The 288,358-nt window shown below is 38.0% G+C and overlaps 12 protein-coding genes across 14 annotated transcripts in view; 5 read left to right on the top strand and 7 right to left on the bottom strand.

Moving 5' to 3' along the window:
* Positions 1-87,508, top strand: part of LOC134661163 (epithelial discoidin domain-containing receptor 1-like) — a 165,902-nt gene extending 78,394 nt beyond the window's left edge. Inside the window, exons 3-19 of the mRNA XM_063517119.1 lie at positions 7,421-7,690; positions 27,596-27,707; positions 32,880-33,111; positions 34,096-34,243; positions 34,471-34,659; positions 34,846-34,979; positions 35,072-35,279; positions 39,004-39,322; positions 39,824-39,927; positions 43,078-43,172; positions 67,199-67,366; positions 83,538-83,656; positions 84,388-84,546; positions 85,614-85,706; positions 85,851-85,992; positions 86,508-86,612; positions 86,929-87,508. Of these exons, the coding sequence (XP_063373189.1) occupies positions 7,426-7,690; positions 27,596-27,707; positions 32,880-33,111; positions 34,096-34,243; positions 34,471-34,659; positions 34,846-34,979; positions 35,072-35,279; positions 39,004-39,322; positions 39,824-39,927; positions 43,078-43,172; positions 67,199-67,366; positions 83,538-83,656; positions 84,388-84,546; positions 85,614-85,706; positions 85,851-85,992; positions 86,508-86,612; positions 86,929-87,138 (2,802 nt within the window). The 5' untranslated portion in view covers positions 7,421-7,425 and the 3' untranslated portion in view covers positions 87,139-87,508. The remainder of the gene's footprint in view (positions 1-7,420; positions 7,691-27,595; positions 27,708-32,879; positions 33,112-34,095; positions 34,244-34,470; positions 34,660-34,845; positions 34,980-35,071; positions 35,280-39,003; positions 39,323-39,823; positions 39,928-43,077; positions 43,173-67,198; positions 67,367-83,537; positions 83,657-84,387; positions 84,547-85,613; positions 85,707-85,850; positions 85,993-86,507; positions 86,613-86,928) is intronic.
* Positions 87,509-104,458: 16,950 nt separating this feature from the next.
* Positions 104,459-121,501, bottom strand: LOC134661166 (polypeptide N-acetylgalactosaminyltransferase 35A). Its single transcript, XM_063517121.1, has 11 exons — positions 121,282-121,501; positions 113,278-113,550; positions 113,052-113,187; positions 112,419-112,839; positions 111,210-111,450; positions 110,304-110,449; positions 108,724-108,876; positions 107,938-108,155; positions 106,619-106,748; positions 105,862-105,996; positions 104,459-104,722 (listed from the first exon to the last, which is right to left on the bottom strand). The coding sequence occupies exons 1-11, from the start codon at positions 121,406-121,408 to the stop codon at positions 104,591-104,593; spliced, it is 2,112 nt and encodes a 703-aa protein (XP_063373191.1). The 5' UTR covers positions 121,409-121,501; the 3' UTR covers positions 104,459-104,590.
* A 2,059-nt stretch (positions 121,502-123,560) lies between these two features.
* Positions 123,561-124,565, bottom strand: LOC134660738 (cytochrome b-c1 complex subunit Rieske, mitochondrial-like). Its single transcript, XM_063516522.1, has one exon. It carries the CDS (start codon positions 124,466-124,468, stop codon positions 123,632-123,634), a length of 837 nt encoding a protein of 278 aa, XP_063372592.1. The 5' UTR covers positions 124,469-124,565; the 3' UTR covers positions 123,561-123,631.
* A 1,868-nt stretch (positions 124,566-126,433) lies between these two features.
* Positions 126,434-130,926, bottom strand: LOC134661610 (uncharacterized). Its single transcript, XM_063517750.1, has 2 exons — positions 130,714-130,926; positions 126,434-130,633 (listed from the first exon to the last, which is right to left on the bottom strand). Exons 1-2 carry the CDS (start codon positions 130,747-130,749, stop codon positions 126,434-126,436), a joined length of 4,236 nt encoding a protein of 1,411 aa, XP_063373820.1. The 5' UTR covers positions 130,750-130,926.
* A 7,929-nt stretch (positions 130,927-138,855) lies between these two features.
* LOC134661186 (uncharacterized) lies at positions 138,856-146,411 on the top strand. The gene is made up of 5 exons (XM_063517152.1): positions 138,856-138,931; positions 143,153-143,441; positions 144,249-144,392; positions 145,506-145,637; positions 146,249-146,411. Exons 2-5 carry the CDS (start codon positions 143,154-143,156, stop codon positions 146,330-146,332), a joined length of 648 nt encoding a protein of 215 aa, XP_063373222.1. The 5' UTR covers positions 138,856-138,931; position 143,153; the 3' UTR covers positions 146,333-146,411.
* Positions 146,412-154,341: 7,930 nt separating this feature from the next.
* LOC134661200 (ubiquitin carboxyl-terminal hydrolase 35) lies at positions 154,342-172,376 on the bottom strand. Its single transcript, XM_063517168.1, has 12 exons — positions 171,905-172,376; positions 168,534-168,694; positions 167,878-168,030; positions 164,146-164,369; positions 163,115-163,273; positions 162,476-162,646; positions 161,279-161,466; positions 158,518-158,697; positions 158,009-158,134; positions 156,370-156,440; positions 155,393-155,786; positions 154,342-155,192 (listed from the first exon to the last, which is right to left on the bottom strand). The coding sequence occupies exons 2-12, from the start codon at positions 168,685-168,687 to the stop codon at positions 154,781-154,783; spliced, it is 2,232 nt and encodes a 743-aa protein (XP_063373238.1). The 5' UTR covers positions 168,688-168,694; positions 171,905-172,376; the 3' UTR covers positions 154,342-154,780.
* A 1,038-nt stretch (positions 172,377-173,414) lies between these two features.
* On the top strand, positions 173,415-184,208 carry LOC134661029 (uncharacterized). Its single transcript, XM_063516929.1, has 10 exons — positions 173,415-173,641; positions 173,777-173,953; positions 175,565-175,666; positions 175,749-175,844; positions 176,009-176,167; positions 177,672-178,912; positions 179,191-180,412; positions 181,031-181,140; positions 181,478-181,865; positions 183,757-184,208. Exons 1-10 carry the CDS (start codon positions 173,482-173,484, stop codon positions 184,011-184,013), a joined length of 3,912 nt encoding a protein of 1,303 aa, XP_063372999.1. The 5' UTR covers positions 173,415-173,481; the 3' UTR covers positions 184,014-184,208.
* A 3,094-nt stretch (positions 184,209-187,302) lies between these two features.
* Positions 187,303-215,681, bottom strand: LOC134661171 (SPARC-related modular calcium-binding protein 1). Of its 2 annotated transcripts, none has more exons than XM_063517130.1 (12): positions 215,186-215,681; positions 209,795-209,963; positions 207,623-207,847; positions 197,454-197,507; positions 195,799-195,998; positions 194,246-194,372; positions 192,713-192,814; positions 191,120-191,235; positions 188,994-189,186; positions 188,378-188,471; positions 188,030-188,286; positions 187,303-187,537 (listed from the first exon to the last, which is right to left on the bottom strand). In XM_063517130.1, the coding sequence occupies exons 1-12, from the start codon at positions 215,270-215,272 to the stop codon at positions 187,461-187,463; spliced, it is 1,701 nt and encodes a 566-aa protein (XP_063373200.1). In that variant the 5' UTR covers positions 215,273-215,681; the 3' UTR covers positions 187,303-187,460. The 2 variants fall into 2 exon arrangements, with proteins under 2 accessions (XP_063373200.1, XP_063373201.1); XM_063517131.1 differs by having other exon boundaries at positions 192,713-192,781; positions 215,186-215,675.
* Positions 215,682-229,934: 14,253 nt separating this feature from the next.
* Positions 229,935-264,097, top strand: LOC134661167 (peptide transporter family 1-like). Of its 2 annotated transcripts, none has more exons than XM_063517122.1 (13): positions 229,935-230,105; positions 250,877-250,955; positions 254,080-254,221; positions 255,133-255,219; positions 256,772-257,046; positions 257,355-257,437; positions 258,040-258,204; positions 258,341-258,466; positions 258,547-258,669; positions 258,760-259,097; positions 261,734-261,953; positions 263,365-263,601; positions 263,892-264,097. In XM_063517122.1, exons 1-13 carry the CDS (start codon positions 230,049-230,051, stop codon positions 264,063-264,065), a joined length of 2,106 nt encoding a protein of 701 aa, XP_063373192.1. In that variant the 5' UTR covers positions 229,935-230,048; the 3' UTR covers positions 264,066-264,097. The 2 variants fall into 2 exon arrangements, with proteins under 2 accessions (XP_063373192.1, XP_063373193.1); XM_063517123.1 differs by lacking the exon at positions 229,935-230,105 and adding an exon at positions 236,894-237,107.
* Positions 259,153-261,101, bottom strand: LOC134661170 (juvenile hormone esterase-like). Its single transcript, XM_063517129.1, has one exon. The coding sequence runs from the start codon at positions 260,918-260,920 to the stop codon at positions 259,202-259,204; it is 1,719 nt and encodes a 572-aa protein (XP_063373199.1). The 5' UTR covers positions 260,921-261,101; the 3' UTR covers positions 259,153-259,201.
* A 5,656-nt stretch (positions 264,098-269,753) lies between the features above and the next one.
* Positions 269,754-274,719, top strand: LOC134661203 (pancreas transcription factor 1 subunit alpha). Its single transcript, XM_063517172.1, has 6 exons — positions 269,754-270,176; positions 271,512-271,684; positions 272,218-272,338; positions 273,632-273,752; positions 274,263-274,353; positions 274,601-274,719. Exons 1-6 carry the CDS (start codon positions 270,124-270,126, stop codon positions 274,717-274,719), a joined length of 678 nt encoding a protein of 225 aa, XP_063373242.1. The 5' UTR covers positions 269,754-270,123.
* A 3,552-nt stretch (positions 274,720-278,271) lies between these two features.
* Positions 278,272-281,821, bottom strand: LOC134661606 (palmitoyltransferase ZDHHC16). Its single transcript, XM_063517746.1, has 5 exons — positions 281,758-281,821; positions 281,366-281,513; positions 280,770-280,961; positions 279,500-279,755; positions 278,272-279,053 (listed from the first exon to the last, which is right to left on the bottom strand). The coding sequence occupies exons 1-5, from the start codon at positions 281,808-281,810 to the stop codon at positions 278,551-278,553; spliced, it is 1,152 nt and encodes a 383-aa protein (XP_063373816.1). The 5' UTR covers positions 281,811-281,821; the 3' UTR covers positions 278,272-278,550.
* Between the last annotated feature and the right edge of the window lie 6,537 nt (positions 281,822-288,358).

Genomic DNA, 288,358 nt, shown 5'->3' with positions numbered 1-288,358 from the left:
GGAAAAATACATTTTGTGAAGTTTAAGTAATTAATTATAAATAGCCATGAACATATTTTTAACGGCAACCCTTTTGGTATACATTACAATACTATATATTGCACGTCTCACACAATTTACAATACATGTACTGATATTGATAGAGGATATGACAATTGAATAGAGGTAACAACAGGCAGTCTTATCGTATCTTGTATTCGAAGCCCACATAGCCAAATATTCCGATTTACGCAAGATTGAGTACATTATTTAATAAAAATTTGTCTTATACTTATATGTAGTTATATATATAGCAGAAGCCTTACGAATGTCAGATGCAGTAAATGTCGTGACATCGCCGACCCCCGCGACCTCAGTATCGCTAGGCTAGGTCTCACCCACACAACCGCACGCGCCGCCGCATCTGAACGTCACCATTTGCATTTTATTGCCAAAGTTTCTGGCCACAGAACGCCTATTTTTATGGTAAACTTATTCAAATGCACGGCGACGTCATAAATCCGGTGAAGGGGTATTCTGGCCTGGAAGCGGAAAACTTTTCGAGTGGCGTATAACGTGATCCGATGTACCTTAGACATATTGTTTGTTTCGGCTGTAACTCTACTCAAGTCTTTTTCTTGATGATATTGAGCTTATATGTATGTAGGTAGGTACAATGAAGTAATCAACAAAGCAACCAGTCGTCCATCAGGAACTCGGCCGAGTCTCACGTCAAGAGGTAATAAAAGGAATAAAGCGCTGTCGATTTTTCTTAGTGAAGAAAATCAATATCCTTCTACTGGAAATTCATTTATCGACCACCTGCTCGCCGTGCTCGATCAAGCGGAGACCAATACAATAGAGCCCGCTCTAATATTTTACAAGACACTTTAAGATTAATTCAATACAAAATATACGTACCCAACGTACCTATATATTCTTTGACGAGTTCTACGTTATTATCCGTGCTTTTAATTATCCTTACTCGTGCACATAAATACCTTACCTACCTTTTCGTGAAAGATACCTTTGAGCTATTATTACATTCCTGTGTATGGCGCTTTACTACGAATCTGCCCGCCCGCGCAGATTGCGAATATTGCGATGTCGTTTATATTTATTTGTATTCAAATGCGTTTCGTGGACAGATATTTAATCTACATAATATACTAAGTACTTACATCGATGATTGCTTACTCCTATGTAATCTTAATATTTATCTTATCATCCCTATAGGTATTATATTTACGTAGGTACTTACATACTTTGATTTTTAGAATAAAGTGCCAAACTTTATTAGATTTTTTTACATGTTAGGTACCGTTATACATAAATACATTTACACCTAGGTACTGCAATTTAAAGATTAATGATAGAATTGGTGATTTTACCATTGTAGTTACCTACATTCTCGTACCACCTATCCCACAGGGGCTCATTCGTCTACGCATTGAGCTCAATGAAGAATGATGCTTGCCCATGAGATACGAAACGATACTCGTGTAAAAAAAACCTACTATTCTGGTGTTAATTAAACTGAATGTGGTCGAAAGAAAAGTGCTATAATAATACATATGACATAATATGGTTTACGGCGTAGTTCGTGACTGGTACCTACTCAGTTAGTCATGCCCGTGTCATCTTCTTTTAAATTAGGATTACCTACTCGATTCACCGTGCTGCTCATTCTTAATGCGTGCTACGGGGAAGTATCTAATTGTAGGTATTTAATAACATAATAATATTTTAATTTATAATAACAAGTTTGAATGTAGGCAACGGCACATTCCTCCTCACACACGGTGGTTTGGATTCCATGTAGTATCCACGCTAGCTTTATTCGTCTTTAAGGTCTCCCTAGTTTAGTACCTACATTAAAATAAAACAAAGTAATTGTGTAAAATACATATCCTTACAGATTCTGATGTATCTAATCATTTCTAAACATGATGAATGATCCGAAACACGGCTACGCACTTTATTTATATCGTCTAAATACTCTAAATTGTTTTATTAAAATAAGATAGTTAAAAGTTGTTATTTAATCTCTGTTTTAATAAATTTCTTGCACAGTTATAAGATATTCGATTCCTATAGTTTGATGTAAAAATATTTAATACCTATACTTAATGCTGGTTCACCTGTTTATTAATTGAAGAATAAGTATAACAATGTGAATATAAAGTTGGATGGCGATGGCGTGCCGATCTCAAAAGCTTCAAAACAACCGATATAGATACCTAGCACAATAGCGAGAACCATCGATCCGGTAAGTTAAAATAATAATTCTCCCCGGCGGAAACAAGTCCGGAGCAAGCTTTTGTGTCGTTACCGATCAGATTCCGTTTAAAAGATCAATGTTCGACTAACTTTAATTAAATTCATTTCGTTATTGAATAAACTAAGTTTGAGCCCCTTGAACGTTTTGTAACGGAAGCACCGAGCAATAATAACTTTGACAGTTATAACACTTATAACCTCCACGTCGCTTAGTTTGACGCGAGTTCGCGGGAAACAAAACTTTGACATGGCATTTATAGTCCGCTGGTAAATCATTTATCACAGATGCATTAACTGCTTGTCTTGTTTCGCGGTTGGCAACTGGTATATATACTAAAAGGGTGGGGTGTTGACAAATATTGAATTATATTATTTTCATCACACTTGCGCTCGAAAAATCTTGTTTCATTCGCCAATATGGCGCAGACTACTTGGTTTGTCATGAGCGTATAATTTCTAGAGCCTCAAGCAAACAAACAAAACCAAGTATTTGGTCAAAAAAAGTAGTTTTCGTAGGGTGTTATGTTTTTATAAGAATTTCCGCAAGTTAGTAAAAAAGCCGGTTTTAATGATTTTTTTTAATTTCAATTTTATTTAAGTAAAGGTTACAGTTAATTTTGAAACAATGTCGAGTCATGCAGAAGAATTATAAAAATCTAAGTGAGTGAAACTGTTGTCGTCTAAACAGAAAGTTTAATTTCGATGATATTATATTGTAGACAATACAACTGTACCTGGCGATGTGTTATTATAGAAGACTGTAATATAATGTGAATCATTTCTCTGCAGGTAGGTACTTACCTACATGTCTGATGAACATTACTTTTATCTCATCATTCAAAGACTTAAAACGAAAAATAAAACAAAGGGAGACCGGGGAACATTATCGATGTGGATCGGAACTTTGTAGGCTTTCAGTACTGCCGTGGTCCGCCGGGAGTTTAGTAGGTAAATACATATATTCCAGCGGGCTGCTTTGCCGCCTACCATAGAAACGTAGTTTAGATTTTGACTAAATACTTAAAACTGTCTAAAACTTAATCGAAAGCAGTGGTTATAAAAATATTTTGTTACAGCGAACTTGTTCAACATTGTCTACCAAGGCAAACAATTTAATGTACTTGGATAAACTGTGATTAAATTCCTGATAACACGCATGTTTTAAGTGTGTTCGCAGTACATTGCGAATACATTCATAATGCACTGAAAAATTAAACTCACTTGACTAAAGGCCGCAAACCGTGACAGAAACCGTACAAAGTTAAAAAATATATGCGCACTATCAGAATTGTTGAAAGGTCGTCACCGCGAAGTCCCAGCCCCTGTCAGCGTCCGCCGTGATCGGGGTAACTACCTACCCAAGAAGTAATTGAGACATTTCACCCAAAAACCTTCAAATACAATAAAACAGAAAAAAGCTTTTACACATACCAAGAACGAGGGGAAGATTATGATAGACATACTGGTGCCCGTTTTAGGTTTGACGGCTCTCTTTACAGCGAAAGTCCATTTAGCTAGTCGGAAAGCAATTCCAGGCCTATGATGAATGTTACACTTTGGCCTGTCGGACATTTATTCTCAGTTCCATGAAAAGGTTTCGATTATGAAATATTTTACCTGACTATATTTCTTTGAAATATATGATTTTGATACCGGTATAAATTATGAATAGACCCCAACATGACTATAAAGTGACATATGGCTCAATTTCTTCTACACTTGCGTATCTACAAGATTCACTGCATAATATACATATTAATGGCGTTATTCATAAACGGCTGCTAACTTAAATCAGTTGATGATCGTCGTTTGTCCCTATCTGTCGTTATGCCATAGAGAGGGAGAAACGATGATCATCAGCTGATTAACTTAGCAGACGTTTATGAATATGGGGGTAAATATATTATAAGTATTTAGAAGAAAAGATATGCATATCATAATGTACAAAAACATGACAAAAACGATAAATAAAAACAACTTAAAATTACAATTAAACGAAATACAAACTCATCATCCTCCTCCTAGCGTTTGTCCCGTACTCCGCTCCGGTCCGCTTTCCTACTTTTCTCCTTCCACTTCGCTCTATCCCGGACATCGGTTTCTGCCAACCCACAGGAGTTTAAATCTTTGGCGATGACATTACGCCACCGCTGCCTTGGTTTGCCCCTCCTGTTCGGGCCTGGTAAGGCAAAGCTAAGGGCTCTGTTGCCTACGTATTCAGGCGGCCTTCTTCTGACATGCCCAAACCACCTCAGCCGACTTTCTTGGAGCTTATCGGCGACGTCTCTCACTCCTAGGCTATCACGGATGTGTTCGTTGCGAACCTTATCAATCCTGGAGACGCCGGACATCCACCTCAGCATCTTCATCTCTGCCACATGGATGGCTTGAACATGTCGCTGGGTCACTGGCCATATTTCGCTGCCATAAGTGAGGACCGGCCTTATGATGGTCTTGTACACGAGGCCTTTCATTTTTATCGGCATTTTACTGTCGCAGGTCACACCAGTCACCTCTCTTCACTTTACTTTTAAACGAAATACTTACAAACTATTGTAAAATAAAACTAAACTAAATCTATAAAGGCCCCTGCGGAAAAGGTCCCTAAGATGCTGGCTGCGTTACCTCGCTGAACTGCCAGACTGCTGCGTTGAGCGAGGCAACTGCCAGCTCTCGGGTCCCCAGTTGCGTCCCTGGGTCTTTGTTAAAGGTCTCCAAGATATGCATTATATTTAAAGAACTGAACTTAAACTGAATCCCACATGCATCAAACAAGTAGGTAATAAATAGGCCGAGTTGAATTATTATTATTAAGCAAAATTGTCCTTAATCTAACAAAGCAAAGACTATGTACAACCTACCTAACTAAGCCGATTCAAAGTACATGGGTATATTACTAAAAATTAAAAATAAATATTTCTCATAATTTCACCAGTTTAGTTTGATGCAACTGCAGGGTTGATATGCCTAATGTAACTAATATGCATTATATTTTGCACATCAGATAACAAGTAACTCGGAATGATCTAATATTATTGACCAAGGATGGTTGCCCAAGAGTCGATATGTACCGACCCCGGTTGCACTCGGCTAGGGTAACAATTACCTACACTACACTATCACCAAAGCTCTTAATTCGTGGGGCGCCACCCTCGCCCCTAACGTCTGTTTATGTAACCTGCCGCGAGACTCTAATAAAACAAAGTGCAGGTGAATTTTTGCCCCTGTACAATCAGCAACACTCTTAACTGTCTGTTGGTGGACCTTATGCCTTTTGTAATAAGGTCCACGGATGGACAGTTAACAGTGTGGGCGATGGTACTTGTGAAAATATGAAAGAACATTGTTCCTCTGATAGCTATGACGCTCTGAATTCTAGTCCCCTGGAATCTCACTGTTGTTGTGCGTATGGTATGCGGACTATTTCTTAATTTTCCACAATAAACAATTCTTCCGTATTACCTGGGCTAAAATAATAAATAAGTAGAGTCCGACCAAGATAATTCTGCAGCGATTTTTATAGCAAAGGTTCAAGTGTTCATAGAAGTTACTCGTTTAAAATAACACTTGCACGTCTGTGCTACAAAAATCACTGTTAGAGTTTTATGGTTTGTTCTGACTCTGGCTACAATGGTTTTACCTCTACTCGAGTTTTTTAAAGCAAGGATAACTTATCTTTGTCACTTTGTTATATTTTTTTTCTACTCCCGTACCTTTATTTGTCATTTAAAAGGTCGTACACACAACTTTAAACCCCTATGTTATAGTTGTCAAGACAAGTCTTTAGTCTATTCCCCAAAAAAGTATTTGTGCATACACGCAGTATCTTTTTGGTACTTTTACGATACTTCGTGTAATCACCACTTAAAAAATATTGTATGAAATACATTGTTGCCAACCTAATTTTAATTGTCATCTCTGACAGATGAGTACTAAGTGCATTGCTGCCAATTTACAATATATTCATTAGGTTCTATAGTAGAAACAATAAAATTGATTCAGAAGTCAGAAACGCGCATGTGACACCCGTAATATAGCAAGATCCATAGACTACGAACACCGCATAGGGATGCTTGTTAGTCTCCATAGGCTACTGTGGCCAAAATCGAGAAAAAAACTATCCAAAATTGTAATTTAACTAAGAGCAAGTACCAGGGCCTCATGAGTTACAAGAAGGTGTCGCTGACCAACCGGCCGTGGGGCGCGGGGCGCGGTTGGCCAAAATCGAGAAAAAAAAACTATCCAAAATTGTAATTTAACTAAGAGCAAGTACCAGGGCCTCATACAAGAGCAAGGGCAAGTGTCAGGGGGTACAAGAAGGTGTCGCTGACCAACCGGCCGTGGGGCGCGGGGCGCGGTGGCCGGGTTTGGTTTGTTTACCTACATATATGTCTAATATGATTCCACTTGTTTAAAATATTAGTATTGTTGAATGAAAACTATTTGTTAAATTTACATTTTATTTCAAAGTAAGTGCTTGGTCGTAGAAAAAGTATTGTATGCAACGTTGTTTAACTGAGTCAAAAAATACTCGTGGCGTCTTTATTAACAATTTTCGGCTTCGCTTCAAATTGTTACTCACGCCACTCGCCTTTTTTGACCCCTCTTAAACAACGGTTGCATAAAATATGTACTATTAACAAACTATCGCATAACTTTTTTACATCCCTTGCATTTGTTTGTCTAGAATTGTTTTCTTCTAAAAAACGCAAGCCCAAGAAGTGTAATATTGAAGTTCAAAGAGCGTTAACTGAAAAAGTTACAAGAGCTAGAGAGTTACCGATTTATTGTATTTTTGGAAGTTAAAAGTTGGGATGACTATAAGGTTAACCCAATTAGATACAAACATAATATACATACAAGCGCTTATTTTATTTACGTTTACGTATACGACCGGGGCGGGGGCTCTTTTAATAAAAACTTGTTACTTGTAATAGTTACATCCAGACCGTTCGAAGATATAAGATTAAATTATTAAAAAATGCGTGTTTTCCCAGAGATAAGACCTAGCTACCTACTTAGATCGATTATTCGTTTTGAAAACTCCCAAATAGCAAATTTAATCGAAATCGTTAGAGCCGTTTCCGAGATCCCCGAAATATATATACAAGAATTGCTTATTTTAACAGCGCGTTGTTAAAATATTTTTTTTTGTTGTCAGGCACGATGTGGCGATTAGCGCCACTAGTGACGCGACTCCTGGTCGTGTCACTGGTGGCGCTCGTGCTCGCGGACGGAGCCGGCAGCACCTCGGTGGCGACGCTGACGCGGGGCCCCGCCCCCCGCCCCACGGTGCCCCTGCCCCGCAAGCAGCGCCCGCGCAAGCGGCGCACCACCACCACCACCACCACCCTCGAGCCGGACGAGGACGAAGATGACGTCACTACGCATCCTACCACCACCACCGTTGATCCTAGGATGTTCGACCACAGTAAGTAGATTATTTAGTAGTAAAAATCATGCCGATACTAAATGCGCCGATTTTTGAAATTCGACCGCTCGATTTCGTGTATTTCGTTCAGTAATATCTCCACTACTACGCATGTAAATTCTACTAATAGAATTGAAAACGAGTGGTCAATACCACTAGATTCCCAATTTCTATCGCTCGTATTTCAAAAATCAGCATTTCGCCGTTTTACACCGATTTTCGAGTGACGAAATCGAGCGACCGAAATTCAAAAATCGGGCCCCTGGGCGCACTCTCCATAGTACGGAAAAAATAACGAAAACTTTATATTTCATGATTACGTCACAGGCCCCGCGCTTCTTGTATGGACCGTTTTTTCTAGTGGTATATGCCACATTTATTTTTGTTTTTTGGTAGTTTCTCGGATACAATAGAATAAATAACAGGTTTATTAGAAACATTTCAATTTCACGGGAAGTAGAATCGATTGACATCTTAAAAAAAAGATGCAAGAAGCTAATTATAACTATTTACTGAAATGTACAACCGCATTTCGGACGTTCCATTGTCGCGTTGTTTTTATTGCTAACCGAACTGAGATTGGGTCAATCTTGAGTCTAGGAGGGTTGGATAGTGACCATTATGTATGAAATATACTATTACCTACATAAGGTTTATTCGGGTAATTCAGGAAATCGGGTAATCCCGAAAATCATTGTAAAATCACTCATATTCCGTTGTAGTAAGAGTCAGCTTGCGGAATTATCCGCCACTATTCGTCATTCGGAAATACCTGAATACACCTTACCTATCTTATTCTGTGATCGCGGTTAATAAGAACATTCGTTTGAATTTAGAAATTATGTACTTTGTGTGCTGTAATCGAGTAACTAAACCTTTTTTTGGGTACCTCTAAATTTGTCCATGAGTATAGTTCTAACCATGGACTCTAATCCAATTAATAGCACAGGTATTTCGTAAAAAAGTGACTAGATTATTAAGCAATTTGAAAGAAGTAGGTACATCGGTTGAGTCCTTATTTGTTATATTTAATGTTACCTGCAAACCACAGGGAGGTTTTGCGCCATAAATCGTGGTATAATTAGGCGCTCGTTAACTCGTACGTGTCTGCCTCATTAACTGATTAATCCCCCAGCGGCCCCGCTCTGAGCAGAAAAATCTAATTATTTCCAACGATATCGGAAGATAATTAACTTGAACACATCCTTTATGATCTTTTCGAGGAAAATCGGTAAGATAATATTTTGTAAAGATTTTTTTAAGATATACACCGCAAACATCCATCCATTTTTGCACTGAAGAGTAAATTAAAAAAAATCGTTAGACTATATTATTTAAATCGCGGGTGGAAGGAACTTTTATATATAGGTAGTTATATAGAATAATAAATTACCTTCTAGCCTATACATGTTCCACCGCTGGGCATACGCCTCCCTCTAAACACGAAAAGGATTCGAATATAGTCTCCACGCTGGCCCAAACCGGATTGGGAACTTCACATACAATGCATCTTTGAATTTATTTCCGATTTTGCGAGTATTCAGATTTTCTCACGATTATTTTCCTTTGCCGAAAAGGTAGTATTAATATTGTGGCTATATAAAATGTTGATAAGAGTTTTATTTAGGTATTTATTTAAGTAATATTATAAATTCGCCCACTCATGCACACCAGTGGTTATTATTAAGAGTTTCCTGTTTCCTACGTGGATTAAGTTTCGGATTAAATTATAGATAAGTAGCACAAAATATACCTATACGTTGTGTATAGGTGTGTAGTAACTATGTACATATTAACATGATTTTCAGACAGAAATATAAAAATATGTTTTATAATTCTCTGAATGAAACAACAGGAGTTCGTAATTGAATTCGTTTCAAATGAAATTAATTAGGAGATGTTTTACTAAGTAATAATTACGTTTAACTTGTTTCTGAACGTGTTCATAATGTATCTCTTTTAGGGTTGTCAACCACATCATTAAATGCTTAAGCTGGCGTTCAAAAACCAACTTCCTGTAGTACAGTAATTTTTATGCACTGTTACCCTAGAAATGTTAATACCTATCATCATCAAAGTCTAAGGCATAATGATGAGTGATGAGTGGTTGATGATGATGAGCCATAGTGTTTTTTTTATTTGCAGCACTATTTCCTATAATCCAAACCTACATCTCAATTTCAACAGATGAGACTGACAACAGGCGTAACTTAACTATATCTAAAGGCCCCTACTTCATAACACCTAAATTAGGCACTTACAATAAAATGGATTAGTCGTATGTAAACCGCGTTTGAATGACTTATTATTCCAATAATGCTGACTACATAATTATTTAAGCTGTGTAGAGAAGATATACGAATGTGCATTTAAAGGAAAAAGTTGAAAAGTTCAAGCTGTCTTTAATCATTTCTTTAGATTTCTTTCCATGTGACTTCGACGGCGCTGGCACTTAACCGGGGGAATTTATATCATTTACAAACTTAAAGCTTCCCTGCTCTTCATTGGAAAGTTTAATTCAGTTTTACTGGAACGGTTTAGGTAATTAAAGACTGGTTTTTTTTGTCCTTTGGTCGTTTGGTACCCTGAAAAAGCTCGGACCGATCAAGATAATTATGTAACTTATTCAGAGTATATTTCACCACTCTTATTTAAAAAATCTACTTTAACACTTGCAATGACACTAAGTTAGCCAACGTTTTCATTTAATAAGACAATAAGTATCATTACGTTTTTTTTTCCTTAAAATACTTATTTAATAATCTGAAGAAAACAATTATTTTGTAATATAAAGAATTGAATTTCCAAATCTTATCAGTACAAGAATATAATTACATACGTGGCTTAATGTTCTATAACCAGAATTCCAGAGCTTGTACAGAGCTCTGGAATCTGTATAATAATAAGGATTTTACTGCCAAGTAAGTCAAATACTAGAGGTCTATCGGCACTGGTTCTTGCGCCTCCCTTCGGCTTGGGGAGAGGGCGTCATTTCACGCCTCTTGAGCGCGTATCGAACCAATATTAGGTTTATTAGATAGATGGGCCGGGCGTGAAAAGCGATTTTTCATTTTTTCCGACTTATCTTCTAAGGCTTGTTTTAAGCCTGGAGGTTATTAAAATAACATCGAAGCGTAAATAAAACTGTGATTCCCTTAAACATATCAGCTCGTCATACAGAGCATTAACACTTTCGACATAACGAGAAAGGTCTGAGGGCCTACCGCGAACCACGTTCGACGTGTTACCTCCCTGTCACACTTACGCACGAATTTACAAGTGCGACGGAGAGGCAACACGTCTAACGTGGTTCGCGGTAGGCCCTCTGAACCGGCACCAGCAATCGGCTGTAATCTAATAAAGCATTTTAATGACTGTATGTATGCTCGTGCACACCCACTTTGTCAGTAGAAAAAGGCGCGAAATTCAATTTTTCTATGGAAGTTCAATCCTTCGCGCATACATTTTTGACCGCCTTTTTGTCTACTGACAAAGTGGATGTGCCAGAGTACAGTTTTGTGCCATTATGCCAGTAACTGGAGCCTTAGACAATGTTTTTCTCCTTATATCGGAATGCGCTGAAAAGATATATATACATATAAGATTTAAATCAAATTTGCTCACTTGCGTTAGACATGCTTCACGCGAATGAACTGGATAGCGAATACTTTTTATGTGCTGGATAAAGTTGCTGATGATGGTTACAACTATTGAATTTGAGACTTATGTATTACCAACACGTTTATTATTAAATAAACAATATTAGGTACCTATACAGCTTTGAAGAAGTAAATGGTTGGAACCTTCCTATAAGGGACAGGCAGAAAAATTGGTCTCTCAAGTCCATTAATTTTATGATGTCTACAGGAAAGTAGCTGAACTCATCCAAAAAAATGTTTAACCCATTTAACAAGCTTTTGATTTCTGCACACATCAAAACAAATATCGCAAACATTAAGTCGAAGTTTTAAACATTATTTTAACAGGACCTTGGCATTGTGCCACTCGAACGTGGTTAAGTAGGACAAATGTTGTTTTCAAGTACCTACCAGTCAGATGATTCACATTTGGCAAACCCATCTAATATTAGAATAATAATTTTGTTCATTTAAAAGTACATACTAGTCAAATAAAATGTACCTACTATTTAACTTTTCTGTGTAGCATCGCCTTTACATAAAATAAATAGCTTTGAGCTAGATTCGGAGAAGCTGTGGTTTTTAAATGTTTATAGAGAAAACGTATAGTCTGCATCTGTTTGTGACCCTTATCGCTGAAAAACAATTTGAAATGTAAACTAAGTTCGACGCTCAATGGCGGCGCGGCCGGGTCGCAACTGGATTATTATTTCGTAAGTTAGCAGCCTTTGTCTCCAGGTCTCCACAGCAGGACTCGGGCTCGTTCAATGCAAAGTCACTCGCTCCATCCGATACTTGATTAAACCGCTACGAGTCTACGAGTTTCAACTGCTAATGCTAAATTACTTTTAATACTAAGTATAGAATTGTTATAATTATAAACGTTATAGGTACAAGATGTATACAAGAATCTTTATATTTATGGCGCTTAGAACTAAAGAAAAATGCTAATTGGTATTAGTGTAACAGAACAAGGTTCCTAAAGTAATGCTATTTAGGTGTAAATGTTTGTCCTATCCAAGAAATACTTCTTATCCATTTATATCGTTCATCTTTTGTAGCTACATACCTACCATGTTAAATGATAGTAATGTTAATCTCCTGCCTCTCTTAGGTAATACACGAGAACGTTTTGAGTAGACTACTCGTGTCGTCCATAATTAGATAAAGATGTTAGTGCAGTTGTTTGTAGGATCAAAGGCACAGGCAAAGGCAAACAGCCTCAACCGCGCCGAGCATCTATTTGGCCTATGATGCACACTAACGCATTGGATATGAGCGTCTCCAAGTGACAGCACAGATTGCTAGCAGTATCTCATTAGCTTCACATAAACTGGTATACATAAACATTTGAGAACAAGGAGTACAATTGAATGACTTTCATACATCACCTACGCATAATCGTTTTGTTTTGCACGGTGAATTTACTCTGAACTATAAAACTAATTTAGTTTAATTTGTGTAATTTAAGAGCAACAATTCGATCATTCATATTTGAACTCATTAAAAAAACATTTAGTCATATTAAAAATCAGAGATAAAACATCTAAACAACAAGTCTAAAACATCACGTTAAATGAAACTTCAAAAGGATATAAATTACAAGGAACAGAGAGAGGTCAGTTTAGTTCAGTAAATAACGTACTCTAAAATTCTGATTTACGAGAGAGGGATGAAAGATTTAGTGCTAGCCCAGAGCAATACTGCTCCTCTCGCACTCCAATAAAAATTGAACTAATTGCCTGGAATCTATTTAAACTTTCCAACAAAAATATCAATTGCTGAATGGAATGGGTTTACCCCGAACAAATCGATGTTTAATATGTAAATGAACACGGGCGTAATATTTGCCAAAAACATCTCTTGTAATTGCGCAATCATACATTAGCATATTGAAAAATACGTTCGTTAGCAATCGCTTAATGTTTCTTTATTTAGATTTAGTTTTGTTACACAACGATCAAAGTGGTCGCTGTGTATACTTTTCTATCGGAATGTTTGGTATCGTCGCCGACGGGACCTTAGGTAGCGAAATTTGTATTTAGATAATATTCGGTAGCATGTGCGTAACTTACTTTCGATGCATCTTAGTGCGAGCGAGAAGTATAGAACGTAAGTTACGCAGACCTTAGCGAATATGTCAGTTTGATACTGCTAAGGTGCCTAGTCGTGGTAAGGTACCAATGTCAATGCTGGTTTTTTTTAATAACTTCACTGGATCATCACATCTTAAATTGTATAGGTGCTGTTAAATGCGAAATATCTGATCTTAAGTAATTAACTTATACTATAGTTACCTACACCAATAATTAAAGTTATGTTTAGTTCGGATGAACAGCAGTGCGTGCCGCAAACATGAGCCGGAAACAACCGCTTCAAAACGATTCAACAAAAGCTCAAATTAAATTTACGTGGCGCAAAGAAAAAACTAGTTACAAGAGGAAATTGGCGGAGACAGTGACAAATTGGTCCCGCAAGAGGAGAATATTTTTCGCTCATTCTAACCGACGCGTGGACCTATCCTTTATTCCGCTCTGGCCGTGCGTGCATACGGGACCGTAAAACACAATGTACTCGAATAATTACTGTCGCTGAACATTATAATAAATGTGCTGTTTTTGGCTATTTTCATATTCTGCGCCGATTTAAGAGGGGCAAGCTAACATCCATACTAAATTTAGCAATGGGACGGCTATTTTTTGTTTTGATTGTTATTTACGTTTTCACGCATAAAAGCCGATTTAGATGAAAAGACGATTTATATGGTATGGAGATAGTTTAAGACCTAAAAAAGTACATACAATGCATTTTCAAGTGACTTAAAAAGTAAAAGTTTAGAATTTTACATGTTCCGATAGTAGAAGCCTATCGGCGTAGGTTTACAAACGAATAATTAAGCACATTCACATTAGCTGCCATTTTAGTGGGATTATATCGTAAGCAACTAGGCTGGTCATGACCCTGGAATATTCTTCAACTACTTACTCGGTTAAAGACGCCCTAGAGGTGCTTTAAATCTTACTTTAGTCAAAAAACACATGCCAAAGTTTATATAAGTACCTCTCTACCTTGTTGTGTATCAATAAAAATCTGAAGAATAAAGTAACGTATCAAATAGTCATGCAACGAAAACAACATTCAAAAGTATATGAAAAATAAATTTGAAGATCTTATTTAATCTAGCAATAGTCAGTTGAGCGCAAAAATCTAACTTTCTGAACGGTTCAACAAAGTTGCGTCGTTGTTTTTGGAGAAGCCACGACTCTATTTACGAGGGACGTCTGACGCAAAACTTTTATTTTGTAAATGACATTCCTTTACGATTTGTAATAATATAATAAAACTGCAATATTAAGGTGTCAAATGTAATTGTATTTATTTATAATTAACATAAATTATAAGTACTAAAATATGGGTGAAACCTTATATAAATTTAAATATTATAGGACTACGCAAATTGACTAAGGCATTATAAATAATAAAAGCATTATAAAAACAATGAAAATATAAGCATTTAAATTTAAATATATGTTAAATATGACCAGTATTTGTTTCATTTGCCTTCTTCTATTTATCTTTCTTCTTCACTCGATATCGGTCCTTATTGGAATGACGTTTCTCCGCGGAAGTAACTTTTGCGTTGTATTGCATATTTAAATTACTCAAGCGAACGCTTCAGCAAAACTACTAGTAAGTACCTTAAAATGTGAGCGTTCCAACTTAAAACGAAGTTCAGGCAAGCGAAACTAAGTTAATGGAGTAGAATATAACTTACGGCGACCACGACATGGGGAACTTAATATAGGCATTAATTACTAGCGATAACCTCACAGGTACTCGTCTGGGCAGGGTCGTGCATGCAGTTAGTTACACGAGAGTCGAGACGCAATTATCAAGAAACCTCGCCCCCACCAGCAATTCGAGCATGCCTGCGACTAATATCTTATCACTGCAATTATTCAATACAGTTCACATTGACACTTATAGTTTTGTAGTGTTTTAATTTCCTAACAAATAATGTTCGTATGGGCGTTTAGGTAAAGGCACCAGTAACCCGCGTATTAACGAAATTTCTAAGTTCAAGATCATTTAATTTATCCACGGAATAATTAATTCCGAATAATAATTAAATCAAGAATTTCATATAGGTATTTACTTTAATTTTATGTGATCTTTCCGCAAACTTTAAATACTTGTGAGTGCTTTTTAATAAATATACTTATCAAACATACAAAATCACCTATCAAAGTAGTAATTATTAGGTAAGTAATATAATAGATACATTAAACGACATAACCAATCCGATATCCCAATAACAGTCATAAAAAACCTTACCAACTTACTTATAGTATTTATCTACCTCTACAGAATAATTATTGAGAAGTGTGCAATAGCTTACGGTATCTATGAATAGATTACAGGAAACGGGGGCCCTCTTAAACGACAAGTGTTCGAATCCAGTGCCTCGCAAACAACTGCGAAACCGTTGTTGGTGCGCAACGGATTTCATTCCGATTCATTACCCGGCCGCGTAGACAACTCGCTAACGCTGCTACGTAGCGAACGAAACGCAACTGTCACTGTCGCACTGATATAGAAGAGTGATAGAGAGACACAAAGCGATTCGATGGCGAAGCTATAGCTAGGCTCTAGGCCGCCCGGGCGGCGGCGAACGTGCGCGCTGACATACTGTGTTGGGGCGCCAGAGTCGGGTATCACTAGTTACATTAACGATTACACTTCAGTTTAATTCACGACGTCAACTGAAATAATGCGGGCGGGAACCGTAAACAAAACATTTACAATCCTAAGAAGGGTAGTTACGATCCCCCTTCGCAAGTTTCTTGATTCGGTCCTCAAGTAATGTGACTCGTTGACGATAAATTACAGAGAACTTTGTGCATTTCAGACAGTAAAGTAACTACGTTAAGTACACGGTCTGAATATTTTTAGCCAACTCTCTATAATATCCATTATTAACAATTTCTACGCGTGTTTAACTAAGCGGATTGGTCGATTTATTTAACACATTATCCCAATTTTAATGGCAATTAATTATTGCGGAGCTCTATGTCATACCTCATTTAACTGTGGTTTTATATTAAAATTATATTTATTCAATCTAAACGATAAAGTATTATTTAATACTTACTTTGTGTCTCGGATCCTCAGTACTGTGTTTAGAACTGCATAGGAACTAATATAACATTAACGTATTAAATACAACGGCACTGGATTTATAGTTCGTTTTTTTTAGCATTAGAAAGAACTTGAAAGAAGGTAAGCGATCTTGACATGTCTTTTAATTGAAAAACGCTTTTTTAAAAATCAGTAACTATTACTTATGAAAGCAGAAGAATATGATCGTATTACATTTTTTCATAATTGTTATATATTTGCCGTAACTTATTTTTAAAATGTGTTTTTCAATTAAAAGACACATCAAGATTGTTTACCTTATTTCTAATGCTAAAAAAAACGAACTATAGGTTTTATGTGAGGTTAACCATGATGATTTCTGTCATCACAAATAACAATTATGGCGACGTAGCGGTGTCTATTGACGAAACGGTTCGAATACGTGCTACATTGCTACGTAGCAAGGCTACGACTGCTACAAGTTCGTCGTTTGCCGACGCGCATGATGCCATTGATGCCACAGCAAAAAAGAGATTAGGCCTTAGGCCTACTGTCCACGGAAGCGTAGCTGCATAGACGCGTATTCGTCATTGTACGCTTGGTGTACGCTTGCTTGCAGCCTACATACAAAACCGCACAACTCTGTCCACGGAGCGGCTGACGCGACGTTGCCGCTCCGTACTTAACGGTAATTAAATAACTATATAAATTCCATTAGTACTTTTTTTATAATGAATATCTGGGTGACCGAGCTTCGCTCGGAAAACATATAATAACTCGGAAATGCACGTTTTCCCAGAGATAAGACCTAGCTAGATCGATTATTCGCCCCCGAAAACCCCTATATACCAAATTTCATCGAAATCGTTAGAGCCGTTTCCGAGATCCCCGAAATATATATATATATATATATATATATATATATATATATATATATATATATATAAATAAATAAATAAATAAACAAGAATTGCTCGTTTAAAGGTATTAGATAAGGCATGAAGAATTCATATAGCTACGAGTATATAACTATTGTACATAAAGTACGAGTACACCATTCTTCTACTAGTTCTACTAGGTTTGTGTTGTGAACTACTAATTATAGTCGGTTTTCTTTATCATCAATTGGATTAATTATCTTGCCGATTACCATTTTGCCGCAGATATTGATTATGATTATTATTAAGAATAAACGTTAATGACTTTATTTTGAGCTACAAACAAAACAGTTTCCTTAAGGTGCCGTAGGTTCGGTCAGCAGTTTTGGAAAAATCGTAGCGCTTTTTTAGATAATAATTTTGTTGCATTAAACATGTGTAGCAATCTTGAGGCCTTTCTCTAGTAACTTTATCTATTCGAAACCTGATTAACCTGTCGAATCCCACGATATGACGTCACCATAAGCGTTCTGGCTCATATATGAGCCGTGGGAGCTGACAGATTAAACAACTTACGCTCGAGAAAAAAAAATTCACAAACATAAAAAAGGCACCATTCAGTAACAATGTTTGCACAATAATTAATAATTAAAAATTATAGTAATATAATAAGTAATTTTATTTTTGATCTAACTATGGATAACTTTTTAGATAATAAATACTAAATAATAAATACTAATAAATACTAATATAGTGTGTCAAAGGTCTGTTTGATTTCAAACATAGACAGAGAGAATCATACTATCTTTGTCTAACACTAGTACTAGCACCCAAAAGAAAAGGATGAGTATAGTTTTTTTTGTTCCTAATATTTACTGACAAGATTTGGTTGACCCAGTACCTATACAATGAAAACCGCGCGATCCCGGGCTCGCATGGCTGGCCGCTCAGTGCTTACTCAGTACATATAGGGGCCCACTGATTAACAGTCCGCCGGACGGTATCGGCCTGTCAGTTGTTCGGAACTGTCAACTTTTTGTTCTAACTGACAGGCCGATACCGTCTGGCGGACTGTTAATCAGTGGGCCTCTTAATAAGCTACTACATATATATAGCATATTATGAGTAGATAAGTTAAGGTTTGTTACAGTAAGAGCATTTTTCAAAGTCGTTGTTTAGCTTCAGAGAACCTTTATCTAGTTCATAGATAGATAGCTATAATAGTAGGTGAATTATGTATGTAATAGGATTGCAGCCGCGCCATGGCCACATCGGCGCATTCGGCAAGGCGGGGTAATGAACCCCTAGATGTCTGTCAGAGTCGCAGATCTCGGCGCCACGTCATTAATTTCTACCTAATGTCTGAAACGGGCGAGACGACGTTACCGACCGCATTTTGTGTTCACAGATACGCTAGTAAAATGTCTAGATGATTTCTAGATTTCACAACATTTATGTTTGTGTGACTTTCGTTTTCTCAGCTGCTTTTCCTATATATATAATTAAAACATCTCGTCCCAAGGGTTCCTAGTGCTTAAGTAAACGCGTCAGATATTAAGCGAAGTATAGAGGTACATGCAGTGACGAGATCGCACCTGCAACGCCCATCGCCCGCCGCGAGTGCACACTTCATCTATCATTGACACCCAGACCAGACTAGGCGACGATGATCTTGCTCTCATGGTCTGGGTAGTTCTTATTTCATACGGACAATGACTTCATCGGAATATTACTCCTTTTGAGTTTGTGTTTTTGTTTACTGGGTCTAAGCCTGATAGTTTATAGCTAAATAGCTATGTTTCTCATAAAATATGATGACCGAGGAGAAACCAAAATATAATTTTCTAAAACAAAACAAAAAATGTGCTATAGTATTTACTAATAAACCTCAAAAAAAAATTAAGTGAAGATTAAGTAAATGTTATATTAAGTGCATTATTTACAATGTAAAAACTAATTAATATTCCATCAAAAAAGGGTCCTTATGCTCCATGTGCATGCCATGTGTTTTCTGATGGAAAGGTCCTTCTCTGATCTGAGCATACATCTCTAAACACTCTATAACATTTTACAAGATTCATTCAATATTAGGTACGTTCAATATATCGTGTAGTAGTATCCCGTCATAATGGAACCCCACTTTGTCGGTCGGTTTTTTATTCATAGCAGAGAAACATGTTTGCTCATCATGTTTGCTGGAGGATACATGGAAAATGTTCATAAAGGAAACCGGAAACTACAGTCCAATTGAAAAGCGAAGTTAAATAAAACACAGACCTTTACAGACTATATTCAAGTAAATATTTAAATACAACAAGTTCGTTTTAAAAACTAGTTAGGAAATTAAAACGTTGCATGCGTACTTTGTATTTACCTCTTCTCGAATAAATAAGAGTATTTCAATCAAACAGTGATCAAGTTTTTACTCGGAAAACTGAAAACGTACGGACCAATTTGTGACAGCTCGGAGCCAGTGTACTGACGCTATGTTGGTTCGCGTTTTTGGCGTTTTGCACGAAAACGAAGTAGACTCGCTTGGATGGAAAATCGTTTAACAATTTTCATCAAAAATTGCTTTGGTATGCTGCAGAAATTGAAGTTGGCTTATACGTAATATCGATGTTGTCTGTCACAGCGTATATGGATTATTCAAGACGTAGAACATGTAAATGCTGATGATAGTTAGGTACGTATCATTGAAGTTAACTTATGAAGTGCGTCAGGCTTGTATACGTTTAGTTATGCTTTAGTGAAGACTTTGCATGGATCCAATTTTAAATACGTAATTAGTACATAATATTACGAGAATGCGATTGATCTAGAGATCTCTTTTGTAAGTTGATGTGGTCTGCAAGCACTTCCGTTGTCTCTAAATCCGAGAGACATAACCAGTTAACCCGTGTTTGCCTGACACGTTAAACACCGCTTCTCCGAATGTACCCGAGTTGCCTCGTGCTTATAATCTCAATTCGCAACTCGCACCTAACTCCTCTTATACATATTAACACGTTTATGTGACAACAGCAACTTCTCGTAAAGTGGAGTCTTGAGAATTAAACATGAAGATTTAATAGGTAGTGTTCAGTAATTTCAATGAATAGGGTAGCTATAATATTAACCATTGTTTAAAGTCAGCAGAAGATACCTTTAATTATATGATTCAAAGTAAGTAATCATAATCATTCTTATTTTATCTTTTCGTTTTGTTTTACTAATAGATCTTGTCTTAGTGGAAATGTAAAATGACAATTAAGTATATATCGCTCGTGTCAACGCTACAGCAGTAACATTGCAATAGTAATGCTGCTACAGTCGCCATCCAAATAACTGTTACTATTTTAGACGCTACTTCAGATTTTTTTAACAACGTAGGGTACGAGCAATTTAGTTAGGAGTACGAGCAGTCTTTTTTTTAATTGGTTTATCAGTAAATGTTACACTGATGCATAATTGCATACATAACATTATTAAATTCTTAATAACTAAGAGCCTAGTGTACAATAGAATAGAGGTAAACACTGCATTTCATCATATGGTCCTTGTCTGTAATCAAGTTCGGCTCGTTAAATTCGAAGACCCGAAAATTTTTAGGTAAGTACGATGAGATAAACATATTACTTCTTTTTCCGTATTTTTGAGAAGATACTTATACTAAAATAAGTAATCGAAGGAACCAGTATTATAGGTAGTATACCTAGTTTTATAATATTCACTCAACATTTTATTTGGCAGCGCAACACGTACGAACTACAGAGGTCGTTCTAGCTCCTGCGGTTCCGATGCGGTACCACCACAAAATTTATGTACCGCTGAGCGTGCAAGTCTAGTCCTGTACTAAGGCTCAGGACGTGAAAACTGAAACACATACCGGGTTCGCGTGGCACCCCGTCCACTGCCTCCTGCGTAGTATATCCCGCCCTCCACACGCGCTGTCCGCCCGGAATTGTAACGACAATTGCTACGAATACTCTACGTTTCCGGAGTGTTTTGGGTAGGCATAGATTCCTTAGGGGGGCACCCCGCTCAAATATTAAGTTTCGTAAGAATTTTAAATTAGAGCATTAGGCGCGGCGTCTCGGCTAAATTTAATATTAATAATGTTATCCGAGCGAACTCGGCGGAAGGCTGAAAACAATGAATTTTTAATAGTTATTCTCCTCCGCGACGAACAATTAATATAATGAGATAGGCAAGTTTAGCCTAGCTCAACCGGGGCAAGGCAAATTGCCGCTAATTCTCTAGTAGATTTATTCGGGATTGCGCTACCTACCTGAAATGGTGTTACCGTTTCCTTTAAATGTTATAATGAAAATTATTCCATCCATCTTCTTCAATTTGTGATGAAATCATATTCATGTATCGAAGAGTCGGAAAAGTTTAAATTACATGAAACCCTCGTGCACAGTACTTGATAGTACCTACTTAACTAACACATTCAAGTCTTCTCATTAATACAAAATCATTAAGAACATTGTTAAGAGTTATGAATTTATTATGAACGGGCTGTGGCTGTGTGCGTTTACTATGGATACCTATGTGTTTCGTGTACATATTTGAGTACTGTTAACATGGATACTCGCACTGAACAATAAGATTGAAAAAATATAAATATACCTATTTATCTCGTAGGTATTGTCTATCTAAGCATAGGTAAATATTAAAAACATATAACACAGGAACAATTCATGGTCATTCCATAAATACATTTCCTTTCCCGGAATTTTAACCCCAACCCACAGGCTTATTTGTACACTGGGTCACCACCGACCTGCCGAATGCTTTACATCGAACATAAATGCGAACATGCTATTTACGTCGCATGACATGTCATGACTACAATAGAATAGAAAAGAATTATTTTTATTCGTAAGCACACAAATTCCATCAATAAAAACAGAAAGGTTAAAATGCCACGAAATGGCCTCATCTCAGCATGTTGCTGGTGGTTTCCATCGCTGATCTTTCGATGAGACCATCAAGTGGGAAGAATCACGTAAAGTAACAGACAAGAGCTAGGTATAGGGCCCGATTCCGATTTTGAACTAGATATCTATTAAGTCAGTGTCAAACAAGTGTCAAAAGTGACGTGTTTGTTTGAAGAAACGTCACTATTGACACTTATTTGATACTGACATATCCAATCCATAGAAGGTAGGATCCTATACAAGTGGTATAAGTAATAGTCTCCGTGAGGGACAAAACATAGGCAATGCAACACTATGATTGGTCGAATTTATTTGTTGCCCACCATAACCCATACTAATTTATGGTGGGGAATAAAATAAATGTGAGACTGTGATAAGGACAAACAATAATAGTGCTTTCGCTGCTACTCCTACTGAAAGATACATAAGACTATTCCGTTCGCTCATTAAAATATCCAGTTAAAATACTAGATTCATGTTTCAATATCTCGTATTTGACGTTTTTTAAAGTTCGAATATTGGCTGTATGTTAATACCACAGACATACAATTCGCGCTCGCGCTTGACAGACAGCTTAAGTGTGCGAAAGGGAAGCCATCACGTATATGAACATCCCATGAGTGCGAAAAAGTCAGACTACCAATGAGAAAACGTAACCACTTTTAAGTTTGACGACGGCCGCGGACGGCCAAGAGCGTATCACGGTAATTTTCAAATTGAAAAATATACACGGATTAGGACGAAAAGTATTAAATAAAGTAATTCAGTGAAGATGGTGTCTTGTAGTGTGCCGGATTTCAGTGTTACAGTGCAAATACTCATTTCAGAGGATTTATGATATTCCGAGCGAAATTTTCATAACGATATTTTGTCAAATTAACAGCGTAAAAAGTGTAAGAAGCCGGTTTATAAAGTTCATTATAAGTTTTTCTTCCTTCGTGTGCTAATATTTTATCATATTAGTCTATAATTTAAAATATTTTGTGTAAAAACATAACCTGTTACTTTACGCTAGGGCTTGACAAAATGTTCATATGACAGTATCGATAACTTGTCGGTATATTAATAGCTATGTAATTATTTCTTCACAAGACATCATTAAGATATTAGCTTTTATAACCGATTTCAAATAATAACGATTGTTATACCTTTTTGAAGGTGCTCATGTTTAGCGGTAAATTTAAACTTCACTTTCCAACACAGTAAGAGTTACATTAAGATAAGTCTGCAATGATTTTGATAACACATGCAGTGCAAGTGTTATTTATACGTCATAATGTCGTAGAATTTTAACGTTTAAAATAACACATTTGAAAAAGTAGTCGATAAAGCAATCAAACATCGACAGATTATTAATATGTTGTAACATGACATCACTATTTTTGATCTCACATAGACAATTTACGCACACACTTGCATTTCATTTTTGGTCGCACTTTTGAAGATTGACAGTTGTTCTAGTCATATTAATTCTATGGTTAATACAACACTACGTATTTATTCATGTTAAAATTGGAGAATTAAATAATTAAAATCGCTTTATTGTTAAAACTACTAGAGCAAATAGGAGGAACCTGTCCTTTGCTCTAGGATGGATAGATTCTCGTCGGCGGTACCAAACTGTTTGCACTTGTTTAAATTTCACCTTCGTAGGTACGTACTCGACCCTGAATAACAGCACTTGAGTGCAGTGTAAGTAACTTGTATGTAGTGTAAGCCGATCGTGTAGGTATCGGTACAGGCAGTGGGATTATGATGTTATAATTAAAATCACATCGAAACAGGGATCTAGCCTCGTTTGTCTTCGTAATAAATTGTTTGTTTTTCTCACGCCCGTTTCACATCATTTGTTCATGTGTAATTTATCACGCTCTCCGCGACGTTGTGGATTAGACGGGCAATGCTCACATTACCGCACACATATTTTCAATTTAAGCTTTTACATAAAATATTACAACTAAGGTACCTGAGCCAAAGAAGGCCCATCGTAATTCTGATTTTTCTTGCAGTTTACTAGAAAATTTGAACCCTATCACATTTATGAAATTTTGACATTTTAAAATTAGGCAAGCTTAAGAACCGGGCCGTTTTTGACGCCTTACTCATCTATTTATTATAATTATTATGTTCTAGGGTGCGGTGATGGTTAATGTTTTAGCGCTAGTAGCTTGATAAGTTGTTAAAAATGTTTGATATTACAATGTTTTCCATTCAAATAAAGTTGAGAACGTAACAAAACTGGATATATCATTAGATAATTGGTATTTACTCAATTATACTGTGTTTGCACTTCCGATCAATATTAAGTAGGTAGGCTCTCCTTTTTTACTTAACTACATATGGAATAAAGCAACAAGGAAAAAATTACAGACCATCTTCCTTATTAATGAAATCATGTGAATAAATAACATTTTACCGTTACAAATCTCGAAAACGATTACGTAAAGAAAGGGAGAAGCAAGGAAAAAGAAAGGTTTGCCTACATATGTCAGGATAATACCGTCCACGAAACCGAATTTGAATTTTTCCTTTGTGCTTAACCGACATGTATTGTATTTTCGTTTTATTAAAAGCGGGAAAATAAACAAAAATTCGGGGCCCTCGGTCCCCCTCCCCTCACCTACGCACCGGCGCCGGGTACACACTCCGACCGCTACGCATATTTACTGAGTGGATGTACGCTCTTTGTAACTTCGCCCTGTGGCGTACATACCTACCCTATTCCACCTAATTGAGGGCCAGAGGAAAAAGTTTAATGAAATATAAGTTCCGCAGTATCACGCAAACAATAATTCTTGTGTTTTGTGGTATTTACAAACAATCGTAGCAATAATAAGATCCGGCATAATCACGTGCTTGTTAATACATTTAAGATCAAACAACCAACGTTGTTTTATTACCTAATAGGTACTACTCTAACGCCTTGACAATAAATATATGGTCAGGTAGTTCCGAAATATCTGATGGCGACTGTATACTGGAAAGTATAGTACGGCCCTTCTGAGGTGAACTTTTCGCTTCAAACCTTAATCTTTCAAACAAAGGCCATTGTCTCTATTATCGCAGCGCCGCTAGCTCCAGACTTAGCACGTGCCAGTACAACATTCATATTGAAAAACAACCGGTATCGTCATAGTATTAAGGTTCAAATTTAATGTCACTGATATTCTAGATATTACGTTTTGGTAGTGTAGGACGATAGACCGCCCCGAAGCGATACGGCACTCATATTATTTTGATACTTAGTGTGGTGTTAAAAATGAAACACGGTTATTTATAGCGTAGTATTTTTGTTATATAACAAAATCTAAGGTAACAATGTAAATTTAACATTAATAAGTTTAACATAGGTATAATCAACATTTTTCCGTGTAGGTATATAAACAGTTATACGTACTACTAGATAAAATCGTGTCATAAAAAATCAGATATAATCAATTTCTTTCTTATAATTATAAACCTTCAACAATCAAAAATAATTTATTACAAGTGAAAATGATTTTTGTTCCAAATAAAGTTGGGATAGCAAGAAAAAGACAGCTAATTAAATTAGTCGTTATTCAACTCTCTCTGTCGCACAAAAATCCAAACAGTATGCAATCATAATCCAGGGTCACGTAAGCAGGTCGTCAAGTTTTTAACAATATCGGGCAGAGTACTTATATAAATAACACGAAGCACACGGTTACGATATTAGAAACCGACTAAAGCCTGATTTAGGGTCGCTAAATGATAAAATAATGTGCCCCACTTCTCATGCACACGGATCTTGCACACCGCTCTTCTCGTAAACCTATTGTATTTAGGTATGCAAAACAATAGTGGTCAGGTCGCAAATCCTTATCAGTGTTTTTATTGTCACTATGCGTCGGCATCACATCAGAGCTGCTAATTTCACAGTATTTTAAAGATAAGAAAAAATAACAATGCTTGCAGCTGCATCTTTGTAAATTATTACATTTACCACCGCAAGCTAATAATTTAAATAAAACAATATAATAAATAACCACGTTTCATTTTTAACACCACACTAAGTATCAAAATAATATGAGTGCCGTATCGCTTCGGGGCGGTCTATCGTCCTACACTACCAAAACGTAATATCTAGAATATCAGTGACATTAAATTTGAACCTTAATACTATGACGATTTGTCTGAAAGATTAAGGTTTGAAGCGAAAAGTTCACCTCAGAAGGGCCTTACTATACGTGTAACAGTTATTAGTGTATATTTAATGGTTTTTATTATTTTTAAGGAATATTTGAATATTTACTTATGTATAGGTACTTATGTACCTATGTACCTTATGTACTAATAATAAATTACTTGTGTTGCTTATACATTAATTGCTGGATAATATTAAGTAAGTAAGTACCCCGCAGTATAGTGTTTTTTATTTTATTTTAGTATGTTTAAATTAAGTACATTTAAAATATTGAAGCACCTATAGGTACTTATGTACCTATAGGTGCTTCAATATTTTAAATGTACTTAATTTAAACATACTAAAATAAAATAAAAAACACTATACTGCGGGGTACTTACTTACTTAATATTATCCAGCAATTAATGTATAAGCAACACAAGTAATTTATTATTAGTACAATCGAAAAAAGGGTCACCATTAAACGCTAAATAACAGTCCATTGGTAATGGAATGTCTGCGATGTAGGTAGTTTTTGTGAGCCTCCCGACCGCCTGGGGAAACACACATTCGTTAATTAAAGAAAAACAAAGCATGGACTCTGAAAGCGCAAAACGGTAAGGTTCTGTAAGGAACTTCTTATTACATACTAAAAATAACTCTAGTGAATTAATTTTTGTGCAATTTTTACTTGTCAAACGAAGACGTTACAGTGTAATTGAGAAGGGTATAAAGGTAGGTATATGTTATAATAATCTTAATAAGTAATTGTTATTTACGTTAGATTAACAAGGTTCTTATATACATAAGTATATAAAGTCTAGCAAAATTTTGATATTTGAGATGACCATGATATGACTACTAGGTACGATATTGATTAGTAATCTGTTTTCGGACCAGGAAATAAGAAGGAAACATAAGATATGGGCGCCGCGCGAAACATGCGATAAAAAATATGTATACTATAATATGATACTGCTATAACTATGCGGTAATGATACATAATATACCTACAGCTTAAAACAAATGAAAATTTGTGATGTTTTTGTATTTTTTTTTCGATCAAGAGAACTATAACATTTTAACATTTTGGTTAGAATCTGCCCTTGCAAGATAATTGCTAAGTAACCAGTGAAGTTAAATAAAAGCTTGGAGTGATAAATGAATGTTTTGTTGCGTAGCGGAGCTGGGCACGTGCGAGGCGCCGCTGGGCATGGAGAGCGGCATGATATCCAACGAGTCGCTGTCGTCGAGTTCCAACTACGATCTCAGCGTGTCGCCACTTAGTTCCAGGTGAGTACCTACTAGACGCGCAAACATGTGCAACTAGAGGTGCCACTAATATTCGGTAATCGGCGTATTCAGCCAAGTGGCCGAACTCCCGCAGATATTCATTAAAAGGTAACATCCTATTTCTAACATTTCCAGTCCAGTCAGTCTCTTACAATAAAAAAAGCGACACTTAGGTATTGTATATATAAATAATAAATAAACAATAAATATTGGGGGACATCTTACACAGATCAACCTAGCCCCAAACTAAGCAAAGCTTGTACTATGGGTACTAGGCAACGATATACATACTTATATAGATAAATACATACTTATATACATAGAAAACATCCATGACTCCGGAACAAATATTAGTGTTCATCACACAAATAAATGCCCATACCGGCATTCGAACCCAGGACCATCGGCTTAGCAGGCAGGGTCACTACCCACTAGGCCAGACCGATCGTCAAACCGTATGACACCGTAAGATTGTAAACCCGTTAGTTTATAATCTAACGTAGGTTAGGTTAGGTTAGATTATAATCTCCCTACCGTCAGTTTATAATGTAACTAGCGAGATTATAATATGACGAGTGTTTACCATTTTACGGTGACATATACACTCATACATTCGTTTTACTAATTCAATGAACCACCCTTAAGCTGAATAGTACGTACTTTTTTAAAGATTTCTTCACAAAATGCGCATAAAAAACGGTTATTCCACTTATTACGTATTTAACTGGGCATTGTTACACAACAATAGAGCGTCATGATACGGCCAAGTTGTAACAATTATTGTGAATCCCGCTACCGCAGTCGAGTAAAACACTCACGATTAGCTCAAACAATTAACAGGGGTCTCACATTTGAGCCTCGAGCCCGCATAAGCCGGCGCCAGACAAAACAACGTGAACTCGGCGCTCGTTTGAGAAATTCACTAACACAAAATTAAATTTTCATATGAATTCAGAGTGAGCGAGATCCTAAAAAGCCTTTCGAAGCCCGGCTCCCGAAAGATAACAAGATATAAGTACGGCCGGATGCCGAAACGTTATCATCTGAAACATTTTACATAGGGTCAGAGGCGAGTTAGCAAATGGTACGTTAATTTAGCGTTTAGCTCGCTTTGTTCTCACTACTGATGAGATTGCACTCAAGATAGGTATTCAAATTAAACGGCCGGTGGACGGAACCCGGAGGCGTCACCCCTCTTGACAAACGAAACACTGCCGCATATTATTTGCTTAGGCCATATCACTAATTTTATTTGCTTATGCGCAAACGTGTCTTATGGGCTATTACTTCAACGGACACAGTTATGGTAATAAATAAATAAACTTTATCTACCGCTTTCTGTCTAGTAGACCGCGCTTCAGTGATAGGTAGCCGCGAGTAGTCCAGCCCTAGTAGCACGGTCGCATTTTTATCGTTTATCACCATGCCTGTCACGTTCTAACAAGTATGTAAGTGCAAAAGTGACGGGCATAGCGATAGTCGATAAAAATGGAACCGTGCTGAGCCCGCAGTTACATATTATTTATCCGCTAAATGAAACTCGATGACTTGGTGTTGACACGATCCATTCCTATCAACAAAGAGTTCTCGGGGTAACAATATCCCCTTCGCCGATGGAGCACACAGATCACGCAGCAGAATATGGGCTGACAACGGTAGGCCCAGAACGCTGGATAGCCACTCACATGATTCCGATTTTAACAAAAGGTGCCCTGAACTGCTCTGCCATTTCGCAGATACGACGGCACAGTGTCATGATATTTTCAAAAATCGATAACTTTACTTCTGCTAAAGCATTTGCAACGATTATTTTGGTTTTTTAATGATAAAGAAACAAAGAATTTATTTTACTACTATAGCATTGTGCTGTTATAATAAAAATAATTATTAAAAATTCACAAAGTTGACCCAATGAAATAATGTCCGCGTTATAGTAGAAAACTATTTTTAATTAAAAATCTAAATCGATAACGTATCTTTTTTTTGTATTCAATTTAAAGAAGACTTAATAAGCTTTTAATTGGTACTAAACATCTTGATAGCTCACCTATGAAATTGCCGAGTAAAACTAATTCAAATTCCGATAAGAAACTTTCGAACTGCTCAATCTGCTGTGAAACTATATATTATGTTCATGATTTTTTTGTGGCTAATTTAGACACTGAAGTACTAAAATATAGTAAAAAACAGTTTAAGACACTAATAATCTTGAAATAAAATGCATAACTTATGCAATTATAACGATGATAGTAGCTATATAACTTAAAATAACAAAAGAGTATCTACGTACCTACTAAATTTTGGTGTTTTTATAATTGCCGATCACCAACAACCGAACTAACTTATAACTACACTAACACGTTTAATACATCCACCATAACACACACTTCACAACATATTAAGCACAATAAACCAATAATAACTATTAACACATAAAATTATACTGATTACAAACGTAAATAAGCCGGTAAACTGACTTCTTCCATCTCAAAAATAAAGATGGCTACCCATTTAGGGTGGAGACACAACAGCGCGCGGTGCAGATGTTCAACAGAAATAGGAACTTTAAAATTGTAATACCTAATTAATTATTTATTTAATCGTATAATTATTTAGTTTATTCAATGTAAATAGCAAAGAAATATTAGTAAATACAAATTATAAGTAAGTAGTAAAAAAAATCCCAAAACGCGTATGCAACGCGTCTAGTACACCACATGCCTTACGATATGCAGAAATGCTTTAAGCAACCACAGTTGCCGGGTTTGTACTTACAATTTACCGTCACATGTTTTGATCGCTAATCCTGTGTAATACACAGTGATTTAATACATTCTATGGTTTATTAATGTAACTTAATAATCGAACTATTTAATGTCTATTGGTTGCTCAAGATATATTTAGTAATCTTAGAAATGTAGGGCATTCAAATAAGAAACACGTCAAGAATCTACAGAACTATTGTTTTGAAGTGATATTATTTGGTCATTAATATTAAGTAGGTCTAAAATATAGTTTTAAACTAATAGACCAATAAACGCGGAGTAGTTTAATATACATTACTAATAGAAATATCTAAATTTGAATACTTGAGGCATTTTAAAACACGCAGCAACTTTTTACACATCGCACTTCCTGAACAACTTGCAAAGTAAAATAGATAAGAAATACTGTGGTTGTGTCTATATGGTTGAAACATTTTTTAAATATTGTCACGTTGGTAGTCTGTGTTTTAAAAATTGTTTATACCGTATCTGTGCAGCCCTTCACAGATAATAAATAAAAAACCGCATACACTCCTTTTGCAACTCGAGTTGCGACGATCATTTTAGAGGTGCGCAATCTTGAAACTCTAGTTGCTGGAATCATGTGAGTGGATAGAAAGGCGACAGGGTATTCCCATAACATATTTGTCGGGCACATGCGGCAGGGAATATGTAGAAACATATCTCTTATTGTTAAATTTATTAGAGTCCGCTACTATACTAATACTTAATTAGGCTATTACCAAAATTCAAAACTGCTTTTACCGAAAACGACTAGGTACCTACTTAATTAATCTTCATTCTACTGGTTTCTTTTTGTGTTAAGTTTTCTTAAACTTTATTACTTAATTAATTCATGAAAACAAGTTCTATGGCTTGGTTAGTAGGTACCTAACAAGTTCAAAAGTACACTCGCCTTAAAAGAACACACAATTTTAAATAAATTGGTTCGATTTCTAATTCGATTCGAGTTCTAATACTGCATCCAATTAGAAAAACCGGCCAAGTGCGAGTCGGACTCGCGTTCCAAGGGTTCCGTACATTAAGTCCGACTCACGCTTGACTGCACAGTTCTAATAGGTTTTCCTGTCATCTAAAAAGTCTATTTTCTAATTCGGTAGACTGAAATGACAGTTAATAGTATGAAATGACATTTCATGTACATACTATTAACTGTCATTTCAGTCTACCGAATTAAAAAATAGACTTTATAGGTAAAGAACTATTCTGTGTAGTTTTTTTCAAAATTTTAGACCCAGTTTCGGAGATAAGGGGAGAATGATAATTTTTTGCCTATTTTCTTGAATAACTGCTAAACTATTGAATGAAACTGAAAACTTGAATAAATCCTAAAATTATAAAAATATATATATATATTAACTCACATTTATAGACGGGTCTAACGCGAAATTTATTCAATTACCTTTATATACCGACGTTTCGACACAGGTTTCACTGGTCATGGTCGCGGCCAACTAAAGTCTCAGCAAAATGTCAAAACAGAGATTTGTGCAACTACCCGACGAAAAGTGTATGAAAAAGTTTGGGGTAGACATCACATTTTCAAACCACCCACTACACATAATGTTAATTATTGTCAATAGTCCGACACGCAACACTCACAATATCCACGCACACGTCCGAAGATAGATCCTTTGGCTTTAACTTCTGTATCACTGGTTCCCAAGTTGGCGATAAGTTGAATCCATCCTCCCTATTAAAATTCCTGGGGTGTTTCTTGATTTCAATTGCTTCTCGCACAACTCCACCACCACCAGACCAGACCAGATGACCAGTGAAACCTGTGTCGAAACGTCGGTATATAAAGGTAATTGAATAAATTTCGCGTTAGACCCGTCTATAAATGTGAGTTAATATGTGTTCAAAACGCGAAGGTTTTAAATATTATAAATATATATATTTCAGATTCTTACAATGAGCTCTTTCATTTGATATGTAACACGATACAGTTTGAAAAGCTTTATTTTTTAAATTTGGGGGTAAATGAGAATTTACCCCCAAAAATGGCCTCCATATTTAAAATTCATTTATTTACGTTATACGTCCATCTTTGGGTCACAAACTTACATATGTATGCCAAATTTCAAGTTAATTCGTCCAGTAGTTTCGGAGAAAATAGGCTGTGACAGACGGACGGACAGACAGACACACGAGTGATCCTATTAGGGTTCCGTTTTTTCCTTTTGAGGTACGGAACCCTAAAAATATTACGTTATGTAAGTTACAGCCCCAATGAGCCTTCCCGAGGAGCTAGATCTAGCCACGCGAACATATCATCATTAAAAACTTTTATGACTCATATCCGTTAAACTATTTCTGTTTTCCCTACAGGGTTGGAATAACTTTGGTAACGTGTTTAGTGAGCTAATAATGCACGTGTATGCAGGATACGGAGCGAGCTGCGCGGCGGCGCGTGGTGCCCTAACGGGCTGATCTCGCCGCGCAGCCGCGAGTACCTCGAGATAGACCTCCAGGACGAGTACCTCATCACTGGCACGGAGTCCCAGGGCCGGTTCGCTAACTCGGTGGGAGTCGAGTTCGTGGAGAGCTACTCGGTCGAGTACTACCGTGCTGCTCTTAACCGCTGGGTCAAATACAAAGATTTTAACGGCAGCAGAGTGAGTATCTTAAACCATTTTTTATGTTATTAAACGACTTCACAATACAAAGGGTCTCCATTCGGTTGAAACCCTACGTTAAGAATATGTCTCCTGTATCGTATTTGTGCTCGGTGTAATAATATGAAGCGTATTTGATATCTTTGTGAATGTACGAGTATTATTAGGTACCAAATCCAAAATGCCAGTCTTGCCTTTGACATTCAGACAACCTTAGCATTACCGTCTTCTAACACAATTTTATGAGATTCCTAAATCTATATAATATACGAATGACAGTTCTTAACGTACATAGTTACCTTAATTACTCTTCTGTTTCGACAGGACAAAATGATTAAAATTGTTACATAAGCTAGTCAGTGAATGTTAAAGTTTTTAAGCTCGGTTTGCAAAGACACCGAGCTCAACTTACATGGAATTAGTCCCACTGCGGAAGAAACTTTACACTAGCTGTCGCTGCCTAATGATACACGTGTGCTGTGCTCTGTTCCTTCTCATATCATACGTGGCAACAGAATAATAATGTTATTAAATACCCACCCAATTAGATACTACCAATATCGACAAAAATATGTATGAATAATGGCGATGGCTTTATATAAGTACAGAGTTTTTAGCGTAGTTGAGCACGGCTCTTATTACTGGCAAGATTCGTTACTATTCCATTTTTTTTTTGACATCATTACTTACTGACATTAAATACGTATGTTCATAATGAGATGTTTAAGGAAACGTCTACTACTTAATAATGTTACCAACATACCAATACGCTGTATTTTTGTGACTGTTTCTGTTTTATCTCCTTCATAAATAAAATACTGTTCCTATTATTACTTCAGAAAATCAATCCTCGCATGCTTAATTAAGGGCCCATTTAGACGATGCGACAACTTGCATGCTAGTTTCATTACATTGCGGGTTTTGATCGGTTCACGCGCCGTCTAAATCAGCCCTAAGTATGTATATTGTAATGTCTTGTTATAGCTGATCCCTGGAAACGTCAACACGTACACCCCCCGGAAGACGATATTAGAGGCTCCATTCGTCGCATCCAAAGTCCGCTTCTTTCCTTACGCTGCCCACCCCAGGACGGCGTGTATGAGGGTCGAACTTTACGGGTGTCTGTGGAAACGTAGGTATAAGAGTATACGAGGTTTTAGTAGCTAGCGACGTCCCGGGACCCATTGCGAGGCGAACTAGCTCTAGCGAACGTGAATGTGTGACAAGTGCACTGTTAATCATATTTATTAATATAGGTACCTACTAAAATACTCTTGTAAACAACTTTTATTGCATTGCGAATTGTTACTGTCCGCCTTTAGGCGGCGTATTTAATTAACGACATATGTATTTCTGCAGAAAATCTAGTTGCCTATTCCGCGCCCAAGGGTGGAGACATGCAGGCCATGACAGGGGGGGCGCGATTTGAGGACCTGGCTTACGACGGGATGCAGCGCGACGGCAGACTTCTGGATGGGCTCGGTCAGATGACGGACTCGCTCTTGGGTCCCAACGACTTTGAACAACCTGACCCTTTAGATACACAAGGTAAACAATATTCATTAGCATAGCAACATCGCGGAAATGGCCAGTCGTTATGAAAGCGTACATAGTCTGCAAATATAGCCTACACCAATTCAACCCCTTGTCTAAGTGACTGCATAATTAAAGCGATAGATGACGCTTTTTATATATGAACAGTAATTCACAGTATAATTTGATTGACGCTTGCAGGTACTCGCTGGGTTGGCTGGAACAAATCAATGCAAGTCGATGACGAAGTTGAACTCACTTTTAATTTTAGCACGACACAACTGTTCTATCATGTTGATATCCATACAAACAACATGTTTACCAAGGATGTGCAGGTAAAGTAATAAATAAGAAAACTTTAATAATTAAGACAAATAATTAAATCCAACCATCACCATACATACTTAGATGTGGATGTTTGCATCAGTTGTTCAAAGAGGCGGAAGTGTACTTCTCCTTGGAAGGAGAGAGATGGCAAGAGGAGTTGATATCGCACGAGCCGAAGCAGGACCGCGTGTCGGAGCACGCGCGCATGGTGCACGTGCCGCTGCAGAACCGCACCGCCAAGCATCTCATGCTGCGTCTCAAGTTCCAGCACGAATGGATCCTCATCAGCGAGATCACCTTCAAATCAGGTCAGTAGTAAAACTACTGCCAGCCTATTATGGATAGCTTTATCCATCTTTATCCACGTGATAAAATAACTGTCACTGTTTAACATCGTGGGAAAGAAAGTGACGGACACCGTTTTATCACGCTGTCACGTAGACAAGAACGACCATCATATCCGTACTGTACCTAGAATGCCATAACAGACACCAAATTAAAATAAACATTTAAATATTACAATAATATTTACATGTTATTTATCTAATCTAATACCTTTAAACGAGCAATTCTTGTTTATTTATATATTTATTTATTTATATATATATATATATTTCGGGGATCTCGGAAACGGCTCTAACGATTTTGATGAAATTTACTATATGGGGGTTTTTGGGGGCGAAAAATCGATCTAGCTAGGTCTTATCTCTGGGAAAACGCGCATTTTCGAGGTTTTATATGTTTTCCGAGCGAAGCTCGGTCACCCAGATATTATCGTATTAAGCACCGTGGAATGCTAAGGAGTTCCCTTTACATCAATAAGCAAATCATTCCAAACGGCAGATAATTTATTTGCATTTGAGTCACGACTCATTTTACGACGTCCCAATCAACGCTCCATTCCCGAAATAAATATCATCTGGATCCAAAACAGTTTACTGAATCAAATGTTTTATACAAATAAATAAATCGGGCAAATAATTTGGGTGCGAAAAAGTGAGCAGGAAGATTCATAAGCACGATTGGGTGATTTTTCGCGCGAACAAAAAGAGGGCCGCCCCGGAGGGCACAGGACGCTCAGGCACGCTAATAGATCCATTACTCCTCATCGGGCTCCCTTATCTGTTCCGAGCACTCGCGAGCCTCCGGCTATTTCACAAATTTTATCTTTCTCTAATTAATCCACAGCTCTTTTGAGAGAATCGCCTCTTAAGTGATAAATCGCCGCGCGCTAAACGAAGAACTTGTAATTAAAGCAAATCTTTGATCTGAATTATTTTCTTCCCCTCAATTATAACTGGAACACCAACACATTTTTAATCAAGCTTAAATCATAGAGATATATTTATTCAATTGTTGCAATACCTATCTCCTTCTACATTAACTTTCCACTCGACGCGATATCGTTATTATTTACCGGTAGTCTCAACACTAAATGCTGAGGTTTTAATATCTATATAACTGACATCGAAACAATTTTATAAAAAACAAGACCCGTCAATTGCTCGACTATTTGAATTTTATCGCTTTTTAATTAAATACCTACCTTGTTATTGTTACTTTATAAAACTAGAGGGTTTAATTTACTATTTTTAGTTGTTATCCACGTGCGAGGCATTTTTTTCTGCCTACAAACTAACAATTACAGTTTACCGTAAAATGGGGTGAGTAGGGTAAAAACTAAAATTCAAACCTCGATGACATTCTATTTTTACATATGAAAACTGGATAAATAAGTGTTCCGGGCGTTTGTATTTTAGTTTTTATTTTATTTTGGGTAGTTCCATTTCATAACTTTGACGATAAAGAGGAAAACCCACCTCACCCCGTAGTGCCTCGTATTTGGGGTAAGAGGGGTTTTCATACAAAGGTGATTTTGAAGATTGTTGGATCGTTTTTTTTATTATGCGTAAAATCCCTTCTCACCCCCCTCTCAAATCTTCTCTCCCCATTCATAAGCCACCTCTCCCCGCGAAACCTACTCACTCCGTTTTACGGTATTTGATTTTTTAAATATTTATGCTATTTATTCAATAATTACCTAATAGGGGAGAGTCGGATGTATCGTACCTACCGCCAGTTAAATCGTACCACCTCTAGTTTTCCCACTAAACAACCTAATTGTTAATTTAATCCCAGAATGCTAATATTTATAATTAATGTAGCCAAATAACTACACAGTAAAACACATTTGTAAATATGTACCTACTTCAAAACATATATATTTGAAGTAAAAACTGGTACGGTATATCTTACTCTCCCTTAATTCCTAGAAATATACCTACTTGGCACTATGTAGATACAATTAGAAATTAGCACAGTATAAAACGACTCTTGGCACCTCTCTGCCGCTATTATATAGCACTGGCAGCCAGCCATTCCGTGCACCTCAGATCAAGTTTAGACCCAAGTTTGCTATAGTTTGCGGAACAATCCGTTAAAGATAGATAACTTGTAAATAAGTTTTTACTGGTGTTGCAACGAATAGTACAACAGATTTTTAATATTTTACGAATAAGAATAGTGGCTATGATTAAGGTAACAAAGTTAACCTTGCGGTCGTCTCCATACAACGACATGTGAACCAACTGTACCTAAATATAACTTTGTCATGACTAGAAATATGTAAATGTTAGTGTAAATCTACACTTTTCGGATTTTCCCCTTAACTTGTGCTAAAAGGTATTCCGTCTTATCTAATTTCATAAGCTTTATATTTAATTTGATCTCTTTAGAATTTAGCAAATTGGTTTCTACCTCTTTTTAATAGCAGTATCGATTCTAAACTTTGCAAGTACAGTGGAACCTCGATAGCACGAACGTAACCTCAAGGGAGACGCCAAAAACTTAGAGTTAATGAAGTTCCACTACGTAAGTCAGATATCTTTACAATAATTTGGTACCATAGAGCTGATCTGATGATCGAGCTAGAAGATGGATAGTGGAACTCTTCGTGGGCTACTTAGGTATTAGCTAACCCCTTCAAGTTTGGGCTCATGTAGGTACTTCGCTTGGACGAGTTCTTTGAGGGCGTTAAGTACAGTCGCCAATAAATGTAATATTAAAATGTTTTTTTTTTGCCAGAAACTTATTTTAACTTGATTTGAAAAAAACACTACACGTTCAACAGGTTTTGTTAATTATTTGAATTTATTCCATTTTACCCACGTAAACTAGCAGTGACAAGATCAGTTCTTCTTCCATGCTATCTGTTAGATTGGACTTTTTCATGTTGGGTTGGAATGAAAAAATACGGATACATTTGTAATATTCGACGTAAGTATACAAATATTCATAAAACGTTATATTTGCGGCGAATACGAATATTCGTATTCGTTGTAGGTACCTAGATATCTCTAGCTTTTACCCACGACAGAGACGAGACGGCGTATGCATTAAGGTTGAGAGGCAGTTTGTATGTTTTCGGGGTTGTATTGTTTGTTTGTTCCCAATTGAACGAATGAATGTTCCCAATTGTGAGAGACAACAGATCAACCGTTTATTTGCGGTTTTTGTATCGTTCTCATAGTTTGAACCCACCATGGCGCTGTTATAATTTTGTCGAGGAAGTGTTTAATAAATGTTTCTTAGTCGTATAGTAAGTTTCTCTTTTAAGCCAATTTTATAATTATATAAGATCTGTGATTTACCTTAACATAAACAGTCACCATAACTCCGAGTTAAAAACGCGCCTCACGGCGTTCGCAGCACAAATTCCGTCTGCACAAAACCGGCGCGGCCGCTCGGCTAAGCCCACACCATTGTAGCCCCACAATTAGTTCTGTTCTCGACACCTATTCATTTCCCCGCATTGTCTTAGCCTAAGACGGAGGCGGTGTTTTCCTTCTCGCAATACGTTTAGTTGTCACTAAAAATAAATATTAGTTAGTCAATTAAATGAATAAATATGAGTAAAATTAAACGTTAATTAATCTTATAATTTTATATTGATAAAATATATACTGTTAAATGAACGGAGGTATAAGTAATAAATGGTGACCGTTGCTTCATTATTGTTCTTTTTTTTAACAGTTCCCACCGTGATAAACGCTTCAGCGGAGTTTCTGGACGAATATTACCGCACCGATTTGCCGCCGTCGTCCCGTAAGAAGCGCAACTCGTCCTTGCGCGTGAGTGTGGGTCTGGCGTGCGGCGCGCTTGTCGGCGCCGGCGCCTTCATCGCCGCGACGGTGGTGCTCCTGGCCAAGAGGACCAGGCGAAGGATACCAAACATGCTTAAGAAGCCATTTTGCCCATCATTACGGAATGCCACCTCCAACTCCAGGAATAACCGCAGGGCCCCCAGGCTGGCGCTGGCTCTTGCTAATTGTCCACCAATACACATGCTAAGGTAATCTTCATTGGATTGGTATAGGTAGTAATAATATACCGCTTTTTACAGCCGTATCCTCTATAATTGTTATGGTTTGTAAAAAAAAACATCACTACAAGTATACCTACACCTTATAAAACAAAGTCCTCCTCCGCGTCTGTCTGTCTTTACGTCTGTTTGTTCACGATAAACCCAAACACTATTGAACGGAAATTATGCAGCTTTCACCTTATCAATGGGATTCATGAGGAAAGTTTGAGTGTAGTATTAAATTTGTAATGGTTTTGTACAAATTGGTTGCAATTATATAATATATCCGGGGCGGTCTAGTATCAATTAAAAGTCCTCTAAATATTAACCGCTTCAGCGTCAATAAATGTAGTGATAACCTTCATTAACAAATTCGGTAAATATTAATTCTAACCGATTAGTTTTTAATATCGATTAAAAACGGTTATTGATAGACGCATCGAAGCGTAAACCGACCGGGTCATGATGCTTGTTCTGTTTTGTACGCAGGCCTGCAGTCGTCGATGAGGATTATAGAGAGCCCTACAACATATGGAGGGAGACCCTCGGCCGGCGCGACAAGCACGACGCCCATGATCAAAACGAATACAACGGTGAGTTTTATCCGAGTTTATTTACCAACAAAGTTGATTAAATTTTCTACCTTTGTTTCGCCGTTTCGAAACTGTGCTTACCGCTAGCACCATACACACGACGGGACGGGGACGATATACGCATTTAGAGTGAAAGGTTGTTTTTTGCACGCGATTATTGCTGGATGTAATTGATCTTCAAAACGGACTACCTATTTTTGTAAAGTACCTATTTGTTTTTAATCTATAGGCATAGTACCTATCACAAATCTAAATGATCTATTACTGTTATGGTTCTTAGATAGGTCCTACTTATCAATATTCTTATTTTTGTGTATTTTTGATGTACCTTTCTTAATATTTCCATTGTCGACAATTCATAAAGCAAGTCACAGTTAGATTGTTCCATGATTAATACGATCCTGCTACACCAAACCAGGCGGTCTAACATGAGTTGCGTTTTCGCGCGCGACTCCATACTTAAAGTCGCGCCAGATGTATGGAGTCGCGCGCGAGAACGCAACTCATGCTAGACCGCCAGATCAACTGCTGACACGCGGGGGCTGACCCTTAGAGTAAACATTGGCTCTTAAAAATGAAAGACCCTACATTTATAATTACAAACAAGGGAAGTACCTATTCTCAGTGTTGAAGGTCTAATTTTCATGCTGAAGCGATTTGCTTTACGAATAAATACAGTAAAAATATAAGATCTATCAAACTTGTGAAAGGATATGCAACTGAGAGAAGAGGACTAACATAAGTACCTACTCAATCAACAGCAGTTTGGCCCTAAATTATAGCAATTATTCGCTTGCGATTTAGACCAATGTTTAGTTCAATGTTAGTATGTTTCACAACAGTTTAAATTCTACAATTATTCGCTCTTTAAAAAAAATTGCGGCTTATTGCAGGAAAACAGACATGTAACATAACAACATAAGTAAACGGAGATAATTCTACGCAGACCCTACAAAGTATTATTTACTAATATATAAGCATTAAAACTTTGAAAAATAAAACCCACTCGATGCTTACCCATAAACAAGCCTAGTTCAGTCGGCTAGTATAGGTAAAACTGGCCCATAATATTTATTTCGTGAAGTAATAAAGAGTAAAGAAAGCTTGGTTCGATGTGACTTGCCCCAGGTCATGTTCTGCGCTCCGCGCCTACCTTCCCGGCTGCCGCTAGTTAGCCCACGACACTCGCTCGCCCCTCGACTGCACTCGTGGCTTGTCGAGTGCACTTGCCCCTAGATCGTTACTTTTCCCAGCTACTCGCCGACCTCTTACCTTCGCGAGTTTGTTAATGGAAACGAAATGTCTTAATGAGCTTTGTAACGAGACCGTTATTTATTTTATTGACGCGTTTTACTTAGGTATATTGTCAATTCATATCATATGTCAACATAACATTTGGAGTTTACTATACGATAAGCGATATGTGGTAGGGTAATGTAGCTAAGGATTTTTTTACATATTGAACTAAGTAAGTGCTGTTCTAAGATATCACAAAAAGGGTTAAGGAAATTCTAATGTATAGTTAAGAACTGTTGTCACGTAATACTATATAGTTCGTAAACAACAATTCATTAATTATGTAGTGCATTGCAAGTAAAACCTAGAAGCAAATTCTTTAGGGCCCCTTATAAAGAAAACTAAGATAGAGGAGCGAGCTCGTTACGACGGGCGGACGTCCGGTCGGAAGGGCAGCCATTGTTCAGGCGCCATATTGAAAAGATGATGCGCCCTCAGAGCACGATAATGGGGCTAGCGGGTGCGGGCTAGCCTGCTATCACCGACGGACGGGTACATTGTTAGAGGAAATAGCCAACATGTTCAAATATCGACGGATCTGCCCCGTTCGCTCGCATAAGAATGCCGTAGAATAAAAATAAGCCACCTTTACCGTGTATAATACACCGCGCTCCGCTCGCATTCTGCTGGAATCTGGAATGGTTATTTTGAACCCTTCAGACTGGTGAATTTAATTTAACGGTAGATACCTAGTCAAGGTAAAATACGTAGCGAGATTTTTCTGAATGTTACAACACAATATTATGTATGGGGAATGTAGTAACAGTATGATACGCAAATGCATCTAACAAGAAAATTAAGAGCCAACAGGAGCTAAGATGTAAATATTTTAGGTAAATATACCCGTCTCGCTAACGGAAGCGGCTCCTAAAACTAGTGCGATAAGGACAAGGCGAAAAATACTGCGTAAAAATATCAAAAATCGAGGTTTCGTACTCGACTGTTTCCTCCTCCAAAACTTAACCAATCGTAACCAAATTTGGAAGTGTAAATGATTATGACATTATCTGTGTCGGACCGTTTTGCTTTTTTGACTAATTGATGTCAGTTTTGAATAGCACGCCTCTCACTGCGGCATAGTCAATTAGGCCATTTTGGCCATTTTTGAAGGGCTCTAGCGCCTTAAAAAACAAAAATATCAAAAAAAGCAAAACGGTCCGACACAGATATTGACAATATTAATCAGTTTTGAAAAAATCATTGCTATAGCTTCAAAACCCACGGAGGAAACAGTCGAGTACGTTTGTATGGAGAAATGACCACTCCTGTTGGCTCTTAAAGTTTTCTCTGTATGATAAAATCCTGAATATCACTCTATTTATTTTCCTTTACTTACCTAAGTATATAAATAACGCCATATACATAAGATAAGATAAGATAAAAGATAGTTTATTCAAGTAGGCATAATTACAATGCGCTTATGAACGTCAAATAAAGCTAGGTAGACCGGCTCACATTACGCTAAAATACCTCCCTACCACCACATGTACCTTCACCCGTGTTTATCACCCACCCACACTAGAAATCGTGATACTAATAACTCTTATATGTTAACACTGATATTGATTAACTTTAATCATCAGAATCATAAGTTGCCTTTATTTACTCCACTCGGCGCATTTACATCTCGATATATACGTTGCTCCAACCCTAGTCAATCTATGAGGCATAAGTGCAAGCACACTTAAGATTTTGTTCCAACGTGACAAACTATGTACTTGCTTAAACCCCATGGACAAACACTAATCGACCGATGTCGAAGCCCTACCTACCTGTTACACTATCACGGGAAAAAGCAGAATTTATTTTCCTTGCTTTTTACGCAAACTCTTAATATGATTTCTTTGCACGCAGAAATCTGTGAAGACCCAGAATTCCCGCGCCCCTACATGATGAAACGCCCCGACCCGCACGAGAGCTTCTACGCTGCCACCGACATCATACACCATGTGAGTTTTTATTCCTTTACTATTAAATATCATATAAAAAGTCTCAGAGCGGTGTACAATTTACTTACAGTCGTCCTTATATAATAGCAGTTAGTTGACAAACCAAGTGTACTAGTGTCAACCGTCATGGCGGAACCGTGTTCTAAATATGCGCTCAAGTGTTTTAAAATCTACACGCATTAAATATGTAATGCAATGCAAATCCTTTCATACTCATGTTTGAGACAGTCTCTCATGCATAGTGCTCTGAATATAATTGTTTGTTTATATTTTTTAAACTATCTTCAGTTGTGAGTAGTGATTTATATTTATTTATATATTAAATCATCACAATGTAGGTACACGAAAGGTCACGTGGATAAATAACAAGAGCTATCGCGGCAATTAGGCACAAATCAAGTTAAATAAAGCAGCGTCGTTACGTTGAAACACGATTTCGAATAGCGATATTCAAAATGCACGACTGTTGTAGCTGGGCCCCCGTGAGGACGTGCTGCCTGCCCAGATCTAATAACCGGCAAGGTCCTTGTTTTATTGGAAATGCAATTTGCATAATATTGAACCTTCAGATTCCGATATTTCACGTCGGAAGCATTTTTATTGAATCAAACAATCAGTGCAACAGGTCAGATTTTAGCTTAACTTAAATGATTATGTATTAATTTTCAAGTATTCCTTTGTGCCCGTTTAAATTCCATACTACCGTAATTTTTCACGCCTGATTGTAAAGTTTTATGATTTCCCTTCATTTGTTTACACCTGATGGTGATCATGACTAACATACGAGTGTACGTGTAAATTGCAACATCGCTCACATTGTAGTATACTAATTCACCGGTGGACCCTCCCGCCCGTGATTTCCCTAGAGAGTATCGTATTGTGACGCCGCGGGGAGTGGCAAACCTGCTCATCGTTCATTTGTAATGAGCACAGTTATTTAACACGTTATTTGTTTGTTTGTTTCCGTTCAAATTCCAGTGTTAACGGTTTAGGCATTTTCATAACTGTGTTACCTGTAAATGCTGTAAAGTTTGTGTCGAACGCCATATAGGTTCTTCGAATTTAAACTACGAGTAGGTACAAGTTAAATTGGTTAAAGTGTTCTATTACTCGTATGCTTATATTAGCTTCATTATTTTCCACTTTAACAACTTGTGGGCATTAGAATAATATGTAATCGGGACTCAATCAGATAGCTAGCATACGTTAGTCAATTGGATCGCGCATAGACCGTTGTATAATTATTGGTGAAATTGATTGGCATATATCGGTAGTAGGCACGGTACATATATAAATAAAAAATAAAAAAAAATAAAAATAAAAATCGTTTATTTCAGACTAAGTATGTCCATAGAGATGTTAGTTGTATTACAAACTTAAAAAAGGCTATGTTAGTTAAAAAACAGCAACAAAAAAAAAAAAAAAAAAAAAACAAAATTAATTTGAAAAAAAAAGGTTCCACTGACAGGAGCAGGTAGTAGATATTTTTATTCACTACCTGGTCCTGCCAATGACAACCTCCACCCAGTACTTGGTTAGCGGACAGTCCAGGCGTTCCGCCAACACCCTCAGCATACTGTTGCTGCTGCCACGCACCCGCCTTAGCATCGAGGCAATTCTTTTCCGCCTTATAGCGAAAAAGTCATCCGCCCGCGCCTCGGCAAACATGGCTGATGCACTGCAGTGCTTCGGCAGCCTCAGCAGCATCCTGAGGATGTTATTGTACTGCACCCTTAAGGTGTTATAGGACCTCTGCGTAAAGCTTACCCACAGGCTGCACGTGTAAAAAGTTTGACAATATGCTTTAAAGAGCGTCAACTTGACTTGATCGTTACAACGTGCAAACCTGCGGGCAAGCATATTCCCCCTCACTGCCATCGCCCTTCTTTCCCTCTCCAGGTCCAGATCGTCATTTAGTTCAGCAGTTAGCATGTGGCCCAAATACTTAAACTGGTTCACTATCTTAAGGGACTCGCCCCCCAGCATGATCTTAGGCGGGGTGTTTGGGTTATATTTTTTTGCCTTAAAAATAAGCACCTCACTTTTATTCGCATTATATTTAAGACCATGCTGTAGAGCGTAGCCCTCGCACACTCTAAGTAATCTCCTAATGGAGTCAACCGACGGTCCCAGCAGGACCATGTCGTCTGCATAACTTATGTTATTGAAACAGATATCACCTATATGACAGCCGACATGCGTCCTGCTGAGCCGTACTATCAGCTCATTCACATATAGGCTAAATAGGACGGGGGATGACAACCCCCCCTGCCGTACACCACATTTCAGCCTGTACACCTCAGAGTCTACCCCAGCCCATCTTACGCGATTGACCTGGCTGCTGTACCAATATTTTAATAAAGCCACGCACTCCCTAGGTAGATCGGTTTTCTGCAGCTTGTCCCACAATATGTCGTACACAACCAGATCAAAAGCTTTGGACAAGTCTAGAAAACACGCATAAATAGGCGTGTTTCTGTCCTTGTAGTACTTGACAGCCTGCTTAACGCACAAAATCGCACTTTCCGTCGACAGACCTGGCCTGAAGCCGAATTGAGCGTCGTGAATTTTAATATGTTTACAAAGCTGCGCGTTAATCAGGCTGTCAAGCACCTTCGCTAGTACAGTGGCCAGAGAAATAGGTCTGTAATTCCCCATGTCCGAAAGATCACCCGTCTTGTTTTTGACCAACGGAATTACCACTGTACTAGTAAGTTGCTGGGGCAGATAGGCGTGCCTCATACACAGCGTGAAGAACATTGCCAGCACCCGCGGCAAGTGTACCCCAGCGTACTTGAGGTGCTCGATGCTGAGCCCGTCATGTCCCGGTGATTTACCCCTTTGCATGCTTTTAATGATTTTATCAACCTCACTAGCTGTAAATCTCAGGGAGCATTCACCCGTGCCCGTCTCAGCATCTCTCACCTCCCCCACAGTTGAACACAGCAAGGGACTTACGGCAAATACCCTGCTGAAATTATCTGCGATAGCCTTTCTGTCACTCTCTCCCCCCACGCTCACAGGGACCCCTGGCTTCGTGTTAAGTTTATTTGTGTTTTTCCAGAAAGCTTTAAAGTCCTTAGCTGTCCGGTTAGAGGCAAGAATATCACACTTAATTTGTTCTTGCCTGTCCTGACACCATTTCAGCTTGGACTTAAAAAGCTTTCTGGCTTCACACATGTCCCGGTAGACTGGACCTATTTTAGGTCTGTTCGCAGACACCCACACTAGAAATTTCTCTCTGGCATCCCTGTGAGCATGAGCCACGTACCTGTTCCATCCGGCCACCTGTCTACAGTGTTTCCCCTGCTTTTTCTTGCTAGACTTTTTCGCTGCCTCCGTCAGGGTATTCACTATATAACTATGCATATTATCTAGTACTACTTTATGATTAGAGTCGCTACATAGCTTATCCGCGCATGACGTTAGCTCAGCAGGAAAGTCCAGCAATTTTAACTTCCTGTGACAGATTGCCTGGTAGAGCTCGACTTGAGCTGCTTCTCTTTCACCCCAAAATACGCCCTCATTCCGTGACGTAGAACTATCGCATACAATTTCAACTTTTTCCAGGTCACACTCTATTATAAGCGGCAGATGATCGGACCAATACACGTCGTATTCAACCCTGACATTTCGCACAGTTTTTCTCGCTGCCTCTGTGACAATGCAGTGATCCAACCATCTGTCACACCCATGGGCTTCACTCGTAAAAGTATACGTCTTAGAGTCAGTGCCCAACAGCTCAAGATCTATACAATGCCACCTTTGTGTTTCACAAAACTGCAATAGTTCATTGCAAAAAAGCTCATTGGGATGCGCATTAAAGTCACCTAAAATGTACACTGCCGCAATACCTGGATTATCCTGACTAATGGCACTAATTTCACTCATGCACTCCGTGAATAACGGTAAATTATCCGGGGCATTTACTGGCATATATACAGTAAAAATTAGCACCTCAGTATTTGCCCTTGCTATCTTAATGGCCGCTAGCCGCGCACTACCGCACTTCACCACCGATACGTCCTTAAACACCGTTTTCCTCCATAGTACAGCAACTCCTCCGTGCGGACGCCCAGTTAGCAAGCCGGCTCCGCAGTCGACCGCAGTAGTTCCTGTGTACGCGAAGTCGTTGTGTACCGTACCGAGCAGTGGCAAATCGTGCCCTAACAGCCATGTTTCTTGCAGCAATAGGACATCAGCTAATTCACATAACTCCCTTACTCCTTCTAACGACCTCTTTAGCGACTTACAGTTAAAACTTATCATCCTGCTTACACTACTACTCATTTCGCTTCTAAAGTTCCAAATCTCCACTCTCATCGTCTTGGCTCGACCGCCTATCCTGCCTATCTCTGACGATAAAGCGCCTGAAATAGACACCCTGGGGCCACAAAGATTCATCCATAAATATGTCTAATTTTGCACTCGAGACGAACAACTTATAAGAGTTATAATCCCTCTGTCTCCTTGTTCTCACTTTAACTAAGGACACTACTTCTTTAGTTTTATGCTTAATATATTCCTTGATGTCGTTCTCAGACACGTCCTTATGCACATTGTATATAAACAAAGGTATCTTATCCTCCGCCGCTTTAAACTTTAGATTAACGGCAGGTTCCGCATTACCTTTACACCCAATAAATCTGTTTCTATATTTTCTTCTTTGAACCTTTTGCCATTCCTCGTCCACTTTTTGCGGTTTCCATTGCTCCCCATTCTTCAACAAAGCCGCAAATGTTTGTTTATCATTGTTTTGCCCCGCTCCGCATACCTGTTCCTTTGCCGCTGACAGATGATTCACCTTATCTAAGTCCATATTTTGCTGCACCGGAATTTCAACCTTATTGCCAGTTAACTTGGTCGATAACGGCTCCACCTCATACCTCTGTCCCTCACTCGACCGGTTCGGCGCAGTACAATCGGGCGATAGCTCGTCTACGTCATCGTTCGCTTGCGGTAATGCCTCTGCGCCTCTAGTCGGCCAACTAATCTGCGCTGCCGCCTGACCTTGGCGCGGTGAATGCAACTCGGCCCGGTCGTTGCCCTCTGACTCGCGCGGTGATCTATCGCCTAGCGACAATATACCCATCGGGCCGCTGTTTAGCAAGTATGCACCGCGCTTTGTATTAACGTTCGCTTGCCCTCGCACTAGAGATGCATATTTACGTTCATTCCACTTGCTTTCTAGGTCTTCCAACTGTTTGTTAGTGGCATATGTGCATTTAATTTCCAGTACTTCCTGTTTTAGCCTAGCTATGTCTTTCAATAAAGCCGATGCGTCTAAAAAATCAAACGTAACGGCCGGTAACTTGCTTAAATCTCTGGCTACAAATGTAGGAAGTAGCTCACAGTCTACCTCTCTAAACACTAGCATTATATCTTCTAGGTCCCTCTCCGTTTTTCCCACATTTCGTCTTAATATTTTCTTCTTTCCTGTCTCATTTATGGCGTCAAAAAGCAATGTTTTCGCCTCACTTATTTCTGCCTGATTAAAAGCAGACAGGCAAATACGTTTCATGCTTTCATTGTCCATCAAACCCGTCTTGTTTTGCACATAAGTCAACAGTTCAGATACACATAGGTTACAATTAACGCACTTTAACGTCTTTGAAGCCATTTCGTCGCGCAACAAACACGCACTCACACACCCGTTCGCGATCGCGTGCGCGCGCAAACGAATAATATAGAATGCATTCAACGGCCATAATGAACTTCGGTGAAACGGACAGGTGGGATATTGGATTAGCTTCTAGGTAAGCTTGCCTTTCATGCGTAGTAATTACACTGATATTATACCAGCTCGGGCTTTTCCATGTAACACCACAACACAACAGAGCCCAATAATATTATTTTTGATTAAAATGCAGTAGAACCTTGATATGCTGAAATTCTAACTTGTTAACACGAAATAAGATACTTTCTCCTTCCCTTCATAATCATAAGACCTTAACTATCCAGTACAATTTTAACCTCCGTAACTCGAGAAATGAATTTCGGGTTGATTGATAGGTATATAAAACATTGACAAATAAACTCCACAACCTTTATCATAATATAGATTTAAATCAGAAGCATGCCGATAAGAAATGATCAACTTTGAAGTCATGGAAATTAATCCCACTAGTTTTGTTTTAAGTGGCCTCTTCAAAGACAGACCATGACTTTGAACATTGAGACCACAAAGGCTTGTCAACAGCTTTGCGGCGGTGACATCAATCAGATATAATCATATCTGACCCCAGGCGCAGGTTTCCTGAAGAGGTAGTTAGACAACAATGATTTGCATTGTTATTTGAATAGACACGCAAATGTTTTACGGATTTCTTAAGAGGAAAGGTTCTAAATATTTCTAGGGTTCCGTAGCCAAATAGCCAAAAATATAAGATTTAGATTAATTTGCTTGCCATAGATTCATGCCAATAAGAAAATTAAGTTGCTTTCGTAAACCTAGTGCCTACACCAATTCTTGGGATTAAGTTGCCGAGCCAACACCACGCTTCCTTAGCGAGACGTGACTAAAACCCGGAACAAACGCTAACTGTAAAGTAATCATTATTTATTTAAGTATTTGTTCGTCCGTCACAAATTAACAAGCAACTCTTCAGTTTGAACAACTCGCTTAATAACAATCTGTTACAATTCAACTGAAGTGAGCAAGACAAGCGCCGCAATCAAACCCTTAGCTAAGCGTTATTTCGGCATAATCTTGCAGACAGCAAACATAAACACGAATCCGCAAACAAGTGGAAACCACCCCACACTAACATTTGCCAAACATAACAGGAAGCCACAACTAGCGAATATCAACAATTACTTTGAGCAGAATCAGTGGTCCGAAAGTGAGCTGCGATACTTGACTAAAGCGTACTATTTGACTAAGCACCTAACTCAATACAATGAGCAGTCAGTCAGAGACAGACATATTGTTCCCTCACGGCTATGTAAATAAACAAGAGCATCTTCTTCAACTAATTAAAGGTCGACGATACATGGCCCACTGAGCAGTCAACGTTGACTGTCCACTCAACCATCTCGCCTGCGGTGACAACGAACATGGGAATCTAATATTAGTTAATAAATGACTATAGAATTCATTCATCTACGCATAACATTGTTGTACTGGTTGTACAAAGCGACTGCCTTGTTTAGCAAATATGTGCTCTTGATTGTTTCGATGCATAATGAGGAAGGCTACGTATTGGGTTATTGTAGATAAGTTAAATGCGGCCAAACCCGTCTGCGGAAAATTCCGTACACGAGCGCGTTCTTCAAACAATAGTTCCTATACCATTGTTAACTTCATCGACAAAGCACCGATTCCTTTTAGTTTCAGCAGTCAAATCAGATGTTCTCTAATTCTATAGTCGAGAAAAAGAAAACTACGCTAGCCGAATTCACTTATGCCTATTTATGCATGTAAGAAAAAAATATCCAACCCACACCATTAGGAAGCCTGAAGATTAATTTGTTTTTTATGAGCAGCAGAGTATATTAACCGAACTACTAAGTATTATACTTTTTTATTCAATGAGAATCCTCCCCATAGCTTCTCTGTATAAATAGATACTTAATTAATATTATTACTTCCTAGAACGGTCTCACTAACTATATGACGCAAAGGGTGTTATTATAATTACGCTACATATGGAGCTGATCTGACGATGCGGTCGCGACATGGTTGTAGGTCCCTACTCTGCAAGAAATAAACGTTAGCAATTTTAATTTTGCGCTCTTCGAGGAGAGAATTAATAAATATGTAAAATAAGTAATGTAGGTACTGGCGGCACTAAATGCGTTTATGATAAAAATATGTTTTTACAAGCTTTTATTTAGTTTCACCTGTCCCGTTGTCGATCTGTAATCAAATCTTGCAAGTTAAATTTGATCCACTTTCCGGTTTCCGATGAAGCTGAAAATTTGCATCATATGTAAGTCGGGTGACAATGCAATATTATGGTACCATCGAGCTGATCTGATGATGGAGACACGAGGTGGCCATAGGAACTCTGTGATAAAACAACGCAACCTAATTGTGTTTGGGGTTTTTAGAAATGTCTCGATGAGTATTAGTTGCCTGTGGAAAGAAAAGTACAGTCAGCGATAAAAGCTTGTACCAAAAATGAATTTTTTATCAAAAACTTATTTATTACAACTTTTTTTACATTATACTACCGTAAAAAAATAATTTTAACTCAAACTAATATTGGGAATCTAGTTTTTATTAGGGAGAAAGTTTCACTTAAAACGTGTTTTCTTTGTAACGTACCTATTGTTTTATTTTTTAGTACTTTTCTCAGTATCGTCTTAAAATCGTAGCAATAGGATAAGCCGCCGCCGGGGAAGGCTGTGGGCGAGGGCGAGAGTTAAATTTATAACCGTAGCTCCGTTCCGTTCATTACGCAGAACCCCACTCTTTAGCTACAATTACCTACAAAGCTATTCTAATGTACTTGCACCTCCCTAGAACCTCCGCAATAATACGCTCTAATACAATTTACTAGTCTACAGATGTCATTTGTTTCAATCTAGTACTCTATCTAGGTTTTCCATTTTTACATGTTATGATTAGATAAGGAAGCAAAGTTGTTGTTTACTCTTCGTGTTTCTTAATATTTAGACTATTTGACACCCTAGTAAGCGAAATAGGTAGTATTAGGTAGGTAGGTACACCAAAAGAGTGGAATCTTAAATGCAACTTTTCAAACTGACTTCAAAGAATAGAGACTTTTCTATCGGGTATGGTGAAAAGTAAAACATAATAATTAGTAAACTGCAATTCATTCCATTAGCTACTTAATCCTTTATAATCATATTTAACTTCATTTTTTGTCCTAATCGCGTTTAACTCTTAAATGGCCTCTTACTTATTTAAAAGAGATACAAATCGGGGCGATATATCGCAACAGATAGCTTATATGTATTACAGTCATCGCCCGCATAACTGCGGTGTCCATTCAAAATGTATATAAAAAAATGGTATGTAAAACGTGAACATGCATCCGGTTAGTGTGTGAACAAGAACTAAACACGCGACATGATTAAATTTCGACCGTGCCATAAAGTATTAATATGAGTCTTCCCGGCCATGGCCGTAAACTGCGCCCTCTAATTTGTTTACCGCGAGCAGGTGTCGCGGCGCTTCTTCGGCCCAATATTCCGCATTACTTACCTATGTTCACAAGAATTCTGTGTCAGCCTCTTGTTCCAAATATAAAAGTTTTTTTTTTAATCTCTGGAAACTAACACGCTCTTTTAATTCCATTTAAAGTCGATCCTCACGGTTTGAATTCATGGTTTTATCATGAATCAACGTTCATTGTTTTCAAAAATATCATACCCAGCTTCAGTAGATAATAAAGCGTGGTCGTGCCAGATAGCATCTAGTGATCTACCCAGCACGACCTCGACCAGGCGTGGCTTACTCCGCGATTTCGTCGCTTTGCTACAGGTAGCTAAAAGTACATCCGTTCCGCCCCAATTTTGGGGAAAGCCATAAGCCGCGCGTGGCGCTGTCGCCACCTAGCGGCCATATCTGTGCTGATCGTAACAGACGCGTTTTGTTAGAGAGTGAGTGTTCTGTACTTACTTAGTACTATTATTTATTCTGTGCTTCGACCCCAATGTCACCTTGCCTAAAACGTATGAGTACGTTTTGTTTATATACAAGCACGTAAGAGTAAATTTTATTTCGTGAATTTGCACCGCAAAAGAAATTACAAAATCTTAGTGCTGTGGGTATAGCATCACACCAATGGCAACGTGTGACAAGAAAATGTTGCTTCACCCAGATACGTAGGTATAGCCAGGATCTCCTTCACCGGTATTATAATAATCATTTGTCAATATTAGGTATTGTTGATCTTTTCTCCTTCTCCTTGGAAGGTTTCTAATGAACATTGACTAGAATATGTTTGCAGTTTTTACTGTACCATCTGCCTAATACTAGTTTATTATTGCAATGTCGCATCAATAATTAGTGATAAATAAATCCAAACCTACGAAGCACTGAAAATCTTAAAAACTTTGAAACAAGTAGGTAAACGTAAACAAATACAAAGTAAAACAGTCTCCAAACATATAATAAATTAAACCTTTAATACTTCTAATACATCGCACATAAATACATAGAAAGCTAATTACGACATCGTGTTACTTGAAAACACAAGCAAATAAAAGGAAAACATCGTACGTACGTACATAAAAGCTAGAGAGCGGGACTCAGGTGTTTTCAAGTCTGGCCTCCATTTCTCAAAGTGAATCCACGGTGCGGGCCGTATTTTATAATGACACGGGGAGTTTGTGTTGTGCTACAGCAACGAATACTGCCCACTCAAGGATTAAGGGACAGGATGTTACTATTTTTTTCCTAGTTTCAGCATGTCGAGATGTAACAGTATAATATCCTAAAAGTAAATATATTAATATTCAATAGTGGTTATTGGAAGTTGAAAATTTGCATACATATGTAAGTCGGATGACATTGAATTAAGTATTATGGTACCATTGAGCTGATCTGATTATGGAGACAGGAGGTGGACATAGGAAGTTTGTGATAAAACAACGCAGCTTAATTGTGTTTGGGGTTTTTAGAATCGTCTCGATGAGTATTAGTTGCCTATGGAAAGAAAAGTACAGTCAGCGATAAAAGCGCCGCCGCAGAGCGCAAAGTGGACGCGTTCAATTTACTTACAGGGTCGTGTTGTACGGTTGCGTTCGTGGCCCACAAATGGTCTCGCCGGAAGACCAGCGCTGACTTTCGGGTTAGCATTATGCTGAGGCGGGACCATTTCGTGGTAAACTATAATTTAAGTTTAAAATATACTTTTTGTAATACGTTTGTATGAAATGTAGTGTTAATTTATCGCCACTCGTTTCGAATTTCCTCTTTTCCGCACTTGTATAGTAAATACGAGGGGCGTTCAAAATATTCTCGGTATTGATATCTTACAACCTCTTCTAAAATTTCTTTCGTTACTGGCCGCTAAGGTTTATTCATTGACATTAAAAAAAAGTATAATTCGAACCGAGATGTTCTTTTGTTTTTCTGCAATTGCTGAACAAACATGAACATCATGTGGGAATTGACAATGTTAACTAAATTAGAACATCGATGCGTGATAAAATTCTTGACAAAACAGGGTAAAAATCAAAAAACCATAAAAGAGGAAATGGATTGTGTTTACCGTGAGTCTGCTCCTTCTTTATCTACCATTCAAAAGTGGTCAAGCGAGTTTAAACGTGGAAGGGAGAGTGTTGAAGACGACCCTAGACCTGGCCGGCCTGTAGTAGCTACTTCACAAGAAAATATTGATAAAGTGGAAAAACTTATATTGGAAGATGGTCGAGTGAAGGTAAAATCTATAGCACAAGTAACCAATCTCTCTATTGGTACCGTACATGATATTATCCATGACCATCTTAATATGTCAAAAGTAAGTGCAAGATGGGTTCCGCGAATGCTGACTCGGCTTCAAAAAGACATGCGTGTAGCTTGTTGTTCCGATTTTATTGACCTGTGCGGTGAAAATCCTGATGAGGTGCTGCAAAGAATAGTTACTGGAGATGAAACCTGGGTTCATCATTATGACCCAGAGAGTAAACAAGAGTCCATGCAGTGGCACATTAAGGATTCAGCTCATCCCAAGAAGTTCAAGGTCATCCCTTCAGCTGGCAAGGTCATGGCCACGATATTTTGGGATTTTGAAGGAGTATTACTGATCGATTATAAAGAAAAAGGTGTAAATATCACAGGACAGTACTACGCTAACATTCTACGTCAATTAAAGGATGCAATCAAAGAAAAGAGGCGAGGAAAGTTAACCAAAGGTGTTATGCTTCTGCATGACAACGCCCCCGTCCATACTGCTCATATTGCCAAGGCAGCTATTGTTGAATGTGGGTTTGAAACTGTTACTCACCCACCGTATAGTCCGGACTTAGCCCCCAGCGACTTCTTTTTGTTCCCCAATCTTAAAAAGGATCTGCGTGGAAATAAATTTTCCGATGATGAAGCATTGAAGGCGGCAGTGGAGGAGCATTTTTACACCCAAGATAAAAAATATTTTTATGCAGGATTAAAAAAAATAATTGATCGATCTTTTAAGTGTATGAACATAGGGGGGGTGTATATTGAAAAATAAAAATATCAAACTTTTCGTACTTGTTTGTTTTCATTCTCATACCGAGAATATTTTGAACACCCCTCGTAACTATATTAAGTCGAACTATAATTTTTACTATTTTTAGTCATAAAATACACTCTACAGAGAAGCTTGAACACTTAGTCAAAATATTAAAAAAACTACGTTATTACATTGTACCTACCAATAGAATATTTTGTTTTTCTACTCCAGCACTTAAATGTGTCAATTAAATGACTGACAGTGATATCTAAAGCAATGTCATTTGAATGCTTTGTCTATAGGCTCATAAGATGACTGCTAGCAGTCATCTTATGAGTATAATACAACTGCTTTATTTTTTTTAAAGATACAAGTTCCGATCATCTTGATTGAAAGAGGTATGTTTTCATTTACAATAATAACTCTTTTTTTTTTTTTTTGCTGCAGCTGTCATAGAAAAAGTAATGTATGCAACAGCTCATAATTGGTTCTTAAAATTCAAGGGTCTTTTATTACAAAACTCGACTACGTCTCGTTTTGTAACTTCGACCCTTGAATTTTAAGAACCCTTATTATATCACTGTTGCATAAACTACTATTATATATGTCCATGTGAACCAAAATGTGTTATTAATTTACGCATATTTTGTTCAGGATCTTTAGATCTCATTTGTATCTATGGTCTGCGCACGGACTCTGAGGGATCGTAGAGGATCCAATAACGACCAGTGTGAGGGCATTTGGTACGGCACACTGTCTCCCACTTACACCCAGGGGCCCAATGTAATTCGAAAAACTGTAAGAAACTGCAATAGCTATGCTAGCAAAGGTGACGATAGATGGTATGGGATACCCATACCATTCGTGCATTTTAAATTGTAAAATTTATATGTACTTAGTTTGACCTTACCAAAAATAAATGTATGGAAGCTAGGCTACGTCTAACCAACCTCACTTTTTGTCAGTAAGGGTAAGATTCCATTTCTGACCGCAGCTGCACTACTGGTACTGAACGCGTCGCTGTTACTGTCAATTTCCATAGTAAAATGAACAGTAGTGCAGCTGCGGTTGGAAATGGACTGTCACCTTAAGCAATAGTAATTACAGCCCGGAGTTATTTAACCTTAATCTTCTGAGCAAGAATGTGAAGTTGTCTGCTAGTCCTATATCAGCAGTGAGAGCACTTAGACGCCAAATGATGTAACGAAGCTAATTGCGAATACTACACGACTTGTTTAAAAATCCCGCGCGAACTTAATTAATGCTTTTTCACGAGAGCACCTGAGACCAGTGCTTAATTCATAATTACAGCCTAGTGTGCGGCGTAATAACGGGGGTGTTTGTTATCATATGTTGGCATTTTCAGACAATATATCGCCCGCGAGGTTCCGAGGAGAGAGCAGTAATGGGTGAAACTGTTACTTAAGAATACAATTATACAAATTGTGGTCTGTAACAGGAGATACTATTTTATCAGTAATAATAATATATACATATAACCAATAAAAAATAATACGAAGAGTGACTAGGTATTGTTTTTTTTTTCTATGGGTACCAGGGATCCCAAAGGGAAGGTTACCCAATAAATTAGCCCTTACAGTTCTTAGACAACTGAAAACCACATTTGCAGCTCTATGAGATACGATACGATCATTTATTGATAAAATATTTTTACATGTAAAGTCTTAATACTATATTCAATTCAATTCAATTCAATTCTTTATTGATAAAAACATAATTTTACACGTCAGGTAAGTACCTACTTAAAATATATCACAATATGCATTATTTGAAAGTAATTTGGTTAACTAACCAGTAAAGTTGCTATAAGTTATAAAAATCAATTTAATGTCACATATGTAGTCTGGTGCTCGAAAATAGGCGTTCAACGAGTAATAGGCCTCAGCCACTAGTTTTTTTTTTTTTTTAAGTTTATTTTTAAACGAGCTGTAGGTAGTGGTATTTCTAGACTCCTACAACTGTTGATTTCTACTGCCGTTAGCTCTTCTTCTCATAAGTTTGCCAACCCCTTGCTACTGGAAACGTAACAAATATATGTCAATAGTGCCAATATACACATACATACCTAAATGTTCCGTTCTTAAAATATAAGCAAGTTTTACACGAAGATATGTATTTACAATACTGAATAATAAATTGTACAGATGTAAATACCTGGTATTGTTAATGTAAGTGTAAGTTGGGCGCCATACATCTGCAGCTGCACACTGCAGCGATAACTTAACCGCTGGTTCACTCGCCGTATAAAATATTCAGTAGCAAATAGACGCAGTCCTATTATTACATACAAACCATTTCATGGCAATTTCCCTTTGTTTTCCTTTGGATATTATTGTTCATTTTTAGAGAACAGTTTTTTTTTGTGTGTTTGTTTTGACTACAATTTGTTTAGCTCCGAAATAGCCGTCTTTCTAAATACCATTTACTAAAAATATATTTTTAACAATAATATAATACTTCATCATACTTGTTGGGCACAGGCCTCCTCTTTTGCACGAGGGTGGGGCTATAGTCCTTGTTCATTAATAGGTACCTATGAATTTCTTCGCAGATGTATGCAGGATTCTTTACGGTGTTTTTCTGGTAAATATCAAGTGATATTTTGTACGTACCTAAGTTCCGAAAAATTCTTGAGTACGAGACCGTTCGAACCCGCGGGCTCCGCATTGAAAGTCGCACGGCCACCAACGCTTAGATATTACAGTAATCATTTGGATAGGTATTAAAAAACCTATATCATATAAAGCAACTTTTACATTAGCATTTTCATCCAAAATGGTAGCTGGGAAAGTCACAAAATGAAATACTTTAGCAACCATTGTTGGGGTCGAGCAAAATGAGAGTGCACTAAATGATACCCTTTGAGGCAAATACCAACTTAGATAATGAGAATTTTCACCGGGAGAACGGGATTTGTAATTTTAACTTGAAACCTAGCGAACCCTTAACTTTAACATTGAACTTTGTTTAAAATTAATGAGCCATAAGGAAATCAAATTGCTGCAGTATACGTACTGTTGTTTCAAGAGATTGGAGAAATATTTTAATTGAGCTGCATAACAATGTAGTACTTAACTTACATATTACATTAATTAAATACTCAAAGGCCTACAGTTACCTAAGTCTAATTGTTACTTAGTTTTCATTTTACAGTGGGTAATTAATGACGTTATTGCAACTTCAACTTCAACTTCTTCAACTTCAACATTTATTCAGCAAATAGGCCACAAGGGCACTTTTACACGTCAACATTGAATTTACATAAAAGCAAAATAATAATAATTATACATCAACAATTATTAAATACAACTACAACTACCAAATCAAACTAACGTAATACAATTACTTAGAGATGTATAAGGTCTCTTAATGTCGAATTACATAAAAAAACTATAATAATAATATTAAAATAAAAACAAAACAGATACATGGAAAAAAAATCTAAACTTATTTAGAGGTGTAAATGTCTCTAAGTGTCAGAACTAAAAAATAACATAGTTTATCAAATTATCCTTAGAGATGTATAGGGTCTCCAAGAGTCACAATCCTGTATGATTAACACATTACGAGAAAAAAAAACATACGAGAACCGAATGAGGCGTCTCACTGCAATTAAATTAAAAAATAAAGTTACTAAATATATTCGTGTTAGCTTAAACAGACCCGTCTCCACAAACAGCACCCGTTCACGAGTACGACGCGTATCTCAGCCATCGCCTCCCTCAACCTTCATTCGGGAAAGTGGCGACCCGATCAACGACGCCACCGTAAGCAAAGACTTTTAAGCGAGCATGACATGTTCAAGCTACCGGCCTATATTAATATTAAAATAGTGATAACACTTAGCTGTGAGACACAGCATTTTGTGCTCGCATGTTACATAAAAGACGGTATAGCTTCACATAATTACTAGCCTAAATTGACTTAGAGATGTAAAGGTCTCTAAGTGTCCGAATCATTAAAAATATAAGTATGTACAATAAAATAAAAATAATAAAATGAATAAATACTTAGGGATGTAAAGGTCTCCAAGTGTCAGAATCATTAAAAATAAAATAAATAATTACTTAGAGATGTATATGGTCTCCAAGTGTCCAAAACTAAAATTAAATTAAACAATATAATCAAGCGAGAACATGATTGTCTCATGTGTCAATTCTACTGGACACTAGCATATTTAATTTACAATGAAAAAACAATATTTATTGAACTCTTATCATACTATCGAAATCAAGCTACAGGCTTAAAGGCATCTCTATCGTGTATATGCACACCTAAGTAGTAGGATGGCAAATCAGATTTTAGGTTATTTTCCGTTCAAGTCATCTCGGATATGGGTACCTATAGTATAATTGTAGTATCAATGCATACAATATGATGTCCCGAATTCAAATATATGAGATGACAAACACGAAAATAGTGGAGCTAGTAACTGTGACGTCATAAAGTCGACGGTACATAGAAAACAATTTTTTTCTTTGAAACATACCATGTAGGATATCAAATGAATGGACTTTGTGAGCAACAGCAAAATGCAAAATGCAAAAAATGCAACAAAATGTTTTTTGACGTGATAACGTTTTATAAATCGATGAACACCGGTAGCATGCACGAAAAAGTGCCACGTTGTGTACAGATATCCATGGTAACGTTGTGGACATCTCCATGGTAATGTACAAAAGTATGCAATTTTTCATCAATGTTTTCTTATGACGTTATGACGCAAAATTTTCGTCCGTAAACCGACTTTAAAGAGAATCATATTTTTTTATGTTGGCATGCCCTTCTTTTTTATGTACCTACTATGTTGTGGCGTTAAATACCTAAATGTACTTTCATTCTTTCAAAATTAACTGTGTTTTTTAACACAGAAATAATTAATACCTATATACAAAAAAACATTAAAACTATCTATAAACTAAAAAAATTAAAACTAAACTAAAATTTAAAAAAAAACTACTTAAAAATTAAACAAATATAGAAAAAATACCCACCTATGGAAGGTCCCCCAAGTCTGTCCCCTGCGGTAGGGTGCCCATGAGGCTGGCTCCAAATTGTAAGTAAATTACAAATATATAACATATCTATGTACTATGATTACTATGTATAACATTTTCGCTACTCAGTCTAACAAATTATAAGAAAACGTTCAAAAATGTCACAATGCAGAGTTGTTTTTGAACTGCTCTAGATTGAAAACAACTGAATGGATTATTCCAAAATACATACCAAGTGACAATGAATATTTTGGTGAATATCCTCTATTATAACCATACCAAATATACCCATATCCAAGATGACATGAGCGAAAATCGATTTCTAGAAGACTTTTAGACAAAATGTCTAACGACTGACTAACCCACAATTTCTGAACATATTATTTTGGATTTACTTTTACAATTTAGATAGATATCATGTTTTTGATATTTGGAAATGTGTTACGTATTGTTATGTTTAAAAATGTATCTTTAACTCACTTGTCTACGTCACCGATGATCTTCTCAAAAGTCTTAGACTTCCAAGCATAAAATTGATTTAACGATAAAATACAGACCCAAGGAATGAGCTAGTATGAGTGAGCAAGGTATGAGAAGTATTTTTAGCATCTAAGAATAACACAATGTGTGCGTACTACTGCACGCCAAAACAAGACTATTTAATAAAAGAGCGCGGCTGAGTATTCGATTGATCGGATTAGATACATGCGAGTACACCTGGCATAGCGAAAAAGAATTTCATCGGCGCGGTGTTTATGTTTTATGCATCGCTTTAGCGCACTTATCCCACCCCCTCTCGCCCGGCTGCCAGGCTCGCGGCGCGGCGCGGCTCGGGCACTCCATTACAAGTAACACGCGGCAACGCGTAGCCGCAACGCTACCTGCTGTAAGTACCCCCTGGTGCCGCGTGAATATGTCACATGCCCAGCAACACCCCACTTTCCATCTGTAAGTAGGTATATTATATAAGTAGGGATGTGACACGCGGCCACTTTTATGTTGCACGTGTGTAAACAAACTTGTGTGAAGTTGATATCAACCCAAATATATCGCTATCAAGGATCCATAAACATCTTTAGGTCAGAATTAATTATGGACTACTTAATGACGCAAAAAATAGTCATACCAACTCACTCTTACAAAACTTTAGAATACTTACTTAGGTAAAATAAGACGCGTTCCCTTGAAAATACCGCAATACAAAAAAACATTCTTAGTACCTACCTATGTATACCTATATTAGTTTTCGTACATTATATTACTTACTAGAAAATAAAAATACAAAGTGAGAAACAATAAATAACAATAATAAAAAAAACTATTCTTAAGTGGGTTGCAATGTGGGCGAAAGCGAGGGAGAGAGGGTGAAAATGTATAATTAAATATCACTTTAACGTTTTAGAGAAAAGTTGATGCTTTATTGACATTCGTTATCATCGCATTGGAGAAATAATATATATACATATATATTTCTTTTTTTCTAGAACATCATATAATGGATCTACCTACTAAATGTCAAACAGACAGACACATAACATAACGTGTCCATCAAGCAATGAGTCTACTACTTACCCCAAACACACATTTACTTTGACTACTTATATATTATAGTAACTCACTACCAATCACTTTTATTCAGTGAAAATCTGTTTCGCAACACGCTCCTTAATCATTCGCCGTTACACATAAAAGTGGCATTGAAATCGCCAACCCATTCAATATTCAAACTATCCTGGAGCCGCGCGACTACAGAATTCAAGCAGAAAGGGGCCGGGGTTGTAATATTAATGGTACCTACCGCCTAAGGTATGCTCGGATTTTACTCATTAGGGGTATTATGTGGACGGTTTCAAAATGATAAATGAGTAAAGGACGCTAAAATGAGTAAGGCGACTTGTACCCGGTGTTTGTTAATGTTTTACAGCGGCTTCGTATGGCTTACACGCTCGCCCCGGGCTAATGGATCATTTCTATAATTATTAAAACCCTCACTATTTGCCCAAAGTGCCGGCTTTACTAACAAGAGGATTGTCGGCTGTATTGCTTTTCACTACCAAGGTAGCCGTGTGAAATATAGGTTAAGCTCTACTTATTTTATTCGTTTCATCGGCTAGCAAAACGTAACAAATAATATACGATAATTACGATATGCAGTGCGAACTATCTTTCTGTGAATTACTTATTTATTGTACCTACTCGTAAGAATTATCGTACCTATTCACAATCAACATTATTACTTTTTAAGTTTTGCGAAATGCAGAGTTTTGCTGAGTAGCTCAAACACCTAATTATAGCGTTTATGTACTTGACTTCCCTAAAAAGCGCTGGTGGCCTAGCGGTAAGAGCGTGCGACTTGCAATCCGGAGGTCGCGGGTTCAAACCCCGGCTCGTACCAATGTGTTTTTCGGAACTTATGTACGAAATATCATTTGATATTTAACAGTCGCTTTTCGGTGAAGGAAAACATCGTGAGGAATCTCAATAAGGGCCTAGTTTACCCTCTGGGTTGGAAGGTCAGATGGCAGTCGCTTTCGTAAAAACTAGTGCCCACGCCAATTCCTGGGATTAGTTGCCAAGCGGACCCCAGGCTCCCATGAGCCGTGGCAAAATGCCGGGACAACGCCAGGAAGATGATGATGTACTTGACTTCCCTCCGATACCTCACTCAAAAGCTTAGAAGCATGTATGCAACTAGTAGCATTATGTATACGAACTCACAAATGTGTCCACCGCCAGGGTGGTATTCTGATTCAACAATGTGTTAAAGGTATGTTTTACCATAGAGAAATATAGTAAGACAAGAGTGCTCACTCCATACATCAGTTAGACTATTAATTTCAGTGTCTACATCTAGCATCGAGTAGCGGAACTATCATTACTGCTACTTGACAATGACATAAGACTTTCCGGTCGGTGCTACATCTATTGTCAAGTAGCAGTACTGATAGTTTCGCTACTCGATGCTAGATGCTAATAGTCTTTTTGGTACTAAAACTGATGTATGGAGTGTACAATCTATGTATTTTTTTCTCTATGGTTTTACATATGATTACCTACATTGCATCTCGATGCCTAATGACACGACACCCGTGCACTTCGCGTGCATTAATCAGCGTGAGCAACGTTTGTCAAAGTCGTATCTTAAGATTAAAACTCTAATATTGAGCTAGTTTGAGACCCGGGAAAGGACATGGTAGTTTTTATAGATCATCATTATTATTCCACGCAGATAAAAGTCACGGGCAGAAGCTATATTAACAAATAAACGAAACGTTTTAGAGCACCCATTCATAATTAAGTATTGGAGTGTACCGGCTATTAGATTCACTGCCAGTATCAAAATTAAACGGCAATTTTAACATATGATAAATTACATGATATAATATATTATCGAAAGCCTGAACTGTAATTATTTTAATATGATGTCATGGTTTAGTTCAATATTGACCGCGCCCGACCAGCCCAGCCGGTAAACATTAATAACTAAGGGCGTTGCGCCACCAAGCATGCAATCTGCTATTTAATTAAAATAACTAACCGCTCAGACATGTCAAACCAACATTAATACCACGGAGCTAATGCGCGGTATTGGGAGAAGATTTATAGAATTTGTACTCAAAGGCTAGCGAATGAAAAGCCGACTCCTGGTGTGTTGTTCCAATCGCTGACCAAGCGTAAGCGAGTCGTATGCTCAGACTAAGTCAAGCACTCTTGGATTACGTAAGTAATTGCGAATTTTTAGGACACATTTGCTTTAGTCCGACATGTCGTGCGACTCGAATGCACTCAGTAACCGGTAGGAATAACGCCCCAGTGCCTTCTTTCGCATTCCGCTATTAGGGACCTTTTCAATCGGCTTCGTCTTGCAACTAAAAGGATATTTTCTCGATCAATTATGTAAAAACTAGGTATTTCTGAGGAACATCACAGTAAAATGTCACGTCATGGAAATTATATTATATCCCCCACGCTGCATCACTACCTCTTAAAAAAAAGTCCCCGCCGCGTCTATCTATCTGTATGTATGTATGTTCGCGATAAACTCAAAACTACTGAACTGAATTTCATGCCGTTTTCACCTTTCAATGATTCTTGAGGAAGGTTTAAGTGTATAATTTGTTAAGGTTTTATGTAACCCGTGCGAAACCAGGGCGGGCCGCTTGAATGTTGTACGAAATAAAGATTTAATAAAACTTTCGACGAAACGTTGCTAAAGGTAAATAATATTTTTATTCGAACTAAAATTTAAAAGTAATAAAATTGACCAAATTTTATGGATTAGGAGTAGTCCTATTCATAATATAGTGTAGATATGTTGTGCAACGTGCTCGCAACGCGAACACACCACGCCTAACTCGCTAAATCCCCTGGCAAACTACAGCGAGGTTCACTCTGTCGCAGCTATGTGAATAATACAAAGGGATGAAAGTTTACAAAGGGTTTTTAAATCTGCTTCTCTCGAGTCAAAGATCTTACGGATAAGGGACTTTTTTACAGGACGGGACAAAAATAACAGAGATATCATACTGTTTATTTTCGTAAAAGGAAATAATAGCTGAGACACGACGGTCTGATCATTTCACATTGTAGTAGCTGCATATTTATTTTGTGTCTATAGTATTGTAGTATAACTATGTTCATATTGAATCGAAATTAGATTTGGAAAATGTTACAAAAGTTTAGATCAACAAATTTTATGTAATAGTTTTGCTGACTGTACCTATACTTATTTGTTTTTGTTTTAATTAGAAATAATTCCGCAGAAGAAATTATGGGTACTTTTTGTAGCGTAATAAAGGCGTAATCTCACCTATCCCGATTAGATCTATAAATTTAACGTGAAAAGGTGTTGAAATAAATCCTTTCAGTTAATAATGTACCTATACTTGGCTTGGCAAGACCCCTAAATTAACAGATTCCAAAAAACACCCGTACTCGTAGGTACAAAAGTACATAAGACTTTTATTGCGTCGTACATTGCGATGACTTATTGTTATTATAATTGCAGCAAAGCCGTATATATTATAATGTAAATATCGCAATAATTCATGTGTAGTATAAATTATGCGCGCACAAGCTTGGGAGAGGGGAGTAGCAATTAAGTACGAAACCTGTGTTACTTACTGACTCAAAATGAACGTACAGTCGGGTATAATATATCGCAGCAGGTAAATTATCAAATAACGGTATCTGTTTCTACATTGGCTCAGTGAGCTGATCCCTATTTTAAGACAAGTCGTTTTTATTGAAAAACAAACTATATTTTACTTAATTCTGGTCTGATAATCCGGACTAAAGGTAGCGTAGAAGATCTAAGTAAAACAGAGATGATTGTGCATAAGAAAGTCAGTAATAAAAGCTAAGCAGTATTTAAATTCAACGAAAACTTTTAACTTATAAACAGTCAAAGTTTTATGACTAAAAAACTTATATACACTACGCCAAAAAAAATATTTCAAAGAATTTTGTCTAATCTGTTAAGAGTTTATAAATTTATAATAATATAAGAATTAATGTTGCATGTATGATTAAAGGATAAACGTTCAATCAGGGGTGAGGTAGTATACGCCTAGTTATTGAAAAAATCTGCTCATACTACTAAATCTTTTCCGCTTGGAGTACGTTGTAATTTACTGTACAGTCGGCATCAATAGTAGCGGATTATATTCAAAATAGAGATATATATATATCTCTACAGTTTGTGGTCTAAAGTATTTGCTGAGTTTAATTGTTCTACATACAGATACATTTTATTATACCGTTTTGTTAAGCTATTAGAGAACTTTTTATGGTGACTGTACTACCGGGGATTATTAACGGGTGTAATGGTGTAACAAAAACTGATCAATGTGGCGCTCGGCTGATAATAACTTGGGTTTCGTCGGACGCTAATTGACTGAAGCACAACAGATACGTTATAATACTAGTAATATACCGTCTACGGTTTTTGTTTAGGGAAAAACAGACGATAATTAATTACGAGAGAATATTTTTTGCCAAACTATATTGTTGTTTCTATATACCTACAAGTGCTAGTAGCTAACTGTAACTGTAACTAAAACGGCAATATAGTCAGGCAAACCATTTGTAAAATTAGTAAAGTAAATGAAAGAGTGGAAATAGAAGAAAATGCAGCATATTTTCTTGTATGAATAGTTTGCCCATGCTCGTAAAGAGTGGTAATAAATTATTTATAATAAAAAACTTAACTAAAGCCCCTTTTGCATGAAGTTGTGTTCGATTAGACGTTCTATATTTAAAACTAGCGACCCGCCCCGGCTTCGCACGGGTAAACAAATTGTACATAAACCTTCTTCTTGAATCACTATATCTAGTTAAAAACCCGCATCAAAATCCGTTTCGAAGTTTTAAAGATCTAAGCATACAAGGGACTGATAGGGACAGAAAGACAGCGAGAAGAGAGACTTTGTTTTATACTATGTAGTGATTAGTAACATACCGTACGGTTTGCAGACTCATTATTTAAGTTGCTAGACGTTTGATTAAACAATAAAAAAAACGAAACAATTGGTAGCGTACCTATATATTTTTCAACCCGTAGAGTTGATCCCCGTCTTACTTTCATCCTAATGTCTCTTGAATGTCTTTTGTCATGAAGATAACAGGACATTGTAAACATTAATTATTTCTTTTTTTGCGTCTATATTAATTGTACACAACATGCAAAGGAGTTATCTACACTGCACGCGCGCTACAACATCGTAGAGTCTGTGCGAAAAGAGAAGAGTCATGGAATGTATGTGGCCCAAAACATTCCACAACTCTTCTCTTTCCGAACAGACTACCCGATAATCCCTCGAATGGCGCAGTCGTGGCGCTTTTGCCAGATCTAGACACACCTAATAACTTTGTTTGTCCCCAGACGTATCCCGAGGAGCGTACCTGCCGGCGCGAGCGGCCAGCGCCAGGGCTCTTCACCTCCATAAAACTGCCGGAAGCGGAGCCCCCAAACGGAGTGGCGCCCCTGCTGGACTTCCCGCGGGGGCGCATGCGACCAGTCACCTTCCTCGGCGAGGGCCCGTATGGGAGTGTAAGTACCCTTTTTCTTTTATAAGTTCGGCTTCGAGCTTTGCGAATTCCATTGAGGTGTAGGAAACGGAATCTCTTGACATTTTGAACACAAAGAACTATAGAGTCATCTCGTGCCTAATTTTTATGACTGATTATATAATTTAAAACATAGGTATCTCATTGTTATTTTCGAGCTCGATTACAATTTATCGGTGAGACAAAATTAGATAACAGTAATGTTGTAAATAAATAAATGTAAAAAGCAAATATTCTGAACTTTAATTTACAGCCCAAGTGAACTAAAACTTGACACAGATAGATCTCAATTCTTTAGGGGGTTTATGTTTTTGCTGGGATACTTACTAAAACATCCCGTTTAGCCTAATCCGACAGATCGGTAAATACGAAACCCTAAATTGAGCATGACCCGACATGTTCATGGCCGATATTTATTTTCAATAAATAGCTCGTTTTAGTGAGAGATACACAGATTTCTTTTAAAAGTACAGTAAGTTAGTCGATTCATAAAATGGCCACGCAATTTTGCGGCTGGGTGTACAACTGTACACTGAGGTACAGTCAGCAAAGTTATTAGTTTAGCAACTCCGTATACAAATATAGGTGTTATGGTTTTGCTGACTATAATATTTCGTAATTATAGTTTATTTGATATTTCGCCAAACGATACGTGCTAGTCAAACGTAATATTTTATTAACATCCAAAAAGTACGCAAGTAAATATAACGGGTTAGCACAAGCACGTTGTATGTAGCGGAATAACAAATTATTGTAGTGTCTACCTGTATAATATCAAACTATTCTATAACACATCTTGCTCTGACTCAGGCAACTGCATATCTATGCCAAGTGAATTAATTCGCACGAGATGCGACTAGATGTGCTAGACGTGTTAGAGGCGGCGTATTTAAATGAATTAATATTAGAAATACTATAATATATTTTCGAATTTAAAATACAATATATTGTCAGACCTCATTCTGTAAGCCTTCATCTTGCTAAAAGTAATTATTTGATTTCAATCGTAGTATATAAAAATATCATCTTCTATAGGATTCGGGGCATCTGCCGGCTGCTCCTCTTCCTTCGTCTCGGCTGGAGCATATGATTTCATCAGGACGTTGAAGCTAGGTTTACTGGGAACCTTTTCAGTGTTTTCTTCCTGCTGATTCTGGACCTGGGAGACATCCTGCGAGGGGGTCTCTGGGCGGGTTGCAGAGGCCGTCATATTGTCTATATCTGGCATAGGAATTAAAGGAGGGTTTCTTTTTATCGTTTCATCTTTTTCTTCGCGGCCTGAAAATATTAATGTCTCATTTATATAGGTAGCAGCGTTTCCTTAGCACTTTGTTTTCGAGAATACCGACCGCGGTCAGGTTTCATCATCATGCAGAGTTGAATACCAATAAGGGCCACTTGCACCATCCTACTAACCCGAGGTTAAGCGCTTAAACCGTTAACCCAGTGTCAAATAGTACTGGTAACCATGGTAACTTAAGGTTTAACCGGTTAACCCTGGGTTAGTGGAATGGTGCAAGTGGCGCTAAGTCACACGAATCCGCCGCCAATAAGCTGCTTCCATACAATCGAATTTACGCTCATGTTCATTCGCATGAACATTTACGTAACTATGTCCGTCTGATATGTACTAAGTAGTTTTAGTTGCTAAAAATATAATTAAAACAAAGTAAATTGTATCAAAATTGTACTACAATGAAAACTAGGACCAGAAATATGCATATGTTACTTGAATGTTTATGTCATATTGCATGTTCTTTCAAAATCATCCGCTAGGATCGTGTGTTTCTAAAAATATACGCGTCGACTTGAGAACCTCCTCCATTTTTTTCGTCGGTTAAAAATGTAAACGGTTGACTAGTATTCTATTATATCACTGAAATCACAAACCTGGTCATACTACAGTAAAACCCGCTTAAGAAGATTTTGAAGGGACCTCGCCTAAAAGCGCACCTTAAGTGGGAAAGCGTACTAACCGTGAAAAATATGATGTTTCCTGGTTTACGTGAATTAAAAGGTCAACTTACCAGGAGGTAACATTATTTTGTTTTTTAAATTAGCGATGAAGTTATCCATTTTTATGGTTAAAAATAACAGAGAGTTCAAATACACTTTAAATTTTCAAATGCAATTTTTCTGTTTTTTAATTTCTGTGTAAGTACTTCGAAACGTGTGACATTGAAACGGATTATGACATTTAGGTGACAAAAAGAATTAACGTAAGGAAAATATTTTCCATTCCTGCCAGATACTATGCAAAGAGGTTGTGTCTGTACAATTTGTGTCAAACCCAAATAAAGTTTGTCAAAGGACTGTCTCATTTCAAACATAGACAGAGATAATCATACTATCTCTGTCTTACACTAGTAAGTGCTAGGCACCTTACTGGTCTACTATAGGTGCTAGACTCAAAAGAAAAGGGTGAGTATAGTTTTTTTGGTTCTTATTTACTGACAAATTGGTTTGACCAACTATACACTCCAAAACTGCCAAAGTCATTTAGTCATCTAGGGGCTCATTTAGAGTTTAGACGATCCGAGGTCCATTTATGTACTAATTGAGAATACGACATCATTTATTATATAGGTGAACCAGGATCTATTGAGGGTGCGCCATGTTGCGGAATTTCACTGGAACTAATTTTTTCATACTACACTGAATTGTCACCCTATACATGAGAATAACAGCGCCCTCTTGACAATTATCATATACTAGCTGAGGTACCCGGCTTCGCTCAGAGAGTAGACATGTGATTGTGTGGTAGTTGTAAAAATCAAATGGCGCCCTATATTCCAGAGTTCACAACATTCGAGAGTGTTCTGGAATATTCCATAATGATCTGGGATGTTCTCGAACATTCGACAACACTCCAGAATGTTCTAAAATGTTGTGGAATGCTCTCGAATACTCTCGAATGCTCTGGACTGTTCTAGAAATGTCTAGAGGGCGAAATTATCTACCCTTATATCTTCAAAAGCACCGCCCTTCAGGTAAAAACGGGAACCTTCTTAATGGAAATACAAAAAAGGCTATAAATTCCAGAATATTCTGAGATGTTCTCGAACATTCGAACCTCAACACGGATTTTGCTTTATATACCCCTACCTATTGGTAGCTCCGCTCGGACCCTATAAAAAAGGCTTCGAATGGTACAGAATATTCCAGAACATTCGAAAGTGTTCTGGAATGTTCCACAAATATCCCTAGATCATTGTGGAACATGTAATGTTCTCGAACATTTGAAAACATGCCAGAATTTTCTGAAATGCTGTGGCATGCTCTCGAATACTCTCGAATGTTCTGGGCTGTTCTAGAAATGTCTAGCCTCAGAGACCCGAGACACCACACCACGTACAAATTTTTGTAGGTATATATTTCACGATCTATTCCGAACTTTCGTTTATTAAGTTAAGGTTCAAAATTCAAAAACAAAATGACTGCTTCTGGGGTTCGGTCTGGGCGGAACTTTCAGCCCTTATATCTTCAAACCCACACGCTTCAGGTAAAAACGCGAAACTTCTTCATTGACGGGAGATAGAGGGCTACCACACCATATAACTTCCTTGATCGTATCTGGGCTCATTTCTGAGTTTTAGCGGCACGCACATTGTACACTTTCTTTTATAATATATATCATATATTACTGGTCAGGCTATACTTCTCAATTATTTTTATTAAAGTTAAGTAAGTTTTAGATTCGAGTACACAACTAAATTATGCTCAAGGATTTGAAAAGGATCTGTGACTGTTCAGACTATTTTAAGTAAAGCCCAATAAAATACGTATAATACACGTATAATAATTATGATCACATGCCCGCGATGTGGAGCGGTGACGTTAATACGACTGGCTTGCCGTTGTTAAGCGTCATTAATCAAAGTAAATTGACATTTATAATCAATCATAAACTAATACTAATCGTTCTGCGCAGAGCACGGCTTTTCTCATTAATCGGGCCGTTAGAGTAATCTCGGGCCAGCTGTGACGGCCGGCAGTCTCCAATCGATACTTAAATTAAAATTAAATACAACACTTGAACTTTGTTTATAAAAACACTCAGTGTGTCCGCCATTTTACCTATTCAATTTGAACGGTTTTATCCGCACTCCTTTTTAAGGTTCGGTTATATTATAACTTAGCCCGTTGTTGGTTAAGTACTGAGCAAGTGTTTTGGTCTGTTCTAACAGATAATGTGTGAAACTACTCATTAAGAAACGTAAAATATACCTGTCATTAAAAAAACAGCCACGTTAACACAATACATATCAGTAAAATAGAAATATATTTATGTATCTATTATTTTTACCATCATAATAAATAATAAAGTATAAAAAGCGGTTAAAGCTAAGCTTCTCAGGGATCAGCAACATTTTGAACACCGACATAAAATCACTAACACAGCATAACTAACAATAAGAATAAGAATACATTTATTGATAAAAAATAGGAATACAGTACATGCACAAGAGGTGTCCCAAGAGGTAAGCCCCAAACTAGGCTGAGCCTGTATAACTGTCTCGTGAGAACACAAAGGGCAAAACCTTATTACGCAGCACTGTACTTAGTAGCTTGTACAACCAACAAGTACTTAGGTAGCTTGGTGGAGAAACATATCGGAAGCCATAAATTTTACTTTCCCATGTATCGATCGAAAATTAAATGGCCTCCTGGAACGAGGTGAGCGATTAGGCCTCCGCGACCGTTGCCGCGCCGGCCACAACGATCCGTGTAATTGCTCCGCAACATCTCGCCAAAACTAAATCTACCTAAAAATATGCCCGCACTGATTTCATGTCGTGTCGTACTAGAGCCCAACAATGATTTCAATTCAACAAAAATGGCTTGTACAACATAGTACATGTATAGGTATTTATTGCGTATTCGTTTTCTTTAATAAATTAGTACACACAATAACTACCTTATATGTATATGTACCTTAGTGCCTAACACATGGACAACGAGCTTAGCTCGGCACTTCGGTTTACTTTATATGACATAAAATACCTAAAGCCGTTAATTGATTTGCTAGAACGCAATTAAAAATAAATATTATGCGAAATCGCAAATATTTATAAAAGTAAATATGGGTCGTTATCGAATAGGTAGAAACTTGTGCCATTATGTCTTGAATAAACTGAACACACTCATATCCTAATAGTGATGCCGGTAGTATGTATGTACACCGACGCATAATGGATAATCTGGTGCTCCGATAGAGATTGGATATATCGAACGCCGTATAGCCTGTCTAACTATACGGACTCTGTAACTCGTAATGCCCCGTTTCTGTTCTGTAAATACGTATATGCATTGTCACTTAGGCCACTTACACCATTCACTAACCCGGTGTTAACCGGTTAAACCGTGTGTGGAATTGGTGATTGGAACCATGGTTACTATACATATATATTGCCTCGTAATTTCCATTATATTACCTAACTTTTATACATAAAATCCATGCATGCAAATGCATATTTTTGGAACAACAAAAAAACATTCAGAGTTAAAAAAAACCTCTTAAAAAACAATTATTTATTAAGCATTCCGATTATATTTTTTCATGTCTGCCTTAAAATTATATGTTCATGTTAAGTTAATAACGAATTACGTACCTACGTTAAAAGGTATACGTTTTAACATACCTATGTTAAAAGGTATTTTTAATCAGTACCACTGTATATTCGTACCAAGGATTTCCCAATAAAAAGATAATCTGTTAGCCATTAACAGGGAAGTCATAAGCCGAGGGGGACTAAGTAAGTACAATAATCACTGCCGTGGTCGAGTGAAATGTCTCAGCCGGCCTAGCCAAGGTGACAATCGCTATCGCTACAACAACGAAACGCTTTGTGTCTCTCTATCACTCTTCCATATTAAGTGCAGCTGTGTGACGTTTCGATCGCTACGAAGCGTAAGCGATTGGCATGTTGGCTACGCGGCCAATTTTTTGGATTAGTCATAGGACTATCTATACATTCAATAATTATCTTTAAGCTAAGTCGGTGCTACAGGATTTTAATTAATAATATACATATATGTATCTCTTTAATTATTTTATTCGTAAGTACAAACAAACGAGACATTACATAATATAAAAAAAAACATAGATAAAGATTAAAGTGCCACGAAATGGCCTCATCTCAGCATTTTGTATTAGTCAGTTTAACACATTTAGGGGAAACTGGGGAGGGTTGATCACCCCTTTTGTTTTTAGCATACATTTTCTTAACTATTTGTAGTATTGAAAAACTTTATACACCATACGACTCAGAATTTATCTCTTCATTAATAGTTTGAATTAGAACAGATTTGTGCAATAAATTAGATCATTATTTAATGAAAACCCATACTGTTGACTTTTACCATGTGTCCCCTATGTAAGGGAGACTTGTTTACCCCTGGTCGGGAGCCTTGATCCTAGGGGGATCAAGTGACCCTGGTTCTTGGGACACATGGTAAACATATTTTTACCATGTCTCCCCATACCAGATTCTCATTGATTATATAACTCGGATCGCTATTAGCAATGCATCTATAATTTGTAAAATACACAGCAAACATATATATATTGCATCTTCCATGCTTTGAAGTTGTATTTCCGGTAATCAGATGTCTAAGCCGAAGGGATCAAGTCTTCCAGATTTGGGGACACTTGGTAAAAAGATTTTAAGTAGGAATGTCATATTTCGAGGGTAGTATCTACATTAATTTATTCACTTTATCTACAGAAAATTAATATATGAAGATATCAAACACATATTAATCCATAATCTTATACTTTTAAAAAACAATGTAATCGTATTATCCATAAAACAACATAAAATAGGGAATCAATTTTTGTACCAAAAAAAAAAACAAAAATCTAAGTTATTAACATACAATTTCTTGTAACAAGCTCATTTTTTTAAAGTTCTTATGAAGGTATTTTTAGCGTCAGATACCTACAGCAATTTTATTTTTTTTACCCATCACTGGTCGTTATTGTTTACTATAATAAATAAGTTTAGAAATTTACTGCTCACGTTTCGAGGACGGTGTTTGAGCTGCATAATCCTAAAATCCTTTCTATGGACCGTCGGTTCATAAGGTCGGAAAGCCATTGAAATAGCATTTCATCCATAAAAACAAATATCGCCGGTTGAAAACCAAATATCGTTATAAGTGTTTTTTGTCGACCGAGTAACATCCCCTGTGTGTAAAACGTTTAACTTGATAAAAAAGACCAAGTACGGGTAGTTCGTAAAATGTTGATGTCAACTTTAGTCAGTCTTTTCAAAGGCCACGGGGATAATTCCGTTTTCGGAGTCGGTTGTATAATTAAAAACTGAATTATACGCCATTAAATTCCGTTTTAATAAACAATAATGAGTCAAAAACCTTGAAAGTTAAAATCAGTGTTTCTCTGGTCGTACTTTCGCGGCATGATTTACTAAAGAAAAGAAAATATTTATGATAGCTCTATGAATCATTTCGTAAGTAAATTTATTACAATGTATACTTGATCGCTTTGGGGGTGACATGATCCCGGAATCATATCTCCCCTGAAGAAAAAGACAAAGTCTCCCCATATATAGTAAGATTATAAAACGTGCCGTACTGGAAACATGTGTTCGCGTATATCAATGTAATCCAAGTTAATCATCACTTCAATAAACAACAAATAAAATAAGCACACTCACTAACCTCATTTACATCTCATATTATAAAATAAATCCAGTTAAAGCTTACCGAAAATTGAATATAGTACGCAGAAAATCTTTCACCGTCCGCCATTTTTGAACCACTGACTTTTCCGATACAGTGTCATGACAGAACGTGAAGTTAGGAACGAACGAATGAGTGTTACCAGCGCAAAAAATTGTATCTCGTTTGGTTTGATTAAAAATGAAGTTTACCAAGTGTCCCCTAGGGATCGACCCTCCCCACCCTCACCATGCCAGTGAAATGTCAATGATTTATACCAATTAACTAATATCGGTAGCCTCGGTAGGTATGTCGGGCCTCCTCACTGGCAAATACCTCTAAACGCATCGAGCACATAAACGTTATAATTTAGAGCACAATGGCTAAGATAACCGAATCGTCTAAGATTAATTAGCATTTTGTATACTAGGATTAGGGACGTGAGCTTAATCAATACGAGTAAATGAATCCGCCTGGCTTGAGGCAGTGGCACATTTCCGCGTTAGTTACGCTGAACCTGAGAGCGCGCCGCCGCCGCGCGGAGGGCCGTGAACACCGCCGTCGGTCCACAAAAATGCTCATAAAAATTGATTACTGACCGTAGCAAGAAAATGCAATCTGCTCGTTCCAGCATTCAGGGGGGCTCTCTCGATGTTCGCGCGCCGCCCTCCTCACCTGCTACTGCTATACACCCCTCAACCAACGCTTTAATAGCTCGCGGCCCTTATTTTATTTTTACTATGTTACTTCGTTGCTGCGCTCTTTAAATTGAAAGCTAAATTGAAAACGTAATTAGGTTGAAAGTAATTAAGTCCTAATAATATTATTGTTCATACATTATTATTAGGCATAAGTATTTGTATAGAACGCTGACTGCAACTATAATGAACAAAACTGCGCCAGTTTTATTAAAAAAGTTTTGGAGAGTCGATCTACAGAGCAGCACTTTATTCCGACTGCTGCAATTAGCTTCCTTTCAATCATGGTTATTATAGTTTTTTTATCTGCCTACCTATTTTCTTTTTTTGAGTTTAACTTTGTCACATTCGTTTTCTTATCGATTATCGCAATTTAGAAGTGTCAAACTTTGTTAATTTGTATTATTATAAGTATTTATAATGTAATTTTCAATTAGAAATATCTTGATCTACCTGTTATGTACCCTACCTAATACTTTTAAAGGAACTTATAAAATTAGGTTTTAAGTTTACTAACATGTAGGTATAAAGTATTTTTGTCAAATTAGACGTTAATAAGTGATGTGATGGGTCATCGGGGAATTTGCCTTTGGCTGGTAATTTCACGGCGACGGGCTTGGTAAGATTCCCTGCTTAAGAGAATGTTCGGTAATATTGGTTTCTTTGAGTATATTATTCAGTGATTCTGATTACCGTAAAACGGGGTGAGTAGGTTTCGCGGGGAGAGGTGGGTTATGGTTATGAATGAGGAGAGAATGTTTGAGACGGGGTGAGAAGGGATTTTAAGGCAACCGCTACAAAAATAATCCAACAATCTTCCAAAATCACCTTTGTATGAAAACCCCTCTCACCCCAAATACGAGGCACTACGGGGTGAGGTGGGTTTTCCTCTTTATCGTCAAAGTTATGAAATGGAACTACCCAAAATAAAATAAAAACTAAAATACAAACACCCGGAACACTTATTATATACACCATTCAGTTTTCACATGTAAAAATAAAATGTTATCGAGGTTTGAATTTCAGTTTTGACCCTACTCACCCCATTTTAAGGTTTAGAAACCATTAGAAACCAAAAAGCCTGCATATTTTAAGCAATAAATAAACATTACTTACAGCATTAAATATTTTGCAAGAAATCACTATTTATTGTAATACAGTTTTCTTGCTTGAAAAGTTGATAGGAAAATCGTGTTCTTCAAGGTAATTGTACTTACAGCTGGTCAACCAAATCTTGTCAGTAAAAAAAGGCGCGAAATTCAAATTGTCTATGGGACGAAATCCTTTCGCGTCTAAATTTTTCAAATTTGCCGCCTTTTTTTACTGTCAAGATCGGGTTGACCAAGTATATTTGGAATATCTCCGGAAAAGGTATATTTTAAGAATGCTGTAATGACTTTCATTAGTTGTTGAGATAAAAACAATAGATTCCCTTATAATTAATGAGGGTACCTACACAAATTATAAACAGTACAAAGAAACGTATAATTGCTTCACAATTTATTCACAGGTTTAACGGGCCTGCTCTTTGTTCAAAGGAAAAAATAGAGAGAGCAATAGATCACTCCACTTTGCCCTTAATGGAGCTTTATAAATAAATAAATAATTAAAACGTAGATGGCTCTTAATGTTAGACTGAGAAAATACTCAATATCTACGTTTGTGAATAATGTAGCGTATGTCAAGTGACGCATGAGCCAAGTCCTGGGCATTCGTAATGGATAAAATGTCCACCTACAGGCAGCTTTTCTACCGCTACGTAATTAGCGAAAAGCAATGAGCGAGTTTGCCATCTATCGACACACGATTAAAACTCAACATGTGCGAGTTTTTTTCTTTGATTGTTCATAAATCATAATAAACCTGCCGGCACGATTAGTGATGTCAGCGTACAATGGGTGGATTACAGCAGTCCTAGGGGTTTTAACCACGTATAAAAGACGTCAAAGGAAGTAAAAAATAAATGCATTTAGACTAAGATTTTTAATGAAGTGACGTGAAGGCTTACACTATTTTTTAAACCGAAAACTCAGAATTCTTAAATATTAATATCTGGGAGACCGAGCTTTACTCGGAAAACATATAAAAACTCAAAAATGCGCGTTTTCCTAGAGATAAGACCTAGCTAGATCGATTTTTCAGCCCCGAAATGCCCCGTATACCAAATTTCATCGAAATCGTTAGAGCCGTTTCCGAGATCCCCGAAATATATATACATATAAATAAATAAACAAGAATTGCTCGTTTAAAGGTATAAGATAAGATAAGATATGCTACTACTTCTTAATTATACCTAATCTGCCAAGTCTAGTTCTATAAATTATATCTATACCTATCTACTATACCAGAAATAATAGGTTAAAATATAATTTTTATTAACCCATGAGCAGATTAAGTATAAAAATGTAACAATAAGTAACCTTACAGAAAGAGGGCGACATAACTTAGTTTGCACTACGCAAACTGGGGGAACAGGAGTTAAGCCGTTGAAAATCGAAACAAAAATGTCTGCCATGGTTCCTGGTTAATCTTATTAAGTCTGTTCCTAGCGGCGGGGCCCAGCCGAGCCGTTGAATACACAACACGTTTAGTCGTTTAGTCAACCTTGTGGAACTGCTAGTAACTACTACTTACCTACTTACACTTACCACGTAACTAATAAGAAGTAAGTGTTTAGAAATATTTATATTTCCAATACTTTGACGCCGTAAATGTCTCCTACCATCTAACTACCTACCTTATACGAGTACGCCGCCATAGTACCTACACCTGAACCATGAGCACCATGACCCTAATTTTATAGCACCTAAAGCTGATTAAAGGTTAAAGAGGGGTTTAAATACGTGTTATCTTTTGGGTTTTTTCTCTCACTTTACCTTTTTACATTATATTTACGTCTAATGGCTCCTCTACACGATGGGCCAATGCCGGCCACTCCAAGGGACGCATTTATGCGTTAGAGGGAGCAAGTGATATTGCTATCTCATTCTACCGCATGGCTGCGTCCCTTGGAGTGGCCGGCGTTGGCCCATCGTGTAGAGGAGCCATAAAATATTATAAGAACTAAGTATTAACGCAAACTACAGATTTACTTAAATAAAAACCTGTGACTGTGATTTTCCCTCGTGTCCCCGCCGCGTGCCGTAGCGGACGCCCGACTTGTTCTTTTTGTACCTATGCCCGTTGTTTAACGGCGAGCGTTTGTTCTACGCGATGTACACAGAACTGCGGGACACCTGAACAAACAATACTTTAATTCCATTAGTTTGAGACTCACTTTGTTTCCAACGTACTTTCGGTTACAACCCCAAGTTGTTTGCTGTCAGCTTCTACTACACGTTTCTTATTTAACCGATATCAGGGGATATCAAATGTTATTTTAACAGCTTGTGTACCTAACTATTAAATAGAAATTGAAAAACCCCAGCGTTATATCCCAAAAATATCCATCCTATGCCAAAAATGTCTGACATAATTTTAGAAAAGAGCTTATTTATTGGAGTAACTTTCCAAACTGCTAATCGATTTCTATCAAACATAATAGCTATGTAAAAACCAACTCAAGGAAACTAGCTTTCATGACAATTAACCACATCGAAAAAATCGTTCCATCCATTGGAGAGCTACGATGCCACAGACAGACAGACAGACATTGGCGTCAATCATATTACACCCCTCTTTTTGGGTCGGGGGTTTATATTTATAAAATAGATCAAATTAATCTGCATCTGAATAGTAAATATTATGTGCATCAATTGGTTTACATTAGTAATAAGTCGAATAAAATATTGTACTTACAATGTACGGCGTTAGTAAAATGACGAAACATGAAAAATATTAACGACACCTTCGGCCTTTTCCCAGGCCCTCTAAATCCGCTAGGCGCAAAGCCATTTTCTACGCTCGGTAAACTTAGAAACTGGGCCAAAGTAGGCTTCTGCGAAATATACGGGAAATTCTCTCCTTCGCTATATTACAAGAACTATTTCTTTGTAAACTTCTCACATACCATAAAATAAAAATGTAAATTTAACTCGATTAAAAGTGTGATGTACGATTGTACGCCCAGAATTATTTGTCCGTTTAGCGATGCAGGTTAATGATTTTAAGTGCATGTTTGAAACGGCTGAATGGAGTCTATCTTATGCTAAATCATATGAATATAAGTAATCAATGTTTATAACTTTTCACATTAGTAACTTGACGCTTCAAATAATATTTAAGATATGGATACCACCTATTTCTGTAATATCTTGGGTTATTTAGTCCAGAAAAATCAGTATTATTTGAAAATAATTACTTAATTAGCAAGCGTAGGTTGTACCTACGATATCGATGAACGACTAATGAACCGATGACCATAAGTCAATTAATTAATGTTTCTTAGTAGAAGATAATGCTTTTAAAAAGTTTTTCTACTCCAGCACTTAAATGTGTCAATTAAATGACTGACAGTGATATCTAAAGCAATGTCATTTGAATGCTTTGTCTATAGGCTCATAAGATGACTGCTAGCAGTCATCTTATGAGTATAATACAACTGCTTTATTTTTTTTAAAGATACAAGTTCCGATCATCTTGATTGAAAGAGGTATGTTTTCATTTACAATAATAACTCTTTTTTTTTTTAAATAATAACTCTTTTTTTTTTAATAATAACTCAATTTCTTTTAAATAATAACTCTTTTTTTTTAATAATAACTCTTTTTTTTTTTTTTTTTTTTTTTTTTTTTTTTTTTTTTTTTTTTTTTTTTTGCTGCAGCTGTCATAGAAAAAGTAATGTATGCAACAGCTCATAATTGGTTCTTAAAATTCTCGGGTCTTTTTTTACAAAACTCGACTACGTCTCGTTTTGTAACTTCGACCCTTGAATTTTAAGAACCCTTATTATATCACTGTTGCATAAACTACTATTTACTACCCAAATTACAACAAAAGGTCTCGTTTCGATCCCACATTATAAGTAAATATTGAAAGTACCTACTTTCATTGTTGTTCAGTTGACGGAAAAGATATAAGGTAAACGTACTGGTGCTCGACTCGGTCCCAGTCTCCCAGTACATGTCATCTTGAAACTTAAGTCATTGTCAATAGAGGTGACAGCGGGGTGTCATCTATTGGGCATTAGCATGTCGAGCACTAGTACGTTTACCTTAGTTGTTCAGATTTGGCGTATTCTTCAGCTTTCCGGATTTTAACCAAATAAATGATGCGCCGTTATGTTACGAGTATATTTGTGTCGTCAGCTGTTGGCAGTGACGTAGGTTATATGAAATGAAAATGAAAAAGGTTTAATGAAGCAAAAAAACATTACATCAAAACAAATTGACAGCGGTCCCCAAACTAGGCCGAGCCATAGAGACAAAAATGCCGAGCCTGTATCTTGGGAACCATAGAGAGTTCATAAGTATATAAATTTATGTTACACTTGCAGGCTCATTGCTTATTTTATTTATCAGTGGGGCTAAGATGGTCGCATTTTTATCATCTGTCATCATGCTTGTGACATTCTAACAAGTATGTAAGTGCGAAAGTGACGCAAGTGATAAAAATGCGACCATGATACCGCCGCACTCGCCGCAGGTATATTTCTTCTAAACGCAACTAAACAAGTAAACATTGCTGTGTCATGTAAATAGCCAGCTGCGGAAACTGCTATTAAATCGGTTCAACGGTTATTGATTTCCTACCTATACAATCTTCCACCCCCTTCAGGGATGATTTCTGAGATAAAAAAACTATCCTTTGTCCTTTCCCGGGTCTCAAACTCTTTCTATACCAACTTAATCGGTTTAGCGGTTTAAACGTGAAGAGGTAACAGACAGACAAACAGACACACGTTTTCATTTATAATATTAGTATGGATATAGTGATTTCTTCGCATTGTTTCGAGTATGCAACTCATGGAAATGCCATTATAGGCCAATGAAATTAGATCCATAACAAGCGTTTTGAGGAATTAATTCCCAGCAAGCTGGTGCTGGGAATCGTTTTACCTAATAACTTCATTTGGTCCTAAATGAGCGTAATCCGAGTTTGCGTAATACCAGGAAGAGTGCATACTTTTTGGCAGTCTTAGGAATCATTTTTTTCCTTGCATTGCCAAACCACTCGATGTAGAAGAAACCCACCACAATCAATTACCATATACCAACAAGGTTTGGTGGATCACATGCTGGCGAAGAAGAGTTTCGGATTTTAACATGATTAATTGATTATACTAAATATATATATAAAAAAATGGCGGCCATTTTTTGCAACTTGGACTACGAATTCATATTAAGGTACCTTTAGGTACCTTTTGGATCTTCATATATCAATTTTCACCATGATTAGAACAGATTTTCCATCGGACGTACCGTTTTTGATCTACAGACAAAAAACTGAAAAAGAGCAAAAATGTATGCACACCTCCTGGAACTGCGCAAACTCGGATTACACGCATTTAGGACCAAATGAAGGTGTTAAAACGATTTCCAGCTTGCTGGGAATTAATTCTTCGAAAAAATCTAATTTGATTGGCCTATTTTTTCCATTCTGCTTCACTTTACCTTAGATAATCACATTCCTATGTTGCGGCAGGGAATATGAACTCGTATGGAAAACCGAGCCGAGCGAAGCGCCCGATGCGGAGCTGCATTTGCATACCCATTTTTGGCATTCAATCGCCGAATCGTAATTGGTAACATAGGATTGAGGCGGATTTAAAAAATCTGCAATCCGCCCAAGTTTATCTGCCGAGTAGAATAGCTGGCGCATATTTTGTTATGTATGCATAAACAAAGTGTTTGATAGATATCTTGTGTGGGTAACATGTTTTGGACCAATGAATAATACTAACCAGGACCTCGTTATTTCTTTTACTTTTATGTATTTTCACATAACTCAAATAACATACAAAACTATTTTAACCATGCCTTTGCAACCTTGCAATGTGCATCCTCAAAGCCTTAGGGGATGATTTCCGGAATAAGTTATATCCCATAAATTATAACTGTAGGTATCGTAAATTGTAACCAAACTTATTAAAGTTTCGTGTGATAGAGTAAACATGCCAGCTCACGTTTATAAATTATAATACATATGTAATTCGTTGCCCGACAATATGTAGGCACTAAACATTTTATTTTATTGTCCTGTGCTATTCGATGCGCTGTTAGATTAGGTAGGTACCTGTAATTGACTAAATAGGTAGGGTTGCCATAATTAGTTGGAACTGATAAGGGACAGTGGTATTCTAGGGCCATATTGCGCCTCAGAAACTTTCGCGCGAGCCTCCGAGGGGGGGGGAGGGGTGTATCTGGTTTCTGCTGTTTGGAGCTGGGGTTTGGAGAGGCCTATTCTAGAGCGCTATTAATAAATAAATAAATAAATATTATAGGGCGTTTTTACACAAATTGACTAAGCCCCACGGTAAGCTCAAGAAGGCTTGTGTTATGGGTACTCGGACAACGATATATGTATATAATATATAAATAAATACTTAAATAAGTACATAGAAAACAACCATGACGCAGGAACAAATATCTGTATCACCATACAAATAAATGCCCTCACCAGGATTCGAACACGGGACCATCGGTTTCATACTCTTCATAGGCAGGGTCACTACCCACTAGGCCAGACCGGTCGACAAAATACGGGACAAAAACGGGACCAGTAAAAATACGGGACGTGATACTTAAATACGGTGACAGTCCCGTATATACGGGACGTATGGCAACCCTATAAATAGGAGGCAGGATAGTGAAGAGAAACTCTTTTTTTTTTCAGCTCCAGATATGCGAGACGGACGGCATCGAGGAGCTGAGCGACGAGGAATCTCCGAGCGGCACCCGCCGACGACTTGTAGTTGTCAAGACTCTCTGGCGAGGCTGCCATAACGATATCAAGTAACAACTTATATATTTGGCGTTCTACTTTACTACTACATACCTACTACATTTTCAATCTATATGTTGACTGGTTATATCCGAAACAACGCAGAACCCTTCAGTAGCGGATATCTACGCTTCACTGACTTTTATTAACCATCAGTTATAATAGCTCTAAAAATCGGCTATGCGTGGTACATAAAACAAAAAAATACGCATTTAGTACAATATTTTTATGCATACGAGTACTTCCAACGTCACGTATGACAGTCTATTATCTAAGCTTAATATTCGTTAATAATTATTTAAGTAAGTATCTATCTAATCTTGAATCACTGAGCCAGTCAGAGCTAAATAAATAAAGAGCTAAAAAAAATATACATAATATTTATGTAAAAAAATTAAGACATTTTAAAACGTACCTAATAAATAATACATGCAAATATAACATAGGTACTAAAATGGGTTACAATCCATTGAACTAGGTATAAGCTGTATAAATGGGTGCGAATTTGGGGCATTCATTACCCGCAAAAGAATACGCTCTTCGAATGCTCGGGAACGCAAAAAAGTAGTAGTATTAGCAGAAAAAGTCCGGGAATTACGAGACTCTTAATAAGTAGCAAGTACTTTCGTAGTACATATGTACGTTAGTAACGTTGTAAATTACGTAATATAACATACACATTCGGATCTTAAAAGAACCAATAAAGACGGATTGTTAACTACTTATGTGATTACGTTTCCAGGGCGGCGTTTGCCAGAGAGGCGACATGGGGCGCTGGCCTGAAACACCCACAGCTCGCCAGAGTGCTCGGCTTGAGTCTACTCGAACCCCCGTGCGCGGCGCTCGACCGAGGCAACGCTGCACCCTTGCCTACGATATTGAAACCGGACAACAAATTGAAGTACGTACCTATACTGTGAATGGTTCACACTGGGTAGCATGCAGTGGCATAACACATCACTACTTCCACACCATCAATGTATATCTGTTAGGTAAGGTCAATGTGGCTAATTCCGTCATAGGGACTATTCCGTTTACTAGCGTTTTTCACGAACAACGAACTAAATTGATAATTTCATCGACAAAGAAGCGATTACTTTTAGTTTCAGCAATCAAAAGCAGATTTGAGAAGCAACTTTGGACCACGACGACACACGCTCGTGAACGGAATAGTCCCTATGACGGAATTAGCCACATTAACCTTATAACAAAATGTAGAATATTCTGCCATATCATACAAATATTGTATATTTGTGTTAAGGACACCCTTAGCTTCTGGTTTCCTTAGACATTGTGTTTATCCGTTTTGATATCTTTGAACATAGATTAGTATTATGTTATTTTATTACTTCTTTGAATGCGTGATATTTGCATGTCCCTGAATGTAATTTTAATCATTCACACGCAGATCTTCAAGTTTATTGTATTAATAGCTGATTAATATGTATTCATTAGGCGATCATAATTCATACACAATCGTTTTTTTTAATATGCATTTATATTTCTTGACATTGGGGTAGGAAATAAAATGCTTAGTACCTATCAACACTAAACTGGTGTATTTAATATCAAAGCCATTCAAAGCCACATCATCAGTCATGCATCTTTGCCATCATGTTAGTTCGGTATGAGTTTAACTTGAACATCGCTTAGAGTAAATTAAACGTACGAATCCGCCACACTTTCTCCAACCTTTGCTAGGTTTACGGGATAAAGACAATTTTAAATGTAAGGCAGCAGATATGCTCTTGGCGTGAATATAAACAAACATTTTCAATATAACAACACGCTTTAAAGTATTGTTATATGTGTCTCGAGCAATGCCATGGCAATTTACACACTCGCTCAGCACGTATCTGGCCATAGTCATCCCGGTTAACCACTGTGTGTAAGATTAATTAATTCCTTATTGGAATACCTTCCAAGAGCAAAAGTTTTCGCGTAAACTTACTAAATTATTTTTTTCAGCTATTCGAGTTTGATTCACATATGCTGCCAGATCGCAGCAGGCATGAAGTACCTGGAGTCATTCGAATTAGTGCACCGGGATCTCTCCGCTCGGTAAGTCTTTTTTAGTAAATTTGGTAGGTTACCTTTTAGAAATGCCACCATGTCCAAAAAGTCAGGGAAAAGGCTATTAGTAACTAGTAAAATTCTTGCTATAGTACATTATTAATTTATCAGGTACAAATTCCAAATTTTCAGTAACGTAACAGTAAGTGAGGAGCTCAGCGTTAAGGTGTCGGACTACGCAATGTTTTGCGACGAGTTCGTGGGGGACTACCACGTCATGGCCGACGGCTCGCGCTTCCCCCTGCGTTGGATGGCCTGGGAGAGCCTACTGATGGTGACTATTACTTATTACATAGCTATTTTATACACCGACCTTTATAATAAATAAGCAACGTTCATGAGTCTCGGTAAAAGGTCCTTGATTTCACATTAAACTAAAACTTCCACTCGTATTAATTGAGGCAGACGCTGAGACGCGTCTGTAGTTGCTCCTGTAAATTCGCTCCCATCAGAAACGAATCGATATTGCATCGAATACCCGCCGCCAATTTGAGGAATGGCTTGACTTTGCCGACTTGTACTTTAATTAGGAAGTGCTCTCGGTACTGGTTTTCTGTACAAATACAGTACCGGAACCGGGAATTCCCGGTTCTCGCCATACAACCTTGGTACCGCGAGCATTCCCTAACTTTAATACAAATAAAACTAGGTCATTTTGTGGTACGAATGTTCCATCTACATTATTAACTGAACTAAAGTGCCAAGATACATATGTATAATGTCAATATCACTTGTAATTGGTTCGTTTTGTATATTTTTACAATTACTTAATATGTAATTCTACCGCAGGGTATGTATTCGCCTGCTAGCGACGTCTGGTCGTTCGGTGTCACTGTGTGGGAGGTGCTGACGTACTGTACGGCAAAACCTTTCGAAGAGATGGATGATGACCAGGTATATAATTATTTACATTATGTTTGTTTACATTAGAGAATATGTACCTACTATCTAAAAATACGTGACCGCAACGAATGATATGTACCTGGGTACATATCATTCGCTATTTTGCTCCAGTTATAGGTATAGAGCTTTAATATTCACTTACGAGTATATTCACTTTGTCAAATAAGATATTGCATTCTTTTCAGTTGTTGGTCTAAAACTTTTTTATAAACATTTCACCTCTACCAAACAATACCTAATGTAGAATGAAAAAACTTATAGAATTGCTGTCCAAAAATGATATTCAAATATCGGTGTTTCTAAATAGGTGGTGGCCAACGCGAGCGAGTGGCGGCGCGGCGGGCGCGGCGCTCGCGTGCCCGCGGCGCCGCCACCGCGCTGCCGCCGCGAGCTGTACGACCTCATGCACGAGTGCTGGCGCCGCGAGCCCGCGCAGCGCCCGCGCTTCCACGACCTGCATCGCTACCTGGAGCGCATGACGCACGGCTTCAAGCCGCCGCACGCCACCCTTCGCTAAATACACTCGACATCGACGAGCCTCGACGTCCGTCATCATTCGATCTCATTACATTAGATAGGTTTTAATATATTTCTCACTGAAACCCTGATCCAGCTAGTACTAATATATGTTTAGTTTATAAACGCAATGAATAATTTGACGGATTTTCAGTCATTTACTGTCGTAAATTCGTCGTGCTCACAGTATCCATTGGCGTCCATGTCAACGATCTATGTATTTGTAGATTTTCTAGTTTCGAATATTCAGTGACGCTCGGCCTAACCGATTGATTAGCTGCAACACTGAATAGATTTTTGGACTGCTCGATAGGTCCATCATTGGATTGCAAGCATCAGCGTTTTTATATCAGTCAAAATTATTAAATTGAGAAAAATATAATTAATTCATAAGAATAGTTCAAATGCCATGTCTTGGATATTTTGACGACAGACTGATAGGAAAAATCGAGCAGTATTAGGTTCAGTATTAAATATACAATATGATAGGTTGTAGGTTAGAGCGCGTTTTATGTAATACGCAGCTTTGCAATGAAACTGGGCACCGGCTGAGCGCGGGGCTCCGCAGCTCAGCCAGTACGCAGTCGCGCCAAAAGGCAATTTTAATAATGTTAAAAACCAGGGCACCACGATGTTACTGAACAACACATCGTGTGCCGAGGTTTATAAGCTAGACGTAGGTTTCTGAATTGCCTTCTGCTTCTACGTGAATGCATGCCCTTGTACATAAAGTTGATGATTAATGAATATTATCAAAGTGTTTTGGAAGCGATTCAGAAACCCACAAGTCCCTCGAGCGTTGATTCTCTAGTCGGTTTGGATACTTGTCTATCAGGAAATTGTTGCGGCCTACGAATCTACTTTTTATTGTACGTATGTATCCTGTTGATTAGGGAAACATCAATATTCTGAGAGACATACACACCTTTGTAGTCTATAGCGTAGGTAAGTGGAAAATAATTGAATGGATTTTCTGAATATCGAGATATGTAATTGCACAGATACTCGTAAGTTGGTTTCGACATACCAACCCGACAAGAGAATCAACATGTTTGAGTAAATGTTTCACACACTGTTTCAGCGCCCTTCGCCTAGCGCCCCACGATCTTCCACTCACCGCCTTTACGGCAACCCTACTCGGGGCTGCTCGAGTACTGGCTGCGGCTCGCCGCTGCTGTCGCCTTCTCTCAAAAACTAGGGCCTTCTAACGATTATTCATTTGACATACATATCTAAATATTTAAAACAAATAATAGTTTCGTGTGCGAAGAAGCGCGACAGCACAATTAATGTATGCAAGCGCAACACACAGCTATTCATAATGATTGAATATATATCAGATATTGAATTTGGTTCGAATACGGCCTCCGGTCACTGATTTGAAAGCGACTTTAGTCAGGAGCTTTATTTATATTTCATTCCTGTACTCAAGTAGCCCCTCCCTAGTATATCCAAATCTAATCCTATTTTTTTAACCTGTTTTAAATGTTAAGGTTATTATTATACTTCGGAGATGAGTCATCTCCAGGGCGATGTTCGCCCCCTGTGCTTCTTGTTTTCTTCAATAGGCACTTAAAGGTTGCGCTCACACTGCATCCGCAAATATCGATATTACCTACGACTAAGCGAATTTAATAAGAGAGATATGTATTTTAATAGTGAATCGAGACGATCGACATCGACCGTAGTAATGGGCCAATTTAAGTGAGGGAAAATGTTCTGCTTATAAATATCCATATTTCCGGAGGCCACGTGAGATCAGAATATCTAAATATTGGATGAAGCCGAATTATTCGTGTTACTCTAGAGCTGCCTAATATCGTAATAGTAATAAGGAATGATCCAAACATGATTAAATCTATTATGAATATTATGTGTCATCAATGTTCACGTTCAGTGTAAGGGTATTCTAAGATCCAGTTGTTTCCCTAACAAAACGGCAACATTTCATTGACAATTTATCCGAGACACTAAGCAGCACCAGGTTCAATGAATACTAATTCAAGCCCAAGAAGAAGATTGATATTCATTGAACTGGTGCATAATTTAACTTTTGAACTATAATGGTTCTTATAGACAAGCAGATTTTACGCTACCGAACTATGTAGGTACCTATATACCTAGTTATAGTTCCGGTGAAATATTGCCGTTCCACTAACATATAGGATACCTATGCCTAATATTCGTGAACGTCCCCTCCTGACACGCGAGCTAGCGGACCGACAGACGAGGTGTATAGCGAAAAACGAACCGGGATCAGTTGATTTTAAAATTACTGCTTTTAGGAGCACCCATATTAGTAGGTATGTAGTTCAACAATCCTTTTATCAACAAATTTCACGTGACTAATAATTTTTCTTTATTAATCTCTGGGCAACAATAATTTATAAATAAGTACCATAAATTTATTCGGTCTTCTGCCACTTTATAATTAATAATGTCAATATAATAAGTGGTAAGTATTTTGTGCAACTATTATTTATTACCTACGTACGATTTTTTCCTACTGATCCCGTTCAAGCGACATCCACCGCCACATATTTAAATTATAGACGCTTTATATGTGTTTAATAATAATTTATTCATTAGTTTAGTCATAATGGGATACGTGTAATTCTCTTAGCAAGCAATAATCTGAAATTAGTTGTGAATATGTGTGTTACTAATGATTTAACATTTTTAAGCATAATAATTAATGCAGTAATAACGCTAAATATCTTGCAGTCTTGCCTAATGATTTCAGCCTTCCTTTATGAGTCGAATAGTAAGTATGTAAGCATTTTTTTCAGTAAGCAAACTTCATAATAATTATTATTTATCTTATGTTGCCGGTTTTGTTTATCTGGAGGTCCCTTGAATACCCACCCCGTCCCGTCATCCCATCCAATAATACTCGGCAACCCATCCAAGATTAGAGACTGCAAAATATAAAGCAGACCCAATTGGACATTTGTAAATAAGGTTGCAGTTGAGAGAAATCCTGCAACGTCAAAATTTATATTACTGTATTGTTTACTGTGTTTATTTATAGCTGCACAGAATAAGATAAAACTAGTTCGTATTGACGTTAGACATACGGTCATTCATTATTCTTATTCACTGCTTACACATTTATGACTTGTTTCAAGAACGGATTTTGGGAAGATGTTGTTTAGGTACTTACCTAATTTATATTATGTTAATACCTAGTAGATGTAGTAAAGTCATCTTTATAATATTAGTACTATAGTCAGATTCCACGACAGCAAATAAAATTTGCATACATGTTTTAAAGATGGCTGCACGCATGTAAGTAGGTTCAATAAGTAAAGGTGTAGCCACACCGGCGTAGAGTAGACCACGACGCGTGGAAACGTATTTGTAAGACCACTGTCAATTTGTTACTTCTTCTAATTGAAACAATGTCATGATCAGCGTCCACTTTGTATACTAACGTGTGTACCTACCATAAAACTAACATTTCTTCTCATTTACTTTTCTACTGAAATAATAGGTATCTTAGATTACGAAAAATATTGTGTTATAATAAACACTGAAGTAAAATATTATTGTAAGGTAATTTAATTGTATACTGCATGCAAATGTTGATGTCGTCTTAAAGTGTAAGCTCGCGTATCGAAGACCCTGCATTAAATATGGTCCTAATACAATACCCTTATGCACCTCTCGTCACCACTAGCTCTCAACCACCCCCAACATTTAATCGTAAATTTAAAAGAAAACAGGTTAGCTAAGGAACTAGTAGTTTAAGGGAGTCCCTGCAAGAATATATTTCATTTAAAAGAGTAATTGTAATTAATATTAGTTATTGTATTAAACGTTCATGTAACAAGACAGTTTTTAGTTAAGCGTGGGTTTTGTACAACGAATGAAAACCTCTACGATACTTTAAAGTATCAGTGCTTATTCCGTAAACCGTATGCAAACTTAACTCGAAACTATGGTTTGTATACATTTACCTATACAAAGTTGTGTATCGAATTGGCCCCGCCGTGCGCGCCTCACCTACGTGCTCACTGCCGTGCCGCTCCTGCGAGAGCTAGTTCGAACGGTTTATTGTTAAACATCTCCTGCTTTCATCATTTTTCAATTAAGTATCAACGATTTCTTTTTGTTTGTCCAAAATAAACACTCGTATACTCCGTAAGGCAAAAACGGTTAATTGATACGAGTGAATATGAACAATTCCCGATTGTACCTACCTACTTGTTAATTCCCAATTTTATTTAGACTACATTTACCAATTTTTGCTCTATTTATAAATTAAAAACCCCACCCATGTTAACTGAGGCTCAATCAGTGCCGTAAACATAACGGCCTAACATGTGTCACTCTATTACTAGGTACCTACTCGATGTTACTTTTAGAATGCATCAACTAATTATTAAATATAGCCGTAACCTAGGATGTCCATATTGCTCACTCACATTGCACAGAAATAACTTGTTTTAAAAAGCTGAACTCCCAATTGTTTTCTGTCACCGAAATCAATGTTATACGGGACTTAATCGCGTATCTAAGTTTTAAGATTTACCTCCGACGTTTCGAGGACGGCGTTGTCCCCTTACACTTAAACTTAGATACGCGATTAAGTCCCGTCGTACAATTTAATAATGTGTAAAAATCGTGAAAGTTTAAATCAGTGAAATCAATGTTATTCGATTATAATTTAATGTTTATATATTTATAAGTATAATGATATGCCTAACGTTTAATATGTGGCTGGAAACCATCATACTTGCATGATCAAATTCAAAGTAACTGAAATAACCATTTACATTTGGCCGTCAGGCCGTGACGGAGACGCACGGCAACTTTCTGAGGACCAGAGGGCCTACCGCGAACCACGTTCGACGTGTTACCTCCCTGTCACACTTACTTACGAATTTACAAGTGCGACAGAGAGGCAACACGTCGAACGTGGTTCGCGGTAGGCGCTCTGAGCCCTACCGCGAAAAACGAATGTGCCTGCCATCGCTCGAATATGCAAGAGCGTAAGATAACGAAATTGTGATTTTCGTTCTCCGCGGTAGGCCCTCAGTTTTCTCTAACGCAATCTTTTCGGGAGGTAAATCCAGCCCTACGTATTCTTTACTCAAGCAAAAGTGATACTTTTTAATTAGGAATTAGGATATTATTAATTTTATCGTATTGTCATATCATTATTGATGTTTCGCATCGTGTCTACATCATCTAAACTTTTTTCCAACATAAAATGTTATTTACCTACTAATCTTACTAAAACAAGTATTCTATTCCTACTGTTGGCATGTTAGTAGATTAATAGGAGTCATTTTAGCGGGCATTTAAGATTTAAATAGTGTTACGTCTCACCTCAAGAAACTAATTTTAATAATAAGCATTAAGAAAGTACAGTATTACCAGTTTCTAGTTCCATCTAAACTGGCACGTTTGCCTTTTTATCCAGTGTCACCGATGAGTGGAAGAAAATACCTACTCGTATTTAACTTCGGTCACGCGTGAGCTCGCTGTAAGTGCCAACGTGTTTTTTGGCGGATTACCCAAAAACTTCAGTAGTAATACCAAATGTATAGTAGGTATTCGGGGCTTTATGACCAGCTATTATAGGGTTCATAAACGAAACAAATAAATCCAATATCAAGCACTAAACGTAAAAACAATAAAAAAAATTGAATAAGTTTCCGAATTTTATGGTAACATTATAGGTTGACTTTCAGATGTGTTTCACTATCACACTATGCTATCGCATCTCATATTAAAAAAACAGATGGCTCTGAAGGAATTGGTAGCACTGTATCAATTTTTTGCTGTAATTTTTATATCACTTAGAGGTTTAAGGCAAAATATACCTTAAATTATCAACGGATAAGGCGCCTGCGAAACGACTCCTTTAATAAGTGATGGGACCAATGATTTGTGCACTAGACCTCGGTGGCCTGGCACTGCTGCGGTGCGACCGGCGACACCCTTACGGAATGCCCGAAACCACCTAGGGCACTCAGTGCAACTCTAGCAAGTTCGTATTAAAGACAATATTCTCAATTTTATACAACCTACCTGTACTCATTTTGGTTGAGTAGATAGCATATAGTTGCTTAAATACCGATGTACAACCAAGGCTAAGAGAGCTCCTTTGTAAGTAATGGACACTACGCCTTTCTTAACTAACAAGAGAAACTCTCACCACGAACTCCCCTATTAGGCAGGAGATGATATTAGTGGTCATTTCAGTTTTATAACTTGAACTAGGCGTTTCTTAACACTTCTTACGCTGTTTCCAATGTGACTTAACTATCGATATTTTCATGTGTTATCACTGTATATCGTACTGATATCCCTGTTCTTGTTAGTATGTATATTGAGATTAAGTTGTAGTTAATTTTAACCAATGCTAAACCTATATATTTTTGCAGACCTTTACTCGTTTTTACAGAACGTACTTTTAACAGCTGTGGTAATTTGACGTCATAGTTCTATCCTATGGATGTAAATGGAACCTTTGATTAATTATAATTTGTTCTTTCAAGCAAAAAGTAATTTATTGTCGGTTGCAATTAAGACGAGATTTGAAATCGTACTTGTCAACTATTCGATGTTTTTTGCTTGAAAACGAGACATTGTCAAATAATTAATTGTGCCCTTTCGTGATTGAATTCCAACATATCATCTATGTTGATTTGAATCGAACGTTACCTATAATCCATCTAGTTTTAATATGCTATCTATCTATTGAACTTGATCATTACGTTTGTACCTATTGGAGCAACTCCAAGAGTAAATTTCCTTCGCGACTGTTAAGAGCGCTCCAACAAGAAAAGTCAAAATAATGCAAAATTGATGATATTCCTCGATGACATTCAGTACTTTAGGGTCATTATTAGAAACAATGAGTACTTGTTACGGTAAAAGCGTCTTCTTATCTTTAGGAATTACTTTTTAAATATTGGAAAAAGGGCTTATTAAATTAGTAATGATTTTTTTTTCTGATGGTTGTTTCCGAAAAACCACGTGATGCACTAAATTGTGAGCTCGTATTTGTAAATGTTGAGAAGTTTACTCTGGTAAAGCTGGCTATTTTGTATTACTAATACCCTGTACATTAGGAATTACTTTTGACATTTTTCCTAAATACCTTTGAGAAAGAGAAAATCGAAGAAAAACAAACTCAATTTTCTCTCCGAAACAAGTGTCAATTCCTACGAAATTCTACTTAATATCGAAGTCATTTTCATACTCAAGCAATCTCCAGCGTTTGCTTATACTGATGGTATACATTAGTGTTTATGAAATTCTACTATAATTTTTTGGCAATTTTTTGAAAACGACTCTAATATTACCGATGACGCGCGGTCGTGAGCTCAGTGCCGCGGCAGAGCTTGTAGAGGTAGGACGTGTGTCGGTCGGCTCCGCACGTTTTCAACGGCGACGACGAGGTTTTTTATCATTGTGTGCGGCAGGCGCCGTGTAAAATGCTATACTGTGTGCGTGACAGCGCGTGTAAACGGCGACTGAGAAACTTTGATCCTAGTACTGTGCATTTGGTTTTGTAGTATACTTAGTATGTAACTACCGGACAGCATTAAAGATATTTGAAATGATCTGATATTTTATAGGTACTAAATTAAAAAATGGCTGAATACAAATGCTTTTGATGACATGTCAGAATCAGAATATATAGGTCTGATGATGGAGCTGGGAGGTGGTCACCGGTACCAATCTAACATGCAACTAAACCACTTCGTGTTTCGGCTCGTTTGATTCGTCTCAACAAGATCTGTGACACAAGATAGGACTCAGGGTCTGATGATGGAGCTGGAAGGTGGTCACCGGTACCAGTCAACCACGCAACTAAACCACTTCGTGTTTGGGCTCGTTTTATTCCTCTCAACGAGATCTTTGACACAAGATAGAACTCAGGGTCTGATGATGAAGCTGGAAGGTGGTCACCAGTACCAGTCAACCATGCAACTAAACCAATTCGTGTTTGGGCTCGTTTGATTCCTCTCAACGAGATCTTTGACACAAGATAGAACTCAGGGTCTGATGATGAAGCTGGAAGGTGGTCAACGGTACCAGTCAACCATGCAACTAAACCACTTCGTGTTTCGGCTCGTTTGATTCGTCTCAACAAGATCTTTGACACAAGATAGTACTGAGGGTCTGATGATGGAGCTGGAAGGTTGGCACCGGTACCAGTCAACCACGGAACTAAACCACTTCGTGTTTGGGCTCGTTTGATTTGTCTCAACAAGATATTTGACACAAGATAGTACTGAGGGTCTGATGATGGAGCTGGAAGGTGGTCACCGATACCAATCAACCACGCAACTAAACCACTTCGTGTTTGGGCTCGTTTGATTCCTCTCAACGAGATCTTTGACACAAGATAGAACTCAGGGTCTGATGATGGAGCTGGAAGGTGGTCAACGGTACCAGTCAACCATGCAACTAAACCACTTCGTGTTTGAGCTCGTTTTATTCCTCTCAACGAGATCTTTGACACTAGGTGATACTCAGGGTCTGACGATGAAGCTGGAACGTGGTCAACGGTACCAGTCAACCATGCACCTAAGCCACTTCGTGTTTGGGCTCGTTTGATTCGTCTCAACAAGATCTTTGACACAAGATAGTACTGAGGGTCTGATGATGGAGCTGGACGGTGGTCACCAGTACCAGTCAACCATGCAACTAAACCACTTCATGTTTGGGCTCATTTGATTCCTCTCAACGAGATCTTTGACACAAGATAGTACTGAGGGTCTGATGATGGAGCTGGAAGGTGGTCACTGGTACCAGTCAATCATGCAACTAAACCACTTCGTGTTTGGGCTCGTTTGATTTGTCTCAACAAGATCTTTGACACAACATAGGGTCTGATGTGCAGCTGGAAGGTTGTCATCCCAGACACGAAGTGGTTTAGTTGCATGGTTGACTGGTACCGGTGACCACCATTCAGCTCCATCATCAGACCCTGAGTATCACCTAGTGTCCAAGATCTTGTTGAGACGAATCAAACGAGCACAAACTCGAAGTGGTTTAGTTGCATGGTTGACTGGTACCGGTGACCACCTTCCAGCTCCATCATCAGACCCTGAGTATCACCTAGTGTCAAAGATCTTGTTGAGACGAATCAAACGAGCTCAAACACGAAGTGGTTTAGTTGCATGGTTGACTGGTACCGGTGACCACCTTCCAGCTTCATCATCAGACCCTGAGTCCTATCTTGTGTCAAAGATCTTGTTGAAATGAATAAAACGAGCCCAAACACGAAGTGGTTTAGTTGCATGGTTGACTGGTACCGGTGACCACCTTCCAGCTTCATCATCAGACCCTGAGTCCTATCTTGTGTCAAAGATCTTGTTGAAATGAATAAAACGAGCCCAAACACGAAGTGGTTTAGTTGCATGGTTTACTGGTACCGGTGACCACCTTCCAGCTCCATCATCAGACCCTGAATATCACCTAGTGTCCAAGATCTTGTTGAGACGAATCAAACGAGCTCGAACACGAAGTGGTTTAGTTGCATGGTTGACTGGTACCGGTGACCACCTTCCAGCTCCATCATCAGACCCTGAGTATCACCTAGTGCCAAAGATCTTGTTGAGACGAACCAAACGAGCTCAAACACGAAGTGGTTTAATTGCATAGTTGACTGGTACCAGTGGCCACCTTCCAGCTCCATTATCAGACCCTGAGTGTCACCTAGTGCCAAAGATCTTGTTGAGACGAATCAAACGAGCCTAATCATGTTACTACATGGTTGATTGGTATCCGTGACCACCTTCATCATCATCATCAGGCTTCATCATCAGATGCTTAGTATCAGCTCGTTTCTAAACTTAAGATACAAATTAAAGGTTTTATTATATAGCTAAAATAGTTTCCGCGACCGCGACTCGGCAAACGTAGCGTAGGACGCCCTCCGACCAGGTGGGATGACGATCTGCGAAAGACTGCAGGCAGATGCTGGATGCGGCAAGCTGAGGACAGGGCGCTATGGCGCTCTTTAGGGGAGGGCTATGTCCAGCAGTGGACTACTATAGCTTGATGATGATGATGATGAAAATAGTTTCACTATACAACCTATACCATATGCAATGACGAAAAATGAAAATAAGCGAGTACCTAAGTACGTATAATTTCTTTTTAGTAATAATGATCTTCATAAGTATGTATATTTGCACTGGATTTAGTATTTTCGTACCAAATAACATTTTTAGGACTTTGATATTAAAGTACAGTTAGTGTTGTTATGATTGATTTCAATGTGCTTCACGATCGGATCAAGAATATTTAATCCATCATTGTAGTGCAACCGAGGGAAAATGCGGTGGAAGGGTTCGGCGACCTGAGATCGCGGGGCCTGCCGCAGCGCGTAAAATACCTAAACTCGCTCATCCCCGAAATGTAATAGCACTCTTAACTTAAGAGTAGATTACTGATGGAAATATTGCCAACATTGAATTGAAACTTGTTTGTTTTCGTATTGTCATTAAACGCGCAGGTACTATGGTAATATTTTATTTCCGAATTCACGTAGTTAGATAGCATATTTTCTGGATGTCGTTTCTATTTTACCTCACACTTATAAATGAAATTCATTCTGTAGGCACAGTATTTATAAATAATCAAAGACTTTTAAGGCAAACGCCTTCTTTTTATGTAATTTTAAATGTTAAAATAAATGTTGAATAACATATCAAAAGAGTTCTTTCATTTTTAGCGTTTAGTTACATCTAGGGTAAAAGCTCCTGTGTTCAGCCATGCACCAAACAATAATACATATTAATAAATATTATAATATACTTGTTATGCCTTACAGTTTTATTGAGGTGGTTCCAAACCCCATCATCTTTGCATAAATATGCATGAATATTTTTCTTTAAAACTGTTGGTGCCAATTTCTTAATTGAATATCGTTAGAAATTAAGTCAGTGTTCAAATATGAGGATAGTGGATAGCCGCTTCTCCATACAAACTTTATTCTCTAGCACATACGAAAGGTTAACGAAAAATGTATACACGTTTTGAGTAAATTGCTTTATTTCTGTTAATTAAGGTACAGGATCTAACAGTTTACGTAAATGATGGACAGCACATTCTATATTTTGATGTGCAACAACACATGTATTCCTTTTATAATCACATTTGCACTATACCCAGGTAGCATTTATACGTCATTATGACGTCCGTTTACGGTACTGCTCGACGTAAGAAAAAGGGGGTCCCAGCAGATGACGTCAATTTGTCACAGCCTCAAGACGTCAGTTTACAGACGTCATATACTGACTTCATAGGGACGTTACTGGGCCGTACATATTAGGGCAGCCACTGACGTTGGAGTGACGTCATATACTGGATTCATAGGGACGTTACTGGGCCGTACGTATTAGGGCAGCCAAGAAATTGGAGTAACGCGCTCTGCTGTCGAATCCTAGGACCGAATAGCCAACTATCCGGTTCGAAGGACCATGTACGAGGTTCAAAAATAACACTGTATAAAACTACCACTTCATTTACTATTTACACTACTGTACACTGTACAACACTCACTAATGCTTTTGAATTGACGACCTATGGTTCCTCGAACCTTATATATAAGCCCGGAAAAATCTTAACACCGCGTTGTAGAACAGACGCGTTGGGAACAAAGCGCCATCTCTTGAGTTATTTGGTAATAAATTTTCTATAACAACAAAATTTTACATTTGCTAAATTGTGAATTTTAATGCAAAATATTACAAACATGTTATTCCAAATAATTTTACAAATATTTTAGAGTTAATTGCCAACAAAAATAACCATAATCTATAAATGAATTATGTGAAAGGTACGTCCTGATAGTGACTCCAAATAGACGTCACTGAAACGTCATGTTTGTGACCAAAAATGTACATCCTGACAGTGACCCCAAATAGACGTCAGTGAAACGTCAACTTTAGACTAAAATGGTACGTCCTGATAGTGACCCCAAATAGACGTCAGTGAAACGTCATATTTGTGACCAAAAACGTACGTCCTGATAGTGACCCCAAATACACGTAAGTGAAACGTCAACTTTGTGACTAAAATAGTACATCCTGATAGTGACCCCAAATAGACGTCAGTGATACGTCGTATTTGTGAACAAAAAGGTACGTCCTGATAGTGACCCCAAATAGACGTCACTGAAACGTCTTGTTTGTGACCAAAAAGGTACGTCCTGATAGTGACCCCTAATAGACGTCAGTGAAACGTCAACTTTGTGACTAAAATAGTACGTCCTGATAGTGACCCTAAATAGACGTCATTAAAACGTCAATTTTGTGACAAAAAGGTACGTCCTGATAGTGACCCCAAATGGACGTCAGTAAAACGTCTATTCTCGACGAATAAATGACCGACCTTATTATGACCTATAAATGACGTCGCCTGTGCGTCGCTGACGTCAATTTGCTACCTGGGTATTTCATTCATTTCTTGTACCTCCTACTCAATCAACTACTCGTTTTTTAGCAATCTCATCAATCAAAAAATAAACATCTCAAAAATACTTTGATTTAGTACCTATGCATCAATGCCGGTGTGATTGCAAGTCAGACGACCAGCATTACAACAGTGACATAATCTTCATCCCTTAAAGTATGAATTTTGCCGTTTTGCTTCATTTTCTAATCAGAAGGTTACCACTGCATTTAGCAAATAGGCCGTATTCGTATAAATACAATTGAACCATTAATTATATTAAGCTCCATCCTTTTCTTACATAATCGAATAACCTCTATATCTCTCGCCTATCTCTTCTACGTTTTCCTCCAAAAAATAACGGACCTTCTTGCGCGAAATTGAAGCGGAACGATCCACATCAACCGGGTAGGGTCTGTAACAGGACAAAACACAGCATACTCGTATATGGAAAATACGTCACATGTATCTAAGAAGTCTGAATCAGGGATGTTGCGGATGCAGATTTTTTGACATCCGCGGATGCGGATGCGGATGCGGATGTCAAGATTAGGTACTTAGAAAACGTCAAATACTACATTTTTAGTTATTTTTTTATTAAAAAAGAACGAAATGTTTAGTATTTGAGCAATAATATAGGTGCGTTATATTTAATAAACAGTAACTTGGCCGACTTTTCTGGATCTAGACGATTTTGTTATAGGTAATGAGTGTAATGACGAAATTACCTAGCACTTACGCCGCCGCTAAATTGTTCCTGTACCGACTTGTTCGACATCCGCATCCGCATAAGCTCCGCATCGATTTTATGCGGATGCGGATGCAGATGCGGATGTTGAAAATAATGCGGAAGTTCCGCGGTTGCGGATGTTCGCAACATCCCTGGTCTGAATGAAGAATGGGTCGCCCGTGTTACAGGCCCCACGCCGTATAAAGCGTATGCTAAACATGTTATACTGCAAAACATGCCAACAATATTGCACTAACCAAGTAAAATAGTAGATACAAACAGACTTATTCGAATTACCATACCGTAAAATGAGTTGAGTAACCCGAACAGTCTATGTATATTCCGTATGTTTCACAACATTGAGTTTGATTAATGAGGTGTAAATCGATACATTATAATGATTGATTGGTAGGTTTTAAAGGGTAAATAAAATTCACTTGTTTTTTCAATATATTGATAGTTACTTTCCACACTCCACGCTACGCCTCCACACGTTTCACAAGTATTTTATGTCAAATATCAAATACTAATGTTGATAAGACGATTACTGTCCTCATTTTACGGTAAGTAATTTTAATACATCTTTACACTTAATAGAAAATTGTACTAGCAACAAGTTTCCGTGGCTAATAAAATATTGGAATGCAGGTTAGAAACTTAGATACAATAGACGGGCATAATATACTTCCTATCAACTCACAAGTCAAACTTAAATAACAACAGGACCGTTACAGCTATTATTGTCAAGTGAGATATATTCCAGACATTATTTGACACGTGTGGCATATTTAGGTGGTATATTTACCACACATCGCTGCCTATCGTGCGTTATAAGCAGAGCTCGGCGGGGGTGAGCTATTTTCCTTATAATATGACATCATCAAATTATAAGGTAAATAGCTCACCCCCGCCGAGCTTAGACCAGCTATCATGGTCGCATTTTTATCACCAGAACGTGACAGCCATGGCGACAAATGATAAAGAGCCGGCCATCTTAGCCTTTCTGGTTATAAGTTATAAGACATCCGTTATTCTCGCACTTACAAACTTGCGGTTAAGTGACAATTGTCTATGAATATCGCTAAGAAGCTCTATAGAGATGGAATCTTTTCTTGTGATTATTGAGTAATAAAGGCAACCATAGTTCACCTGCTATATTCCGTAAGAGATGAATATTAAACATAACAAACAGCTTATCCGCAACTTACCACACTTAATCAATAAAATTTCCACTACACGTACTTAATGTTGTGAATAACGCTCATTTCGAGGCTTAAAGACTCGAATCCTTAAGACTCTCGAGGCTTAACGCCTCAAAGGCGACAAAGACGATTTCTTACATCCAAATCCATAAATATAGTCGAGTCTCAAATATAGTCGATTCTTCAAGACTTACGAGTCTTGATGGCTCGAGTCTTTAAGCCTAAAAATAAGCGTTATTATACCTATATCTAATACCCAAAAAATAAAAACATGTTTAGGAATGTACATTTTTACAACAAGCGAGATTCAGATGAGTAAATTTTACAATATAACTTAGCAATTGCGCATAAATTCAACCTCGCGCATCGACTTGAAACATATTATTATTTTTACCTTCATACACATTACCTAGATTACCTAGAATGTTACCTTTACGTACCTATTCCTAACTAGAACGAATCGTTGGCTTCGTTCCTTGTACTAACGGCACCAGGCTTGGATGAACAACTAGAGCTCTAAACACTATCCTACTTTAATAAACCGCGTACAAAAACTACATTCTGATCTGATTATCTACAAATTACAATCTAATCAGAGCAATTAACCTAAAATAAGATGTAATTATGGACTGAAAACTTGGTGTTTTAGCCGCCATACTGTAATTCGTAACGAGTGGCGATAAATTGCAACACGACCGAAGGGAGTGCTTTAAATCGACACGAGATCCTACTTTTACGCACTTGTATCGTAATGTACTAATTCCCTAACATTACTGATACTTTTTAGAGCACCTAAGTTATAGCAGCCGTGATTTAATTATTGATTTATGTAGAAACTAAACCCACTATACGTGCATTAAAACAGGGTAAAATTAATGAGTAGCTACTTCAAAATAACTTCGGACGGTTTCGATTTCATAAGTTACAAAGTTCCTGTTGACATAATATATTAAACACTCTTAAACTCTGTGCGGCATACTGCGATAAAGCGTAAACAACTGTAAGCAAAAGGAAGAAGAAGTTAATTACTAGGAACTAAATATATCGATCCCGTGATTCCCGTGAATGGAGACGACAATGAGCTATGATTACCAAGGGTTGACAAGAAAAGATAGTTCGATTTAAAGCTGGTCAAGCAAATCTAGTCACTAGAAAAAGGCGCGAAATTAAAATTTTCTATGGGACGATATCCCTTTCGCGCCTACATTTTTCAAATTTGCCGCCTTTCATATAAATTATATCGATTCAGTCAACCGCAACTTATAGACTTTAAAATACATCTTATTTATTTATTCGTTAATACGATAAATATAAGAATATTGTCTCCTTTCAAAATATAGTTCCTACGCTGCTTTAGGACCTTTAGGTCATTCTCTTCTCCTATTGCTTACAATACAAAACAGATAAAATCTTGTGATATCAAAATCGAACTAAAAATAAAACTAAACAATTTCATATACCTACTAATATTACACAGCACATAATGCTATAAAAATAATACGCTACGCGGCTACGCAAAAATCTCTGTTCTACATATGTATCTACAAGTTACAACTATGTACTTACACATTAACTGCAGTTCAATAGTAAAGCTGTGTTTAAAGTATTCTAATTATTACGAATATATGTAAATAAAATGTGTAAATAAATCTGGGTATTCGAGATTCCTGGAAAAACAAACTAAATCTTATTACATAATGATACTCATCTTGAAAGATTTTTCGTCTTATATGTCTAATAATTTAGGTATTTTGTAAACGAACGAAATCCATAGAATGATTCAGGAAAACAGATTTTAAGTATGTATTATAGGTACGTACTTAGGATTACATTGAGAAAAAAAAGGCAAAAAAGCTATACATATATACATCACTAACTTGGCGACGACCGTTTTCTGGAGCTAGTCTTTTAAATAGGCCAGATATCGATTCCGACAAAAACTATGAGGGCTAATTAATACCAAAGAATCGCATACATTCACATTTCAATAATACATAGTAATATACCCTGTCGCGCGCCATTGATACATTAATTTTACTAACGAATTTGCTGTGCTTATGCGTACTAGGTCAATCAAATTTGATTTTATCTAAGAATTAATTTCCAGCCAGCTGGAAATCGTTATAATTACTCTTTTTCAGTTTTTGCTTGTAGCTCGAAAACGGTACGTCTGACGGAAAATTTGCTCCAATCATGATGAAAATTGATATCTGAGGATCCATAAGTTCTCCCAAGGCTCCCAAAATGTATGCATGCGCACCTCCTGGGATTGCGCAAACTCGGATTGACGCATTTAGGACCAAACGCATGCAGAATTAATTTCCATCTTGCTGGAAATTAATTCTTCAAAACGCTTTTTATGGATCTAATTTTATTGACCTAAGTAACTCGTTTTGAGGATTAGAAAAATAGCGGTCGACTTCGCCCAAGCTTATTAAAATTTAAGCCATCTCAGAGAAATAATGATATAAGTTTATTGGTTTCTATTATTAATTGTATGATTAAGAAAATAAGAGGCGTTTTTGCGAAGTATTAAGCAATTGTTTTTCTAAATACCGCCCGACGAATAACGCATGATATTTCTAATAGACCCTTTACGCCCGTCGCTCATGCAACGCATAAGACTATATCATACCTCATTATTAAAATTTTTTTTATATAAACATTTATCCTAATACAAGCGTTTTCGTAAAGGTACAATCGACCCATGAAAATGAGCCAACAAGGATACTTAGAACTAGTCCTCAATATTATCCTTGATAGTACAACTAGGTATTGACATATCTATAACAAACTACTTGAAGGGTACACGGAAAGAACACGTTTAGTCACTTTAGTAACATTTTGAGTTGTCGCGTTTTTAAAGTTGGAAACGACGTAATAACGTAAAAGTAAAAAAAAAATACAGTGATAAATTTTTTTTATATGATATTGATAATATATTATAAAATAATGATTACAGAAGATGTAAGTAATAGCTCATTAAGAGCTCTGCATTTTGGGATTAAAATAGTTTTTTTTTTCCGAAAAAAGTGCCAAGACATGTTTTTTCCGGGTACCCTTCACTTAGTAATTTTCAACAGTTAGTAGCCAGTTTAAGATCTCATGAAGTCCCATTGATTCGTCGGTTGGTTGTCACATATGACCATGACGAGAGGCTCCGATCTGTAAGCGCGTTCGACTCCGAGACACATACCTGCCGCCTCGTTGTATATAGGACTACCTGCCTGTAATAAGAATACTTCATTAATTTCTGGTGTTCATGTAAATGTATGTTCATTTTATCTAGAACAACATCCATAATAAACCATCATTGTGCTGATGAAAATTGGCAACAAAATTATAACGCAAGAAAGCTGAGCGGACTGTTAAGAAATTTGGAACTCAGATAGTCTGAATACTGGAATACGACATAGAATACTTTATATCCTAGAATTAAACCTCTAAGAGGTCAATATGATTGAAATAGTATCGTTCCACAAAACGGGGGTCGATCCTTTGGATAAGTTCCGAAAAACTCATTGCTACCAGCCGGGGTTCGAATTCGCGACCTCTGGATTTAAAGTCATACTACGCTTATACCGCTTGGCTACCACAGCTTCACATTAACATTTAAGGCATGTTTTCACATTGATTAGTATTTAGCGTGAGTTCATACATTTGCGACTTGCGTTTAGTGGCCAACGTATGTACTCGCACTAAACACTAATCATTGTGTAAGCAGGCCCTAAGGAAAAACACAGCACTAACTAAAAATACACATTACGGTACTTTTTCATCACACTTGCGCACTATTTAAATCTACAGCCTCGCGTTTGTAATATTTCAGTTACCCCTTCGTTACACAATGTACCACTGATATTGAAATATACAGGAATGCTAAGATAACCACCCAAGGCGCTATATTAGATTTATTAGCATTATTAATGCACACAAGCACAAGCGGTGGTGGCCGAGTGGATATGACGCCCGACTTTCAATCCGGAGGTCGCGGGTTCGAATCCTGGCTCGTACCAATGAGTTTTTCGGAACTTATGTACGAAATATGTATTTGATATTTACCACTAGCTTTTCGGTGAAGGAAAACATCGTGAGGAAACCTGCATACATCTGCGAAGAAATTCAAAGGTGTATGTGAAGTCCCCAATCCGCATTGGGCTAGCGTGGGGACTATAGACCGAGCCCTCTCGCGCATGAGAGGAGGCCTGTGCCCAGCAGTGGGACGTATAAAGGCTGAATTATTATTATTATTAATAAGTGTAGCATAGCTAGTGTTTGTGTTTCTTGATTTGATTTGTACCATATTTTATGCATAATAAAGATATTTGATATTTGAAGGCCGGTTAATACTGACAGTTGGACTCACCGAGGCCTTGTGTTTCCACGCCTGCGCGCCGCCGAGCTCGTGGCACTTGCCCAGCGTCGGCGCGACGTTCCCCGTCGCGTCGAGGCACAGAGTCCGCCCCAACACCAGCTCATTGCGACTCGTTTCGAACCACATCTGTAAATACATACAGGAATATATCGTCAGGTGACAAGCAAAAGTCACTAATTACTATAAAATATTTAAACAAAAATCAACCTTCTTTTCGTACTAATATGGTTCACTATGGCTATGAACTTGTGGAGGTACTTAGTGACTTTTGCTTGTCACCTGACGATATTTTCAATACAGTTGCTCAAAAAGTGCTACTTTACGTAGCAGTTTAGCGTTTGCAAAGTTGTTTTTTGGAAACTAGTGCTTTTTACCGAGCGCGCGTTACTCTCCAACTTTTTTTTCGTATTTAACTTTAACTAACCGAGCATAACACAAGTGACAATCGGTCAAACTTTCTATCAAACCACACTCAACCATAATAACGCCCGTAAAGTTTTACTAAAACCCACACCCTCAGCCATCACAAACGCGTGGTATACGAGTATGATGTTAGCGGCACAGTACATAGCCACACCTTTCAGCCTCATAGTCCCACTTGCACCATTACAGTAACCCGGGGTTAACCGGTTTAACCTGGAGTTACCATGGTCACCAGTACAATTTGACACTTGGTTAACGGTTAAATCGGTTAACCCCAGGTTAGTGGAATGGTGCAAGTAGGCCTTAGAGAAAGTGCGTCTCTCACTTGGTTAAGCGTCCGTATGCAGCTGGCGAGGATCAGGCCGCTGCCCTTGCTCTTGATGTCCTTGGCGCTCTGTATGCACAGCGACGTGTTTTTCAGACGTAATTGGAACGAGTCAGTGTAATTGCGCTGCCTGCAAGAAAATACAAGCTAGAGTCATTCTTCGCATAGGAATGTATACATGCAAGGTATTTTTATTTATTTCAAAACAAGTTAAACAGCATAACAGTAAAAATACCAAACCACTGTTAACTTAAACAGAATATTAAAAGAAAAAGAAAACAATATACAATTCAAACAAATTACAATATTAACATCTGAAAATAAATAATTGGTACATTTTCAAACTGTAGAAGGACGTGCATCCATCTTCTCACAAAACCTCAAATCTTCATCACGCACAACCACCTGTCTGCCTGCAAACAAATCACACTGAGACGCCGATGCAAGGAGCGCATTCAAAAGGAGCAAAGAGCGAACCAGAGGGGAATTCCTACGCGATACAGTACGCGAAGCCGAGGCTGCCAGGAGGCAACGGTCACGACGTCACAGAATAAGTAATAGTATTATCATACAGAACGGCCACGCGCCGCCCCGCCCCGACTCGGATTACCTCGCCCCGCGACTGGCCGCGACATGAATGTGTGCGTAAGTCGCTCTACTGAGAGCACGCCAGAAGTCCGTCAGATACACAATGACGCGTGTATAGTATTATCATACAGAACGGCCACGCACCGCCCCGCCCCGACTCGGATTACCTCGCCCCGCGACTGGCCGCGACATGAATGTGTGCGTAAGTCGCTCTACTGAGAGCATGCCAGAAGTCCGTCAGATACACAATGAGGCGTGTACAGACGTGCCGCGCACACATATAAACGCAAACCATTTTTAGAGTTCCGTACCCAAAGGGTAAAAACGGGACCCTATTACTAAGACTCTGCTGACCGTCCGTCCGTCCGTCCGTCTGTCACCAGGCTGTATCTCACGAACCGTGATAGCTAGACAGTTGAAATTTTCACAGATGATGTATTTCTGTTGCCGCTATAACAACAAATACTAAAAACAGAATAAAATAAAGATTTAAGTGGGGCTCCCATACAACAAACGAGATTTTTGCCTGAAGTTAAGCAACGTCGGGCGGGGTCAGTACTTGGATGGGTGACCGTTTTTTGCTTGTTTTTTGTCGATGGTGCGGAACCCTCCGTGCGCGAGTCCGACTCGCACTTGGCCGGTTTTTTTATGTATGGCGTGTCCGCCCTGTGACGACGTCTCAAATCGATTCTGGAAAGTATACCATTGAAGTGAAGTTGCACAGCACTGACCTGGAATGCCACGGCTGGAACTTGTTCTTGCCGGGGTCGTTGAGCGTCGCCATCCTCCTCTTGGCCGCCGAGTCGTCGCCCAACTCGAGCTCGGGGTACACGTTGTCGAGGTACCACTTGAAGGACTTGCACTGCAGCCGGTCTCGCAGCGCCTTGCGCTCGGATATATCGCCCACGGAGACGTGCGCCGCCGATGGGTTCTGATGTAACACTTTCTTCTGCAATATTTCATAGAAATGAGCTTCAAGAGGCCGGCGATTGTAAAATGTGCCGGTTACATGTGATTGTTTAAATATGTCGACAGTTTTCTATGAGCAGCAGGATCTGTGCCGGCTCGTCCTTAATCTTTGATCACAAGCTCTTTCTCAACTGCAAGTGTGACCATTAAAGTAGTTCAGAATATGCAAAACTATACCAGCACTATCTACTGTGGGTTCGTGTTCATCTATGAAATTTAATTTGATGTAAGTTTTAAAAAAGAAAAATGTAATCACAGAGTTCCCTCAAAAATAAAAATGCGCACGTTCATATTTTTAACTTTTGTGCATAAATTGTTACCAATTTTTAAAGTGCATTTTAGACCTACGTTCGTGATTTTTTTTTTCTATAGAGGGAAAGTCAAAAAACAGGATTCGAATCGCTGAAGTCCCTAAAGAAAATCCTTAATTAAATTTTTTGTTATAAGTATATAAAAGCGGTACTATTTTTCAAAACCTGAGTTCTTGAACCTACGGCACCTTCATTCACAAAAGAGAGTCTGATTGTCAATGCTCAAAGTGTACGTACAATGTAGTCATCCATCCACACGTGGGCCATCCGCATGGAGTTGTGCAGCATGTAGTCCTCCTTCTCGCCGAGCCCGTAGGGCCGCCGCTTGCGGAACACGTGCCCCACGCGGCTGCACGGCACCAACTCCAAGCTCCCGCCACACATCCATATCTGAAACGTGACGCTCACTTTTCTAAGGGCTGATTTAGACGGCGCGCGAACTCGCATACGATTTTAGTTACATTGTGGACCATTGAGGTTACATCAATTCGGCCGACCGATCAAACGACGCAATGGAATCAAACTCGCATACGAGTTCTCGCCCCGTCAAATGAGCCCTAAGACCGTTTTAAGCTAAAAACTGTCGGAGTCAGCTTACCGACTTTTCTGTATCGCATCCACGGAAAATGATATGGTAATACGGCTATTATGCCAAAAGTTATTTAACTCTCTTGCCCAATTCAAACATGAATGTTATCTAACCAACTTGATGTTGCCGTGATTCTGAAAATGAACCGGTTTGTGCCCGGCAATAGGCACCAACCATACATATATATATATATATATATTATTGCGAACCTATTTTCAAAATATTTATTGCGTATTGGTGTAAATGGTATCAGTAGATTTCAGGAACAAATAAAAAAAACACATATTCGCGCAGGGCGCATTGTAGCTATGCGTGACACTATTATTCAATTTACGAACCATTTGAGTATCGTTAACTCCCTGCGGTACGAATTGCTCTATCATTTGCATATATCTGTAGCACATGTATTCTAGCCTCGTAAGACTCACTACACGGTCCTATCCGCAGTACTAATTACATCAATATCATTAAAACCATTTTCAATTGGAACAGAGTTGCATTTCTTCTGTTTCGTTCGACTTCAAACCCAAAGAATCTATATATATAAATGTGAAAGACCTGACTGACTGACTTAAATCAACGCACAGCCCAAACCGCTGGGACTAGAAAGTCCAAATTTGGCAAGTAGGTTCCTTATGAGGTCTAGGGGTCCACTAAAAAAGGATTTTTCAAAATTCATAAAAAAAAATTAAAAAAACTCTCCTGCGCGTGCGAAGCTGCGGGCAAAAGCTAGTTTAACCATATTTCCTTCCACTTTTTGTAAGGTGGGGCGGGTGGGGTTAGGAGGCTAGAGTTACATTTTATCATAGTTAAACGAAGCCAGCCGTCCACTAATCGTACTACATATTTACTGAACATAAGTCTTAAGTACTAACTGTAAGCGCGATATGTTTCAAATGCATCTTTAGAGGACTGCACTCAACACAAGGCCCCTGAAGATTTCTGCCCGATGCACCCGAATCATGAAGCGCTATAGTATCTACCAATACAAGAGTTAACCGTTACCACAGAATAAATAATAGTACTAGGTACAGAAGACTCACTCTCTAACAAAACGCGTCTGTTACGATCAGCACAGATATGGCCGTTAGGTGGCGACAGCGCCACGCGCGGCTTATGGCTAGCCACCAAAATTGGTGTGGAACGGATGTACTTTTAGCTACCTGTAGCAAAGCGACGAAATCGCAGAGTGAGCCACGCCTGTTCTAATTTTACTATTATTACTTACCCTAAATGAAATCTCCAGGTTTTCACCTCCCCATACATTCATGCCGGAGTCGTATTTGCCGATGTAGTTGAAGTACTGCCGGTATATCGCAAACAATCCGCCAGCCATTGTCGGGGACTTGATAGGTTGCACGAAATCTTCGTCGGCTTAAAACATTCAATTAAATTAACTAAAATTATCACGGAAAATGTAATAATTCTTGTCATTCAGAAATTCAGAACATAGATCGAATTTAAACTGTTGTGAGACATGCTAACATTGAATAATTTTACGGTTTAGACTCACTTGTTTTAAGTCACTCGCGCGACATGTTTCGAAGAGCCTAGGTCTCCTTTCTCAAGCACTAACAGTGCGAGCAGCGTTCACGACGGCCGTGTATCGCGTACACGGCCGTCGTGAGTCTAAACCGTAAAATTATTCAATGTTCAGAACATAGACTTTAATTTTATCAATTCTGAGTGATTTTACAAAGACTATCCTTTGTAAATCCATTCGGATAAAGATAAAATTCAAGTAGGCAATTAGGCTGACCGGTATTAAATTGAATTTAGAACGACTTGAGCCCATGATATATTTAGTACTTTATGGCTCCTCTACACGATGGGCCAGCGCCGGCCACTCCAAGGGACGCAGCCATGCGGTAGAATGAGATAGCAATATCACTTGCTCCCTCTAACGTATAAATGCGTCCCTTGGAGTGGCCAGCGCTGGCCCATCGTGTAGAGGAGCCATTAAAAAGGATCAATGGAAGAACCTTATGCATATCTGCTTTAATTGCCAAAGCCAACTTGTTGCGTAACCATGTAAGTTTGCTACGGATATAAGTATCCGTAGCAAACTTACATGGTTACGCAACAAGTGGGCTTTGGCAATTGAAGTCAAATGTTACGTATTAAAACAACATACTTTTCAATGTTCCTTTAGGCAAGTTGTCCCATTTAAAATGTAGTCCCCAGTTGAAGCCTCCTCGCACCAGCGGGCTGGCCGAATACTCGAAGGTGTCGGCGTTGATGACGTCGATGACGGGCGCGACCGCTCGGGTCGAGTGCAGCACGGTGGTGCCGTCCACCCCTTCGGACAGCCGCGCCAGCAGCGGCGGGAGCCACTCTGTGTTAACCTCTATATGAGAGTCTAGGAACACCAGTACCTGTGCACGAACACCCATACTTTAAAAAACCTTCAGAATTCGGTCGGTTCTTTGTATGAGCTGAGCGAGTGGAGCGGCTGCTCTAGGCACCAAATGGTAGCGGGGCGCCAAAATGGCAAATACTGTGAAAACAAACATCTAGAAAAAACGGACGGGTAACTACGGAACCTAATACTGAGCATGGAGCGCCAAAACTTAATCTCGCTCTACCCTGATCGAGTACTCGGGCCGGCGCTGCCTGTACCATATACATACAACCGTTTCAATACAAACCTTGGATAAACACGGACAGATACGTAAATAAATATTTACCGTTAATATTTCAACAATAAATATTTTTGACTTGCAGCCATTATATTGTACGTACGACACTTTAAGCTATTCAACAAAAAGAATATTATTTTCTCTGACTTCTCTTGAAGATGATTGGATCGGGATTTTCTTTATCTTTTGATAGTACGTAGACCTTTCAGTTGGTCTCATGATCGTTCATTCAAGATCTGATGATGAGATCTTGGACAAATCAAGAGAACTACAAATTATTATTGCCACACATTTGATGCAGTAGAACTTCTAGTTAATGTATAATCTGGGGTTTGTATGAGAGCTTAATCAAAGTTCCGGGCCGCGCATTAAACAACCTTAATAATAAAAATATAGAACGACGCAATTAAGTGTGTATTTAGACCAGCTATTGTAAAACCGCACGTAATCAAAAGTAACATTAACATCCTTAAAAGTTAATTAGGCATATTGAAAGGGTGAAGCTATCTAACTAATCATAATATCTGCGGAAATTAAGACCAAATATGTAATTTATTATAAAATTGCAAACTAGAGGCGACCTTCTGATACGATAGATAGGCTATTAAATTGAAAATATGGATAAAGCAATGAAATTAAAAGTTTTGAAGTTCTCACTTGTACGACATCAAGAGTCGTACACAACGGGATGGTAGTGTACTCACCTCACCGATGCTGTTGTCAGCCCCATACAGCCTCGCGCGTATGAGCCCCTCCCTCCGACTTGTCCGTAGAAGTCTTATGGTAAAACCATGTTTAGGATTCCTGTCAGTGGGCTTCTTTTCACCGTTGGGATCATCAATGATATAATCTACAACATTCTCTACATCTATGTTATTCGTTTCAAGCATTTCTTCATCCCTTCGCATTTTGTTGTTGAGATCATTAACAGCTTTCTGTATATCATCATGAAGACCCTCTATGTCACTATAATCATCAACTAAGATGATTTCTTTTAAATGTTTCTGATCTGTTCTGTCTAATATTGAATGCACGGAACGCATGAGAGTCTCAAAGTGTTCATTGTAGAAACATATAATTATGGATGCCTTTGGTAGTTTATTACTGTACTTCCGTATACGACATCTAGATGAATGGGAAAAGGTAAGTAAAAACAACATTTCAACAAGGAAGGGTTAAGCACAGGTTTAAAGTAGGCATAGAAATAAGCAACAATGGAAGTAACATTGGTAAGTTTTATATAAAATAATATTATAAAGCACTGGTGTTGACTGCCACTAGTGTATGGATCAAGCAAAGGAAGAATGAGGATTGTTGGAATATGAAGCAATACTTACAATTTATTTCTTGTATCGGGAACACCCCGGTGATTTCCTATTCGTTGTGATATAAGCGTGTTAAAGGCATGCAAATTGTACCCCCTGTCACGAGTTCTAACGTCTTCAGCATTGCGTATCAATCCAAATTGACTGTCTGGAACACACCAGTAAGAAATTAAATGTATTGGAGATCATGAGGAAGCAAAAACGCAATACTACCCCTACTATATACATAATAGTTTACCTAGACTTTTATCTGGCTTGGCTGACAGTTTAACTCCCATTTGTTTGGCATATTTTTCCTTCAACATCATTTTTCGCTGATATTCAGATGGATTTTTTTGGTACTTCCACATGTTTCCTGAATACTGATTTTTGACTCCAGGAGTGTCATACAGTAAATCTTTTCCCTCTAGGGCAGCAATAGATTTGTCGTTATTTTTTATTCGGTTCTTCTCTTCGGTATTCACTAAACGGTAATGTATTTTTTTCTCTCCATTGATCATAACAGTTTTACCTAAAATTAAAATCATAAATTCTGTTATATCTACAGGTAGAGCTGTGATGTTCTCGATAATGTTCTCCGTTTACTATGGGAAGTATTCTCAAGCTATACAAACCTCAAACAAGAACGAGATTAGTGAAACCCTACGTAGGAGACATGTATACCTCGCCATAGAGAAATACGAGGGGTGTTCAAAATATTCTCGGTATGAGAATGAAAACAAACAAGTACGAAAAGTTTGATATTTTTATTTTTCAATATACTCCCCCCCTATGTTCATACACTTAAAAGATCGATCAATTATTTTTTTTAATCCCTCGTAAAAATATTTTTTATCTTTCGTGTAAAAATGCTCCTCCACTGCCGCCTTCAATGCTTCATCGTCAGAAAATTTATTTCCACGCAGATCCTTTTTAAGATTGGGGAGCAAAAAGAAGTCGCTGGGGGCTAAGTCCGGACTATACGGTGGGTGAGTAACAGTTTTAAACCCACATTCAACAATAGCTGCCTTGGCAATATGAGCAGTATGGACGGGGGCGTTGTCATGCAGAAGCAGAATACCTTTGGTTAACTTTCCTCGCCTCTTTTCTTTAATTACATCCTTTAATTGACGTAGAATGTTAGCGTAGTACTGTCCAGTGATATTTACACCTTTTTCTTTATAATCGATTAGTAATACTCCTTCACAATCCCAAAATATCGTGGCCATGACCTTGCCAGCTGAAGGGATGACCTTGAACTTCTTGGGATGAGCTGAACCCTTAATGTGCCACTGCATGGACTCTTGTTTACTCTCTGGGTCATAATGATGAACCCAGGTTTCATCTCCAGTAACTATTCTTTGCAGCACCTCATCAGGATTTTCACCGCACAGGTCAATAAAATCGGAACAACAAGCTACACGCATGTCTTTTTGAAACCGAGTCAGCATTCGCGGAACCCATCTTGCACTTACTTTTGACATATTAAGATGGTCATGTATAATATCATGTACGGTACCAATAGAGAGATTGGTTACTTGTGCTATAGATTTTACCTTCACTCGACCATCTTCCAATATAAGTTTTTCCACTTTATCAATATTTTCTTGTGAAGTAGCTACTACAGGCCGGCCAGGTCTAGGGTCATCTTCAATACTCTCCCTTCCGCGTTTAAACTCGCTTGACCACTTTTGAATGGTAGATAAAGAAGGAGCAGACTCACGGTAAACACAATCCATTTCCTCTTTTATGGTTTTTTGATTTTTACCCTGTTTTGTCAAGAATTTTATCACGCATCGATGTTCTAATTTAGTTAACATTGTCAATTCGCACATGATGTTCATGTTTGTTCAGCAATTGCAGAAAAACAAAAGACTATCTCGGTTCGAATTATACTTTTTTTTAATGTCAATGAATAAACCTTAGCGGCCAGTAACGAAAGAAATTTTAGAAGAGGTCGTAAGATATCAATACCGAGAATATTTTGAACGCCCCTCGTATAATAAGACGAGTGCTCACACCATACATCAGTTAGACTATTAGGTAATTTCAGTGTCTACATCTAGGATCGAGTAGCGGAACTATCAGTACTGCTACTTGACAATAGATGTAGCACCGACCGGAAAGTCTTATCTCAACAGCATAAGACTTTCCGGTCGGTGCTACATCTATTGTCAAGTAGCAGTACTGATAGTTCCGCTACTCGATGCTAGATGCTAATAGTCTTTTTTTTCTTTTAATCTAATTTTTATTGAGGCTTTGAACACTCTAGGTGAACATGTCAGCCTCATGGGTGCTTACATAGTTCCCTACTCAAGGGAGAGATCAATAAAGTGGTATACACTGATTGCTTTGTCAGATAAAGGCTCTGCCAACCAACAATTGATCTGTCCATTGTGCATGGAGCCCAAACTACCAAAAAATCTTTTTCTCAAGTCCGTGTTCCGGGCGCACTCCAACAACACGTGAGACACGTCATCAGTCTTCTGGCAGTCTAGACACAGTGGTGACGGTTTAACACCCATCATACACAGAAACTTGTTTGTAGGAATGTGTCCGGACCGGACTCGGAAAGCCGAGACTAACACTTTTCTAGCAAGGTTGGCAGAATCAAACCAGGGTATCCACATTATCCACAAGGAGGAAGGAGCTTGGATTGTTCTGTACCAGATTCCTACACCCCTTGATAAAGCTTTTTCTCCGAAATGGTATTCCCATTTTTGTAAACATCTTTTTTTAATTCTGGGAATTACTTCACTCGAATATGGTATAGAATCTACTACAGAGCCATCCATTACAGCGGTTTTGGCAAGCTTATCTACTGCCTCGTTTCCTGCCAACCCTACGTGGGAAGGAACCCACTGTATTTTGACAACCTTTTCATCACAAATAAACTCATGAATCAACTGGAGAGCTTCATATGCGACAGGCATGCCTCTTTGTCCATAAACACAACTATTAAGGTGTTGAAGTGCACTCTTTGAGTCAGATAATATTACAACTGGAGCATTATCAGCTAGATTCTTTGCATAACACAAACATTGCATAACAAGTTCAGCTCGCATAACCCACGCGTCATCATGCAGCTTCCACATGAGTGAAACATTGCATTGAGGATCAAACAGAGCTGCTCCAACACCTTGTACACTCTTCGAACCATCGGTGTATAATTTATAAAATTGGATATACTGCTCAGTAAGCACTCTCAATGTAGAATTTCTCAACGCCTCATTCTGTTGATGCCGCTTAGGGACATCAATATATTCAATGCTATCCAATATACATGACCTGGTGTCGACTAAGGACACCCAAGTGTTCAAAGAGTACATATCCAATTTATCACAGTGATGCACAGGTAAATCTTTCCATTCATCATAAATGTTAGCTAACAAAGGAAAATTTTTATCAGAAAATAGATTACGCTTAGCCAAAATGCTCTGTAACGCGGAAACAATGGGGCTGTTTGATCTTGATCTTATTCTTAGTAAAAATCTACAACCCAACCAATAACGACGCACAACCAGAGGAGGAATGGAGAGTTCACTTGCCATAGCTATAACAGGAGTGCTGCGTATGAAGCCTCCGCACACACGCAGAGCTCTATTTTGTAAAATATCTAATTTCTTTAAATGAGAAATAGCACAACTTCCATAAATAAAACTACCATAGTCCAGGCGACTTCTTAAGAGAGATATATAGAGGCGCCTGAGATGTTTAGGATGAACTCCCCAAGACCTTCCCGCTAGAACCTTTAAAATATTAATATGTTTGTAATTTCTTTCACACAGCTCTTTTATATGGAGCCCCCATCTCAAGGATGAATCCAACCATAATCCTAAATACTTAACTCTACGAACCACCTCGAGAGACTTGCCACTAACAACTATATTAACATTAACATCTTTTCGTGATCTTTTAAAAACACATACTTTTGATTTATTCTCAGACAGATACATGCCAACTCTCTCTAGACATCCAATCAAACAGTCAATAGAGAGTTGAAGATCACTAACTGTATCTGAAGTGCGCCCTCTTTCCACAGTTTTATACAACACGAAATCATCGGCATATTGTGAGATACAAACATTATTAATACTATTACCTATTTCCAAGGTTGCGATATTAAATAAAAGAGGAGAAATGGGATCTCCTTGGGCTAATCCTCGGTGTGTATGTCTAATTAAAGGGTTACCTCCACCATTCAGAATAATTCTACAACGCCTATTAGAAAGGAAATTCCATAGATATTTACATATCTTATTACCTATGCTTATGTTTTGTAAAATGTTGATTAATGAGCTAATATTTATGTTATTATATGCATTATCGATGTCAATAAAACAAGCCACAGTAGGTTGTTTTTTACCAAATCCTTGCTGAATATCAGATGTAAGTAAAGCTAAATTATCCAAACAAGACTGACAACGTCTGAAGCCAGTCGATGAGCTGGGAAGGAGACCCCGACTTTCCACAAACCATTCAATTCTCTTCATAAGAATCAAGTGTAGAATTTTACATGGACAAGACATTAAAGAAATCGGACGTAAAGAAGATGGTAAGCCGGGGTCCCTCCCCGGCTTAAGTATAGGAACTATTTGGACATCTCTCCACTGATCCGGAACAACCCCGGTCTGAATTATGAGATTAAATATTTTTAACAGCATTAATTTACCATTGTTTGAAAGATTAAAAATCATAGAGTAAGATATATTATAAACTCCTGGAGAAGTATCCTTCTTTTTTAAACAATTAAGTAATTCAGGGAGAGTAATTGGGATTTCTAACACAGAAGATTGTACACTAGAAAAGGACGGGTCCGGTTCAGCAACACTATCCGGGGTCAACGAGTGAAGCAGACTCCTGGCGTTGTCGGGATCAACTCCAGCACGCCCTCCCGAGGTTCCCTTCATCCATCTCATTTTCCTCCACATGATAGTAGCTGATGACTCATGGTCAATACTCGTACAGAAATCTTTCCACGCTTTCGAGCTAGCCCTTTTTATTAGTTCATTTGCTTTTGACACCCTGGTTTGCCAGCAAGAAAGGTTTGATGGAGTAGGATTACGTCGCACCTTTGCCAGGGCTAGACGTCTTTCTGCTACAGCTTTGGATATTTCTGAATTCCAATAATGTTTAGGTCGAAATTTTGATGCAGGGTCTTCACTTGTTTTGATCCAGGGGATGTGTTTATCAGCTAATGATTGGATGTTTTTCATAAATATATCATAACTAGTTTGAACGTCCACGTCATCACTCACTGAAACATCAAACACTGTATCTGCTTCTTTATTGTACTCTGCCCAGTTAGCCTCTTTATAATTCCTCTTCTTGGTAAACATTTTAGATCGAATATAACCACAGTTCATTTTTACTATCACATGGTCACTACCTAAATTTTCATTACAAGTCTGCCAGCTAACATTGGTAGCAATGTCCGTTGAAGCGAATGAGATGTCAGGTGAAGATGTCTGCAGGCTGCCATTAACCCATTTAATGCGTGTGTGTGAACCATCGTTTAGACACACGAAATCATTTTCAAACATAGCCTTGTACACCGCCTCTCCTCTCCGACCGGATTTACATGACCATAGGGCGTGATGAGCATTCATATCACCTAATATTAGACACTCTAATTTAACAGAACTGAAGATTGAGTCCCAATCATGCTGATTAGTGGTTACGGAGGGAGGGCAATATATCGATATAATATGTTTAAGGCCAGGAATATTAAATATTTCTATAATCATAACTTGCATTTGAGAATTAGACACATTGTAAGGTCTATGTGAAAATTTTATTGATCTGTGTATGATGGCGCACAGGCCACCATAAGAATCGGACCTGTCTGCTCTTACTACGTTATATCCATTAAATTTAAGAGTAGTTTCAGTAGACAGCCAAGTCTCACTCACAAATGCCATATGGATTTTATCTTGTAGTAATAATAGTTCAAAGTTTCGAGCTTTAGGTTTTAAACTGTTTGCATTCCATTGGTAGATACTTATCAAATCCTTTTTTATTGTGTTACTGTCCATTATTGTAATTTCCAAATAGCTTTAACAACATCTCCATAGTAAAATATTTCTGACAAAATTCTTAACCTCACTCCAGATAAATTCCATAAATACCTTAATTTTATTTTCAAGATCTCCTTCGCATGACATTGCTTCCTTTATCTTGTCTAAAAACCTATCTATTAAGGACTTTCTTTCTTGACGAGTTCTTCGAGATTGCTGAGCAGGGACTACTTCAATTGGAGGACGGGTACTTTCTGTTTCGGATGATTCATCGGCACTCATATTATGTTTCTTTCTTCTCCTCGATTCTCGGCGCCTTTTGTCACTTTGCTTTTTATTTTTGCTTGCCATATTTTTAGTTTGAGGTTCACTTTCTTCTAATTCGCTTTCAGGATGCTGTTCTTGGGTATTAAAATTACTAACTGAAGCCCCAACACATATATCTCTATAAGCAGGCTTCGAGGTTTCCCCGGTTGACAATACTGGAGGATTCGGATTCAGTAGCAGAGTTTCTCTCGCCTGGAAGCCACTGCTTACATCAATATTCTGTTTTTTTTTCGTCATAAATTTTCTTTAAGGCTACTTTATATGTGCAATTATTTTGCCCCATGAATATGCTGGATCTCTCTTTTAGAAACGCGGGACATAAACTTTTCATCAAGGATAAATGGTTCCCTTTGCAGTTCACGCATTGGAATTTCTTTGTTTCACAATTTTCATGTTTTTCTCCGCATTTAGGACAGATTTGTACCTTGGATGGACAAAAATTACTGATATGGCCAAATCGCCAACATTTCGAACATTGCGTGACTGGGTACTTATACGATTCTACCGCCATACGACATCCATACGCCTTTACATAATTAGGCATGACTGACCCTCGAAAACAAATACGTACGGTTTTACACTTTACCCACTTACCCTGCTCATCTCTTTTGTTTAAACGTTTGACGGATAAAATCTCTGTATCTGTATCACACACAAAAATTTCTTTTAGGTCCTTTTCATCAACATCAAAATCTATATCTCTGACTACCCCGTAACAGAATGGCAACTCGTTAGTAGTTCTACAAATCCACTCATATTTCTTCACAACTTCACTGTCCACGAAACTGTTTGCGTTAGTATTGGTATTAAATCTGATCAGTAATTTGAAAGGACTCCTATATTTTACTCTTAAGACGCCCTGCACATTATGACTCAACAATATCTTTGCAAATCCCAATTGTTTTGGAAGAACGTTTTTGGAGCTAACTGAAACCTCATAGATAATTTCGTCAAAATCGTCAGACTTTGGTAGAGGACTAGTCGAAGGGGGGGAGGGACGTAGATCTCTACATTTATGCCTATTTACGACCGTAAACCCATCATCATCAACACCTTCCTCCCCCTCTAACCGTCGCTTATCGCCTCGTTGCTCGTCTAGCTCGGGCTCCGCGACGCGTTGGTTACCGACATTCATATCTCCGTCATCCCATTGCAAGTCCGTTGCACCTTCTTCTTGATGAGAGGAGCCCTCGGAGCCCATGATAACCTTCCTAATTGATTCTGGGGACATCTCGGGACCCGAGGCCGGCTGCGGGGCCCTCCTCACCCGAATCACTCATAATCACAAATTCAGGGTAGATCGACAAAACCACTTATTTGTGTTTACTCGAAGAAACTAATAATTAACTTAGTTTTCCACGTATTATCACTACTAAAGTCATTATAATCAGTTTGAACACACTCCAAATTATAATCCTCTCAGCAAAACACAAAAAATCGGTATTACAAAAATGTAAACAAAGGAATGCGTCTTAACGTAACCGTTGCGCTCATGCAATTGTAATAGTCTTTTTGGTACTAAAACGGATGTATGGAGTGAGCAATCTATGTATTCTCACTCAGCCTGATATAGAACATAATTACTCTAAATCTGCTTGACTACAAAATAAGATACATTTCAAATCTATTCACATACTTACAGTAATTATGGTATATAATTGTATGTAATGTGGAAAGCAATATAAACCACATGCAAATCTTATAGCTTAAATATTCAGTGTTCATTTATTCACCATGGGTTTTGCCTCAGTCCCTAACTTTAACTTAACAAACGACATACCAACTCGATTAAGAGCTAGATGCTCTTATGATTTGGGCAGGCTAGGCAGTAGCAGTAATATCTATATAAACAGCTGATATTTTTTTCTAAACAGTTTTAAACAAAAAATAATAATTACTAGACATTAAACAGAACTTACCGCTCATGTTCAGCAACCAATACAAATACAAAAAAACACTCCATGTCGCAGAAGCAAATATAATGCCCCAAAGGAAAAAGTGATTTATTTTTCCCATCCGTCTAAGACAATATCTTAACATCGACATATTAAAAGAGCATTGAAGGATATTCAATGCACAGAGTTCTTTTAAAATAAGGATATAAATTAAGTAACCCGGGTTTCTATAAACAGCGTTACACAATAACCACAGACATACGATTCCCGCTCGCGCTTGCTACAACTGAAGAAAAGAAAGCAACCTCAACTTTCAACTTGTCTTTCAAAAGACATTACATTAGCGTGCGTTCAGATATTTACATATTATCACTGACACCAGATAAATAATACGTGTTGTAGAAAGGTTGTAGACTATAATATATATAGTCCGTCAACCAAATCTTGTCAGTAGCAATGTAAAGCAAACTAAAGTAGGGCAACACTCAAAGAGCAGTATTGCGTTAGGAAAAGCAGCAATGTACATCGAACAACAGATTTTTTTTTCCGCTGAGCGCGCCCTGCGTACGTCAATTCAAATTGTCACTCGCGGTTTATTGAAAAAAATTGAAACATGGACGGGCAATTTAAAAGCGATGTTAAAACAATGTTAATTAAAATGATGAACAAATTTGAAGATATCAAAAACAACTGCTTATATTCTCTTTGTTCCCTATCTATGTCTTCTAAGTTTACTAAAATAAAATCATATCAAAATGCAGATAATTAGATAGTGCATATATTTGTTATTTACAATATAATATGCCACTTGTTAATGTAAATTAGTGTACTGTTCTGGATGAATATGACATACCTGTGTAATTTTTTTGATTGGTATATATTGTACAATATACATATTAAAAATAAAACAACTGATATTTAGGTGTTTATTTAATTTAAAGGTAAATAAGATAAGGGTCACTTTTCGACTTGGTTGCGTTGTACACGTACATAAACCGCCATAGGTAAGTATTGTCTGAAAAGATACTACCTACTACGAACGCCTTATATTGGGCAAGATTTAATCCTGCAACAAACATGTATAGATTAGGTAGATATTGCGAAAGAACGGCGATATAATAATGGCTCTTAATAATGTTTAAAAGGTTTACCTTTGTAAATAGTCAACTGATTGCTGAAAATATTTGACATGTGGGCCTATGGACGGTTTCCAATGCCAGCCTATTATGGATAGCTTTATCCATAGGACACAATTTATGGTCTTGTTGGATAGATTTAGGCATACGTTTTAATTTTATTTATGCCTTTTAACCCTAAAACAAAAAAACTGAACATAATCTTAAAAGTTCGAAAGAGTTCTTCCAATACATGTCATAACCTCAATTTTTAGTAATGTTTACCATCAACGAGCATGATTGTACATTGTAGGCCCCTTAGCTTTGCTTAATCTTATTTAATGTATTGGTATTTAATGGTGACAGCAGAAATATCTCTTGAAACAGAAACGATTCAGAATGAAAACCAAATGAAAACAAATAAGGTGACGGCTGTCATTCACGATCCACTTTCCACAGATAAAACACAGATGACACGCGTTTTGGAATTATTTGAACACAGTGTTGCTAACCCGCGATTTTTCAAATTTGCCGCCTTTTACTACTGACAAGATTTGGTTGACGGACTTTATATATTATACTACTCTTTATTGTAGACGTAGACATATTGTATTGTCGTGTGTCGTATATATATACTTCTCTTTGATAATATTTAGTTATAAGATACAATATATTATAAATATTACAGGTCCTAATTTTATTAATAGGCAACATAAATAACTGGGCCAAATCTTGTCAGTAGAAAAAGGCGCGAAATTCAAATTTTCTATGGGACGATATCCCTTCGCGCCTACATTTTTCAAATTTGCCGCCTTTTTCTACTGACAAGATCTGCTTGACCATCTATAACTGGTCAACCAAATCTTGTCAGTAAAAAAAGGCGCGAAATTCAAATTTTCTATGTTACGATATCCCTACACCCTACATTTTTCAAATTTGCCGCCTTTTTCTACTGTCAAGATCTGGTTGACCAAGTATAGATGGTCCTTAACAAAAAACATACTTATACTATACCAAGTCAACCAGATCTTGACAGTAGAAAAAGGCGGCAAATTTGAAAAATGTAGGCGCGAAAACTGGCGCGTCCCATAGAAAATTTGAATTTCGCGCTTTTTTCTACTGTCAAGATCTGATTGACCAGCTATAATTTAAGAATATTAAACGCGTAAGTATGAAAGGAAAAGGAAGTACGAAAAAATCCTTTAATGTATAAATGAACACTAAATATATAAATAACCATAATAAGTCCTATAAAGATGTCATCCAACTAAAATGAGTGTATCTGAGAGAAATTTATAAGGTGGTACTTCCAAATTAAGCGGCGCCGGTCCCTTCCGGGTTCTTCCAGCGTTGTCGTAATGGCTGCCATGACAGGGACAGTAAAAGCCTCCGACATAGTCTCCAGAGTTGGGGATCGGCACACAGCCCAGATGAGTACATATTCCTATGACAATTAGCCATTCCTGCCTTTGGGCGCGCTTGTCTGTAGGCTCCGGGTCTCTCAACGAAGAAAGCGGAGTTGCATTCTCCAGTTCAATTTCAGCAGCAGTTCGGTTCTTCACAAAAACTGGTTTGCCTCGCCACTTAAACGACATGCACACCCCCGGAGCAATTTTCGATATATCAATTTCCATTGAAGCCATCGCAAGGACATCAGCTGCGGCTCCCATATAGTGAATATAATGTGACGCATGTGATTTCACGCCGTACGCGCAAAATAATAAACCAAAAAACCCAATAACATACGTACCCCCCGGTTTAGCATCTCCGGAACCCCATGAAGTCTTTCTAGTGTCTACGTACGGACTTTTTCTGTAGTAATCAAAATTGGGATATTCAAGATCACGGTGGAAAGGGGGTTTTGGACATTCTTTCGCAAAACGTACTTGAGTCCATAGCGTAAGCACTGATGTTGGATGCTTTGTACAATGTTTGCTTTTGTATATTTCTGGGTGATATGCCTTGTCAAAGCTGTCCTTGCTGACAAAGTTTTCAGTAGATATAACGCTTATTGTTTTTATAATATCACGGCAGCATAATACATTCCGAAATATGGCACCGCCAGACCTAGTCAAGACACTGCTTAAAAAACTCATCACTTATTCGATCGAACACATGTATCGTCTTTACACAATTTAACCATATTTTCAAGCCAACTCGAAGACAACATTGACAGTTACCTAATCAAAATGATGTTCATTATTTAATACTTAACTTTAATAACCTTGCCAGTTATTATTTTCTGTACATATATTACACCTGCATATTGAACTGACAGGACAGTTCGCCATCAGATATATCGGAGCGGCCGAGGTGCTCACAAATATCTGAACATGCCTCTATTGTGAAGGCGTTAAATGCGTGTTCAGATATAAGGCGAATTTACCTATAATGTCTCCGGCTAAACGAAATTCTGTCCAATGACAATGATATTATACATAACCATAGATAGGTTATACTCATACTTGAGGAGCACAAAAAATGCTTCCATATTTATTTCTGTACCTACGAAGAAATCTGTTATTTTGGATTAATTTTCTCATTCCATCCATCTTTGTCACACTTGTTGTTAAACATAAGGTCGTCTTTTTCTCTTTCGGTGTGCGGGCGCTCGTTAGCACGTGCACATTTCTCGCTTGTCCAGCCGCGTGTAAAGGCAACTTGTCCAATTTGTCACAAGGTAAGCGCTTCAATTTTGGAACGCCTATAACCTATCTTGTGTTATAAATCATTGTCCAATGATAGGTACTTACTTACCTACACGAGTATTTTCCGCCAACACTTAACGATCATGTCTTTCTCTTCATCTGAGAAATGATTTGTTAATTCCCAGCTTAGGCACCTACCTGTAAATCCCTGCTCGGGCCCGTTCGTAAGTGTATATGCTATGTGGATGTAATAATCGCTAATGTTTTCAGGCAAACTCGTATTTTGTATGAGTCTAAACCGAGCGAGTAAACGGGATGTTATACCTAATTATAACTAACAGGTAGGATCAAACCGAACTTAAATCATACGTGTGCAGACAGCTATCTAAACGTTTATTCACGCAACCTAAGTCCTTCAACCGCTTCCATAACGAAATTATGCAATCCGTCCGAATGTAGTAACCGATACAACTAAGCCAAATCTATTAGACGCCTACACCAGACATATACCTATTGTCGCCCCTCCTGTACAATACATGCATGAAACACCAATTGCTGGGTTCACATATACATATGGACGGCATGAATATATATAAATTACACATTTATATCATTAGAATGGAAAGATGAGTCGACCAACGTTATTCCACTCTACTTAATTATGTGTATACAGATAAAATGAGGACTTGCCTCTCTCATGTGGTTGTATCACTCACATGAATGATTCAGTTTTACTTGGTGCCCTTCCATCTCGTTTAAGCTCTGTGTGGTTGCTAACCCACATACTACTTAATGGCTATGCACCTCCAGTTGGGCATCGGTCGACTTGCTCCGGTCTATACAGGGCCATATCCCTGGTGACTCTTTGCACATTTGTCACTTAGCCGGACGGGGGGGCTATGCCCCCCCGGAGACCTCCACCTTCCCCATAGTCTCGCCACGGTTGCTCCAACTCAGTCGACCGTGCCCGTGTGTTCCCGGACACACCTCAAATACATGTCCAATTTCCTTGACTACCAAGTGTGCAGTGCACTGCAAGATTGGACTACTACTAACGGAAAGAACGATATGCTATAACCGTCTCCTCATCTTTCCACCTTATGATGCACGTTTATGTCGACATAATAATATGGCAAAGCAAACACTCACCTGATGTGTTTCTGATGGGGCATTGGGCCTCCTAGAAGCTCGTGGCTCCTAACTGATCTTACTACCACGATCTCCGCTCATTACCTCGTGTACGCGGCACTCCTTTCCCGCCATCTTATCCACAGTACCATCAAGCAAAAGTTAGTCAGAACAAGTGGTGTTACCACACATCAAAATATAGACTGACATTACTAGTTTTGATACATACCGACTTTTATATGGCGAATCGCGCTGTGCGCGACACTCCACAGGCAAAAAGGAGTCTTATTGCAGTAGTGTGAGCAGGTGACGCGTCCACTCCAGGATTTTCTCTCTGGCTCGTATAGCAGCGTCCCTCTTAGTTCTAGTTCCCGGCAGGATACTGTCAGGGTTGGAAGTAACTTCCTCAGATCTTGATGTCTCAGTATCCATCATAGATTCTTGCACATTCATTACTTCCTCAGCAGCGACTACCTCGTCATGATTCTCAGGTACTGGATTGGTTTGTGGTGGCTGTATGCTATCGCTTGCGCTCGGGGCAGCATCCAGATCCAAATACTCAATTGGCGTGTCTAGAGGTGGTGCAGTTTGTTCCTCCTCAGTCGCTCCAGTTTGTGGAGAGTCATCTGTTTCAGTCTCTAGCGGGTAGAGATGACCTACAGACCGAGTCATTATGGAGTCTCCAACTTTAACTTTAGCGACCCTATGTTTACCATCTGCACTCCTTATGAGCTCTGCTATCTTCCCGACTTTCCATAACTCGCGGTTTTTTAGATCTGATTTTATTTGAACGATGTCCCCTAGTTTAGGTTCGCAATCAGAGACAGTTCTTGGTTGTTTAGGAGAGTTTTGGTATCTCTCCCTCAGACTCGTCAGGTACTGTGCCATGAATATTTTCTTAAATTCCTCTAGGATTATCAGACCCTTCTTCCAGCTTTCTATTAGATTAACTTGAAGTTTGGAACTGTCTACCGTACAAACACTGTTCATTGCTGGAGTCAAAGTTAAGCATTCCCCCAGGCTTAGGAAATCGGCTGGTCTTAATATGTGGATCACTTCGGTTCCAATTTTAGTAAGTGGTCTTGAGTTGACTACAGCTTCTACTTCTTTTAACACAGTTAACAGCTTGCTGTCTCCGAGAAGGTGCTTTTCGAGAGTGCGCTTTAGAGAATGCTTCACTACACCTATCAGTCGTTCATAGAATCCACCATGCCACGGAGCCAGCTGAGGTATAAACCTCCATTCAATTCCCTTTTCAATGCAATATGGCTTACTAACAACTTCAGATGTTAGTTTGAAACATGTGGCATTGTCTGAATACAGTCTTTGTGGTGTGTTTCTAGTAGCAGCAAATCTTCTGAGTGCCAGGAGACATTCTTCTGCAGTCAAGTTGTTAACAATCTCAAGATGAATGGCTCGAACAGCTAAACAAGTGAATAGGGCAACCCACCTTTTCTGTTTGCCAGTTGGGGTGTTCACATAAAGAGGTCCAAAATAATCTACTCCACAGTACGTGAATGGTGTGCTATAGTTCACTCTTTCAGTAGGTAGATCAGGCGCAGTTGGCAGACGATAAGGGCCACCGCCGTGTTTGACACACCGCTGACATCTCGAGATCACTCGTTCCACCTGACGTTTACCTTGTGGAATCCAGTACTTCTCTCTAATGAGACTAAGAGTATGTGTAGTGCCAACATGATAATTGCTTTCATGAGTTTCCTTGATTATCCTTTTTGTGAATTCACAGTCTCTGGGAAGCAATATAGGATGTTTCATATCATAATTCCATGTGGTGTTGACCATTCGTCCTTGACATCTCAGTACACCATCCACATCTAGAAACAGTCCAAGATTTCTAGTCAGATGTGTTACCTTTCCTGCAATCTCGTTGGCGAAATGAAGTTTTTGCAGTTTCTTTATTTCTGCTATAGTACTAGCTGCCGAGTTCAGTGAAGGTGGTGTGTCCTGTACTGAGTAAATCTCTGGAATGTCGTCACTTAAATTATTGTTTGTCAACTGGTCGATTTGGTCTTCAATTTCCATCTGTTGGTTATCATTTGCTTCAACAGTTCTTGGCTCATTTCCTGGACCATCATCAGTTTCCGGTATGCTACTGTGTCCACTCTGGTCCAGGCCCTCCGCAACAGAAAGGACTGTCATATGGTTCATATAGTATCTATCTGTAGGCCACATTGTCTCATCCTCTTTTAAGAATGTGGGACCATTAAACCAAAGTTCCTTGGATTGACTCCATCTGTCAGGCCTTGTGGCAACATCAGCTGGGTTCATTTTAGTGTTGATATAGTACAACTCTGCTCCCATTTGGTTTTTTCTGATCTCTTCTACTCTGTTTGATACAAAGGGCGGTAACAATTTATCTGACCGCATCCATCCATGTACGACCAAACTATCGGTCCACAACATTTCCTTGCTTATTGGAAGAGATAGGTTCTCTCTCACATATTTCAAGAGTCTACTTGCTATGAGCAAACCCAGTAGCTCTAATTTCGGGATATGAAGTTCACTTGTGTCTTCACCTTTGGCTATCCTAGACTTTCCCATTAAGAATGAGATTGATGTGCCTTGGTTGCTTCTTGTTGTTAGATAAATAACAGCAGCATATCCAGCCTTTGAGGCATCAGAAAACCCATGTAACTGGTATGTTGTCTCTAGCTCTGGATTGACATTTGTTACACATCTCGGCAATTCCAGATTTACTGCTGTTTTTATTACGTTCAATATTTCCTGCATGGACTGCACCAAGTCATCCGGTAGGTTGGTGTCCCATTTATGTTTTTGATCACAGGTGCTCCGAAACAACACCTTCAATGGTAAGGTTAATGGGCAAATGAAACCACATGGATCGTAGATCCGGGCTAAAGTACGAAGTACCTTCCTCTTAGTGTTGACTGGTGCATCTTTGTCAAAGTGTTGATCAGTAATTCTTAATTTCACGGTGTCCCTTTTCACGTTCCACGACAATCCAAGAATTTTTACTGTATTTTCATGTTTTGCTTGCTGCTCTGAAGGCACAAGATCAAGAAATTCCTTATTATTTGATAACCAATCTCTTATATTCATAGATATTTGCCCAAAGGTTTCTCTCGTCTTTTCATAAATTTCTTGCGCTTCTTTCACAGAGTTCGCTCCAGTTACTAGATTGTCTACATAACAATTGTTAGCTATATCCTTCAGTAAGTTTCCATCTGTCTGTGACATGTGATATCTAATAGTCGCTGTCAGGAGAAACGGACTTGAAATTATGCCAAACGGGACTCGGCAAAATCGAAGATATAACAGATTGTCTCCCGTTAGGTCCTTTGTGATGTCTTTAGCCCACAGAAATCTTGTCACATCACGGTCCTTCTCTTGAAGTCCTACCTGCAAGAATGCCTTTTCTACATCGGCGACGATTGCTATTTTCTTTGTCCTAAACTTCAGAAGAAGGGCTGTGAGATCCTCAAGCATGGAGGGCCCACTATACAGACATTCGTTCAGGCTTTTCTTGTCCATGCTTCTCATTGAAGCATCGTACACAATCCTCCCGCGTTTTCCTTCATTTTTTACAATGTGATGAGCAAGGTAGTGCACAGGGTGTTCGGTGTCATTCCTATGTGGTTCAACTATTTCAATGACATTTCCGTTTAGTTGCTCCTTCAGAATATCATCATATTCTTGCAGCGTTGCTGAATCCAATCTACTGACCAAGCTCTTTAGTCTTCCTAACGCCATGCCGAAATTTACAGGAAGCTGAGGTGGATATTCAATCCATGGCCACGTTACTTCATAACGTCCATTGTTGTATTGTATGGTGTCATTGAAATGTTTTACAGCTTCCTCTTGTCTAGTGGCTTTTGGAGAGTCATTTATGCCAATACACTCAAGAGACCATAGAAATTTAATATCAATGTTCCTGAGCGGTAAGTCCGGTTCGGTAAAATAAGGGCAGCTTGAACTATGACAGTGGCAGTAAGTAGTCACAGTTAGAATATTTTCTGGGGTATGGCGTTTACGGTTTTCATCTCCAGAATACAGCCAACCAAAGTCAGTATCGATCAAATACAGGTTATCCTTAAGTTGTATCTTCTCTTGACGTCTGAAACCTTCATAATAATCGTTCCCTATTAAGAGGTTCACATTTTCACCAATAGAATCGTCATCGGCCGCTAGATCAACCCTTGAGTGATCAAATTTAGCTATCGGTAACTTCTCAGTAATATGTGGAACGATATTTACTCTTACTTGTTTTTTGGTGCCACGCTTGGTTTCTAACACAATTTCCACTGAAGGGCTCGGCATTTCCTTTGGAATTGTTTCTCCAAACGTGAACACTAAGAGTCGGTCTTCATTATCCGGTAATAGCTGTAGTTTGGAAGCAGCCCGTACAGTTATGTAACTCCTCTGTGAGCCACAGTCCAATACAAGTCTGCACTTATGTTTGCTTGTTTTGTTGTTGTTGGGGTTGCTGATTTGTGCCACTGCTGTCTGTAAAAAATTGTATTTATTTATATTTGCTATATAGCACTTTACCATTGTTTGCCAACTGACAGGCAAATCTTCCTTACCTTTTGGCTTTGGACACAAAAGCTGGAGGTGTCCATCACCACATCGGTAGCATTTTATTTTTCTATGGCATTGATCTGTATTATGGTTCCGTTTCAGACACTTGTGACATCTACCAGACAGTTGCTTTTTTCTAGATTCATTGTCACTGTACCTCCTGCAATCCACACTATTATGATTTTGGAGCTTGCAGAAAATGCAAGGTAACCGGGTCTTCTTTTTTGGAGGAATGTTATCTTTAACGGGATTTTCTGCTTTCCTTTTTAAGTTTCTTCTTGGTCTGTATTTTGAGTCATTTTGTACTGGATCAGATCTAGTTTGGAGAACTTCAGTAGTGATGACTTGTTTCGTGTCCAGTCCTTTTGGAATTGGTTGGGTCTGGGCTTTCTCCATAGCCATAACAATGTCCAGTAAAACCCGTCTGACTGTCGAGGTTGAATTATCCGTTGAATGTTGAGGCATAAGGTGATATTGGTGTAAAACTTCTTCTGGAAATTTGGCAAGTATGTTTGCCCGTAGGTGGTTTCCTGCTGTGTCTTCACCTAACTTTTCCAGAACCCGCAGATGCCGCTCAATCTGGTCTAAAGTATGCCTACAACTGGAAGCCGAATATTCTGCTCGACCCAAGTTGGTAAGCGCAGTGTAGTGGACATCTATCAGAGCATCGTTCGACCCATACCTCGACTTGAGAGCCTCCACGGCAATGGCATAATTGTGATTTGTTATACTGATGCCCGCTACAGCTTCCATTGCCTTGCCCTCCAGACTACTTAACAAATAATTAAGTTTATCAGCCTCGGCCATGGGCTGGTTGTCTACATTGGACACAAACCGATCCCAAAATTCTGACCACCGTAGCTGATCACCATCAAACTTAGGTAGTTGCAGTTTTGGAAGTTTGATATTCATTTGTCGTTCCGTTGTTGTATTATGCTGATCAGCCACAACTGCCATGGATGTCTCTATATTCACGATTAAATCCTCCGCCTGGAGTTGAATCTCCATAGCCTGGTTAACTACAGTAGCTTCCGGGTTCGACGAGGTAGTCGTATAGTGCCGTATTTCATTTTGTAGTTTGCTAATTAGATTCTGTAACTGTCTTATCGTACCGGACCCACTTCCAATTATGAGATCACCGGCGTCGTTAGACTGAATGTTTTCGATGTACGTTTTCAATTTATTTTGTCGCATTTGGACCATGTTAGCCAAGATATCTTCCATTGTGAATAGGTACAATGTATCACTATCCTTCCCTTACGTATGCTTCACACGAAACCCCTGACTCCGTGTTTTATCCTCTACGAACTTGATCCGTGATATATTTCCCATTAAACGTTGTATCCTATCAACAACTATTCACTGTCACACCGAAATATACTCGCAAACACTAATCCAATTAGAATGGATAATTCTAATTAAAAGTTATTTTCCATTTAAAAATACTCGACCACCAGACAGCAAAATTTTCATGACAAGTTTGGCATTTGACAACAAACGAAAAGGCGGCAAACCGAGAAGAAAATTCCATAGTAGTGCTGTCACGCTGAGATTACATAATACCGATTTTGACTATTCGTTCAATTTGTAAAACCAAGAACAAATATTTATCGTTTACATATTTATGCAAACTAAAACAAGATTAAAACTTGTTTAATATTTACCTTTGTATTAATATCACCTAAAACATTATATTAGTTTCAAGTATCGCTCACTTCAAACGAATCGGTTAGAATCGATTACTTGGGACGCACTAGCACCATAGACAATCGGATGAAACGAATGAATGGTTTAAGTTATTATTTCATTTAAGTGCACTTTACACGATATTCTACTAAAATTAATCCTAGTTTAAGCTTTACATACACTTGTGCTATATATATTTTTTTTTTTTTTTTTTTTTTTTATTTGCAGTTGAAATTTTTTCAAACTTTCTACGCACTTCCAAACCACGCAATTATCCTTTTACTCTTGAACTGTGTGCCTTTCAGTTCTCCCCTTTTAGAGACTGACAATCACTCAGTATAAAAGGACTTATGAACTAGTATAATTTCAAAATACAAATATACATATTTTCCTTACTACTAAAATAAATGGTACTCAGATTAATTTCTTTATTATTAAACACTATATAACATGATTGCAACAGCAAATCATGATAAAATAAATAATTTTGATAAAAATAAGCCTCGCTTATCCGGCTCATTTATATAGTTATCCCAGCACCTCCACCAAAATGTCGCCCCTCCTGTACAATACATGCATGAAACACCAATTGCTGGGTTCACATATACATATGGACGGCATGAATATATATAAATTACACATTTATATCATTAGAATGGAAAGATGAGTCGACCAACGTTATTCCACTCTACTTAATTATGTGTATACAGATAAAATGAGGACTTGCCTCTCTCATGTGGTTGTATCACTCACATGAATGATTCAGTTTTACTTGGTGCCCTTCCATCTCGTTTAAGCTCTGTGTGGTTGCTAACCCACATACTACTTAATGGCTATGCACCTCCAGTTGGGCATCGGTCGACTTGCTCCGGTCTATACAGGGCCATATCCCTGGTGACTCTTTGCACATTTGTCACTTAGCCGGACGGGGGGGCTATGCCCCCCCGGAGACCTCCACCTTCCCCATAGTCTCGCCACGGTTGCTCCAACTCAGTCGACCGTGCCCGTGTGTTCCCGGACACACCTCAAATACATGTCCAATTTCCTTGACTACCAAGTGTGCAGTGCACTGCAAGATTGGACTACTACTAACGGAAAGAACGATATGCTATAACCGTCTCCTCATCTTTCCACCTTATGATGCACGTTTATGTCGACATAATAATATGGCAAAGCAAACACTCACCTGATGTGTTTCTGATGGGGCATTGGGCCTCCTAGAAGCTCGTGGCTCCTAACTGATCTTACTACCACGATCTCCGCTCATTACCTCGTGTACGCGGCACTCCTTTCCCGCCATCTTATCCACAGTACCATCAAGCAAAAGTTAGTCAGAACAAGTGGTGTTACCACACATCAAAATATAGACTGACATTACTAGTTTTGATACATACCGACTTTTATATGGCGAATCGCGCTGTGCGCGACACCTATTTAAATATCGAAATTGTTACCAGATGTTGATGTCGTAGCGTAGAAGCCCACTGTTACACACAACACTGAAGCACATTGTTATTAAATTGAAATCTAAAATTCTAATCATTATGGGTGATTTGCAAAGAATTTCGTGCATAGTTTAGTCTTAAATTTGTCCTTACTATAGTATGGCTCTTCTCAGGTGAACTTTTCGCTTCGAACGTTAATCTTTCAAACAAAGCCCATTGTCTCTATTATCGCAAAGCCTCTAGCTCGAGCGTTAGCACGTGCCAGCACAACATTCATATTGAAAAACAACCGGTATCGTCATAGTATTTAGGTTCAAATTTAATGTCACTGATATTCTAGATATTACGTTTTGGTAGTGTAGGACGATAGACCGCCCCGAAGCGATACGGCACTCATATTATTTTGATACTTAGTGTGGTGTTCAAAATGAAACGTGGTTACATATTTATTATATTGTTTTATTTAAATTATTAGCTTGCGGTGGTAAATGTAATAATTTACAAAGGTGCAGTTGCAAGCATTGTTATTTTTTCTTATCTTTAAAATAACGATACCTACTGTGAAATTAGCACCTCTGATGTGATGCCGACGCATAGTGACAATAAAAACACTGATAAGGATTTGCGACCTGACCACTATTGTTTTGCACAGGTAAATACAATAGGTTTATGAGAAGAGCGGTGTGCAAGATCCGTGTGCATGAGTAGTGGGGCACATTATTTTATCATTTAGCGACCCTAAATCAGGCTTTAGTCGGTTTCTAATATCGTAACCGTGTGCTTCATGTTATTTATATAAGTACTCTGCCCGATATTGTTAAAAACTTGACGACCTGCTTACGTGACCCCAGACGTGTGCGCCGCGCCGGCGCGCCGCCGCCGCCGGCCTTTTTTGCCACGCCGCCGCCGCCGATAAATGATCGGCGTGAAATCGGCGTGACCTTGAGTGTTGTTAACTAGCTATTCCGAGTTGGTATTTGGATTACAATATGGATTTTATGTATAATATATGTTACAGTTGTCAAATATATATCAATTATTAATTAAATGGAACAGAATAGCCAGTTGCACAAACTATTTGACACACACACACACACCAATTAAAGTAACTGATTAATGAAAGATGAGGGAGCGATCATTATGAAGTAGGATTTTTTCCTGTTAATTGTGAATTCACATTGCCTCACATACGAAGGCAGAATCCTCCATAATGAAAAGACTTACAATGAACTAGGCAACGAAAACAGGGCTCATGTAGTGGAGTCAAAAATCTGAGAAAATTGGTGTGCAAAAACTCGAGACCCTGAGTTTCCTAAAAATTGTCGTGTGCCAAAAATGTCTAGAAGAAAGAGACAGAGTGACAACATTATGTGTAGATTCACTGTCAACCTGGCGAACAGCAACAGAAATGCTTGCCCCACGGAAATGTGCAAGCTATAAGTTCTTGTAACAAACTGTACTACTATTGTCGCCTTCCTGAAGGGATTTACATCTAGACATACATCGAAATGGTGACTCTACTGAAGAAAATTGAAGATGAAAGTTCTAGAGAGGTCCTTAAGATCAACCATTCCAAGACCAAAGTAAGGCGATTACGTATAAGCGAGTTTAATCTTGGGTTGATAATCAGTACCGGAGGTTGCACCGCCGAGGTACGCCGCAAAGTTGGCATGGCTAAGAATGCTATGGCTAAGGCTAACCTCGACAAGATCTGGTTGACGTGCAACTAAAGTGCGCTTGGTACGAGCTCTCGTCTTTTCAATATTCCAGTATGGTGCCGAAACCTGGAGCCTCAAAAAGTGTGAAGTGGTTAAGGTTGGCGCTTTTGAGATGTAGTGTTAACGAAGATTGCTGCTTATACCTTCGACAGCTAGAAGAACAAACCCCTCATTATTTCTCAGAGAGCTCAATATCGCCACTCAGCTCTTTACAACATGCAATCGGTGAGCCCTTAGATTCTTCGGACATATTAACCAACGCATGATGTGGAGAAACACATGAATTTAGGAATTAATGGCAAAACGTGCTCGAGTTGGAGTATGTGTGAGATCGTAGACCGAAGAGGTCGGCTTGCGGCAGTCTGACCGCGCGAAATAGAGACAAAGTACATGTGGTCGTAATCCTCAGCAATGTTAAAACGAGAAAGAAGATACATCTCAGTGAGCCTGGTGCTTACTGCTTGTACGACAAGAAAACCAATAAATAGAAGCCATATTAGCATTCCACTATGTCTAGCAAAATTCAAGGATATTTGGAGTTTAGTTTTGTTAAAGTACGTCATTTTTAATACAATAACCCAATGAAATCACGAGAAAATTGAGAGTTACCGATCGGATCGAAGGTCATTGGGACCAGGTAACCCCTTAATGCAGGCCAGTTTAAGTAGAGTAATTTAAGTTATTATAGCTATGCTATATTCATTTACGAACCCTATTTTACTCACAGTCTATTCAAAACTATACGTAGTTAGTTCACTGAGCAGCAACCTAGATTGATCAAATTTTCAAGAAAAACAACTAATTAATGATTTTTCTTAAGAAACCTGAAAGTCAAGGTCACGCCGATTTCACGCCGAAAACACGCCGCCGCCGCCGATTTTTTGGCAAACGCCGCCGCCGATCATTTTTTTATCGGCGCACACGTCTACTATACAAGTACAAGTAGTAGATTGTGTTACCAATATTTTTATTTATTTTTCGTTAGCCTAGTTACCCATACCCGCTCAGCGCCGAGTAATATTTATATTTTTTAAGGGACGCCGCGTGCTCAGCAGCTGCTCCTGCCGACCGCATAACTATAACCATTCTTAGGGTAGGGGAGCCCAAGAGGGGCTTTTTGTAATTACTCGAGCGTGATGAGAGGAGTCTATATATGTCCGTTGGTTGTTGGAGGTTGGTAGGAATGGTAGGGGGTTAAAAATCGTTAAGCAGATTTTTGGTCCATTTTTATGCTAGGTAGGTATGTACTATTAGCGCCACTTTCAATTTCGAAACTCAATTTTCTCATTGTGACCCTTTGTGACCGTCAGATTAAGAAAATGTCTAGGTACAAATAATTGTCAGATTATATAAGTGCCAGTTGCACCATTCCACTAACCCCGGGTTAACCGATTAAACCTGGAGTTACCATGGTAAATGGTTACCAGTACAATTTGAGACTAAATTAAGGTTTTAACCGCTTAACCCTGGGTTAGTGGGATGGTGCAAGTGGCCCTTATATAATCTGACAATTATTTGTATCTAGACATTTTCTTAATCTGACGGTCACAAAGGGTCACAATGAGAAAATCGAGTTTCGAAATTGTAGGTAATGACCTCAAAAAAAAACCCGATTACAAAACGTGGTGCAAAATCGTCGATAGCGCTGTGATTGCTTTGGCGTTTGCGTGGTCTAACTAAAATATATCTGCGTATCTTCTATTCGGAGGTTATGTTTAGTAGCAACTAAACAATGGCTAACGATGTCCTGTTTGTGGGTCACGTATGCTCCCATGCGGTTCATGGTCTTTCTTTTCTCAATAATTGTTTTGATCACCATTGGACCATTGCGGTTTACAAGTTAGTTTCCAGACAATAAAATAAAAATTCCAGTAACTAAATCAAACAATGAAAGTCATAATAATATCTTATTCAGTCATTAACGCACATTAACGCACGCTAATGGTACCTATAGGTACCTATAGGTAATATTTTAGGGACAATATAATTACGATGTTTTTCGCTCCCAAGACCCACAGTCAAGTGTAATAAAAATATGGGTGCATATACTAACTCAAAAATATATGCCATAGTTCTTAATTCGCTGATAGCTGTGGGACATTTTTTTTTTATGATGTGTGCACCCACATTTTTACACTTGACTGTACCACTTGTATGTAAGTAATAAGTATGTAATGTACTTGTTTCATATAAATGTCTCTGCATGTATAAAAAGTGGTGAGCGATCTGTCACGGCATAATCCTTTTTAAGTTTTTATGAGGTTAAAATATATGTACGTATTTATATACATATGTAGATGTAGAGTGATTTAGTTATGTTATGTCCGACCATACGACTTCATACCTACGAGGTCATACCTACTGAACAAAATTTACTACGGGATCAAACACGATACAATGTCCTGTCTAATACCTACATTTCTGCGAATCATACTTAGGTAGGTAGGTACGTCAATGTTTTCTATGGAACAGCGGATTTTTTTTACAATATCGTGGTTGGCTTCACGTCCAGTAAAAGCCGTTGAGTATGAGCTACTGATATTGCGTCGGAAAGTTTCCAAAATTACGAAATTTCCTTTAAGTTGTTTATTGTTGTCACACATTTTCCTGAAACATGAGAAAACTTTTCCAACTTTTTGGTAACTTTCCGCAACTTGCATATTCTGTAAGTATACAGTATGACCTACATATTAACCCCTCACAGAATGGTGAGACATACAAGATCACTCTATATAATTCACGTTATCCATTTTTAAATGAACGACTCTATAAGTCGTTTTTTGATATAATAAAATAGGGATAACTTTTAGATTACCTGGAATTTATTATAAAGAATAACTAAAAAAATGGGAAAAACAAAAAAATCTTATAATTTTCCTCCAGGACTTATCATATTCTACCCGCCAACGGTACGAGTAAGCAAGTTTGTAAACATCCGAATAATGTCATATAAGTACAGTGTTGTATGTGGGGGATAGTCATCTTGAGCCTTGGAGGATACAACTAAACGGAGTAGCCATTAACAGGCTTTCCCCTCTGTCGAAAATAGGCGGCCAACGGTCATACACAATGTATGGACTGACGTTTATCTGACATGGCTATTTTTACGTTACGCATACATTTGACGTTCCCCTCCCCCGCAAAAATCGGCAGACGGTTTTGTACAGAAAATTACAGACATGGCGTCTCCGTTTGATTATATCCTCCAAGTCTTGAGCCCATGCGGTCCCGACAAGGCTGCGGCCCGCGAGTGACGTAAGGTGTGAAAGTGCGGTGCGCGCGCGCGTCGTTGCTGCAGTGCAGTTGTATCCCTGTCGGCTCTCGCGGCCAGCGCATCGCCAAACGCCACCGGAATCACCCGCAACGTGAGTACCGTACCGACAAAACTAACCGACTTTGAGTGCGGGCGCATATGCGATTTTATTGCAGATTTCGGATGCGAGTTTATTTCATCTGTTACTGTACCGCGTTTTGTAGGAGCGCTTACGTTTTTAAAATCTCTAATAAAGTAAAGGAATTATTTTATTTTTACAAATAGTTTAACTGAGTAGGTTTAAAACATATTATTTAATCAAGCTAGCTACCTAGTAGAGTTGGTAATAGGTTTGTGTATGGATGTGTCGTGTATACGGTGTATATACCTAAATGTATATAGATTGTCAATCATGCCTTGAAAACGCCACTAGGTACCGATTTCGATAACAACGAGATATCGATCTAAGGTTTTTCATTCTTAAAAATTCGTTTACCTAGTAATCGCAGGCCCCCGGATATTAAAAATAAATATGCTGTAACTAAACTATATACATAATATATATATATATAATAGTCAAGCTGTACAGGCTCATAAAAATTGTTTTATAATAAATTATACCAAATAGGTGTTTACTTACCTGAGTTACCTGTAATTAAGTATTTAATGTCGTATTAGTCCAAACTTGTAATCCCACGTCAAATTCTTGTTGATTAATGAGCTAGGTCTAATCCGGAAAATAATTATACTTACCTATACTATTTTACTTAAAGTAATTTTACCTACCTACACCTATAATCATTTACTTTTCAAAAATACGTTAACTTTCTGCAGTTTTTTTCCAATATATAATATGTAATTGCATTTTTTTATAGGTACAGTATAACCTAATTTACGCATATATTTATTATACTTAGGTACTTTAGATTTTAAAATATTGCGAAATACAAGGATGGTCGTGTGTCTTTCGAACTAGGTATGTATGTATTAAAAATATCACTGCGCTCTACCTAAAATCATAAAATCACTTTATTTGTTGCGTACCCAAAATGAGAAAAACAAAATCTGTATTCATACCGACCGTAGACGCAAACAGTCCATGGATCTACATCAGTGGTTCCTAACCTGGGGGTAATTACCCCCGTGGGGGTAAAACTGGTATTTTACGGGGGTAATAAGCTAACCTATTATAACAATACAACAAACGTACACGTTTTATTTTTTTATTACCATTGGGAGGAGGAGTAAAATCAGGTTCCCTAGTTAGTCATAGGGGTGACCGGACTGAAAAGTTTAGGAACCACTGATCTACATAAATTCAAAATTATAAGAGAAATAATTAAATTCAATTAATAAGTCAGGGCTCTCAATCCCAGGATAGCTTTTTAGGTGGGGCCATAGACTAGGAATCCTCTAGACGGAGTTTAGAGCAATTATTTCATGAAACCGATGCTGCCAAAAATACGGGGGTGCGGGGGGATGAGGTGAGGGAATCCCGTGCCGTGATTGGTCCGTTCAAAGACACGAACCAATCACGGCACGGGATTGACTCGAAGATGGAATAAAACTACCGTATAAGTGGCAGAGGGGGGAGCGTTTCTATGCTCAGTCTAGAGGATGTCTTGTCTTGTCTGTGGGTGGGGCCAATAACAGAACTCAGATTTTCTTTCATCACCTCACATCCTTGGGCGAGTCTTTACTTTTACCAGAGTCTATAGTAAACAAAGAAGACAGAGAATCGTCAATGTTGCTTACGTATTTATAATTTCAAAACGTTTATTGGACTTGACTGACCGCAGTTATAGTCAAAAATTAGTACATTACGATACAAGTGCGAAAAGTAGGAAATTCGTAATGAGTGGCGATAATTTGAAACACGACCGAAGGGAGTGTTTTAAATCGACACGAGTTGCGAATTACCTTTTCACACGTGTATTGTACAGCGTTTTACAGTACATAATATAGCCCTTTAAATTTTCGACATACGCATGTATAGTGCTAGTTACCGCACTAGGACTGTAAGTAGCACCGTAAAGTATATTTAAAAAGCATAAACAAATCATTTTGAGCTCCAAGAAAAGGTTTAAAAATCTTAAACCTAGATGGTACCAATAAATATGAATATGATTCTGTGCATATCACAGCGCCAAGGAAAGTCGTATTTTACGCTAAGAAGTAAGATGTCATATAAGCGGTATTATGTGACAGATTCTATGCCTGTGTACGAGTATAAAGCAATTGCTTGTGAAGGAGGTAGTTCGTCTTGAATATAAATTACTAGTATCTGATTTTACTGTGCTACATTGTAGATTAATAAGGCACGTACATCAATGAATCATTACTTTTAATTACGAGTCAAAATGCTCACATAATTCCCAATAGCTACTGCATAATAACACCAAGCACTAACAAATACAAAAACTATCAAACCAATCAACAGAACAATGTCCATAGAAAGTAAATCTTGCATGCATATCCTGGAGTCTAGCAAGTAAAACCATGAAAGCACACACGCCAGAGACGGTCCGATGAGTATAACAAGAATTATAAGACATTTGAACAACATAATGTAAAAGGCCACTTTCAGCAATGGAGCCTGACCTGATTTTAAGCAAGGTGCGATTAGCATCATAAAACCGCTTACTGTTAGAAGTGTACTAATGAAACCAAGGACACCGACTATTGGCCACTTGGCATCTTCTGGGAGTCTCCCTACATACTCAGCAAACTCGTCTTCAAACACCGCCAGGAACACGACAACTGTCAGACCGCAGCCTCCGGTGGCCAAGGCTATTAACGCTATACAACACTGGGCAACTTTCAGTGGGATACAGATGCAGCATTTGATAACTGGAGGCAGACTTTTCATATCCATCTTTCATTAAATATTGTGCAAATCAACAAGATGTGAAATCATGACGTAAAGTGTATTTTGATTTTGGGCATTTTGACATTATGTGACATTTATGTGACAATCATGTACGAAAATGAGAGGATGTAAGTCATCTGTTGGTCATCTGTTAAATGCACAGACATTTGTCATTTCTATGGTTAAATAATAGTTAAGTATATTCCACAGATCTACAAGATTGCCTGTCAAAATAAAATAAGTACCTAAAGTTGGTCAAACCAATTTGTCAGTCAGTAAGAACCAGGAAAACTATATACTCATCCTTTTCTTTTGGGTACCAGTACTAGTGTAATACAAACAAAGAGTAGTATAATATATATATCCTTTGACCTTTGACAAATAATATCAAAAGTGCGAACAAAATCCGAATTCCGAATGATCATGGGTCATTGGAAGTAGTGAATTTAAAAAATTACATGTGATTCCGTAAATTACCTATTATTATCACCCACCGTGTACGGGTCGTACATCTGAGTTGATATGATTCTTGATGGTTGATTGCAATCTTGATGGAAACACTGATTTCGGTATATGTATTTATTGATAACCAAGGTATATAAGTAAGTACTAGCTAGGAGCACGTATAAACGTAAACTAATTCATAAATCGATGTATGGCGTAATCGCAAATACAGCAATTATTATAAAGTCATTGTATTTAATGCTGACGCGAGAAATGTGCGATGCTTGCATTGTACACACCGTATCTCCTAAATACAGCTTTTCCTAGTCCGCTGATATTAAGTTTTGGTACATTCAACGGCCGCTAACGGCCGCTATGATGCTCAATGGTGTCTGCCGCTTGCGCACTCATGAAAAGTTCATATACTTGATGGGCTCCCTTCCCTTTTGTACCTTCAATTACCTTTAATCGTAAGCGTCATTCTAGACCTGTGGTATATTCATGCCTGGGGGCCGATTTTTGAATTTCGATCGCTCGATTTCGTCACTCGAAAATCGGTGGAAAACGGCGAAATGCTGATTTTTGAAATACGAGTGATAAAAATTGGGAATCTATTGGTATTGACCACTCGTTTTCAATTCTATTAGTTGAATTTACAGGCCTAGTAGTGAAGATATTAGGTACTGAACGAAATACACGAAATCGAGCGGTCGAATTTCAAAAATCGATCCCCTGGGCTCATTTAGACGATGCGAGAACTCGCATGCGATTTTCATTACACTGCGTCATTTGATCGGTCGGCTGAATTTTTGTAAGTTCCTTGGTCCGCAATGTAACTAAAATCGCATGCGATTTTTCTGTGGATTTTAGTTATATTGCGGACCAATGAGCTTACAAAAATTCAGCCGACCGATCAAATGACGCAATGTAATGAAACTCGCATGCGAGTTCTCGCACCGTCTAATTGAGCCCTTATAATTCTAGCACTTCTGTGGTTGCTAGAAGGTTCATATTTTATTGTTTCTCTAGAATGCTCTTCAACGCCGGTATCGTCCTGCTCTGCATTGCGAGTGGCCTCTCTGCGCCAGTAGACGACCCTATTAGAGTGGAGCTGCCAGTGTACGACCAACCGCAAGCCAGCTCCGACGTTGATACCGTTCCCGTGGTAGCTGATCAGCGCTCAGAATCAGCCAGAAGTGACAAGTCGATTGTCGGGAATCTCATTGCTCATAAAATTGATGAGCTTGGCAAAAGAATAGCACATAATCATCATCAGAAATATCATAATCAATATAATCATGAACAATTGGCACACTATGTAAGTGTCTCTCTTGGCTCTTATTAGTACATTACGATACAAGTGCGATAGAAGTAGGAAATTCGCTACGAGTGGCTGGAACTTTTTTTTTCATACTATACTTACTAACCTGTCATGTCACCCTATACAGTCAGCAGCAAAAATTGCTAAGCAGGCGAGGTGCTGAAAATGATCTTGACGCGACTTTATTGTTAAGAGAATAAGAGCGTGTCAAGGTAAATTTGAACACCTCGCCCGCTTAGCAATTTCTGCTGCTGACTGATGTACATGGGAATAAAATAACACAGCAGCCCTCATGACAATGTCCACCATATATTACTGGTGAGGCTTTAAAACTTCTGTGAAAATACGACGTTTATAGAGTTAGAATTTAGACCAATAAGATAAGTCTGCAACGATTTTGGTAGCACACGCAGTGCAAGTGTTATTTTAAACTTCAAACTTCTATGTAAGTGTGACGTATAAATAACATGCACAGATGCGTATGCTGTCAAAATCGTTGCAGAATTTTCTTGGTCTGACTTTGCTCCAGCTTATATATTATACTACTCTTTGCTCTAGCTTAACCGGACTTATAGATACAGGACGTCGAAAATGGCCTTAATCGCTTCGAGAAAAGGATAGTACGGCCGTGCCTCTTTGTTTTGCTCGACTTGGCGGGGGCACTGCCGTGCCCCCAGATATACTCTGGCACAGCGACCTTGTTAGTAGAAAAAGGCGGCAAATAAAAAAAATGACTTCCCCTAGAAGCCTTTTTCTACTGACAAGTTGGGTGTGTTTCAGTACCTACACTTTATTTATTTTCAGGAGGGGGCAGAATATTTAGCAACGGGATATTTCGGTGCACCAGTGACGACGCTTGAAGGCACTATCCTTGAATCTGAGGGATACGGCAGCAAGAAATTGTCACTGAAGGAAAATTTACACGGCATCGTTGCGGGACTCTTGCAAGTACCTACTATATTACTTATTTAACCTTTTCCACGCCGTGTCAAACACAAAAGCTGTCTCTCAGACGCCACCGAAGTGTCAAAACTGAAATTGAACTTTATGCATATGCACTTGGAGGATATAATCAAACGGAGACGCCATGTCTGTAATTTTCTGTACAAAACAGTCTGCCGATTTTTGCGGGGGAGGGGAACGTCAAATGTATGCGTAACGTAAAAATAGCCATGTCAGATAAACGTCAGTACATACATTGTGTATGATCGTTGGCCGCCTATTTTCGACAGAGGGGAAAGCCTGTTAATGGCTACTCCGTTTAGTTGTATCCTCCAAGCATATGCACCTAGGTCTATGTTGCTCTGTGGTCTATGACCGATTAATACGTCTTTGGCGTTGAACCTGCGGTGCGTATATATCGGTCATTGGCGTCCAAAAGGTTAAATGAGGTTCTTACCCGACTGCGGGAAGAGTTATGGTTTTAGAATCTACTTGCCTTGGCCTATGTATGTATTTATATATGTTTATGTCGTGTGTCCATCCCTTATATATCCCTTTGTCCATTATTATACTCTTTGGTCCATCCTATCATGACAATTAATGATGAGCATAAAACTAGGTTTTAAGTAAGCCGGTTTTGGTGAGTGTGGTGTCAGTCGATTCGTTTTTTCGACATAGATGATATAGGTCAGGTACATTTTAACCGACTTTGAAACAGAAGGTGCTGCACAATTTTGTTTTAGACTTGACACACCTTGAACAATCGTTGATTATAATTATACCTACATGCCTACATAAGTAAAGCCTGAGAAGTTATATTTGGCCCTGAGATAATGTCGCTATACAAACAGTTTACATATGACATCATAATATCAACGACTATCTACTTTCAAAAAATTGTTTATTGATGTAAATATTTTATTGTATTCAAAAAAAATCTGGCATAGGTATATATTTTTTTTTCATTCATTTTACTTTTCATTCTAGTCATAGTAGGTACCTACCACTGAAAATCAGCACAATAGTGAACGCGAAACAGAATTGTGTCAGGCTATAATTATATGTAGTTTAGATACGTGTTCAAATATATATTAAGGTTGAATCACCTAACTTTTTCAGCCCAAACCTATAGTGGATACGATAAAGGAAGAAGAAAAGTATGGTAACTCGGGCGACAAATTTATCACGGCTGGAAGAGCCTTAGTCAATGGAGCAGAGGGAGTATCCAACATCGTTAACTCGGTTCTTGAGGTGAGTGATCGACTGCCGTTTCTTAACACGTTCACTAAATAATATGACAAAGTCACATCTTTCTTCTTCCTCGCGTTGTCCCGGCATTTTGCCACGGCTCATGGGAGCCTGGGGTCCGCTTGGCAACTAATCCCAGGTAATTGGCGTGGGCACTAGTTTTTACGAAAGCGACTGCCATCTGATCTTCCAACCCAGAGGGTAAACTAGGCCCGTATTGGGATTAGTCCGGTTTTCTCACGATGTTTTCCTTCACCGAAAAGCGACTGGTAAATATCAAATGATATTTCGTACATAAGTTCCGAAAAACTCATTGGTACGAGCCGGGGTTCGAACCCGCGACCTCCGGATTGCAAGTCGCACGCTCCCACCGCTAGGGGCGCTAGGCCACCAGCGCTTCTATAATATGACAAAGTCACACGTCCAATAATTTAATATTTGCTGTGATGGTAAATTGTTAACCAAGGGATGAAAGGCGCCCATTTCTGACGAGATATTTGCAGAATAGAGTCGGACTGTGCAAGTGTTATTTTGAACGTCATTAAACTTCTATGAACAGCGGATTAATTGGTGGTTATAACGCCTATATTTTTACGTTATTATTTTATTTACAGGTGCCTGGAACAATATTCAAGAAAATAACAAGGATCGCAACTGAAAAACTTAATAACTTAGGTGGAAAAATAATTGGGCTCTAATGTGTAGTTTAAACCTTAAAATGGGTAGGTACACTTTTAACTGTTAGCTATTAAGATTAATGTAAATTATTTAAGCATGTAATAAATGTTTACATCGAACAAATGCGTTTTAACTTAAGGCGAAATATGTCCCGGCCGCTTTGTGATGATATCAAGTCGAAAAAAACGGAACCTTTTCAGGATCACTCGTGCGTCTGTCCGTCTGTCCCTCTGTCACAGCCTATTTGCTTCGAAACTACTGGACGGGTTGGCACCGACTTCAATCATATCAGTTGGTACTTAAAAAAGATAATGTTATTTTATTTTATCAAAGTATTGTAAGTCGGTTTGCTTTTTTTTTTGTAAAACGTTACTTTCCCATTTTTAGTTGGTAAAAAAAAATGTCTGCTTCATACATTTGGGCTGGTCCATTTTCTATGGTGGGGTAAAAAAATTTTTCGCGTTTTCGGGGTTAGTCCCATAGTGAAAGTTGCTCATTGTCCGTATAGTCCCAAAACAAAATGCAGTTATTTTTTAGCCACCGTGTATAGTCAGTTTTTAGCACTTGTATCCCTAATATTTGGGTAGTATGTATACTCCTGTTTGTTTGTGCCAACATAAAAAGAAATTGAATACTTAATATATTACTTATCACTTTACCAAGCCCGATTTTATGATTATAGTATTAGATTTATAAATATAAACAAAACTGGCTTTAAAAACATTTATTTTTAATCCAAAGTTGATTTCACAATGTGTTACCTAAATACATATATGTATAATGAAATGAATATTATAATATATGGAGATAATTTGTCGAATTACAAGTCAAATAAATATATAACTTGTTAATCTACAAGTATGCTAATATTAACCATGCAAAATACTTAAATGCTATAACTTTATTTACATAAAGAAACGCGAAACAGTTGTATAAGTAAACGTAAGACGTACAAAGTCTGTGTAAAACGATTCCGCGTTTAAAATTATAACGTGATTTACCTCTGCCTCTGGTCTATTAATATACTTTTATAATAGATCACAATATCAATTTCGTAACGAACGTCATAGGGCCTACCGCGAACACCGAAGTTCGCAAATTGCGGGCATCTTTCTCTTTTACTCCAATTATGGCGTAATTAAAGTGACAGAGAAAGATGTTCATAGGTAGGCCCACAGAGGCCCCGTCTGCCCATCTGTACAGTTGAACACAATTTAACAAACAACAGGTACCAACTTACAAAACGAGATAGAGAATCGTACCTTCATTCCGATAAACTAAACTGAAAACATCTGTTTCCGTTTTCGGTTCCGATAAAACCACATCCGTTAACCCTTCGTACGCTTAAACACGGATCCGTGCGTGAGAATTTAAATCTATTGTTTTAAATGTCAAGGTGACTTTTTCAATGATCAAATTTGACAGGCCGCATACGAGGGGTTAAGGCCCTGTACACAATGGGCCATCGCCGGCCAGTCCAAGGGACGCAGCCATGCGGTAGAATGAGATAGCAATACCACTTGCTCCCTCTAACGCATAAATGCGTCCCCCAGAATGGCCCACACTGGCCCATTGTGTACTGGGGCCTTAACATCCCTGATTTCAATAATGTGTACATATATTTTTATAATTATATCGACGTGTCGGAAGCGTGTTGATCGAAGATCATGAACGTCGTTGTTAAAAAAGTATAAAACGCATATATAACTGGTCAAGCAAATCTTGTCAGTAAAAAAAGGCGCGAAATTCATATTTTCTATGGGACGATATCCCTTCTCGCCTACATTTTTCAAATTTGCCGCCTGTTTCTACTGACAAGATCTGCTTGACCAAGTATAACTAGTGTAGGTAATGAAAATTCAGAAGATTTGTTAAGAGGAAAGTGGACGTCCATGCGCGATTGCTACCCTTCACCAGGTTGTCCCCATTTTGCTCAAATATTTTCTTTCATCTGATCGCTCAAATATACCTATATGACTTTGCGCACCGCAAAATCAGGAGATGTATTATGGTCACACTGACATGATATTACGTACTTCTCGTTCTGACGACACGAGTTCTATACAATATAATAAATAATTTCATGTCGAATGCGATAAGCGCGAACACGTGCGAAGCACGCCTTCGCATGGGTTACACAAAACCTTAACAAATTATACACCTAGACCTTCCTCAAGAATCACTCTATTCTATTGATAAGTATGTGGAAACAGCATTAAAATCCGTTCAGTAGTTTTTGAGTTTATCGCGAACACAGACAGACGCGGCGGGGCACTTTGTTTTGTGTAGTGATACATAAATGATACCGGTTTTAAATGTTGGGGACACCAAAATTTGCGTTTTACGGGACTGTGCCGCTAGGGGGGCCTAGCCAAGATGCCAAAAGTTTGTGCCTTTCGCACTTTATGGAAGAGTGATAGAGAGACATTATTACCGTTTCGTTAGCTGCGGCGAAAACCATTGGCATTTAGGCTAGGCTCTCTGGTAAGACTGTCAATTGGGCCATACAGGCAGTTATTTTGCAAGATGACATATTGTCAATGTTTGTGAATATTTGAACATGCCAAAGTTCACATTTATGCCACGAACTTCCCATATAACCATTAGTTAATACATATACATATGTGATTGATAGATATTATAACAACGAGAAAAACAAATACTGAACACAAAATTCGGTGTGAGAGATACGAGGGGTATTCAAAATATTCTCGGTATGAGAATGAAAACAAACAAGTACGAAAAGTTTGATATTTTTATTTTTCAATATACTCCCCCCCTATGTTCATACACTTAAAAGATCGATCAATTATTTTTTTTAATCCCTCGTAAAAATATTTTTTATCTTTCGTGTAAAAATGCTCCTCCACTGCCGCCTTCAATGCTTCATCGTCAGAAAATTTATTTCCACGCAGATCCTTTTTAAGATTGGGGAGCAAAAAGAAGTCGCTGGGGGCTAAGTCCGGACTATACGGTGGGTGAGTAACAGTTTTAAACCCACATTCAACAATAGCTGCCTTGGCAATATGAGCAGTATGGACGGGGGCGTTGTCATGCAGAAGCAGAATACCTTTGGTTAACTTTCCTCGCCTCTTTTCTTTAATTACATCCTTTAATTGACGTAGAATGTTAGCGTAGTACTGTCCTGTGATATTTACACCTTTTTCTTTATAATCGATTAGTAATACTCCTTCACAATCCCAAAATATCGTGGCCATGACCTTGCCAGCTGAAGGGATGACCTTGAACTTCTTGGGATGAGCTGAACCCTTAATATGCCACTGCATGGACTCTTGTTTACTCTCTGGGTCATAATGATGAACCCAGGTTTCATCTCCAGTAACTATTCTTTGCAGCACCTCATCAGGATTTTCACCGCACAGGTCAATAAAATCGGAACAACAAGCTACACGCATGTCTTTTTGAAGCCGAGTCAGCATTCGCGGAACCCATCTTGCACTTACTTTTGACATATTAAGATGGTCATGTATAATATCATGTACGGTACCAATAGAGAGATTGGTTACTTGTGCTATAGATTTTACCTTCACTCGACCATCTTCCAATATAAGTTTTTCCACTTTATCAATATTTTCTTGTGAAGTAGCTACTACAGGCCGGCCAGGTCTAGGGTCATCTTCAATACTCTCCCTTCCGCGTTTAAACTCGCTTGACCACTTTTGAATGGTAGATAAAGAAGGAGCAGACTCACGGTAAACACAATCCATTTCCTCTTTTATGGTTTTTTTATTTTTACCCTGTTTTGTCAAGAATTTTATCACGCATCGATGTTCTAATTTAGTTAACATTGTCAATTCGCACAGGATGTTCATGTTTGTTCAGCAATTGCAGAAAAACAAAAGACTATCTCGGTTCGAATTATACTTTTTTTTAATGTCAATGAATAAACCTTAGCGGCCAGTAACGAAAGAAATTTTAGAAGAGGTCGTAAGATATCAATACCGAGAATATTTTGAACGCCCCTCGTAATACAGTAGGCCGTTGTACCTTCTTATTATAATTAATGACCACACTTAGGCATAGTTTTACATATATTTACCCCCTTATTCATAAACGTCTGCTAAGTTAATCAGCTGATGATCGTTGTTTGTCCCTCTCTATGGCATAACTGCAGATAGGGACAAACGACGATCATCAACTGATTAAGTTAGCAACCGTTTATGAATAACGGCAATAATATGTAGTGACCACTGCTTTAGAACTATGAAAATGTCGTTTTTATTGAGACCCGCGAGAAGTTACATTGTATTTATATTGTTAGAGTACACTCAAATTCTTTCAGCTGTTTATTGGAAGAGTCACTCAACAGAATAAGTTATGTGAATGTGTGACCAAGATACAGTATTGTACAAGGCCCAACAAAGATCTCTATCAGAGCATCTGTGCAAACTTACATATTTCTTTACAGTACAACTTTACTTTTAGTCACTTGGTGCTGCGCAGATTATAAATATTGTTACATATCCTGAAAATTTAATAATACGGTTAAAATGCACTACATTTTTGTTTTATTAATGTTATTACGTACAGATAATAATGCACATATAATTATAGATTTATTGATTTATATACACTGTACACTTTTCTTTCAGAACCTTGAATTTACCCGGATCATACAGCATTTTTATATAATCCAAAATACCCTACAATCACAACTTTGTTCAAATATACACCCGCTTATTTACATACCCATTATTGTTGTATAATGTTTTATCTTTTTTACAAGTAGGTACAAATATCAAATCGACATGAGGCCAGTTGAACGACAAGAGGTTAAATGTTTGTAAAATGGTAAGATGCGATTTATTAATAACGACAAATAGTTAAAATCAACTTTTCTCGCTACCGTTAGTTTCTGCCAGACAGTTTTTAAATAAGGTAAACGTACTAGTGCTCGTCACGGTCCCAATACATTAAGTACATATATTATCATCTTTAAACTTAAGCCCCCATTCACACGGCAGCTTTTTCAACGCGCGTTAAAAAAGCGCTTGAATCTGTCCGCACTCTAAATTCGATTTAACGACCAAGGCTTAAAGTCGAAAATCCAACGATTGATATAAAGTGTCACCGCTGTCGTGTGAATTAATACACATGTATCCATTTGTGTCTTTCAAACGTTTTTTAACCTGCGTTGAAAAAGCTGCCGTGCGAATGGGGCCTAAGTCATTGTCAATAGAGGTGACAGCAGGGTGTCATCTATTGCGCATTAGCATGTCGAGCACCAGTACGTTTACCTTATATATTTGATTTTCTACCTTTACATAATAACTACATTTTCAATTACACATAAAAATTGGGTGGCGTGTATTTAATATAGTCTTCATTCACTTTGGAATAAGGTAGAAATTCAAATTTAAAAACCCATCACAAATAAGAAGTAATTTACCTGTAGGTACACATGTGATTATAACTGTAAACTTTTATACACAAATATAATCTAAATGACGGAAACCTTGTTTACTTATTTACGTATAATTTTAAGACATCAAGATCTTCATCACTTAATTTCAGTTTCGCCAAGATAAAAATTAACAGAGCATCGAGACATTCCGATCTCGTACCAGCGAGCCTCAAGCCCAAGAATTAATTTTGTTTGGAATTCCAAGTACATGAGAATATTGTCATTATTTAACCTTTTGGACGCCAATGACCGATATATCCGCACCGTAGGTTCAACGCCAAACATATCGCATATATATTAATCGGTCACATATCACAGAGCAACATAGACCTACGTGCATATGCATAAAGTTCAATTTCAGTTTTGACACTTCGGTGACGTGGCGTCAGCGTGACAGCTTTTGTGTTTGACACGGCGTCGAAAAGGTTAAAGATAAAACAAATAAATGTACGTTTATTGTAGTTACATGTACGGCCCGAGTAAATACATTATCGTTTGGTTAAGATTTCTTGTGATACATTATAATTTATAGGTATATCTAACGCTGTCATGACAATTAAGGAATCGTATGGACAAGGCGCAGACGAGATTGCCGCGGGCATAGAGAAAAAAATACATAGATTGCTCACTCCATACATCAGTTTTAGTACCAAAAAGACTATTAGCATCTAGCATCGAGTAGCGGAACTATCAGTACTGCTACTTGACAATAGATGTAGCACCGACCGGAAAGTCTTATGCTGTTGAGATAAGACTTTCCGGTCGGTGCTACATCTATTGTAAGTAGCAGTACTGATAGTTCCGCTACTCGATGCTAGATGTAGATACTGAAATTAATAGTTAAGTGATGTATGGAGTGAGCACTCTTGTCTTATTATATTTCTCTATGGCGCGGGTCAGGAATGCTCAATTTACAGCTATCATTTTATTGATGACCAACCGGCTAAGTATTTACCAGTATCAGAAAAAAGTAAACAACAAAATTTTTGTAAATATATACGAAACTTTCTCCTCGTTACAATAATAGCACAAAGGTATTATTATAAATTATAAGTACTTGTGAAATCTGCATGCAAATAGCGACTAATTTGATTATATTTTCATGGTCAAAGCATTTATATGATCAATAACATTCGTTATCGAATATCGTCCTTAACATAAAAATATTTGAACACATAGAATATATATACAAAAAATGAAAACATATTTTTTATGAATAAGGACTTTTTACATTGAAAACATTACGTTAGTATATTTGCGCACAAAGTCCAGCTCGTGCGTTAACGTTACGGACATTTCCAAAGCATGCGTGTATAAATACAGCAGAATGTTATGTGTGAATAATAAAATAAGGCAGTGGCTAGAGCACCGGCGAGCGCCGTTGCAAACACTATTTTCCCATAAAAAAAAAGGGAATATCCATTTAATTCACAACGCAGTTGTCTAGTAAAAAGATTGCAAGTTCACAACCTTACACCATGCATAAAAAAACATACAAGGAACGGAACGTCAGAAGTGATATTTGGAATTTACTTATTACTTTTAATTTTTGTGTGGCAATGAACCACATTTCATTCACGTCCAATGGATAACCACAAATGTACAACTGTCAAATAGTGACACAATTATTACTGACGATAAGTTAAGCGTAGGACACAGATACGTCGCCTAAAGGTATGTAACCAAAACCATAAAACAATGCTAAGTTTTTCTATCGTGTGATACCCATGTCATATATTTTTGGTATCGTCTTGGGTCGTCCCATTCGTTTTTCGTCAAGTTCTTAAATTAGTCCTGTTCTGCTTTCGTCACCCATTCTACATTCGTCACAACCGTCGGTGGCTTTCAATGTAGAATGCGTGACGAAAGCAGAATAGGACTAATTTAAGAACTTGACGAAAAACGAATGGGACGAGCCAAGACGATACCATATTTTTCAACACACTTGGTCGTAAGATGGTTTTTATCGCCGCTCTTAGACTCATAAGAGTGGATAACAATAAATGTGAGTTAATAAACAGTCGTTTCCTATAACTGACGAAAGTTAGATTAGATTTTAGATTTGAACTTGATAACTATGTATCATCAAACCATTCTGACAGTACAGTTACTGTAATTTAAAATAGGACGAACTATAAAAGTCCATGTTTTCCTCGCAAGTGTGTTGAAAGAGTCACTATCTCTCTTGCTTTATTGCGCACGAGCGAAAGAAATACCGCCTAGGTAACGTGGGCGACATAGCACACGAATAATAATGTACTGTTTACTTAGGAACGTATTCACTTTCAACACTAAGTTATTATAATATTATAATTTTATAAGTTGTACTTATAGGTGTACTGCGTTAGGAACTCGGTTTGAACTAAATGTTCTTAGCAATTTTTACAGCGGTTGTGACTTGTGAACACTGTGAACATACTAACATTGATATAGTGAACTTGTCATCAAATAGTTTACCTACTGCCGACGAAAGCAAACGGTTCTTTCTAGTGTCAATACAATCACTAAATCGTTCGTTCAGATGTAAGCGTAAACATACCGCAGAGGCGTTCAGATTGAGATTGGTTTCACGCGTGATAAACAATAGTATACTAGGCGGGATTGTCTCTTGGTAGGAAGGTACGCGTATACAACATCTTGTGCCACGCCCTCACGCACACTACTAAATTGCAAAATCAGGACTGAAACATTGATGTTACAATTACATTATAATGAATATATTAGTTTCTATCGGAAAATATCTCACTCATATCTTCAATCCAGATCAACAACTATATATCACAAAACGGATGTGCATGGCGACCAACATATACTTAGATTTTATAGTCTGTCAAAATCTTATAAGTTAATTCACTTCACTTGATGTATTATGCGTCATGGCTAATAATAAAAACCAACTAATAGTCTATCGTAAACTAAACTTTGTCGCGTTTCCTTGCAGCGTTAATTATGTCACTTTTTGATTTGGAACAATGTGTCCTTATTGCTCGGGTTCGACGTAGTCCAGTACAGTGAAATCAATGTACTTGTCCGATCGGAGCCGTCATGGCCTCGTGAGCCGCATTTTGCGAACTGTTTCTACATAGTGCTTGTTGTGAGCCATGACCGACTCCTGCAGCTTGGGTGGCATCTCCTCCAGCGAGGGCGCGGTGCCCTCGTCGATGTCGGTGCGTCGATAGAACAAGATGTAGGGCGTGCTAGAACGATTCAAGCCGCTCAACTGGCCCTCTTCGGCGGCCGACACGACGTCGTCGTTGTACATGTGCCACTGGCCATTGTCTTTCGCTAGTGTGTAGTAGTGGCCGGAGTCGAGCGTGGTCCCGGCGTGGATAACGGCAGCGTACAATATGTATGCGGAGTGGTCCGCCTGGGAGCGCACCGTCGGCAACGTCACCGTGTGGTTGTGGTGAATCGAGAGCATTAATTTGGTTTGAACTTGCAATTTCGGCTCAAATCTGTAAACAGAAAGCGATAATTAACAGTTAATTTTATCACAAACAGACCTTTTAGAAAAGTCAATTTCAAGAGCAGAAAATCGAATAAAAATGTTAAACCTACTGGACGCGGACTAAACGCACGCGAGCGGCGGCTGATGAGTCAAAAAGTATTAGAATTTTTTTTTACAAATCGAACCGTACGGATTGTTTACACTCACTTGAAATTCTTTAGCACCAGAATGAGAAACTTGGGCGTAGTCTCGATTAGCACGCTCCTCTCGGCGTCGCGCAGGCCCCCACAGTCGCGGCACTCGTATCTATTGTCGCCGGACAACCGCTCCTTGGAGCAGTAGAACTCGAGCAAGCTCTGCACGCTGTGCTGGGTGCCTTCTAGCTTCTCGGGGAACGCGAGCTGCAGGTCCCGGAACACGTCGCGGGACAGCGAGGACGAGTGGCACTCGGTGCACTCGACGCGCGTGAGCAGCACGCCGCCGAACATGCTGTCGATGAACGAGTCCCGCCGCAGGAACGCCGACTCGGTCATGCGCATTCGCTTCTTTAGAGGCAAGTGCATTTCGGGGTCGCCGTGCCGTTTGAGACCTGAGCTGGAACCTGAAACGAGTAAAAATACGAAAAACGTCATCGTCATTTTATTGTAAATGCATAAAGCACACTTGTACTTAGATCATCATCAAAGTGGTTGTGTTTGTACGTCGTACGTCGATAATAAAGGTAACAAAATTAATTCGCGATAGACCCGATAAAATTATGTCTTATTATGTGTTCAAAACGCGAAAGTTTTAAATGTTATATTGGTTGGAATTCACCACAGTAGCCCATCAGATGACTCAACAATTTTGTGGTATTGTTAAAAATTGTAAAGTAAAAATATTGAATGCCACGTTTATTCTGAGGTTGTACAATAAGGAGGATTTGTATTGTAGTGTTAGTCAAAATTGCTCGTATGTACTTTAGCGATGTTCTCCTATGGCTTTGGCTTACACGGTAAAGCACGCTACTCCGTCTGTTTCACCAGACTTATACAACTAGTCAGTTGCATAGAATCTCTTCAGGCATTGTGAGTTTTTTTGTGGTATTGTTACACATAAACTTGGAGTGTTTTTCTATGTACCTTTTTGTGACAAAAAAAACATGTGTAAGTCAGTGTCTATGTCTACGAAGTCGATAAACTGACCGGCAGCGCTGCTCCCGGGCCGCGGCGACACGGACCGGCGGTTCGGGCCCGGATCTGAATGTTCACCGTCACTGTAAGAAAAACTTTATTTAGATTCTAATACCTTTAAACGAGCAATCCTTGTTTATATATATATATATATATATTTATTTATTTCGGGGATCTCGGAAACGGCTCTAACGATGAAATTTACTATATGGGGGTTTTTGGGGGCGAAAAATCGATCTAGCTAGGTCTTATCTTTGGGAAAACGCGCATATTCGTGTTTTTATATGTTTTCCGAGCGAAGCTCGGTCACCCAGATATTCTACATTAAACAATACAACAGCAAGTTTATGAAGTACAATATATGATGAGGAGGAAATGAAAATCGGAGTGAGATCGGGATTGAAAATCTCAGTAAAAACATTGGGGGAAATTATAGTCTTTACATTGGCTCGCTTGCGCCTAGCATGGCAGACATTTTTATGTTTCGTCTAAACAATGGCCTATGACGGACGATTAAAAGGGCCGCCGCAACGTCGTGCGTGTACGGAGCGCGCACACGCGGCGGGTGCAATCCTACTAGTCAAATCAGCTTCTTTTCTAGAACTGTCATAACGATTTGCCAATATGGAATTTATATGAAAACGTGTGTAGTGACGTCACGGTCAACTCACCTACTTTTTATATTTCTATATGATTTATTAAATAGGAATTGTGTTTAAAAATAACTTCTATCTATGTTTTCCTAAGACTGATCTAATTTATTTATTTTAAATAGAGGAAAGTACCCAAATGTAGGTAAAATCCGTCGCACGCGCCCGCGTCAGTCAGCGGCGCACATAATATTTTTCGTTAACCCGCTCGCCTGCCCCGAGCACACGCACGACGCTGCGGAGGCCTTAAAATGCCTTATTATTAGCGATTGTCTATTATCACGAGCACGATCATCGGCACGCATTCCTTTGATGACCGACAATTCACGGATTATTCACAGCTACAGGCAATGATGGCAGCTCACAGACGATTATGGTCGTCACACAATCGTGCATGGCTAATACAGCCATTGTGTAGACGAGCCTTTATATATGATATGTATTAAGCTTTGGATTCCTCCGAAAACGGTGCCGTCATATGACGGCCGTCATATAGCGGCCGCTAAAAACGGCCGTCTTTACGGTGGCGACATGTGGAAAGTACCACGGCGTCATAACACACCGTCATCCATCAAGGTCAAAGCGGCAAATTTGAAAAATGTAGGCGCGATGGGATAACGTCCCATAGAAAATTTGAATTTCGCGCCTTTTCCTACTGACAAGATTTGCTTGATCATCTATAATTTACTTGGAGGATGAAATATCATCAGAATAGGAAAATAATCGTAGTACGGAATCATTTATTCAACTCTCGTGTCATTTATTCAAAATGGCGTCACCGCTATCTAATAAAACGTTCACGAAACTATCGACACCGTCATGACGGCCGTCATCTTACGCTACGTTGACAATCAACGTAACGTAACGCCGTCTAGGAAACCGCGCCATCTTGTTTACATAGACAACGTTCTAGTGACGTCAGTCAACGCTATATAGCGGCCGTAATATGACGGCACCGTTTTCGGAGGAATCCAAAGCTTTAGTAAAAGTGTTCCAGTTACCTAGAGTGTGGTGGCGAATGCGGGCTGTGTGGGAGGGCTCTGCGGCCGACAATGATGGGCGGCCGCGTGTAGTCGAAGTTGCGGTCTGACCCGTGCTCGTGAGACTGCAGTAACTCGAATAGGTACCTGATGGAAAATGGAACTTCTTGTACACACAATCATTTGATTAAAATTATGAGGCATGACATCTTGCCAGATCAATCACTTTCTCAGCATTTTCTGAAGTATTAGGGGAATGGCATTTCGTAAGAAACATTCTCGGGGAGTGGAATTCCTCAATGCTAGTATTTTCCCATCCGCCCGTCTGCTTCCCAGCTTGTTGAATAAACTGGTTCACTTATATCAGATAAAGTTCTTAAAATTATAGTGTTGAAAGAAAAAGTTAGCATCGAACCGTTGGGACGCTCGTTTTGTTTACATTTATCGATGTACAGTACATGTAAGGTATTGTACGTAATATCTATCTATATTTATATAGATAGAGATACACTACCGTAGTGTATACTTACCCTAGAAATTCAGAGCTGTCATGCTGGTTGTCCTTAGTAAAGAAAGGTGGTTTGACCACAGAGAAGAATTCGTCGGGGTTCAGTTTGGTGCTGATCGAATGCATCATTTTGGCGAATAGCATCCCCATCTTTGACCAATATGGCACTGCGTTCATCTTCAAAACTGTGTGGGTACTGAAACTGTAGTAATCAAAAGCTATTTTAGGACAGATATTATAAAACTGATTATCACATAATAAATTTCTCGCATAAATTTACAATACATTACATATTATTCACCTATATATTTACTCTACACTAGTCTACACTATGACCTCAAGGATTTTCATGAAATGTTCAAGCGCAACAACAACACCCGTCTGAGAGGTCATCACTGAAAGTTAGAAAGGCATAAGTCCCACAGTAACCCATATTAGCATTTTTTGAGCAACCGAGTAGTGAGGGCTTGGAACAAACTCCCTGAAGATGTGGTTTCAGCACAAAATGTGAACCAATTTAAAAATAAACTAGACAAGCACACCAAGCATCTACTTGTCAGTGACAACTGTCAATGATTACTGGATACAGGCAATATCAGTTGTCACAACTGCCTGCCTGCTTATAGAATAATAATAATAATAATCTTTTTGATTGTGATTAACTGTGAGTTTTTAAATCCTAAACCAAAAGACAAAGAAACACTATTCGCGAAAAGCATTGCAGAATAATGTGGCTGCAATTTAGAAAGCTAGATGGCGTTGGACAGCTCCGCCGAAACGTTTAACACAACTTAAAGTGACATTTCTAATTACAGATTACATACAAGCACGCTAGATATAAAATCAAATCAAATATTTAACAAATGGTCACGAGCAACGTTCCTCCTTGTATTACCTAGCTAGTTACTGGATAATTACTAATATAGCCTTGGAAAAATCTGCCACTCAAATTATTAAACTAGTTACATCCTATTCGATTTGTAAGAACACATTTTTTTCAGTTCGCAATGCACATTTAATTTAACGAAACTAGATAGATGTATGTTCTTTATACGAGAAAGTACTGAATAACACTTAAGCTGCTTTTCCACCAGCGATGTGCGAGGATGCGTAGCGTGGGATGTGTTTTTAAGAACCAATAGAATCACTGCATGCTGAGCGAGAAAAACAAATGAGTTCTATTGGTTCCTAAACAAACACATCCCTCGCTACGCATACTCGTACATCTCTGGTCGAACAGTCTTAAGCACGAGCAATTTGCTTATAAATATTGCAAATTCATGGATGTAAAATCCTGTCCTGAATGTCTGACTTAATTAAATACATTGTATACCAAACTCAATGCTACTATTTTCGCTTTGCATAAATTGTGACAAACATAAAACATACAATATTTTTTGCATGCAGAGTACTTAATTTGGAGTAGCAATGGCAAAAAAATACAAATAAATAAATGGTCAGTAAAAAGAACAATTTATAACATAAGGGCAAGCAATAAGCAAAATAAACAAAATCATATGGATGCTACGGCGGCATATGCTCGGCATTACTAACGTCCATTCAATAAGTATTATATATTGACAAGGCGAAGGAACGCCACAGGGAAAATTCAATTATAACAAGAATAAACAAGTGAAACATAACATGCCATTTGCGCATAGCAAAAGAAACAAAAAATAAGCTATTTGGAATAGTAATATTCGATCGTTTGTTAAAACGGTTAACGTCTTCTATACTACAAATAAATACATGAATTCTGCAAAAAAATAAACGCACACTTATTTCAATTTGCTTAATATAAAGAACCAATCAAACGCAGGGCTCTGCATAAAGTCATAATCAAAACCAGTACGCTTAAGTTTAAACTACCGTGAATCATGCAATTTATTTCCAATATCAACCCGGTTCTCACACACTTATTTTACGCTTATACATAAAACAATATCATTTGATATTTACCAGTCGCTTTTCGGTGAAGGAAAACATCGTGAGGAAACCGGACTAATCCCAATAAGGCCTAGTTTACCCTCTGGGTTGGAAGGTCGGATGGCAGTCGCTTTCGTAAAAACTGTGCCTACGCCAATTCCTAGGATAAGTTGCCAAGCGGACCCCAGGCTCCCATGAGCCGTGGGCAAATGCCGGGACAACGCGAGGAAGATGACATAAAACAAAATATACCTTGCGCGACCGCACTGCGCACTGGTTACATAGACTAGGCTTAAAACTAGAGATGCCACGAATATTCGGCAACTATTCGGTATTCGGCCTATTCGGCCTCTGCCGAATATTCGGTATTCGGCCGAATGTTGCCAACTATTCGGCCGAATACCGAATATCTCTTACACCTAACTAAAAAGATAAATTACACAATAAAAATAACCACATACCACTAAATTTAATGTTTAAAATGTTTTCTTAGAAAATTGTTAAATACGAAGACTGTTTTTTGAGCATTTGTTGATTACTAATCATTTAATTTTTATGATAGGTTCGATTATATTGCGTTTGACTACATTCATTAGTTCTGAACAACCAAAATTAAATCTTAGCAAACGTTGTGTTTTGTTGGCGAACAGTTTTCATCATAAATGTGACTCAAAATGTACAAATGTTATGGCGCCGAATATTCGGCGCTTCGGCCGAGGGAGGGGCCGAATATTCGGTATTCGGCCAAAACCACTATTCGGGGCATCTCTATTTAAAACGCAGTGCGATTAATTTCTTGCCGGGTTTATATTTTAACATTCGCAATCGCATAGTTATAAAAAAAAAGTAAAACTCACGGTCTAGTGACGAGCAGCGCCTGCATGACGCTGTTCATGTAGCAGGTGTTGCCGAGATTGAGCAGGCCGACCTTACGCATGGGCGTGTGCGAGTTGACGGTCGACAGGCACACGTCGCGCGCGCGCCACGGCGGCCGCTGCAGGAACCGACAGTCGCGGGAAGCCATGTGCCGCTCCAGGCACGACATCTGTTCATCATTTGAACTGTGATAAGGTGCTAAGAGTTGTGACCACCCTAATGTGTGGTATTATTTATAAAGAGCAGCTTGGGTAAAATAAGCAATTGCCTTACATTTCTTGTGAAAAATTCTGTTTTCTTGAATTCGTATCATTTTATTTATATTGTTTCACTTATGCTATAAAAGCAATGTTTGATTAGCCAATCAAACAATCTTTTTTGGGAAGTTTATTAAATATCTTTATACTCATACATATAACGCTTTTTGAAAATAGTGCCAATTTAGGGTTAGCGCGTATTATATCGTACATGTATTTGGTTCGGATTGGTTGAGTACTAGTTTTTTTTTACAGGAAACAAATCTGGATTATTTTTTACAAATATGCAGATTTCATATATATAGTGATGGGAAAGTAAGTATCCTGTTATTGATGAAATATGATCTACATGATTCCATTTGTTTGATACCGTAAACGGAACGAATGTTTTTTTTTTTTGTAATGTAAAGATTCTATCTTTATTGCTGCTGTTTCCCCACATTATTAGTCCGTAACGCAGATTTGACATTATATATGAGAGGAAGGCACGATCGATCTATAGGTAGTGTGTATTGCCAAGAAATAAAAGGACAGTCGAGAGATTTAACCCTTTAGGAGGTAACGGCAATATATTTGCAGTCAGACAACGTCAACAATCTTAGATATTTTGACACACTATTATTGCTTTAAAAAAATATTGGTTCACCTTTTCGACGCCGTGTCAAACACAAAAGCTGTCTCTCAGACGCCACGTCACCGAAGAGTCAAAACTGAAATTGAACTTTATGCATATGCACCTAGGTCTATGTTGCTCTGTGGTCTATGACCGATTAATACGACTTTGGCGTTGGACCTGCGGTGCGTATATATCGGTCATTGGCGTCCAAAAGGTTAAAGGGTTAATATTTCTGTTCCACTTCATAACAATCAATATGGAATCCGGTAGGGAACTAAAATGGCAGAACAAGATCCAAATCTCACCAGATCGGCATGTTTTTCCTTGAACATGTCCTGAGCGTCGCCTTTGAGCAGTTCCATGCGTCCATCGACCATCGCCGTAAGGATGTCCACCACGTCCTGCAGGATCTGTCGACTCCACTGGCCACTGTCGGCGGCTAGGTTCACTAGCACGGTACCCACGTGCGGGGAGATCTGATGGAAATACAATAGAAAAATCCAAAAAACTTGATAATTTTGTGAAAGATTATTTTTTGATAGTTTTCATTTTTGTTACCAGCTTTTATTGATGACTGTACTTTTCTTTCAACAGGGAACTTTAAAAAGCAGTTATAGGGTTGTGACAATACAAATTAGAAACGAATTTTTACGATTCTCGATTAAAATCTGCAAAGGTCATATAATCGATTATATTGGTGATGATTTAGATTTTTAGGTGAAGGTATTCACAATTGGACGCGACTGAAACGAGTTGAATAAAAATAAAAGATATAAATCATTTATTCAGTAGAAATATACCCAATTTTACGATACGGTCAATAAGTAGCATAGCATAGAATAAAAATACCCAAATCACTATAGGCAATAGGAGTTTTGTTATTTTTAATCAAATTTTCGTAATTGGAAATCTGCCACGTGAAACCTTGTACTACTAGTACTCACTCTGTCGAGAGCTTCGGCGGATTCTCGCAACGAAGCCATGATGTGGAATATGACATCAGCGACGGACTGGCGGAGCGCCACCGGGTTGCCCATGGCAAGGAACAAGTGGCCGACGTTGTCTACCGACACCTCCACCAAGAGATCAAAATGTTCATTTTCCTGTAACGAAACATCATTAAATGATGATTATAATGTTATTTGGTTTCTTTTAAAAGCACACACAAAATGGATTAATTTCAAAAAGCGCTGGTTAGGGGTCGTCCAGAAATCATGTCCCCCCTCGACATTCCATAATACATAAATAGGCTACATGACTAATTTTCATATTTATGGTATCAATCGATCGGGTTTGTTTTTAGGATCAAATGTCTATATGGGACCCATTGCATTAAAGTAACACAAAAGTCAGAAATTATAGTCAAAGGCCGACAGTCGCACTTCACTCCCGAAACGCCCTATACAAAACGGCCAGGGGCCGTGACGTCATCGCCCATCTTGTAGTATGGACAAAACAAGAAAATTGCGTTTTTGTCGGTGAAATATTGCTTTTATGTATATAGTTGCTATACAATATTTTTTTGGATGAAATGTAAGGAATCGAATGGTACCCTTACTTTTATCGTTTTTGGAAGTTAAAAAAATCTTAAATTTTGAAACTTTCAGGTCCTGTATTTTTGTAATTTTTCAATATTTTATTTTAATATCCACATTATTATTTCTTTTAAGTCTCGCCGTCATGTACAATTTATCTTAGTTTGACTACCATTTCATAATGTATCTCTCAGTTACTTAAAGTTTAGCTGGAAGAGATCCCTTAACGGGATAAGTTCGCCTTTGTACACATTTACTGGATTATCTCTGTGTTATGTACTTGTTTTGTGCAATAAAGTGTTTACTACTACTACTACTACTACTACTATTATTGTGATAAATTGCTCGTTTGCTATTTTACTAGATTATGTTATAAAATTCAACATGTGTCATCATCCCTATTGTCATTATATTTTTCAAAGGTAACCAAGTGTAGGTACCTCTAGAGCCTTGATGTAGGCCGTGACCCACTCGCCGAGCGTGGGGGTGCCGTGCCACTCGTACATCCAGCGGTAGAGGCAGGAGAGCGAGGCGCGCAGGCCGGCCGCCTCGGGCGAGTGGTCCGCCTGCTGCACGAGCCAGCGCGCCGCGGACAGCGTCTCCTCGCCGTTCAGCCCGTCCAGCACCACGAGCACGATCGACGTCGCCGGGCATGCGTCCGACTCTGTGCCAACCAAATATAACAATAAATAAATAAATAATAATAATAAACAGCCACTGGGTAGAAAGCGGCGCACACCTCTCGACACCCCTGAGCCGCTCACACCGATGTTGCCCCTGGTCGTCTACGCGACGGCAGTTTCAGGGGCCCATCTAGTGCGCGGCAAGTCACCACCTGCCTCGATAACTTGTGTAAACCTTGTTATGGCAGGTGTCCGTAAGTCTTTGCAATAGCCCAGTCTCATAGTCCACCCAAACTTCAATCCATAGACCGGTATTCTGTTCACTTTTTTTCTACAATAGTCCCAATGCCTGCTGAGACCGGTTCATGGTTGTCTATTGTTGCACCTGTAAACAGGCCCCAGCAGGCGTTCTACATGACATTAAAGCTCTCCAAAGGCTCTCTACGTGTTGGATCTATATCCCCACGCAAGCCTATCAAAAGACCGGGATTTATAGGCCCGTGATCCCAAAAAAGGATCTTACAAATAATAATAATATATATGTATGTATATTGTAACTTTGATATATTCCATACTGTAATATCTTGTATCACGGTGCTTTGATATAGTAGCGTGTGTACTGGGCAGAGATGTGACTTATTTGAAATACTTGTATTTAAAATGCAAATACTAAATGCAAAATACCTATTTTGTATTTTGTATTTAAATACCTTTTGAAGAAAACTATTTTGTATTTTATTTGAAATAGTTTTTGGGACCTATTTTCTATTTTCAAAATACAAAATACTTTATAGTAGGTAATGTAGGTAGGAGTTACAATCTCTTCTGATGTTACAATCCTGGCAACTCTCTCATACTGTTGAATCTGTTTAGTAACGTCGCACATGACCACAAGCGTAGCGAGTGGTTAAAAAAGTGGAATCTTGAGTGTTGCGAGGGTTTCAAGGTACGAGAGGAGAACAAACTTTTCTGCCCTGATGAAACTTTTCTGCACATACGAGACGTTTTCATTATACTAGAGGCATTATACTAGCTGTAAAACATTACAAATCTAAATTAATGCTTTTAAAAATTGTCCGTTATAAAACAACTAGAAATTTGCACTTTAGATAGAGGACTGATTGACACACTGTTTTCAAAGAATGAAGAGAGTCTTTTCAATTCGGATATTCTGAGTAATACTTTTTAATTCAGACTAGGTATTCACTATTCAGAGTACCTTTTATCGCAAAGTATTTGTATTTTTAAAAAGTATTTTGAAAATACCTATTTCGTATTTTGTATTTTAAATACAAATTCAAAAACTATTTTGTATTTTGCATTTGAAATAGTATATCAAGGAAGTATTTGTATTTTGTATTTAAATACTTTTTATAAAGTATTTTTCACATCTCTGGTACTGGGTAACGTGTTATATATTCAGCTTCTATTTGTAAGTTAATCGAATCTTTCATAGCTGTTGGAATCTCTTGTATAAATAAATAACAAAAAATGTATAAAAAAAAACAGATTTCCACCTGAAAGATAGAGGGTCATTTTTGAAATAAAGTATAGGTATCCTATATACGCACATATAATGCACTTAATAAATTCTTATTATGTATTTTTGTAACGCAAACCATATACTACACATATTTACTGAACATATTTTTATTCATATGGATGGAAACGCTAAAGTGGGACCAACGTGGAACACTTTTAAAGAAAAAAAAATCCAGAACCTGTCCTTATTCTGAAGAAAGTTAAAATTAAACTAATATAGGTAAATCATTAATGACGACCAAACCTCTCTCAAAGTTCGAATGTAATGAATGATAGAAGAGCGCAGCTGCAGGAATATCAGCAACATAATTACGTAATTAAGCACCGTCCGTATTAAACTACAGACATGGATACAATCAAGCTTTTGCCACGGACACGACGCAAAGGCAAGCCTTGATTGATGACTACTACCTAGGAAACGGCTGACGCTTAAGTCTGGACCGTCTGGGACATAATTACATTAATTACTTTGTTAATTCTTTACCGTAACAGCAAGATATTTATCTCAATAAACGCGTTGCTAGTTAATATAAATTTTAGTTCGCATTGGAGAATATACTTGTACCATACTGTAGTTATTCCATCTCTTGTAGAATGTTAATTGTTTGGCAAGATCTTAGATATTTTGATATTGCCTACATTTAAACAAAAATATCTACGAATAAAATTGGTTACACTAATATTATGTTGATAATCATAATTTTGATATTTCAAAGATCAAATGAATGTTTTCAAACATTAAAATAACTTATTTTATAAAATATTTGAATTTCCCTGCCTTTCCGTGTATAATAGCAATAGCAAACAATCGCACGATTTGATTGATGGTAAGCAGTTGCAATGGGCGATTGCAATGCCCGACATCACATGCGCGTCGCTGACCCTGTAAAAGACGGTTTACTCCTTTTTAAAGAACCCTTTCAACCGGGTCTACGCAAACACTACGCGCACACGCACTTCGTTCATCAAAATCAGCTCAGTGGTTTCCATGTGCAGGATGTGAACTGCTCGATCTACTGCAGCAGCTCCCACAGCTGTTTTGTTTTGTTTTTATTTTAATATTATTATTATAGTTTTTTTTATGTAATTCGACATTAAGAGACCTTATACATCTCTAAGTAATTGTATTACGTTAGTTTGATTTTGTAGTTGTAGTTGTATTTAATAATTGTTGATGTATTATTATAATGTTTTTGCTTGTATGTAAATTCAATGTTGACGTGTAAAAGTGCCCTTGTAGTCTATTTGCTGAATAAATGTTGAAGTTGAAGTTAAAGTTGTTCGGTACTCACGTGGGTCGAAGATGAAGGAGTGGAACTTGTCGAGGACCGCAGTGATGAGCTCGTGGCGGACCCCGGTGTGCACGGAGCTGACCACGCGGTGGAGGAACTCCTCGACCGACTGCAGCAGGCCACAGCTGTTGTTCGGTACTCACGTGGGTCGAAGATGAAGGAGTGGAACTTGTCGAGGACCGCAGTGATGAGCTCGTGGCGGACCCCGGTGTGCACGGAGCTGACCACGCGGTGGAGGAACTCCTCGACCGACTGCAGCAGGCCACAGCTGTTGTTCGGTACTCACGTGGGTCGAAGATGAAGGAGTGGAACTTGTCGAGGACCGCAGTGATGAGCTCGTGGCGGACCCCGGTGTGCACGGAGCTGACCACGCGGTGGAGGAACTCCTCGATCGACTGCAGCAGGCCACAGCTGTTGTTCGGTACTCACGTGGGTCGAAGATGAAGGAGTGGAACTTGTCGAGGACCGCAGTGATGAGCTCGTGGCGGACCCCGGTGTGCACGGAGCTGACCACGCGGTGGAGGAACTCCTCGACCGACTGCAGCAGGCCACAGCTGTTGTTCGGTACTCACGTGGGTCGAAGATGAAGGAGTGGAACTTGTCGAGGACCGCAGTGATGAGCTCGTGGCGGACCCCGGTGTGCACGGAGCTGACCACGCGGTGGAGGAACTCCTCGACCGACTGCAGCAGGCCACAGCTGTTGTTCGGTACTCACGTGGGTCGAAGATGAAGGAGTGGAACTTGTCGAGGACCGCAGTGATGAGCTCGTGGCGGACCCCGGTGTGCACGGAGCTGACCACGCGGTGGAGGAACTCCTCGATCGACTGCAGCAGCTCCCACAGCTGCTCGTCGGTACCAGTAGTGCGAGCTGCACACAAATAATGTTATTTTTAACAGAACGAATATTTACCACATTTCAAAGTTTTTACTAATACAGAGTTCTCCAAAATTTCTCAAGAACGGACACTCTTTTCATACTTTTGAAAATATTTAACCTTTACGCCAGCAGTGTATACAGCCAGCGAACAATTAATTTATAAAGGCATATTATCTCTAATTCACACTACATCTAATTCGACAAGCAAGTTACTTGCGCCAGAAAATAGTCTATCGCTATACTCGCTTTATCACCGCCGTTTCGCCACTGCTGACTTATGATTTGCAAAAAAACTCGCGCGAGCTCATCGCGAGCCCCTTTGACTCGTGCCCAAAAAACCGCTCCAGACGCGAGCCGAGCCGCGAGACGAGCCACGAGCGCACCGCTTACACTCGCGTCTCGTGGCTTGGCTCGCGGCTCGACTCGTGGCTCGCACGAGAATGTAAATCGGCCATTGCACAGGTAACAATAAAAAGGTAACAATTAATACTTACACAGACATTTGACAATATCTTGGCAATTCCTAACAAGTTCAGACGGAGGCGGAAGATAATGTGGCTGCTCGTTCATTAACTTGATATACTGCATAAGCGAATTCAGATCAAGCTGGCGATTGTCTTGCACCAGCTCATGCTTCTTCACCGCCATGGTTGGTCTAAACAAAAAACATATTGATGGGCACACATTTTTCTCAGCTCATTACATAGAACCAGAACGACGTTTTTCTAGGACTAAGAAGATGATGCGGGCGAGAAGAGAAAAATCCCCGAAATTCTAAAATACATTGGTTTCCTTTTTATCAAAATTTGACAGCTCACATTCCACAAGCGCAACAACTTAATGCAGCATGAGCTTTATCATTCCTAATAATTCTTGATCAACAACTACCATTGCACCTACCCACCCAAAGGGGAAATTAGCCAAGCCTTTATGGTGTTGTACATTTAGGGTAGATCCTGCAGCTATTTGAAGTTGCATGTTTGGATCGAGAGTTGTAGTAGGTGGCGATCACAATAGATCAGCGATGGTCGCAGTGATACATAGGCTTTGGAGCCTTATATAGCCCCTAACAAGAAGAAGAAGAAGAAGAAAGCCTGTAAAGAAATAGTGATGCTAAAATTCACGTGAGTCGAGCAATCTTCCGAAGCTCAGTTCAGACTGGTGTTTTAGTAAGGATCTTGAAGATACTTAACTAAATTTAGGAATCGAGAAAAAATACTTAGGACCTAAGTTAGGTCTATAGAAAATCAAATCGACAATGTGCTATATAATAGTTTCCAGAACCAACCAGAACACAAACATAAGTTGCTTGTTTTTATGGCGCCAATCCATGTCGTGATTTGTTATCGACCGGGTTGCGCGCTATTTGTTAAACGTAAGTCACGCAGCAACGTAACGCAATAACAAACCATTGACTTAAAGCCCCGTCTCAATATCGCGCGGCAAACCATCGAACATTGGCTCGCGATATGGAGACAGGGCTTAAGAGGTATCAAAAATCCCAAAAAAGTTTTGACAGTACAATTGTGCTAAGGCTGGAAAGGAAATTACAGTACCTGAACTGACTACGCTCAAAATAGGAAAAATCACCAATAATATATTGCACTGGGAAATAGTTGGTATCCGTTTTAAGGACTTTATTTTTTTATTTTTTTTTATCTATTTTGCACCCACCCAACTTAGTAGAGTATTCCTATTTACAACTGTTAACTTTAACAATGGCAATGCTGTATGTCCATTACCTCATTTAACATTGGGTCTAACAGTGAAATTCCAGTACTATAAATAGTTATCTAGGCAGTATACCTACACAATGAAAGTCAAATAGTATAGGATTAAGGTGTGGTCGTGAAAAATGGTAATAGGTTTTTTGTATTTTTTTAAATGATATTTGTCAGTGAAAGGAAAGCTCTCCAGGACTGCCAAAATAGTATGGAAAGAAGCATCTTAAATATAAGCTTAGAGATTGAATAAAACTGGAGGACATTAGAAAGAGAACAAAAACAATCACCGTAAACCACACTATGAAATTATGAATGAACTAATGTGGAAGTGGACTGAAGACATCACAACATGGTAACCAAGAGATGGAAAAAGGAAGGATGGGTGGGCAAAAAATGAGACAGGAAGACAAGTTCAGGCAGGTAGCTGGAGCCTTGTGGAGAAGACAGGCTCTGGACAGAGACATGTATGTAGGAAAATGGGAGAGGCCTGTGCCAAGGGCAACCAGACAAAATGTCTGCAGAGAAATGCTGAAGCCCTGTCTCCATATCGCGCGGCAAACCATCGAACATTGGCTAATGGATACCGGGCTGTTCGATGGTTTGCCGCGCGATATGGAGACAGGGCTTAATAGTAAGCCAATTTTGAAGCATGAATTGGTCTTTGACTTGAAATGTCTTAAAAGGGGGCTAATGCAAAATTGTAGTTTTTATATTTTCTTGTTACACAATTTTAAAATAAAAAGGGAAATGACATGAAAAAATCAACATGGAAGCCAGATTATATTTGCAAGGACAGACTCTAACCAAAACCATAATATGTCTTCATGTCTAATTTTTATTAAATTGTATATCATTATCCTACGCCAATTCTTGGGATTAGTTGCCAAGCGGACTCCAGGCTCCCATGAGCCGTGTCAAAATGCTGGGACAACGCAAGGAAGATGATGATGTATATCATTATCCTGCATGTTACCCCAAGATTATAAATTTAACATAAAATTGCGAATTATATAGCCAAGAACCAAGAGTGTGAGACGCAATATTTTTGCAATGAATAATGTAGGGAGTTTCCAGAAAATAGTGTACCTAATTAGCGGGAGATGTTAGGAATGTGAATCACTATCAGTTTTGTGCGTGTACAATAATTAAGCATTAAATTTCAATAAAAACTTGGTTTTTGAGTTCTTTTCATAAACTACAAGAAATATTATAATGTGAAAAAAGGCAATAAGTTGATAGATTTCATGCTTAACAGACATCACAAAACTGACAGCAAATAACTTTTCTTAACTATTCATGCTAATTGGGTACACTATTTTCTGATAACTCCCGTAATGCAATCACTGAGGAACTGGAGCAATCATGGATGCTTCATAGGTTAGCCAAACATGAGTTCATGGTTCATACTTAAATTAAATACAAACTGACATAATGGAACTGTTGTACCTCATTGACCAAAAGACCCTGTTACATGGTTTCATTGTTTACGTTTTTATCATTAGTTTCATATTGACTAAAGTTTCCTATTCAATTGTTAGAAAATATAATGAAACATTTATTGAATAAATTGATTAGCAGTATCTTGGCATTATTTGAAACTAATTGCACTACAACTTGCACATCAACCTGTGCACAATGTTTACTAACACCCTGTGTATATAATATATAGCCATACATGCATAAACCACATTATTCAGAAAACCAATGTATTTTATATAGCTCATTGCATAATTGCTGGAGACTTCCAGGAAAGTATGTTCCAGGAATTCAAGTAAATAGTTAATTGATGTATGACCTTTGGCTGCCAAATGTCTTGACCTACCTCTCACGATTGGTCACTGCCTCTGTGAGTGCAGCCATTCTTTTTTATGAAAATAATGAGTTTACATAAAGTTAGAATTGCGAGAGCGGACGAGACGTCCGCCAGCAGACGGCGCGCTCATTCGCCGTCCGGGTGAGCGCTACCTACGCCAGAAACCCCAACCCCGATATCAAAATATTGCATCCCCTCTATCACATGCGCATTTGCATCCACCCAGCAATGGCTCTGTAACTATTAACACCAGCTCCATAAAATGGCCTCCATGGCTCATCTGATAACAAATGATTACCATATAAACGGTAGTAAATCGCATACTTACATGCTTATGCAAAACGCTGACAAATAACAATCACTGCATATGAGTTCACCACTTCTTGTCAAAAATAGAAATACACATTGTCCCTTAAACCATAGTATCTTTTAAATCTGTGATGGAACGACGACAACATTGTGGAATCCCGTATGGAGAATTACCACAAAAGAAACATACGTATACTTCGAGTGAATTCGTATCCCTACACAAAGTAATCACTATTATGTCCGACTTCATTGAACATCGAGATTAGTCCAGTTTTAATTAACACCGTGACACAATGCACAATGTCTTGTTATTTACATGAACAAACTCGTGATTATTCCAATATTGATCTCAGGTTGTTGATATATAGTTTTAAAAGTGAATAAATTGATTTTTGTTTCGATATCAAAATCTTCCATGAATCGAAAATGTAACCAGACCAGTTGTCTATGAATTGACTAAATCAAACCATAAACAAAATTACACAGCAGCCAACCGACCGAGGCCCACCAATAAAGCCCCCCCATTCACACTCCTACATTTTAGTCCGCCTCATTTTCTAGGTTTGTGTATGGGGGTCGCGGACTACGTGCCGTCCTACAACACCCAAGTAGGATGCCTCTTGGGTCCTACAAGTCCTGCAAGCCCCACCCACCTCTGCAGTCTGCCGCGGGATTGTTTGTGGTTTGACGTCCTACGTTGCGGACTGCCGTGTTTGACGTATGACAACAGTGCGCGCCATTTTTTTGAAATTTATAAAGATAGTCGCTGTTTGTGGGACCAAAAATCACCCAATCACTCCAACAAACAACGGAGGAATAGGCATTGCAACAATTATTACCAATACTTAAGAAATATGACGCTCTCTGGCGAATTTTTAGCAGTTTCTTTTCCCACACTCTTTTTTATTTTTATCCAATAACAAGAAAATACATAGCAGAAGAGATATCTTCTTTTTTTTTAATTGCACGTAACATTTTCAAGAGTAGGTAGACCGACACACTAGTGAGAAACGAAGCAGTACTCATGATGGACGGCAAAACAGGGCTATAACCGCGAATATCGAAGTTCGCAAATTGCGGCCATTTTTCTCTGTCACTCCAATTACGACTTCATTGGAGTAAAAGAGAAAGATTCCCGCAATTTGTGATTTTCGGTTTTCGCGGTAGCCCCATGTGTGAGCTATTTCTGGCTCCGTAGTCCTGCATGGCGAACTACAATGTAGGAAGTGTGTGAGCTATATCCTACTCCGCAGTCCTACTAGCCGGACTACAATGTAGGAGTGTGAATGGGGGGCTCAAATGGTATAGTGTTGCTATCCTATACGTTAGTAATGGGGGTAAAAATCCAAGCATTTGGAGCATGGAAAGTAAAACTAAAAAAAAAAAAGATTAATGACAAAAGCTAAGAACCTACTATATATAAAAACACTATTATACATAACAATTTAAAACCATAATCAAAATGTAAGAAAAAATCCAAAATTAACGTTTGATTTTGTAGGTCATTATTACTATTTATAAAGTTAACATTTTAATAGGTAACATATAATGAGGCCCTTATAGATGTAACAGTGTAAATTATTATTAGTTCGCATAATGGATTCTCAACTATCGCCGAATCCCGATGCGGATATAAATAATGTTCGTTCATTTTACTTTAAAATCGAAAACGTTGTGTCGTGTCCATCCACATTCAAAAATAAAACTACCTTAGTCAAATACACCAAATTGCCAGACTACGACTTCGATTCAAAAGGTGCGTATTTATACAGTTTCCATTTCTACTCAAGGCCTCGTCTTTGCGTTGTTTTGTTATTATTTTGAATACCTAATGAAATTATAACATTTGGGCCTTATTAACACCCAGAATTAACACAGTTGTTATTCACAGTGTGCCAATCACTAAAACCGCGGCTCCGTCGCATTATGGAAATAGATCACCCTCAACTGCAAACTAGTCGATCCCTCAAACTTGGCGCCGTGTCCGAATCAAATGTGAATTCAAGCACCAAACGAAAAATTGTCTCTATATCAGAAAACGATGAAGACAGACTTACTCCTCATATTGGTGAGTGTACATTTTGTAACAATATTATTATTATTTGTATGTCTTGTCCATAATCTCGGGACCATGGGGTCCCGGACCTTTGGGAGGCGTACGTGAGGCCGAAGCCAACAGCGCAGAGGCCCTTTAAGACACTTTAATCTAAAAGCAAGGGATACACGTGGCGGATACCATCCCCGAACGCACAATGTGATACATCCAGAGATGGTCCCCGCCAGGTGCAAAGACTATTGCAGTGCAGCACTTTTGTGCTGCGATGGGAACTAAGGTCATGGGCTATAGATTTGAAAGTTGGATGGACTGGATAATGGGCTATGGGAGAGACTAGCGGACACCTGCCGTGACAATCAGTCTCAAAATTGTGTAAGACAGGTGGTGACTCGCCAACTCATTGAGTGGGCCCCGCAATGGCCGCACGCACAGTGCGACAACAGGGCAACACTTCGGAGCGGCTGTAAGGTTGTCGAGAGGTGAGTCTGCGGTAGCCAGATCCCGATGATCCGTTCAGCAGGCCACCGGCGTTATGACATTTTACACTTCCAACCTGGAGCATAGGTCCCGCTCTTGCGAATCCACTCTGGCCGGCCAATCAAGGCAAGCACAGAGGCTCTGGCCTCTGGAATAGGGGTCTGCGGTGTCGCCACTCACCGTCAGCTCGCCACAAGCTGCCCCCGCGGGGTTATTATTATTATTTCGTTTTAGACAGGCAGCTGATGCTGGTGCGTCTAAATCATAGTTCACTTAGCACGATTTCACTGTTTTGATAGTTTGTCGAGTCTATTTTTAAATTGATTCACACTTGTAGAGTTCACAACTTCAGACGGTAATTTGTTCCAAGCATTTACTATACGATTTGCAATAAAGTTTTTCCCGATATTTGTTTTATGCTTTGTTGTTACTAGTTTAAGGTAGTGTCCTCTTGTGCGTGTGTTTGGGTTTCGAGTGAACAGGTCGCTTAGCTCTGGGCAGTCGTAATATCTATAAGTCTCGATCAAGTCGCCACGTTCCCGCCTTTTTGCAGTGTTGTCAGGTCCAATATTAAATGTTTTTGTATAAGAGTTTTTATGGATTAAGTTTAAATACAGTCATCATAAGCTAGGTGCATGGATGCACTTCATAATCAGGTATGAGACATTCCCAGTCGGTTTGGAGGAGAAGGGTCAAGAGCATGTTATGAGTGTTGGCCGCGGACCTTAATGAATCCCGTCAGCATTGAATCCCGTTTTATAAAATATTATATGAACAATCACTTGTTTGTATGAAGATGTGTATGCATCAGAAAGCTGCAGACATACGACTCGATGCTGATAGATATGCTTCCACCCTTAATCTTATACTTAGCAATAAATCTGCAGAATTAATCAGCAAGTAAAATTGTATGTGCTATAATAATGAAATAGCGTAGATTTACTCATTATTCACCTCAATATTTTACCTCTTTAAGTGCCTGATACAGAATCTCTTGCTTGCTACTGTGTTCTTTCTAATTGTAATAAAATGCAATATAGAAAAGATGCAATATTTTCACAATGCCAAAAAGCGATTGATTCCAATGTAACAAGGTAAGCCTTTTCATTACTTGTATTGATTATGATGAATTAATTATTTTAACAGGTAAAGTTCTGCAGTCTTCAAATAGATCATCTAGGACAACCCTACAAGATGATAAAAGCACAGGACAAAAAAATATTTTGAAAACAAGTCAAGTCAAATTAGGTAAAGTGTATTTTAGAAAATCATGCAATTGTCGCCTTAATTGAGGCTTGGGTTTTTTTAATAACTTGTTATTATTTTACAGGTCCACAGTCTACAAACAGGTCTTCTGGGGTCAACCAGAAGGACAACAAAAGTTCAATACATAGAAACTATTTGAAATCAACTAATACAGACAAAAGTAAGTGAAGTAGTAACTAAAAATAATAACATTATAAGGCCACTGTGGTCTGTGGTGCTTGTCTAACGTTAAATTACTTTTTTAAAGTTTGGACTAGAAAATCAATATTCCTTATTGTTAAAATTATGTTATTATTAAATTTAATTCTGTATTTTAAATTTTAGGTTCACGAGCAATGCAAGGATCAAAGTTGAATGTGACGAACAATATGACGAATAAAAGGGAACATTGTAATCCTAAACCCATTCTGAACAGTAAACAAGCAATAGTTAGCACTCATTCTTTACACAACAATGTGAGAAGTAAAAGTACCAAAGACAAAGGTATGTAAAAATAAGTTTTAAAATTGTGGTGATTATCTTTGAATATCTGGGAGACTGAGCTTTGCTCGGAAAACATATGAAAACTCAAAAATGCGCGTATTCCCAGAGATAAAACATAGCTAGATCGATTTTTCGGCGCCGAAAACCCCCATATAGCAAATCTCATCGAAATCGTTAGAGCCGTTCCCGAGATCCCCGAAATATATATACATATAAATAAATAAATATACAAGAATTGCTCGTTTAAAGGTATATGATATATTTTTTATGTACCAAATTAGTCTCTAGCCAGTCAGTCGGGATCCTGTCTAGGAAGATTTTGGTTCTTGCCTTGAATACTGATAAATCGGCAAGAATTTTTTAAATGAGTATTTTTTTACTTAATTCATGTATTTTTTGCCCGTATATACATATGAAACTTTAAATCTAGAAAAAATATTGATGAACTTTAAAAAAAAAGATTACCCGTGGCTTGGCACTGTAGATAGTGTAGATGCTGGTATTAGTTAGTTTTACCGGGTAAAAATTCTTATTGATCAAATCATGAACATTTTCTCGAGGTAAATAACAACAACAAGTAACAATGCCAGCCAGAGAAATTAATAGGGTGCTGTACTAAAAGAGTAAAACGGAACACTATGCCGACTCTGTCTGTCCCTCCGTCTGTCACATCTCTAAATATCTCGGAACTAATCTCGGACACTTAAAAAGTTATCGTTTTGCAATTTAGAATAGTTATATATGAACAAAGCTAAAGCTCTGGTTTCCTAGGATGCTAGAATGCTGTCATATAGCGTCAGTCTTTATACAAAATACTACTCTATCCATATTTAGCCGTACTTATATGTGTGCGAGTTAAACAAACTCGCACCTAACCGGTTTTTTTAAATTGGCAGCAACCGTAAAAAAGTAAGAGTTATATTTTCAGAAAATGAAAGCTTCTTTTTAGGGTTCCCAAACCAACCCAAAGCGTAAAAATGGCACCCTATTACTAGGACTCCACTGTCCGTTTGCCTGTCACCAGGCTGTATCTCATGAACCGTGTTAGCTAGACAGATAAAATTTTCACAGATGATGTATTTCTGTTGCCGATATAACAACAAAGTCTAAAAACAGAATAATATAAATATTTAAGTGGGGCTCCCATACAACAAACGTGATTTTTTTGCCGTTTTTTGCGCAATGGAACGGAACCCTCCGTGCGCGAGTCCGACTCGCACTTGGCCGGCTTTTATTGCTTGAATCTCTTAGCGGCGCATTCTTAAACTCTTAGTATTACCAGTTCCATAGAATGGCACTTTATATAATAAATAATAAATAAATATTATAGGACTGTTTTACACAGATTGACTAAGTCCCACAGTAAGCTCAAGATGGCTTGTGTTGTGGGTACTCAGTATGTATATAATTTAACTAGCATATTATAATACAACACCTAGTTAGCTTAGTTTGGTTTATCTTTATGTGATTATTTCCAATTTTTATATGTTACTACTCATTTCAGAACAAGGAAGACCCGTCAAAAATACGCCGAACCCGCCTAGAGTAAATTTAAGCAAAAATTTATTAATCCCTCGTGAAAGTGATGCATTTGTTATTGCAATGAGTAATGATTTGGACGATAATTCAAACAAAACAGGCTCTTCAAAACGTGTTTCAGAAAAAAAACGATTTAATAGTAAATCAACTCAACAGAACACTGTAGTAAAAATAGTGAATAAGGTTTCGCTAGGAAACCCTCTCCCAGTAATACATGTACCTCTCGACAGTTGCCATGAAAGTAAAAAGAAACAATTAGGATTAGAAAGTGTTATATCGGTTCCAGTACAACATTCTGTTGATTGTAGCACTGGTATGGATCAAAATTTCCTTCCTAGAGATGCAAATGTAGGAACCCCCCCACTGCCCGTCATGGTTAATGAAGAAACTGAAACATCAAACAATAGTACAGAAGTAACTCAAGATGGCTTTGACAATCTTGACATACCTAATGTTACACTAATAAAGGACAAAAGTATTTTTGCCAAAGAAGAGATAGTCAGCTTCTGTAGCCGCTCAATGCCTAATTTACCAACATCACCATTTAAAATAAGCCCAGAGAAAGAAAGCTCTGACGACCCGGTTGGTAACGGAAAAGCTAAGACTTACATAATTGGTCGAGCAACATTTACATACACAACTAAACAAAAAATAAACTTCCACGTGGTCGGCAATAGCGACGACAGCCAATCTAATCAATCGCCTAGTCCTTTAGCATATCCATTAAATGTGGTGTCTCTTCTAAAAAATAATTTGAACCAGTGTGATATCTCTGAGAGTTCAGAAGATCGTTTAACCAATAAAAGTAATAATAATAATCAAAATAGTTGCCATAAGAAGGTAGATGAACTGCAAGCACTTGCTTGTCCTTATGTTTTTAATAACAACAAATTGGTCAAACCGTCGGATCTAATCAGCACAATTAGAGTTAATAACGGATTGTTACACAACGATTACATAAGTGAGCAGTTTCAAAGAGAGCTTCATTTTATAGATTCATTTTTCGAATCACTACAGTATTTAGAAAACTGCTCCTTATCAGAAAAATGTCTTGCTGAAGCTTCAAGCGAGAACTGGGTTAGCAAATCGAGGTTCGATTTAAAGAATTCAGAATACAACTCTTTCTTGTCGAAGCTAGAGCGCGGCGCTGGCGTTTTAGCGAATGTTGACGATATCGAAACAATGGCATCAAAAAGTCTTTGTCTGGTGAGTACATTTCCTTAGATATGTCAATATAAATTGTGTCATATTCAAGCAAAAGGTAACTTTGTGCTTTGGTTATAAGGTCGACTTATAGTTGCATATCACCTTACAGACAATCAACCTAGTAATAGGTACCCTAATGTTTAGCCGGGAAAAACGACCTCGCCGGCGCAAAACACAAGCACGACACTGTTCGTGCATACGTGATTCGTGTCGTTAAGAATTTTTTATTTGTAATGCAAAGTGGTCAACTAATCATGTAATTAATTTGCTAATTTCAGCTTAATTTACTAATTCGCAATGAACAACGGCGCGCCAAGAATTTACTGTTTGTTTTGAAAATGCGCGAGGATGCATTGAAAGATTTCACCAAGAGCCAGATTATTTGGTTAGAAAACAAAAAGAAGCAAGACAATACCGACGTGTCAACGTTGAAGAAGAAGCAACGAGGAGCGCTATTAAAGCTGCAGCATGAGTGCGGGGAGATGCAACGCATGCGCAAGGCGCTTGTCACCCTCTCCGAGAGGCGCAAGGCGGCGCTCATGAGGACCAGGAACAGCATCGAGTTAAAACTGAAGAATAACGTCGACGTGGAGCAGATTCTACTAGGAAAAAAGAAGTTAAAGAGAAATATTTCAGCCGACCGGAATGTAGCTCCTCTCAAATGCTTTGACTTGTCGAGCAGTGGTTGCGAAGATAGCTCTTCGTCCAAACCCAAGGAGACGCCGGTCCTTCTCCAGGAGCTTCCGCCCACGAACTCTTGCGCTGAGAAGTGCGTCCAGACAGGGGACAGCATCTGCGAGCCCACCGGGATCGCTGACCGGGCGACAGATACGGCAGAAAACTTCGTCGCTGTTGACGGTGGATACTTAAATATAATCTTTCAGAATCTCTCCTTACCACAAATCTTTAGTTGTGGGAAGCAATACGAAGTCAACGAGGAAGCCTTGAGAAAAATCCTGGAATCATCTAACAAGTGTCACCTCAAAGAGCAATGTGACAGTGATGTTGTAGAAAATTTCATTGATAAGATTAGGAACCGTGACTCAGATAGGTCTTCCTCGGCGTCGACTGCCCACAGTCTCGTAGATGAGTTCGATCAGTACTACAAAGGTCTGAGTGACCGTAGTAAGTCGCCAGCCGATTCCCCTGATCCTGAACACCATGCCATAAGTCAACATAACGCTCAATCGCGTGTATACGAACTTTCAGAGTCATGTGTTCAAACAATAGATATTATTATGGATCAAAATGAAAAATCTAGTGGAGAGAATATTGAAAGTATTACTGATAATGAGAAACCCGTGTCAAGCTCAGAAACTTTGACAAGTGACCAGATATGTATATGTGACTCCTCAAACCATTCTGTAGAATCAGGAACGTTGAAGAATGGTGATGCAACGGTGTCCCTGAGCCAAGCTGGCCCTCTGCCAGTGCCACCCGGCGCGGCGTCCCCCGAACCACTTGTTACAGATGGCTCTGACTCTTCAGTCACAAGTTTTGGTAAAGATCATTATTTATTTATTTTATGTATCCTTCATCTGTCATTAGTTTGTCTTATAGTGGGCCATTTGCTCTCTTCTCAGGACTCCATAGAATTCTTGTGCCCACGGATTGTTTTTATTTTTAATTATTTATAAAAAATCCTAACGCGTTTCAATTTGAATTAAACAAAATAGGAAGTGGTAGAGCATACACTTTTTATTGAAACGTGTAATTTTATAAGCTCCTTAAAATCAAAATTAGTTACAAGTAACATCTAGTTACTTTTTTTTTGACCCTCAAAAGTTTTTCATATAGTAACAATTCAGTCCGAGGCCAACTTTACTTATTTTGCATTATATTAACAATCATCACCTATGTTCTTAAAATACTTAAGCAAACCAAACTACCACAGAATACGTTTAAAAAACTTCTAAGTGTAAGGCCTGAGTGGACGCTCGAAGCGGAGCGTTCGGCGGGTCGTGCAGCGTGGCGTCGGGCGCACAAGTAATTTGAGCAGCGTGTACTAAGGCGGCTCCTATACGCTTGCATTTGTTTAACATGCACGCCGCACGCCCCGCCCCGCTGCACGCCCAACTCGAGCGTCCACTCAGGCCTTACACTAAATTGTGACTACAGGCAGCAGCATCAAGACCGACTTGCAGAGCCTGGACAGCTTCGTTTCGTCGTCGTCAGGCTACAGCGAGGTCGAGGAGCTGCGCCGGCAACAGCTCGCCATCGAGAGAGAGGTGACATTTCGGACGTCCTATCCAAATTTTAACTGACGCAAATTTAAATTACCGACAGTTTGAAATAACTGGATTTAATATGCACACTTTTGAACGCCAAACGGCGCATCCATTTGCCGTGCCACTGACGCCACGGGGGTAAAATGTAGTGAATAAATAATGCCAACCTAAAAGTGGGGTGTTTTTCAGTAGATTTTCATCAAAAAACGATCGACGTCAAATGCCGTCTTTGGCGTCGTTGTCACGATTTTGCGTTGAGGTCAATTGCCGTCTGTGGCGTTCAAAAGGTTAAAAATATATGTTGAACAAAATAGTAATTTATTACGTTTTATTTCAGATAAAAGCTTTAGAGCAGCAACAAAATCAGCCACTAGTCGTCCGAGAGATACCCGACAAGCCGCCACCGCCCTACACGCCACCCAACAACGCCCTAGCCAAAACTTCACGTATGTTCGTTCTGAACGACGATTTAGAAGAAAAAATACATCGGCACTTAGCACACGGAGAACACTTCCCTTATGACCCTAGCGACGCGTTTAGCGTATTTATAAAAGATATTTGCGAAGAAACACTGGCGAGGCAAAAACAGGAGCAGAGCGATCAGCCGTGGGATGCGTGCAACTTGTTGCCTGAGAAGCAAGAACTCAGCCCGGAGAAGAGAGGACTGAAAACGATAAGTGAAGTCAAACAAGTGCTGTCTGGTATTTCGCCGACTGTTGTTTCAGGTAAAAAAACCATTAAAATATTAGTATGTAAACGGAAACAACTCGCTCGAATAGCGTTAACGCCGTACCCTAGTACTAAGCCAACAGTCCGTCCATGTAACCCTTAACCCTTTGAACGCCACGCCTGTTGTGTGCGACGCCTCATCGTGAATCCGGTTGGAATGCGGTTGATATTGAGCTTTAACGTCAGTTGACGTCTTTGGCTGCCTCTCAAAGCTGTCTTCGCCTGTTCTTGGTGACAGGAACTTTCCTCCGTATTCTACTCGCTTGTCAGCTTGTTTCATAAGTACATACTCGTGTTTTAATGCCTTTCAATACGTATCAGTCACATAAACTAATGTTAAGAAAATAATAATCCCATTACTTTAAGCTAACCCGTTAATAATTACATACTAATTTATATCCTTTATTATAGTACTTAGCGCCTTAAAAATGCGTATATAGTTGCTACCAGAGAGTTATCAATGGTAGGAGACAGAGGCACATGTCTAAGAAAATAATCTGACAGCTGAGGTAGATGTCGCAGTACGGCCCACAGACTTGTCATTCTCGCGCTCGCGCTTGACAGACAGCTGAAGTGTGCGAAAGGGAAGCCATCACGTATATGAACATCGCATTAGTGCGAAAGAGTCAGACTACAAATGAGAAAACGTGACCATTTTTGAGTTTGACGACGGCCGCGGACGGCCAAGAGCGTATCACCGTAATTTTCAATTTGAAAAATATACACAAATTCGAAAGAAAACTATTTGATAAAGTCATACAATGAAGATAGTGTCTTGTAGTGTACCAGATTTCAGTGTCACGGGGCCAAATAAACCTAGCAAATACTCATTTCAGAGGAATAATGATATTCCGAGCGAAATTTTCTTAACGATATTTTGTCAAATTAACAGCATAAAAAGTGTAAGAAGCCGGTTTATACAGTTGATTATAAGTTTTTCTTCCTTTGTGTGCTAATATTTTATCATATTACTCAATAATTTAAAATATTTTGTGTAAAAACATAAACTGTTACTTTACGCTAGGGCTTGATAAAATGTTCAGATGACAGTATCGATAACTTGTCGGTATATTAATAGCTATGTAATCATTTCTTCACAAGACATAATTAAGATATTAACCTTTATAACCAACTTCGAATAATAACGATTGTTATACCCTTTTTGAAGGTGCAGATGTTTAGCAGTAAATTTAAACTTCACTTTCCAACACAGTAAGAGTTAGACTAAGATAAGCCTGTAACGATTTTGATAGCACACGCAGTGCAGGTGTTATTTTATACATCATAATGTCGTAGAATATTAACGTTTAAAATAACACATTTGAAAAAGTAGTCGATAAAGCAATCAAACACCGACGGATTATTAATATGTTGTAACATGACATCACTATTTTTGATCTCACATAGACAATTTATGCGCACACTTGCATTTCATTTTTGGTCGCACTTTTGAAGATTGACAGTTGTTCTTGTCTATTCTAATTCTATGGTACGGCCCCGTACATAATGCAATAACTCTGTTGTCAAAAGTTGACGTTTGACGATTCTACGAACCATATGGCGCCGTCCAGCGCCATCTTCTTCAGCTGTCAAACTTTGGGCACGAGCTATTCTAAGATATTATATTACACAACTCATAAAATGATGTTTGTTGTAAAGGAGAGTCTGGCTAATGAAAGTTGAGCCTGAGATTTATTTAAAACTTTTTATATGGGAACTTTTTTTCCTATCAAATAAGCGGTCAGTTTCAAGCTGTCATTTAATTTCATAGTCATTTTATTGCGTGGTGCGGTTTTTATTGAAATTCCCGCGTCATCTGAGGCTCAACTTTCATTAGCCAGACTCTAATTAAGCATATTTGTAACTTAACGTTTATGTTGTTAACAGGGGTGGGTGCCCGTCGGTCCGATCACATCGACGACATACTGTTCGCCGAGTGGCGGCGCTGCGAGCCCGAGTGGACCAACCTCCACTCCGAGGAGGCTGGCGTCAAGGCACAAGTGTTCGAGAGCCTCTTCCAAAAAGTCCTCAGCGAGACTATCGATCAATACAAACAGACCGTCCTCGGATTAATTACGCCAGGTGCAATTGACGAAAAATCATTCAGAAAAAAAAAACATCCGCCAAAATTAGAAGAATCGTAAAAATATGTAACGTGTAATCTATTATTATTACCAGCCTATGTGTTGATCACTGGTTTTATATGTTCTTAGTTATTATTACGTATTTGTAATATTACTATATATAAATATACTATACAATTATACATAAATGCCTGTACTCGTATCATATTGGAAAAAAGTCATTAATTATTACTTATTACATACTATTTGCTGTTTATGAAACATTTCTTTGGTTTTCCTGCATACGGCTTGTTTTCCTCCTACGCTGATATCGGTTTCTGACGTCGGTCGAACACAATATTCTATGGGCCACTGCACAGCGACGCTGACGAATCTATAGATTTATATATAACATAAAAACTAAAATCGAAATCATCTAAATGAATAATTTACTATCAACCCAATAAATTCCTTCGTGCTTTGGCCCGCTGTCACAGAATAAATAATAGTACTAAGTACAGAAGACTCACTCTCTAACAAAACGCGTCTGTTACGATCAGCACAGATATGGCCGCTAGGTGGTAACAGCGCCACGCGCGGCTTATGGCTTTCCCCAAAATTGGGGCCGAACGGATGTACTTTTAGCTACCTGTAGCAAAGCGACGAAATCGCGGAGTGAGCCACGCCTGCCGCTGTACACGGCGCGCCCTCGAGTGAAGGCGAGTCGTTGCTCCGGGAAGAGGATCCTCGAAAATTGGATCAAACATGTCGAGCGTTTATTCGACTTAATAATACGTGAGTGACCCCGTTAAAAATAATTTTAATATGCATACGAGTTTACGAGTATGTTACATATATGGACGCTGGAAAGGTAGTAGTAACTCTTTAACTTGTACGCCGATCCTCCTCATATTCTTAACATTAGAAACTTATTTGCTTGATATAACAACCTATTTGCAATGTGAATATTACCTATCATTTATTTCATATGAATAATAAGATAATAACAGATGAGGGTATATATTTATTATACCGTATCTCCTATTAATACTTACGATATTGTCTAAGTGCAACCAAAAACAATGTTTAGGTTTGGTACATAAATGGGACAAATAAAATCACATAGTCCCGTAGTTACATTATTCTCTTTATTCGGGAATAATATTAACAGAGAAAAATATCACATAGTTCTTATATTTAACACTGACTACTTAACATTATAAATACTTAATTTATTTTATTTGCAAAAAAATACAGCAATTCAGTACATATAAGTAGATGCATATTTAGTTATTGTTACCATTGTAGAAGATTAGATTAGAATTTTAGAGAAAATCTCACTAACAACACCTATTCACGCATTATATACATTCTGACATATGAAAAAGCTATCAGCATAATAGTACACCAAAAATGTACACATATTCCTATATTATTCTTCCGTAAATCTTAGTGTACGTAAGAAATGAGAAACATTCTTAAATTTAGGGGTACGAAAACTGAAACGAGTAAAATACTATTATTAATAACTATGTAATGTGATGTCAATGTAGGTTTTGTCAAAAGATATATAAATATAAATAGTACCTATGCTATAATATTTAATACATTTATTGTATCTGTACTGTAACAAGGCGCTTAGATTGGGTCTACTTTATTAGTAAAATTGTGATGACCCTGAGCAGTAAATAGTTGTGGCAGTAAATGTAATGTATGTATCTAATATGTACGATATTTCATGCCAGATGACATTTATCCCTCCATTTATAATACGTTACAATAAAGATTATGATGATCCCCTGACCATAATATTTACAAGTTAGTTACTATGGCGTCAATTTACCTAATCCAGATTACCGTTGGTAGCATACTTGACTATGACTACGAGTATAAACTATCATCTTGCTTTACGCGCGTAGAAAATTTAGCATCTGCCATTTTAAAAAGGGGCAAAAGGATATAAAACCTTTCAATATATAGAAGCAGACAATGTGCCTGGAAATATCTGGACGCTCTACAGCAGAGTGATTTCAGTAATGCATATGCTATTTAATACTTTTATCAACTCAAATATATATAACAACCAAAATAATACTTCGGGTATGATTAAAAAATACCATGAAACTATGTTTAACAGTAAAAAATCGTTAATAAAAACTATAGCAGCTACATAAGCATTACAATTATTGTAAGACAGTTTCACCCGTCATTATTCAAGTCACTGTTTTTTGTATGTCCGCCTAGATTCTTTTACTGATTTCACATTCATAGAACCGGCAGAGACCAATTTTCGTCTTGTCATCTTTATATCACCTCGCAAGTGTAGTATTGCCTCTTATTATAGGACATTATAAGCTAAGGGTGCTATATACCCATATCATCGCTGGCACCTACCGTCTAGTACTGTGTGACAAAACGTCCGTAAGACACAGACATTATAGTAGTTTATGCAACAGTGATATAATAAGGGTTCTTAAAATTCAAGGGTCGAAGTTACAAAACGAGACGTAGTCGAGTTTTGTAAAAAAAGACCCGAGAATTTTAAGAACCAATTATGAGCTGTTGCATACATTACTTTTTCTATGACAGCTGCAGCAAAAAAAAAAAAAAAAGAGTTATTATTAAAAAAAAAAAGAGTTATTATTTAAAAAAAATTGAGTTATTATTTAAAAAAAAAAAAGAGTTATTATTGTAAATGAAAACATACCTCTTACAATCAAGATGATCGGAACTTGTATCTTTAAAAAAAATAAAGCAGTTGTATTATACTCATAAGATGACTGCTAGCAGTCATCTTATGAGCCTATAGACAAAGCATTCAAATGACATTGCTTTAGATATCACTGTTAGTCATTTAATTGACACATTTAAGTGCTGGAGTAGAAAAAATATATTAAAAACGGGTCACTCACGTATTTTAACCTTTTCGACGCCGTGTCAAACATAAAAGCTGTCACGCTGACGCCACGTCACCTAAGTGTTAAAACTGAAATTGAACTTTATGGATATGCACGTAGGTCTATGTTGCTGTGGTCTGTGACCGGTTAATCGGTCTTTGGCGTTGAACCTACGGTGCGGATATATGTCATTAGGATATAGTATATAGGTCATTGGCGTCCAAAAGGTTAAGTCGAAAACGCTCGACATGTTTCACTCCGTACTGAGGAGTATCATCAGGAACTTACGTTGACGGTGACTGACCAGCGCAGACTGCGGGCTGCAGCCCCGTACCCGTAATACGTGAGTGACCCGTTTTTAATATATTTAATAAAGTAGTACTGTGTGCTTCCAAAAATTGACCGTAAACTGAAATGGCTTGTAGGACTTGTGCCATTCCCGATAATTTCCCGGTCGCGTCGAAGCCGTGTTCTAACGGCAAAACTAGATTACCTATCTCAATATTGTCAAAAAACAAGCTGCGAAATATGTGACTGTACATTTCGATTATTACTTTTAGTGACAGTTTGTTTATAAACACAAGCAACGCTAGCAACATATATTGTAAAATCCATAGCTGTTTTCTAAATATTAATCATCTGCTTTCAGGATTGACTCAAGTGGGTTTGGTCCTTTTCTTCTAGGATTTGAAACTTTAGCTGGCTCCGCTGAAAAAAAAACAACATTATATTTGACGTTCAATAGGTACATAAAATAAAAGTAGTGGAATAAACAATCAGATTTTTCATAGATTTAGATAGGTAACCTTTAATAGTGGCCATGATAGGTATCTAATTACCGACTATATATGTAGTTTTAAACATTCTAAGGCCAACTATTTACAGCTATCTGAATTAATCTGACGTAAGAGTCATAAACCATCATAAATAAAGGACGCATAATGAAATATAAGAAATTGCTGTACGCTTTAAGAAAATAACACAAGTACCTATTGTCGGGCGCCTTTCAATTTTACTCGTTTTGTTCGCTTCTCTTTTTCACTTGCTGCGTGACCTCCAAACACGCCAATTACTCCGTGATAGTGATCTTGAAGATGTGCGCAGCAGCGTGCGTCTGGACTCCTCTAGTGGCGCGGTTTTGGTGATCGATCGTACGACTTTAACTCCATCGGTCTGTCCTGACACATAATATATACTTACTTGTTTGGCTCAGTGGGAGTTGCGTGACCTCCAAGCAGGCCATCCACTCCGTTATAGTAATCTTGGAGTCGTGGTTGATGTCGCAGTAGCGGGGCAGCTTGCGCCCGCACCTCCGCAGCGGCTCCATGTTGGCGATCAACTGGTGGAACGACTTCCACTCCCGTCGTTCCAGGGCTTTGTTTTTGTCCTTGTCTAGCATCACGTATGTCCATGTGGCTGCTTGCTCTTCTTTTGACGCCCCCCATTTTACGATTTCCCTGCGAATGTTTAATGTCAGATTAGCGGAGGACTACTTTGAGCATAGCATCCTAAAGCAGCGAGGCGTGACAGGGCTGAATACCAGCTTACCCGGGCCCTGTTCCATTCGTGGTTGCCGCCATTTTTGTAATTAAAAATCTCATCAAGTCTCGCAGGAAGTTTGACTTCATTGGTTCAGGACAGCCTGAAAACAAACATAGACATTTGTATATAGGTACCAAACTATAATTAGCATTTTATAAGATTTTACTTGACTTCAGAGTAAAGTGGACTGATTTAGTTTCTCGATGTTGAGTAATTAGACTACCTAATATAGACACATTGGTAGGTCCAGCGCTGAAAGGTCAACCATGAACCAGAGCAAATATGCCAGTATTTCAAAGGTATCTTGTATTGGGATGGTGGCGGCAGACCGGGAGTGTTTCTCAGTGGATCTCAGGCCTATGTATTTCTTTGACAGTTCCGAGCAGCTCGCAATAGGTAATTTCAAGCGATTGACAATTACACTGGTCTATAATGTTTACAGTTTTTGACGAAAGAGCCCGGGATGGGCTAGCCGGTACCGGTATCCTGGTGCAAGCACTACTGCATGAAGCGGTAGCACAAGATGTACCTATCATGGGGCTGGCGTGGTGTCCTGGTGCACGCACCAGCAGTACCCGGTGGAGCGGTAGCACTGCTCGGCCTAAAGCTATACAAGATGTACCTCTCATGGGGCTAGCGTGGTGCGGCGCGGCGTCGCAGTCCGGGCGCAGGTCCTTGACGGAGGAGCCCGGGATGGGCTTGCCGGTGTCCTGGTGCACGCACCAGCAGTACCCGGTGGAGCGGTAGCACTGTGCGCGCGCGTAGCGGCCGTCCCCCGTACACTCGGGCACGTAAAGGGCCGCCGCGCCCGCTTTCTACACAAACAAACACGATGTTTAGGTCAACAATAGTACATTATTGTCGAGGCTCGGAAGTAGCTACTTGCTGGCTGAGGATTCGTTTTAATCGGACGCCCTTGGGAGTCCGTTTAATTGAATCCGAAGCCAGCTAGTAGCCTTCCAGCCGAGTCATATATAGTGCTTTTCTCAAAAATGGTGCAAGAAATAGAAATATTTTGCAGGTGACACATTTTTAATTTTTAAGTTATAAGTTGAATTCGCGGAAAGCCAAACAAACACTATAATTAACGATGCTCAGTTCCACGAATTGATCGATCAGTTCCAAGGCTTGTTTTCCACCATCATGATAATTATATTAATTATTAAATAAAACAATAGCTGCTTAGTTCTATTTCGCAATGTGCTTTTTATGTTACTTATCCATCGATCACGTCCGGACCCAAGTAACTATCGGAAATTAACTTAATTATATACAGTCCTATTAAATACGTACGACAAATTATGCAGTACCCATTACCGTACTAAGATTAATCTAAAGAAGAAATAAAAATAGTTCAATGACAACGTAGGTTACTATTACCGTGGTTGATTCAGTAGGTACATTAACAGATTCCATAATGACAACTGACGATGATAGACTTTATAATGTGTTTATGTGACATACTACTAATATAAATAAGTGTAAAAATACGCTACGTATTGATTTATAGTAGGTAGGTAGTAATAGGCTATACAACTAGCTATTTTAAACTAAAATCACACTGCTCTGGTAGGTATGCAGGGCCAAGTGCGAGTCGGACTCGCCCACCGAGGATTCCGTACTTTTTAGTATTTGTTGTTATAGCGGAAACATAAATACATCATCTGTGAACATTTCAACAGTCTAGCTATCACGGTTCAGGTGACAGACAGACAGACGGACAGTCGAGTCTTGGTATAGGGTCTCGTTTTTACCCTTTGGGTACGGAACCCTAAAAACTACAATTTGGCGTTACCTCCTCTTACAAGTGTAGCTATTACCATGCTAGTGCTACTCTGGTTGACGTCTTGTTACTGTAATTAAGCGATGAGTTAGTACCACGCTGATATTACTGTAAAAGGAGCGGACTACGTTTCAGAGGAAAGTTAATATACATCTAATTATTAAGCCAATAATTAGCTGAACGCCAATGCGCGGTGTGACTAGCACGAATCGTCTTATATTTATGCTATTTCTAGTGGTTAAATGGTCTGTGACCACATTATAATAAGAGTAATGGTGAGCCATATTAGGCCTGATAATTATGAGCATGCGTGAATAGCTTGGATATCATACACTAACAAGTTCTTTAAGCCTTAGTGAGTATACCTACTCGTATTTCGAGTCGCTAATATAATAATAATCGCTTCGAGTGTTCAAACAAATTAATCACCCCCTCTAATTTTAGAATTGAGCGTACCAAAAATATGAAAACAACTAAGAAAATCAAGCTCAATAAATACCTACCACGAAAATGATTTTGAATATGATTGCTTGAGCCCTTAAGTTCTCGACGTACCTAAGGTGCCTTGATGAAGCCCCTTTCTTGATCAAAACATAGAAAATCATATTTACAATATCCCATAACCCGTGTAAAAAAAGGTGGGACAACGCTATAAAGGTAGCTTATAAGTTATCCTCTAGCCACCCAGACGTCAAAGCTTGCCAATGAAAATTCAACTTTGACTTGTCAAAAATAAGATTCAAATTAGAATGGAAAAGGAGATCTTTTTATAGGTCTCTGGGCGGGTAGAGGTTAAAGGAAGAAGGGAAGTTTTAGAAGAGTAGCTACTATAAGAATTTACATCATGTTCTCTGTTCTCGTCGCAAAAAAGTTTAGGAACACATTCAGGGCCGCCAATCCCAATTGACGGACTGATGAATGCCACTCAGCAGACAGTTGTGTATACATAAAGCAGTTGTTCGAACCTGTTCGTCCAGAACGGCCTGTCGGTCCGTGAGGCAGTCGTTGGCCTCGTCTTCTCGGTGGGCCTCCGACTCGGAGCCGTCGGGCGCGAACGAGTGCCTGATGTTGCCCGGCAACACTGAAAAATAAGGACACATTTAGCATAAATTGGGACGCCGGGCGCATTTTATTTGTATTTGAATTTTTTACGGCGTTTATGTCGATGATTATTTCCTAAACATTTATTCGTCCATTGCCATGCTCGATAAGACAAACACAGACAAAGCGAGACACGACAGTATGTCTTTTACAAATTACAGGCTTTCGGAAACGGGGTTCGTTTAGCCTTTTGGACGCCAATGACCGATATATACGCACCGCAGGTCCAACGCCAAAGACGTATTAATCGGTCACAGAGCAACATAGACCTAGGTGCATATGCATAAAGTTCAATTTCAGATTTGACACTTCGGTGACGTGGCGTCTGAGAGACAGCTTTTGTGTTTGACACGGCGTGGAAAAGGTTAATAGTTGCAGATTATGAGGTCAATGCCGAAAACAGATAAGATTTACAAGTTCTTAACTGAATAAATAAATCTGTAGGTAGGTAGTCAGTTTATAAAAATCACCATAAGTTTAATAATAATACATTAATGATTTGTGCTTTAAACATACACCATGTGATTTAATTTTCTGTAAATATTTATTTCAAAATATTTTCCATCGGGTATAGATATTTTTACAGATTTCTGTAAAACAGTGGTAGGGCGTCACACTTTTACGTTGGGCAATATGGAGCTGCTTTTTTCATTCAGTAGAATAAAGGCACTTTATTGTCTGTCGGGTTAAGCACCGGTCACACTGAAACTTGACACAGTGTAAGGCGTATTGTGATTATTTCTGAGCAGCAGCAGGTGTAGTGTAGCCGATATTTAAGTCACACGAACCTAACCGCTGCAATACAATCTAAGTACGTTCTCATTTTAAAACGAAATAACATGAAATTTGACATGAACATTCAAGTATCATCTATATATGATTGGTACTAATTTTCGTTGCTAGAAATTACATGTAATACAAATAAATTAGAGCGATTTTTACATAAATAAAATTCTACTCGCTCTGTATAACATTTTTTAACAACAATAACTAGTACCAGATAGATATATGTTACGGAAACGTTCATGCCAAGCTTCATGTAATTTAAGCATGCCGTTTTAAAATGAGAGCCATTCGATTGTATGGAAGCTTTTTGTCAGCGGGTTAGTGTACTCTTAAGAAAATAGTAATCGAGTTCAGGACGCCCCGCCACTGCTGTGTATAATAGACAGTGTAAGGCCTGAGTGGACGCTCGAGTTGGGCGTGCAGCGGGGCGGGGCGTGCGGCGTGCATGTTAAACAAATGCAAGCGTATAGGAGCGGCCTTAGTGCACGCTGCTCAAATTACTTCTGACCCCGACGCCACGCTGCACGCCCCGCCGAACGCTCCGCTTCGAGCGTGCACTCAGGCCTTACATTAACTCGTCAGCTCCCACGGCTCATATATGAGCCAGAACGCTTATGGTGACGTCACATCGTGGGATTCGACAGGTTTAGTGATGGTTTATGGTTAGTCACCTGCGCTCGGGTCCGGCGGTGGCTCCTCCTCCCCATAGTCGAGTTCCGGTTCCGGTCCGTTATCCTCGTCTGCGTTCAACAACATGAAGAAACGGAGAGAAACTATATATTATTATTATGTTTGCACAACAATTTGCATTGGCGCAATCAAACATAAAAACAACTTTTGAAATTGTATAATTTACACGTATGTATAAATAGGTAATTTAATATATATTCAAATTATTCTTGTCACTCGTTGCTATGGTTACGCTCTCCTGGGTCACTTTATAAACACTGGTTTCATGTCATTTTACATTTCGCGTAAAATTACCCTGCTATACCTACTTCAAAATTTCCCAACTACGGCCCACTTTTGCGCATAAAATTGATTGTCAAATTTTCACATGGCATAACACGATTTGCATGAAAGCCCGTCCCCTGGCTGACAAGACTGAACAACAAGAAATAGTTGACTCACCCAAATGTTTATATGTACGTCCTTTTTATATACCAGTAGGATTAACACGAGTGCGCCGCGACATTATCTCGTGCTTGAGATACGAGTACACCCTCGCGCCCCCTTTCAATTTAATACAGTTCGAAAAAGACCGGTAGTCTATCTCGCGCACGACATATTGTCGCGGTGCACTTGTGCTAGGCCTTAACGAGTCAGCAAACCTCTTGTATTCTTACACAAGTTTACTATAATCGATAAATTATCGCTGATTAAATTTTAGAGTTAAGGCATGAAACGTTTAGATATGTAATAACTCAAAACATGAAGTACCTATACCAAAAGGACGTTTGAAGTCAGACATGCGTTTACAATCATGCACCTTTTATGTGTGTTATTGTCAATTGAAACCACACGAACACATTCATAGTATAATAAATAACATTGATAAGGTTTTCCCACCACGCCCCAAGGGATTGCTTATACGTTTGACAGCTGGGTAAGTCCGGGAGCAACATGACGTCATCGGGAGACTTGATTAAAAATATCTTTAGGATTTCCCACAAGTAATACATGATTTAACGTAACCTTGAAGACATAATGTGGGGGCCACTGGACATTATGTATTATTAATAAGGTTTTTCCTTTAATAAATATTATTCTTATTCTTATAGCTTCAGTTACATTTTTGGTAGATTAGGCAGTGCACTGAAACAAAACTGGTAGCATTACGGCACGGTGAATATAGTCTGTCAAGCGATTTCAAACAGTAGAAAAAAGCGGTAAATTTAAAAAAAAATTGGCGCGATAGAACATATAATTTCGCGCTTTCTTCCAAGTCAAAGTTCTTTCGCAGACTATATATGTCGACAGTGGCGTAGCTAGGCGTGGGCGAAGTGGGCCATCGGCCAGGGCCTCGCGCCCCTAGAGGGGCCGCGCGAGGCCCCTTCGGGCACAGTGAAAGAAAGGGGCCTAGCAGATGCAATTTCACCCACGGCTAGATTAGTTCACGCTACGCCACTGTATGTATGTCGATATTTTTCTGTAAACCCAGTGCGTGTTTTTGGGACGTGGCGCGAAAACCTAAAGGCACTCACAATCCGGTGTGGGCGGCTCCGGGTTGTCGAGCAGGCAGGCGGCCCACTCCGCGGCCGCGATCTCGCCGTCGCCGTCGGCGTCGCAGCCGCGAGCCCAGGCGCGCGCGCAGCGCTTCGGCTTCACCAACTATACACAATAGGCTACATGACTAATTTTTTTTTATGTATCAATCGATCGGGTTTGTTTTTAGGATCAAATGTCTATATGGGTCCCATTGCATTAAAGTAACACAAAAGTCAGAAATTGTAGTCAAAGTCCGACAGTCGCACTTCACTCGCGAAACGCCCTATACAAAACGGCCAGAGGCCTTGACGTCATCGCCCATCTTGTAGTATGGACAAAACAAGAAAATTGCGTTTTTGTCGGTGAAATATTGCGTTTATGTATATAGTTGCTATACAATATTTTTTTGGATGAAATGTAAGGAATCGAATGGTACCCTTACTTTTATCGTTTTTGGAAGTTAAAAAAAACTTAAATTGTGAAACTTTCAGGTCCTGTAATTTTGTAATTTTTCAATATTTTATTTTAATATCCACATTATTGTGATAAATTGCTCGTTTGCTATCTATTTTACTAGATTTTGTTATAAAATTCAACATGTGTCATCATCCCTATTCGATTAGTGTACTAATACTACAAACAGTGGAACGCTCAATCGATACGTAAAGCGGAGCGTCCCTTGCGGCTTTTATGTTAAACAAATGCAAGCAGTATCAGTGCAGGTGAACGCTGCGCTGGACGCTGGACACGGTTGATGCCTTAAGGGGTCCACTGATTACCAGTCCGCCGGACGATATCGTCGATATCGGCCTGTCAGTTGTTCGGAACTGTCAACTTTTTGTTCTAACTGACAGGCCGATATCGTCCGGCGGACTGTTAATCAGTGGGCCCTACGCTGTGTATAGTATTATGTTCTATATCTATAGAAATGTTACTGTTCCCACATACTGGGAGACTATACACTTTCTGTACAGCATCAATCGGAGACCAAGGCCTAATAATCAAACCATTATGTCGACTACTTAAATCGTATAGTTTTAACCCTTCAAGTGGCTGATATTACCTACTTTTAATTTGTTGAAATTTAAATTTTCTGTCAATTCCATAAGTTTAATTTAATTTCAAGTAAAGTTTGTCAAACGAAGGGTTAACCGTACTTGTATCTGAAGTTAGCAACCCTAGGAACCATTTGGAACAGAATTCATAACTAATAAATAAATGTGTAGAAATTACGCAAACCCAGAAAAAAGTTTTCATAATCATAACACTAGTAAATATTATGTTGCGTAAAATCGCTATATAACAAACTGTGAAAGTTCGGCCACACAAGGATATAAGACGCAACGTATACGCAGCGAGTGTATCTAATCGTTTGTTTCTTTCTTTTTGTGTATGTGTTGTATAACTGTGTACTTATACCTACTGAAATAAATGATATTCTATATTATTTAAGCCATAATTTTGCGTAGACTGTGCGCTACTTTAAACTTTAAAGCACCGGTGTGGCCGACTCCTTATATATACCATTTATAACTAGAAAACAAGTTACTTTTTTGATGAGCCTCCTCAGCCCCCTGTACTCGGGCTTCTGCAAGGCCCCGCTCCTGTCGCGGTCGAGCTCCCCGAATTTCCAGTCAGCCACGGAGCGGGGCTCCATCGAGCCCGAGCCCGACCTTGCGCGCTCATACTCTACGCTGAATATCTTTATAAGATTCGCGTTGAATAACACCCGGTCCGAGCGGGAACAACCTGTTAAATTGAGAGAGAAAATCTTCATAACCGCTGCAGTACAAAGTACAAGTCAGAGATATTTTTCAAAAGTTACAAGTTGTCACTAATATACCTGTCTGTCTTTTATCGAAAAAAAAACCATTCTGTCCTGCTTTTATTAGGTATGCAAGTGTAATCACTTAGGGATTAGGGTATGCCAGTGTCGGTTACTTTATTAACATAGGTTAATATGTTTTTAATTCCTATGTTAATAATAATTTTTAAGAAAAAAAAACCGACTTCTATGCGGCCCGGTGAAAGATTATTGTAGATGGTGCGCTATGTAGAAAAGGAGGTAAAACCACCCACTTTTCTAGTAGCATTTCGTTTCTGTAAGGCTCGCAGTTCTAACCTAACCTAACCCACTTTTGTTCGGTTCTGTGAGGATAGCAGTTCAAACCTAACCTAACCCACTTAACGGCGCATGCGGTGCGGTGTACGGGGGTTTGAGCGGGAGGGGTTTGGCCTCATCATACTTTATACCTACATTTTATGGTAGGTAATCATAGTAGTTTGTTTAGTTTAGGTATCATAGTGGTTTTCCGGGTCAAGGTCCGGGTCTGTGTCCGAGTCAGGGTCCGGGTCCGAACCGGATCCGGGGCCGGATCTGGATCCGAGTCCGGGTCCCAGTCCAAGTCAAAGTCGAAATTCGAAATCACCAAACATGTACTATGCGTCGTTGAAGAGTTCTGTTCTGATCATCATCAGCAGTTCCAGTTCATCAAATGCGACAGTTTTTAATGTTAATGCTTTATTTTATGATGAAAATACAGAAAATTATATACGTGTGCCTTTAAGATTTGAGGAGTTCCCTCGATTTCTCATGGATCCCATGTTCAGAACTTGAGCTTGACATAAATATGGCTTAAAAACCTAACTTGCTTAACAAACATAACGAAAAGGAAAAATCGCCAAACGCGAGCTATGCGTCGTTAAAGAGTTTCGTTCTGGTCATCATCAGCAGTTACACTTCCTCAAATGTTACTTTTTAAATGTATATGCTTGATTTGTTGATTAAAACACAACAATCACTATATGTATGCCTTTAAGATTTGAGGAGTTCCCTCGATTCCTTATGGATCTCATGATCAGAACTCGAGCTTGACAGAAATGTGGCTTAAAAACTAAACTTGCTTAACAAACATAACGAAGAGGACAAATCGCCAAACGTGAACTATGCGTCGTTGAAGAGTTCCGTTCTGATCATCATATACTAATATCTACAATAAAGGGTATTATATATACTCGTACAATTAATTTATTTTTATTTTTATTTAACAGTTATGGTTTGGAAAAAAATAATATTAAAGACGAAGCATCTTTCGTTGCTGATATCATGAGTCAAAATTGTCTATAGTTTAAAATTTAAATAATGTCCATTCACGGTCGACTTATTCGCTTGCATCTGAAATGAGACCTTCATCTAGAACTCACTTCTTTTATTCCGTTGACCTCGGACCGATGACCGACGTCTGGTGTGCGATTTACCTGGGAACAAAACGCCCTGCGGTTAGTCAGGATCAATTTACGATCTTTGCGTATCGATTTAACATTTTAAATGTATTAACTTTTTTTTTCAATTTAGTTTTCTTTTACAAGAATGTAAATCCTGTTGATGAAGGTATGCATACTTATTGATTAAAAGGTACACGTTCAGAAAATATTAGTCAGTATTCACTGTTAATTTCATTCGCATTTGCACTCGCAGCCTATGTATGAAATGCTAGTTGTCATAATTATGGGCCAAGCGTGCGCAAAGCGAGAGCAACGCGTCTCCGTTTCAGCGTGGGCAAAAATGCTTTCGTATCTCTGACTGGCTGTCCAGCTCTTCTTCTCTACATCGACTATTCACCGTACATTGCTGGTCCAACAAGTATACATTGACGCTATCTACCGTTGTTACTTATTAAATAGAGTCAATTGTCAGTGTCAGGTGTCGATTGTATTACAATACCTATCATCATCAGGCCTTTAACATCTTGACAGATGATTTATGCAGCGCCTGTAAGCCAGGAACAACGTCTCCGTGGCTGTATAAGCCAATGCGGGACCGGCATTTGCGGCCGCATTTGTCGCACCTTCTGCTTCAGATACAATACCATGAAATACATACATATAATGAAATAACTACATATGTATATTCAAATTAGTTAAACTCAATACTTTAAGTTAAGGTGCCGCGTGCGGTGACAAACGTAGTTCTGGTGATCTTTCTGTGTCAGTAGGTAACAATAGTAGTTTGTGTTACAAGGGATCAAAATGATATATTTCCGTCAAGGGCGTACATTGAATCCTGAGCGTAATGAGGGATTCAAGTGTTATCGCCCAAGACGAAATAATTTTGATACCGTGTGACACATACTGCTTTCCACATCAACTATGAGGAAAATAAAAAAATCTTAGTGTTGACACAATCTGATGCTTAAACAGATTATTTAAGCTAAAAATGTGCAAAAAAATGTACGAATAGTGTGTTAGAACAGAAAAGTGTTACTTTGATCCCTCCTAGCAGGAAGGAAAAGTGCCACTTTGATCCCTCCTAGCAGGGAAGAAAACGCTCTTTTCCGAATAGGTGGAGTGTGAAAAGTATTGTTTGCTCCCGCCTGCATCAGCAACTAACGCAATTGTAATTTTTTTGAATAAATATAAGTATCAACGCTCTACCTCTGCTAATAAGAAGCAAAGAGCAGCACTCTATTTTATGTAGAGCTAATTTTTACTGAATTGAAAGAAACATTGTATTAGACAGAGACACCTTAAAAACGGTCACAGTCTCGATCGGCCAGGTACTGCAATTATAATGCCCCAGGTTATAAAAAAAATTAATTAAAAATAAGAATGTTGTGAAATCTCACGATTTATCAGAATCACGCAAGCGATAATAAAATGCGTTTTTTATAATGCAAATATATACATATTTGATAAATTTATGATAAGTGTACTTAATTATTAAATACAGTTTGTAAATGCACGCTACCTACATATCTTCTGTAGGCATTTGTACGAGTATGCCATATGGCGAAGCATAACAACTGGTGGTGGTTGGTATTCGTAATTAGAGATAAATATTTAAGACCTACTGTTGTGTAAATAAATAACTTGGAATTTGTATTAGAGCAATACAGTTAAGTTGAAATTAAGGCAACCGCACTATTAAAGGTATCGTGTATCGAGGTATAGGCAGGCTCCTGTAGCGGCATCGGCACATCGGAGGTAGGTATAGATATAGCTACGGGAGTCGAGAGGCCGTCTGCCCAACCGGTCCACACGCTAGCAGTGATGTTAGTGCTGGGCTAAGTTGGTCGATACCGATACTACCTTTTACGTCGGATGATGGTCACTATGACAGTTCTTTCAAATTTCTTTTGGTTGGGTTTAATAAAACAAATCATTGAAGAAATATGTATTTACCTTATGTTTATTACTTCAATGTTACATTTCTAAACATATTAATGTCCAAAAAACGTCTAAAAACACAAACAGCTACTCCATATAAAATTATAGGGACCAGAGGTATACCTAGAGATAGAAGTTTGAATTCTATGTATTTTTCGGAAGGGTGTTACTTAATTGTTGTAAGCTTTTACCTAACGTTCGTGCCTGTTTGTCCGTATGATGCTCTATAGGTACTTATCTCAAAAATCACTTCAAGTATTTGAATATATTTTTATTTAAAAATGGCATACTGTCTGTCTTCATATTTCTTGAAAATATTACTATTTTACATAGTGCTGATTTTAACTTCAGGGAACACAATCCAATTTAATTGAATATCTATAGGTATAGTTTTTAATGATGTTTAAGTTATATATATTAAAAGAACTAAAGTCCATAATTGCAAATTTGTGGCGTGTCTTCACTGGATCATCGGCCACATACGTATTACATATTACAAGTATTATCCTTCCAAAGTTCCAAACCTCTTCAGTCAGGTTTCTATTAGTTACTTTGTATTTTAATGACAAACGAAAAGTAAAGTAAAAGTAAACTGAAGAAGTGTCCCATCACTAAGGCATAACCCAATGGTCGATAAAATAGGACAACAAAAAGGGATACAAAAAAATACCGAAATCGGGTTTCGTTAACGACCGGGCAGACTTGTTGGCGCCTGGCCCAAATGGTTTTCTGATTTCGCAGTGCAACTCTACGCAAATTGAAGGTATTATTTTCGAATACCAGATCAATGTTTAAGATTTAATTTAGAAAGTAAATATTTGTTAAACACACATGATTACTTATGTACATATTTTTATGGTACCAAATAAAATAATTGCTTTTTATTAAACACATTAGTTTGATATACATAGAATCCAGCGAGTATCGGCATACCTGGCTGTGATAAACGAACCGGATTGCCCTCGTCGATGAGAACATTTCGCAATTAAATTGCAGTTTAACTAAACAGGAATTAAGTACTGTTTTTATAATTAAATATTAGTAAGATAAAGATAGTGAAATGACTGAGAATAGAACGGCAGCAGGGCAGGTTGATCCAGCAACTTACGGCCCCGGCATCGACAAAGCATTGATTTAAAAAGATATTAGTGTGGCTTTTTTCCCGACGTCTTGGGACTATGAAGAGTCCTCTCACCCAAAAAAAACGGGAAAAAAACTTGACTCCATTGTATTTCGGCGTCAAGCTGTCTGCGGCGACCGCTGTTTCTAAGAACCCAACTTACAAGTGTTGTTGGCTCGCTGGTTTATATGTAGTTCACATTATAATGCTGATGGTCATTTATACTTTCCAAGGTAAATTTGAATAAACTGACGCTCAGATTTACGGTTTAACTCTACAATGGAGCACGCTATATATTTATATAGATTTGCGAAAATTAATATATTTCTTATTGAGACAAATATATATAAGTACTAAGGTAACTAATATAAGTTAGTATAGTTCTGCTATTTTTAACGAATAATCACAAATTCTCCTGAAACATTTCAGATTTCAACATCAGGCGTGTTAAGCCTTGTGTTGTGCCCCGTTTGACTGACGAAAAGTTCAGCGGAATATCTATAAATGATGGTTATTTCTGGGTCCGCCGTGATCTTTCAGACACATGACGGTAATGTATGTATGTATCTCTCTAGGTATGCTGGGGAATTACGATTTTAAAGTCAATACCCGACCGAGCTAAAAAGCTTCGCATTCTTAATATGAATGTTTACGTTACCTTCCACTGACCCCGCCGAGCCGGCGGCGGCGGTCGTTCGGACAACCGGGTGATTAGGTACAAAGGGGTTTAAATATCCTCATTAGTTTAGTGTCCGGTGTCCGATACCGATATCATTAACATTAACGAAAAAGGTACATCTACCATATTATTGTTGTTTATTTACAGCACTTGACTACGCAGTACGCACTGTCAACGTGTTTATTTTACCTTTATAATAAATTATACACAGATTGTGTCTTGTGGGTGAGTACATCATACTGATATGTAGACTTAGAAGAGCTTAATAATTTAATAAAACACATGATGTAATGAGGGAAATCTTTTAAATTGTATAATTTAAAATACTTCGTTACGATTTCTGGTGATCCTAACCATTTCATTTCTCAAAACACAACACGCTACGCTACGTATTTGTGCTCACAAGTACCTACATACGAGTGCGAGTATTGCGCTAAACAGTGGAGACGTTCTCTAGATTGAGATTACGGGATGACAAAACGTGAAGAGTAAAGCGCGGCGTATTCCTTGCAACGGGGTCAACACAAGTGGCAATAAATGTTTAATTGCTTGCTTGTGCAGGCTCCAGTGAGTAATGGGCGCCTGGCTTTAACCGCCATTAAGAGCCCTTTCGACGAACTATAAAGTGTTTCAAGTTATAAACCTAGATATTTTATAAATCAAGCTTAAATTACTGTCTGACTGACTAATCAAACCTAATAAGACATAGGTACTGTCAGCATCAAATATATGACGACGCGCGACGACAAGAATGGTTAAATATATCGGAACACATAATATTACTTCTTGTTTTATGAGTTATTTAAATTTAAGTACCTTCGCCGTGCCGATTTGATAAGTGCGTATAAATACATTTAGTATGGACGAAGTGACCAAATGTAATAGCCCTCTTAAACTGCCTTGTGTCTAGTCGAAACTATTTTCAATCGGGGCAGCATTGACAGATGTCAGGCCACTCAGGCAAGCCATTTGCTGTAAACCTTAAAGCTCGCCTTTCTTGGGCGACAGACAGCATTAATCAGCCATCTATAGTGTTCCGCAATGACCAGTGTAATCTAAGAGCCATTTTATGAGTCTGTAAATCAAGAAATAATTCGCTTTGCAGCAGACCTGCAAAAACTGTTTTATTGCATTCCAGTGGCTTAATGAATATTCACATGCTTTGATCTCAATTGGAATTTAAAGTTACACATAGATTTCAGGGCATTATGGATGATGCTACAGACGTTACAGTAGTGACTATCGATACGATAACGCGAAGTGTAGAACTCGGACAAACTTTGTTGGTGAAAAGTTATTTCATATGTAATATATACAGGTTCTTTCATAAAAGATAGTTTCAACAATTCATGACTGTATTCAATGTGATAATAATAAAATTAGTAAAGTAGGTATTTCTTGGGCCTCGGCGTTATCCAAGAAAAACGACCTAAAAATATTTTATTTCTTATTCACCGTCTGCCGTTTCTTTAATAAATAATAATAAAAGTGCTTGGTTTACCTACACTTTTTATTTCCATTTGGAGTTGTAACGAACTAAAGAGTGTTATTGGTATAACTATGTCTCACTATGTGTCTGTTATTGGTATTATTATACCTACACACTTAGAATTAGACACGGGACAAAATAGAAATCCAATCGGATGAGTAAGGTCCACGATTGAAGACAACGTTTTTACGTACTCTACCTGGCTTTATTTTTATACTGTGTTTATATTTTTTTAGATCCTCAGTTTCACAGTAAAATTAGTCACTCACCAAACTAACCAAGAAATTTATTACCAAGCAGTCTCAGGTTTGTATACGTTTTTTCTGTTTTTTTGTAGTGAAGTGGAGGTGCCCTTATTTTCGTTTATTTATTTTTTACTACGTACATATAACATATTATATTTTAACAATTTATGAAAGATGTAATTCGCAAGAAGCATACACATTTGCACTTTTATTGTAATTAGCCAAGGATTATAATTAAAATTTTAGAGATTTATTTCTACATTCTTTCGTGATTTCATGCCCCAATGTAGAGCGCCGTGTTAAACGTGGCGCGTTTGTTCTGTTGTTTGATTGATTAGTCGATATATGTATACAATATACTTATGAAACATATTATATTTGGAAGCGTTAGTTAGTAGCCTATCTTTCAATCCAGAGGTTGCGGGTTCAAGCCCGGGCTCGTATGCATACTATAGAATCTTTCGCTTGCACGGGACTCAAAATAAGCACTCGAAGAAATATCAAACTTTGATCTCTTGTTGTACAAATAACTATTTCTACTCCCGTACTTTTATTTATCATTTAAAGGGTCGTGCACACACCTTTAAAACCCTATCTTACAGTTGTCAAGACAAGTCCTTAGTCTATTCCCCAAAAAAGCATTTGTGCATACACATACACGCAGTATCTTTTTGGCACTTTTTCGATACTTCGTGTAATGAGCACTTAAACAATATTGAATGAAATACATTGTTGCCAACCTTATTTTAAATGTCATTTCTGACAAATAAGTGAACCATAGACAAGTTTTTTTAATTTCATTAATTCCTTTTCCGCCCGTACCCTCCATTTTTGCTACTTCTTGAATGAAAAATATTTGTTAAATTTACAATTTTATTTCAAAGTAAGTGCTTGGTCGTAGAAAAAGTATTGTATGCAACGTTGTTTAACCGAGTCAAAAAATACTCGTGGCATCTTTATTAACAATTTTCGGCTTCGCCTCAAATTGTTACTCACGCCACTCGCCTTTTTTGACCTCTCTTAAAAAACGGTTGCATAAAATACTATACCAGTCGCTTTTCAGAGAAGGAAATCATCGTGAGGACACCGAACTAATCCCAATAAAAGCCTAGTTTCCCCTCCGGGTAGGAGGGTCAGATGGCAGTCGCTTTCGTAATAACAGCGGACCCCAGGCTCCCATGATCAGTGGCATAAAGGCCGGGACCGGGACAAAGCTAACAAGATTGTAGAATATATAAATTATATAGGTAATCAATTGAGACATTTTCCCCTCGAGTGCCTCTATACCTACTACTGTACACTGGTTCTATAAAAGGTTTGGATACACGTGTCCTATTACGTAAATTTTCCCATCAAGCGTGGAAAGTCCTCTACCAGCACCTACGTATCCAACTGTCCGCCTTTTATATTTACAACATACAAGGTGGTGGCACTTGTGGCCTAGTGCTGGTGGCCTACCGGTAAGAGCGTGCGATTTGCAATCCGGAGGTCGCGGGTTCGAACCCCGGCTCGTACCAATGAGTTTTTCGGAACTTATGTACGAAATATCATTTGATATTTACCAGTCGCTTTTCGGTGAAGGAAAACATCGTGAGGAAACCGGACTAATCCCAATACGGGCCTAGTTTACCCCCTGGGTTGTAAGGTCAGATGGCAGTCGCTTTCGTAAAAACTAGTGCCCACGCCAATTACTGGGATTAGTTGCCAAGCGGACCCCAGGCTCCCATGAGCCGTGGCAAAATGCCGGGACAACGCGAGGAAGATGATGGTACTTGTAACGTGGAGGCACGTGCCCCACCTGACCTGACCTTAAATCACGTTCGAGTCAATAACCATGTTAAGAGGTGAATATGCGGGCTGAAGCCGCGTAAGGAAGCTGGCGATTAGAAGTGTCCGGGATCGGCGGGCGTCGCCCTGCGTAGGTAGACCCTTTGTCTGCATCGCGACCGATCTATTTACATTCTAACAATGGTTGTCTTCGGCCGAACACCCAAACACTAACATCTGATTTTCTAAGGATCACACAGACACAGAAAATCAAAAGTTATCTCGTTGCTGTCCTCAGTTAAGATTTCTATTTGTACCCAAAAACCAACAGTGATGTTACTGATGTTACTGATGAGTGATGTTACACCGGTTACACGCCTTTACTAAAAAATTGGCCAATATTTTTTCATCTGTCCTGTATTGTTTTAAGGTCTACCGAGTAATATAAATGTATTCTTTTTACAATAGAGATTAAATAAATAGATGATAAAATGTTCTTCAGTAATATATGGCATGGCCCATAACCTAATGTTAAATAATAACCTTGTTTGATCCAAATACCCATTATATTTCCCATAGTGTACCTAAGTTAAAATCTTAGGTTAAAATAGTTATTTTTAGTTCAAGTTTAAGTTGTTGCCAAAATAACAAGCAAGCCGATCGAACATTGAATGGAATGTCGCAGCATTAAATCATACACACAATGCATGTCAATGACTTTCTAAGATATACAGTACGAGTATAGTGATTTTAGAATTTATGCGCGTTAGTGCAGCGCTGTTGTCAACCTGTCACTATTAAAAACGATTCACTCTTAAAAATATTTCTTGCAGCACAGATATCGTTAAATCAAAAACACGTATAAGTATGTCGACACGATGATTACCTATATATCCCACACATTCATCAAATTATTCTTTGAAACAGCATTTATAGGTCATCACTACATTTTGGCATAGCGGCAGCGAATTGTAGATATCTACAAATAGCATAATTTCTATCTCAATAAAACGTGAATCAGATCTTGGATCCATACGGGCTCACTATAAGCACTTACAATTGTATTGATGTACTTCCTATACCTACAAATGTACTTAGTTTAATTCGATAATACCTTTGCTGTAAACAGCAGGCGGGATTGCTACCTTCCGCCGACACGGGGCCCCTGGGCCCTTTTATCTTCATAGTTCAACAGAACAAAGTGTCCCTGCATTTGAGATTACAATAGACTAGCCTTGATCTTTGACGTATCATTCTAGATCATTCCTATATGAAACGATAATGGCAATTGTAGCTATTGACATCGAAGTTAGCGTGTCAGAAATGCTGCGCCTTAATTGTTGCATGTGACTTCTAAAGTTTGCAGTTTCCTTATGTAATTTTACTGTTCTTTGCTCGGTTAAGATCTTTGTCCGTCTATTTAGTTCTGGAAAATTTATATAAAATAAATCAACGCCGAGTCTAGCATCAGGTGTATGTTTCGAAAATGCGACGTAAAGTAAACACTCTTGCGCATCTGGAGCATTGTTTACGGCTTATTTCAAACATACTCAGACGCTATTTACAACTTACGACGTTACTCAGAACAGATGTTGTGAATCTGAATCCGAAAATTAGTTTAAGACGATTTATAATGATTTATCTCCAGTTTAGCCGGGAAACCATTGTAGATCAATAAATAATTAAACCTATCTACAGGATTAAATATATTCGATACATGAAAATTACGGTATAGAGTTTAGACAATTCGGCACAGTCACGTCACGTTACCTTCATGCGACACGATAGTTAGTTGTGAATTAGCATGCATGTTATTAGCAGTTAGCAGAGCAGAATATAACGCCAGCCATCGCTACGCTGGCAACCGTAGTGAATCACTGGCTTGAAGATATCTAGATCTACTGATTTAGTGACACTTCTCATTATTTAAATAACACTGTATTCGAATTTAATCTATTTTTCCTGATCCTACCTATCTTAGATACCTTTAACCTCCTTTTAAGTACACAATTAACACTGTATTCGATTTAATCTATTTTTCCTGATCTAGATATCTTTAACCTTTTAAGTCCCTATATGCGCTTTTAAACGGAGAAAATTGAATTGAATATTGAACTTGCATTGGAATATAAAAATGTTCTAAATTCAGACGAAGTATCTCGCGGAGGTTACTACAGGTTTGTACCTTTAACCTCCTTTTAAGTACACAATTAACACTGTATTCGATTTAATCTATTTTTCCTGATCTAGATATCTTTAACCTTTTAAGTCCCTATATGCGCTTTTAAACGGAGAAAATTGAATAGAATATTGAACTTGCATTGGAATATAAAAATCTCGCGGAGGTTACTACAGGTTTGTAGACATACGTACTACCGTCATATTCGGTTTTTTTAGTTTTCCCAGTTAGCGTGCAATCCTAGCTTGTTTGTCAACAAGCTTAATTAAGCAAAAGCACACAGAGAACGCCGTCAGGATCGTAAGCGTTAATAGTTTTATTAATTAGGTATGCATCGTGTTTGAGTACTTATGATCCAACAGTTTTTAAGCTAAATTATTATTATGCTAAAACTTCTTGCCAATACTAGAAAATACTCACATGGCCTATTACCACTCCCAATATCAAGTAATCTTCGCAACAGCGTAAATATCTTAAGCAATTAGAAATAAGACAGTCTATTCGACTAAACAATTTGATAGGTGTGTATAATGCTTTAAATTGAAACTTTACCGACTACATCGATATAGCTATATCACTCCTGTCATTTTGCCGAGCCGAATATCCCTAAGGTCACCTGTGGAACGGCGCATTAAGTGATGTTAACTATATTCGAAACATATTTATTTATGATACAGCGCGATGCCCCTGTTGGATGAGACCTTATACAGCACAAATAGAAGACTCACCGGTTTTGGTACAGTCTGGTCTCCCATTCCTGACGGCGGTGTCCTGAAGCGGCTTGCCGTCGGGCGTGACGCACCAGCAGCCCGCGGCGGCGCCGGCGCCCGCGGCCGCGCACTGCACGGCGACGTAGGTCCCGTCTGCGCGGCATCGCGGCACGAAGTTGGCTCGGCGCCCGCCCTGCCCGTTCAGGGCATAGCGCAACGCAATCAGGCAGGATGATTGGCCCTCTAACAATAAATGAGTATTAGAAAGCAAAGTCTCTGAATAAAAATGTCCATCGCCGCTCGGGACTAGTATTGGCTTTTGGTAGCAGGGCGACTTAAACATTCTGGTTCTTCACGAAATGGTGAGAAAATACCATTAAGACAGAGAACAATGCCGAGTGTAAAAAAGGGGAGAGAGCTGGTTTTTGCCCAGAAGCACAGTATAAATAATAGTACTAAGTACAGAAGACTAACTCTCTAACAAAACGCGTCTGTTACGATCAGCACAGATATGGCCGCTAGGTGGCGACAGCGCCACGCGCGGCTTATGGCTTTCCCCAAAATTAGGGCCGAACGGATGTACTTTTACCTACCTGTAGCAAAGCGACGAAATCGCGGAGTGAGACACGCATGCCAGAAGTGAGACACTAGATAAAGAATATCGGTGCGTTTTTACACGATTTAAAGCATAGTCGCCACAGAATAGCGCTTTCCTTACGTGTAAGGGAGGCATATCTATGGCTCTATAATACCGTGTCGTAAATATCTACTTGGTTATAGGAAGGACGAATGTAGACAAAGACGTGTTTGATTAGAGCGAGCCAATAAACAAAGGAGTCCTGTACACTCATCGATCATTATTTTTCAACAGACCGGTCATGCGGTGCACATGTGACGACAACGGTCTGCGTGAGCGTGTAACCATACATCAACTAGATCTTTTGCTAGATATACGTGTTTTTTTTTTGCACGGATTAGTAGACGAGTGATTGTGTCATATTATTATGTTGTACATATTGTATATAACCACAAAACATTCCGTGGAAAGTTTAAGGGTTGTGGATGGGGTATACCTAGTCAATGAAGTTTAACTGTTACAATAAGAATAAACTGTAGGTAATCTTGAAAGAATCCTGCTAAATACTATAATAAATGTATCGAAGGGAATAAGAAACTATCTTGGCCTGACCGAACAAGTCGCAATTGTATTTAAAAGAGCTTCTTTAAAGGGTTATCACACTTCGCGTTGTCTATGGTCCAGTATATATACATACATAGTAGGTAAAGCCAGAGACAAAGATATTATTTGGCCCTAAGATAGTGTCACTCAACTAAACTCCTAATATGAAAGCATAATATAGCCGTTGTCAAAGAGTATGTACTCCTTGCCAGTAAAATAAATTAGTACCACTGAAAATCCGCAACACGGCGAAGGCTAATGTAATCTTATCAGGCTTTAATAAGAACAAGAAAAGCGGCCAAGTGCGAGTCGGACTCGCCCATGAAGGGTTCCGTATTTAGGCGATTTATGACGTATAAAAATAAACTACTTACTAGATCTCGTTCAAACCAATTTTCGGTGGAAGTTTACATGGTAATGTACATCATATATTTTTTTTAGTTTTATCATTCTCTTATTTTAGAAGTTACAGGGGGGGGGGGACACACATTTTACCACTTTGGAAGTGTCTCTCGGGCAAACTATTCAGTTTAGAAAAAAATGATATTAGAAACCTCAATATCATTTTTGAAGCCCTATCCATAGATACTCCACACGTATGGGTTTGATGAAAAAAAAATTTTTGAGTTTCAGTTCGAAGTATGGGGAACCCCAAAAATTTATTGTTTTTTTTCTATTTTTGTGTGAAAATCTTAATGCGGTTCACAGAATACATCTACTTACCAAGTTTCAACAGTATAGTTCTTATAGTTTCGGAGAAAAGTGGCTGTGACATACGGACGGACAGACAGACGGACAGACGGACAGACAGACAGACATGACGAATCTATAAGGGTTCCGTTTTTTGCCATTTGGCTACGGAACCCTAAAAAAGGGTACCGGACAGGGGTACACGGTGATTGAGGTTACAATTTTCTCCGTGGTTCATCGGGGTTTTCGACAAACAAGACCTCCAAGAACGAGTTTTGTATAGCTTTGCATTTTGCCACATTCATAAATGGTAAACTTACCAGCGCATGGTCCTTTTCTGGCTAGCGCCACGGGTTCACCCGAGCACTGGGCCCTGAGGAGGTGGCAGCGCGTCTGGTACGTGCGACCGTCCGTCCCGCACACTGCACGACGCGGGCCGGCGTTCGCGTCGCACGACGCGGCACGCCCGGTACAGTGCTCGTTGTTACTCTGCACAAACGACTTCATGTTAAGGCCACCCCACATCTAGCGTCTTTCGAGCGTCGGCGTCTCGTCGGCATCTACAACTCTATGGCCCGGCTCGACGCAACGTCTACGCAACTGCGCAGCGACGTCATTTTCTATAGCGCTGACCGACGCCGACGCCCGAAAGACGCCAGATGTGTGGGGTGGCCCTTAAGCTGAAGTGTACAAAAAGGACTTTGTTGAGAAATATTTTTTGTGTTTCGTTAATAATTAAACAAAATGTTTTACATATATACTTTTTGAAAGCACCAATGAAAAATTTTATAGGGGCAAACATAATAGGTAGCCTTTTTACATTAAAACTAAAGCAAAGAAAGAGATTTTGTTTTCAAGTTGTCAACAATATAGGGACAGATTACGTGGTCAGCATTTCCCCGCGCTATACGGAATGCCCGCCGCGCGACTTGCTCCTCAGTTGTTCCCCGGCTGTGTACTGAGAAATACACGTTCTAATTAAGTATTCCTGATTATCATTTATATACTCCCAGATAGTTAATTCCTATAAAGAAATTTACGATTTTGTTGCTCCTATTTCTAAGACGCAATTAAGAAGAGAACTAAATGTTTGGATAATATATTTTCTGGCTTACTGCAGTAACAGATTCCCATAAAATACCAATGAGTACGAATAATATTAAAGCTACTGTTACACATGCTGATTTCTAGCACGAAAGCATGCCACTATTCAGCAATTGCTACTTAGTAGCATGTGTGTCGAAACATTGCTAATAATGAGCATGCTCGTTTTGAGTTTGCTCAAAAATCAACGGTCGTGCGATTTTTGGGCATGCTACCTGCAGCGCGGGTGGAGGGGGGCGTGCTTTTAGCGCGTGTGAACAGGTTTGCTTATTGAGCATGCTAGTATCGATCAGTCGTTTGCAACAGGTGCGCATGAACAATTTTAACGCCAAAATGTCTCGCTGGGGCGACGAAAAAACGCTCAAATTTGTAAATTTGTATCGAAATAACGAGTGCTTGTGGAATCCCCGCATACCGCAGTATAAAAATAATATTTTTAGAAATAATGCGTACCAAGACATATTAACGAACATGGAGGATGCGTCCTTGACTTTGAAAATCATTAAAACTAAGATTAAGAATTTAAGGTCTGTGTACCATACCGAATTTAAAAAAATGGAAGAATCAAAGCGAGCGAGCTCCATACGGATAGCTGTTTGATTGTCCATAGCTTTGTTTGAACTGACAGAGAGCGAGAGAGCACGCTATAAAATAGCATGTGTATTTGGAGTGTTTGCTTTGAGTATGCTTATTCAGGAGCATACTTAAAACTAGCATGCGTATTGCTAGCAAATGTAAACTGCTCATAAGCATGCTCGTATTGAGCATACTCAATAGCACGCTTTTTAGCATGCTATTTTAGAGCATGTGTAACAGTACCTTAATAACGCTGATTTTGATGATCGACATGTCAATCATTATTTTTACGGTCCAGGTAATTTATAATCGATTACCAAAAAAGAGGTAGGTACCTACTGTTCGAACCAAATTACCTAGTAGGTACTCCTTACTTGATTTTTACGGATTATGTGGTGGTAAAAGCATTGATTTTATTAAACCAATCGGTAAAAGTATTTGCATTTTTAATTTATCACCTTCATTTATAAAACCAATAAACTTCAGCAATGCATTCTATAATTTTTCTACTCCAGCACTTTTATTTGTAGATTAAATGACTGCCAGTGAGATCGCAATCAAATGCATAAGAAACGATCCAAACAGCATTGTTCTTAGGAATATTCATATAATATTATGCAACTATTGTTTTTCTTACTTCTAGGCACATCTATAAACAATTATTTACTTTGATTTTATTTATAACTTTAGGTGTTTGCTGCACAGTATTTACAGTTCACCATTCAGCATTCAGCGGCATTTGCCCTTTCGCACCGGCTGTCACCAGCGGGGAATGTGACGGGAATTGATAATCGTATTCAAATAATTTCGTGTAGAAGTTATTGCCCATCATGCCCATGTGCACTGTACACGACAGTGATGCCGTCTGGAGTCTTTGGGCACATTCATTATTCGACAGTCAGTGAAAGTCTAAGATGACAATAAATATTGTTTATTGTTGCATTTGATTTATCTGCTAGACATTTCGATTAAATTGACTTCAGACTAACTCGCGTGATTGCAAAGTGTAAATTGTACGCATTATTGAAATTACATTCGTTAATTAACTATCCAAATCGATGCAAAACTTTCTGAGATAACCATGTACGTATAAACATACAGGGGAAACATAATGCTTTTTTGTTTTGAAAGCTCAAGCTATGCTTTACGATTATAAAACAGGCGAGCCGATTAGAAAGGTCTTTCATCGACCATTCCTTGAACAATAGCCCGCATACTTGCGACGACTTCAAATCTTTTACTTACGCCTATTTTCCTTATAAACGGGCTCGATTGTTTTGTTAAAGCGTCATTATGATTCCACCCGCGACGAGGGCCGGTGTGCGAACGTTCGTGCTAATGCTGATTTTGCTTGACATTGCATATTTTATTACATACAATTTTTATTTATGGATTATGGACATACATTTCAGGGATAGTCAATTATCTAAACTAAGAGGCGAGACACTCTTTTATACTAACGTTCCTTTTTAAGGTTCCTTACGAACCTTAACGAAAGAAACGGAACCCTTATTCATGCGTAATTTTTACAAAATAACTTATAATTTATTAAAAGGGCATAAGTGCCGCAAATGTACATACGTCCTTTTGTACGCTTGTATGGCTTTTTCGTAACCTACCTATGAAGGTAAAGTTAGAGCAATATAACGCTGCAACGGTTTTGACCGCACAGACTGTGCAAGTGTTATTTATACGTCATCATTTCATAGAAGTTTGACGTTTAAAATAACACTTGCACAGTCTGGGCTATCAAAACCGCTGCAGACTTATCTTGGTCTAACTCGATGTACCTCCATTAGGTGGCCTGGAAGGCGTGGCCTGTAATACTCTTAGGCGGGTTTTTCCTATATGAACATATTTTTTTATCGGAAGTAAGGTATTATGAACTTTTTATCTATTTTTTCAGTAAGATGAAGAAAGAACACGACTTCTTCTACAGGGATTGGAATACTTTTAAAAAGCTCCGGAGATTCCAGGAGTGGATAAGTGTCGTGTAACGTTCATACAATAAGCAAAATTCAACTAACCAGCCCATAGCCTATAGGGGCTGTCTATAAATTACGTCATCTATTTATGACCCACCCTCCCCCAAAATCATCCAAAAATCATGCTTCGAATGACCCCGTTTCCTCCTACGTCTTGCTACCATCATCCGATGTTCAGATCCATCCCCCCCATTTGAAATGACGTACCTAATTTATGAATAGCCCCCTACTCGCATAACCGTATAGAGAAATAAAGGTCTTTGTTTTCAAATATGTTTTGTCAGGGTTAACATAATCGTCCCAATTAATACATTTACCAACTTCAAAAAGGAGGAAGTTCTCAATTCGCCAGATCTTTGTAGTTTTAGCTTATTCGTATATTTTCTCTGATTTTTCGAAGACCACTGGATACATTCAGTTAGTCCCACTGTCAACACCTAGACAGATTTAGAGAAGAACTATTCAAAAATTATAGACACACCTTTAGTTACTTGAATATTTTACGTTTTTATAGTAATATGTTAATTTGATTTCGGAAAGTACGACTTGGTGAAATAGCACTGCTGATGAAGACCATAAAATAATGACTAGTCTGACTGGTTTTGTGAAGGTGTTTTTATACTGATTAATTAATTTATACTTATTAATAATTAATGTATAGCTAGTTGTCCGAAAGTACGAAAACAATCCGGCATCGTTAGAAATAAAATAACAATACGAACTGATACAAATAAAATAGTAACGAAGATAAATGCATGGTCTCATGTAATCCTCTTATTAAGTTATAATTTGTTTTAGGAGTAGGTGTTCAAAAGGCAGTAAGATACAAATATGCATATCGCATACGATGTTTTGTGAATACCTTTTAAACGAGCTTTTTACCGATTACTTTAACGATAGCATACGATAGGTAAAAGCAGCCTTTTATAGGTTGAATAACGGTACACCCTTGTACATATAGTATATGTCGTTCTATTAAAAATAGAAATACAAATAATTTATTATCATAAAGGTTGTATACATGTACAGAGATATTTCCCTCAGACCATAGAGAAATATAGTAAGACAAGAGTGCTCACTCCATACATCAGTTAGACTATTAATTTCAGTGTCTACATCTAGCATCGAGTAGCGGAACTATCAGTACTGCTACTTGAAAATAGATGTAGCACCGACCGGAAAGTCTTATGCTGTTGAGATAATGCTGTTATACATTAGTAAATACAGTGCTTTATATTGAGTAATAGAATGCCAAGCATTTATATGGAAAACAATAAATAAGACCAGTGCTCTTTTTTATTCCTAGCTTACTTTACCGTATTCTTAATTTGTATAATTAATGGAGTAGTTCTTGTAATTTTTAAAAAACCTACAACAACTATCCACAAACCGGCTTTCTATTTCGCAATATACTAATGTAGGTACAAAATAATATATTATCGATATTAGTTAAACGGGGACATCTAATTTACCGTTCCGTTAAGATACCTATCTCCACAGACACGACCTCGGAGCCGGTTGAATACCAATACTCACAAGCAAAAAGCTTGTATAAAATATGAAGAAACGCCAGATTGTAACGGGTACCATGCGAATATGATGCGCTATTATTACTAGCTCTACATGCAATGTCGCCGCCTATATCGATGCCACTGCCGTGCCGGTTACAATCAAATAAAAACAAGTAGCCTAACGCAACCAATTATAACCAGGTAAATATTATTTAGAACTGGATTTAATTATCTTAATAAACTCTTTTTGTAAATAACGGTTTACAGTTAATTATTATCCATCCGATGTTTTATCAAAACTTAATTGATTACTTATCTACCTTAATTTACAAACTTCCGTGGGACTCATTTGCTAATATTAAAATATATAAAAAAAAGAAGTAAAACCACGACAAATACATACATTACCTAAATGTGACAAAAACATATTGTTTGTACACTTTTATAAAATTGTTTACACATTTGCACATAAATGACTTAATATTAAATAATTGGTAGGTACAAAGAAGAACAAAAGAAATAAAAAGTACTTTACCTTAACGTTGGGCACTGCATCAGTAACGTATAATAAAAACGTAACAATAATGAACTGGAACATAATCAATGATTTGATAATATACATAATTGCTAAAAGGTATAAAAAATTAATTGTATTAATAAATATGATACTATTAGATCACTCGTTCACTAAACCGACATCGATCGGCTGATAGCTAAACAACTTTTTATTAATGATCATATTGACATAACTGGGTTTGATTTTGCACCACACCGGTAATAATACGGTAAGGATCGGACGCGAGACGTTCGTCTGGAGTGAGAGTTAAAACAGAATAAAATACATAATAACAAGGATAGAGCGATCCCGTGCGAGACGCGGCGCGCGCGCACCCCGCCCCGCCCACCGCTTAGCTGATTTGCCACTCTCCACGGGAATAATGATGCGCCATAAATACTATAAACCGGTGTTAATCACCAAATAAACAACCAGTGGAATCAATATCAATGTAACGAGCATTCTCTTTCAATCGGTACCAGTTAGATCATTAGAAATAGTAATATCGCCTGACTCAAACGCCTTTAACTAGGAGTTACAATAAGTAGTAAATCTTATCCATAAATCTAGGCTCTGTTTGTAGTAGTAAAGTACCTACTTAATTTTAACCGACAACTATTTTTATCGTAGATTCTGGGAATGCACCAATTGCTAATCGATATTAATTTAATAAGCCTTGTAGAGACCCTGTTGACTAATATTATATTAAAGGTATGAAAAGCTTATTTTAAGCTATAATATCGGGGTGACCGAGCTTCGCTCGGAAAACATATAAAAACTCGAAAATGCGCGTTTTCCCAGAGATAAGACCTAGCTAGATCGATAAAATAAACAATATAAATAAATAAATATATATACAAGAATTGCTCGTTTAAAGGTATTAGATACCTATAGGTAACTAAGTAAGTGGCTATAACACTGCCTTCTCCGCACTCTCGCTAAATGCATTTAATTTTTTTTTGAGCCAAGTGAACGTTAACGGCGTAGCTAATTATTGTTAGGTACCTATTATACAAGGCACACAAAACATTATTTTAAAAGTAATAAAATAAAATAGCCATTTATTTCGACCTAGGATTTACATTTTTGTGTCAAAGGTTACAGGTTATGTCAAATTCAGATTTAATTTTAAAAGTAAGTTTAATTATTTACATCAATTATTTACCTACACAGAGTTTAGAATATCAAAAAAATAACTATGGTATTTGTGTAACACTGGTATTTTGCGTACCACCTACTGGCAGAGGAGTGTGCAAATGATAAGTAATAACAATAAAAATAGGCTTCGAATTTGCTTATTGTATCATCAAATTCTACAAAAATAGCAAAATCGAAGAATCACGCGCGTTATGGCAGATCTTGATGAACTTATACGCTAATTCTCGAATTGGCAGCCCTTTCTCGATGCTTAATTTTCTTTTACAATACCTACAATCGTAATCTTGCGTATCTGCGTAGAATGATGATTTCCGTGATAATAACTAACCTATGTAAGGACAGGACAGGGCAGGACCGGGAAGGCCCCGGGACTCAAACTATCTTCAAAATTCGCTTCGGATCGGCGGATTCGTTCGCCTCGGCGTTAAGCGTTAGAGGCGTTAGGGTCAGACCAAACTAACTCGGCAGCGATTTTGATAGCAAATACTGTGCAATTAATTGTTATTATAAACGTCAATTGCAGTTTAGCGCATGGCTCACGATCTTGCGACGGATGTTATAATTGAAATACTTTGATGTTTACGGTGCTTTTCTGGCTCCGATTGGGAAGTCAAATTATAGGAGCTTAAAAATGCTTGCAGCATCTTATTGTTCGACGTTCGTGGAGCTTAAAAATGCTTGCCGTCGGATCAAACTAATTCGGCACTGACGAGACAAAGTGTGGAGGCGCCATAACGAACGTCATACTTTTAGACTCATTTAACGTCGATTATGCAAATTTTATTCTAGAAATCAAGGAATTATTTTAGATAACTAGCATTTATTTTCTTAATTAGGTACTAGGTACTAATAAAAACATATTATAGTTACCGGTTGAAAACATCGTGAAAGAAAACCTTTCCAATTCATGGCATGTTGTGGCGGCGTTACCAACAATAATCGGAAGCCAAGTTTTATAAATTATAATCAACAACTGGCATGCGATTTTAGATAATTTCTGGCTAAGTTGAAGCAACGAATTCAACCGATTGATCAAATGCCGCAATGTATTGCAAATCGCATGCGATCATCAGTTACGTTTGTAGAGGCCATTAGCAGACGGGAAGTTGTAGGGTAATTCCGGGGTAGTTGGCCATAGTTTTTTTTTATGACTCGATAAAAAAATAAGTTTAAATGTAATCAAAGAAATATTTACTTCTTCATAAACTTTGACTAATTGACTGTCGAAAATAAAAGATACAAAAAAGTATTTCTATTGCGAACAGCTTGAAAAAATGTTAAAAAAAAAATTACAATTGGCCATCTCTCCCGAGGTATCCGGGGGTGACGACCATACCATTACAGGAGAGAGGGCCATAACATAACTCTTCATTAGAGTATAATTTATTTTTCATTTTTATTCCCCAAGTCCCTTTTCTTCTCAAGACCCCGTTTAGGCCACCTAATAACAGCAAACAGCGCACACAACGCAATTATGGAGGAGAAGAGGCACGTGATATTTTTTCCCACACCTGCAATAGTTATCTTTCTAAATGAACTCCATTTTCCTTTTTTAATCGTTATCATACACAGGGGGACACTGTCACTGTTATCTGATAACCTTTGGAATACCTAATTCGTGATAGATATATCTTCTTCACTGTGTGCCTACACGGCCATATGGCCATAATACCCCAACTTGAACTGGCCATCTCTCCTTTTCGTCCGGGAGAGAAGACCACGCCTAAAATCAAAACAAGTTGAGACTCGAGCTTCATTCTTATTTAGGTTAGAACAATACTACAACCGTATACTTTGCACCAAAAGCAAATAACACCATTAGAATAAGACACTAGCATCACCACCATGTAAAATATGAACCCTCTAAGAAATGTTTGCACTAGTTAAAACAGTCAACAAGGATTTTACGTACTTTTACAAGTTTTTCCCACAAAATTTTGGGCATATCTTTGCTTCAAAGCATGACGTGAAGCGAACTAAACAAGAACTAGCGACATCTAGCCATCAGAACCATGAAATATTTGGACGGGCAATCTCCCCCTTATGGCCATCTACCCCGGAATTACCCTATAAAAATCCATTACTCTATCGTTTTTACCTATTAAAAACATGTTTCGACTAAGAAGAATCTATGTAAACAGCCAATTACGGTATTACGGTACTATAGCTGGATCTGCACGAGTGGCACAGCCATCATATCAAGCTATAAGATAGAGTAAGGGCTGATTAAGAGCACGAACTCGCATGCGATTTTAGTTACTTTGCGGACTGTTTGTTACGTCCAATTCAACCGACCAATCAAAACCCGCAATGTAATGAAACTCGAATGCGAGTTCTCGCATCGTCTAAATGCGCCCTTAGAATAGTGATGTAAGGTCATTGTTCACCTTATATGTCTCACTCTATCCTGCAGCTTGCGTAACCACTGTGTAAGATTGTGCCAATATTTACTGCTTAATAGAATCACAGACTGTAAAACCTTTTTTCTCTTTTTATGTTTACAGGTGTGAAAAAATCCGTATACTTAAAATAGCTTTTTGTTAGACATGGTAAAATAGTAAATAGTCATGAAAGAGAAAACTTCCTTCATGCCTGGGATTTTTTTACAAAGAATCCAAATTGCATCTGAACAGTTGATTGCACATACATAATTATGTGCAATATTAATATGCCGATTAAATATTCTCCACACATTTATTACAATTCACACCCAATATCGGAGCATTTCTCATGTAAGGAAACAGGAAGCTTTGGTGCGAAATGCGAATCTTGAATTTAACAAAGCATAGTGTCGCTGTTAACATATAAAAAGCCAGCCTACTCTTATTTAATGCAAGGATTTAATGTAACAATTAAATAGGTTTTAATGCCTGTAGTTATAAAATATTTTAATACCATTATTAACATGTATGAGTTACAGAGTTGCTAAACCAACCTGGAAAATCTTTTTAGTTGCTATTATCTTTCTTAGTCCCACTAACTTTTGCTATTTATCTTAATAAAATTGGCAGTATTTGTTTGTAAAGCAAAAGGAGTGCAGTTGGCATAAAAAAAGAAGAGATTCTTACCGCAGACCATTTGTAAATGTAGGGCAGGTAAAGGAGTTAACCCCTCGTTTCCCAGGACCTCTCAAATCCATATAATTCCGACTCATATTTGAGCCACTGGGATATGAGAGTTTAAGGAGAGTGGAAACATGGTTCAAAGAAGCTCGACTTTGCACACCTTCCTTGTTGGGTTTCAAGGTTGCTAATTCAATAATGTTAGATTTTAGGGAATATTATTATTGTCCATAACATTTGCGATATTCTACAAATAGTTAATTTTGTACTTAAGATTTTATAAATAAAGTCTTGAACTATTTAAAAATAGAGGTGCCATCCATCAGCACTTTTCCTGGGCTTATACTATTTAGAAGGGCAAAAACTTTGTAGTACAATAATAAAAGCACACATCTTACAATTACTTTTACAAAAGTAAAGAAATAGCGATTTTCTGGTCATGTAAAGGAGCTTAGGAGTTAACTTAAGCGTTTCTTTAACAAATAATGTTTTAAATAAAGATACATACTTACTCTAAAGATAGAGCGGTCAGGTGGGAATGAAGATAAAACAAAACACGCCGTATATGATATGATAGCCGTTAATTCCTACATTATAATTCTTGAGATTGAGACTATCAGTAGGTTTTTGAAATCATAACACAAGATCGCAACCAAATTACAATCACAATAACAAAATACTGTCACTGTCACTTGTCACTGGTGCGTCTGCACTTGAAGTCCGATAAGTACTTCTTAATTTTTCCAGATTGTTCATGTACCTTTTTATTCCTAACACTATAGGTAGTATAAAGGGTAGTAATATTTCTGTAAAAAATATATACTAACATAAAAGTATCATGAAAAGATAAAAAGTGTAAAGCGACAGATAAATTATGATGTGCAATTCGGATTGAAGATTGAGAATGACAGTCAGCAATTTAGGCTATTCCTACATCTTAGAGTATGTCCCGTACATTTACAATTGAAAAATTACGTCAGTGCATAAAAAAAGTATTCTTATCGATAATGGTTGAAATTAATGTAATAAAAAACACATTAATATATTTTGTTGATCCATGTTGTTAAAAATGATACCATATCTTACTGAATTTAATCAATATTAACGCATTTTTATGAGTCGTCTATGCCACTTTTTTGTGAGTACGGAACGTTATGCTAGTTTGAGAGTTTGACAGTGACACTTCTGACGTGAGAATAACCAGTAAACAAATTGTTTAAGTTTGTTGTCTGGTTGTCCAGTAATAATCAATTATATTAATTATATTATGTGATATTATAAAAGAAAATCACTAAATGGTATATAATACGTTTGTTAGTCCAGTAAAGGTAACATATAATAATTGTCATTCCCGGATATACCCAATTCAGGTAAATTACACAAACGTATTAAATAAAATCCTTTTTATGACGAGCGTTATCTGCGTTTTGTATGCACGTTATAATTTTATGATAGGTACCTATAATATTAATAACTATTTTCCATTATATTTGTGGTGAATAAGGCAGGATTGTGTCTAGTGTACGTATGCATCTTTACATGTGTAGTCTAAACGGTCTGACAATGGTGACTAGATCTGAGCATGCACAGTAACGTCTTGATAATCAAGGGTTTCGTCTATTTCCGAAGACCTTGGCCTCTCCAATATATCTGATGGCGACAGTACTAGAACTCTGGTATTACTTGTAGCTTCAAAGGCGAGGCTTGCGTGTCCTTGTGTCGTGCGGCTAATGTCGTGGTATTTCAGAGACTAGTTTTTGTGTTTTTAGAAAAAAAGGTATCGCATTGTCAGTAGTTGATAAGAATGATAAGGTTGATTTCTAATTGAATCTTTAATGTAAGAATCACCTTGTTCACAACCAACAGTTTTTCCTTTTTCTTGAAAATGGACGCACACTTTAGAGCAATGAAAACTCAAACCGTTTGTATGATAAACAAACGTCGTATGTTCACACAAAAAGACCCGTTTTTGTAGGTGTGGAGTGTATATCAGTTCGATTATAGCTAGGTACAAAATTATCACTTGTGCAAGAACAATATGTCGTAAATACAACTAATAAAACTGAAATAACTCTACATTTATTTCCTTTTCTTTTCAATCTAATTTTATTGAAGTGTTACAAGTGACTGGACGGAATTTAAAAGCAAACAGCATGATGCACTTCTTTAAGCAAATGCTACTAATTGCCGTTACGATATTATTTGCAATGCATTTTGTTCATGCGGTAAGTGGCTTTTTTAATGTACAATATATTTTACACATCACAAGTCACCGGATGTCGATAGAAAACCTATGCTTTGATTTATTGCTAAGTAAATTGTTCTCTCTTTCGGTTATCTCTGTACAATGTACCATATCTGCCGTGGTATGCTTAAAAGGCCAACAAAATTGCCAATATCAGAACAACATATATAGAACCATCTGTATATTTGTTTTTCTCATCCAATAGTAAAAAACATAAGGCATTATGAGCACTACCCCTGTACAAATTTGTACAAATCCCATTCCTGCTATGGCTATGGCATTATTGCATGTTTTGTAACAAAACATACCTACGCTTATTCACCTGACTAATGAAATCTCTTTCCAGTGTTGTGGAGCCCATGGACAAGCACGTTTTAAGCCTCAATTCCACAGAGTTGCTTTACCCAATCGAAAATCCATTTTCCGTTTACAAAACAGCACTTCTCCTTATTAAAAACACTGAACTATCAAGCTTCCCTTAACTTAAAAAATCTACCTACCTTACTTATGTGGTTGTTATATAACAGGCGGAATTTCAAAAAGCCTCTGCAGTAGACTCAAGCAAATTACAAAATCCACCAAAATCCACAATGGCTATTGAAATACAGAAGATTCTAGCTCAAATTCAGGATACCAAGATTGTAAGGAATAAAGGTCATGCTCAAGAATTACTGAAACAAATGAAGAAAGTATTTGAAACTACTACTACTAAGTCTAGAATGTCTAAATGTCCTTTCGCAAAGTGCAAAGCAAGATCTATGCGACCCATTGATTAATTTGTTAAAACTCAAATAAACGAGATTAAATTCTGCATTAAAATGTATTATGTCTGGTTCTTTCTTTTAATAATTAACATAAAAAACGATAAAAATATATTTCCAGTAACATTGGGTGTGTGCTTTACAAAAATCAAAACTACCCTCAGAGTGTCTTTAATGATAAAATATCTGGGTGTCCGATAAAATACAGAAACAAGTTTCACAAAGATCGCGAAATAAACGATCTTCTAGTTGACTAACCTTAAGGAGATAAGTCAACCTTATTTTAACAGAGGTTGATAATACATAGGTATAAGACCAAAGAAAGTCTGCAGCGCAATAATATGACAGCGAATTAAAAAACTGTATATGGCAATGTTTTTAGCAGTCAGTAAACGTCATTCACTATGGTATGTGTTTGTCAAAATCGTTTAAATATTCGTTGTGTTTTGTGATGAACGCAAAAAACATGGTGAAACCTTACAAAACCGGCGTGCGGGAGTTACTTTTCCGCATGACGAATAATTTTACACTAGTAAAAAATCAGCAAGAGGCGATTCAAGCTCAAAAACGACAATGTTTACAAAATTTGGAGTTGATGACGGGTAAGTGGAATGAAACATCTTAATACTTGCACCATATGTAGATAATATAATATTGGTTTAGACTAAGGACACAGCAAATTGAACACACCTAATAGGTATAAGCATACTTACATTATGAACTTCCTCTAACATTTCGAGAAACTCATTAATGGGAGTAAAAGAGAAAGATGTCCGCAATTTGCGAACTTCGTTTTTCGCGGTAGGCCCTCTGTACCTATTTACCGCTAGGTCGTCGCAGACATTACAAAAGCTCAATAATTTTGATGACGCCAAATGTCATATTCTCCCAATATTATTTATCAATATTAGTATATGTACCTATACTTACATATTAATAGTGACATCCACTGTTGGAATTAAATTTATTCAATTCAGTTTAATTTTTTCGGTAACGGTAAATATGGTAGAAATTTCACAAGTATCAAGACTATTTAATCCATTTTCTGTGGTGTTGTCACATACAGATTTTTAAAAACTACTTTTAATCTAGCGCTGCAGACTTTCTTTGGTCTTACTCTATACTCTTTGTGCTAGCCATGTGCTAGCCGTAGAGCGCATTGTAGAAAACGTCATAAATGGCAAGTGTCAAATTACGCTACAAAAATCATTAACAAAATTAAATATAAAAAAATCATTTTATAAAAATGTATTCAAACGATTTTCGTCCTTTTTACATTCAGATAAAGAAAGAAGAAGAGAAAGGTGACAAGCGTGCCAGTATTAATATGGAAGTAAAACGTTCAGCTTTACCAGATCGTCACAATCCATTTACGAAGAAAACTGTTTTTACGCAAACTTATCCTGCGACGTTAAAGCCCGCGGTACCGCGGAAGGTTTGCTGCGGCTATTGTGGGTAGCTTTGTCGTTGGACATGCAAAATAAACCGGATTATCTCAAGGAAACGAAAAGCCGACCTCTCATGAATCTCCTCTGTGTCCTGTGGGCTAGAAGCATTGGTAACGTGTTAGGATCTTCAATGAGATTGATATCATGTCACTGCATGTCTACAAATGTATACCTTTTTATTTTACAATCATATTCACACTTGTCAGATTATATTGTACTAGAACTGTCCGACTTGGAGGAAGTTGAAGAATTCAAAACGAACCGTGGCCCGTCGCGACATTAAAGAGTATTTTGATTAAGACAACCGATTACCTATTGAATGTTGTAGATGTATTTTATATCTTTTTTGGCCATCTGTATGTAAAATGAAGTAAAAGCCTTGACAAAGATCATAAAATTAAAAAATTGTCGAGATGATTTGACAACTTTGAGGTGAGTATACCTACAGGCTAGCTAATATAATTATATATATTATTTTATTTACACTAGTTTACTAATTTCACTCATGTAGGTACTTATACGGTGGGCTATGTATTATAGTGGATGAAATAAATCAATAATGATGTTTTTTTCCTACAGTATTTAATACTGAGTAACTAGGGTTTGAGATCCGGATATCCGGATATCCGTAATATCCGGATATCCGTCAAGTCTAAGATCCGGATCCAACGTCTCATAGGATCCGGATACTTCGGATCTCACGGATCCGTTAAATATTGCATTGGTCGCGTTATTGGTACGCGATTACGTCATAAAATAAATACAAATATTGCTTAAACTAAACAGTAGTAACAGTAACAGTATTAAAACGAGCTACCTGCATGCCTCCTGACTGGAATAAGGGTAAATATTTGTATGTTTTAAAGTAATTGTTATCAGGTTTTCGCTCAGTCGCCTTTGGGTCGTCTACCTGGAACATCATTAGTGCTTGTGCCTTGTGCGTGTTGTTGGGCTTTTTCTAAAATAAATATCGAAAACCCGATTCTTTCAAATCTGGACATTCTTGGGCTCATTCTACTCAGAATCGACAGCACTCTCCATCCTACCATTAAAAAAAGATGTCCCAAAATGTCCATTCCATTACGTCACGTTTTTAGTATGAGAAAAATGTTCACTTGTATGTAACGTGACGTAGTGGAATGTACAATTTTCATACAAAATTTTGGGACAATTTTTTTTATCACCAGGATTGAATATGCTAGTGATTCTGAGTTGAAAAAACCCAAAAACACCAGGATCTGGGAGAATCGGGTTTTCAATATTTATTTTAGAAAACGCCCTGTTATCAGTGACTTTTTTGTGTTATCGTGTCGGTTCCCAGTCTTCTGTTAACATAAATAACATGTGCTTGATGTGCTGCTGAGTAACTAATATTGATATTTTTTTCTCGTTATTAAGAAGCTGTAGCCCAAATTTCTTAATTTCCCGAAACTTTTGTAGTAATTTTACATTATTTTGCAGTAATTAACTGGATTTATATATACCTATAATGGAAGATTGTTGTAATGGGGACTGAATAAATGAGTTAGATACTTTTTCTAAGCCATTTTTCTCAGTCGAACGACTGAAGGTATAGCTATTTTACCAAGGTAAAGGAAGTACGTTTTTTAATAGTATAAATTATATCACACCACACCGGTATAAAATAATAAAAGTACATAAATGTAACTTTTTCTCCATTTTCTATTTTGTTAGCTTATAATGGCAAATTTAAGAAAAAACGCCGAAGTTAAAGCGGTTTTTTTAGGCACCTTTAGAATTAATTCTTCTGAGCAGATATATAGAAATAAATTTGCTTTAATTACTTCATTTTTGGCGTTTTCGGTTACAAATCGACTACGGCCTCCTAAAAAAAATGCATAATATTATTAATAGGAATACCTAATTAAGACTACATTGAATATCCTATTATACATATTTATATCGTTTTGAGATAATAATAATAATTATTAATAATTGTAATTAACTAAAATATGAACATTTTACATTTTACTAGCTGTTCCTTGTATGTAAGTTGTAAATTTCGTCACCTTTCTTGATACAGATCCGTATTATCCGAATTATCCGGATATCCGGATCCGAAAAATTGACGGATCTTGCAAACCCTATGAGTAACCTTTTAATTTTATATTCTGCCGCATAAAAAACCATCAAGCATGAAATCTTTGATAACACGTAAGATATGTTCCTATACTAAATATAAGTAAGGTAAGAGTTAGACCAAAATAATTATTTGTTATAATAATTAGTTATTTTAAACGTTACACTTCTATGAAATTATGACGTAGGTACATATAATATAAATAGGTGAGGGTGGGGAGGGTCGATCCCTAGGGGACACTTGGTAAACTTCATTTTTAATCAAACCAAACGAGATACAATTTTTTGCGCTGGTAACACTCATTCATTCGTTCCTAACTTCACGTTCTGTCATGGCACTGTATCGGAAAAGTCAGTGGTTCAAAAATGACGGACGGTGAAAGATTTTCTGCGTACTATATTCAATTTTCGATAAGCTTTAACTGGATTTATTTTATAATATGAGATGCAAATTATGTTAGCGAGTGTGCTTATTTTATTTGTTGTTTATTGAAGTGATGATTAACTTGGATTACATTGATATACGCGAACACATGTTTCGAGTACGGCACGTTTTATAATCTTACTTATGTATGGGGAGACTTTGTCTTTTTCTTCAGGGGAGATATGATTCCGGGATCATGTCACCCCCAAAGCGATCAAGTATACATTGTAATAAATTTACGTACAAAATGATTCATAGAACTATCATAAATATTTTCTTTTCTTTAGTAAATCATGCCGCGAAAGTACGACCAGAGAAACACTGATTTAAACTTTCAAGGTTTTTGACTCATTATTGTTTATTAAAACGGAATTTAATAGCGTATAATTCAGTTTTTAATTATACAACCGACTCCGAAAACGGAATTATCCCTGTGGCCTTTGAAAAGACTGACTAAAGTTGACATCAACATTTTACGAACTACCCGTACTTGGTCTTTTTTATCAAGTTAAACGTTTTACACACAGGGGATGTTACTCAGTCGACAAAAAACACTTATAACGATATTTGGTTTTCAACCGAAGATATTTGTTTTTATGGATGAAATGCTATTTCAATGGCTTTCCGACCTTATGTACTATAGAACCGACGGTCCATAGAAAGGATTTTAGGATTATGCAGCTCAAACACCGTCCTCGAAACGTGAGCAGTAAATTTCTAAACTTATTTATTATACTAAACAATAACGACCAGTGATGGGTAAAAAAATTAAAATTGCTGTAGGTATCTGACGCTAAAAATACCTTCATAAGAACTTTAATAAAATTAGCTTGTTACAAGAAATTTTATGTTAATAACTTAGATTTTTGTTTTTTTTTGGTACAAAAATTGATTCCCTATTTTATGTTGTTTTATGGATAATACGATTACATTGTTTTTTAAAAGTATAAGATTATGGATTAATATGTGTTTGATATCTTCATATATTAATTTTCTGTAGATAAAGTGAATAAATTAATGTAGATACTACCCTCGAAATATGACATTACCACTTAAAATCTTTTTACCAAGTGTCCCCAAATCTGGAAGACTTGATCCCTTCGGCTTAGACATCTGATTACCGGAAATACAACTTCAAAGCATGGAAGATGCAATATATATATGTTTGCTGTGTATTTTACAAATTATAGATGCATTGCTAATAGCGATCCGAGTTATATAATCAATGAGAATCTGGTATGGGGAGACATGGTAAAAATATGTTTACCATGTGTCCCAAGAACCAGGGTCACTTGATCCCCCTAGGATCAAGGCTCCCGACCAGGGGTAAACAAGTCTCCCTTACATAGGGGACACATGGTAAAAGTCAACAGTATGGGTTTTCATTAAATAATGATCTAAGTTATTGCACAAATCTGTTCTAATTTAAACTATTAATGAAGAGATAAATTCTGAGTCGTATGGTCTATAAAGTTTTTCAATACTACAAATAGTTAAGAAAATGTATGCTAAAAACAAAAGGGGTGATCAACCCTCCCCAGTTTCCCCTAACACTTGTTTAGTCTATGCTGTCAAAATCTCTGCAGACTAATCTTGGTCTAACTCTAGAGGCGTGTTGTTCTTTCAAAGCAGCAGGAGAAATCAATTACTTGTGACACTTTCAGAACTGGGTCACAGTGTGATCACAATAAGTACTACTATGTAGTGTAGTAACGGAGCACGCCGTCGACGATCTAGCTAGAGGATGATTCCCTTTGATGGTGCGATTAGCGCGCACAACCAAATGAGCGCCCTGGACTCCAGGGCATGGAATACAATTTGCACAGAACATTCCTAAATAATTCATCTACACAGCAGCCTGCCAGCCGCGTATGTAGTATATTATTATACAAGCTGTTTAATCTACCTATTTTTAGAATTTATTGGCACCTAGTTTAAATAAGCGGCCAAGTGCGAGTCGGACTCGCTCATGAAGGGTTCCGTAATTTATGAAGTATTAAAAAACTACTTACTAGATCTCGTTCAAACCAATTTTCGGTGGAAGTTTGCATGGTAATGTACATCATATATTTTTTTTAGTTTTATCATTCTCTTAGAAGCTTTTTAGAAGTTACAGGGGGGGGGGGGGACACATTTTACCACTTTGGAAGTGTCTCGCGCAAACTATTCAGTTTAGAAAAAAAATATATTACAAACCTCAATATCATTTTTGAATACCTATCCATAGATACCCCACGCGTATGGGTTTAATGAAAAAATTTTTTTTGAGTTTCAGTTCTAAGTATGCGGAACCCCCAAAATTTATTGTTTTTTTTTTCTTTTTTTGTATGAAAATCTTAATGCGGTTCACAGAATACATCTACTTACCAAGTTTCAACAGTATAGTTCTTGTAGTTTCGGAAGAAAGTGGCTGTGACATAGACATAATACGGACGGACAGACAGACAGACATGACGAATCCATAAGGTTTCCGTTTTTTTCCATTTGGCTACGGAACCCTAAAAAGGTAGTGTTGTTGCGGTGAAATGATTCAGCGTGTCATTTACGCCTCTAAGGATATTTATATAACATACACCTACTCGTATATAATGCGTGTTATGTACGAGTTTTCAATAGCAATTTCTAATTTGACAATTTTGCCGAAAGGTATACTCTTATATTAATATATTTATACTGATGTTATAGAAATCTACCAAAATTTGGTACAATACGGTACCTACGGCGAAACGAATTGAAATACGCGTTCTATTTCTTTACAGAATTTTAGAAAAACCGCGGACGCGAATAGGACGTGTTCGCGGGGAGTTTTTACAATTACGATGTCGGTAAATACTTTTCTGAGTATGAAGAGCTACTAAAATTCGCGTTGCATCGCTGGTTCTTCAATACATTTGTATACAAATTACTGTCCACATATAAGGTTACGTACTTATAAATAAAAAGTTGTGAAGAACTTATATATCTTGAAAAATTTACCTTGTCATTTACCTTCTATTCCGGTATTTTTTAAATCTTTCATAACAAAGAAGATTAAGAAATGTACGTTGCGAAACTACGTAAATTAATGCATCCATCTATTATATTAAAGCATTGTTCTAAGCATTAAACACGCAAGTGACATTGACGAATATTTTTTTAATACTTTTTAGCACATAACTAATAATACTATAGGTATTTTATGTAGCAAAATTACGTAAATAAATGCATTCGTCTTATTTGATTGAATCATTGTTCTAAGCAATTGTCACGCAAGTGACATTAGACGAACAAAAACTGCAACCGCAGTTCATAAGTTAGGTATGCGAGCGAGGATGACGTGTTAGTACTACTGAAAATATTTTTTACCGTAATACCATGACTAAGCTAGAAATGTACATAGCCTGATTTGCTGCCTACGATTTATTCCTATGGTTTGGCATGGCGTGAAGTGAACGTGTACTTTGCTTTAAATTGATTGTGCGTATTTATTTAATGTTAATAAGATACATGCTATGTGCACTACACTATGCAAACATGTATGGTAGTCATATTATCAGAGTGATAATCACATTACTTTATCTCGCTTCATCGTCTGCCGCAACGGGCTACTTACACATCTTGTGAAATCTAAAAGAAGTACCTAAATTAAATCATTGTTATTTCAAATGCAGTCACAGGAAGATGTTGAGTTGGAAGCTGATTTGCTGGGAAAAGGAACAAAGGTAATTATAGTTTTCCTTCTTAATCTTAGATAACATGAGTATGAACTGTCCGGAACTATTTCTTACTTGGCCGCATTGTTTGCTTATCAATATCATTATCAAGGTACTAACTAGTAACTACAGTGGTATCCCGAATTAGATAAGTAACCTGACTTTTTAGCTCGTTGCTCTACTCCTTGAACTTAATATATTTACGATTAATACCTGACTTCTAAAACATTTCTTTCAAATTACTATCAACGTAACTACTCTAATTTCGGATATCACTCAGAAAAGTGACGTAGGCATAGGCATAGATACGTGAGCGATGATTTCTTATTTCTTACATATTAAAAATGTTTATTTATGTCAGTGACGCCTTATCGACACGGCAAACGAAAACGTGGAAAACCAAATGCAATATGATATACACGGCGTTTTTAGGGTTCCGTACCTCAAAAGGAAAAAAAAACGGAACCCTTATAGGATCACTCGTGCTTCTGTCTGTCCGTCTGTCACAGCCTATTTTCTTGGAAACTACTGGACCAATTAAGTTGAAATTTGGTACAATTATGTAAATTTGTGACCCAAAGGTGGACATGTAACGTAAACAATTTATTTTTACATATGGTGGCCACTTTTGGAGGGTAAATGAGAAAGTTAAAAAATAAAGTTTTTCAAACTATATCATGTTATATGTATATTAAATGAAAGAACTCATTTTAAGAATTTAAAGTATATTTTTAAGTGAAAACTTCTTTAGCGGCGCTGTGCACTTTTTGTGATGGGGAAAAAATGTTAAACTTGTAACAGGTGTCACGTGACCGTAAGGCGTAAGACGTAACCCTCTCATTCTACCGCGCGGCGAAAATGCATGCCTGAGCCTGCTGTTTTGTTTTTATTCACTAAAGAACTTTAGTCATATTCATAATCAGGTCTTTTAAAATTGGACTTTTATATTAAGCAATACAGATCTAATGTATGTTCTAATCTTTTACGGGCTGAAATACGAGGATCTCACAGTTACATTCTAACTTCATATCACTCAAATATAATTCAGTAAAGCTACATCTTGATGAAATCGCTAATAAAAGTGAACTCTAGTACTGGTCAATAAAATTCAAAATATCATGACCAAATATATTTAGATGCGAGACCCGAGGTCTGCAAGGTAACTTTACAATTGCTATTAGAATTTTAAACAATTTACGCTACAAATTTAAGCTCACTGACGAGCAATTTCGGAACTAAAGTTTTTCAATAGAAAGGAGGATGGGTCAATTATACTTGCATAGTGCTGCAGAGATTTTGGACTAGTCATTGAGTTTTCACTTCTGTCGGCACTCCCAGAGTGCAACCCGTTGTTTTTTTTATAATTTTAAAATACATAGGGGAGAAATTAATTAAGAAAATAGGCATAAATGACCATCCCCCCCCCTCCCCCCTCTTTATCTCCGGAACTACTGGGTCTAAAATTTTGAAAAAAATACACAAAATAGTTCTTTACCTATAGATGACAGGAAAATCTATTAGAATTGTGTAGTCAAGCGTGGTTCGGACTTAATGTACGGAACCCTTGGAACGCGAGTCCGACTCGCACTTGGTCGGTTTTTTTTAAACTCCGTTCACTTCGGGGTATGGCTAAGTAGGTACATTTAAGAAAACTAAATGGCAAGAGTTAGGTAATTGTATTTTATTATTAATTTTTTTTTATAAAAAGTAAATATCTGGGAGACCGAGCTTTGCTCGGAAAATATATAAAAACACAAAAATGAGCCCAGAAATAAAACCTATCTAGATCGATTTTTCGCCCCCACATACCAAATTTCATCGAAATCGTTAGAGCCGTTTCCGAGATCCTCGAAATATATATATATAAATAAATAAATAAACATGCGTTATTGTAACATGAACGTTATATTTAAATCCACGTAATAATTGAAAACTATGACGTTTCGAATATCAATCGTGCGAAATAGTAGGTATCATAGGTACTTGCGTTTTGTAGGTAATGTATAAACTCATATTAAACACGAATCAATATGTAAACTATTGTAAACAGGCCCTAAGGCAAGTGTACACGCTCCCAATAGAGGCCTTATCAGATAAAAATAAATCATTGATTATCTCTAAAATGGAGTTAATCAGAATAGAAAAAAACGGGTCTTTGACAAAGTTACTTAATTTTGATAAGCTCAGGAATTCAGGAATGCACCGTGTATGTTTAATAAGATATCATAATCCGAGAGTTTTGTTTATCTGGTACCTATATTACAAAACTAAGTTAATATTAATACGAGGGTTCCAAAAAACGACGAAGCGCTTCGAGAAAAGTAGGTATAGATGGTCAAACCAATTTGTCAGTAAATAGGAACAAAAAAACTATACAGGGGGTCATTATTTGATTTGGTGTAAATCGCATGTCGCCGGCGTTTTTCGGCACAAAACGAAGTTGGATCTTTACCGTGTCTTATACTTATAAGTAGTAAATAAAAAAATATGTATACATGCCGTGTTCCATTTCCCGCTATCTTTAGAAGATCTACGTTTTTTAAGGCTCCAAAGGGTCAAAATGTCACTACCAACGCGTGTCGCCTGATCAGATTTCATCAAAACATGAGCTAAAAGTCAATTTAAATGTAAAGGAGGGTGGGCAAATTGGCCTAATGACCAATAAGGACAAGCTATATGTCACTGGATAGCTTATTCTAAGTTCTAATACTTCTACTATGGCAGATAGTCCCAAATCTTTGTGTGAAAAAAGTTATCACCGCAAAAAGTAGTGTGAGTTTAAACGTGACTGTATAGTTTTTTTTCGATACTAAGTTCCTGTGTCGCAGATCATTAAGGTTTTGTTATTGTGGATGATTTGGTGTCACGATATTTTAGTTTTTTATTCGTTTTCTTATATTTTTTTGTGTCATATTTGTTTTTTTTAAACAGAGATTTGACAAGTCTCGTCATACAAAAAAATGGAGTATATAAAAAAACCTTTCCAATGGTATGTCGCTTATTCTTATTGGTTCATAGGCCAGTGTCCATACAAATCTGCCCATCCTCCTTTATGGCTAGTATTTACTAAGTGCCTAAAACTACATTAGTACATTCATTATTGATTGCACAAATTAAATTGTGTCCTCCAGAACTAAATGGCACCATCGAACTTAACCGGCCGTCGCGGTACCGTCATTCCGTGGATGCTAATTGCACATCATATAGCTGTCCAATAGAAAGCAGTGTTGAGATCCTGCCGCTGCCCCCGCACGCTTTTCGTCGCCTAGTAATCGACAGTGGGAACACACTTCAACATTTGTGCCCGCATATATTTTATTTTCAAATAATAAGTCGATTACTGTGGAGCCGTTCAAAAAAATTGTCAGGTTCTGTGTGTCTTATTTCTCGGTAAGTGGAAATCCTTTTAATACGAATCCTATTTGATACGATGACTTATTCGAACTGTTATGACGTAATTGGAAGAATGGTCTGGAACATTACTATGTTTAGGGTTATGAGACAAAATGTTAGTTTTTGTCATCACCGTGGTAGTCATTACCATGGAATACCGTGGATATTTCGACCACGGTAAGGACATGGAACGCATTTTTATTGTTTATCTTCTCTTTTAAGAGAATCTGCCGAAGGAGAGTTATTTTTATTTGCTTGTATTTTATTCATATACTATAATATTTTACGTAAAGTGAAAAAATATGTATTATTATTTATAAGGTAAAAATAATAATTTGTCATTACCATGTATAAACGTCATACTAATCACATAAAATGTCATCACCATGGCACTTTAAAATTTCGAGGTCCATATCTTCGGAGATAAGTTTCACAGAAAGGGACCATAACGTTTTTCAAAATCCTTGCATCCTAAACATTTGATTATGGGCAAACAAATACCTAAATTAAAGATTATTCAAATTTTTACCGTGGACATGCCAATTTACAACCAAATCAAATAATGACCCACCTACTCATCCTTTTCTTTTGGGTGCTACTACTAGTGTAAGACAAAGATAGTATGATTATCTCTGTCCTTTGACACACTATATGTACTTACCTACCCATTAGTACCCTTGCGCGTCGCTTCGCTCGTCTTGGTTCATTTTAAAATACCTATCCAATGATACTAGGGTTAAAGTGAAAAAAAAAACATCCCCACTTTTCGTGTAGGGGAGAGGTACCCTTACAAAATATTATGTTTCAAACACTTTGTTGGCGTGATTGATTTATATAATCATGCGTAATAAAACTAATAAACCATGCTTTCTCGCACTACGATCAAGGAGCAAAGTCACAGGCAGACGGATACCTATGGGGTAACTACCTAAGTACCTAGCTGTATAAGGGTTCCTAGTTGACTACGGAATATTGAGTCAAACACAAAAAAGTTTGTTGGTACAAACTTCCACAAGATAGTCTAGGCCGATAGGTTCCTTCTCTGGATGTCTGTATTATACAGCGAGCAGCAAAAGTGCATGGACATGTTAGGAATGAAATGAAATCCATCAGTCTCGCTGTAGTTTTAGTTAATAGCTAACAAAACTTGTATTTCCTCATCATATCTTTAGAGGTCATAATTTGCAAAGGTTAGAGAGAAGCATCCCAAAAGCTTAGCGCGTGAAATTGTCCAATAGGCAATAAGTGACACCGGTTTTCCTATCACTTATTTCGACTCTGAATACCTATTACCTATCTGCAGACTCTGAAGTAGGTAAATACTAAATAGTACACAAAATAATTAAGTACCTAACTAAACTTTTTTCTAATAACATAGTTAAGAAGTTTTTTCTGAATGTGTAAACATGTTTTATAGGTTAGTTACATTTGGTACGGTCTTAAGGAAAAATACCGATCAAAAATAAACCATACCTCAAGTCACTTTAGTTTAGGTATGGACATTAGGCGCTGCATCTGGTAGCAGGTAGGTAATTACACTAATTACCTACCTATGTATAATTTTTGTTCCACTACCTATGTTAATTCAGATTTACATCCTATTTATTTTAATATATGTTTAATAATAATATGAACTAAATATTACGTTATAAACTCCTACATGTAATTACCCTATTAGCCTGACTTACTTAAACAAATGACTTCATTGGGTATATCGATCTCATTAGTAGAGCATTTTCACTTAACTGTGCACCTTAAAGCGCGTCTTAAGTCGTGTTTCAGTAACGTCTAACCGTTACATTCCTGACAAAATGTATGGGATCTGACATTGACCGTCAGTTTTATTAACAAAACTTCCGTGAGACAAAGACATATTAAATATACTAGCTGTTGCCCGCGACTTCGTACTAACTATCTATTTACGAAGTTTGAAGTTAATAGCTTTAAATAAAATTTGAACTCTCTACCAACTTTCAACCTTTTGGGGGTGAATTTTAAAAAAAGCTGAAATAATTTTTCATGTATTCTAATAATATGCCTTTATTTAAGTCCCGCACTCAAATAAATGTTTGACCTCCATACAAATTTTCAACCCCTTTTTTACCAACTTGAGGGATGAATTTTCAAAAATGCCGAAATTACTTTTCTTGTATTCTAATAATATGCCTGTATATAAAGTTTCAAGTGCCGCACACAAAAAAATGTTTGATCTCCATACAAACTTTCAACCCATATTTAACCCTTTTAAGGTATGAATTTTTAAAAACGCTGAAATCAATTTTCTTGTATTCTTATAATATGCCATTATACAAAGATGGAAGTCCCGCACTCAAAAAAAATATTTGATGTGCATACAAACTTTCAACCCCTTTTTCACCACCTTGGGGGATGAACTTTCAAAAACACTGAAATTAGTTTTCTTCTCTTTTATTATAATACCTTTTTACGAAGTTTCAAGTTCCTAGCTTACAATAAAATTTGAGCCCCAGGACAAACTTTCATCCCCCTTTTAACCCCCTTAGGGGTTGAATTTTTAATAATGTACAATTAATGTTATTTTTTTATTTTATGTTACGCATTTATAAGAAGTTTCAAAGAATTTGTAATGGATTCCATCTTTCAACCCCTTTTTAACCCTGTTAGGGGATGAATTTTTAAAAACGCTGAAATTACTTTTCTTGTATTTTAATAATATGCCCATATACAAAGTTTCAAGTCCCGCACTCAAATTTTTTTTCGATCTCCATACAAACTTTCAACCCCATTTTCACCACCTTGGGGGATGAATTTTCAAAAACGCTGAAATTAGTTTCCTTGTTTTTTAATAATGTACCTTTTTACAAAGTTTCAAATTCCTAGCTTAGAATAAAACTTGAACCCCATACAAACTTTCATCCCCTTTTTAACCCCCTTAGGGGTTGAATTTCTCAAAATCGCTTCTTAGCTCTTATACATTTTATAAATGCAACCTAGTGTCCAAATTTCAACTTTCTAACATTTGTAGTTTGGGCTCTGCGTTGATGAGTCAGTCAGGACACTTGCATTTATATATATAGATTAAAAAACGGGTCACTCACGTATTTTAAGTCGAAAAACGCTCGACATGTTTCACTTCGTACCGAGAAGTGTCATCAGGAGCTTGCGTTTACGGTGACGGACCGGCGCGGGGGGTTTTATAATATATTTAATATTGACCGTCAGTTTTGTAACGATTGCTAACCGGCCGTTAAAGGTGCACAGTTAAGTCAAAATGCCCTGTGACGTATCAAAATTTCGTTAGCAGTTACGTGTAGCTTTACTCTTGTGTTCGGTTGTTAAATCTACCGCGTTGTATGCGTCTTCGGCGTCACTACAATAGAGGATAATTTGGCGCTGAGAATGATAGTGTCTATAGAAACAGTTTGACTGACTCGCGGCTGCGAGAAGTCAGTCGTGGTTGTGCGGCGTCAGTAACGCGCGCACCGACTGTTAGCGCGCTCGCCTCCGCGCACGCGCACACCGAAGAATGCGACGCGAAACTTTCAAAATAATCCGCCAATTACCTGTCTCACATCAGTGAACGTTCTTTTTATCAGAATTCGAGACATTCTCCCTCACAAGATGGAACACAAAACGGGGGTTTGTATGGATTTAACTTTTTTTGGGTAGTTAAATTACTAATTGGCATTGCGAATTGCGCGGTAACTACCTAGTCAAGTCACGACTTTCAAAATTTAATTATTAGATTTTTATTTATAGGTCACCAAGCGCAATCAAAAACCTTATATTTTAAATAGATTTCAATAAAATTAAAAGTTAGTTATTGTATCTTTTGCGTATTCAATGTTTTATTTATTGAAATGTTTCTAGAGTCATTTTTCGGTTAAGTATACCTACTCCTGACGAAAATTTCAATTTTTTTTAAATTGAGATGTTCACAGTGCTACAGCGCTGCAATAGTTAGGCGACTGCATGCATGGCGTTCTTACGCACCGTGCACAGTGCAATGCACACTGCACACCGTTCATAACGATTAACGTACGAAGACGAAGTCTACGTTTTCCTTTCACAACGGATGAGGCGAACACTTTCCTATCTGTTTTCTTAACGTAGCCGCGCGTAATATTTGTTTCTTCGGTTTACTTCCCACAGCGTTTATTATGTTTACAATGTGCCAATGTAAGTTCGGGTTTTAAGGTTAATTATAAACAAAACATATACGTATTTTGTCATAACTTCGGAATGTTTACTATTGGTACCTAGGTATTTTTGGTATATTTTTATTATTTTTTGTTTGACATCTTATTGCAAATTGAATGTATGTTGAACCTGCACGCAATATTCGATACATTGCTAACTACAGAGTAAGTATATAATGAATTCAGTCGATACGATGAGACCAAATACCGCAATGTAACGAAAATCGTACTTATGCAAGTTCTTGAACCGTCTACTTAAATGGGGATTAACAGCTTCCCGTTACATTCTTCTTCCTCGCGTTGTCCCGGCATTTTTGCCACGCCTCGGCTCAAGGGAGCCTGGGGTCCGCTTGGCAACTAATCCCAGTAATTGGCGTGGGCACTAGTTTTTACGAAAGCGACTGTCATCTGACCTTCCAACCCAGAGCTAGGGTAAACTAGGCCCGTATTGGGATTAGTCCGGTTTCCTCACGATTCACGATGTTTTTCCTTCACCGAAAAGCGACTGGTAAATATCAAATGATATTTCATAAGTACATAAGTTCCGAAAAACTCATTGGTACGAGCCGGGGTTCGAACCCGCGACCTCCGGATTGCAAGTCGCACGCTCTCTTACCGCTAGGCCACCAGCGCTTGTTCAGCTTCCCGTTACATTAAACAAAACAAATAAATTATATATTATAAAAAAGTACGACTGCGACAGGGAGACAGAAACTTGCGCCCTGTCCTACCCATCTTCCCGGAGATAGGTGTACGACTGGTACGAGTATTAAACTTTACTTACTTAAACGTAGGTAAATACTTTACAAATCGAATGAATGATAATAATTACCTAGTACTGTACTTTATGTGACTGCTACTTACTTCTTAGGTAAGTACATACATTATGAAAGGAATACGAGTGTGGGTTTATGAAAAGAACGAAATGAGTTTCATAATAGGATCACACGAGATGTACATATAGAAAACTTTATCTACACATTACGTTATAAGCTCTTTTCTCTACACTACGAATATTATGTGTTGAGGAACTTGAGGAACTGCATGTTACGATTGCGCGTTGCGGATTGCTCTGTCGCGCAAAACAGCGTCTCCGAAATATCTTGATAGCTTATTTTACACCAAATTTGGTGCTTTAGTTAGTTTATGAACAACAAAACAAATTAATTATAGACAAACTAATTAAATAAAAGATAAAGTGAACGTCAAATGGCGGTATGTAATGGCCGGCGCTGGCCCATCGTATAGAGCCATTACACCAGCGGTCGGCAACCTGCGGCCCGTGAACCTCTCACTTGCGGCCCGCGAGCCTCCCTGGCTATTTTGTATGTAATATTGACAAACGACAATGTCTGATAAAATCATAAATATTAACAAAGTACAGCCCGCGTCAACTTCGTTAACTACTATGTGGCCCTTGGCTGCTAAAAGGTTGCCGACCGCTGCTTTACACCAAGACCCAAGGTAGAAGGCATCGATCGTGTATCTGAAGTGTCGACTGCCAATATTAGTTATCTGACAAACTGTCTATCAAATATTATTGTTTTCTTATCATTTCACTTGGGATAGTTGGAACCCTCCTACACTACTTATTACGTGTACCTATACTTGGTCAACCAGATCTTGACAGTAGAAAAAGGCGGCAAATTTGAAAAATGTAGGCGCGAAGGGATATCGTCCCATAGAAAATTTGAATTTCGCGCCTTTTTTTACTGACAAGATTTGGTTGACCAGCTATAACTATCACATCATTTATACAGGGTGCTGGTGAAAAACCCGAAGTAGAAACTATTTCTGTTCTGAGAACATAAGAAACAAAATAATAATAATAATTTTAAACGCGTTTTTACTAACTTAATACGTATAATAAAGTTAAAACACCAATATGGAGGTACCTATGTTTAAGTGTATCTGCTGATTTAATTATACTTTTTCTGATTAATTAACTAGTTAACAAGAAAAAATACTACACTGATGCCTAGACTTAGTTAGTTACCTACTTCTACGTGACATTAATTTATTTTTATGAAGATTGCAAATAATGCCAAGCGTTTCAGCATATAAAACAATGATTCCAATTATTTAACAGACTGTTTAAATCTGTGATTTACTGTTATACTAACGAGTGATTTAGTGTAGACTTCCCGCTGTTGCATAGTGAGTCGATTCCCATTTTTCATTGAAAGCGTTACCTACTGGCACGAAATGGTTAGAAATTTAGGTTTTGAAGCATAAAATAATGAATCTTGAAATAAATATGTATACAATAATTCCAAAATCAAGTACCTATGCATCACACTTATTTATCAAGATATGTGCATTGGAAAATGGACTGATCCAATGTTAATCATCTTATAAACTCTTGCACAATTGGGTACAGTTTACAAAAACCCAGTAAATTCATTACTGGACCAAGGTTGACGTCTATTTTTGTTTTATCTTCGTGAAAATCAAATTGTACCTAATAAGTAGACGGGATTTATCGAGTACCATTGCCATCGCCCACACTTAACTGTCCATCGGTCGACCTTATACCTTTTGTAATAAGGTCCACCGATATACAGTTAAGAGTGTTGCTGTTTGTACATAATCGGAGTGCAAAAAAAAATTCGCGTGAAATAATTTTTATTATTCTACTTTTTCCTAATCAGAAGACGATACCGAATATGCCCTTAATTAAACGGATATCCACTATTTTTGTTACGCCTTGTAAAGGTAGGCAGTTACAATCTCCATCAAATATATCGAAGCGAATATATAAAATTAAAATAGTCTTTATTTCTTTAAAAACTTATATATTAATATAATTAATTAGGTATCTAATAGTAGTAGCCTCTGCGGTGTAGGATGTGTAGGTCTCCCTCAAGCGCTTTAACACATCTCTGCCGCGGGCTTTTTGCAATCAGTCGTCACTAACTGAGTAGGTAAATATATCCCGAATATCCATGGTTTCTATTTCCATCATGCGGAAACCCGTTTGTCAGGCGTTTTGTTCACCTATTATTATACATCCTAGGGGAGGGGAGTCTAAAGCGGATAAGAAGAAGAGAAGACCTAAAAGTTTTAGATTACCTTTAATTTTAAGAACGAATTTCATTCCATACGACAGAAAAAATATTGAACATTAATATAAGACAATAAGGCGAAAAGGGTGATCAAAATATCCGAACTCCAATCTATTTTGAGTGCATTCCTAATTAATAATTACTTTCCATCAAAATTTTTATTAAAAATGTATTTAACACCTACACAAAATATGCTGATTTATTTACGCATTTTAAGTTATACTACAAATTAAACGGCTCGTCTGCTCGTTTGCTATCACGTTAAAAAAAAGAATTATGAAATATGCATGAAAGCAGACAAGAAAACATCAGATGAACGCGGTCAGAAAACACAACAGTCGGAAAACCGTAATAGTAATAGCACATTGTCAGAGTTCCAAGCACTACGTAGTAGTTGCATAACTTTAATTTCCTGCGACCTCGGTCTTTCACCAAGGCTGATTATTAAATACATTACAATATTCGGCACCGTACCGTCACCAATTCACACAAACAATATTGTCATCGGCGTTACACGTATCGTCATTCACTTTTAAGGGCTCATTTAGACGGTGCGAGAACTCGCATGCGAGTCATTACAATCATTACATTGCGTTATTTGATCGGTCGGCTGAATTGATGTAACCTCAATGGTCCGCAATGTAACTAAAATCGTATACGAGTTCGCGCGCCGTCTAAATGAGCCTTTAGTCTTTTAACCTACTGGTACCATCGCCCACACTGTAAACTGTCCATCGGTGGACCTTATTCCTAGGCTGTCTAACAATAGAATACTTACTCCTAAAAATGTTATACCCTTCTACTATGTAATAAGCTGCATTTTTGATGCCTAAATAAAACATTTTTCATTTTCATTTTCAAAGGTATGCCTGGTCTGGTCCACAGATGGACAGTTAAGAGTTGCTATTTGTACCTACCAAACCTGTTTATTTTATTATGTACTTACTTTAAAGTTATTTAATAACTTATCTCGTGAATTGTTTTTCTCGTCACCGAATAAGTAACAAAAAGTGGATTGTGCAACGCGCGTGAAGCGAAATCTTTGTCTCGTGATCGTTAAAGCATAGCCATGCATTTGCATTTCGATGTTGACAATATTTAGAAATAGTATTTTATGCAACCGTTGTTTAAGAGGGGTCAAAAAAGGCGAGTGGCGTGAGTAACAATTTGAGGCGAAGCCGAAAATTGTTACTCACGCCACGAGTATTTTTTGACTCAGTGAAACAACGTTGCATACAATACTTTTTCTACGACCAAGTACTTACTTTGAAAAAAAAATGTAAATTTAACAAATATATTCATTCAACAAAAATAATAGGTACTTTAAACAAGTGGAATCATATAGGACATATATGTAGGTAAACATAAACATGAATAGACTAAAGACTTGTCTTGACAACTATAACATAGGGGTTTAAAGGTGTGTGTACGACCTTTTAAATGACAAATAAAGGTACGGGAGTAGAAAAATATATAAATAATATAGTTATATACCTTTCCTCTTATAGCGGGCATATTATTTTATTTTCATACATACATAAAATGCTGCACTATTTAGCGTTGTAGGTAGGCTTACTACAACACAACAACAACAGCGCATTTCAGATTTAATTATCAACAAAATAATTCCGCACGCAATGTGCTTAGGTACATGAACACGCACATTATAGGTATCTATTCTATCCTATGTAGGTACCTATTTAGAGTGTATATCATAGTTTCGGACACGTACACGTACTCTCGGAGTATCCTGCTGTTTATTAGGTTATTTCTACCGTCACTTGTTATTTGATTTAGACCACCAGACCAAGACAATATTAGGTACCTATGTTATTTATTAGATATTTAATATCCTAGCCGTAAGAGTGATTAACGTATAAAACGACGTAACTTTTAGTAAGAATCGAGCATATAGTAAACATTATATTTCATTAAGGTCACTGTGTGGTTTATATTTGTAGTTACTACAATAGGTACCTAATATTCATTGAATGGAATGTAAATAAAAACCTTTAGTTCACAGTTCACTTCGTCAAACATTCAGATATTTCAGATACTAATCATCTTATACCTCAACGTAATAGTTTAAAATTAAATTTGCACGTTTCTAATACAGTAGCACCTCCTAGTGAGTATTATATTCTTTGGTCAGCACTGTCAGCTGCCCAAGCAGCTAAGTGAGCGAGATGTCAAAATGATCCGAGCACACCTTTTGAAACATGACGTCTTACATAGCTACTTCTGCTGCTGACTGTATGTTGTTTTATACATATACAGTATGTAGGTACTAGTTACTAGTAGTATAACCATGGCACAAATTCGCTTGACGCTGTTTTAGGTGGATTAACTGAAACGTGGATACCTACTTGACTGGAATATATTATGTATCTTTAAGTATTTTGTATCCATGTAAACGTATTGATATCAAGCTGATATAAAATTATGTCATGATTCATGAAATAGTCTGATAGCTCGCTCTGTATAGCCCAAAAGTTTAAACACAACAAAAACAGGACATTAGGTTATTATAATATAATACGAACTATACGAAGCGTAAGAAACTGAGCGGTGACGTCAGCGCAGCGGTGGTGAAATAGTTGACCGTTAATGGCCGGGGGGATCCCAAGTTCGAAAATCGGGCTGTTCCACTTCATTCATGTGTTATTTGAGTCATGGTACTTAATTAACCCATTTCGAGGCCGCATCAATCTACAGGATGGTCCCAAAAATCCAAATAAATTCCAATTCCAGCTTTGATGATTCATTTGAAGACAATAAGTCACATTTTCCAAAAGTGCAATCTAATTTGAACCGTAAATCGCAATGCTAAAGTTGTAAAGGATTAAAGTTAATTATTTATATTATTACGCGAATAGGTAAATTCAATATTAAAAGAATTTCATCATACAGGAAAATTGTACTCGTAACAAGTAGGTACCTACTTATATTGGTAGGTTGATGTTCATGTTCCAGAGTTACTGTGCCAAGGTGAACTGCGTCTAACGATTAGAATACAAACTAGGAGGGATGGCATGTTATCAGATGACATAACTAAATTAACTACCATCGAAAACTACCTGTAGGTATGCAATATTTGCTTGCGGGAGCGGTAGAGGCTAGTTGAAGTCTGGTTCGGCCTGCAAAGTAACACATAATACGAGTACCTATTCATATAACAGCGATGAGGAATTGGCCCGAAGTTTATAGACTGCCTTAGAAAGGTACCCGATCGGATACCACATCCACTTTGATCGCGACTCTGGCCTAATGCATGGATATTATAAACGTTATATAATAACTGAATAAATATAGGTACTTACTTTCACCTTTTAAATGTTAGAAGTGAACACTTTTATTTTTAGGTTAAATACCTACACCCACAAATGTCCTTGTTGTGTAGAATTTGCCAAATTAATGGCGTGATTAGTTAACGATAGGATAAATGTCTCTTCGTAAATTACGCAAGTTACCTCAAATTATTCTCTTAGCTAACAAGGCGTGGGCGAGTGGAATCCTTAAGTAGTATTCTTTTGCAAAACTTGCTCCCATAATGACAAAACCTCCAAGACCATAAGACTTTATTGAAAATCAACATTTTATAGCGCCAATGCACTGGTTTTCAAGATATTTGCAATTTAGCCAACATTTTTTTGTGGTGGTAATTGGTGTGTCAGTAAGTTTTGTTTTAAATAACAAATTCCTTTGATACTAGCTTGAACCTAGCGAGCTTTATTCCTGTCCTTGCATTTTTCGTCGAAGAGTTCCTTTTGCCAACCTCTAACTCAACTCGAAATATTTTGCCAGCATAGTTCCGTGATAGCTTATTGTATTGTAGAAATTGTGTCCGCTTAATTAGAAATCGGAGCCCTCACTAGGGTAGATATACGAGTAAGCAAAAGCGTGTAAATACATAGCCGATAAACTGCATTAGGTAATACATAGCATGGAATAAAAAAAGCTCGAGAGATTTATGTTCAATACTACTGTCTACAAAGTAACGCGCAGTAAGTTACCTATTTAGAACCTAAGTCCAAATACGCCTTACTGCAGTTATTCAGAATCTAATTAGGTTATCTATCTACTAAAATCTGAACTCGTGAACGCGCTCATCAATCAAAAAGTTTAGCGAGCTGTACGGATATGATGGTCGTTCTTGTCTACGTGACAGCGTGATAAAACGGTGTCCGTCACTTTCTTTCCCACGGTGTTAAACAGTGACAGTTATTTTATCACGTGGATAAAGATGGATAAAGCTATCCATAATAGGCTGGCTGAACTACTTAAAGTATAAATTGATTTAAGTCAATTAAGGTATTGAAATGCGGTAAAATATTGTGAAGCTGGATCTCAAACTTACGTACCTCATAATTAGAGTAGGTATATCTAGTTAGGCACTTCGGGTTAACAACTCTTAAGAATTCTTAGAGACATTAATTAGTGATGCTTTATCATGAACAATTCACACAGGCGGGCGTGCGCTGCTCACAATCGACCTACTATAAAGGAATGGCGCAGTTAAAGCTATTATATTAAGCATAGGTATATCTAGGTATTTTAGCATTCCTCTACTTTCGGCCCAAATCGAACCTTTGGCCTTTGGCCGAAAAATATTTTTTTATGCCGGTACCTGCCGAAACCAAAACTTCGGTCGGACTCTACCGAAAATATCGTTTCGGCGTTGCCGTAACGTAACTGCGCTAACGTAAAACGGGACTTTAGGAAAACGGCCACAGAATTATCATTATTCATTATTTAACTTTATGTAACTAACCGCCTTCATTTAGATATAAATAGTTGTAAATATGAAATGTACCTAACTGACACGTCAGATACACGTAAAACTATGTTTTATAAAGGAATAAATGAAATGAAAATTTACTGGAACTGTTCGTGTAACTTGTTAGATTTCTACGAATTTATATTTGTAAAACCCGCATATATATAAATTGTGGATTAAAAACTAAAATTTCAAAGTCGCTGGTACACTTCGATAATGACGGATAACGCAAATATTATAGAGCTCCACATAGAAAAGGATTTCTCGAAATCCTTCCACTAAGAGGGCGTCAATGGGGTTGAATTGAAAGTTTTTATTTTTGATAGTTTTTTCTACACGGACTAAGTATCGAGCGACATCTGGGTCTAGCTGGGTCAGGATTTACAAACATTTTCAACCATTTGGAGTAGGAACGTAAGTCGTCAGTCGTCACGCGAACTTGTATTGTGTCAACGGTGACGGTACTTATACGTTCGCGAGAGTACCGGTACCTAATTCCTTTGTCCTTCGGTTTATTGAATTAATCAATGTCCGGATTCCATACCATACATTGACATCCCATTTCGTATTCACTAAGGTATGAATTACTTTTTTATATCGTCATTCAGACCATAAATCTTCGTGTAGATACTATTGTTGCATTTTTTATTGTGTTCGGTTTGAAGACGATGTAGGTGGAATGGTGGTGGAACCTACACGTGGAATGGTCGTGATATTTTGAATCGAGACAATTATTTTATAGGTAGTCTTAAGTCTTTTAGCTGTCTCCTATTGGTCGACCCGAATTTCGATAATTACATACTATCGGAATAAATATAAATGATACCTGTGACTTTAATCTATAAGTCCATGCCACACTTATAGACAACAGCCCGGACGACTTTGATCACGCTCGAATTCTGGCAGTTTCGGCCCCCGAGTCGGGCCACTGGTTACAGGCTCTCCCTTCCAAGGCAATAGGTTCTGGACCCAATTAGCCTAAGAATAGCAATAGGCTTGAGGCTTGGGTCCAGAATATGTGTTTCCCACACATGTGCCTGCGGCAAAAGCGTGGACCAGCTGGGCTGGCATGGCCTCTCTTGCGCAAAAAGCGCCGGCCGCATGTATCGCCACGGCACTATCAACGACTTGGTCCGTCGCGCGCTTGCCACCGTCTCTGTGCCTGCAGTTTTAGAACCAGTGGGCATGGCTAGAGACGACGGCAGGCGTCCCGACGGAGCCACGTTAGTGCCGTGGAAATTAGGAAGAGCCCTGGTGTGGGACGCGACGTGCGTTGACACCCTTGCACAGTCCCATATCGGGGCGACTCGCATCCAGGCTGGCGCTGCGGCTGACCAGGCCCAGATTCTCAAGCGCCGCAAATACTCGACCTTAGTTAACGACTATGAGTTTGCGGCGCTTGCAGTTGAGACTCTGGGACCTTGGTCATCCGACATGAAGGCTTGGTTGGCGCGGCTGGTCGATTCCACAGGGGACCGTAGGGCTAGCGCGTACCTCTCTCAGCGTATCGCGCTAGCGGTACAGAGAGGTAACGCCGCCAGTGTAATGGGGTCCATGCCGCAGGCCGAACTGTAGGACGGGGCATTTCTTTTATAATTGGGCCCTCTATAGGTTTTTTTTATACAGTATTTATAGGTAGGTACTAATTTATTTAATTTTTAATTCTAATGTTCTTTAATGTACCTAATTTAATTTGAATAAATGTCTAATAACCTAATTGTCGATGAGCATTAGTTAAATACGTCATATTTCATAGAATTTTGACTTTTAAAATAACACTTGCACTGCGTCTGCTATCAAAATCGTTGCAGACTTATCTGCGTCTAACTCTACCTACACTGTAACAAGCTGGTCAAACAACCAACCCCATTATTCAATTATCTAATCTGTAATATATATTATATATATAATACATATATTAATACCTTTAAACGAGCAATTCTTGCATATTTATTTATATGTATATATATATTTCGGGGACTTCGGAAACGGCTCTAACGATTTCGATGAAATTTGGTATATGGGGGTTTTCGGGGGCGAAAAATCGATCTAGCTAGGTCTTATCTCTGGGAAAATACTAATTTTTGAGATTTTATATGTTAATACTGATTTAAACTTTCACGATTTTTACACATTATTAAATTGTACAACGGGACTGAACGGGTCTTCTCCGAGACCACGGGGACAACGCCGTCCTCGAAACGTCGGAGGTAAATCTTAAAACTTAGATACCTACGCGATTAAGTCCCGTTGTACAATTTAATAATTTTATATGTTTTCCGAGCAAAGCTCGGTCTCCCAGATATTTCATATAAAGTTAGCAACCTCTTACAAATCTCTGTTAAATTGTGTCTTACTGGTCTTTCTAACAAAAAGAAACGTCAAAATGACGTATGTAATGTTAGATTAGACAAACTTTAATGATTTTTATGAATATCGCCATCAAGTACCTATTTATAGCCGGTCAAACAAGTTTGTCAGTAGCAAAAGGCGCGAAATTCAAATTTTATTAAGGGGTTTTTTAAATTTGCCTTTTTTTGCTACCTAATGACGGTAATGGCTTGACAGACTATAGATGTACAACGTACCTACTCGTAATAGATACAACCGAATAGTGATAATTAATCACTTACTGTGGGGAAGAAAAAAACCTGAGTAGGCATATAGTTATTAAATACGCTTCTTCTATTATTAGGCTCTGACTGGATTGAACTGGTTTTGCGCACGCGCACATTAATACTGTCATGTCCTGGCCTAATTTTAGATCTATATCCATCTTGTTAGCTTTCATTAACCTATTTAGAATAGAATGTCGTCCATAGGCATTTGAGAATTCATTCATTAATAACGTTTGCCGAAATAAGTCGTTAGAACACTAACGCCGTTATTCAGAAACGCCTGTTAAGTCTAACAAACCCTTGATAATCGTTTGGCCTTTGTTAAATTTGTTTTTGTTAGAAAGGGACGGGATTTAACAAAGGTTTGTTAAGTTTTACGAACACATAGATATGATATTTAACTTATCAAATTGCGAAACGACGCCACCACAACTTGCAAAACGATACAAGGCGTATAGCAGTGTTGGCCGAAACGTTAATGCAATTGAAAATGTTGGCCATTAACCATTATAAATTGAACCGTAAAGTGTAATCGTCCGTTACGGTTTAAGGTTCAATTTATAATGGTTAATAGCCAACATTTTTAATTGCATTAACGTTACGGCCAACACTGGCGTATAGTAACTTATATACCTACATAGTAGTAGGTACTCATCTAACTTGTAGACTCTATCTCAGAGCAATTAAGTATTATGCATAATCAATGATTTGTGTCAATCAGATTCCTAACAAGTCCATCTGTTGTATAATTTTCTATAAGTACATATAGATAGTAAGGCGTAGTAGGTAAGGTAAGTACTATAGCTAGAACACGGGCAGTTAGTGTACAAAACCTGCCGGCACAGACTTTATAGACAACAGATGGTCTACCGGACATACCGCGGTAGCCAGTTAGCTACCGAAGTTGCGTATTATTGTCACTTTCTCGAGTCGGACTCAACGCTCTCTAGGCATTTTTAGGATCGTTAGTCGTTAGGCACAATTTGACGACTCAAAATCTAGGAAGTAGCAAAATCTAAGGATAGGATAGGACGATCGATCATGCGCCGAACTAATTTTAAGCACATATAAAGTAGGTATTTTTAAACAAAGTAACTATGTCGAGGATACAGTGCTCAGCCTTATTACCCAGGTACCTTCAGGCTTGTCGGCCATGCGTGACTGAAGGTTGATGGTCATTTTTTAGGAATTCTAACTAAGCTACCTATAGGCAAATTAATATAATACAAGAACAGTGCCTTTATTATGTTCAACATTTAAATAATAAATATTTGGACCCAGTATCTTTACTCTGACCAAAATCGGACCCTATTACTAAGACTTCGCTGTCCGTCTGTCTGTCACCAGGCTGTATCTCATGAACCGTGATAGCTAATAGGCAGTTGAAATTTTCACAGATGATGTATTTCTGTTGCCGCTATAACAACAAATACTAAAAACAGAATAAAATAAATATTTAAGTGGGGCTCCCATACTCGTACAACAAACGTTATTATTTCGCCGTTTTTTGCGTAATGGTACGGAGTACGGAACCCTTTTTACGAGATGTGAACATCTGATCTAATACCTAGCTACATAGTAGGTACCCCATTGGAATAAATTGTCAAAGGGACTCTACGTGTTGGATATGTCACCGTAGAATTGTAAACACTCGTCATATTATAATCTCGCTAGTTACATTATAAACTGACGGTAGGGAGATTATAATCTAACCTAACCTAACCTAACCTACGTTAGATTATAAACTGACGGGTTCACAATCTTACGGTGTCAGATATCGCAAAAACTCTGCAAAGACGACGGGATCGAGTCTTTAACATACCACCCTGTAAAACAAAATTCGCTCATAACTTTCAGTTCTTCTTAGGACCCTTCCTGTACAACCGCTTAGCTAAACATATAGATCTGCAGAAGTACACCTACAGAGACTGCAAAATTGCTGTAAGTGCGTATCTCAAGCAACAAAATTATGAAGACACAGAATCACTACTCAAGATATCATCCTGATAATGTGAAACAATATATGTAGCTGTACCTCCTAAAACCTCGAATTGATTTTATGTAGGTACTTAGTAAAGTTTGTTCTCCTGCTGAGCACTGTTGTCTATACCGTGTATTGTTACGCTTTGCCGACCATTTAAGATTTATTTGCGCTTATATACATACTCACATTTATTTTCTTGTTTTATAACTTTAAACTTCCATACCACATATAGCACACGCACGCACACACACACACTCACAGACACACAATGACTTCACATACATATCACACGCACAACATACATTAAATAGCACTTTTAAAATTAAAAAAAAAATTGTATGTAAATCTAGTACTTAAGTTTATAACATAGCCTTTTTTTTTATTATTATTATTATTTTACCGTATACCTACACTCAAATTCATTACCTATATGGGGTGACCAACTATGACATCATGGACCGCGGGCAGAAGGGGAAGGGGGTACCTTGCCGTAACGTAATACAGTGTACACTAGTACGGAGGGTAGCTTGCTTTCGCTATACCTTGCACATCCATATAAGTACTCGTATAAATATATCTATATGTATAGCAATGTACCACACCCGATTTTTGTACCTAAGTTAAGCTCCTATGTAAAAGTAAGCAATAAATAAATTGATTGATTGATTGATATACTCCATGCACGGCTCCTAAATCTCCGAGAACCGTTCCGTGTAAGTAAGCAAAACAAAAATGAATTCTGAAAGTTTTTTTTTTTCATTCCAGAAACTACCCTATCCAAAGGCCGTAGGATTCATAGTAACCAATGAGTTATGTGAAAGATTCTCTTTCTATGGAATGAAAGGTAAGTTACATTTTATTAGTGTTTTCTACCTCTAGATCAGGGTTCCTCAAACTTTTGCTCCACGTACTCTTTCTCAATTTTTTTGTAAACCCTTTGCTAGTTCGGATGCGAACCGTTACACGATATGTGTCTTTTCACAAACTCTTTTTAAAAATCGCTGACTAATCTCCGGAGGTTTAGGAACCCCAGTAGTATTTTCTCTTACTTAAATCAATTGTGTCGATTGTGGGTCTGTTTTATATACAAATATGTGGTGCAAAATTAAAAGCATAGAAGCTTATTTTATAGTAATTTATCTGATTCACTTCCTATTATTTTAATGATTTAGAACTTTAGAACACAGTCATATAACGTAAGAAACTGAGTAAAAACAATCTAATTGAACGTTTACCTACTTCCCTAAATGATCCCTCTGGCTGGTCCCTTTTTCTAACTGTAAGAACCACGTGGAATCGACGAAACTCCTAAAACATTGTAGGTACATAGATAATCCCATGTGTAGCTATGCATCGAATATACATACTCGTACCTACGTACTCGCACCTAATAACTCAAATGTTTTGTGGTCGCTCGGAAAGCATCAGAATTTATTACGTATATTCATAAAAAAAAGTCCAGTTTATTGAATATTTATAGCCACTGCTCTGTGAACTTTAGTACTCTCAGAACAACATGTAGCGGCGCGAACCTTTTTTCAAAATATTCATATCCGATACCCATGTAGTGATGAGTTTACACGCGGCTGACGCGGCATACCTGCATTACCTGCACGAGTAGGTTATTATACTTATTACTCTACTACTTGTTAATGTCTCTAACGTTAATCTTTATTAATCTTATCACTTGCAGCTAAGTCATGTTTATGCGTTTTTTAACCTACTAACAACGGGTTTCCAGAGCCATAATTTCGCCATCGAAGTTAATCACTTTATCATTTATGGGCGAAATATCACGATACTGCATCTAAAGCTAATAAATGCAAGGCTTCGTTATCAAGCTCAGTTCAATCTGATTAATATTAAGTAGGTGTCACTTATCATTGTAACACACTTTTAAACACTTCATAAAGTATGTACTTGAGACATCAGAAAGGCCATAGTAATTCATAGAATCGAGTGTTTTACGGTTATTGGACTTTATGTATATGCGTCATTAGTATTATATATTCTTCTAAAGTGTGATTCCCCAAATAAAGATAATTTCTACTTACAGGTATAAATAATTGTACATTGTTGTGTTTATAGCTACCAAACAAATAACTCGTGTAAGAACAAGTCGATTTCCAAGATATATTAGTATACCTATTTGTAGTTGCATTGTTCGAGAGTAGCCTTGCATAGGAAATAGTAATCAATATAACATAATGGTATTTAAACATGTTTTCACCAGTATTGTTGCACGGGTAAATAGGTATGTAGTTACGTATTATATACGTGTGTAGTACTTTATTTATTTGTTTAAAATTTAAATATTCTAATACATTTATAGTTAGAGAAACGGCATTTATTTCAAAAACTTAAATATAAATACAAACTAAAAATATAAAAAATAAATACTTACTAAAACCCGTCCTGGGCTGTCCCTGACGCAAAGGTGCCCATCACGCTCGCTGCGTTGCCGCGTTGTATTGCGATGGACAGCCTTTGCATCAGGAAGAACCCGGAGCGGGGGTCAAGGCCCCTTTCACTCAGGCGACGACCCAGCTCGCGGAGGAAGGTCTTACCCTCCGCACACCAGCAACCTGAGGTCTCCACGGCGAGGGGAACGAATAGATACCCGCTCAGCGCCGAGTATTTATCTTTTTTAAGGGACGCCGCGTGCTCAGCAGCCGTTCCTGCAGACCGCATAGTTAGTACTTTAAACAAATCCGTGATTTACCACGTGGACTAATCATCTTACTGCTAGTTGTATCCTAAAAGAACCCGGCGTCTGCTTTAAGCAACCTAGTATTTAGGTACCTACCAAGAATGTGTATAGGTAATGCTGATTATACCTAATATTAACCCGCTTTCATGCGATGTTTTCCTTCATCCAAAGAGCAACTCGTAAGTAAGTAAGTACGAAAGATGTTTCGTGTATAAAATAAATAAATATTAGGGGACATCTTACACTGATCAACTTAGCCCCAAACTAAGCAAAATTTGTACCTACAATGGGTGCTAGGCGACGATATACATACTTAATATATAGATAATTAAATACTTATATATGTACATAGAAAACACCCATGACTCGGGAACAAATATTTGTGTTCATCACACGAATAAATGCCCTTACCGGGATTCGAACCCAGGATTCAGGCTTCACAGGCAGGGACACTACCAACTAGACCGGGCGGTCGTATAATGGTTTTATTAAGTAATTAATTGGTTTCGTGCCGGGTTCAAACACTCTCCTTTTTTGGAAGCCCTGTCTAAGCCTCATGTTCAAGCTGAATGTACAAATAAGTAGGTACCTTAGTAACATGAAGTGCACTTGAATGCGGGTACTTATATATGCAAGCTATTTGTAATCTTTCTGCATGATTGATATGCTTGAATTTAGCTATACCTTATCACAGTTGTATTAACTAGGTAGGTAGAATAGTTAGAATGCGTTCTTGTCGATACGATTATATTTTTTTTGAGTAACTGGATTACAGATGTAGACAAGATGTAACTATCTCGGTGACTAAGATAACGGACGTAAATAACCGGCATATTTTTTTATGCGCGAGCAATAGAGATAGCAACAGTGGCAACAGGCGGGTCAATGTATATTATATAAAAATCTATCTGAAAAGCGTCTCTGCTTTAATAACAGTCTATTTTTTTAAATAGACTTAATACCTACCTACAACATATATCACTTACACGTATGCTAACATGGAGCTGGTAGGCAAAGAAACTCCTAGCTAGACGAAAAATCACACATCAGATTTAGGCAGTCAGCAACAAAGCTAACAAAGCTTGTACCTATAAAAAAAAGTATGTAGGTACAGTAACTTGTAGAGTCTGTGCGGAAAGAGAAGAGTCGTGGAATGTATTGAGCCCCATACAATCCACGACTCTTCTCTTTTTGCAGAGACTCTATACATTATTATAAAGTTGAACTAAGTACTTATACTGTATTGTTTACGTTTTAGCGATCCTGTCGCTGTACCTCCGCGACAAGCTGGGCTACAGCGACGACGGCGCCACGGTCATCTACCACGTGTTCACCATGTTCGCCTACTTCTTCCCGCTGCTGGGCGCCATGATTGCGGACGGCTGGCTCGGCCGGTTCAGGTATAGTCCGTAGATTGGAAGCTGGCCCCAAACGGCTAATCCTTTGTCTATTGTGTTAAGTAAAACCGCACGTGCCGCTACCTGCGAAAAAAGGGTAAGCCGGCACTCAGTAACCGTAGTTTTTGGGTGGTCCCTGCCACACAAGAAATGGCAAATTATTTTTCCATTTGTTCATTTTCAGCCTTATTGCAATCTCCATAGAGTGGTAATTCAATAACCAGTAAAAACGGTCCAACTATTTTTTAGGCAGGTAGAAGCACGTGCGGTTTCACTTAACAATAGACAAAGGATAAGCCGTTCGGGGCCAGTTCCGAATCGACAGACTATAATCGTTACTGTATCGCTTATTAAACAAAAAAAGACTTCAATTAGTAGGTAGGTACACCCAATCACACGGCGAGCAAGAACAGCCGCACGAGATAATTTCGTTCGGATTTCTCCAGGGTATGAACCTACGCAAAATTTGATGGAGCCTCTTTCTTGTTTCAATACCTTATTCAATTAAAAGGTCGGCTATCAATAAGGATTTTATGTTGAAGCTTTATGGAAATAAGGCTTATTGACAACGGGTTTGGTTGAAAACGCCACAAATATTGTCCTTGAATTGGACGGTGAAAGGTGTTTAACGACTCAAAGGAGATAAGGGAGTTACATCAGAACTCCGTCCTTTACTTGCCGATTTCAAGCATTCTTTATCTCTTAAAATCCATGAATGGCCTCATTTTTAACTGGGATGTCATAATAATATCATCATCAGATAAATTATAAGTAGGTGTCTACTACTTATCTAATGTTCCTATCTAATCTATTTGCTCTCAGAAAGTATCATGTCTGAATTGATGGAAGTATGTTGCCAATTATTATTTTTTTATCCACTAGATCAAAATAATATTTTGTATGTTACTTTTCAGAACAATATTATACCTGTCAATGGTATACGCTCTCGGCAGCATCCTGATATCGGTGACATCTATGCCTCCAGTAAACATACCTCAGTTGTAAGTGCTTTGGGCATCATTTGCCTGATACTAAAATATTTATAACTCACATAATTTTACGAAGATACTTGACAGGAGCGTCAGGAACTCAACTCAGGAAACTCAGTAGTACCTACAGATAAAATACGGGTGTAACTCGTTATACATAATATATAAGTTTCATATGTCCGAGTCTCAAGGACGTTTTCTAGATACAATAAATAGTAATATGTATAATTTTAAGACTACGTTTTATTAAGGACTATCTTTTTAGGAATTTTGGACATTTATAATAATAAATGTATTTAAGGAAATAAATTACATATTACACAAGAACGGCAAGAACGTACATTTAGTACCAGGTACGGTTGCCATCGTAATAATTATGTGTATCATAGAGATAGGTAGTGCTTAGAAATATCTGATCACTAATTTCTTGATATTAATACAGTTACTATTTAATATTTGTATTTTACATTTTGCTAACTCAATACCTATATGTGATGGCATTGCCTGAATAGATAATTAAATACTGAAATAACCATGTATAGGTAAGTAATTTTCAAGACGTTTCTATTACTCATCACCTTAGCGTTTTCCCGATTTTGGCACTTTCTATTACCTACTACAAAATACATAATGATGGTACCGCAGGTTTAATGCGTATCTTGTTAAAATAAATAATAGCTTAACTACTGACATCGCGAAAAAGTAACCTTCACCAAACGAAATACATATACAAACCTTATTGACACGGATGACTAGCCGCTCTTAAAATCATATTATACACTGAACCATATTTAATATCTGTCTTAAGTGAAATTAATTAAATATACTTTACATCCACATCAATCAGCTTTATTGATCGACATTAATTACTACAACTGCGACTACTGCGAGGTTATTGCTCCGCGGTTAAATTCATAAAGAGGTCACAGACTTTCAATGTGGAATCAAATATAAGGTCCTGCTGAAAATTTTAACTGACAGATCAGTTTTATTTTGGTTTTGTTAGTAATTCACTGAAATTGTAAGCAATAATCTTAACACCTATACCTAGTAACATATTTATTGGACTCCTGCCGCTATCTTGGTAGTATATCGTCTTACCTTGCTAATAAGTAATAATTAATTATGTTGTTATTCTCTACCTCTAACTGCCTCTGGCTAAAGCCCTTGTGGCTGCCATTTCTCTAATCTAATAGGTAAATAACGTGTTTAATAGCGTGAAATGTGAAGTCTTACCTAGTATATCATATATAGGTATATAAACTGGAGTACTTGGCTACTCAGAGAGCGGTACGTAATTATAACAACTTAAAACTTTACGTAAATAGGTAATCATAACAACGTTTAATTAAGGGCATATTATTTGAAAATCTCCCTCTACAACTCTTCTCGTTCACTGGCGGATATACTATAGAGGTGTTACTGCTGGTGTTATGCTGTGATTTTGTATACGTGAATAAATTAATATTAAGGCGCTATAGAGGTAGTAATAACTATTTATGTCTCGATAATACCTTAAACTGGTCGAACAAAGTAGTCTTAACCACGATAAATTAATTTGCAGAGAGTTCTCAATACTAGCGTTGCTGTTGATAGCGTTCGGCACGGGCGGCATCAAGCCCTGCGTGTCCGCGTTCGGCGGCGACCAATTCAAGCTGCCGGAACAAGAGAAGTACCTGGGCTACTTCTTCAGCTTGTTCTACGCGGCCATCAACGCGGGCAGCCTGGTCTCCACCTTCCTGACGCCGATACTGCGCGCAGACGTGCACTGCTTTGGGGATAACGACTGCTACTCGCTGGCGTTCGGAGTACCCGGCTTACTTATGGTCATTTCAATAAGTGAGTATTCATGTTACCTTCCATTTTATTGGTATTTCTCCATCTTCCTAGCGTTACCTAGCTAAATCTAAAACAAGTCTAACTTAACAAGTCTAAATAATACATTTTACCGCATATTGTGGTGCAAGTGCGCGTACTGATAAATTAAAAATTTATCTTTTATGTTTAGTATCTACTCCTGTTTTTTTTATTCAATGGTTGATTTAAAATGGAATGTCTGCCCAGTTCGGCGTTTCATGTATAATTCTGAAATAAATAGTATAAATAAAACGGATGTAGGTACAATTAAAGCATAACTTTTCTTACAGTAATTTTTGTTGCTGGTAGAAGATTATATGTCGTAAAAAATCCCGCCGGTAATATCATAGGACAAGTTGGTGCGTGTATAGGTGTAAGTATAACTTTAATAATCATATTTTTTATATTTTATAACGTTTGTTTATGGATTAAATAGTCCAAACTAGACAGGTCGAATTGCAACTACATAAATTGAATAAAGACTAGAGTCGAACCACGCTATTAAGTTTTCATGCCAAGTGCTACGTCAATTCGTGTGATAATTAGTAATAACTATTGACGAGTGGTTCACCTTGGTCGGTACGAGCAGGCTCGTCCCACACTATAACATAGGCTCATCGCACGGTAGACTACCCAAAAAAGTGCAATTAAGTATTTGCTAATAACGTTCGATCCGTCCGAATCGACGCACTGAATTGTAATGTGTGATCTTGTGTACTTACATGAAGGTAGTTAACTATGTATTATCAATGACACATACGGTATTCGAATACATTGAAAGAAACAGGTAAAGTACAAAAGTACCAAATCCGCCATATATAAACATTGTACGTACCTACTTACTATCATTTTTAACAGAAGCTTAGTATCTCAAGTGGTAAATCTTCATGTTTAAATGCACTGTAATCATAATTAGGGTAATTATATGCTTGGCAGGAAGTGTGAAACATATAATAACGTACTGTGTGATTGTAGCACGGCATCGTGAAGTGTACCAAGAGCACGGAGAAGCGCGAGCACTGGCTGGACCACGCGCAGGAGAAGTACGGGCCGGCCCTGGTGGAGGACGTCAAGGGCCTGCTGCGGGTGCTGGTGCTCTTCACGCCCGTGCCCATCTTCTGGGCCTTGTTCGACCAGCAGGTGATTACACCTCATTATTTTTACCGACAACAAACTCTATTTTAGGTACTCATATGTCGCACTACGACATATTTATTTAGTTCTAATGTTGACCTTAAGTTCGACGATACATTAAGTACTTGATTGCGTTCTACAGGGCTCAAGGTGGACGTTCCAAGCTGATAGAATGCGACAAGATATCGGCAACTGGCAGCTAAAGGCGGACCAAATGCAAGTGCTAAACCCCTTGCTTATACTTATCTTCATCCCAATCTTCCAAGTTGTAAGCATTATTTCCTATTGTAACCAAATAGTTCATAATTCATAATATTATAAATTCTTAACAAAGCACTTATTTTTTAGGCAATATACCCTTTCATGACGTGGTGCAAACTTATAAGTAAACCCCTTCACAAAATGATATGGGGAGGACTTTTAGCAGCTGGAGCCTTTGTCATCTCCGGTATTGTGGAGTTGAGCCTTCTGGTTGGTATATTTATTGGTACCTACTTAATATAATTTTTTTTTATTACGATCTGCATTTGAATAAATATTTATCATACAATTTGTTTGCAGCCAACATATGGTACACCTGTAGCAGCTGGACTGGCACAATTAAGAGTGTACAACGGATTCAACTGTAATTTAACACTAAGTGTCCTGCACGATAATAATTTAAGAGAATTTCATGTCCCACCACTATCTGTATATGAAAAATTGGATATTGCGACGGATAATTTCATAGACCTTCCTTATTCGTTGCAAGGAAACGCTAATACAGAGTGTGCTGGTGTAAATTACAATGGGACATTTAGTTTAAAACAAAAAACCGCCAAGTCCTTCTTTGTTAGTAACGAAGGAGTCTACAATTTTACGGACGACAATGAAAAAGTAGTTGGTGGAGTCGGTGTAAGGTAAAGTTATACATTTTTATTTTTATTATTTACGTTTCATTTAGCTGTATACCTACAATATCAAAATCTAACTCAGTCACATTATTACATACAACAGCTTCCATTTACAACTCGTCGTGTTTTGTCCTATCGCAAACCTCACTTCTGTAATGATTTTCGTAAATTTCATCCCAAAATGTGCATGCTTTTTTGTCAGACCAAGGATGCACTAATTTGCTTTCTTTACCGATTAGCATTAAACTATCGTCTTCTAAAGTAATTGCTGGCCAATGGTACCTCGACGCAAGTATTGCAGGTGTAGGCTCCCCAAATTTTGCAAAATTTGCCCACCATTCTGCCATTTGTGTTATCATAATTTTATTATTGTCACCAGTGCTATTTTTCAAACTCACGTAATTTTCCCACAAAGGCTCACATTTGAGCAAATAACATATTTCATCTCCGCTCGCTGCGCCTTTTATCGGGAAATTAGCTCCAGCTAGGGCAGTACTTTTAACCGCATTAAATTTTCCAACAAAGTTAAACTTATACATGAACACCTTGTTTGAGTTAAACTTCAAAGAGGCTTTTATAAACTTGAATATAGGATATTTATAAAGATCTGAAGTATACCTCAAAAAATCATTAACTGACTTTTCTGATATGCCCTCCCTGAAATATTTGCTCTTTATTTTATTTGCTACTAGTTTATATATTGCTGATGTATAATTATGACGGCACCCATCAGAAAAAGGTACCATAAATTTGAAGATACTGGATAACATTTTCAAATACTCAGGATTGTGTATAAACGGTATTATTTCTGAAATACTCTCCTGGCTATTGTACCCTACGATCATGGGTTTACTGAGCTTGAGATTTGGTGTACTCCGAAAAAAATTGTCCGGAAGCATCGTTATCAAAGACTTGTTTGATTTCCTCTCTATAGTAGGTGTGAATGGGACCACGGGTCTCTGGTAATTAATAACATCAATAGCGCTGTAAATTTTCTGTGATGCTGAAATAATTTTCTGCGTGGAGGCACTTAATAGCTTCTTAACGTCATGTTTAAGTAGCTCCTTGGATAGTCTATTAAGTTCGAATTCTGTTTCACGTGAAACAAGCGAAGCAGAGAATAATGTCCCGCTCTGTAGAATCATCTTTGAAAAGAGATTACGTGCCTTTGTCATCAATAACCAAGACAGGAAGGTAGCTGCCGATCCGCTGCCCATGACTGTCACTCTCTTGCTGTCACCAGCGAAGCTCCTTATATTTTTCTTTATCCACTTTAAAGCCATCACTATATCTTTAAGCCCCATGTTAGCATGTGTATCAGTTTCGTTGATTTTAAGGAATCCGAAAGGCCCTATTCTATGTGTGACGGTTACAAATAAAACATCATTGTTTATAAGGAAGTCAGGGCCGTGTAAATGACTGAAACTCGACCCAAATGCATAACCATGAATCCACACGATCACCGGCTTCAGCGGATCTGTATCGGCTCTTAGTATTTGTGGTGTGAATATGTTCATATAGAGACAGTCTTCGTTCCCGTACTGGGCATGCCTGTGAACGATATGTGGCTGCGCGCAAGCACCGTGGAACTCCAGGGTTGCGTCCCAAAAACCTAACCATTTCTTCGGAGCCACGGGGTCTTTGAATCTTAATTTTTTAATTGGAGGCTGAGCGTAAGGAACTTTGTAGAAGGCATGGAAACGTTTCCCTTCGAGAATTGTGCCTACTTCAACACCAACTAATTTTCCTTGTTTTACATTTACCCAAACTTCGCGGGACATAACTTTTGAAAACAGCGAAAGTAATAAGAAATACCACCTTCCGCGCATTACTCACTTTTGTTTTAGTATGTTTTTTTAAACAATTGTGTACGCTTGTATCACGAGTTCTAAATTAAAATCACTCACGTGTCAAATGTTTTGATTAGGAGTTAGAACTATGCGAAGTGAGAAACAAATGGAAATTCTGTGTATTACTTAGGTATTTCTAATATTCTTATAACGATATGTGTCTAGAATCTAGATTGACATAGGTATACAGCAGGATTACTCCAACTTTGTACTACATACTACCTTTATTAAATTTATAAGACGACTGTGATCTTTTGTCATAGCTCAGTGGATCTCTGGAGCTTCGCGTAGAGGATTTCAGAAACCTCCATCTAGAGAATACAAATGAGTCGCTTAACTTCAAACTCGTGTAAATCCATCTGTCAGAATATTTGCTGAGAGGGTCGAATGGATTTACCCGAGTTTGAAGTTAAGCGACGCAAATGTCAGTTTAACTCTTTTTCACTATGAGTTTTAAAGGGCCTTAAAACGCTAGCAACTGCGTCAACTCAAACGTAGTGCATCTCGCTCGTTCACACCTATGTCAGTAAGAGGGAGATGCATTGTGAGTTAGTTTACGCAGTCTCTAGCGAACATGTGAGTGTCAAACTCGTGGTAAGGATACTGGTTCCGATCCCAATGGGAACGATAAGTACTTAATGTTCTTAATTACCACTATTCCCAGTTATTATCTATGCCATATCAGAGTAAATAAAACAAATTATCATTTAATTGTATTTTTCCCAACGTACTTATAAAGTTCTACTCATTTTATAAGTCCATAAAAATATACCTAGTTATGTCCTTTTTCAGATTTTTGTCGAATATTAGAGGTATCGCTGAAATATCAATTATAGACGTAAAGAAAAACAAAACAATGTTAAGTCTAAAAAGTAGTGACAAAGATAAGAAAATAATAGAGAGAGGCTCGTACGACGTGGTCGTGGCCGACCAGACCGTGCTGACTGGCTACTCATTCGAAACTGGGGGCGTGTACACAATCAATGTGTATGAAAATTCAAATGGAACTTACGTACGTATGATAATGCATTTTTTTACTAATACAATGTGTTTTTTTTAATAAATGATTGTTTTATTTTAATTATACCTAATTCACGGTGCACACATTTTTTCGAACCCAAAAAATAATTTAATTCTGCTACTTAATAGTTAGCGGTTGCCACAAAAAGTAGGTAACTCATTAGATTACCTATTTAGGAAACCAAAACCCACCTCTACGAATGCCATCGACGTGACTGCATACATGCATTAACTTCCCAGCAATTCCATATAAACACCGCGTTCCAATCTGTATACCTAAAGCTTAAGCTCCTTAGACGGTGCAAGAGCTCGCATGCGATTAATTTTTTTTTTTTTTTCAAAGGTACATATACATAACAATTTTTAAAGTTCCTCGCCAAACTGCTTAACATGCAGTTTGTTGGCGAGACAGCGCTCATTTTTACAGTTTTATGCACCTACTTTTTAGTTGCTATCATGCTATGCTTATTGCTTACCCTAAAATTAACATTAAAGTTATTCTCAGAAAATACATACACTTTCCTTTTACAAAACATAATTTTACAAAAAGATATAGGTACTGTGTGCAAAAACAACAAATCTGATATTAATAACAATAATAGGTTAGGTTTTTTATAATGTATGTATCATTACAGACACCGGTGGTCTAGCATAAGTTGCATTCTCGCGCGCGAGTCCATACTTGAAGTCGCGCCAGATGTATGGAGTAAGTATTGTATGGAACGCAACTCATGCTAGCAGGCCTTAAGTACAATTACATATTTAGTTCAGTCCATCAATTAATTATGAAAATAGCAAGCGCATGTACCTAATACTTACTACTATAAAGTGTCATTATATAGGACTTGCTAACTATGTAAACAATCCGTCATATTGAAGCTGTCAAAAAATATGAATTTACTAGTGACTTTTGTTTACATAGTTAGCAAGTTCCATAGAATGACACCAGGGATGTTGCGGATGCGGATTTTTAAAGGCTCACATCCGCGGATGCGGATGCGGATGCGGATTTTTAAAGGCTCACATCCGCGGAAGCGGATGCGGATGTCAAGATAGTACCTTAAAAAACGTCAAATATTACATTATAGTAATTTTTATTTCAAAAAACCGGCCAAGTGCGAGTCGGACTTGCATTCCAAGGGTTCCGTACATTAAGTCCCACTCACGCTTGACTTCCCATTTCTAATAGGTTTTTTTGGTTAATGACTAAATTACCTAGCAGTCTAGCACTTACGCCGAAGCTAAGACGTTCCTGTACCGACCTGTTCCACATCCGCATCCGCATTAAATCCGCATCGATTTTATGCGGATGCGGATGTTGAAAATAATGCGGAAGTTCCGCGGTTGCGGATGCGGATGTGGATATTCGCAACATCCCTGAATGACACTATACGTTATTTCAGGTAGCGGACGGCGTGATGATCACCCCGCCGAATAGCGTGCACATCCTGTGGCTGATCCCGCAGTACGTGGTGATCACGATGGCCGAGGTGATGTTCTCGGTGACGGGGCTGGAGTTCTCGTTCACGCAGGCGCCCGCCAGCATGAAGTCCGTGCTGCAAGCCGTGTGGCTGCTCACCGTCGCCATTGGCAACTTGATCGTGGTGCTAATTGTTGAGGGAAACTTCTTGGACGCTCAGGTATGTATTCAAAGTGTCGATACCTACCAAAGGTCCTGAAAGTACTTAAGTGTCAAAACTGAAATTGAACTTTATGCATATGCACGTAGGTCTATAATATGTTGCTCTGTGGTCTGTGACCGATTAATCGGTCTTTGGCGTTGAACCTACGGTACGGATATATCGGTCATTGGCGTCCAAAAGGTTAACCATGCAAGCCGACAATGCTCAAGTTCTTTAGACGCTTTAACACTGAGAGATATGATATCTTTAGTGCTTTTGCTAATTCCCCTAATATCGTTTGTTTATAGTGGAAGGAGTTCTTCCTATTCGCGGGGCTGATGGTGCTGGACATCCTCATCTTCATGGCGATGGCGTTCCGCTACCGGTACGTGGAGCTCCGGTCCAGCTCCGAGAACCTGGCTGTCGAGGAAATCAAGATGCCACCCAAAACAGACTCGAACAAAGACAATAAACAAAACTGATATATTGTTGCAAAGATAACCTGAATGTATTATAATATTATTATATAAATGTTTTGTTAACAATTTCATTGTTTGTTTTGTCTCCTACCGGCTTGTTGTGGTATTCTGTCAAAGGAACACAAACTTTTGAACATGAATTTCATAGGCAAGTGCGCATATTTATTATTTTGGACTATACGTCGGTTTTCCTAATTCAACAAAACTTCAGCGACGGCCGTGACTGTCGTGAGTAATGGTGGGCCTTTGTTACTACGACTTCAGGGCCAAAAATGTATTGGTCCGCTAAGTGCAGCCCAAAATATACACCGGATCTCGGCCCTGTGTGTTAAAACGTTATTTACAGGAAACAAATTTTGTTTGCAATAGACTAATCTACTCTAATCTAATCTACTATTAGCTTTGTTTGAAAATTATAATGCCAAAACCTCCCGTATCTAAATAGGTAGGTATTTTTGTAATTATTCGTAGTTTATCCAACATGTAACTTACGGACTTTAGCATAAGTAAAGTAAAATACAGACAAATAAAATAAACTGTGCTCTTCAGAAGCGGAACGTGTCTCGTTAAATGGCGTGAACACATTATACAATTGGTTTTGGGTAATTTGTGTGTTGTTCCCATCGATCCTAGGGGCGAGGGCCGCGACCCCCGCTCGCGAGGATAAACTGGATCGCACGGAGCTGCTCAAACTATGCCAGGCAGTCTGTTTTTATTTGCAATTTATTTCACTGCTCCTATAAGTCTTACATAATTACAATATAAATACTACATTACATATACATATATATTATATTTATATAGCCTAGCGTAATTTAATTTACGGATACCTGTTGTTGGCCTTGACAAAGATACTTTATTTAAATATACTTTATGCGTAATGTAACCTCCTAAATACATACATACAATCTCTAAATATCCTAATAGGCCAATCAAATTAGATTTTTTCGAAAAATTAATTCAAAGCAAGCTCAAAATCGTTTTAATACCTTCATTTGGTCCTAAGTGCGTGTAATCCGAGTTCGCGCAATCCCGGAAGGTATGCACGTGTGCTTTTTTTGTGTCTAATTTGATTGGCCTATAAAAAAAACTAATAAATAATTGGTTAGAAAATATGCAGCAATACAAAAATACTCTTCATTTCATAATTTAGCTACCTACGTTCCGTTTTCCCATAGGTACTGTTTGAGAACCAGTGTCATCAATTGAAATGAAAGGGCCTGCAGACGACTAGTTGATAATTGCGTATAATAAATGCTCAAAAACAACAAACAGACAAATACGGGTTGGGGTTGTGTTCTTTACGCGGGTCGCGATAGACAGGCATTTACGTACGTTACTATAAGTAAGTACGCTGATTTGTGACCTAGCTTATCCTGTATTGAAAGTAAATTGAGAGCTATCAAGTGTATTTTATTACGCCCGCATTGCATGATGTTTAAAACTATTGTATTCTTGCATATTTTTTATGCCACCCGCGCCCGCTGATGCTTATGGTAAGCGGTCATTGTAGCCTATGGACGCCTGCAACTTCAGGGGTGTTACATGCGTGTTGCCGACCCTTTTAAAACCTGTAAATTTCTTTTTTTAAGAATCCCATATTGTAGTCTTTTGAGAAAACCTCATTGTTCATATCATGGCACGACCGAACGTACAAAAACAGGCATCAGAGATTGGCGAGATGGCTACGTAATTTTGTAAACTGGGTATTGAGGTCACAACACGTATACTATAAGTGCAGCCATATTTGTATCTTCGGAAGAATTTCAATAAAAAAAAACTAAACAGGTTTAAGAGGGAAGTTCAACATCCTAAAAATTACAAGCGCGCAGAGAACTGCCCTGTTATTATTTGGAATGCATACAAGTATATGTATTCTGCAAAATGCGCCGCCACTTTAATGACAGTGTTTGAATGTAGTTCACGACACGGATTAATTAATGGTAGTTAGGTAGTAAAAGTTTTTGCAAAGGAGTCGGTACATTTATGTTCCGGGCACTTGGGCAGCGAGCGCGGCGCGTGGCAGGCGCGCGGCCGCCGCGCACACGTGCGCTCTCCGAGGATAATCCCACCAGACCATATGCAGACAAATAAATAAATTAACCAAATCCAACCGTAGAAGTTAAAACGTGGTTGGAAATGTTGGTTTAAGACTTTTTAAATTAAATTAAGACCCATGTGAAAGTTGATTGGGGAAATTTAAATCCAAAAGAGATGTCAATCAAAGCCTGGATGTGGTGCATAATTATCTAAAGAGTTGGACTAGTTGGAGGCTAGCCGCTTATTTAAATTATAAAGTAAATTTTGCAAAAGCTTATGAAATTCAAAAGCTTTTTGGTCGACATTCACGTGGTTGATTCTCATACATTCTGATGTTTCTAGATCTTGAAGATTTGTATCTTAGGTACCTAGGTACGTCAAGTCAACTAGCGGGCGTTGTTGGGATTGGTCCCCTAGTATTCATTTGGAGTAAACTCAATATTCAATCGTACACATTCTGACGTATGCTTTGTATTTTTCGTACTGTAGGTCTGTAGGTAGGTACATACCTCTGCCTAGGGTATCTCTGTATAGTTGAAATTATATAAGGTGATTTTTCAGCTTAAACCTTATTTTAAGAATACTTTTTACCGTTTTCCTTATTATAATTAGGGTGGTAAAATTATACTTATTAAACTTGTTCTTTTCACACGTGAGTTGACGGATTTGGTAGCTAACCGTGCTGCATAAATTTATAAGAAACAACGCATTTTTTTACAGATGAGGGTTTAAGCCGAAAAAAATACCTGAGATCAACTATACGTAGGTTATGTTTAAGTACCCAAAAACGAACTAGTGAACCGTGGCGATCCAAAGGTACGCATGTAAACTGTGTTTATTAAAAAACTGAAATGCCTCCTAATCTGTAAACATGCATCAAATACGAGTAGGTATAGCTGTAGCCCCAGGATTGATAAAATCAAAAGAATTACCCGCGGCCTGTGGTTGGCATTCGACAAAGCAATTAAAAGGGTCGCGTCACTCGTGAACACAGTTGTGCACACATGCGTTCAACAAGGCACTCGGCTTGTATCACACAACTCCGCCGACAAGAGATCTCACGCGAAAACTATCAAACATATTCGTGCGGGGCGTGGTCGCGCGTGCCGGCGCGTGGCTCGCGCGCACCCGCGACAAATCAATTACTAGCCTGACTCGGGCACAGCTTCCAAAATTACCTACAAATTATATCTCTCGCCGAAAATTGCCTGATAATTAATAGGTGCTGCGTGTTTACGCCCCATTAGACCCACCATTTATCGCATAAAAAAAGTTAAGTAACTCAAATAAACTTTGCCATTGGAGGTCAACTTTTTATTTATTTTGACTAAAGTACGATACTTCCACTAACGTGCAAAAAAAAGTGTTTTTGTTTTAATGATAATAGGGTTCTGTACTTATAAATACAGTCACTTTCTCGCTCGACTGTCAAGACCCGGTACTTGGTCCATCTTGCACTTGTATGTTATTTTTTTAAAGATAGCTACACAAAGAGTAAATTAGATTCAAAGTAAAAATTAGAAGTCTAACTTTTACCTGCTTAAAAGCATGATAAACATTATAATCACAATTTTTTTGCTCCCGAAAATTATGTCTGGATTGGTTTTGGGTGATTTAAGTAGCAACCAGAAATTAGGCTCCATCAGTATCGTAAAATTTCGGATAAGTAGTTAAAGGACAGTACATGGAGGGATTTGCATTAGCTTGCATACCTAGCAAAACTCGCTGTAAAAGTATAAAAAACCGGACAAGTGCGAGTCGGACTCGCCCACCGCGGGTTCCGTGGTTATTCCGCGGGTTATTCGTTATAAATTTTTTTTACAAATTTATAGTTTTAAGATTTTTCCTTGTACTTGTAGTATAAGACGATATTACTTGACAAATTTCATAGTTCTAGGTCAACGGAAAGTACCCTATAAATTCTGATTCCCCTGAGAGTGACGAAATATACGTCTTTAGTTGCGACATAAACGGCCGTATCTTTTTTTTAAAGTTAACTTAAAAGTTTGATTTCTTCTCAGCTTCAAGAGACTGTAGACCTGAGTATATGGTTTTAATATCAACTGGATACCTCCACGCGTTCCCGAGATAAAGGGTCTTGACAGTCAGATAGACGAACGGACGGACAACTAAGTGATGCTATACGGGTTCCGTTTTTCCTTCTGAGTTTCGGAACCCTAAAGAGCGGTTAAAATATATAATAAGATGCATTATGGAGAGACCGGCTTGTGCAAAACACAGTCCAGATCGGCAATCTATCGCCGTAGCGTACATTATTCTAACAGAAACATCTGCATCATTGAAGTGGAAGGCTCCTGGAGTGTGGTTTATGGGAACTGTCAGGAGCACGCCTGCGCCCTCCAATGGGAGGGCACGCTGAGAATCGATCTGACGGACCCCTCCCACACTATTTTATATTCACCCATGGAAAAAAAGAAGGTAACCATATTTTGCAAAATTTCCATTTGGATTTTCTCCGGAACCACGCCTTAGAAAATGTATCACACGCGGTATGAACTTATCACCGGTGTATTTGTCTGAATGTTATGTAGGTATATCAAGAAATCATTAATCAAACAGTATATATGTTAATCAACCAGTATTAAAATGGGTTATTATATCACAATTAGCAATGTGGCAAAGTACGACAAGGAGACCCCAGACCACAGAGACAAGGAACCATGGCCAAGTATCCAGTTTCTAAAGCTGTCATAGTTTTGGTAGCGGTGTTCCGGAGAGACTCAGGTTGCTGTACAGCCAGTAACAAGGCTGTTCAACCTTATGTTTAGATATTTTATACGTATACGCCCCCTTAGCATTATCTAAAAATTTAGTCAATAGAACTAAGGAAAGATTTGGAATTCTTGAAGTCTCGATTAATACTTAAACTAATTGAAGGTAAAGGATGTCCCAAAAAGGACGCAAGATTTGAAATTGATGAAAAACACATTTTTTTTTCGTTATAATATATTGGTATATAAAATATTGAAATACATAAAATAGGGTTATTTGTGGAATAATACGTCAAGCAAATGTCCTCCTAGGCTTTGCTGGCACATAGGTACGCACTCTTTTGTCAAAATTTTCTATGACCATTTTGCATAGATGCGGCTGAATTTCTCCAATGCAGCGTCGAATTTCCTCTTTTAAAGCATGAGTGGTTGTGGGCTTATTGGCATAGACTTTAGACCTTAAATAACCCCATAAAAAGAAGTCTAAAGGCGTTAAATCGCAAGATCTAAGGGGCCAATTCTGATCACCGAACCGAGAGATCACACGACTAGGAAATGTTTCATGCAGTAATTGCATCGTTTCTCTGGCTGTGTGGCAAGTGGCCCGTCTTGTTGAAACCACATGGCTTCCACATCGATATCCTCGAATTCGGCTAGAAAAAACCTTGTTATCATGTCGCGATATCGAGCTCCATTAACAGTAACTTATGCTTGACCGGCCTCATTTTGAAAAAAATATGCTCCAATAATGCCTCCAGCCCAAAATCCGCACCAAACAGTGACCCGTTCCACAAATAACCCTATTTTATGTATTTCAAGATTTTATATACAAATACATTATAACGAAAAAAAAAGTGTTTTTCATCAATTTCAAATCTTGCGTCATTTTTAGGACACCTTTATAAGTATTACTAAATACTATCCTCATTCTGATAAGTTCAGGAAAACAAGATATAGAGTCTAAATGGAAAATCAGCTACAACCCTCTGCTTCACAGTGGGTAAAGACCCCGCCCATTCTGTCCTCGACAGCAACACCCACCCGGGGGTGGCGGCGCGCCGCCCCTCGAATCCCAACCAAAAATAAAACTTTGCACACGGGAGTAAGGCCTCATATGCTTTTAGCAGATTCGCTACCCCTTGTTTGTCGGATAAATATGATGGTCACCCCTGGTACTATAAAATTAATTGTGTCTATTCGCAAAAGCTCATACCGTTTAACGCTGGCCGCCGAAACATAGGTGTTCTCGTCCGTTACCAGTGGCATTGTCATTTTGTGTTAAAGTAGGTATGTCAGGAGCCAGGACGCAGATTGCAGATTCATCAACTTCGCCGCCCTTAAGGTAATAATTTATTTCTTACTTGAAATTTTACATGAAGCGCTGGTGGCCTAGCGGTAAGAGCGTGCGACTTGCAATCCGGAGGTCGCGGGTTCGAACCCCGGCTCGTACCAATGAGTTTTTCGGAATTTATGTACGAAATATCATTTGATATTTACCAGTCGCTTTTCGGTGAAGGAAAACATCGTGAGGAAACCGGACTAATCCCAATACGGGCCTAGTTTACCCTCTGGGTTGGAAGGTCAGGTGGCAGCCGCTTTCGTAAAAACTAGTGCCCACGCCAATTACTGGGATTAGTTGCCAAGCGGACCCCAGGCTCCCATGAGCCGTGGCAAAAATGCCGGGACAACGCGAGGACGATGATGATGACTTGAAATTTTACATATGTGTGGTTAATGCTGGTGACAGTATTTTACATAAAGTTTTTGCAGATATTAAGGCATTAAATCTCTGTTATTGTTTCGAGTTCCTGATACGACACCACATTAGTCTTATTTTTAACCTGATCCATAAACGCACACGCGTATTTTATAATATATAATTAAAGGTTCTGTATTCATATAATTTCATTATTTTTCAAAATAGGTATTTGGCTTGAGAAATGACTGAAAATCGGGAAACCCTCAGATAAGATTTTTTTTAAATGTCCGTGTTTAGTTCAATTAGGTTGTTTTTGGTCACATACCTAATTAACGTAACGTTTTATTTTCATGTCAGCTTAGTTGAGTTAAAGGAATCGGCATTACCATTTCAGCTGAAATGATAATTAACGTGCATATGATCATTAATAACTTAAGCATATTCCTTGTAATGGGATGCAAGAGATGCAAGTTACCTACCGACTCCTTTAACTGTACTGTATTTAGTATATTACCTATGCACTTGCACCTATTTGTTTAGAAGTGAAAAGCGACATCTATGCGATTTAAAAAGAGGAGGTTATTTTTTTTTTGCTAGAAACCTAATTTGTACAAAAAATGCAAGTTATAATTATAAGCTTTCGTATTTTAAAATTTAATTTAATATTTAAAAGCAAGTTAAAATATATGGTTTATTTAAATGGCGAAACAAACAATGTACAGCTACTCGTAAGTCACAACGAGACAAGGTATCTTTAACTTTCGGGAACATAAAAAACAACTAGCAAGTGCACGAGTAGGTACATTAAGGGCCTCCTCACACTAGACGTTTTCCGAGCGTCAGCGTCTAGTCAACTCTATGGCTGCTGCTCGACGCAACGTTGGTGCAACTATGCAGCGGCGCCTTTTTCCATAGTGCAAAGATGCTAGTATGGGGCCTTAAGGCAGGATTTGTTTTGACTTACGTTAAACTGTTCAGCGACAGTCGGCGGGTGGAGTACGCAGGCATGAAGTTCTCATACGCGGACGGGTCCGACGACGAGGCGCCGCTGAACGCCGAGCTGCCGTCGTGCGTGTACGCCGCGGCGCGCAGCCGCCTGCAGCTCCCGCTGGCCGCCTACGTGCACCAGCACACCAGGCAGCTGCACTCTGGTGAGTCCTCTTGCCGACTCTCTGTGCCTGAAGATAAATGCTCATCAAAAAAAACCTATTGAGAAGATGAACGCCTTTTTCTTCAACATTAGGTGTCTTAATCTGTAATCTATTTTCTGTTGTTTTTTTACATTTCATAATACATACGTTAACACTTTGTTAACACATTCACTGCTAAAGTTTTCGTAGCGCTATGCTCGTAGCCGATCCCAGCGTTTTCCCGCGTTGTATACGCTTACCTCTGGGAAAGCGACTACGAACAGATAACCCGCCGAGCGGGTTCCCGGCACTCAAAGGGTTTTAAAAAACTGTGAAGTCATGACCGCAGCTACCAGTCAGTAACTACACTAACAGTAATAAAAGCCGTTAGCAAATAAAAGCTGCTGAGCGCATTATTTCGATAGCACAAAGCGTAACTTCAACTTTTATTATCCTGTCAATTTATAAATCAGAAATGCTGACTCTCTATTAATTTGAACCATAGCATGTAACTGTACACATTACACCAGGTAAATAAGAGTGTTGTCTGGTAGAAGTCCTGCTGGAGGCGTCTGCCGAGCCCGAGTACCAGTGCGGCGGCTCGCCGTACCGCGTGCAGCGCGCCGCCGCCAACGTCCGCGAGCGCCGACGGATGCTGAGGTCCGGCCCCAATGGGTACCCTTTTATTTGCGTATTTTGTTTTCATGCTTTAACATTTATAGGTACTAGGGTGCGTAATCAACATCCCAATCGCTTACGCTCCGTAGCGAACGAAATGCAACCGTCAGTGTCGCAAGAGATAGTAGTCAAGGAAGGTTGATAGAGAGAGATGACGGAGCGTTACGATAGGCACGTTGGCTAAGCACCCAGGTAGGCTAAATGGTCTATACTAAAATGGCTAAAATAAGAATTGTATTTATTTACTCGTATTCTCACAATACAAATAAACCCGATAACATTCGTTCTGAAAATTTACTTGGATTGTGTGAATATTAAACAAAATGTTTTCGGTGTCCAGTTAATGGAAGGTAGCCAGATAGGCGATTTATCCTACTTTAACTAAACTGGAATTATCTCGTTAATAATCTATCGATTTCATGGAAGATTTTATAGTTCTGATTCTGATGACGCAGTCACATTTTCACACGACTTTAAAGCTTATCTATTTCATCCAGTATAATACGGGTACTCTCTAATTCGATATTTGATTCGATTGTTATGTTCGGAAAGTATTAAAATAATGTGTTTATAAACAGCCTTGATTCGTAGGAACTAAAACTGAGTGAAGTAACCTTCTAAAGATGAACATTAAAGCAGTGTGTTTACGTCTTTTTATTTCTGTTTGTTATATCGCTACTGTAGCATTTCTGTGCCGATATAATATAACAATATCTGGGTGACCGAGCTTCGCTCGGAATAATAACTCGGATATGCGCGTTTTCCTAGAGATGAGACCTAGCTAGATCGATTTTTCGCCCCCGAAAACCCCCATATAGCAAATTTCATCGAAATTGTTAGAGCTGTTTCCGAGATCCCCGAAATATATATATAAATAAATAAATAAATATATAAATAAACAAGAATTGCTCGTTTAAAGGTATTAGATAGATAACATGAGCCGATATAACATGAGCGTCTGCCGTATTCACGTATTTGGACATCCGAGCGCGATCTAGACCCGGCCAAAAATTCTGCGGATAAAAAGGTCCATTCAAACTATCTCCGCAATTTAAAGTTACATGTACATAGGGTTAAAAGTCACAGTGATAAACGATTTTTGAATTCCGAGTAAAACTGACAGGGCCTTTATACCCGCCGGGTTTATCGACCCATTCATTAATAAAGTCCCAATTTCCCGGCCTCATAATACTACTACTACTCAGTACTAGTAATGTAGGTGTACTTGTGACATGTCAGTGTCTGAAATGTGAATGTTGCTAAAATGTGCGTGTGACGTTGTGTCTTTAGCAGTATAAACTCGGCGTTCGACGAGCTGCGCGTGCACGTGCCGACGTTTCCCTACGAGAAGCGGCTCAGCAAAATTGACACGCTGCGCCTCGCCATCGCCTACATCGCTCTACTCAGGGAGGTCAGTCTTACAAACATCTTTCTTTTCTCAACGGCTCGTAATCAGGGGGGTCAGGTATCTCTGTAGCTGACTGTACCTCTACATCTCTAACTGTTTATTTACCCTACAAGTGTTTCACTTGCCCCATAGGTACCTACCTAGTTTCTCCACCTAACCTTACGTACAGCTATTTTTAGCGACGCTCGTAGCGGTACGCCGTAATTCGTAGCATACGTACTTAAGGGTGGTCGAAGAGGGGTGTGAAAATATTGGAAAATTCAAGTAGCGTGCTTATTATAGCACCAGCGATTTTGATTTTAGTTATAATATAATTTGACGTGAGCAGAAAAAAATGGTCTTAATCAAGTGGAGAAAGCCCTGCACCAGAAAAAAAAAACAAAAAGATTTATCACCTATCAATATTGAGTTAAATTGTACCTATACTTACGCCTAAAAACTTAAATTCAATCACATCTGTAGTAGGTATTGTGTAATTACTATTTAATTATTAATTATCATGTTTTATTTTAGGTCTTGGACGCTGATTATGATCCATTGACATACGTGGAGAAGTGCTTGAGAGGGGAAATCAAAGCAGACAGAGCACATTGGAATACAAGTGGTATGTTTTAATTTCTCAGGGACTTTTTGTTTCAAATTGCTTTAACTAGGCTAGGATAATGTTTTGGAGATATTATAAATGCCTAGCCAACTATTCCCAAATCCCAGGAATAGGTGTAGCCACTAGTTTTGATGACCTTACGAGTATTGGGATTAGTCCGATTTCCTCGCGATATTTCTTTCACCGAAAAGCGACCGGTAAATATCAAATGATATATCGTACATAATATATTTTTGTTTGTGTTCAGACCTGACGGCCCGGCTGTCGTGGATCAACTGGGAGAACCTGGGCGTTAATCCGCAGCGCCGCAGCGTACTGACGTCGCTTGCTCTGGGCTCGGACAATCTGCCGTATTCACATAACTAAAGCTTCCCAATGATATATCTTAGAGAACATATGATATATTTTATTGTCGAATCAACAAAGATGACTCTACCTAAGGTGTTGTGTAGTGCAACAGTGCTATTCTCAAAGTGTGATGGGGGTGGAACCCTAAGAGTCTGTAAAACCCTATTTAGGCGGTTCAAGAACTTTCATGCAATATTCGGTACATTGCTAACTACAGAGTAGGTACAATGAATTCGGTCGATCGACCAAATACCGCAATGTAATGAAAATCGAATGCAAGGTCTTAAACCATCTAAATTTAAGGCAATTTAAGGGCAATAATCAGTCAAATGGCAAGTGTTTACACAATAAGCAAAATGAGAAGTGAAGCTTCAATTCAATTAGACTATTTAGACGCACCCTAAAACTATTTGCAAAATCGTTCCATACACAACAGAATAATGAGAATCACGTCTTTAGATTAAGTCACTTCTAGTCACGAGTGCAATCTAGCATAAATGGATTAAGATGAAATTCTTAAATTACACCAGAAATTACTGTAATTAGCTCTGCTTACTTACTTTAAATTTCAAAGTCGCGTGCACTGTTTATAAAAGCGTACCTATATAATGACCTTTTATAAAATTTTCTAAAGATTTGAAAGTATTTTTGTTATTTTACGTGAACGTTTTTGCACAGCTAGGAGCTACAGTTTAAAATACGCCTTAATACATGTGTTATTTTGGACAAGAATGACGTGAAACATGGTAGGTATAACTGCCTACTTATACCTTGCATAAGTTGCATATCTATGTACTTACACTTACCACTCGAAAACGGTCAACATTTCAGTGAAAGTGAGATTGTAGTGTTATTGTTTATTTATTAACCTACCAAAAGACTAATACCTAAACCATAAAATCGGTTAGGTTATTGTTATTTTTTTATGCATATGTATTTATGTAATATCAAAAATAATAACATTGTTTGTGATGTTGGACATTAGTAAGAGTAACCACGTATGCTTTATGGAACTAAGCAATATTTAATTTGGTTTTTGTTGGATAAATTTCAATACCTACACGCATTTTTGTACATTTGTAGTATTTTGTAAAGTACCTACCTAGATATAATTTTAGAATTAAGATGTAGGTGTAGGTGTACATAAATAATTAATGTTTGAAATACGGGCCAAGTTGACAACTATCATTTTTAACGGGGAATACCAGGGGCCCGTTTCTCAAAAGCTTGTAACATGTAATACAAGTGGAAGTCCCTTTCTAACAAAAGCTGTCAAAAAGATACATCCGCTTGTATTACAAGTTACAAGCTTTTGAGAAACGGGCCTCTGCACGGCTCAACGTACATAAACGCCAAGTGTCAACTCGTGGTACGGCTACTGGGCAGGTACATTCAACGAATTTGAGTTAAGTTCGAACCTTGTATTTACATGACTTATATGTATGTATTATATGATTTAGGTATATGCGATGCCTCATGTCATTATATGAATATATGATCAATTGATCAGGATCAACCTGTCTCAATAGTCAAATCGTTAAATGTACCTAACTGCATAAACCTTTTACACGGTAAACAAATGTAATAATTACATTCGGAATGGAACCTACATGTAAACAGTGCAATATTAATTTATTATAGTAAATTATATTAATTAGATGTGTGAATGTAAACACGGTAAGTTTATATGTAAATATTATAAAATTATATAGGTACCTTAGATTTATAGTGTTGTTTTATTTCAACAGGCCGATATAATAATAAATAACAAGTAGGTTACCAAAGTAGGTAAATAAGTAATAATACATAAAAAAAAATGGCGAATGCGGGGAAACATTCTATTATAGCTTTATAAATAAATATATAAGAGATTAACCTACTGCAGTACGGGAATTTACTATGGAAATGGTATATTTACTTATAAATAGACCCGCAAATCAAGTCGCGGGCAGGGAAATGTGGGTGTTGTTCGTAACTTACGAACCCACAATCCTTAAGGTAGACAACATCGCTATTGCAAAAAGTTTTCATTATTGACTCACTGTTTATTTACAGCCGAGGCCCCGCCCCAAAGACAGACAAAACGTTTCTTGAGCTCTATTGAGACTTTTTAGGGTTCCATTCCTCAAAAAGAATAACGGAAAACTTTTGTCTGCTTGTCGTGGGTAGAAACCAATTTTGTGGGCGGTACCTAAGTGATATTGTAACTATTTAAGTTTAGAGACAAGCATTTCCTAAAAATATAGTAAAGTAATAAATAAAAATAACAGGAATCGTCATAGAAAAACGCGCTTTTCTGGATGTTATCTGTATTCATGTCCTTATGTTGAAAATAATTAAAACATATTACATATTACTTAATACATTAGGTACAAATGAGTATCGTGTCGTAGTACCGCCGGTGTGCAAGTCAAACTCGCACTTACTTCTGCTTAGGTACCACTATAAATTACCATACTTGTAAATGTACAATATTTAATAAAATACAATACTATGGAAGCTTATAAAGGAATAGATGAATGTGAGTCTTTAACTAATTAAAAACATCAGTTGCCAGAACTAGGCCAAACATCTATTTATACATAACTTCGTTTTTTCAGCATTAGAAAAAGGGTAAGCAATCTTGATGTGTCCTTTTATTGAAAAACACTTGAAAAATAAGTTATTATAGTAAATAATAATATGTTACTATTTTTTTCAATAAAAAGACGCGAAATAAAGATTGTATTTAGGTAAGTATTTACTCTTTTTTTAATGCTTAAATGCGAGGTATAAGATAGTTACCTCGTTTGTTTCGTTTTAGGATTGTTCAAATACCGTAAAGTAATAATCCGTCATGAATGTCATGATTTATTCACGCATGTACTAAAAAAAAAGTTAAAAATATCTACGTATAAAAATTAACGCACATCAGAAATAAATAATGAATAATTACTTACAAGACTAACTGCAGTAAATCTGCAACAAATAATAAAATTATATTTTGTAAAAACAGCATACAACATCTTTCTTTGTACAGGGGGTCTACCGCGAAAATTCGCGCACTCTATGCCTTCATTGGAGTAAAAGAGAAAGTTACCTGCAATTTGCGAATTTCGGTTTTCGCGGTAGCCCCTCAGGTCAGGTACAGGTCAATTCACACGAGCTGGCACGAATGGAACGAATGAGTGAATGAAAATATCTATGTGTGTATGACATTAACCAATTAAATGGCGGGTTGACTCTGTATACCGATACATGTGTCACTCATACAATGAAAGTTTCGTTCATTCCATTCGTGCCAGCTTTCGTACAAAGACCTGTAAATTATTGATCTTATTTTATTTGTCACAGTAAGGTTTACAATGATCAACTTACTTACAATGATCGGCGATGGTACAACCAGTATTTATTATTTGAAATATTTTATTTATTACAGATCTAACCACCTACATATGTATAAAACTCAGAACTGTGTTATTTTTACCTATACCTTAAAATATCATACATATGTCAGTTCCTCGATCCGAGTAACAGTCTGAATCCCTAAACTACAGATTTATTCACAACAACTGGGCACTAATACCTACTGTAACTTTGCAATATTTATGTACTTTATGGGATATCGCAATCGGTTACTCTCCTGAATTAACCTGTACCAATACCAACATAATTTTAGTTCTCTTTTAGATCTTCCGTTGCATTAAACAAATGAAGTGGGAAGCACAATTTTACAACTAAATATATTATGCGAAGTAAATAAATACCTCCTGTTGGTTTCGTATTGGAGTTTGAGGAAAGTTTTTGAAATATCGAGCGACATTTACTCTAGTTCAGACTGAATGAGGAATAAGTGCACATTAAAGCCTTTCACGGCCAGTCTTCTGCCGTATCGTGAACCGTGTGCCACGTGAGCCCCGAGCCCGCGGGCGCGTGCCGGGACGGCAGCAGCACGTGGCGCGCGAACGTCCTGCCCTGCGTCAGCCCGAGGAACAACTTCCAATTCTTCCTCCGCCCAAAATCGTAAGGGTTCCTAAAAGAGTCGCCCTGCGTTTTTCTTAGGGACGCGTTAATATGAGCTTCCACGCTGGTTTCCCCCCTCCCCACGTTCTTTCCGTGCATAATAGTTAATGTTCCTAGAGCGAATAATACAGACACACAGGTAAAGGCCATGAATACGACAGCTTTCCGCTTCCAGGGGTGTGCGGCGATGCGCTGCGTCTCGGTGATGGGCGGCACCGGCAGCTCGTGCTCGCGCGGCGAGTTGATGGAGTCGTACTCGACTATAACCTTCACTGGGACCAACACTCCGCTCTGGTTCATGCGGACTGGGTGCCCGATCAGATCAGGGTCATTGTGTGGAATGATTCCACCTGTAAAGTGAAAGATGTTTCGAGTATTAGACATATTATTTACTATTATAATTATAATTGAGGAGTGTCTTTTCAAAAGGGTTTATTTTTTTCTTAGCGGTACTTCTAGAGAGAACCTTGCTCAAGAAAACTTAAGGTCCAATTTAGAAATAGATTCCCAGAAAAAATAAACCCTTTTGAAAAGACACTCCTCAATTTATGGTCTGCATTATCAGCCTACATAAATTATACCTACTTTTTCTATTACAGAAGATAATTGAAACGAAAGTTTAGGGATGACTATCCCCCTTAGTCATAAAACTTAGCAACCTCTTACAAAACTATGAAATTTTGTCTGCAGAAATGTCAAAATGATGGGTAGGACCTAACGATTAGCAACGGTTTATGAATAAATAAATAATAAAATATTTCTACAAAAACAGTGCTCACAGAACTAGGAAACCTACCAGTGTCATTCACCCATATGACTTGATATCCTATATCAATCCCGGCGATGATGACGAACGCGACGCCCGCCACCATGTACGCCATGTACAGGTAGAAGTGGCGCGCGTTGTAGTAGCCCACGCAGTTGTTGAGCCACGGACAGTGGTGGTCCATGGCCAGCACGCAGCGGTCGCACACGGAGCAGTGGTGCGTCCGGGGAGGCTTCGGAGATATACATTTCTTGCAGATGCTAGCAGCTTCCGCTATCATTGAACCCTGTAATTAAATGCATTGAGTCATTATCAGATAGAAACATAATAGATCTCTTTCCTGATCCTGAAGCATTCTCGTCAAACAATATTATGGTAATCTAATTCCTTATAGGACTATGAGGTACAAATTAGATACCACATACTCATGTTGTATGTTATTATCAGACATAGGAATCCGTGGGGCAAATTTTCTTGACAGGTAGGGACTTCCTATATCGATAAACTCAATTATCGATGCTCGTTCTGTATACTAGTAATCGCCCCCAACATTGTGTGTTTTTGTAAGTATTGTTTTGAAGACAAGATGAAATTCACACATAGCATATTTTAAATAATCGCTAGGTTATATAAAGGTAGGGCGTAATACTTATTGCACTATGAAATAGTCAATATTATCTCAACCTCTTTATTGATTGATTATCAATCAAAGCGAATTGAGTTATTATTTTATTTGATTTTTACACTTTTAATAAAAACATATTTTTACAAGCAAACCTTTGAGTGATCACTAGTATATAGAACGAGCATCGATAATTGAGTTTATCGATTTAGGAAGTCCCTACCTGTCAAGAAAATTTGCCCCACGGATTCCTATGTCTGGTTATTATTATTTTAATAAAGACATGTCACTAAGACAAAACGAAACTAGGTACTTGTAATTAAAATTGATGGCATGGTGATTGGGTTATAGTATTGCAACCAGTATTGCAACTTGCAACAAAAAAGTAAATATGCCAAGCAATATGGGTAATATATTTTTGATGGTCACAGATTAGTAATCTAGCCTAGGACAGCCAGGACATTAAACTAGGGAACACAAAATTATTTTATAAATTATATTTTGATTTGCGTTTTTTGACCATGATATTGCACCCTGCTACATTGCCTATTTGTATGGATTGTTATCTTGTCATAAACCAATTAGAAGAGTAAATCAAAGTAAAGCTAATAGTTAATGTCCAGCCATTCAAGTTAACTGCGTCTTAAAACTCCTGTTAAATTTAACAGTTCCACTTACATGAGGAGGATATCCTGGGGAAGTAGCCACACCCATATAGTAATGGAAAATAATATTGAGCAAAAGCCAGTTGCCAAAGATGACCAGGAACACAGTAGTGTATGGACTTCTTTGCCACCAGTATGGAAGCCCAACCCAGTATGCTATGGCCACAACAGCAGTGGTCAATACTGTTACACAGAACACAAACACCTGGAACAAACATTATCTATATTATTATTTAATAAAATGACCAGCTTAGCGGCACTTAATATTATTGAATCTGGACAGCACAGAAATACAATAGCATGAACAGAAAAAATGTTTTAGGTTTTAAAAAACAATTGATAGTTGTTACACTAAGTATATCAGGCCTTCCCAATCTTTTTCAGTCTGTGGCACACTTACAATTGTTACAAATTTAATATTTCGGCAGTGGCGCCCTAATAACCTAGCTAGCAAATTCGAAATAGATAGGTAACATGGTGAGGAGAATTGCCTCACGGTACCCCTCTCTAGTCTATGGCATACAATGGTGCCGCAGTCCACATTTTGGGAACACCTGCACTATTATATTTATAAATTTATGCAACTAAAACCAGAAAAGTAGTACTCACCCTTCCCAAATAACTAGCAAAATTGTCAACAAACCAAAAGATTGGTTCTAATAAAAAATCTACAGCATAACTTTGACTCATGTGTTCATTATAAGTGAGGGCGCGAGCTGTCAGCGCGAGTTGGTTGTACTTCCACGCTGTATAATCCCTGTAATATACAAAAGAATTTTTACTATATGTTACTAGATACATTAGGTACATTGAACTAAGTATCAAATACAAGTTAATAATGCTGAGGTGATATGAGGAGGAAACTTTAATTGTAGACACATATCAAATCTTTATTTCCTGTTTAGAGATCCTAAACACAGGAAGATGAATTTAAAGATGTACGATAGGTACGATCAATATCCATGATTAGAAGAAAAACAGATAGATAGATAAAAATGTACCTTATTTTTGGGATGATTTCTCGCCACTTCAGCCTCCATTTAATGACTGCCATAATTTGAACAAGAAACTAAAACATACAATATCGCATATGAAGTTAATACCTAAAAAAGTTAGGTGGGTACTTGAGAGTAAGAAAAACTTCATCTTCTTACCTTTTTATGACAATATTTATTATAGCACTGGCTTAGAATTCATGGTACTGTCAGACGCAATCATAGTAAGGTTTTATTGTATTTTTCCCTGAGGAAAACGTTATTAATTTATTATATTTATACTCGCCGCAAAACCGCAGTGTTATGTGAGAATGTTTGACGTTTGCTAATTTCAGTGTCACAGTGTCACTGTCAAACAAACTTGATGGAACTTGGGTGCTTGGTTTTTAGCCAAGTTTATAATGCCAACAACACACATCGCCGTTTTGGCTTTAGGCTCGTTTCACACTATCGCACCGCACCGCAACCTTGGTGCGTCGCACCCATAAGTGAGAGCGAGAAAGAGGAATCTGTTTTTTACTGACAAGATTTGCTTGACCAGCTATAGAAACCGGGGTTTTAAAATTGGTGATTAAATGGTGCACGTGTGGACGCTAGATGCGATTGGCGCCAATTATTTTCCTGATCAAATCGGTCGATTTGCCCAGCTGGATACGGCTTACTCTTTGCCATGGTGCGGTGCGGTACTTATTATACCCTATTAAAGTGATAACACACTATCGCAACCATAAGTGAGAGCGAGAAACAGATATTTCTTTCTCGCTCTCATTTATGGGTGCGACGCACCAAGGTCGCGGTGCGGTGCGATAGTGTGTTACCACTTTAAGTGAGAGCGAGAAACGCTCCAAGGTCACAGTGCGGTGCGATAATGTGTTACCACTTTTATTTCAGGACCAGCCAGTGGCGGATCTAGAATTTCGGTTCCGTCCCTACCAGGGATGTTGCGAATATCCGCATCCGCAACCGCGGAACTTCCGCATTATTTTCAACATCCGCATAAAATCGATGCGGATTTAATGCGGATGCGGATGTGGAACAGGTCGGTACAGGAACGTCTTAGCATCGGCGTAAGTGCTAGACTGCTAGGTAATTTAGTCATTAACCAAAAAAACCTATTAGAAATGAGTAGTCAAGCGTGAGTGGGACTTAATGTACGGAACCCTTGGAACGCGAATCCGACTCGCACTTCGCCGGTTTTTTGAAATAAAAATTACTAAAATGTAATATTTGATGTTTTTTATGGTAGAATATTGAATTACTGTAATTAAACGTGTAGTGTTTATTACGACACATGTACCTATAGTTAGATATCTATTTGAAATAGGTAGCTAACTTGGTAAATGATCATTTTATTTAAGATCTTAGATCATGTAAGATCTTAATTGTACACCGGAAAATAGGTAAACAGTACTCATTTATGCTCTGGTTATTTTATAATGAATTACCTGTAATAATGGGTTCTCTATTATTTTTCTTTATTGTGTAACATTAATCTATATCTGGTTTTAAATTAGACGAAGTTTTAAAACTAATTCTTGCTGTATTCATTGCGTGGTTTATAAAACGGCGTAAACACTGCGGTCATTGCAGGGACATATGACCTTTTAAAATGAGTATTTCGCAAACACTAACCTAACGCCATAGAGAAAAAAAAAACGCATGAACGGAATATTATAAATTATTGCAACTTAACTTGTGTAGTTATTTAACGCTATGCTGTTATATACTTTATGGCAAGTTCTAATGTTAGTTTGATCAATCGAATTAGAGACCGGCCGGTCTTCACAGTCACACGTATTAAAATTTTTAAGCGTCGCGTCGGCAACCCTAGCATTCTACCGGTGCGCGCGGTGCGGGGAGCGGCGCGCTGAAGGCCACTCCATTGTATTTTTGTGTAGGTATCAAAACGGTAGGTATTTGTGTTTTCTTTGAGAGAGAAGTATCTGTTCGTAAGAACTATTATATAATCTGTGCCGCGGATGTCAAAAAATCGGCATCCGCAACATCCCTACCTACCCTGGGTTTAGGTAGGGACCCTAAATTTTTTAATAGAGGGACTCAAATGCTTTTTTGGCTCGAGCCCCTAAGCAGGAGGCAGGTTAGGTTTCGGCCACACTGACGCGGATCCGCTGTGAGAGCGAGACAGCGCTATGCACATTATAGGTTGTGATGTCTCGTGTGCACACCGGCACGGCGCGCGGATACGCATGTGTGACCGAACCGTTACCGCCGCAGGAAATAAAAGCCACTCTTCAGAACATGCATATTATTTTAATAAATAAAATAATTATTTTTAGATATCACAACTGAAATCGTGACTGCTAACATCTCTAGGAGCTTTTGCACAAGAGCTATACTTGGTCAACCAGATCTTGACAGTAGAAAAAGGCAGCAAATTTGAAAAATGTACGCGCGAAGAGATATCGTCCCATAGAAAATTTATACGTAGCTATCCGTACCAAATCATCCAAGTCCAAGAGAAGGGTGTACCTAATTAAAATAATCCCAGAGGTTATCAGTATCACACTGTAGACTTGTAGAGTGTGAAATTCTCTTGCAGAGTAATGCAGAAAGGCTTGGTAGGCATAAGTAGGTCTGGTCAAAAAGCTCTTCGAAAATGTATTAGGTATTGTATTAATAAAAAGTTACATAAAAGTACTCCTTATTTACTGTCGCGTTAAAGTGGTATCCAGACATGACTGATCAAATCAGTTGATTTGATCAGGAAAATTCATTCCATACATAATTACTATGAAAATTGGCATTTATGTGTCCGCACCTGCTGATTCGATCGGAGAATTTCATCAGATTGGCGAAAAATTGTCTCATCTGGATACCACTTAATGAATAGGTTAAGGACCGACCACACACAGCTAGGCGTATAATGAGAGACCTGAGTGCATGTGCCCAACTGTTGATGTTGCTTTAAATTTTCATGTAATCGAAACTTACATAATTATTCACCAAAGACAGTGCTTACAAATTTTCAATAAAAAAGGGTGATTATAACTAAACATCCAATTAGATTGAAAAATGCAATGGGTTAAATCTGTGCTTCAGAGGGTAGCTAACTATAAAATATGAACAAACTATTCTTAGGGCTCGTTTAGACGATACGAGAACTCGCATGCGAGTTTCATTACATTGCGGGTTTTGATCGGTCTCTTGAATTGGACGTAACCAACACTCCGCAATGTAACTAAAATCGCATGCGAGTTCGCGCGCCGTCTAATACACCCTTTAGGATCCAATTACTACCATAAGTGAAATCAACCATCAATAAATAGCATACAGCATTTTTAGCATTCTGATAATTTCAGAATACTAAAAATACTGATGAAGATAATCTTGTTCTTGTGTCACTGAGGACTCCGTTAAATAAATATGGTATTTAAGGAATATGAATTATTTTAGTACTCCTTTATGTACGACCATGACCATCTATTACTTGGTAAGTATATCCTATAAGAATGCTTATTCAGGAAACAACTTTTACAATTTTATAGGAATACACTGCATCATACGTTTCTAATTATTGCGACATAAAACTACAAAAAAAAGAGCACCTCTATGCCCATTCATTCCTAATTAGAGGTAAAATAAAATACAGTTCTGAAATAACAAGGTCATCTACTGAAATACTTATTACATAGTAAAAACGTGAAAAATACACTTACGAGACAGTTATGAAGTCATAGAAAAGGGTTCACAATTAAAATGTCGTTTGATACCGACATCATCATCACAGCGAGTCATCAGCTTTGTTGAACTCCTAGTTAGTATGCTACGAGTACTAATCATTAAATTAACCACTAAACAATCTAAACATGTTCCGAGATTAGCCACAGAAAGATCTGTTGAGCATTGAGATCAAAGCTGCCTCTTTAACACGAATATTGCAACCAGGTTTTTACCGATATATATACTCAATCTATTTCTTTTACTCCAGTAACAAAATAGGCGAAGAAATGAATGTGGTTTTTGAAAATTGTTACGTACGTGTGCTGGCTTGCTGGCTAGAACCGAACTGGGGGTACCCGCAGATCTTCTTATCTACCCACACATGTCAATATATAACATGCCTTTCCCTCTGGATAGATGACACTTCACTATATTTCGAATTCAATATTTAAAGTCAGTTTTGCACTACACTGTTTATGCACTTAAAATATATTGTTCACTAATACCCTAACATGCTTTCATAGTCTTTGTTATTATTTAGTAACTACCTAACTATTGGCTATCTGCACTATAATGTTCATCATCTCCACTATCAGACTCAATGTCTGTACTACCATATTCTTGAAGAGCTATCTTTTTCAAGGATGGTCTGCTGGACGGTGGGCTTTCACTTGACCGGGGTCGTTTATTACTGTTCAGTTCATTTCTAGGCACTGTATCATCCGAATCCAGTACTACACACTCTTCTGGACCTTTAACACCAATCATCTCTGCCCACTGACTTGGTGGAGGGATTCTTAATGTGCCAAAACCCTCATCTTCTCTTTCTTCTTCCCCTTGTTGAACTTCTTTATTATTACTTGCCTTGATTTCCGCTTGTGGTTCTTCTTCTGTGCCACTTCTAGTAAAACCAAGCATTTGGTTGACATGTCTAATAAATAATTTTATATCTTAACACTCCAATCCTTTTGACTATTGTCCCTTCTAACCATCTCGGCCCAGCTCTATAGTTCCTGAAACAGACTGTCTCTCCCACTCTAAATTCTCTCACACGTTTTGTTTCATTTTCCTGGATATCTTCTGTCTCCTTTTCTTGAATCGAAAGAGGGTGTAGCCTATCAAATTTAGTTCGGAAACGTCTATTGTTAACGAGTTCCGCGGGTGTTTTACCGGTGACAGAACTGGGTGTTGTCCGCAACCCATACAATATCTTTTGCATGCAGTCTGGTTGACCATGGGAGATGTGACATCTTTTTTAACTTCAATTTTATTGTCCGGACCGTTCTTTCTGCCTGTCCATTAGACGCAGGATGATATGGAAGTACCAGTATATGTCTAATACCATTCTGTTTAAAATATTGACATATCTCTTCTGACGTAAACGCTTTCCCGTTATCGCTCACTATGGTGTCTGGCAGCCCTTGTTCAGCAAATATCTCATCTAGCTTATTAATTACCATACTTGAACTTTGGTCACTAACTATTTTGACCTCCGGCCATTTTGAGTAAGCGTCAATTAATATTAAGAAAACTTTGCCCATGAAAGGCCCTGCAAAATCAATATGCAGCCTAGACCAAGCCTTTGGTGGGGTAATCCATGTGTGAGTCACTTTGGCTGGCATATTCCTTACTTCCTTACAAGTTTGGCAATTATTTATCAAGCTCTCTATATCTCTGTCGAGACCAGGCCACCAGAAATAACTCCTTGCCATTGCTTTGGTGATAACTATACCATCATGATTGTTATGGAGCTCTTGAAGAACGCCTTCACGTAGCTTCTGAGGCACAATTACTCTACCTCCCCAGCACAATATACAGTCATTGTATTCTGTTAATTCATCCCTTCTTACATAATAATCTCTATATTTCTCTTCTACTGTACTTGGCCAACCATTCCTAATCCAGAACATCACCTTTGCTAATATACCATCGGTTTTACTCAATTTAGCCACATCCTTAGCCGTCATCTGTAACTCCACTGGTGTCTCATTGAGCAACAAAACATTCACCTCTTGCAGCTCTTCTTCTTTTCCACTGCTTCCAGGACCGGGCCATCTACTTAGGGCATCAGCATTCCCAATTTTTTTCCCTTCAACATATTGTAACTCGTAATCGTACGAGTTTAACAATAAAGCCCATCTTAACATCCTGGGTGATATCACATTAGGTATTGGCTTTTTTGGGTCAAATATACCCAAAAGTGGTTTATGGTCTGTCTGAATGACTATCTTACGGCCAAAAATATATGAGTAAAATTTCTGTACTGCAAAAATAATTGCAGCAGCCTCTTTATCAATCTGCGAATAATTTCGTTCATGAGAGCTCATCGTCCTGGAAGCAAACATGATTGGTCTCAAAGAACCATCCTCCATCCTGTGTTCCAGAACTGCACCCAGACCGTACTGCGAAGCATCACATGTGATAACCACCGGTTTCTTTAAATCATAATGTACTAATGTGTTCCCTGTAGTCAACATTCTTTTCAAGAGAATAAAAGCTTGTTGGCAATTTGGTGACCATACCCATTTGGCTCCTTTCAATAACAACTTGTACAGTGGTTCAGCTACCGTTGCTTTCTGTACTATAAATCTGTCATAAAAATTCAGCAATCCAAGAAAAGCCTGCAACTCCTTTACATTTTTTGGTGCCGGCGTCTCCATTATAGCCTTGATCTTGTCTCCACAAGGATGTAGGCCATTGGCATCAATCAGAAACTCCACACTTGCCTTCCCAAACTTGCACTTCTCCTTGTTGACTCTTAACCCAGCTTCCTTTAGGACCTGCAAGATGCGTTGAAGTCTGTCACTGTGTTCTTGTATTGTGCGTCCGGTGACCACAATATCATCCAACAGTACTGCTGCTCCTGACACACCTGCCAATAAGTTGCTCATCATGCGCAGAAAAATTCCAGGACAGGCTTTAACCC

Source organism: Cydia amplana, chromosome Z (assembly GCF_948474715.1).
Source record: "Cydia amplana chromosome Z, ilCydAmpl1.1, whole genome shotgun sequence".
NCBI classification, from domain to species: Eukaryota; Metazoa; Arthropoda; class Insecta; order Lepidoptera; family Tortricidae; genus Cydia; species Cydia amplana.
The sequence above is the reverse complement of the archived record's forward strand: the minus strand, read 5'-3'. Positions and strand labels throughout refer to the sequence as shown.

Bases quoted from the DNA above. Each gene is read 5' to 3' on its own strand.
- LOC134661167 (XM_063517122.1), top strand. From the start codon at position 230,049: ATGCAGTCACAGGAAGATGTTGAGTTGGAAGCTGATTTGCTGGGAAAA. The intron at 254,222-255,132 runs GTATAGTCCGTA...GTTACTTTTCAG, and splicing joins GGCTGGCTCGGCCGGTTCAG to AACAATATTATACCTGTCAA. The intron at 257,047-257,354 runs GTGAGTATTCAT...CTTTTCTTACAG, and splicing joins ACTTATGGTCATTTCAATAA to TAATTTTTGTTGCTGGTAGA.
- LOC134661171 (XM_063517130.1), bottom strand. From the start codon at position 215,272: ATGTATATTATCAAATCATTGATTATGTTCCAGTTCATTATTGTTACG. The intron at 194,373-195,798 runs GTAACTTGTTTT...TATTGTGTATAG, and splicing joins TGAGGAGGCTCATCAAAAAA to TTGGTGAAGCCGAAGCGCTG. The intron at 188,472-188,993 runs GTACATCTTGTA...GTTTGTTTTCAG, and splicing joins CCACGCTAGCCCCATGAGAG to GCTGTCCTGAACCAATGAAG.
- LOC134661203 (XM_063517172.1), top strand. From the start codon at position 270,124: ATGTCAGGAGCCAGGACGCAGATTGCAGATTCATCAACTTCGCCGCCC. The intron at 270,177-271,511 runs GTAATAATTTAT...TAAACTGTTCAG, and splicing joins TCAACTTCGCCGCCCTTAAG to CGACAGTCGGCGGGTGGAGT. The intron at 273,753-274,262 runs GTCAGTCTTACA...GTTTTATTTTAG, and splicing joins ACATCGCTCTACTCAGGGAG to GTCTTGGACGCTGATTATGA.
- LOC134661170 (XM_063517129.1), bottom strand. From the start codon at position 260,920: ATGCGCGGAAGGTGGTATTTCTTATTACTTTCGCTGTTTTCAAAAGTT.
- LOC134661200 (XM_063517168.1), bottom strand. From the start codon at position 168,687: ATGGCGGTGAAGAAGCATGAGCTGGTGCAAGACAATCGCCAGCTTGAT. The intron at 158,698-161,278 runs GTGAGTTTTACT...TGATTACTACAG, and splicing joins GCGCTGCTCGTCACTAGACC to TTTCAGTACCCACACAGTTT. The intron at 158,135-158,517 runs GTAAGTATACAC...ATTTTCCATCAG, and splicing joins GACAGCTCTGAATTTCTAGG to GTACCTATTCGAGTTACTGC.
- LOC134661186 (XM_063517152.1), top strand. From the start codon at position 143,154: ATGCTCTTCAACGCCGGTATCGTCCTGCTCTGCATTGCGAGTGGCCTC. The intron at 144,393-145,505 runs GTACCTACTATA...TAACTTTTTCAG, and splicing joins TCGTTGCGGGACTCTTGCAA to CCCAAACCTATAGTGGATAC. The intron at 145,638-146,248 runs GTGAGTGATCGA...TTTTATTTACAG, and splicing joins TCGTTAACTCGGTTCTTGAG to GTGCCTGGAACAATATTCAA.
- LOC134661166 (XM_063517121.1), bottom strand. From the start codon at position 121,408: ATGTCGATGTTAAGATATTGTCTTAGACGGATGGGAAAAATAAATCAC. The intron at 112,840-113,051 runs GTAAGTATTGCT...CCATTCATCTAG, and splicing joins CCCGATACAAGAAATAAATT to ATGTCGTATACGGAAGTACA. The intron at 111,451-112,418 runs GTGAGTACACTA...GTTCGTGCACAG, and splicing joins CTGACAACAGCATCGGTGAG to GTACTGGTGTTCCTAGACTC.
- LOC134661029 (XM_063516929.1), top strand. From the start codon at position 173,482: ATGGATTCTCAACTATCGCCGAATCCCGATGCGGATATAAATAATGTT. The intron at 176,168-177,671 runs GTATGTAAAAAT...TACTCATTTCAG, and splicing joins TAAAAGTACCAAAGACAAAG to AACAAGGAAGACCCGTCAAA. The intron at 178,913-179,190 runs GTGAGTACATTT...TGCTAATTTCAG, and splicing joins CATCAAAAAGTCTTTGTCTG to CTTAATTTACTAATTCGCAA.
- LOC134660738 (XM_063516522.1), bottom strand. From the start codon at position 124,468: ATGAGTTTTTTAAGCAGTGTCTTGACTAGGTCTGGCGGTGCCATATTT.
- LOC134661610 (XM_063517750.1), bottom strand. From the start codon at position 130,749: ATGGACACCTCCAGCTTTTGTGTCCAAAGCCAAAAG. The intron at 130,634-130,713 runs GTAAGGAAGATT...AATTTTTTACAG, and splicing joins TTTGTGTCCAAAGCCAAAAG to ACAGCAGTGGCACAAATCAG.
- LOC134661606 (XM_063517746.1), bottom strand. From the start codon at position 281,810: ATGGCAGTCATTAAATGGAGGCTGAAGTGGCGAGAAATCATCCCAAAA. The intron at 281,514-281,757 runs GTACATTTTTAT...TGTATATTACAG, and splicing joins GAAATCATCCCAAAAATAAG to GGATTATACAGCGTGGAAGT. The intron at 279,756-280,769 runs GTAAGTGGAACT...ATTTAATTACAG, and splicing joins CCCCAGGATATCCTCCTCAT to GGTTCAATGATAGCGGAAGC.